The sequence below is a fragment of the Neomonachus schauinslandi genome, chromosome 8 (assembly GCF_002201575.2).
Source record: "Neomonachus schauinslandi chromosome 8, ASM220157v2, whole genome shotgun sequence".
Lineage (NCBI taxonomy): Eukaryota > Metazoa > Chordata > Mammalia > Carnivora > Phocidae > Neomonachus > Neomonachus schauinslandi.
The window spans coordinates 136,399,393-136,638,993 of record NC_058410.1 but is presented as its reverse complement, the minus strand read 5'-3'; the positions used below and the strand labels follow the sequence as shown (position 1 = coordinate 136,638,993).

At 42.9% G+C, this 239,601-nt stretch overlaps 4 protein-coding genes and 1 non-coding gene across 8 annotated transcripts; 4 read left to right on the top strand and 1 right to left on the bottom strand.

The window, feature by feature from the left end:
* Positions 1–102,833: 102,833 nt before the first annotated feature.
* On the top strand, positions 102,834–135,938 carry DEK (DEK proto-oncogene). 2 transcript variants are annotated; one of them, XM_021696926.2, is made up of 11 exons: positions 102,834–102,997; positions 103,373–103,532; positions 106,690–106,791; positions 107,058–107,167; positions 108,224–108,318; positions 109,743–109,863; positions 114,219–114,407; positions 128,647–128,782; positions 129,033–129,181; positions 133,935–134,003; positions 134,452–135,938. In XM_021696926.2, the coding sequence occupies exons 2-11, from the start codon at positions 103,382–103,384 to the stop codon at positions 134,461–134,463; spliced, it is 1,134 nt and encodes a 377-aa protein (XP_021552601.1). In that variant the 5' UTR covers positions 102,834–102,997; positions 103,373–103,381; the 3' UTR covers positions 134,464–135,938. The 2 variants fall into 2 exon arrangements, with proteins under 2 accessions (XP_021552601.1, XP_021552602.1); XM_021696927.2 differs by lacking the exon at positions 103,373–103,532 and having other exon boundaries at positions 102,841–102,997.
* A 376-nt stretch (positions 135,939–136,314) lies between these two features.
* On the bottom strand, positions 136,315–195,020 carry KDM1B (lysine demethylase 1B). The gene is made up of 21 exons (XM_021696894.1): positions 194,972–195,020; positions 191,041–191,140; positions 189,192–189,319; positions 188,391–188,480; positions 187,719–187,830; positions 181,703–181,819; positions 167,972–168,010; positions 164,344–164,548; positions 162,140–162,324; positions 159,140–159,316; positions 158,669–158,743; positions 156,248–156,385; positions 155,114–155,285; positions 151,870–151,997; positions 150,176–150,307; positions 149,518–149,592; positions 146,084–146,200; positions 145,234–145,359; positions 144,274–144,396; positions 142,614–142,766; positions 136,315–138,167 (listed from the first exon to the last, which is right to left on the bottom strand). The coding sequence occupies exons 2-21, from the start codon at positions 191,125–191,127 to the stop codon at positions 138,084–138,086; spliced, it is 2,463 nt and encodes an 820-aa protein (XP_021552569.1). The 5' UTR covers positions 191,128–191,140; positions 194,972–195,020; the 3' UTR covers positions 136,315–138,083.
* Positions 143,614–143,720, top strand: LOC123325604. Its single transcript, XR_006540539.1, has one exon. It is a non-coding gene; the product is annotated as a U6 spliceosomal RNA (small nuclear RNA).
* Positions 195,021–195,352: 332 nt separating the features above from the next.
* On the top strand, positions 195,353–221,710 carry TPMT (thiopurine S-methyltransferase). Of its 3 annotated transcripts, none has more exons than XM_021696890.1 (9): positions 195,353–195,382; positions 200,436–200,619; positions 201,879–201,971; positions 207,142–207,274; positions 210,200–210,252; positions 210,872–210,946; positions 217,421–217,506; positions 220,216–220,260; positions 221,211–221,710. In XM_021696890.1, the coding sequence occupies exons 2-9, from the start codon at positions 200,480–200,482 to the stop codon at positions 221,321–221,323; spliced, it is 738 nt and encodes a 245-aa protein (XP_021552565.1). In that variant the 5' UTR covers positions 195,353–195,382; positions 200,436–200,479; the 3' UTR covers positions 221,324–221,710. The 3 variants fall into 3 exon arrangements, with proteins under 3 accessions (XP_021552565.1, XP_021552566.1, XP_044773216.1); XM_044917281.1 differs by lacking the exon at positions 195,353–195,382 and adding an exon at positions 195,786–195,935; XM_021696891.1 differs by lacking the exon at positions 201,879–201,971.
* Positions 221,711–230,110: 8,400 nt separating this feature from the next.
* Positions 230,111–231,463, top strand: NHLRC1 (NHL repeat containing E3 ubiquitin protein ligase 1). Its single transcript, XM_021697058.1, has one exon. It carries the CDS (start codon positions 230,174–230,176, stop codon positions 231,347–231,349), a length of 1,176 nt encoding a protein of 391 aa, XP_021552733.1. The 5' UTR covers positions 230,111–230,173; the 3' UTR covers positions 231,350–231,463.
* Positions 231,464–239,601: the final 8,138 nt, after the last annotated feature.

Below are 239,601 nucleotides of genomic sequence, written 5' to 3'. Positions count from 1 at the left end.
GTAGGCCAGGCCTGGACCAGTCCATTGGGGGGGGTGGGGAGGAGGCAGGCAAGGAAAGTAAGAGAACGAGCGCACAGCAGGGAGGAACCCAAAGGAATAGAATCAGAGGATATTTGAGACTGAAAAGTTGTTCTGGCTAGTTTAGTCCAAATGCCTAATTTTAAAGACAAGGAACCTGATGTCCAGGGAGATTTAAGCGGTAGGCTGGAACCAGATAGGGCAGAGCTGGAATGAGACCTGAATTGTGTTAAGGGAAAAGGTACATGTTAATAACCACCCCCAAGGAGTCTAGCTTCAAACTTAACAGTAGCTTAGATTCTAATATAATCAACTCTGGGGCGCCTGGGTGGCTCAGTTGGTTAAGCCTCTGGGATCGAGCCCTGTGTTGGGCTCCCTGCTTAGCAGGGAGTCTGCTTCTCCCTCTGCCGCTCACCCAGCTCGTGCTCTCTCACTCTCTCTCTCTCAAATAAATAAAATCTTTTTAAAAATTAAATAAATAAATAAAGGGCACCTGGGTGGCTCAGTTGGTTAAGTGTCTGCCTTCAGCTCAGGTCATGATCCCAGGGTCCTGGGATCGAGTCCTGCATTGGGTTCCCTGCTCTGCGGGGAGCCTGCTTCTCCCTCTCCCTCTCCCACTCACCCTGCTTGTGCTCTCTCTGTCAAATAAATAAATAAAATCTTTATTTAAAAAAATAAATAAATAAAAATAAGTAAGAGAATCAACCTCAAGGTATTTTCTTAATGTAGTGGCCACTACTGATGGACAGGAAAGAGGAAAGATAAAGCACCTTCGAAGAGATTAGTTTATTCATTACTGTCAATACAAAACTTTGGCACCTTAGACCAAAGTTCAACGCAGAATCCACGTTTTAAATTATCATGCTATTAAGTTATAATCTTTTGTCAACAGGATAAGGGAAGACGCTGCTGCTGTGAAAACACACGTTAGGCAAAGAGAAAGGGAAAAAATTGTATAACTAAATAACATCAGCATCGATTATTTTCAATATGCAAGTTAATAGAAATTACATTAAAATTTTAATAGGACTAAGTAAACACATAGAACACTATAGTAGTATGTGAACAACTCTTTCAGATCCAGAATAAAATACCAAGAAATAAGTATAACCAAGGAGGCGAAAGCTCTGTACACTGAAACTATAAGATACTGATGAAAGAAACTTGAAGGTGCAAGGAATGGAAAGATGTTCTGTGCTCATGGACTGGAAGAATGAACATTTTTAGAATGCCCATGCTACCCACAGCAATCTACAGATTCGATGCAATCCTATCAAAATTCCAATGGCAATTGTCATAGAAATAGAACTTACAATCTTAAAATGTGGTATGGAAGCACAAAAGACCCCTGATAGCCAAAGCGGTCTTAAGAAAGAACAAAGCTGGAGGGATCACGGTTCCTCATTTCAGGCTATATTACAAAGCTATACACATCAAAACTCTTTCAGATCTGCCTAATGTGTCCACAGTGTGCATTCATTCATTCTCTTGAGCATTTTTTTTATTCATTTGAGAGAGAGAGAGAGCAAGAGCGGAGGGCTGGGTGGGGGCCAGAGGGAGAGGAAGAAGCAGACTCCCCGCTGAGCAGGGAGCCTGACGTGGGGCTTGATCCCAGAACCCCAAGATCATGACCTGAGGCAAAAGCAGACATTTCACCGACTGAGCCAGCCAGGCGCCCCTCGAGTATCTATTGGTCTCCCTCCCAGACAAGCTGTTAGATGCTAAAAAGACAAAGATAAATTGGATGTGATTCCTGTCCTCAAAGAGCTCTTAGTCCAGGGAAGGAGTCAGACAAGAAAATCAATGATCAGTGTTCTATGATGAGTGAAACGGTAAACATGATGCTCTATGGGAGCACAGAGGAGAGCAATTCAGCTAAAGGAAAGGGGCTGGTAAAAAAGAAAGGCTTCCCTGAGAAAGTGACTTGAAGATGAGTCTTCAAGCAGCCACGTGGGGAAGGAGGAGAGAGGAGAGTGAGCCTGATGCAACAGTCAGTGCAAGCACCTAGGTGGTGCTTGTCATGAGTCAGAGCAGAGGCATTCAGCATCAGAGAATGAAGGCCTGAACCATGTAGTGACAACTGGCCTAGAAAGGAAGGCAACAAATGGAGAGAGATTCGAGAAACAGAAGGGATGGGTCCTGGTATCTGATTGGATGTGGGAGGTGAGGGAGTGAGGGAAGAGCCACGAACTGAGAGTGGGAATAGAGGAGAAGGAGTCATATTGAAAATGATGATTCAATTTGAATTCTTTAGAATCTGCGGTGCCTCTGGGACATTCTGGAAGACTTGTCTCATCGGCCATCAATAAAGAGATCTGAGGTGGAGAGTCTTTTAGGAATTAACATCATTTAGGTGGTGATCATGGATGAGCTCACCAGGAGCTGAGATCACCCACAAAAGGTAGCATGCTGTAGAGAGAAGCAAAGGCTTTGGACCCATACAAACTCTATTGCCCGCTCATTACTGTGTAACCTTAAATAAGTTTTAACATACCCCAAACTCAGGTTTTCTCGTCTATGAAATAGGAATAATGATATTCATCTCATAGGTTGTTGTAAGGGTAAACAAGAGGTTTGTAAAGTAGCTAGTGCAGTGCCTGAGGACACTACCCAAGTCTTTGGGGTTGGTCAGTGAACGTCACCTCCTGGAATTGTGCAGTACGCAACCTGCTCAGCTGTATAGCATGGCCCTGTCCTAATACACAGTAAGAACTCAGTCACTGTTACTCATCTAAGGAAGGGAAATGGGAAGCGGAAAGAAAGGAATCAGAAAAAAGAACACAGGGGCGCCTGGGTGGCTCAGTCAGTTAAGCATCTGACTTTTGATCTCAGCGCAGGTCTTGATCTCGGGGTCGTGATTTCAAGCCCCGAGATGGACTCCGTGCTGGGTGTGGAGCCTACTTAGAGAAAAAAAAGAAAAGAAGAAAAGAGAACCCAAAGGAACCCCAGTATTTAAAGGGTAGGTAAATGGGAGCCCTCAAATAAACCTAAGAAGGAACTCCTTCTTTTAGATTGCAAAAATAAATGTAATATTTGATATCTTAGACTGAGAAATAAAATCCAGCCAACTACAATCTATAATAGCATTTTTTCTGAGCAATAACAGACGTGATACTACAAAGTGTCCACCTGAGACTGTAGTCATGCTGATATTCATAATGGAGAATCATTCCCTAATCTGAATTATAGACCTTCCTAAAGAAAAGCCAAACAAAATCTTCACATTAACAGTAAGTAATCCAAACTGTAACAGGAATTCTATTAACTTGTGATATACCTAAAGTCATATAAGAGCAAAACCAAAATAAATCCAAAACATACTCAAAGTTTTCACTACATAGGAGGCCAAAAATAAATATAGAAATAGAATTACTAGCTTTCTCAACATGTACGTGTAAGCTACTACATAATAATACATACCATACTTTATGTAGTATATAACAGATATATGTTATAAAATGCAGAGGTCCTACATAAGAAGAGAATCAAGTGGAATTTCTTCTTTTCAAAACTGTTCTCTTTAATATAAAGAAAAATCAAGGGGCACCTGGGTGGCTCAGTTAGTTAAGTGTCTGCCTTCGGCTCAGGTCATGACCTGGGAGTCCCAGGATGGAGCCCAGCTTCGGGTTCCCTGCTCGACGGAGAATCTGCTTCTCACTGCTTCTCACTCTCCCTCTGCTCCTCCTCCCGCTCCTGTTCTCTTGCTCACTCTCTCTCTCTCAAATAAATAAAATCTTTTTTTTTTAAATCAAGATTCATTCTTAGGCAGTGGAAATTACTCTTCTAATATGCCTCAGTAGGTAAATTAGTAACACATACCTTACACGTGACATTTTAATTACATCCTGCACTAAAACCTAAATTAAAGAAAAAGGTTTGCTCAGTTTCAAAAAATCAGACGAAAGAACACAGTATTGGGAAACCAGCTTCTGCAATAAACTGTAATCCTGTGCACAGGAAAAGAAGTAAGACAAAGGTCACAGTGTTCTGCCATTGCCAATTTGGTCATTTCTCCTTTCCAAACAGCTATAACTTCATTTGCACTTTCCTGGTGCATCTAATGGTGCTCATGTATACATTCAGTCAACATTTATTGAGGGTATTAAGCACAGAACTAAGAGTAAGACACAATACAAAATAAGACTTAAGAACATTACCGAAAGGGCGCCTGGGTGGCTCAGTCGTTAAGCGTCTGCCTTCGGCTCAGGTCATGATCCCAGGGTCCTGGGATCGAGTCCCACATCGGGCTCCCTGCTCGGCGGGAAGCCTGCTTCTCCCTCTCCCACTCCCCCTGCTTGTGTTCCTGCTCTCGCTATCTCTCTCTCTGTCAAATAAATAAATAAAAAATCTTTAAAAAAAAAAAAAGAACATTACTGAAAGAATGTGATAGAAACCATTCCCAAGATACACTCGGGATGACATGACAGTCATCCAATTATCTCAGACTTGACAACAAAAGTTTTCAAAAAGCTGGAGACACGTCATGTGGTTCTATTTCAACCATACGAGAGCATCTGAACATCTCCCAGAGTGAGTCAAAACCAACTGAGACCCCAAAAGAAAAACTTGACCTGAATAATCTCATGCTGTCATTGCCATTACGCCACAGAAGAACCCACTGTGATTCGAGATGGAGAGCTTAACCGGAGAGCAAGACTCCAAAGGATTCAGTTGTTCAAGACTCCGAATATCTCACATATAACACCACTAGCAAGCCAGGGTTATGGGCCAATGAAAAAATGGGATTCAGCATTCTTGTTCATCACTGAACTGCAGAAAAAATGACTGCAATAACCCTGACTTCAGATTCTCCACTAGAGGGGCGCCTGGGTGGCTCAGTCAGTTAAGTGTCTGACTTTGGCTCAGGTCATGATCTCAGGGTCCTGGGATGGAGCCCCGTGTCCTGCTCCCTGCTCAGCAGGGAGTTTGCTTGTCCCTCTCCCCCTCCCCCTGCTCGTGTTCTCCTCAAATAAATAAAATCTTTTTCTTAAAAAAAGATTCTCCACTAGAAAGTCCAACGAAATAGTCTTCAGAATCGTTTTATTTGCAAGGATTGCATTAATCCTTCTACTAATATTAACACCTCCTACGAATTCCTGCATATCAGACAATCAATGAAAAGAAAATCCCCAAACAATGTTCCCATACATCATCATCCCAGACATTGTGCCCATTGGTTGCCCTATATCCTCTGCCCTATATCCTCAAAATAGTGAATCATAAAGTCCCCAGTGAAACCAGAAGCCAGATAGAACTAACAAATACTATCATCTGCAACAGATCAAAGAAACCAAATGAAGGGCGTGGAAGCCGCGGCTAGATGGAAGCTGGATTGAGAAATGCAGGTACCTTGAAAGGGAGGGATCCTCTTCTGTATCATGCAACAGAAAAGTCTCCCCTACACTTGGGAAGCCTATTTCCTTTCCAAACCCTCACCTTACCCCTGAAGTTCTCCAGACCTTCCTTAGGACATGCCATGGTATGGTCCTCAGGAGGAGCGTCTCAAGGACTTTGCTACGGATTAACAATTGTAGCAAACCACAGACTCTGTGCAACAATGCTTGCATCGCCAACAGAATGGAATCTGAGAGATCCTTCTTACAAATCAGTGTTCCTTAAGTGGATCCTTCTCATTCCATTCCCCTTGGCCTCTGGAGAGGAATCCTAGATTAGCAAATATATGAAGATCAGTTTAAGTAAAAATTGCGGTCACGTGACATGTCTTCGCAAAGTGCCCTTTTCCACATTATGCCTGACCCACTTACCTCTACTTATCTCGCAGAAGTCACTGTGCCACCTAGTTGCAGGTAATTAACAATCTTGTAAGGCCAGTGGTGGACAAAATAATTGACTGCCCAGAGTCCTTTCTCCTCAGATGCATAGGTCTTTCCTTCCTCTTCCCACTCGCTTTCTCTTTATTCCTCAACTATGGCACCTAGCAAGCGCTCAAATTATTTCTATCTTCCTTGGTGGTCTGTCAGAAGTGTATCATACATGAACAGACATTTCTGCAGAGAAGACATCCAATGGCCAACAGACACATGAAAAAGTGCTCAACATCACTCGGCATCAGGGAAATCCAAATCAAAACCTCAATGAGATACCACCTCACACCAGTCATAGAATGGCTAAAATGAACAAGTCAGGAAACGACAGATGTTGGCAAGGATGTGGAGAAAGGGGAACCCTCCTACAATGTTGGCGGGAATGCGAGCTGGTGCAGCCACTTTGGAAAACAGTATGGATGTTCCTTAAAAAGTTGAAAATAGGGGCGCCTGGGTGGCTCAGTCGGTTAAGCGTCTGCCTTCGGCTCAGGTCATGATCCCAGGGTCCTGGGATCAAGCCCCGCATCGGGCTCCCTGCTCAGCGGGGAGGCCTGCTTCTCCCTCTCCCACTCCCCCTGCTTGTGTTCCTGCTCTCGCTGTCTCTGTCTCTGTCAAATAAATAAATAAAATCTTTAAAAAAAAAAAAAGTTGAAAATAGAGCTACCTTATGACCCAGCAACTAAATTACTAGGTATTTATCCAAAGGATATAAGCATAGTGATTTGAAGGGATACCTGCTCTCCAATGTTTATCGCAGCAACGTCCACAATAGCCAAACTATGGAAAGAGCCCAGATGTCCACTGACAGATGAATGGATAAAGAAGATGTGGTAAATAGATACATACACAATGGAATACTACACAGCCATCAAAAAATGAAATCTTGCCATTTGCAACGACATGGATGGAACTAGAGGGCATTAGGCTAAGTGAGATAAGTTAATCAGAGAAAGACAATTATCATATGTTCTCACTGATATGTGGAATTTGAGAAACAAGGCAGAGGATCATAGGGGAAGGGAGGGAAAAAATGAAACAAGATGAAACCAGAGAGGGAGACAAACCATAAGAGACTCTTAATCTCAGGAGACAAACTGAGGGTTGCTGGAGTGGAGGGTGGGGAGGGATGGGGTGGCTGGGTGATGGACATTGGGGAGGGTACGTGCTCTGGTGAGCACTGTGAATTGTGTAAGACTGATGAATCACAGACCTGTACCCCTGAAACAAATAATACATTATATGTTAATAAAAAGAAGAAAAAAAAGAAGTGTGTCATAGCCTGGTTTTCACTTCCCACATCAGCCCCTCACTCACCATGTGCTAAAGTTAACAGCCTATGTGTCTTGTAAGCATTTTTCTCTGGGCTCATTTAAGCACGTGCACACACACACACACCATTTATCTCAGATCTGTGAATTATTTATTCATATTCTTTGTCCATTTTGCTTTAGAATAGTTTATATTTTTTCCTGTCCATTTGTAAGAGCTCTTTTTAAATTATAGATATTAACACTTTGCCTGAAATATATTTTACAAACACTTTTTCCAAACAAAGCTGATATCTTGGTTTATTTTTCTTTCTTTCTTTCTTTCTTTTTTATTATTATGTTACATTAATCACCATACATTACATCATTAGTTTTTGATGTAGGGTTCCATGATTCATTGTTTGTGCATAACACCCAGTGCTCCATGCAGAACGTGCCCTCCTCAATACCCACCACCAGGCTTACCCATCCTCCCACCCCCCTCCCCTCTAGAACCCTCAGTTTGTTTTTCAGAGTCCATCGTCTCTCATGGTTTGTCTCCCCGCTCCGATTCCCCCCGCTTCATTCTTCCCCTCCTGCTGTCTTTTTTTTTTTTTAACATATAATGTATTATTTGTTTCAGAGGTACAGGTGTGTGATTCATCAGTCTTACACAAAACAAACAGCACTCACCATAGCACATACCCTCCCCAATATCTATCACCCAGCCGCCCCATCCCTCCCACCCCCCACCACTCCAGTAACCCTCAGTTTGTTTCCTGAGATTAAGAATTCCTCATATCAGTGAGGTCATATGATACATGTCTTTCTCTGATTGACTTATTTCACTCAGCATAACACCCTCCAGTTCTATACACGTCGTTGCAAATGGCAAGATTTCAGTCCTTTTGATGGCTGCATAATATTCCATTGTATATATATATACATATATATGTGTGTATATATGTGTGTGTGTGTGTGTGTGTGTGTGTATATATATATATATATCACATCCTCTTTATCTGTTCATCTGTCGATGGACATCTTGGCTCTTTCCACAGTTTGGCTATTGTGGATATTGCTGCTATAAACATCGGGGTGCATGTACCCCTTCAGATCCCTACATTTGTATCTTTGGGGTAAATACCCAGTAGTGCAATTGCTGGATCATATGGTAGCTCTATTTTCAACTTTTTGAGGAACCTCCATACTGTTTTCCAGAGTGGCTGCACCAGTTTGCATTCCCACCAACAGTACAGGAGGGTTCCCCTTTCTCCACATCCCGCCAACATCGGTCGTTTCCTGACTTGTTCATTTTAGCCATTCTGACTGGTGTGAGGTGGTATCTCATTGAGGTTTTGATTTGGATTTCCCTGATGCTGAGCTATGTTGAGCACTTTTTCATGTGTCTACTGGCCATTTGGATGTCTTCTTTGGAAAAATGTCTGTTCATGTCTTCTGCCCATTTCTTGATTGGATCATTTGTTCTTTGGGTGTTGAGTTTAAGAAGTTCTTTATAGATTTTGGATACTAGCCCTTTATCTGATATGTCATTTGCAAATATCTCCTCCCATTCTGTCGGTTGTTTTTTGGTTTTGTTGACTGTTTCTTTTGCTGTGCAAAAGCTTTTTATCTTGATGAAATCCCAATAGTTCATTTTTGCCCTTGCTTACCTTGCCTTTGGCGATGTTTCTAGGAAGAAGTTGCTGCGGCTGAGGTCAAAGAGGTTGCTGCCTGTGTTCTCCTTTAGGATTTTGATGGACTCCTGTCTCACATTGAGGTCTTTCAACCATTTCTGAGTCTATTTTTGTGTGTGGTATAAGGAAATGGTCCAGTTTCATTCTTTTGCATGTGGCTATCCAATTTTCCCAACACCATTTGTTGAAGAGACTTTTTTCCATTGGACATTCTTTCCTGCTCTGTCGAAGATTAGTTGACCATAGAGTTGAGAGTCCATTTCTGGGCTCTCTATTCTATTCCATTGATCTATGTGTCTGTTTTTGTGCCAGTACCATGCTGTCTTGATGATGACAGCTTTGTAATAGAGCTGGAAGTCCGGAATTGTGATGCCGCCAGCTTTGCTTTTCTTTTTCAACATTCCTCTGGTTATTCGGGGTCTTTTCTGGTTCCATACAAATTTTAGGATTATTTGTTCCATTTCTTTGAAAAAAGTGCATGGTATTTTGATGGGGATTGCATTGAATGTGTAGAGTGCTCTAGGTAGCATTGACATCTTCACAATATTTGTTCTTCCAATCCATGAGCATGGAACGTTTTTCCGTTTCTTCTTTTCCGTATCTCTCTCTATATATATAGTATTTTATATCTATAATTTAAATTACTGATATAAAATACTCTTTCATGAGTATTTTATAGTTTTCTGAGTACGGATTCTTTGCCTCTTTGGTTAGATTTATTCCTAGGTATCTTATGGTTTTGGGTGCAGTTGTAAATAGGATCGACTCCTTAATTTCTCTTTCTTCTGTCTTGTTGTTGGTGTATAGAAATGCAACTGATTTCTGTGCATTGATTTTATATCTTGCCACTTTACTGAATTCCTGCATGAGTCTAGCAGTTTTGGGGTGGAGTCTTTTGGGTTTTCCACATAAAGTATCCTGTCATCTGCAAAGAGTGAGAGTTTGACGACTTCTTTGCCAATTTGGATGCCTTTTATTTCTTTTTGTTGTCTGATTGTTGTGGCTAGGGCTTTTAATACTATGTTGAATAGCAGTGGTGATAGTAGACATCCCTGCCGTATTCCTGACCTTAGGGGGAAAGCTCTCAGTTTTTCCCCACTGAGAATGATATTTGTTGTGGGTTTTTCATAGATGGCTTTTATGATATTGAGGTATCTACCCTCCATCCCTACACTCTGAAGAGTTTTGATCAAGAAAGGATGCTGTACTTTGTCAGATGCTTTTTCTGCATCTGTTGTGAGGATCATATGATTCTTGTTCTTTCTTTTATTAATGTATCACATTGACTGATTTGCGGATGTTGAACCAACCTTGCAGCCCCGGGATAAATCCCACTTGGTCGTGGTGAATAATCCTTTTAATGTACTGTTGGATCCTATTGGCTAGTATTTTGGTGAGAATTTTTGCATCCATGTTCATCAAGGTTATTGGTCTGTAATTTTCCTTTGTCTGGTTTTGGGATCAAGGTAATGGTGGCCTCATAAAACGAGTTTGGAAGTTTTCCTTCCATTTCTATTTTTTGGAACAGTTTCAGAAGGATAGGTATTAATTCTTCTTTAAATGTTTGGTAGAATTCCCCTGGGAAGCCATCTGGCCCTGGGTTTTTGTTGGCAGATTTTTGATGACTGCCTCAATTTCCTTAGTGGTTATAGGTCTGTTCAAGTTTTCTATTTCTTCCTGGTTCAGTTTTGGTAATTGATACAACTCTAGGAAAGCATCCATTTCTTCCAGATTATCTAATTTGCTAGCATATAGTTGCTCATAATATGTTCTTATAATTGTTTGTATTTCTTTGGTGTTGGTTGTGATCTCTCCTCTTTCATTCATGATTTTGTTGATTTGGGTCATTTCTCTTCTCTTTTTGATAAGTCTGGCCAGGGGTTTATCAATCTTGTTAATTCTTGATGTCTTGGTTTATTTTGTTACTACTTCTACAAAATGGTTTTGGGTTATACATATTTAGATATGCCTCCTTTTTCTTAACCAGCTTCTGGGGTTTCCAGTCTTTTCTAAATTCACTGAAGTGCAGTTCACCTATCTTACTTTCAACTGTACAACAGAGTGATTTTACAATTATATACTTTACATAATGCCCACCACAGTAAGTCCAGTTACCCTCAGTCACCACACGATGTTATTAGTCTTACTGGCTATGTTCCCTATGCTGCACTGTTCATCCCTGTGACTTACTGACTTTATAACTAGAAGTCTGTAACTCTTAATCCCCCTCACCTACTTTGCCCAGCCGCCCCCCACCCCGGGGCAACCACCAGTTTGTTCTCTGTATTTAAGAGTCTGGGTTGTTTTTTTTTTTGTTTGTTTATTTGTCATTCTTTAGATTTCACATATAAGTGAAATCATATGGTATTCGTCTTTCACTGTCTTACTTACTTCGCTTAGCATTATGCTCTCTAGATCCACCCATGTTGTTGGAAATGGGAAGATCTTATTCTTTTTATGGCTAAGTAATATTCCATTACATGTATACCACCTCTTCTTTCTCCACTCATCTATTGATGGACACTTAGGTTGCTCCTCTATATTGGTTATTGTAAATAATGCTTCAGTAAACATAGGGGTGCACATCTTTTCAAATTAATGTTTTTATTTTCTTCAGATAAATACCCAGTAGTGTGATTACTAGATCATATGATAGCTCTATTTTTAATTGTTTGAGGAACCTCCATACTATTTTCCACATTGGCTGCACCAATTCACAATCCCACCAACAGTGCACGAAGGTTCCCTTTTCTCCATATTCTCACCAACACTTGTTATTTCTTGTCTTTTTGACACTAGCTATTCTGACTGGTGTGAAAAGAGATCTCACTGTGGCTTTTAATTTGCATTTCCCTGATGATGAGTGATGTTGAGAATCTTTCCAAGTGTCTGTTGGCACGGGAAGCCTGCATGTCTTCTTTGGGAAAATGTCTATTCAGGTCCTCTGCCCATTTTTTTAATTGAACTTTGGTTTTTTTGGTGATGACTTGAGGAGTTCTTTACATATTTTAGATATTAATTTGGGGTTTCCAGTCTTGATTAAGAAGGTTTCCCAAAGATCTGAATGATCTATTTCTGAATCTACTCTGTTCCAAGGGTCTATTTGTCAGTTGCTAGGCCAATAATGTCTTGATTATAGTGACTTTATAATATTCCTATATTTCATACTTTTCTTAGCTTCAATAGGGTATTTATCAATATAAAACTTTATGATCGGGCGCCTGGGTGGCTCAGTCGTTAAGCGTCTGCCTTCGGCTCAGGTCATGGTCCCGGGGTCCTGGGATCGAGTCCCACATCAGGCTCCCTGCTCAGCGGGAAGCCTGCCTCTCCCTCTCCCACTCCCCCTGCTTGTGTTCCTGCTCTCGCTATCTCTCTCTCTGTCAAATAAATAAATAAAATCTTTAAAAAAAAAAAAACAAAAAAAAACCTTTATGATCATTTTATACAATTTTTAAAAACCCATGTAGCTATTCTATTTTTGAACTGTGGGAAACATATATTATGTATATTTTTATGGTTTTATTACTTAAGGGAATAATTCCTCCATTTCTTAGAACTCATTGCTTAGAGAAAAGCTTTCAGTTTCTACATTTATCTCACATCCAGCCATCTCCCCATATAGTTTATTAATTCTACTAGAGCGGCTGTTCTGTTTCTAATTTAGTCTCACGTTTGGGGGTGTATACACAGTCATCTCAGCAACAAGAAAATGTTTTTTTTTAATCTCTTCCATTCCAGTAAATAGATCAGCAATATAATTTGTTGTCTTCTTGCATTTCCTATAACATTAAAGGCAATGATAAATAAAATGCTGGTCATAGGCATTCTAATCTAGATAGTTATTTAATTATATTTCACCATATAAAAAAAGCTGTTGTGGGGTGCCTGGGTGGCTCAGTCGTTAAGCATCTGCCTTCGAATCAGGTCATGATCCCAGGGTCCTGGGATCGAGCCCCGCATCGGGCTCCCTGCTCCGCGGGAGGCCTGCTTCTCCCTCTCCCACTCCCCCTGCTTGTGTTCCCTCTCTCGCTGCGTCTCTCTCTGTCAAATTAATTAATTTTAAAAAATAAAGCTGTTGTTAGTTTTTTACGAATAGTCTTTATTATGCCTAGTTTCCTTCTATTCCTCCTTAAGAGTTTTATTAGGAGTACTACTGAAATCTACTAAATGTCTTCTCAGCAACGACTAATATGATCATGTTACTTTTCTTTTAAATTTTTGATATAGTGGATTCGGTAGCTGGATTTTCTCATATTGAAACAAATTTATATCCTGCAATAATACCATCTTGACCATATTATATTGTCTTATACTGGTATTAAAGGTATGCTGGCTTCATACAGTGAATTGGAGAGGTACTTATCTTTTTCTATGATCTGGAAATGTTTAAATAAAAGTGTAATTATCTGACTTTTTTTTTTTTAAGATTTTATTTATTTGAGAGAGAGCATGCTCGTGCACACGCAAGAGAGAGTGAGCGTGCATGAACAGGGGGAGCAGCAGAGGAAGAAGCAGACTCCCCACTGGGCAGGGAGCCTGACCACAACCACACAGGGCTCTATTCCAGGACCATGGAATCATGACCAGAGCAGATGCTTAACCAACTGAGCCACCCAGGCGCCCCTAATTATCTGACTCTTAAAGACAGAATGACCAGACGAGGCATGAGAGACGATGGACTCTGAAAAACAAACTGAGGGTTCTAGAGGGGAGGGGGGTGGGAGGATGGGTTAGCCTGGTGATGGGTATTAAAGAGGGCACGTTCTGCATGGAGCACTGGGTGCTATGCACAAACAATGAATCATGGAACACTACATCAAAAACTACTGATGTAGGGGCGCCTGGGTGGCTCAGTTGGTTAAGCGACTGCCTTTGGCTCAGGTCATGATCCTGGAGTCCCTGGATCGAGTCCCGCGTCGGGCTCCCTGCTCGGCGGGGAGTCTGCTTCTCCCTCTGACCCTCCCCCCTCTCATGTGCTCTCTCTCATTCTCTCTCTCTCAAATAAATAAATAAAATCTTTAAAAAAAAAAATTACTACTGATGTAATGTATGGTGATTAACATAACAATAAAAATTAAAAAAAAAAAGACAGAATGACCATAAAACTTCTCATTCAAACCAGGACACTCTGAGAATGGAAGAAGATGCTAATAAACTATTAAAATCAAGGGGCGCCTGGGTGGCTCAGTCGTTAAGCGTCTGCCTTCGGCTCAGGCCCTGATCCCAGGGTCCTGGGATCGAGCCCTCCATTGGGCTCATTGGGCTCCCTGCTAGGCGGGAAGCCTGCTTCTCCCTCTCCCACTCCCCCTGCTTGGGTTCCCTCTCGCTATGTCTCTCTCCATCAAATAAATAAATAAAATATTTTTTAAAAAGGGCGCCTGGGTGGCTCAGTTGGTTAAGTGACTGCCTTCGGCTCAGGTCATGATCCTGGAGTCCCGGGATCGAGTCCCGCATCGGGCTCCCTGCTCAGCAAGGAGTCTGCTTCTCCCTCTCCCGCTCCCCCCTCTTGTGCTCTCTCTCTCTCTCACTCTCTCTCTCAAATAAATAAATAAAATCTTTAAAAAAAAATTTTTTTAATTAAAATCAAATAACTTTTAAAATATATAGTGGTTGACAAAATAGTTGATTTGTGGACAAATATATTGGTGGACTGACAGAATGGTTCAATTCAGAAATTGTTTTCAGAAATAAAACTTCAAATAAATAAAATAACATGTTTGTATTCATTAAAACAATTTTTAAAGTTCTTTATATTGGTTTATTTTATTTTATTTTTTTTAAGATATTTTTTATTTATCTATTTGACAGAGAGATAGCACAAGTAGGCAGAGTGCCAGGCAGAGGGAGAGGGAGAAGCAGGCTCTCCGCTGAGCAGGGAGCCCAATGCGGGGCTTGATCCCAGGACCCTGGGATCATGACCTGAGCTGAAGGCAGCTGCTTAACCAACTGAGCCACCCAGGTGCCCCTATATTGGTTTATTTTAATATTAAAAATATGGCAAGGGAAATTATTCTTGGTGCATATTCAAGTACTTAATCAGTTTGTTACTAATACTGAGTCATTGCTTTTTTTATGAAAGATGTTATATTTTCAATATAATCTTATTTTTTATTTTTTAATAAAAATTCCTGCACTGTTCTTCAAAGGTATATTTCATAGTTAATACCTTTGAAATTATTGAACCCTTCAATAGACTCTTTTCTGAGACCATAATATTTTTAATTGAGAGATACTTTCTCTTCAGTGCCCAAATACCAGTAAGCTCAGAGAAAATTCTACTGCATGGAGTATATTCTTAATTTTTATTTTTATATTGAGACATGTAAATATTTGAGCCAAAGTATTTTAAAAGATACTGTATTTTTTTTGTTTTTAATACCTTTCTTGGAGAAATACTTATACCAAAAAAGTCATCAAATGAATTCTATTTATGATTCTTCTTACTGTTTCATCAAAGTTAGGTACCTTGAAATCACAGACTTTCTAAAATTCAATCTATTTTGAATTCTTGAGGAAAACACAAGTGTATCCTACTAAAAATAGTATTTCTATCAAAAGAATCTTCCCTCAAGTCCAGATATTCTAAGTGCAGCTATAAAATTTCAAAATTAAACCCTGTATACTGTATTTGAATTCTTATCATTTACATTGCTCAGTTCCTACCTTATAAGGATAAATTCTAGTACCTTCCTGTTTGCAAGCTTTGTTTTCCATAACTGCAATTTGTAAAACTTCAAAACCTGAATATTTATTTTGCTTGCTCTGTTAACTAATACTTTGATTAAAAATTTCTAACTGATCTCAAACAAAATACAAATTTAGAGGACTCCTTTGCAAAAAAAATGGTCAATACTATCAATTAGCACTGATTTACAAAGCAGTCTTAAAAGACTCAAAATATTTGTAAAATCTGATTGATGATGAGATGCAAGGACAGAAAACACATGCTGCATGCCAAAGGACTTTTCATATTGGACATCAGCTTCATCACAAAAATGTTGTAGTTCACCAACTTAGTGTATGTAGAAAAATATTTGTAAAATTTGGCTGTTACTTCTATTTTCATTGCAGTTTGTTTGAAAGAAATGCAATTATATACACACATTTCTGTTCCATGGATTTCCTTTTTTTTTAAAGATTTTATTTATTTATTTTGTGAGAAAGAGGGAGAAAGAGAGCACAAGCGGTGGGGAGGGGTAGAGTGTGAGGAAGAAGAAGACAACTCCCGGCTGAGCAGGGAGCCCAACCCTGGGCCCTTTCCCAGGACCCTGAGATCATGACCCGAGCAGAAGGCAGATGCTTAACCAACTGAGCCACCCAGGGGCCCAGATAAGATCAGTCCATTTTTTTTTTTTAAGATTTTATTTATTCCACGGATTTCTTATTCTAGTAATTCCATTGTGTATAATTTGACATTGTGCCCCACCAAAATCCTTATTTGTGTTCTCACTGAAAAAGCATTTTTCTCATTTTCAGCACTTGCCAGGGGCTGAATGTGAATATGGGGGTCGGCTCCAGAGGGGTGCCAGGCAGTTTCTGCAGGGGGTGACTAGAAGTGTTCTAAAACTGAATGACAGTGATATCTGTACGACTGCGCAAGTTTACCAAAAGTCTTCCAACTGTGCACTTAAAATGGGTAAAACTTCTGGTACATAAATTTTACCTCAATACAGCTGTTAAAAATATAAATTTCCGGGGCGCCTGGGTGGCTCAGTCGTTAAGCGTCTGCCTTCTGCTCAGGTCATGATCCCAGGGTCCTGGGATCAAGCCCCACATCGGGCTCCCTGCTCAGCGGGAAGCCTGCTTCTTCCTCTCCCACTCCCCCTGCTTGTGTTCCCTCTCTTGCTGTGTCTCTCTCTGTCAAATAAATAAATAAAATCTTAAAAAAAAAAAAAAAAAGATTCTCTCTCTCCCTCTGCCCCTTCCCCTCCCTCCCTTTCTTAAAAAAAAAAAAATATATATATATATATAAATTTCATTTTTTGATGGTAAACTTTTAAAACAAATTTAAATAGAATTCACAGTAATATTAAATATTTAAACTTCAGGGGAATGATTTTTCTAAAAGCTTTTCTGAATTATATGAAAATAATTACACCATTCAGGTAAAAAATTTAATTGATTTTCTTTTTGAAGCATGTGGTAACATTTATATGAAACTAACATAATCTGTGTGTTAACTCATCTTCTGCTAATGGAGCCAACAGATCAATAGCAACGACGTCACTTTTTATGTGTGCATAAGCAAACTTAAAGTCAAAAATGTGTGAAAACAGATTTAGAAGAGCCATTTGATCTAAATGAAAAGTCATGCTTCACGGAATAAAATTTAATGGCACCTTCTGCAGCTGCAGATGTTAAATCATGATCTTTGGGCAAAGCATTCTTAAAATAATTACAAATTTTTTAAGTAGATATGGATGTTGCTTCAGTAAATATGTGACTTACATATTCATCACTTTTTTTTTTAGATTTTATTTATTTATTTGAGAGAGAGTGAGTGAGCAAGAGAGAGAGAAGGAGCAAGAGGAGGGGAAGAGGGAGAAGCAGACCCCCACTGAGCAGGGAGCAGGGCACAGGACTCCATCCCAGGACCCTGAGATCATGACCTGAGCCAAAGTCAGATAGTTAACTGACTGAGCCACCCAGGCGCCCCTCATTACCATCTTTCTTAAGAAACAGAAATTCAGTACTCAATTTTTCATGAAACTTTGCACCTCTTTAGCTCATTTTCTGCAAAAGGGGATTATTCCAAAGTCAATTTTAAAGTTATTAAACAATTAGTTTTTGATTTGCACCACAAAAAAATGACAAAACCACTGCACCTAGAACATTCAGGCTTCCCACACTTTGCATTGAAGTCAGCCTGGCAGCTTCGTGTTTTTTGCAGGCCACGGTGTGGGATGGAGAGGAGATGGTACAACCATCTGGTACACCTGGGAGCAGGACTAGCAGCACTGAGTACCTGTCCCATGACCAGCAGGCCTCGGAGGAGTTAGTGGTCCTTAGCCACCAACGTAGGAACATGTTTCATTTTATTAGCAAGCAATCTACATGCTGTCCTTTAAAGGGGGTGCAAGCTAACTTGCATTTGGAGAGAATTGGGAGGGAAATACAGGGTTATAGTTAAGCACGTGTTAAAATCATAAGGTCCAGAACCAACATCAAATGGGACAGGACAACAGGAACAAACTGAGACTTCTAATGATCTGTTTGAATCTTCTACATGAGTCGATACTGGTCATTTACGTTTTAGTTACAAATTGTCTGTTTCTTCTATATTTTCAAATGTATTTCTATAGAGTTTTGCACAGTTTTCCCATATATTTCTTATAATTCTTTTGCACTCTCCTGCCACTGTAGTTGTGTCTGTTTCCTCAATCATAATCTTGAATATTTTTACTTTTCCCAATTTTTTGTCTTATTTAGCCTTTATGCTTTTTTTTTCTATTCTAGTAATTCTAACTTTTAACTTAATTAGTACCTTTTTTTTTCTTTTTGAGGGAAGCAGGTGTTCCATTAATCTTTTCTTCATGAATAAAATATATATTATATATGTAACATATATTACATATATATATTTACTGCTTTATGTTTTCCTTTGAGTAAAGTTTTGGGTATATACTATGCCCTAAAAATTGGGGTACAAAGTATAATTTTTACTGCTTTCTAAAGAATGTACTATTTCTTTTTAATCTATTCTTGATCAAAGGTTTATCTGGGAGAGCATTTCTTAGTTTCAAGTGGTATTTTGGGAGGTCATATTTTTATTATTGATTTCCAATTTAATTGGAATATATAATTAGAAATGTGATCTTAAAAATCTCTACTTTTTATATTTGGTATGGTTTTGCTTTGTTTTTGTCCAAGTGGGTTGATAATTCTATTACTTCTAGTAATTGGGGTTTGGAAAAATCTCACATCTCCAAAGAAATAAACACTCTCTGAAAGGTGCCTTGACAACGTGACCTGGTGAGCTGTCCTGCTCACCTAAAGGTTCAGTCCCAGTAACAATGGTTGTGTCCCAGTGGCCCACTGCAAAAGAATTCGGACTTGCAAATCTGGAAGCATTACTCTTCTTTTTTTTTTTTTTAAGGTTTTTTTATTTATTCATTTGAGACACAGAGATAGAGAGAGAGAAAGAGAATATGAACAGGGGGAGAAGCAGAGGGAGGGGGAGAAGCAGGCCCCCCGCTGAGCAGGGAGCCTGATACGGGGCTCGATCCCGGGACCCTGGGATCATGACCTGAGCCGAAGGCAGACGCCCAACCAACTGAGCCACCCAGGCGCCCCAGCATTACTCTTCTAAGTAGAAAACAAGACAATTAATTATTTTTAACAGCCGATGATTATATCACCTTGGAATTTAATCAAAACTAACCAAAGGCATGCAATACTCCTGGATGGTACCCAGCAAACACGTAGTTCAAGTTTTCATTTTCCAACCTGGCATCTCAATTCCTCCTCGGCATTCATAGGCACCAGTAGACATCAGGTAAACCTGCTGCCCACCTACAAACCCAAGAGAAAAACATATTCTTGCATGTCTAGAGTGTCTCAGCATGATTCACTGAAACCTTGAGGTGCCAGGGGCTAGAACTATTTTTAAATGTAAGCAACTGCTAAGACAGGTAGTCCCACCAAGGCTTTGAAGAGTCTATGCTCACATCAGATCAGCCCTGGTGATCTAAGACTCACACAATGAGCACATTTAGTAGAGGAAATCTTGTTTAAAATCACCAAGGAAATTCCAAACTCTTAGCAAAGAATTAGCGGATATTTCAACAAATATACACTTGGAGATGGGGTGTTGTGTGTTTTTTTTTTTTTTTTACAGTTTCTCTTAAAAGTTCATAAAGTGGAAGCTTCCTCAGGTCTGGCCAGTTGGGGGAAGAAACAGATGATAGTGTTGAGCATTTACTGTGTGCCAGGCAAGGTACTTGGTACTATTTTGTATCTGTTACCTAATATCTTCACAGAAGTCATTAGAGAGAAATATCTAAGTTTAATCACATTTTTAAATGTTTAGTAGCTGATATATCAGAAAAGGCTCATTAAAATATAGATTGGGCTATAAAACTGTTTCATGATATAGACCATTTAGGGTTAAATTATGACTCCTAAGTCAGATAGAATCCCCTAAAACATCTAAGATCTTAGTTTGTGATCCCAGGAAACTTTTGTTTTGAACACAGACCAACAGACCCACCCATTTACTGTGAAGTAATTGTTATATAAAATTAATTAAGTAATGACTCACTGAATCAAATGACCTTTCGAGATCCAATCCCACCTCAACGACTTTTTTATTTGTCACAAAATTCAAAGTAGCATATAACCCGCTTACCTTTTCAGATTCACCTTCTGCCCCCTTTTCACTTTGCATCTAAGTACCAGCCATACGAAACTATTTTCAGGCACTCCAAATTTCTCCTTCACAAATTCCCCTGGTTCTCCATATACCCATGCCATTCCCTCCCCACCTTCTTCACCTGATAAGCAGCTCCTCGTGCCCCAAAATGTCACTCAAGGTGACCCACCCTCTCCACTTGACTTCCCTCCTCCCCCATCAGGCTCAATGGATGGCCTCCTCCAGTCTTCCATCTTTAGTAGAGGGTTCTCACCCTGAATGAAGGCACTCATTCAGCAAACATGTATTAAGGTCCTATTACCTACCAGGTTCGTTATGAGGTGCTGGAAATAGAACAATGAATAGAACATAACACTTCACGTGGCATTAGAGGAAGTCAGTCATGTCTACCAGGCAGTGGGTGCCACGTGGCCCCAGGGAGGCAGCTTTTCGAGCCCCGCCCTGCATAACAGGGAAGAGTCTGGGCAGAAGTGTGGGAAGCTGACAGAGAGGACGCTGGGGAAAAGGAACGGCATGAGCAAACAGGGAGAGATGGATAGCAGATAAGCTCTGCTCGTGGCCAAAAACATTTGGCTAGCCAAGGCATGCCATTAAAAAAGAAAAGAAAAGAAAAGAAAAACTACTCTTTCATAGACTTTTTCAGGCTATACTAAAAGCAGATGATCTTCACAGAAAGTCACCTCTAACTTTATTCCTCATTGTTATTCATATCCAGTGCTTTCTTAATTCCAATGAGGCTCATTAGTAATACGTTAAAACTTCCAGATTTTATCTGAAGACCAAAAGGTGCTTTTATGACTGCCCCATAAGCATTCATGACTGAAGATAAATAGTTCAGCCGTGTGAGACATTGACACAGCAAACCGAGAAACAGGGTAAGGAAGGAAGACTCCTTCCCCTCCTCATGTAAAGGGGAGAGAGAGCAAATCAAGACAAATGATAGAAACTTTGGGGTAAGGCTCCTCGACCACCCTACTGGCGTTAGGGGGCCCCTGTCAAGCAACTTTCTTCTTTTTTTTTTTAATGTTTTTAATATTTTGTTACTTTGGATTTTTAAAAAAATTTTTTTAAAGATTTTATTTACTTATTTGACAGAGAGAGGGAGAGCACGAGTGGGGTGAGGAGCAGAGGGAGAAGCAGACTCCCCTCTGAGCAGGGAGCCCGTCCCGGGATTCAATCCGAGGACCCTGGGATCATGACCTGAGCCAAACGCAGACGCTTGACCAACTGAGCCACCCGGGCGTCCCTCTGTCTTCCTTTTTTCTGACCATATGGGCCCACCCAGGCTGAAGCGCTCCTCCTCACTGATCCAAAATCGTATCCTCTTTGACCAACAGAGACAAAACTTTTCAGAGTCCCCCAGAGTATGATGTTGTTACTTAAATTCTGAGAAACAAAACAAGCAAACACAAAACTTCCCATCTTTTCAACCTTTCCTTGTTACACAGATTCCTGCAGGGCCTGCGACAGCACAGAGGCCGCGGGCCCAACCTCCGGCTACCAAAGTTGGAGGCAGGGAGGCAGAAATCAGAGCTCAAAAGCACGCGGTAAACTTGAGTGCCCGCCTACCCAGTTCAGGCTAATTGTTTCCGTTTCGACAGTTCAGGCGGCTTAAGATGTTCCTTTGATAATCACCTCAACTTCTGCCTCTGATCCGAAAACATAACAATACATGTTCCAAATGGGCAGGAGGCAGGCACTGTGGTCTACACCATGCCCTGAATGACACAGTGCTTTTTATTTTATGCTGCGCTCAAAAATTCAAATGAGGCCGAAATGACAAAAGAGTGATGACTAGTACCCCTTTCCTGCAAGGACCGAGTAAAAGGCCTCAAGTACAGTACTCGCGCCTTGGAACCAATAAATCTATGTGAATTACCGCACGCTCACTATAAACTAGTTTGTTATAGAGGAAGGATCTTTCCAACCTCTGAAAACGAAATGAAACCTGTTACTCTAGCAATATTACTGCATCTGACGCTCTCACAAACATCATCTTGTTGCCCACGCACCACGCCCTTTCAGCTGGTTTTGTCATTCCCCTTTTACCAATGAGGAAACTGGGCACTGAAGAATGAATAGAATTTCTTTCTTTCTTTTTTTTAAAGATTTTATTTGACACACACAGAGAGAACCCAAGCAGGGGGAGCTGCAGAGGGAGAGGAAGAAGTAGGCTCCCCATGTGGTGCTCGATCCCAGGACGCTGGGATCATGACCGGAGTCGAAGGCAGACGCTTAACCGACTAAGCCACCCAGGCGCCCCCTGAATAGACTTTTCTGCGCTCAAACAGGCAGTGACTGGCACGACGCGGACTAGAGCCCAAGAACCAGGTCAAGCAACATTCTGCTAGCGCATGCCGGCCTCTCAAAGTAAACTTATAGGTGAAATCAAGCTCCCCTTGTTCTCACATCAGGAACTTTTTTGTAAGGAGGCCAAAAATAGAAGGCTGATGTAAAACATTTTAATTCCATTTTTAAACACCTACTTAGGGCAAAAGGCCACCTGTTTTGCCAAAACAAATTAGACAATGTTCCTTATCTCAGTGGAAACCCAATCTTAACCAAGAAGAAAAATAGAAAACATACATTGGGAAGAGAGTCCAACAACTCTGAGTACATGAATTCTCAGCATTGGGCTCCTGCAAGAAGGAAGAGGCAAGTTTCCTGGAAGAGGGAACAGTCAAAGTGTATGACTCAAAGACTATTTCGGTACAAGATCCTGTTTCAACCTTGGTGTCCATCTGTTTGCTGAGAATGTAAAGTTGTCTGGGTCCAAGTCAGAGAAGGGGATGAAATCATCTACTAAAAACATTTCTGCAGGATCTCCATGAAGGTACGTTGTGATTATGCAACACAGTCTGCAGTTAGAGGCCAGTGCCCACCTTCCCGTTACCTGTCTGGCCTTCTGTGTGGCCATGATGCCTCACCCCGGGGAGGTAAGTTCAGGGATTTAGTTAAACAAATGGGGAATGCTGTAAAACTCATTATTAATTGACTGCAGGCTAATTGAGGGGAAAATAAACAACTCAAAGAACTGCATGCGAGAAAAAAATAGTTACTAAATATTTTACACACAGGCATCGAATAACTCATAACAATACCGGGCGCCTGGCTGGCTCAGTTGGTCAAGCGACTGCCTTCGGCTCAGGTCATGATCCTGGAGTCCCGGGATCGAGTCCCGCATCGGGCTCCCTGCTCGGCAGGGAGTCTGCTTCTCCCTCTGACCCTCCCCCCTCTCATGTGCTCTCTCTCTCATTCTCTCTCTCTCAAATAAATAAAATAAAAATAAAATAAAATCTTAAAAAAAAAAACTCATAACAATACCTATTTATCAAATGTTGCAGCTAGGCATTCTTCCCTCCCTAGTCCTCCTCCCCAGACTCTCTCATCTTTCCTAGGGGAGTCACTAAGGACAGCAAACTCACTACTCTCGACTCTATCTTACTACCCTTCCTTTCGTGGCATCTAATATACCTGTACATTTCCACACCTGGAGCCCACACATTCACCTGCATGCCTCTGTGGTTTCTCTCTCCCTCCTTCAGAGTGAGAGAAAATGAAGGGTCCAGAAAATATTGAACTTTAGAGAAGTTCAGGGGAATTAGTATTCAGAAAGGTAATGAATTCAGGGCTTTTTTTTTTTAATACTTTATTTATTTATTTGAGAGAGAGAGATTGAGAGAACAAGTGGGAGAAGGGGCAGAGGGAGAAGCAGACTCCCCGTGGAACAGAGAGCCCGATGCAGGACTTGATCCCAGGACACTGAGATCATGACCTGAGCCGAAGGTAGACCCTTAACCAACTGAGCCACCCAGGACATAAAATTCAGGGCTTTAGACACAAAGGAGTCCAGACTCCAATTTTAAGAGCAAGTAAAGTACAAGGTAATAATTAGCATTTCAGCTATATTGTAGACCAAATGATCATTTATGGTTGGGCTAGAAACCTAAACTGCCAAGTATAATATTGTTTCCATAGTAAAATGAGTTCCAAGTTCTAAACAACAGACCTGCAAACAAATTTTCGGAACACCTAATATTCATAGGTTTGGGCCACCTACCAAAAAATGTAACAATAAATTTTTCTCCTTGAGTTTCTTTCTCTTTGCCACTACAGAAGAATATGGAAAGTATATACATGTATATAACTGAGTGATGATGTTTGACCTCCTTCCTTAGATGCTCCTTCAGTTGAGAAAGGAGTTGGTGACCATTTGTTCCGAAGAGCCCTAGGTGAATTTATTCTTTCCACTGTGCCTGATGAAAGTAACCAGATCCACTTCTGGATAAGTAGTGACTATAAGGGAAAGGGCTCTCAACATTATCATAAAGAGATAGTCAGAACAACAGGTTGCAAGAGGGTTTTATTTGCTTTATATTGGCAAAGGGAGTCAGAAGTTGAGCTCCAAGAAGGCAGGTGGTTTCTTCTGGGTAGATAATGTAAGTATACTCCTATACGAGGGTGTGTGTGTGTGTGTGTGAGAGAGAGAGAGAGAAAGAGAGAGAGAGTGTGTGTGTGTATAAAGGCAATTAAGGAACAAGATTGGAGGGACAATGATGATATAATGTTCCTCCAAAGGGGAAAATCATTGACATAACAACATATTGGCCAAGTCTGTCATAAACTTGTTTTCTCTTCAAAGAACTATAATCATGGGTCAAACCTGGGGGAGGGGGTAGAGGGACTCTTAGAATTCTCCATGTAATAATTAGAGTACCCAGAATGGGCTGTAGTCAAACCAGATGAGTGAGAAAAGACAAGAGTCAGACATTCCTACCAGTAAAGGATGTTGTTCTCAAATCCCACGGTAGCCATGTTCAGACGATGTAATTCTGCCTCCTTGGCTAAAGCTGATTGGACCCAGAATAGACGTCTGCAGTAGAGCCAATCAGATGTTCTCTACCTGGAATTTGGAATTTGGATTTTAGGGACAGCTAATCTCTGTGCTTGGTTGAAGCCATGCAGCAGCCATAATATTCTACCATCTATATGAGCTACAGAAAAATCCAGAGAAAGAACAATAAAGCAGATGTGAGAGAGGAGGTAAGATAAGAATCAGAGAAAGGGAATAATGGGTTTCCAGTTCTCAGTTCCAGTTCCTTCCAGAAGCCACCTGCATTCCTATCTTTGAGCTCCTCAAGACACTCCTTGTCCTTATAGCAAAGTCTCCTTTTTTGTTAAAGCTAGTTCAAATTTATTTCAGTTTTTTAAAATCAGAAACACCTTGATTAAACCACACTACCATAAAGTAAGTCAGCATCATGTTATGAAAAGAACATAGCCTTGTGAATCTGCCAGTGCTGGGTTCAAATCTTGGCTCTACTGAATGCAAGCAGTCTCATCTAGAGTACGTTTCCTAACCTCTTTGGGCCTTGATCTCCTCACCTAAAAAATGCAGATAATGACTGCCATGTGTAGTTGTGAAAATCAGAAAAACATATCTAGAACCCCTGGCACATAGTAAATACAGATTAAATAATAACTCTTAGTGGAATTCATTGGAGCAATAATTATGGTAGCAGTATGGCATTACCACCGATATCTCAATAGGAAGGTTATATCTAAAACTTATGAATACAGGGGCACCTGGGTGGCTCAGTCAGCTAAGCATCTGCCTTTAGCTCAGATCATGATCCCAGGGTCCTGAGATCGAGCCCCTCATCAGGCTGCCTGCTCTGCAGGAAGCCTGCTTCTCCCTCTGCCCCTCACCCTGCTTGTGCTCTCTCTCTCTCTGTCTCTCTCTCAAATAAATAAATAAAATCTTTTTAAAGAATCTTATGAATACAGAAAAATGTTTTCCTTAAATTTTTTAGTTTATAAAATAATTCAATCCAAGTTGTTTTACTGAGATACTCTAGTAAATGCGAAGTATGGGTTCATTTTAAAATACTTTTGAATGTATCCTCTTTCACAGATAACTTCTATATTTATGGGGAAAATCCTAGGGAAATCCCTGTAGCAACTCTAACTACAAGATCACTTCTTTTTTTTTTTTTTTTCACATCATCCCAACAGGGGCATGAACTCACAACCCTGAGATCAAGAGCCACATGCTCTACCCCCTGAGTCAGCCCGGTGCCCCCAAAGAATCACGTCTTTATCAATTCATCTTCTCCATCAGCTGACACATTAAAGAAATGGTTCTAGTCCTTGTGGAAATCATAGACCCTTTTGAGACTAGGATAAAGCTATGAGCTCTCCCTTCTGAAGATTCACATACATGCATAAAATGTTGCACGTTTTCTAGTGCGCATGGTTCTGTGAATCTCATGCATGAATTCCTAAGAATTGAACAGTCCGATAAACCGCTTTACCTGATATTTCTTTAAATAAGTCTGCATGTAATAAGTCAGGTATGACCCACAAATAAGAGATAACCTATATTAAGCCCCCCACCAACTCCCAGGCTAATACCCTTACTGAAATGCAATACAGCAGGTCCCCATGTGTCTTGGATATTCCAAGGTAGTCTTTACATACTTAACCACAGCACTTACTCTACCACATTTTAAGCATTGACTTACTTGCATGTCCCCCATACTAAACTGTGAATGAGGGCAGAAACTGTGTCTTTCATTTCCAGGATTATGCTTTATATAGTAAATATTCAATAAATGGTAAATAAAGAAGCATATGGTATTTTATAAATACAAATTATGACTTATGCTTGTCTTTGACTCAAGAAGTAGAAAATCCAAGATAGTCTGCAAGCAATAAAAGGATTTTAATCCGGTCCAGAACATCCCCCCCAATATCATTTCTACAACCCTACTAGGGCTGAAGAAAGTCTCTGCTTGGTCAATTCTAGAGAATTACGTTTTTTGGCAATGGAGCTCTACCCAGTGCATAATTCCTGGTCTTCTTTGATTCTCTTCTATTCTAAGACATTTCTAAAATATACATCACCATACACACAAACATGTGAGCACACACATGTACACACGACGTTTAAGTGTCAGATTTTCATGGAAATGTCTTGCACCCCAGTCAGCCAAAATATATTCATTTGTTGTTTCTTATATATGTTAAGGGTAGTGGTAGCAATGAGAAGGAGAATTAGAATATAGACACTTCAAGACACAGCCCCCAATAAGATTTTGAATGAATACTTAACCAAAAACAAACTTGAAACAAGTTAAAGATAGATAATAGGGGGCAAACTTTAGTTTTATCTCTATATTATTAGCGCCTTAATTGAATCCTAGATGATCTAGATACCACCTTCTTCCTCAAACATAGCCTTTTCATTCATTCAGCAAATACTGAATAAATCCTTGTGTGCCAGGCACAGCGCTAGAACCTAGGGATACAAAGGTAAACGAGAAAGCCAGGGTGCTTGACTTCTCAGAGAAAAGACTGTCTTTCCTTCCCAGCAGAACAATTTTTTAAAAGTGATAATAATAAAGCATATGAGTGTCATGCTAAGAGATGCAGGGATTCTATAGAAGCACTTCACTGGAGCCCAAATTTGCTCTAATCTGGAGCAATGGTTTCCAAGTATGGTCCTCATACCAGCAGCATCAGAGTTTCTTGCTGGTTTTAACAAGCCCTCTAGGTGATTCTGATTCACACCCAACCCCAGCACAGTTAAATCAGATCACTGATACTTTAACATGTCCCCAGGTCATTCTACTGCGGAGCGAGGGTTGAGATACTGGTCCATGGAGTGAAGAGAGACCTCCCTATGGAAATGACATTTAAGCTGAGACCTGGATGAATAGGAGTCAGGAAATAAATACTAAAAAAGAGTTTCAAGGCAGAGAAAACTGCATGTTTAAAGGGCAGAGGGCAGAAAAGCATGGTGCATTTGAAGAATTTATAGAATTCAATGGAGCTGGATTATAGAGAAGTTGAGGAAGACTGCTTTAAGAGTAGAGTGAAGAGGTAGATCAGATGATTGAGAAGGAATTTGTAAGCTTAAGAGTTGAACTAAAAACCCATGGAAAGTCTTTGTAAGCCACCAGATCTTTGTTTTTTAAATATCACCCTGACTGCCATGTAGAAATATGTTGAACAGAAGCAAAATTTAATACAGGTGCCTCTAGGTAAGAATCTGCTTCAGTAGTCCAGGTGAGAAATGAGACCAGCAGTTGCAATGCAGTTGGAGAAAAGTAAACACCTTCACCATTATTAAGAAATAGAATTGGGGGGGGGGCGCCTGGGTGGCTCAGATGGTTAAGCGTCTGCCTTCGGCTCAGGTTATGGTCCCAGGATCCTGGGATCGAGTCCCGCATCAGGCTCCCTGCTCCTTGGGAGCCTGCTTCTCCGTCTGCTTCTCTTTCTCTCTCTCTCTCTCTGTCTCTGAAGAATAAATAAATAAAATCTTTAAAAAAAAAAAAAAAGAAATAGAATTGGGGGGGCACCTGGGTGGCTCAGTCAGGTGAGCCTCCAACTCTTGATTTCGGCTCAGGTCATGGTTTCAGGGTCCTGGGATCAGTCCCCACGTTGCTGCTCCCTCTGCCCCTCCTCCTGCTCATGCTCTCTCTAGCTCTCTCTCTCTCAAATAAATAAATAAAATCTTGGGGAAAAAAAAAAAAGGAAGGAAAGAAAAAGCTCTTAGAAGCAAAGAGAAGCCTACAGAATCAAATGCTGGTAAAAGTTTAAGCAAGGTAATGACCAGATGGGTCCCCTGGATCAATGACATTCAAAAGTCAATAGTGACTTCAACAAAAGAAGTTTCAGAAAGTGGAAGAGATGAATCCTGCTTGGAATTGGGCTGAAAAATAAGCTGCAGGTAAGGAAATGGAGACAGCAAGTAGTTAGCATAGTCAAGACATTTTATTAGAAAGAGGAGATAAATTGATACCTAGAGAGGGATGTGGAATTCATCAAATACTTTTTTTTAAAGCATGGTCAAGAGCAAATGTAGAAGACAGAGAAGATGCTGAGGAGTGGTAGAATAAAGAGTGTAGGTTAGACTCCAGTACAAGGCCACTAAGAAGATGGGAAGGGTCTGGACTTGAGCCCAAGAGTAGAATTTGCCCAAGGTAAGAAGGGACACCTCTTCCTTAAGCACTCATCGCTGGGTGAGACTTCACAATGGGGCACACACATCTGTATTCACTTTGCTTCCATGTTTTCATTAGGAGAGTGATTACAAACCCTGGAATATCTGCAAATACTATTACCATTATGATGGGAACTGCTGAGAATGAATCTTACTCGGAGCTCTTGGTGCATCGATGAGCTTCAATGTACATTCTCAGACAAGCCCCGGAGAACCTAAGAGCTGGTACCCCGGTCAGACCAACAAGGTAGTGACCAACTCATCCCAAGTGCACCCAGGACTTTCCCTGTTTTAGCACTGAAATCCCTGTGTCCCAGAAAACCACAGTGCCAGCAAACTAGAACAAGTGATCAAATTAGATCAGGTTCAAATTCAGCCCCTGTGAATGTTTGCAATATGCTCCCTTTCCATAAAAAGTCAGTTAGTCTTTCAAATAATAAATTATCAAACTTACCTATTTATATTTTTAACCCAAACTAAATCTTAGAGTTTGCTGCTTACAGGGTAAAGTAAAACTCCTTTTTATTCCCTTCATAGACCCTGTAAGAGGCAAGGCTAATGACATAATTCATTTGCTCTATGTCCAATCTCATTCTATAAGAACCTAGAATGTCCTGGACTACAAGTCCAGCTATAGATCTGCTGAAATTTTTTGTCCTTTTAAGAAAACTAAATGATTATTCAAAGCAAAGTAAAAAAATAATTGATCCACAACAGAAAGAAAATATTTTATTCAGCCCTTAATAATTCAAATTTTTGCTTGTTTTGCTAACTGGATAGGCTCTGGAGGAATAAATTACATTAGATACATAAATACTCAAATATAGAATGATTCAGCATTTTCATTACAGTACACAATATAATCTAGAAGGAACCTAAATTTAGGCTACTAATAAATCTAATGACTGTTGCAGGACAGGGAGGAGCCAGAGCATTTTAAATAAAAGAATTAAATTAGTGTAATTCAACTTAAAAATAATTAGCTAAAATAAGATGCTTTTACAAATATAAATTGCCTAATTCATACATTTAAAATAAATTGCCAAATGACAATTTCACCACAAAATAACAGTCTCAATAGGAGAGATTATATACAAAGCTTAGTGCTTTTCAGAAGTACTAATGTACTGATATTTCTAAGTAATATATTTGTTTTGCCAGCTTTATTAAGTATAATTGACATAATGTTGTATAAGCTTAAGGTGTGTCACGTGTTGATTTGATACACTTATATATTGCTAAGTGATTACCATGTAGCTTTAGCTAACCCCTCCACCACCTTACATAGTTACCTTTTTTTTGTGATGAGAACTGTACATTAGATCTTCCAAACTTGTTCATTATGCACACGTGTGTGCACGTGCACACACACACACAACTCCCCACATCTCTATTCATTTATCCATAAATGGGCCTGACACTGTTTCCCTATCTTGGCTATTGTCAACGATGCTGCAGTGAACACGGCAGTGCAAATATCTCTTTGATACATGGTTTTCATTCCTTTCAATACGTACTCAGGAGTGGGATTGCTGAATCCTAGGGTAGTTCTATTTTTAATTTTTGGAGGAACCTCCATACTGTTTTCCACAGTGGCTGCACCAGTTTGCATTCCCACCATTGCCAAAGGAGGATTCCTTTTTCTCCACATCCTCGCCAACACTTGTTATTTCTTGTCTTTTTGATGATAGCCCTTCTAACAGGTGTGAGGTGATATCTCATTGTGGTTCTGCTTTGCATGTCCCCGATGATGAAAGATGAGCCTCTTTCCGTGCACCCGTTGGCCATCTGTATGTCTTCTTTAGAGAAATGTCTATTCAGTTCCTCTGCCCATTTTTTCATCAGATTGTTTTTAGGTTTTTGTTTTGGTCTTTGGTTTTTGCTCAGTTGTATGAGCTCTTATCAGATATATAGTTTGCAAATATATTCTCCCATAAGTTGCCTTTCCATTTTGTTGATTTTTTTTTTTTTTTTTTTTGGCCATTCAGAAGCTTCTCAGTTTGGGGAGCCTGGGTGGCTCAGTTGTTAAGCGTCTGCCTTCCACTCAGGTCATGATCTCAGGGTCCTGGGATCCAGCCCCGCATCGGGCTCCCTGCTCCGTGGGAAGCCTGCTTCTCCCACACCCCCTGCTTGTGTTCCCTCTCTTGCTGTGTCTCTCCCTGTCAAATAAATAAATAAAATCTTTAAAAAAAAAAAAAAGCAGCTTCTCAGTTTGACATAGTTCCACTTATTAATTTTTACTTTTGTTGCTCGTGCTATTGGTATCATATCCAGAAAATCATTGCCATGACCAACAACAAGGAGTTTTTCCCCCTATGTCTTCTTCTAGGAGTTTTATGGTTTTAGGCCGTGTGTTTAAGTCTTTAATCCATTTCAAGTGTGTAAGACTGGGGTTCAATTTCATTCTTCTGCACAAGGATATCCAGTTTTTCCAACTCCATTTATTGAAAAGCCGATTATTTTCCAACTGAGTATTACTGACTCCCTTGTCAAATATTAGCAGACTGTACATGTGAGGGTTTATTTCTGGGCTCTCTATTCTGTCCCATTGGTCTATGTGTCTGTTTTTATGCCCGGACCATACTGTTTCAATTACTATAGTTTAGTATAGTTGTGTAAATCAGGAAGCATAATACCATTGCCTTGTTATGCTTTCTCAGGATTGCTTTGGCTATTTGGGTCTTTTGTGGTTTCATACAAATTTAGGCTTTTTTTTTTTTCTATTTTCATTGGAATTTTGATAGGGATTTGCACTGAATCTATAGATGGCTTTGGAGGGTATGGACATATTAATTCTTCTGATCCCTGAACACAGGATATCTTTCCATTTAGCAGTGTCTTCTTTAATTTCTTTCATCAGGGTCTTACAGTTTTCAGTGTAAAGATCTTTTACCTCTTGGTTAAATTGATTCCTAAGTATTTTATTGTTTTTCGTGTTATTGTGAATGGGATTATTGTATTTCTTCTCATAGTTTGTTGTTAGTGTATAGAAATGCAACTAATTTCTGGATGCTGATTTTGTATCCAGCAACTTCACTGAATTTGTTGACTAGTCCTAATTGTTTTTTGATGGGCTCTTTGGGGTTGTTTTTTTTTTTTTTTAAAGATTTTATTTATTTATTTTGACAGAGAGAGAGACAGTGAGAGAGGGAACACAAGCAGGGGGGGAATGGAAGAGGGTGAAGCAGGCTTCCTGCCGAGCAGAGAGCCCGATGCGGGGCTCGATCCCAGGACCCCGGGATCACGACCTGAGCTGAAGGCAGACGCTTAACGACTGAGCCACCCAGGCGCCCCATTTTTTTTTTTTTTTAAGATTTTATTTATTTATTTGGGAGAGAGAGACCACGAGCAGAGTGAGGGGCAGAGGGTGAAGTGGACTCCCCACTGAGCAGGGAGCCAGATGCAGGACTGGATCTGGGGACTCCAAGATCATGACCCAAGCCAAAGGCAGACACTTAACCAACTGAGCCACCCAGGCACCCCTCTTCAGGATTTTCTATATATAAGATCATATCATCTGCATTTGCAAACATAGATAATTTTATTTCTGCCTATGCAAGAATGCTTTTTTTTTTCCCCCGTTTGGTCTGGCTAGGACTTCAAGTACTATGTTGAATAGGAGTGGCGAGAACAAACGTCCTGTTTTGTTCCTGAGCTTAGAGAACAAGCTCTCAGCTTTTCACTATTGAGTAAGATGTAAGCTGTGGAGCAATTATATATGGCATTTATTATGTTGTAGTACATTCCTTCTATAACCTAATTTGTTGGGAGTTTTTATCATGAAAGTATGTTGCATTTTGTCGACTTCTGTGTATATTGAGATTATGATTTTTTTCTTTCATTCTATTACTGTGATGTATCACATTGATTTGTGTATGTTGAACCATCCTTGCATCCCAGGGACAAATCCCGCCTAATCATGTGCTTTTGATGTGCTGTTGAATTCAGTTTGCTAATATTTTGGAGAATTTTTCCATCTATATTCATCAGGGATTTTGGCCTATAGCTGTGTGGGGGTTTTTTGGTTTTTTGTTTTTTTGGGTTTTTTTCTTGTAGTGTCCTTACCTGGCTTTGGTATCAGGGTAATGCTGGCCTCATAAAATGAGTTTGGGGGGGCACCTAGCTGGCTCAGTTGGTAGAGCGTGTGACTCTTGATCTCAGGGTCATGAGTTCAAGCCCCATGTTGGGGGTACAAATTACTTAAAAATAAAATCTTTTTAAAAAAATGTGTTTGGAAGTGTTCATTCCTCTTCAATTTTTTAAAGAGTTTGAGAAGAATTTGGTGTTAATTCTTCTTTAAATGTTTGGTAGAATTCACCAGTGAAGCCATCTCATCTTGACCTTTTCTTTGTTGGGAGGTTTTTGATTACAAATTCCATGTCCTTACTGGTTTGTTCAGATTTCCTATTTCTTCATAATTCGGTTTGGTACAATGTATATTTCTAAGAATTTATCCATTTCTCCTAGGTTTTCCAATTTGTTTGCATGTAACTGTTCATAATAATCTCTTATGATCCTTTGCATGTCTGTGTTATCTGCTAAAATGTCTTCTCTTTCATTTCTGAGTTTGAGTCTTCTTTTTCTCTTAGTGTAGCTAAAAGTTGTCAGTTTTATTTATCCTTTCAAAAAACCAGCTCTTAATTCCATTGATATTTCTCATTGTTTTTCTGGTGTTTATTTCATTTATTTATGCCTTGGTCTTTGACATTTTCTTCCTTTTGCTCACTTTAAGCTTACTTTGTTCATTTTATTCCCTAGTTCCTTGAGGTATAAAATTGGGTTATTTGTGATCTTTCTTTTTTCTTAATATAGGCACTGATTGCTATCAAGTTCCCTCTAGAACTGCTTTTGCTGCATCCCATAGGTTTTGGTATGTTGTGTTTCCATTTTCCTTCATTTTAAGATTTTTAAATTTTCCTTTTGATTTTTTTTTTACCCATTAGTGTTCAGGAATATGTTGTTTAATTGCCACATATTTGTGAATGTCCCAGCTTTCCCTCTGTTATTGATTTCTAGTTTCATACCATTGTGTTTGGAAAAGATACTTGGTACGATTTCAATCTTCTTAAATTTGTAAAACTTACTTTGTGATCTATCAGATGATCAATCCTGGACAGTGTTCCATGTGCACTTGAGAAGAATAGTATTCCATCTGTTGGACGGAATGTTCTATATATGTTTGTTAGGTGCATTTGGTCTAAAGTATGGTTCAAGTCCAATGTTTCCTTGTTGATTTTCTGTCTCACTGATCTGTCTATCCATCAAGTGAGGTACTGGAGTCCTCTACTATTATTGTATTGTTGTCTGTTTCCTCATTCAGATCTGTTGGTGCTTGCTAAATAACCTCCAGATCTGTGGGTGCTCTGACTTTGGATGCATATATATTTATGACTGTTACATCTTCTTGATGAATGACCTCTTTATCATTATATAATGTGTCCAAACTTATATGTTTTTGTCCCAACAATGTGCTGAAACTTCTCTGAACACCTGGACTTCCACAAAAGCTCTCCTGTCTGTGAGTGATTGTCTTAGACAGTGCTTCCCAGGGGCTCCTGGACCATGGCTGAGAGAGGCTGGAGCTGGTTCATGGACCACTGCACCAAGGTCTAGCTGCCTCTTACCTGATGTGCAGGGTGTCAAGTCTCCTCCCAAGTTCCCTTGGCCTATGGTGCTGAATCCCACAGCTACCCCAAAGGCACTTTTGTCTCTCAGTATATTTCTTACCTACTGACTATGTCTAATGTAATAATAATTGGTATAATTTAATGCTCATTATTTCCAAAATACTAAGATGCTCAAATGGGAACTGCTACCAAAAGAATAAAACACAGGATGTTAACTTTCTTTGTCATTCACAGTCAAATTGATTACACACACTGTTCAGTTGTTTACTTCTTCTCACTCTCGAATTCCTGTTGGAAATTGATAGTAAATAATCCCAAAGAAACTGGGAGGAGGGTGAGTTTCGACACCACAGTCACACCTGAAACTTCTCTTACCACAAGACAAAAACTGATCTTGCTGTTGACAAACACAGTCAGGAGTATTAGACATCAATCTATAAATCACAATGTTTATAGTATGCATTCTAAAATAAAACTAGGGGTTAGCAGGCTTATGTCCTTGAAAAAAGGACCGAAACTAAACGAACACTATAGGGAAGGGAGAAATCATTGTCAAATAGGTATAATTGGTATTCTGAGAAATTAGGTTGAGATTTTATCCCCATCAAAGCTTCTCAGAGGCCTAAGCATCAATAGTATTAATGGAAAATAAAAATCTAAAGCTGCCCTTGTTCTCCCTCAATCCAGCTCAGCTACAGCTCAGCTTTTAAGAAATGTATTTACCTCCCTACACTCGGTTGCTAAACTCTGTGTAATCACCAGGGGAAGTGTGATTGAATTTGGTAAAAGGAAAGGAAGTGTGGATAGCTAATATTTCACTCTTTCCTCAGAAATAAAGGCCCATTGTGTTGCCATCATGGATATTGTCATTGTTATGAGGCTTTCTGGGTTCTCAGAGTATGTTCATATCTACATTATCATTCTAGTCCCCAAAATTGGTCTCAATAGCTAAAACAGGAACTGTTTCAAATTAGTTATTTTAGATTATCCCTGGTACTGTTTCCTTCCCTAACAGAGCTACGGAAGTAGAATAAGTGCCCCAGTGATATCAGAAATCACAGTTCTTAAAACACCCTAGTTACTTAGAGAAACAGAGCATAAGTTAAGACAGTGGTTCTCAACCCAGGTCACACATTAGAGTCACCTAAGGGTGCTTTTTAAGAACAACACTGGTCTGTCTTTTTTGCTAAACCAATAAAATCTGGATCCCTGGGGGTAGGGCCCAGGCAAGTAGTATATTTAAATAGATGCACTAAACAATTTTAATGGGTCCCCAAGGTTCATTAAGAATTAGGTGTGACAGCATATAAAGGAAAAAATAGCAGTATCTTAAGACAGAAGTGCTTTTTTTTCTCTTTCATATTAAAAATGATTTTTTTTTAAAAGTCCTCCCATACTAGTCCACGTATTACAGCTCCTTGAGTCATCCAGGGCCTCAGCGCATTCTCTTTTTGCTCTATAATCCTGTGTTGGGGTTCTGCTTTTAAGACCACTTCCTGGGGGGCGCCTGGGTGGCTCAGTCGGTTAAGCATCTGCCTTCAGCTCAGGTCATGATCTCAGGGTCCTGGGATCAAGCCCTTCGTCAGGCTCCCTGCTTCTCCCTCTGCCCCTCACCCCTGCTCAGGCCCTCTCCCTCGAGTTTGTTCTCTCTCTCTCTCAAATAAATAAATAAAATCTTTAAAAAAAAAAAAAAAAAGATCACTTCCTGGTCCATGATGGATGCTGCCAACTCCAGCCATCATATTCAAGACTAGGAGGAGGAGGGAAAGAGAAAGAACAAAAGAACGTGTGCCCCTCCTTTTGGACAACCTTTCTGGAAGCTTCCAAATGCTTATCCTCTATTGGCTGGAACATAATCACGTGGCCACACTTGGCTGCAATGGGGGCAGGCAAGTATAGCTTTTCACAGGGCTAAGGTTCTGTTGCTAAAAAAGAAGTTGAAAATGGAATTTGGGAAGGCAACTTGTAGTCTCTGCCACAGATGAATAAATCAGCAACTTAGCTCAGGCTCCCTCCATTCCATCTTGCTCTCTTTTGCTTGAATCAACCTCGTTTTCATAGGATGTCCCAAATCATTACTGGCCTCAGAAAACAAAAGTGAGAGGAAACATGAAGTTCTAAAACTCGACACCGTTATCGTCTGCCATGGTTGAATAAACTCTGATGCCACCCTAGCCGGATGCAGCAGGATCTGTTGTCTAAAATGTCACAATGGGCTCAGTTAGCTTCACAGACTGGGTTTAAGATCAAGGGACATGCATTCAGTGCACAATACCCATACCCCTTCTGGGTAAGGTACACATCAGGCCGGGTCTTTTTTAACATAACCCTCAGCTAAAAATAGAGACTGAGATTCTTCTACATCACATTGAATAGCAGGTATACAAAGAGGTAGTCACTCTTGAAATATAAATTACCCAATTTTCTTACATATATTTGACCCCGAGGCCATTCTTAGAGACTTTGTGTGCGATGGAGCAGCTAAAGCAAGATACCTTTCAATAATGGGCAGAACCATGTTGCACAGTAAGTAGGTCACCGCAAATTTCCTAGTTCAGTGTCTCACTACCTAGAGTGTGCAGCTTGCCCTGAAACTCCTCTCCCTATCCCATGCCTGTCTAGGCACCCAGTGGCCTCAGGCTGCCCACGGTTTAGGGTCCTAACCATAGCATTCTCGTTGCAAAGCGGCTGATTCCAAATCCCCCACCCCAACTGCCAACTTTTCAAACCATCCTGGAGGACGCACACAACTGCCTCCCAGCGGTGATGGTAGTGTGAGGAAGACACACTGCAGAGCATGACCCATGATTGCCCCTTCTAGTTAATGTCTGGTGAAAATGTATATCTATCTGAGACTCCATGAAGGAATGTTATGGGCTGAACTGTGTCCCCGCAAGATTCATACATTAACTTCTTAACTCCCAGTACCTCAGAATGTGACTATGTTTGAAGATAGGATCTTGGAAAAGGTAATCAAGTTGAAATGAGGTCATGAGGGCAGGCCCTAATTGAATATGAGTAGTGTCCTTATAAGAAGAGGAGATTAAGGGGCGCCTGGGTGGCTCAGTCAGTTAAGCGTCTGCCCTTGGCTCACATCATGATCTCAGGGTCTTGGGATCGAGTCCTGCATCGGGCCCCATGCTCAGCAGGGAGTCTGCTTGTCCCTCTTCCTCTTCTGCTCCTCTCCCTGCTCATGCCCTCTCTCTCTCTCTCTGAAATAAAGAAATAAAATCTTAAAAAAAAAAAAAAATAGAAGAGGAGATTAAGACATAAATATGTCCAGAGGGAAGACCATGTGAAGAGAAGATGACCATCCACGAACCAAAGAGGGAGGCCTCCAAAGGAAATCAACCCTGCTGACATCTTGATTTCAGACTTCCAGCCTCCAGAACTAAGAAATAAATTTCTGTTGTTAAAGCCGCCCACTCTGTGGGACTTGGTCATGGCAGCTTTAGCACACAAATACAAGGATAACTAAGTATTTCAAATGGCACCAATTTTTGGATTGGTGGTCAGCCCCACTGAAATCAGACCAGTTGAACAGTTCTCTTCTTTGCTTGCAGGCAGGCCTAGACCCAGTCAATGGCAAAGTCTTATGTTTCTAATGGACATGAAAAAAAAAAAAAACAGGGTGCCTGGCTGGCTTGGTCAGTAGACTGTGCAACTTTTAATATCAAGGTTGTGAGTTTGAGCCCCTTGTTGGGCAGTAGAATTTACTCTTTTAAAAAAAATCTATAATTTGAGCACAAAAGAAAGCAGTACTGGATTATAGCATAAGCATAAAATAGTCATTCATGAGTTCATACTGATATAAATGATTGAATACATAAATGATGGAGAATAGTCCAATATTCCATACAGAAGCATTCCAGATAATAGAGGTAGATACTTTAGCCTCAAGGAAACGGAGCGTAACTCCTCACTCCTTAAGTGTGGACAACGCATGGTAACTTCCTTCAAAAGAGCGTGTTAGAAGAAGGGAAGAAAAGAGTAACTTTCAAGTGGAGAAACCTCGCAAACACTGCCTCAGCCAGGTAATCAAGGCCACATCAACAGTGACAAGCGATGTTGATCATATGTACTGCTGATAGGATATAATGAGAATGACACTTTCCTTCTGTGGTCCTCCTCCTAAAAACCCATAACGCCAGTTTAATTATGAGAAAAACATCTGACAAATCCCAAATCCCAGTTGAGGGACAATTTAAAAACACCTGAACGTTTAGTCCTCCAAACTGTCAAGGTCATCAAAAGCCAGGAAAGCCTGAGACACTTCGCCAAGAGGAGCCTAAGGAGAGATGAGGACTAAATGCAATGTGGGATCTTGGACAGGATAAAAGGACAGAAGGTAAAAACTAAAGAAGTCTGAATAAAGTATGAACTTTAGTTAATTAAAAAAAAAATAGTAATAAGAATCTACAGACAGGGCGCCTGGGTGGCTCAGTTCGTTAAGCGACTGCCTTCGGCTCGGGTCATGATCCTGGAGGCCCGGGATCGAGTCCCGCATCGGGCTCCCTGCTCGGCAGGGGGTCTGCTTCTCCCTCTGCCCCTCCCCCCTCTCATGTGCTCTCTCTCATTCTCTCTCTCTCAAATAAATAAATAAAATCTTTAAAAAAAAAAAAAAGCATCTACAGACAAATGTGCCCTATAGAATTTCCACAAGTCGGATTCCTTTCTTCCCCATTGTCAAGACTCTCAGAAACTGCTGGAGTCCTGGCTGGCTGCAAAGCAGGTGAAAAGCAGGTTTGCTCATGCAGTTGGAAAGGAAGAGGGGTTCATCGTAGTGCATGGGCCACAACGGAAATAAGCCCCATACGGTTATCCGAGGCAACTTGCAGTGGGGGTCAATGCGGAAATTAAAAGGGAGCGTACGACAAAAAGGCCGGTCATCTGACGAAGGCCAACTGGTCGCCACCTAGTCAGTGACATTCCCTTGGTGACTTCTCCTCTGCCCTGAGTCGTCTCTCAGCCCTTACCGGTTCCGCAACTACTTCATCAGTATCTTAAAGTTAATCGGACTCAACGACGCTGACTCATCCTAACTAAACCCCAGTGACTACGGTATAGGAAAACAAAATGCCACCTTGTCAGGCAAACCCCACATGCTGGGCTTTGATGGGGAGGGGCCTGAGAGTCTGCATTTCTAACAAGCTCCCAGGTAAGGCCAATGCTGTTGGCCCAAGGACCACATTCTGAAGAGCGAGGGTGTGGACAAGCTACAGGGGAAACCAAAGTATCTGATTTTATTGGTGAGCTGAATATGAATGAGGTCACAGGAGAGGTTGACTACTTAACTCCTTAATGCCATCAGGCCTTGGTTGCCTGAGGCATCCATTCCCACGACAGAGACAAGCCCACTAGGAGCACCCAGGGGTTGCATTATCCTGGCCCTTGAGCCTTTCCCATGATGGGACTGGTGTGGGCACCACCTATTTGCAGCTCCAGAGACTCTTCTTATCTACCTTTCCACTAATTAAATTTAATTAATTTAAATTTAAATTAACTAATTAAAATTAACTAATTTAATCTTTCCACGCTTAATCTCCTCCTCCTACCTCTGGTGGGAGAAACAGATTCTTGATAGATACATACAAATAAAATGCCTGCAATAACTTTATGAGCTGGTTTTGCAGACTGAGGAGTCATTCCCTCCAAAGGAACCTGCTACATCTCTGCACTGACCTGGTGTGTACAACTTTTCCAAGTTAGTTCTCTGAAGAAATGGTTATTTCTCTTAGTCTTCATGAGAAAGGGGGGGGACCCTGCATTTACGCTGTGGCGGCAGTAGAAAAGATTCTTGTTCCTATGCTATTTATGGAGCCACAGGGGAGTGCCAAGCCTGGGTGAGGCCCTGGGGATGCAGTGGTGAGCAAACACAGACAAGATTCCAGCCCTCCTGCCAGGTGGTCATCTGAGGAAAGCAGGGCGTCTTGTCGTTAGAACAGCTACGTGCAACATTTCAGCCTGCAAACTTCTACTTTCTCCTTTTAGCCAGCTTCAGCTTCTTCTTCTAAATCCCTTGGTTTAACACAGGCACTCCCTGCCAAACTACAAACTGCCCAAACTGGTCAACCTCATCGGACAACACTTTCCCCCGGTTTCCACGTCTGGCCTGTCACATTCGCGTGGCCACGCAGAAACCTAACAATAACGTCCATCAGTGTCCGCCAGGTCAAATCAAAGCATATTGAAATCCTAGGCCCGTCAAAGGCGAGCAGGTAATGCATTGACATGAGGTATACGAAGAAACAAGTTTCGAACAAATCGGTATAGCAGGAAAGGAAGGGACGATTCAGCCACTTTCATACACGCCTACTTAGGGAAAACACTGCTCGGTGGGTGGTTCTCAAAGTCCAGCATGCAAAAGAATCATCTGGAAGTCTGTTGAGAATGTAAATTCTAGGGGCGCCTTGGGTGGCTCAGTTGGCTAAGCCTCTGCTTTCGACTCAGGTCATGATCTCAGGGTCCTGGGATTGAGCCCTGCATCGGGGGAGTCCACTTCTGCCCCCCACCCTCGAGCTCTCTCTCTCTCAAATAAATAAATAAAATCTTTTTTAAAAAAATGCAAATTGCAGGGTTTCACTCCCCCCACCCGCAGAGTTCAGTTCAGCAGGCTGGGGCTGAGGCTTATAAATCCGCATTTTTAACCCACACCCCAAATGATCCTGAGAAATACTAACTTAAGTCTGATTCTCTGTTTTAGTGGATTTCAATCCTGGCTCACATTCAATTTCTGTGAGAGGATTAAAAAAAAAAAAAGTCCCCACGCCTATACACCAAGATCCCAAAACAATCAAATCAGAACGCCCAGTGTCTGAGAACACGCCATCAGTGTTTTCTCAAGCTTTCTGGGTGATTAGTGTTCAGCGTTTCCCAGGTGATGCTATTTGCCTGGGTTGTTAGACATCAGATTCCAAGCCCAGCCCTCAAGTTTCTGATTCAGTAGGTCTGTCTGGGGCAAGGCCCTCAAGTCTGCTTGTCTAACAAGTGCGCTGGGTGATTTTCATGATAGGGTTTGAGAAATGAGTCCATCTGACTTAGCTGAGTCAGAAATCTCCATCTCCAGCATGTCTGCTCCAATGGACCTCTTGACTGCAGTTTTTAAAGACCCCATTCCAGGGTGCCTGGGTGGCTCAGTTGGTTAAGCGACTGCCTTCGGCTCAGGTCATGATCCTGGAGTCCCTGAATCGAGTCCCGCATCGGGCTCCCTGCTCGGCGGGGAGTCTGCTTCTCCCTCTGACCCTCCCCCCTCTCATGTGCTCTCTCTCTCTCTCATTCTCTCTGTCTCAAATAAATAAATAAAATCTTTAAAAAAAAAAAGACCCCATTCCATCCATCTAGCGGCCTCGATTTTCCCAAAGAGAGAGAGATGAAAGCCCACTGCTTTATACCATCTGGCTTCATTAGCCCCACTTCTATCACTAATATAGCTAATACAACTTCTATAACTAATGTAACTATATAACTAATATATAATATATAATAACTAATATATTATTAGTAATATGAAATTACCAATTTCTCCCACTTACTTAGCACTATGTACCAGGCATGTGGTCTTAACAGCACCTAATATATTAACTGACTTAATCTTCATGACAACAATATGGATAGGAACTCTTCTTAGTGCTAATCTATCAGTAAGGAAACTGAGGCACAGAGGTTAAGCAAGTGGCCTAAGCTCCCAAAGTCACCTGGAGGGTGAATCTGGACCCAAACAGCAGGGGATCGAGGTCCACTCTCTCACCCATAATGTTGTAACAGTGCTCAGCAAACAAGAGTTTGAAGAGCCTCCTTGCACATCGCTTGCTGCCAGAAAAAGAACACAGAACGGATCCATTCAAGGAAGCTCATGGGTTTTTTTTGTTTGTTTTTCATTTATTTATTTGTTTATTTGACAGAGAAACACAGAGAGGGAACACAAGCAGAAGGAGAGGGAGAGGGAGAAGCAGGTTTCCCGTGGAGCAGGGAGCCTGATGCGGGGCTCGATCCCAGGACCCCGGGATCATGACCTTAAGCAGGCGCTTAACGACTGAGCCACCCAGGCGCCCCAGGGAAGCTCATGTTTATTGAATCCCTACCTTGTGTTCCAAGCGCTAGGCTAAGGGCTTTATGTATATTATTGCATCTAGTTCAAGAGTCAGATAAAATCCCTATTGTCATGGACACACTGTACTACCTCACTCAGTAGTGGGAAGAGTTAACAGTTGTAGAATATTATGCAAAAAAAAAAGAAAAGAAAAGAAAAGAAAACCCACAAAGCAGCCAAAGAACCTTTCCAAGTGGATTTGGCAGACTGGATCCTGCAGAAAGAGCCAGCCGTGTGGGTGCGTGTTGGGCGAGAGGAGGCTAAGTGGAGGGTGACCAGGGCTGGCTGTGGAAGGGTTCGTGAAGGAGGCGGAAGCGTGGGCAGCTTTGGCTCAGAGAAAGGACAGGGCTTCCTAAAGTCCTGGGAAGGGACAGGAGTTTCATTCAGACATTCTGCTTCTCAGGGCAGATCTGAACAAGTCAGGACAAACGGTGACGTCCACCCACTTTGAGAACTGACATGACAGGACACTGCCTTTAAAGATAAGCTGATGTCTCCAACTCCTGCAGGAAACACAAGGGCAATTCCCTCTGTCCTGCCTGAGATTTCTCCCTGGGTAGCAGTACAGGACAGACAAAGGGCTACAAATCCAGAGCCTTTAACTCTGAGAACGTTAAGCATTTGGCAAGTGGCACACACTACCTGTGTCTTTAGGGGAAATAGTGGTGAGTGGCTGCTAAGCACCACCTTTTTCCTCTCTCCGGTTAGGGACATCACGTGACACCAGTCCCAAGCAACACATCTGTCCAAGTGATGTGGGGAACAAAGGCAGAAGAAAAATTACTAAATTTCCTTACTACTTACAGCCCATTGACAAGTCCTTGAAACAGGCAGAGTGACCTTCCTCTCAGGACTCAACTGCCTTGAAGTTGACACTTTGCTGAGGGCAAAAGGCAATCTTAGCCCAAACCCCAGGATCCTGTAAGTCTACTATAACATATAAAAATTCCTTTGGAGGGCGCCTGGGTGGCTCAGTTGGTTAAGCAACTGCCTTCGGCTCAGGTCATGATCCTGGAGTCCCGGGATCGAGTCCCGCATCGGGCTCCCTGCTCAGCGAGGAGCCTGCTTCTCCCTCTGACCCTCCCCCCTCTCATGTACTCTCTCTCATTCTCGCTCTCTCAAATGAATAAATAAATCTTTAAAAAAAAAATTTTTTTGGAAACTTCCTTTATCTCTACTCCCCAAGATACATGTTGGCAATCATCCCCCAAGCATATGACCCACCGATATACATCTGAAGGGTCTCATGACTAAGGTTTGATTAGACAGTAATAAATGACCTTTTCCCAACAACAGCTAGCCCCCTCAAGGTCCTGGAAACCTTGCTTCCAACATTCCTTAGAGACTTATGCTTTCCCCGAAACCCCTCCCAACTTGAAAGTATATAATGGGTCACTCACTCCTCATGACCCCAGTGCAGCTTTTTCTGCCCATGGGTCCTGTCCCTGTGCTTTAATAAAACCACCTTTTTGCACCAAAGACGTCTCAAGAATTCCAGTGCAATTTGCCAGGTCACAGGGGACACTGAGGTCTTGAAAGTACTGGAACTCGATGCTGAACAGCCGAACAGAAAGGGTCTAAAAGCAAGCAGAGACTCAGAGACACAGACAAGTCCCAGAGAGGCTGAAAATGGGAAGTCTAGGAGATCTCTAGAACATGAGCTCTTCAGTCTTTTCATGTGGGCTGCCGACAGCTCTGAGCCCAAAGAACGGGACCTGAAAGGTAGGCAAAATTCTGCAGGTGAATGAAGCCCACTCTTAACCAAAGTAGGGATGTAAATGCTCAATGTTTCCATGAGAGATGTGTTCCCCTTCAAGGCCAAGAACAAGTGAGTTAGGTATGAGAGAGAAAGAGAAACCCAGGAGTGAGGAGAGTAGATAAGGCAACAAAGTGTAATAAAGCCTACAAGAAGGTCCAATGAGCAAAAGGAAGCAATGCAATGATTTTCATTGAAGGCGATTAATAGTAAGAATAGATGAATATTTAAGATCGTTCTATACTTCATTCCTTCTCACTGAGCTCCTACCATGATTTATCAGCAAGTTTGCAAAACAAGCATTACTAACAGGAAAAGAAAAAAAGGAAAAAAGCCTGATTGAAGCTGATTGAGGAGTTTATTATTTTTCAAACCTTCCATTATGTGTTGTATTTCCCCGGACATGTAGGGCTAAGCATATATATCAAGCAAATTAATGGTTCAAGTTTTTTGTGTGTGTATGTGTGGGTTTCGGTTTTGGTTTTTGTTTTACCTCCTGAATCCAAGAAATAATAGCTGGCAACATTTATAATTTAACATTGTATCAAGGCAGACTACACTCACATATCCCATCTTTAATATGTTGCATCTTTAATATGTTGTAAAACCTGTACCTACTGCTCTCCCTTTGTACATTGTAAGGCCATAATCTCCTTTATGTGCTGTCCTGATAATAATGATTTCTCCATTGGCAAACAATGCGATACCTGTCTGCAGCCCACTGAACCTTCAAAGCTAGCCACACCACCAAGTGTTTAGTACATTCTCAGACATACCAGATGAAAAACAAGCTGACTGTTTCTTTTTCTTTTTAAAGATTTTATTTATTTATTTGAGAGAGAGAGTGAGAGAGAGAAAGAGCACAAGAGGGGGGGAGCGGGAGAGGGAGAAGCAGACTCCCTGCCGAGCAGGTAGCCCGATGCGGGACTCGATCCCGGGACTCCAGGATCATGACCTGAGCCGAAGGCAGTCGCTTAACCAACTGAGCCACCCAGGCGCCCATGCTGACTGTTTCTAAGAATTATTTGTGCTTGCCCATGAGCAACAAACCTAGTGAATTCCTGACCCCCTCCCCCCCCCCCCCAAAAAAAAAGGTTTCGAAAACACGGATTAGCTTAAGGAAATGACAAATTGGACAAATCCCTACGAGAGCAAATTGCATTGGGGATTTTATAGGTCTCTTTGTCTCTCACTTAACTATGACAATAGTGGGGGGCATGGGAACTTTGTCTAGTTGCCCCCCCCACCTCATATTCTGCATGGAACAGAACAAAGGCTCAAAAGGCTCAGTAAACACTGGTGAAAAGAATGGAAGTTGCCTAAGGTAAAAACAAAACTTATATGCATTTGTGAACCATCCTTGCCTAAAACCACACATAAAATAGGACTCTGATTAGGCCCTCAAGCACACATTTACATGTCTTTCTATGTTCACAGTCATCTGGTGTTTACACCTTATTTAGCTGAAAGGAAGACACAGAAGAGAGCCATCTGACTTAATGACACTCATCTAGGAAACCTTGGGGCGGAACGTGCTGTTAGAATTCCCACAGAGAATCATCACAGAGCCGAAATGTACATTTCTCCGAGGAAATGGTTTGGCCTTTCTGAGACTCGTTTCTCTCATCTGTATTACAGGATTACCTTAAAAGCTTCCTATGGAAACGAAAGATGCTGATAATGGCTAATACTTATTGTGTATTTATTATTTGCTAGAACTGTACTAAATGATATAGACATAGTATTTTCTATATTTATGTTATATAAATATGTCATCTCATGGAATCCTCCCAACGACCCTAGGATTATTAATTCCATTCTATAGATGAGGACTTTTATTTTATTTTATTTTATTTTTAAAGAGTTTATTTATTCATTTGCCAGAGAGACAGAGAGAGAGAGAGACAGAGAGCACAAACAGGGGGAGTGGTAGGCAGAGAGAGAATCAGGCTCCCCACCGATGCGGGACTCGATCCCAGGACTCTGACAATCATGACCTGAGCCGAAGGCAGACCCTTAACTGACTGAGCCACCCAAGCTTCCCCAGATGTGGTCATTTAGACATTTAGCTAGTTGGTCCAGGCCACACAAGTAGCAAACACCAAAAGCAGGACTGAAATGCAAGTAATCTGGCTCCAAAGCCAGCCCCAGGCCAGTATGCCATATGTGTGTCAGTAGGCTTAGATTGTCTCTAGGCACAGAAAAATAAAGCGGCAACATTCATTCTTGCCCCTCAGGAGAGGAACTGGGTGTCTGGGACACTAAAGGGATCCTTTGTAACTTATATACCCTGCTATGTCCCTTGAACTTTCTACTTTATGGATATAGTCCCTATTCCGAAAAATAATATACTAAAAAAAGGGTTTTTGAAAAGTGAAATAGGTATAAGGGTTGACAAAAATCACTAATACTCTACCCCTTATGTAAAGAGTTGGGGGAGTGGGCGCCTGGGTGGCTCAGTCGGTTAAGCGACTGCCTTCGGCTCAGGTCATGATCCTGGAGTTCCGGGATCGAGTCCTGCGCCGGGCTCCCTGCTCAGCGGGGAGTCTGCTTCTCCCTCTGGCCCTCCCCCTCTCATGTGCTCTCTCTCTCTCTCAAATAAAAAAAAAAGAGTTGGGGGAGTATCATTTCCATGATTTAGCACTAAAAGCATTCTGAAATTTTATAATCACAAAAGACCCATCCCGGTGCCTGCTTAATACATGCTTAATACATGCTTAAATTTCTAATATAATCATTACATTGGTTCTTTTTGCCTCCTGTTTTCCACTTACAAAGGTTTCTTTGTGCCAGAAGGGTGTCCACCTCAGGGCCTTTGCACTTGCCATTTACCCTGCCAGGAGCCTACCTCCTGTCTTTCTATGTTCACAGTCATCTGGTGTTTACACCTTATTGAAGACTGAAATTGTGCTGTATGCCAAAATAGCTAGGTTAGTCCTCCAACATCCCCTGAGCAGTGTGAACCCCGTAGATAGATCAAGGTTACCTGGCTAGTGGATGGCTGAGCCAGATTGTGCATGGGGTTTATCTAATGCCAAGGGTCAAGGTGAATGAAGTGGGCTTCATTCACCTGCAGAATTTTGCCTACCTTTCAGGTCCCGTTCTTTGGTCTTGATCACCACCCCACGTTTCCTCTCTACAAATCACCTACATGTCTAAACCAATCCCTTGCTTCTTTATGTACTAACATAATACGGTTATACTCTCCGTGTTCTCTGCTGTAGGACTCCAGCTGATTCCTTCTCCTGACGACTTAAGCCAGAGCCCCTCCTTCCATACGGCAAATGCCCGAGTCCTAAGGGGAAGTGGAAAGGAGTCTGGTTTGCAGGACCCACAGATGTGGTCTGCAGCAGCGCTTTCGTGGCTTGGGGATTCCCACTTCCAGAGGCCCCCCGCCCCCCGCCCCCGTTTTCTAAGCAGCAAAAGGAAGAGGAACTTCCAGCTGAAAGGACTCAAGAAGGAATTTGAGATAATTGAATACTTTCACGTGCTTCCCTCACTGAAGGTTTTTCTAATGAATACAGTATGAAAACAGAACTAAGTGGTCCCAATGGACTGAATCCAAAGAAAATGTCTTTCCAAAGTTCAGAGTGCATCGAATATTACCAAATTAAAAAAAATTTTTTTTTTTGTATGAAGGAAAAATGGGGAGGAGATGAGGGAGGGGAAGAGACCATAAGAAACCAAAGAGCCAAGGAAATACTCAGATGAGAGTTGGAGGATCCCATGCTCTGCCGCTCTTCCTCTGAGTTGGTTAAGACTCAGCCCTAAGGGTCCCCGGCCCTGCTTGTCTTCCCCATGGAAAAAAGGAAATCCTATGTGGTGATCCACTTCATTTCTCTCATCATCAGAAACAGCCCCTAAACAACGAAGTCTGGGATCTGTGAATGTGGCACAACTTCCTTGTTTTTTAAGGAAATCATATCAAATTGTGGTTGGAGAAAAAAAAAAAAGGCTAGGCATTCTTTTAAAAGTTCAGCACAGTCTAAATTATGGGTTTGGACGCACAAGAATTTAATCTGATTTTAAACTGAATTGGTTGAAGCTGCTGCAAGGATGAACTATATAATTAGAGCAATCCACCCAGTTAATAGAGCTACACTGGAGGAATAGAGTTAAGGACAGAGACCAGAAGGCTTTTTTTCTGCTTTCTCCACTAAAGTCATTTTTCTCTTTGGTAACAGGAAAAGGAAACATAAATACTCTATCGCATCCTTAATGTGCAAACCTGACATTAGCTTTAAAATTGTATTTCTGTCAAAATGTAAATGTTATCAGTTATTACAAAATAAATTTATCCTTTTTATGGGGGAAGGGAACTTGTTCCTTAAAGCATTACTAAATGAATTTATTTACATTTAACACAGGCTTCACACACATCAGTCAATCTATCACACTCACAATGCATGTAACAGGAAAGAATTCTTTTTTTTTTTTTTAAGATTTTATTTATTTATTTGAGAGGGAGAATGAGAGAGAGAGAGCATGAGAGGGGGGAGGGTCAGAGGGAGAAGCAGACTCCCCGCCGAGCAGGGAGCCCGATGCGGGACTCGATCCAGGGACTCCAGGATCATGACCTGGGCCGAAGGCAGTCGCTTAACCAACTGAGCCACCCAGGCGCCCAAGAATTCTTTTTTTTATTTTTTTTTTTTAAAGATTTTATTTATTTATTTGAGACAGAGAGAATGAGAGAGACAGAGAGCACATGAGAGGGGGAAGGGTCAGAGGGAGAAGCAGGCTCCCTGCCGAGCAGGGAGCCCGATGCGGGACTCGATCCCGGGACTCCAGGATCATGACCTGAGCCGAAGGCAGTCGCTTAACCAACTGAGCCACCCAGGCACCCAGAATTCTTTTTTTTTAAAGATTTTATTTATTTGAGAGAGAGAGAGCGTGCGCACGAGAGCGGGGTGAGGGGCAGAGGGAGAAGCAGACTCCCCACTGATCAGGGAACCATCGTCCCAGGACCCCGAGATCATGACCTGAGCCGAAGGCAGACACTAAACCAACTGAGCCACACAGGCGCCCCCTAAAAGGAATGATTCTTAAGTGAGCGTTAAGAATTTCTTCCTGTTAGGGGGCGCCTGGGTGCCTCAGTTGGTTAAGCATCTGCCTTCGACTCAGGTCATGATCCCAGGGTCTTGGGATCGAGCCCTGCATGAGGCTCCCTGCTCAGCGGGGAGTCTGCTTCTCCTTCTTCCCCTGCCCCTCCCCCTGGCTTCTGCTCTCTCTCTCTCAAATAAATAAATCTTAAAAAAAAAAAAAAAAAAAAGGAATCATTCCTTTTTAAATGTCTTGACCTTTTCAAATAATTTTTAAGCAACTGATGATGTCTTCTTTATGAAACATTTTTAAAAGCCCTGCTTAATTGAATTACTATTCCCACTTAATTTTTTTTTTTTTAAGATTTTATTTATTTATTTGAGAGAGAGAGAATGAGAGAGAGAGAACACCTGAGAGGGGATAGGGTCAGAGGACGAAGCAGACTCCCTGCCGAGCAGGAAGCCCGATGCGGGACTCGATCCAGGGACTCCAGGATCATGACCTGAGCCGAAGGCAGTCGCTTAACCAACTGAGCCACCCAGGCGCCCCCCCACTTAATTTTTAGGACTGAAAAGTATCTCAAAGTTTACTAAAAAGCGAGGTGGAGGATGCAGAAATCACATTTACACAAGACGAAAGAGTCTTTATTATGTCATACCAGCAGAAATTGGACATACCTGAGCGAGTTTCAGAAACAAGGAAAGTCATGATGCCCGTGAGTTTGAATTTAAACTTAGAATGTCTCTCCAGTGCTCAAGCTAACCTCAAGATAACGCAAGCATCACTGTTTCAAAATACGGAAGAGAACGTATATTTTTCAAAGTGATTTGTTTTAATGTGTTCATCAAAATCGAAACACAAAAAAAACAATGCCGGGCGCCTGGGTGGCTCAGTTGGTTAAGCGACTGCCTTCGGCTCGGGTCATGATCCCAGGGTCCTGGGATCGAGTCCCATATCGGGCTCCCGGCTCAGCGGGGAGCCTGCTTCTCCCTCTGACCCTCTCCTCTCCCATGCTGTTTCTCTCTCGCTCGCGCTCTAATAAATAAATAAATAAAATCTTTAAAAAAACAAAAAAAACAATGCCAGTGATTGCAGTAGATGGTGAATATGACTTCGGGGGACAACTAACCGGTTAAACAAGAAACCAGTTTTCAGTTAGTGAAAGGATTGATCTAGTGATGCATATTCAATCAGTCCAGGAAGAGTCCATCAGTACATTAAAGATTAAAGTACTACTCAAAGAAAACAGGTCCTGTAAAGCTTTGACAATAAATATTAACTTATTCCTCCTACAAATTACAGGTGAGACCAGGGTGTTCATGATACCAACAGCAACACTCCTGCTCAAAAATTAACAGGGCGCCTGGGTGGCTCAGTCAGTTAAGCATCTGCCTTCGGCTCAGGGTCCTGGGATCGAGCCCTGGGTCGGGCTCCCTGCTCAGCTTGAAGTCTGTGTCTCCCTCTCCCTCTGCTGCTCCCCCGCCCTCTGCTTGTGTGCTTGCTCTCTCTCTCTCAAATAAATAAATAAAATCTTAAAAAGAAAAAAAAATTAACAGGGAACATTGTTCCTACCGGGTTAAAAGAATGAAAAGAGCTTAAGAAGGGACTTTCCAAGTGCATATAAAACGTGGTAAGGAACTAGAAGTTGGGGGGACATGGAAAAATTGAAAGTAGTGAAGGTAACTCACTTACCAGGAAATGATATAAAAATAATCAACTCATTCAATAAAAACATAATGCAGAATGAGGTCAGTGACACACACCTAGAACATCCTGCCTGTCTCCCCACTTCACACATCCTTCAGTCAATGCTGGCTACCTTTTCACCTACCAATCCAGTGTTAAAAAGCTAAGAAAGAACAACACGGAGGTGACAGGAGCCCGCTGCCCTCCTCGGAGAGTAGCCAAGTATGTAATCTCCGATGGGAGCCTCTTCAAAGTCATGGCCATAGACATTTGGAAGTGGCAGTGAGCGTGTGAGTCCAGCTGAATAGAACGTCGAGGGCCCCCCAAAGCCTCCTGTTCTGCACTGCCTGTGCCCGAGTCAGCCCTGGAAACTTCTTCCCATGCCTCCATCACCCGAGAATCCGCAGAGGAGGGCGGGAGGCTGCAAAATCCAGCTCTCCCCATTCCCTTTCAAGACTCCAGTTGGCCCAGGTACGTGGCACGTGTACGTGGCAGCTACTGAGTGGGCGAGGGCGGTGCCCCCTCCGGTCCTGGTTAGGACCGGCAAGAGCAACCCAGCTCCTCCCAATCCCCGGTTCCTCTTCTCTCCCTCCTTCCCCCCAGGGGCCCAGGGCTCAGAAAGCTGTCCTCCACACGTCCGCAAGCTCCAAAACTTCAGCCTCACTCTTCTCTCCACCAATTCCGATCTGCTGAGCGCCCGCGGGTGAGGCTACTTTGCATTCGCTCTCCCCCACCTCGACTCCCAGCTCTCTCTCACGGTCAAATCCAACCTGGTCGTCTCTGGCTTCCAGGCAGTAAAGAGAAGGGATTTGGGGAGAGGTTGGGGTGCGGCTTGTTTGTGTCCCTGATGCCGGATCAATCACACACACCGCTTGCTGGTCTCAGGAAACAGCAAGGAAGCACCGGGGGAGGACTTGGAACTTCCCAAAGGGCAGGAGGACCCGCATCTTTGCTCTGCTTTCTCCCACCACACTGCCCAAGGGGGCCAAGCCCAGACCCCCTCGGGCCACCTCCTCTCCAGTCTTCTATTTTCAACAAAGAAATGCGATTCACACACAGCCTGCGACACTGATGAATCTTGAGCACATTGTGCTAAGTCAAAAAGGCCGGTTACAAAAGGACAAATATCATATGGTTCCACTTCTGGGAGGTACCTAGAACAAATTCATGAGACAGAAGGTAGAACAGAAGTTTCTACTAGGGGCTGGGAGCATTGAGGAGGGGACGGGGAGTTTCTTTGGGGGATGATTTTTTTTTTTTTAAGATTTCTTATTTACTCATTTTTTAAAAAAGACTTTATGCATTTGAGAGAAAGGGAGAGCATGAGTGAGGTGAAGGGGAGAAGGAGAAGCAGACTCTCCTCTGAGCAGGGAGCCCAATGTGGGGCTCGACCCCACCCGAGCCGAAGGCAGACGCTTCACCGACTGAGCCACCCAGGCACCCCGGGGATGACTTAAAAGTCTAGAAATAGATAGTGATATTGCACAACAGTGTAAATGTACTTAATGCCATCAAATTGTACACTTAAAAATCGTTGATTTGATGTTATGTATATTTAACCACAATAAAAAAATTACAACCAAAAAATGAAAAAAGATTAGCAAAGGGAGACAACCTCATACATCCCTTCCCCACTGCCTACCTCACCCATCCCTCACTGAAACCAGTCTTCGTCCATCTTTCTTCTCTGGGTCCACTAGCAGTGGACACATTTGTCGACCCCAAGAGGTCTGGCTCCAGAGCGACACGTGGAAGGACACAAAGAGGCTCTTGCTATCAGGATGGAGCTGTGGACAGAGTTCCAGCCATGTTTCCTCCTGGTATTGGAGTGGACCCCGTTCTTATTCCCCATGCTCCTCAATTCCAACCCTGAGCCAAACTCCCCAGGGCTAAATTAGTGGGTGGCCTGGAACCCACATTCTCGTTTTCAGGTAAGCCTTGATGGGACCCAGGAGAACCCATCCTCAGCCCTGAGTGGACTGCACTGGACTTGGGAGCTGGGAAAAAAATAGGAAGTGTTCCCTTTTTCTTCCTTCTTTACATGTGTTATCTTTGTAACACGATAATTACTCGTTCATGAGATATTACTCACTAATTACTGTGCCATGTAACTGTCATACAGCATAATGGTTAAGCACATACGTCCAAAGACAAGCTTCTATGCTTTAAACATGTGGCCCTGGGCAGTCTCCTCAACTTCCAGAGCCTCCCTTTCCCTATCCATACAGTGGAGATAATCATCATGCCTCTCTCATAGCATCATGGTGACAGTTAAACGTGCCACACCTCAGAGATTTAGGAAAAATACCTAGCACGTATCGAGCACTCAAAGCAAGTCATTGTTCTTCTGAACTGAATCAGTTTATCACCCTCAATTTTCATTGCTCATTGCCAGTGTGTGACAATATTTATTCCCAGCATTAAACACGTTTATCCCACGAAAGTAGAGGAACAGGATGCAAGAAGACAACTTTACTTTGTATAATTTTCTCTACAGTGTTTCCATTGCTGGTACTATAGTGACCAGAACTCCAGTCAGCCACCTTGGCAGATCCTGCCCAACTGAACTTGTCCACTTCTCTAGAATTCTCAAGAAAGGTACTTTAAAAAAAAAAAAAAAAATGTAGGCTCCAAAACGGTCAACGGAGGTGAGTGGAGATGAGTGGCACAGAGGAAGTGTTTTATGGCAATGTTTGAAACTGTGGCCCAGCTATTCCTGTCCCCACTCCCTTACACTTCCAGTTACAAGAGCTCTAAAATTCCCTTTTTCGAATACAGTTGGAGTGGAGTTTCGGGCGCTCGCAACAGAGTCTTGATGGACAATCTCAAAAATGATCTTATTAAAAATGATAGTGGAGGGACATCTGGGTGGCACAGTTGGTCAAGGCATCCGACTTTTAGTTTTAGCTCAGGTCGATCCTGGGGTCATGAGATCGAGCCCCACATTGGGCTCCAGGCTCAGTGTGGAGTCTGTTTGGGACTCTCTCTCCCTCCCCCTCTGCCCCTCCTGCCTGCACTCCCACTCACTCTCTCTAAAATAAATAAATCTTTAAAAAAAAATGATAGTGGAAATATGCATATCCATTTGATTTCTCTCTTCCCCTGGTGTTATTTCGGACCTATTTTTGATGAAGAGTAACAAAGTTAATTTTTGGATAAATGCCAAGGGAATGGTTGCACTCCTTCAGTAAATGAGGATTCTCTAAGGAACAGCGCAAATGGGTTTAGAAAGCACATCTTGAACCGAAGCCAGCGTGTTCATCAGACTATGAAGTGTTAGAAGAACCAAGAGCTTCGTCTCTTTTTTTTTTTTTTTTAAGATTTTATTTATTTATTCATGAGAGACAGAAACAGAGGGAGAAGCAGGCTCCCAAGGAGCAGGAAGCCCGATGCGGGACTCGATCCCAGGACCCTGGGATCATGACCTGAGCCTAAGGCAGACGCTTAACCATCTGAGCCACCCAGGCGCCCAAGAGCTTCGTCTCTTACAGGCATTTCAATCTGTATCCTCCCCTCGGCCCCCCTGCACAAAGGATGAGGCTCAGGCTCCCTCCATCCACATGGAGGAAAGACTGCTGTCCACCCGGGGAGCCCGTCTTCCCTTGGAAGACATCAGGTACTACCTCTTCAGTGATGTCTTCTCCCACCCACAGTCCGAACTCCGGGGTTCCCAGGCATCCTCTTAGCATTTTCTTCTCTCTCTTTTTTTAAGATTTTTATTTATGTATTTATTTGTCAGAAAGAGAGAGAGCACACAACAGGGGAAGCAGCAGGCAGAGGGAGAAGCAGGCTCCCTGCTGAGCGAGGAGCCCGATGAGGATCCTGGGATCATGACCCGAGCTGAAGGCAGATGCTTAACGACTGAGCCACCCAGGGACCCCAGCATTTTGGATTTTCATCATGGTTTATTTCTATGTCTGTTTTACCCACTAGTCCTTAAAGTGCCTGAGGGAAGAAACTTCCACATTCATTTCCCGCCTCACAGCACCTGGCACAGACCAGGTGCTCAAGAGAGGGCTGATGAATGGATGGATTGAGTCTTCCTGACGCCGACCTCCTTAGGCTTCCCCTGGAGGCCACCTTGCAGCCTCCACCTTCCTGCCCAAGTTCCATGGAGTGAGAGCTTCCCGGCCCTGCCTTATACCCCGCTCTCTGGCTCAGTCTCTGTGTGCTTTCCTCCACCACTCTGCTTTGGCTCCCAAAGCTCAGTGCAGGCATGATGAGTCATGAAGAAATTGTCCAGCGATGCAAGTTCCCATTGGGATCTCCTTAATTTTGATTTCACGATCACAGATGGGAACTATGAAATGCAGAGAAACTTTTAAGATCTAAAATGAGTTATCATCCAGGAGTTATAATTATAAATGACTGTACCCTGGAAGCATGAGCCCAAGAGACACATCAACACGTGCACACACACACACGCAAAAGATTACTGACAATTGTACAAATTTAGAAACATATTAAGGATCATTTTTTATTATGTCTGTAAGACCGGACTGGTACAACTCCATCCACCAAATTATTTTCCTTCCAACAGAGACGAATGTTGCTAACATCTCATTTTTCCATGTAATGAGTACACCATTCAACAACATGTTTATTTTAGAAGTACGACTCAGTAAAGAGCGTCGGGGTTCTATAGAAGTTAAAGAAAAAAACAAACTGTGTAACAATATTGAATCAAACTCCAGATCACTAAACAGTCTGACCCCAATTACATGAGGGGCAGGTGACACTCATATCTGCCTAATGTTTATCTCCCGTGTGTTCATAGCATCAGAAATGGACAAATTAGACTTAATTTAAAATCTCAAGTAATTTTGACCTCTCACTTTTTATTTAGGCTGAAGCCCAGCAGAAAAGTCCATGAAATAGAAACATTTGACCACCATTTTTGTCTCAAGGGAAGTTTGAGGTTGGGCAGCAGCTTTGAGTATTTTCTAGCTGTTTCTAACGGAAAACAAACCATTATAAAGAACTTGATTAGGGGCCTCAAATGAGAGAGCCATCTACCTCCTGCTTTCTCCTGAATCAATTCTTCACAGTGTCACTCAATTTCAGGATTTGAGTTGAAAGTAATTTCTAGCCATGACACCTATATGCAAACACAAATTTAAGACTTATCAAAGTACGTGTAAAACTAGAGAATTCCAGACTTGAAAAAGACTTAGGAGTTTAGTTCAAGCCCCTCACTTTACTAAGAAACAGACCCAGAAAGATTAGAGGATTTGCCCAAAGTCACAGACATGGGGACAGACCCACAGGCTCCAGACCCAAGGTCAGGCCAAATGTTTTCTATTCTCACTGCTTCCCCGAAGACCAGAGAATCTGCCTTAAAAATCCACCCTCACTTATCAACACTTATGGTAAGAACAATGGGTGCCACGTATATCTCAGATAATAGCACTCTGTTCATCTGTAAAGGACAACACTGTATTTGTTTTAATTAGCTATATAGCACATCCTTCCCTGCCCTGCCCCAAGAAAAAACAAAATCTCAATTAGGGAGGGCAAATAGCCAGCCTAACTTTAACCTTAAGACATCCTGAAGATTTTTTTTTTAAAGAACATTCTGGGGAAAACAAAACAAAACAAAACAACATTTTGAAGTAAAACAAAAACAGGATAATCACAATCTCCACCATCCGGGGATGGGAGAAAACACACCATAACATTTATAATAACTTTGTTCATGTTTTTGGAATATCAAAACTTCCTGCTATGGACTTCCCTAAATTTGACCATCATTCGCTATTGAAATATATAACCTCAATGTGGAGCAGTATGTGCTTCCTTGTGGAAATTAAAGCAGGATTCTTAATTAGTCTAAAGTGCCCTCTAGTGTTCTTATGTGAAAACTTCTTTTAGGATGAGCTGCCATCCTACCTAATAACGGCTAGAGTCCCTTTGCCTGGGACAGTCCTGGTTTAGGGCCTATTGTCCCACCAATGTCTGCTGGATATTTTTACTTTAATGGAGAATTACTACTCTATCGGTCTAATATCTGCTGGATATTTTCACTATAATAGAGAAATACTACTAATAGTCACATTAAAAGAAGCTGGAATTGGCTGAGTAGCCCTCAACTTTGCATCTCCAAGCTTCCCCAGGGTCTTGTCCAGTCCAGGACTGTGTGAGGTGCATGATCATTGCTATGAACGAACGTTTGTGTCCTCCCAAAAGTCCTATGTTGAAGCCTTAATCCTGAGCGTGATGGTATTTGGAGGTGGAGCTTTGGGGAGGGAATTAGGTGTAGATGAGGTCATGAGAGTAGAGCCCTCATGATGGGACTGGTGTCAGAGTGTGCTCATTCTCTTTCTGTCCCTCTCCTTTTCTTCTCTCTCCCTCTTCTTGCTTGCACACATTGAGAAAAGGCCATGTGAGGATATAACAAGAGGACGGCCATCTGCAAACCAGGAAGGGGGATCTCACCAGACACGCAATCTGCCAGCACCTTGATCTTGGGCTTCCCAGCCTTCAGAACTGTGACAAGTAAGTTTTCATTGTTTCAGCCACCAGGTCTACGATACTGTGTTAGGGCAGCCTGAGCTGCCTGAGGCGAGCAGTGAATAGAGAGGTCACTCTAACACGTGGTTAAATCTGAAGGACGACCAGCAACGACCCAGCTCCATTTTCCCCAATCTTTCCCAAACACGATGGAACTAAGGCTTCCTTTTCAGAACTGAGGGCATTCGCTTACGAAAGAAAATGCACTCCAAGTGGAGCCTCTGGGGACAGCTAACAACCCATCCAGCCTCTTGGCCATGGCGAGAGAACCGAGAACTGCCCTTTGTGTGCTCTTTGGATCTGTCAGCTGGGAGTGCCAAGCCCAGAGAGCTCTGCAAGATGCATGATGCAAGAGGCCCAGCCGGCGGGGACAGGGTGACAGGGTGACAGGGAAATCGCGGGGTCAGGGACGTGTGAGATACTTGCAGGGCACAGACTCCAATCTGGACACTCTTGCCATAATGATTTGGTCCTTTCTTAGATGATGCATATCTACAACTAAATATGTTATTGTTCCGTGATGCTTTTTTTTTTTATTTTGCAATAAGCTCTTTCAGCAGCAATAAGCTCGAAAGGGAAGCTTCTACTTAGTAAAATATTACGTGCTGAATTTCTACTTCTCAAGTCAGTTAATGATGAATGTGAAATTGCACCAAATGTCATCATTTGCCCCCCCCCAACACACACTGCCGTGGGGACAGAGTGCAATCAATAACTGGGTGAAAACCCAAAAGCATGAATCTGCCGAAGAAGCATTATAATGGACATCAAAAGTCACCAGCTATCTAGGGGCGCCTGGGTGGCTCAGTCAAGTTAAGCGACTGACTCTTGATTTCGGCTCAGGTCATGATCTCAGGGTCATGAGATTGAGCCCCAGTCAAGCCCCAAGTCAGCCTCTGCGCTGGGTGTGGTGCCTCCTTAAGATTCTCTCTCTCCCTCTGCCCCTTCCTCGTCCCTCTCTGCTCACCCACCGCGCCCTCTCTCTCTCAAAAAAGTTACTAGCTGTCTTAAGAACCTTGTTCCTGTAGTTTATGATTTATCACATACAGCTATGGAAGGTGCTTACATAACATTTAGATCCAGTGATTGTTCTTCCAAATTGACTTTGCCAATTTTTTATTTCAAGTTTTTGTGTTCATGTACAAAAATGAAGCAAAAGCGATAATGTGTTGATAGAGAAGTCAGAAGAATTTTATAAACAGTTCAATGTTGCTAACTTTATTCCAGGGTTATCAGGGCGGCTTTGCCTAGAGAGATCAATTAATCCCGAGAATGGTTTGAATTCTTTGTCATGGAATCAAAGTAAAGTTTTTGGAAAGTTCATCTATTTGAGATGAAATATCTGACATTATTGTCACTCTTTCTGTAAATAAAGTTCAATGTTAAAAATGAAAGTGTTTTGGGGGTGCCTGGTCAGTCAGTTGGGCTTCAGACTCCTGATTTCAGCTCAGGTCATGGATCTCAGGGGCAGTAGGATGGAGCCCCAGGTCAGGCTCTGCACCCAGCAGGGAGTCTGCTTAGGATTCTCGCTCTCCCTCTGCCCCTCCCCCTCCACACTCCCTTTGTCTCTAAAATAAATAAATCTTTAAAACTTTTTTTAAAAATTTAAGTTATTTTTGAAGTGATAACATAAATAATTTTAGTGGAGCGTGGTGTCCATGGTAAAAATCAATATTTTAGGGCGCCTGGGTGGCTCCATTGGTTAAGCGACTGCCTTCGGCTCAGGTCATGATCCTGGAGTCCCGGGATCGAGTCCCACATCGGGCTCCCTGCTCAGCGGGGGGTCTGCTTCTCCCTCCGACCCTCCCCCCTCTCATGTGCTCTCTCTCTCTCTCATTCTCTCTCTCTCAAATAAAATCTTTTTAAAAAATCAATATTTTACTAAGATATCTCATTTTTTTAATTCTTATGTTAATCCCCATACATTACATCATTAGTTTTAGATGAAGTGTTCCATGATTCATTGTTTGTGCATAACACCCAGTGCTCCATGCAGAACGTGCCCTCCTCAATACCCACCACCAGGCTAACCCATCCTCCCACCCCCCTCCCCTCTAGAACCCTGTTTGTTTTTCAGAGTCCATTGTCTCTCATGGTTCGTCTACCCCTCCGATTTCCCCCGCTTCATTCTCCCCCTCCCGCTACCTTCTTCTTCTTTTTTTTTTCTTAACATATATTGCATTATTTGTTTCAGAGGTACAGATCTGAGATTAAGATATCTCATTTTTAAATTAAGATATGGAGCAGAATTGGGGTGCCTGGGTGACTCAGTTAGTTAAACAGCCAAATCTTGATTTCAGCTCAGGTCATGATCTCAGGGTTATGGGATCCAGCCCTGCACTGGGCTCCCCACTCAGTGTGGAGTCTGCTTGTTCCTTGTCCCCACCCCCCGACCGCATGTGCTTGTATGCTCTCTCTCGCTCTCTCGCTCTCTCTCTCAAATAAATAAATAAATAAATAAAATCTTTCTTAAAAAAAAGATATGGAGCAGAATTATAATTGGAATTGGTTATGGTGTAAACGTAAGTCATAATTTCACCCAAAGACGTTGCAAACAGAAGCTATATTTTTCAAATTTTACAAATTTTGAGTATGCTGAGTAATTAAACTGCATAATTTTTGTGATGAAACAGATGTCTAATTAAAAACAAACCAAAAAACCCACTACCGTATGATCCAGCAATTCCTCTTCTGGGAATATATCCAAAGGAAATGAAAACACTACCTGGGAAAGGTATGTGCACCCCCATGTTCATAGCAGCATAACTGACCACAGGCAAGATGTAGAAGCAGCCCAAGTGTCCACCAGGGATGGATGAATAGAGAAGCGGTGGTATAATGTACAACGGAATAGTATTCAGCCATAAAAAAAAAAACAAACAAACAAGGAAATCCTGCCATTTGTGAAAACATGTATAGACCTTGAGGGCATATGTTAAATGAAATAAGGCAGAGAAAGACAAATACTGTATGATATCACATATGTATGGAAAGAAAGAAAGAAAGAGGAAGGAAGGAAGAAAAAAGAAAAGAGAAAAGAAAGAGAAAGCAAGCAAGCTTATAGAAAAAGAGACCAGATCTGTGGTTACCAGAGGCAGATGGTAGGAAGAGGAGAAACTGGAGGAAACCAGTAGAAGGTACAAACTTCCAGTTAGAAGGTAAACAGGCACGAGGGATGTAATGTACAACATGGTAACTCAGCTAACACTGCTGAATGGCATACAGAAAAGTTGTTGAAGGAATAATTTCTAGGAGTTCTCATCAAAGGAGAATTTTTTTTTCCTTTCTTTTCCTTCCTTTTATTTTTATTATACCTATATGAGAAGAAGGATGTTAGCTGAAGCTATTGTGATCATTGCACAACATATGTGAATCAAACCATCATGCAGAACACCTTAAATTTATACAGTGATGCATGTCGATCATTTCTCAGTAAAAATGGGGGAAAACAGGCCACCTCAGCAGAGCAGTGCTAGGCTTCTCTTTTTGCTGCCGTCATCAGGTGGAATCCTCAGTAAATCACTCTGCATCCCCCTCCAGATGGTCTTGAGCTTTTTTGTAAATGAACCCTCTAGATGTGGGGTGCATTTTGTTCAATATCAGAAATTTTAATCGAAGAATGCAAGGAGTACCCCAAAATCTTCAGCTTCTTAAACTTTGGGAGAATTACAATTATTGAACACAACCAGCAGAAAGGAAGACATTGAAACATGTCAACCCCAGCAAAGACGTGAATAAATTAAATGAGTATTCAAATCAGGCCCAAGATTTAATTTTTACAATTCCATCATGGCTTTTTAGAATAAATCCACTTGTGGAGAGAAACTTTTATAATGCCCACTGGAATGGGACAAAATCAAGAGGGTCTGTAATTTTGTAGCATCTCAGTTTGGGGAAATATCAAAAGAATCTTGATGAATTTTGTCTTCTAGAAATATTTGTCAAGAAAAGGCACTCCAGGGCGCCTGGGTGGCTCAGTTGGTTAAGCGACTGCCTTCGGCTCAGGTCATGATCCTGGAGTCCCGGGATCGAGTCCCGCATCGGGCGGGCTCCCTGCTCGGCAGGGAGTCTGCTTCTCCCTCTCCCACTCCCCGTTTGTGTTCCCTCTCTCGCTGTGTCTTTCTCTGTCAAATAAATAAATAAAATCTTTAAAAAAAAAAAAAAAAAAGAAAAGGCACTCCAGGGAAGTGGGTGTGGGGATGGGTGAAATAGATGACGGGGATTAAGAGTACACTTATGGTGAGCACGGAGTCATTTATAGAATTGTTAAATCACTATATTGTACACCTGAAACTAATATAACACTGTATGATAACTGTGTAGGAATTAAAATTAAAAACTTAATTTAAAAAAGGTACTTTAAGTGGAGGCAAAAAAATCAGTATCAAAAATCATATTTTATCTTTTTTTTTTTTTTTAAAGATTTTATTTATTTATTTGACAGAGAGATAGAAGAGCACAAGCAGAGGGAATGGCAGAGGGAGAAGGAGAAGCAGGCTCTGCACTGAGCAGGGAGCCCGACGCGGGACTCGATCCCAGGACCCCGGGATCGTGACCTGAGCCGAAGGCAGACGCTTAACCATCTGAGCCACCCAGGCGCCCCCATATTTTATCTTATTTTAAGACAAAAATACTACAATTGAGAATACTCTCCATATAGCAGAATTCACTTAGTTTTTACCCGATAACTCAGTTCTTGTAGAGATTGGGTTTGTTTGTTTTTTTTAAAGATTTTATTTTTAAGTAATGTCTACACCCAATGTGGGGCTCAAACCCACAACCCCGATATTGAGAGTCACACACTCCTTCGAGCCAGTCAGGCGCCCCAAGAGATTATGTTTCTTAAATAAAAAATATTGTGGTTTACAGACAAGAGTCAATTGAAGGTGTCAGCAATTTCAACTTTGTGTTTTTTATTTCTTTTAGAGAGAGCGAGCACGCATGAGCGGGGGCAGAGGGGATGGGAAGGAACAGAGGGAGGGGGAGGGAGAGAGAGAATCTGAAGCAGCCTCCATACCCAGTTGGAGCCCAAGGTGAGGCTTGATCTCACGACCCTGAGATCATGACCTGAGCTGAATCAAGAGTCGGACACCCAACAGACCTACTCTAGAGGCCTAGCCATATGAAACGATTTTTGCCCTGTACCCCCCAATCGCCATGTTCCGCAGCCTTTCTCCCTGAATTAGGGACACACTACTGCTCCACACAGAATGTGCTTCCAGCCACTGAGTGAATTGGGTTCCACTGTGACCTCTGAACCCATTACCCACATGGCCAAGTCTCTGTTATCTTCGGCACAGCTGCCCAGACTACAGCTGAAAACCCAGTTAACTGTCCCAAAGAACCTATAAGAGTCACTTAGCCCGTGTCTTTCAAGGTGCTGGTGACTTCTGCATGTGAGCTCTTGTGTTCTGCAAAATCTTGTATTTTGCTTTCAGTGGTAATCTTGACACGAGACGCCAAACTATAAGGTGGAGCTCTTCCATTCACATGAATTAAATCGTATTTGACCTCGGACCTTCCCGTCACTAAAATCACAAATTCTTTATAAGTCCCTGGCTATCCTATGGTACAGAAAATGCTAAGGAAAGCAAGAATAAAAGTTTAATTATAAGTTTAGTCATTAAATTTCGCACGTGGTGCATATTCTGTTCTGTCCTTAAGTGTCACTGATGAGACTGGAAATTCTGAACTGAGGATTGTGTACCTTTTTTTTTCTGATGCTTTCATTGTGTCTTAATCATGTTTGAGATGTACAAAAGCTTTCCCTTTACCAAGGAAAATAACAATAAAGACATTATTTAGGAGACAATTAACAATGTGCTACCAGACAATGAAAATATATAAAGTAACAATTAAGTGGATGAAGCCGAGAATTTATTTTATCTACCAAGGATAATAGAGTAAAATGATGCCTAAAGGCAAGAGGTTTGATTTAGATCAGGGGTACCCCCAAAGTGGGGATGAGGTGTGACTTGAGACAAAAGTTTGATTGCAAATAGTCCATTAGGGAGGTACAGAGATGACAGAGGAACAGAAAAGGGAAGATAAAGATGGATCGGGAAGCCACAACTAGAATTTAACTCCACCAGGAAACTCAGAGACAAACACAGATCTCACAATCGTCCCACCCAAGGGGTGAGGGAGCTCCACCCTGACTCCTATTAGCTACCGGTTCAGGGCTCCTGGGCCTTGGTGTTTATTCCTCAGCTTTTCCAGACACCTGCTGCTGCTGAAAGTCCCCGAGCCAGTGCAATAAATGATCAGGTCTTAAAGGAAGTGGGCGGGGTTCTGACAGTATCTGCCCCACCCTTCCAAACATAAAATACATTCTGACATCCAGTTATCAGGCACATGCAAACACGCTAACAGCCTTCCCCCTCCCCACGCCAAAACAAATAGTCAAAATCTAACAGTGGCTGTTTTTTTTTTCAGTATTTATAGCTAAGGAAAATACCGTAGTTCTAATTTTAAACATCCTTTCCCAAACAAACAAAAAAATCCTAGAATATCAAATAATTTAATATTATTATATGAAAGGGACAGAAATATTTAATTTTAACTTTTTTCAATTTTTTTATTTATTACTAGAGAGAGAGAGCATGCACATGCATGCGGGGAGGGGGGGCCGAGGGAGAGAGAGAATCTCAAGCAGACTCCCCACTGAGCGCAGAGCCCCACCCACGACCCTACTTAACCCACTGAGCCACCCAGGCGCCCCTAATTTTAATTTCTATTACGCTTTGGGTTGCAAAAGATTTTAAGAAAATCCAGGAAATTGGCCCTACCAGAATATAACAAGGATTTCTCAGCCTAGTCAGATCCAAAAGAGTGTCAAAGAATCATTTATTGATTGAGCTGGAGGTGAGTATAAACGACTAGAAACACAATTCAGCTGTGTATTTCCACACATCAAAGAAGGGAAGGACCTGCCCATGGTCCCCTAATCATTGATCCAAACGGTTTTCTTATTTAAAAAGAAAAATCGGGGCCCCTGTGTGGCTCAGTCAGTTAAGCGTCTGCCTTCGGCTCAGATCATGGTCCCAGGGTCCCGGGATCGAGCCCCCTCGTCAGGCTCCTTGCTCGGTGGGGAGCCTGCTTCTCCCTCTGCTGCTCCCCTTCCTTGTGCTCGCTCACTCTCTCTCTGATAAATAAATAAATAAAACTTAAAAAAAAAGAAAAATCAAGGTTTTCATTTGGTATGCTTGGTAATTTACGGACTATGCAACAGTGCTGTTCTCTCTCTTTCACACACACACACACACACACACACACACATGCACACTCAGAGGAGCAAAGGGACTGTTTCTCTGGAAAACACTGATATTAACAGAGTCTCTAAAACATCCAAGGTCAGGCAGATGAGCATTCTGAGACCCACCGAAAGGAATGCAGTTTTTCTCCAGATACCAGATGGCAAGTCTACAATGTATTGAAGAATTTCTCACCTAATTTTCACCGCTGCATATCACTCACCAATTTGACATCTATCCCCTTACGGCAAGAAAAATGCCAAGCATTCCCATGGTCGCATCCTGGGTGGATCTCAAAGAGTATTGGAAATAGCCCACGCAGCTGTTAGCTTCTCCAAATACACAGTGCAAGGCATTTAAATGCCCGGTCTGCAGTGCTGGCAGTGAGAGACAAGAATAACAGTTCCTTTTTTTTTCAACCAAAGATAAATGCTATATTATGCCTGCAAAAGCCAGGGTCAGCCGAACTCCTAGGCAGAGAAGAGCACCAATGTCAACGGAAGGAAACGGTTTCTGGGAAGGATGCACAGCTTTGACTAATTGAAGGCCTTTCGAGGGGAAAACAACATGGTTTTGTTACATTTTGGAAAGAAAAGTATTGCACTCCACTTCTTTTGAAAATTAAGAACTAGCTTTTCAGCGGGGAGACTGTTTCTCCCTCTCCTCCCTGATCATGCTCTCTCTCGCTATCTCTGTCTCTCTCCCTCTCTCTTTCCAACAAATAAACAAAATTCTTTAAAAAAAAGAAAAAAGGGGGGGACGCCTGGGTGGCTCAGTCGGTTAAGTGTCTGCCTTCGGCTCAGGTTATGATCCCAGGGTCCTGGGATCGAGACCCACGTCGGGATCCCTGCTCAGCGGGGAGTCTGCTTCTTCCTCTCCTCCCAGATCATGCTCTCTCTCTCTCTCTCACTATCTCTGTTGCTATCTCTGTCTCTCTCTCTCAAACAAATAAATAAAAGTCTTAAAAAAAATAAAATTAAATTAAGAACTAGCTTTTACATATATACAATAAAATGTCAGCTCTGGTTTTCCCTGGGTGATGGAAGTTCAGCGATTTTCATGTTCTTCTTTACATACTTTAGTATCACTTCATTTTTTGACATGGATGTATAGTACTTTTATTTATTTATTTTAAAGATTTTATTTATTTATTTGACAGAGAGAGACATAGCGAGAGAGAGAAACAAGCAGGGGGAGTAGGAGAGGGAGAAGCAGGCTTCCCCGCGGAGCAGGGAGCCCAATGTGGGGGCTCGATCCCAGGACCCTGGGATCACGACCTGAGCCGAAGGCAGACGCTTAACGACTGAGCCACCCAGCTGCCCCTGTATAGTACTTTTACAATCAGAAAAAAATTATGTAAGCTAGGGCGCCTGGGTGGCTCAGTTGGTTGATTAAGTGTCTGCCTTCAGCTCAGGTCATGATCCCAGGGTCCTGGGATCGAGTCCCACACCAGGCTCCTTGCTCAGCGGGGAGCCTGCTTCTCCCTCTCCCGCTCTCCCTGCTTGTGTTCCTGCTCTCGCTCTCTCTCTCTCTGTCAAATAAATAAAATCTTTTTAAAAAAAATTACATAAGCTATATTGACTTTGAAAAAAAGAGGGAAAGACAAAAATCGTAAAGACATAGGAAGAGAAGAGAAAAAAAGAGGAAAAGGAATGTGAACTCCTCCATTCACTCGACAAAGAATTCTTTAGTCAGACACCATCGGAGGGTACAACTCTAGATTGTGGTTGTCTTCATTAAGGAAACAGAGAAGAGGCTTAGACTAGGGGTGGAGCGAACCACACGGGGAGTAGTCAAAGAAGGCTGGTCTGAAGAAACACTTAAACTAAGAATCAAAGCTGACCCTGGGAAGAATAGTGGGGAGACAGCACATGCTAAGACCCTGGTACAGACCTTGGTAACTTCAAGATGACCAGTAGGGCTGACATTTAGAAAGAAAGAAGCAGAGTGGAATGGAGGGGCGGATTAGAGAGATAAGCAAGTGCCAATTCCTTCCTTCGGGCACCTGAAAGCCCAAGATAAGGAATTTGCATCTTAATCTCAATACAGTGAAAGCCAGGAAAGGATTTTAAGCAGCAGAGAGAAGTCTGCTGGTTTTTATTTTAAATTGGTCATTGTCACTGCCCAGAGGATTGGAGAGGAGACAAGAGGTGGGTGGCTATTTTATTAGGAACAGCAAGACTGCCTCTTTCACCCCTGTATTTGTCCCCTACCAAATTCCCTGCAGCCTTCGATCCTACCCACCTGGCACCACTGCCCCCAAAAGTGGAAGGCCCTAGGCACTCAGCTCCCAGACATCCCCGCAAACTCCAGCCCAAGCCCACGAACCCATCCCAATGAATGTCCCCATGTTCGAGGCTCTGTAGTGGCCATCGGCACTCCTCTAGAAGGATGAAGCCTGATTCCCCCATAATCACCATCTTTTTTTATTCCTCTGCTGACATTCTAGTCCACACTCATGCCACCTTCCCAGTTCCTGACCCCCGGGGACACAGGGTTTTCTTTGCAAATAATTTTATTTCTTGGGATTGTGAAACGCCTGAGGTTGAAAAGGGCTTTAGAGATATTCTAATTCAACCCTCAGGTTTTTAGAACAGGGAAGCAGGCCTGGTGTGGTTAAAAAGACTTTTCCAAGGTCTCAAAGGTTAGGATTTCTGACTTCTTATTTAGAGTTCCTTGCAGGAGTTCAAAGCAATCTTTTTAAAACGAACACTTGGCAAGGGCTTCATGTTTGACAGAACAGATCTGTACACACCATCTTGTAGAATCATTAGTAATAGAAATAAATTTAGTAATAGAAATTAGTAATAGTAATAGAATTAGTAATTAGTAATAGAAATAAATGGTGGTCCAAGTACAGATAAATCCAAGTAATAAATATAAAAGATAATCCAGGGGCTCCTGGCAGCCTCAGTTGGAAGAGCAAGCGACTCCTGATCTTGGGGTCGTGAGTTCGAGCCCCACGTTGGGCATAGAGATGACTAAAAGAAAAATAAACTTTAAAAAATAAAAATGAAGTAAACGGTAATCCAAATCTAGATAGAACAACATAGCAGATACTAATTGGAGGCTGAGAAGGATGAAGGGCTGAGAGAGAAAGTCAGCCAGGCTCAGATGCAGGTCTTCCGGCTCCAGGCACAGCATAAACTACAAAAAAATACAGCCCATTGTTTGATGCAGTTAGTCCAGGGGCAAAGTTAGAGGTTTCCTATTTCTGCTCCTCATTATTGGTTCATTATACTTTCGTGTATATTCGTTTTATGTTTCTTCCGAAGATCAGACTTTTTTTTTTACTGTGGTTAAAGAGGGACTTTGTCCAATACTGGAAGTTTGCTGCAATGAGGGCGAGGGCTTCTGAGCAGGAGGTAAAGTTTAAAGAACAAAGACAATGAATAAAAGAGATGCAAACTTTGCCCATTTATGGCTTAGCCAAGAGTTGGATACAGATGCAGAGACCCAATGCCATAATGGCAAATACCACTGCCAAAAGATGCCCTCTAAAATCAGTCTTCTTGTTTTAAGTGAAGCCTAACACAGCACAGTTCCATCGTAGTAACAGAATGTGAATGGTTCCATAAAGTTCATTATTAAAAGATCTGAACGATATACAAGTTGGATTATTTGCACTATTTTTTTTTTCAGCATTATTTGAGGGTTAGAATTTCAAATCCAGTGTCAAAAAAATTCTAAGGGACAAAAAAATACGACCTTGATGACTCTGCAGGATGTGGAAGAGATTACGGCTCAGAGTAAATATATTTTGGAATGCATTGCATCCTGATGCTACAGTTAGTTCTATTCTGGTTCTGAAAGTGGAAAGGGGTCAGGGGCCCCACATAACTGACACTTAGCAGGAGCCGCCGACGCAGGCTGGGCACCCACCCCTCACCCGGGAGAAATGGCTCACTCTTGACTTCAGAACCCAACAGAGACAGGTTACAAAACATTTATGCAAGAATTATTGCTTCCTTGCTCTTTAATTTGCTTTCATTTTGATGAGAGCTCAAACATTTTTTTTACCCAAATGTCAAACCTATCGGAGCGCCTCGGGTGGCTCAGTCGGTTGAGCATCTGCCTTCGGCCCAGGTCATGATCCCAGGGTCCTGGGATCGAGTCCCACGTCGGGCTCCCAGCTCAGCTGGTAGCCTGCTTCTCCCTCTCCATCTGCTGTCCCCTGCCCGTGTTCTCTCTCTCTCTCTCTCAAATAAATACAACTCTTAAAAAAAAAAAAAAATCAAACCTATCATTGTCAACATCCCTGTAGGATATGTAGGTACAGTTACTTAAGTGTGTTGTAAAACCTCTCAAGTGTGAATGAAAAATCAATCTGCACTTACCTCAAATGCTGAGTAACGAAAGAATATAGCTCACTCCCTTTGTGCATAGTTGGTGAGCTAAGAGAAATCACAGAGGTCTATCCACTCAAAGTCCAGAGTAATGTAATTAGTAGGATTTTCCTTTTTCCCCATTGTACTGGGAAGTAGTTGACATACATCGCTATATGAGTTGAAGTTGGACAGCACAATGGTCTGATCTGTATATATTGTAAAGTGATTAACACAGTTGGTTAACACCCATCATCTCTTTTCTTAATATCTTGCATCCGACTTGGAGAAAATAACTAAGGTAACACCTCAAGCAAACAAAAGTACCAGCTTCCAGAAGGCTAGGAAAGAATGTCTAAAATAGCAAGTGTCCCACTGAAAATAATCATGCAAAATGCACATATCTCTCATACCATCAAATCTGAACATATTTCAGGACATCCCCTGCTCACTGCATTCCATCCCATTTACTCTCCTCCCCAGCTAAGCCACCCAAGTTGTGACATGTGGATTCTGGCTTAGCTCAGTGGAGTGCTGGGAGCCCAGTGGCATAGAGGCAGTGAATTACCTCACCCCACATACCTTTCATACCTATGGAGAGACCCCAAGACTGTGGTTCACAAACATACAGAAAGCTTACAGTGCATGAACTTGGCCTTGGGGGCTTATGCATTCCTTAGAGTCCACTGAAATCTGAAGACGCTGGATCACCTTTCTAACACTGCACTTCATTGTAAGTCACCAATGTTTAAGATGAGGTAAGAGGACTAGTCAAAGATGACAAGATTATCCCTGCTAAGATCAGCATTTAAAAGCACTGAAAGGTGCTTTTGTACGTGGGACTTCAAGTTCAGTAAGAATTCTTGTGACTGTATTTGTGTTATTTTTATTTCTTTGGGTAAATGCACTGAGCTAAGATATCGAATGCCCTGAGCTACATACTTAAGATGCAGATGAAAGTAAAAAATGGAAATGTTTTAGGAATACAAAAATAGGTAACACTAGTCAAAATGTCACACCTCTGCTTTCTTAAAAATTGAGTTTTACGTAAAGATAATTTTATTTGCCATTGAATTTAAGTAAGTGCCAGGAGCTCCATGCAAGTCAGTTGGCTTCTATTTTCAGGCAGTCTCTGATTCTTAGAAGTGTATTTTACAACCAACAAGAATGATAGTCATAATGAGTAACTTTCCCCATCGTTATATCTCCCTGAGATCAAAAATATCATGCTACAATACTGACTATATCCCCTTGCAACACAAAAAATTAATAAATAAATAAAAATGAACAAACCAGAACATTGTCTACATGAAAGAAAACTGAGCTGACTTGCAGAGATCCCTTAGACCCTTTACCAAGCCATCAGTACAGCAATGAAATTAACATAACTTAGGGGGGCACCTCCCAGAGGCCAGGGGCTGTGGCCTGATGGTTCTGTGGCCTACCTGCTTTTTTTCTTTTTTTTTAAGATTTTATTTATTATATTTGACAGAGAGAGCGAGCAAGCACAAGCAGGGGGAAACAGCAGACAGAGGGAGAAGCAGGCTCCCCACGGAGCAAGGAAACCAAGGCGGGGCTCCATCCCAGGACCCCGAGATCATGACCTGAGCCGAAGGCAGATGCTTAACCCACTGAACCACCCAGATGCCTGAGTGTGGCCCACCCACTTTTGGCTTCTGGGAAAACAAAAGTCAAAAGCCAGAGCAAGAAACCAGTGACAGTTTCCACCATGAAGGAGGATGGCAATTGATTCTGAAGGCTTTGTACATGAGCCTTCCATCCAAACTGACTGCAAAGCAACCTGATGATTTGAGAGTTGAGGCTTTAAGTACACCCACTGTTGCACTGTTATCAAAATGAGAGACTTATTAATATTCACCTGCCAGCATTTTCCCAAAGTCCTAGAACTCTGGCAGAGCAAGGCAAATTTGATCAAGCTGGCAAATCTCATGAAAAAGTGTTAAAGATCTTGGCATCCACATCTCTGTATAAGAAGTTGGGGAAACTGAAAGGGCAAATTAAACATAACAGACATACAGTTGCATTACATCCCCAGGAAACTTTTTCTGAGTGCCAAAGAGGAAAAAAGTTCTTACATACAAGGAAAATAATTTAAATATCAGAAAAACCTGGAAAATCTATTTTTAAAAAATCATGGATAGCACTTACAAAAGAAGGGGACTGTGACAGCACAATGTATCATATTCTGAGACAGTTTAAGATTTGGATGATTTAAGCATCACTTATTCCTCGAGTTGTTGTTATTCCGAGATATACTTAGATCTGATTCTTACATTTTAAAATTTTGTTGAAGAGCCCTAACTCAAAATAGTTAGCAGCGTGTTACTCTGATTTCCTGGAATTATAGACCAACAGAGCTAGAAAGATATTCGGGATGATTTATTTCAACACCTATTTTTAGATAAGTGTCCTGATACCCAGACAGGATGAAGGTCATGCAGTGGCAATATGAAAACTAGGACCCAGAGTCCCTGATTCTTAGCTGCATTTACTGAATCTTCGTTGTGATTTAAAATGACAATAATTGAAAAAATGTTGAAATTGGCTGCAGCAGACATCCCATGCAAGGACTGCTACCATTAGTGATTAAAAAAACCAAAGTGGAGAATCAAGATAATGGTACAGAAACAACTATCCATCAAAAAAAAAAAAAAAGAGGTACCCTCAATAAGCAAAAAAATTCATATTATGTTTTTTGCCCTAAATTGTTAAATGTGTTGCCTAAACTTTTCATTTTCCTTTGATGCTATAAGCTTAAATTAGAAACATTTTCTCCCTTTAAAGAAAACACCCTTTAGCAGGTTTGTACCCTGAGGTTACAAACAAGTCCCAAATCTCAGTGGCTTGAAACAAAAAAAGGTTTTTGGTTTGTTTGTTTTTTTTAAAGGTTTTTGAATAAGTCACGGAAATAAAAGGCAAGGGCATAGGGAACACAGTCAATGGTCTTGTGATCCTGTTGTATGGTGACAGATGGTAGTACACTGTGGTGAACGCAGCACAGTGTACATAGACTTGTGGAATCAGTATGGTGTATTCTTCAAACCAGCGTAATACTGTGTGTCAGTTGTACTCAAAAATTTTTTAAAAGGTTTTCCCGCTCAGGGCGCCTGGGTGGCTCAGTTGGTTAAGCGTCTGCCTTCGGCTCAGGTCATGATCCTGGAGTCCCGGAATCGAGTCCCGCATCGGGCTCCCTGCTCGGCGGGGGGTCTGCTTCTCCCTCTGCCCTCTTCCCTCTTGTGCTCTCCGTCTCTCATTCTCTCTCTCAAATAAATAAATAAAATCTTAAAAAAAAAAAAAAAAAAAAAAGGTTTTCCCACTCAGGCTAAATGTCCATTCCAATTCAGCAGGGGGCGCTGCACATCGTTATCATTCAGGGACACAGACCAATGGAGCATCTACCCTAGACGCATCTCCAGGGGCGCCTGGGTGACTCAGTCGGTTGAGCATCCGCCTTCTGCTCAGGTCATGATCTCCGAGTCCTGAGATCGAGCCCCACGTCAGTCAGTCGGGCTCCCTGCTCAGCGGGAGTCTGCTTCTCCCTCTCCCTCTGCTCTCCCCCCACTTGCGTGCACACACACTCTCAAATGAATAAAATCTTAAAAAAGAAAAAAATAGACACATCCCCAGAGGCCCTTAGACCATGGACTAAATACTCAGAAGCGACGCATAATTCTTGCAAATCACTGGTCAAACTCATCACATGATGTGGCTCAGGAAATGCGATATTAAAGGCAGAACACCAGAAGTATTTGGAGAAGAGCATTACTACCATACCCTGTATTTCTGAAATGTGAAAAACTGGAGACTGACCGTCTCTGATTGAATACACATATTTATGAAGTACCTATTTTTTTTTATCATAAGCAGAAAGAAGCTAAAAAGAATGTCACTACGTGTCGAGAACCTCCAGAAATAGCCTTTGTTCAACCACCAGATAACCAATGACCCTGGCAAGCCACATCAGTTTTCTCTCTTGTAAAATAACCAGATGAGAAAAGGTGATTTCTAAGGTCTCATCTAGCCTTATGTGACCTACAATCCCAACTGACTGAGTTAATGAATCTGTACAGGAAGACTTCTCACTGGTTGCATTAACAATGCTAAACTCAAGATACATTCTCTTGAAGATGCAACATTCAAATACAGAAGCCTCAGTTGCCAAAAACCAGACAAAAATGGTAATTACTTGGTTGCTTTTCTTTTTCTTTCTTTTTTTTGGCTTTGTTGTATTTTCCAAATAGTCACAAAAGTAGAAAATCTCACTTTGTTCAAGGAACTATGGCATATAGCTTGCATTGGGTTTGCTCCAAAGAATCCTACACCAACATCTAGGAATAGTTTCCCTAACCAAAGCAAAAGGTTTCTGTTCATTCTGGACCTGACTATACTTTACTATGCTTCAATGCACTCTCTTTCTGTTATTTTTTTCCCTCTGCTTATATCTGTGTCTTTTCTTACAGGGTTGAGAGAATCCTAAATTCTACAAGGCAATTATGTAGCATCCTACTTTTTCCTTACGGGGATCAGCCCGTGACATTTTATTTGAACCAAAGTCATTCTGTTCAACCAGCTGAGGAGATAAGGACACTCATATTTACCCCCAATCATTAAGAATATTAACAGAAAAAAATTTTTGTTTTACGTAATGGGGAAAGAGCAGTAGAAACTCCTCTTTGAGAAAGGAAAATGTGAAATCAGAAATATGACTCCCTTTAAACAGTGAATCTGTTTTAATAAAAGGCAGATTATAAAGCAAATCAATTGAGCCCAAAAATACTTCATTTGAATTCTATGTTATTAAATATCTTGATCTGTGCTATAAAGAAAGCTGGATTTAGGGGCGGCTGGGTGGCTTAGCTGGTTAAGCGTCTGCCTTCGGCTCAGGTCATGATCCCAGGGTCCTGGGATCGAGCCCCAAGTCAGGCTCCCTGCTCAGCTGGGAGTCTGTTTCTTCCTCTCCCTCTGTCCCTCTGCTCCCCTATGCTCTCTCCCCCACCTAAAATAAATTAAAATAAAATCTTTTAAAAAAGAAAGAAAGAAAGATGGATTTGGGGTCTAGTGAATGAAAATAGAGCCCCAGTTAGCTACTGATCAACTCAGGTGGATGGTCTCAACTAAAGTTAAAACTAGCTATGCCCTTTTCTCCTCTACAAATGATAGATTCCTCCGTGGGGTTTCTTCCAACTATCCAATGTAAGGAAAAGACATTCTTGCTTTCCCATTGTCTCCAGGAACCTGCTTTATCTCCCTGAAAAAGTAAACTTTTATATTCGCATAAACCTCAAGATTTGTGAAATCATGTTTCAAAGTCATTAAACATGACCAGGGTGGAAGATGATGCCAAGTCATAAATTGCACATGCTGGTAATCACACTTTGCATATATATATATATGAATGTAAAATAAACTTAGTGGGTTTAAAGAAATTATTTTCCTGCCTGGAGCCAAGTTTTGGTCCCACAGACACTGTGCAAACCTCAGTGTGGACCCTGCAGCTCCGCGTGTCTCCCCCTGCTGCAGCTGTTTGCAACTAACTTGAATTATTATCATTAAAGAGCTTCTCACGATTTCTGAACCCAAAGCACAGTGCACCGCATTGTTCATTCATCTGCATTACAGAAAAGCAGAGGTTTGTTTTGAAAATAAAAGTCTCCCTAAAGCCCCAAGTCATTAAATCAGAAGCTAAATTGCAAGTTGGTGGTAATGAAAGAGGAGCTCAGAAAGAACTAGAGAAATAGAATCACCGAGGCTTAAATTGTCTAACTACCTACGTTCACCAAGACAATCTTAAATGAGAAGCATTTCTCTGCCTTCCAAGGAAACTCTTTCATCGCCCCCAATTCAGGGGTTAGGCTAAAGAGAGGATTCTTAACCAGAAAAGTACATCAGATGACCCCTGGGGAAACCTTCCAAACACACAGACCCATCCACACCATCCACACCTCAGACCCGCCAACACAGAAGGCAGCATGTGTATCTTGAAAATGTTCCCCAAAAGGATTCTGATATACACCGTTAGTCTGCAAATTCTAATCTCTGAAGGCCCTCCAGCTCTAAACTCTACATTAATAAGCGGAGCCAATGAGAAAAGAGCTCTATAGAGTCGAATCAATAAGGCTCTGCCAGCAATCATGATTTACTGATTACCTGGTGGCGTCGCCATGAGAGAGAACCCACACCTGGTCTCCATCTTGGGGAGCAGTTGTCGCCAAGGCTTTTATACTAGATCTGCACCTCCCTGAGAGTCTGCGTAGACAAGGCGAAGACGCTTTGGCTCAAGTTCAGATTCTTGCTTCTTCATTAGTACCTGGATACCTAAACCTGCACTGGTTACTAAACTTAAACCTCGGGGCACCTGGCTGGCTCAGTCAGAGGAGCATGCGATTCTTGATCTCGGGTCATGAGTTCGAGCCCCATGTCAGGTGTACAGATTACTTAAATTAACCTTTAAAAAAATAATAAAATTTGGGGGCACCTGGGTGGCTCAGTCGGTTAAGCATCTGCTTGAGGCTCAGGTCATGATCTCGGGGTCCTGGGATCAAGTCCCACATCGGGCTCCCTACTCAGCGGGGACCCTGCTTCTCCCCTCCCCTCCATTCTTTCTCTGTCTCTCAAATAAACAAAATTTTAAAAATAATAATAAAATTTTTAAAAATAAACTTAAATCTTTTTGAGCCTCAGTTTTGTGGTGTGTGAAATGGGATCAAGACTCCCTCCCTCACTTGTGCACAGTGCCTTGTACATACAACAGGTGTTAGCTACACATAACTTCTAAAACATAACATGCCTCCTCCTACTTTTGTCTCATTTCTCTAAAAATAAGCCTTTTCCTGTGTCTCCAAAGCCTTTTCTCCACTATAAAGCTAATAAAACATTTTGACTTAAAGAGAGAAAAACTGTAAGGTCTTAATTATTCCCACCAATAATGAAAAGGTGTATTACAGAGAGATGAACCACTACACTCAATAATGCACAAGCATCAGCTTATTTATTACTTTTTCCCAAACCCCACACCTCACCTTGGTCATCTCTTCCAGGTCAAACCCTCCAGTTTTCTAAATAGAAGGCCTTGGGCAAGTCATTTCACCTTAGGGACTTTCGTTGTGTCAAGTAGGAAGGTTAGTATTGTCAATATCTGCTTCAGGGAATTCCTGCGAGAGCCCAGTGAGGTCATGTGTATCGAAGTGATTTAACGTACATTTAACATTATGCAAATATAAAGGGGGGCTAGTACATAGCAGCTCTTAATAGCTTTTGGCCAGGCTTCTCAGATTTGACAAATGTGACTTGCTTTCCCTCATCTTCTTCTTCCATCCCCATGTTACAAGGGAGATGGTAAAAACAAAACCAACCAACATAATGTGAAGACAGTATATTTACCCAATGATAAGTTAATTTGTAACCTGAATATCATATACAAGTTCTAGCCTCAAGAATGGATATCCTGTTTGGTTTTCATTGTGTGTGTATTTCGTTTTAATAATACGTACTGAGGCTTTTTTATTTCCCATAGCTCCCCGATGCTGCTCTCAGAAGTTTTGTGGAATCACAATTAAACACACATATTTTAAAACTTTATATTTTCAATGTTTTCCAGTAATTTGAAAACAATAATAAAAATAAATAGCAAAGGTGCAATTTTCTAAAATGAACAAATTTTAATATAAGGGGCTATCTAAGCATACCAGAATTGCTAGAAATAAGAGAGAGAATATTGCAGCCCAGAGATCCCTAATATATTTTAAGATTTGCCCACTTAGTCTTGGTTGATTTGGGAGGGTCTCCTTAGATTCTTCTGTCCCCTGACAGGTGGTGCCATACATCTCTTTTTTAATTAAAAGAAATAATAAATCTTCACAACAATTTTGTGAAATCCTTTAAAACTGAGGGTCATTGAAACCTGGGTAGACAGTTACTCTGCTGTCCACAGAGGGTACCGTCCTGAATTTGTACGGATGGCTCTAGGAGGCCTCTTCAGGAACGTAACATTTCTGTTGTGTCTGAGCTGCCTTTTACCACATCCTAGCATTATAGACCACCACCCCCCCCACCCGCCACCGCCGCTCCCTTATGTTGCCTAAAGCCAAGCTCTCAGTCTAGCAACAGACCTAGGCTCCAAAACTCCCTTCTCTCAGCCATGGTTTTACATATCCCCATCCCGGCATGCATGAAGTAACAAAGCCATACATATTAATTTGGATGACTGCTAGTCGTTTCTATTTTTCACTTATATTTCAAAAAGCTTTGCTTATACGTATTTTGAGTAATTTTGATAAATGCATATTTACAATCTCTGGCCTCTACTATATTGAGACCAAACTCATAAAGGAAAGTGTTCAACTGAATTATTTCATAGGTTTGTTACTTTATATTCACTAAGTAATTGAGTTAAATAATAGCAATTAAACAGGTCAAGCCAAATTAAAACTATAATGATTAGATAATTTATTTGTGGTTTTCAGCAAGCCAGGAATAATACCTAGGAATGAAGTATAAAATCTGGAACTAGATTTAATAATACGTATATAATACTGATTTTTTATTTGCACAACTGCAGTAGGACATTAAAGAGAAGGCTCAAATGAATGGTGAGATATAAGCCAGATTCACACATGAAAGGGCTCAACATTGTAAACACATAAATTCTCCCCAAATTAATCTACAGATTCAGTGTAATTCCAATCCAAAGTAAAATGGAATTTGGGGGAGAGGGGAATTTGGGGGAGAGGGAAAATGAGTGTAAGGACCAGTCAATAAGGCAGGCCAAGGTGACTTGGGAAGCCCAGTCCATCTCCACCCTGGCCACCCCATCCCACAGCCTTCTCTGCTAACCCGTATAAGCTTTAGATAAAATATAACAAATTATTTTTAAATGCATAGCTGGGCAGAAAGCAAGATAGGGAAATCTCCCAGAAACAAAAAAGAAACTCAAACCCCACAAGGGTGATTAAGAATTGAAGACAAAGGAGGAATACGAGAACAGATACCTTGGAGCGTCGGGATGAAGCCCTGGCGTTAAGTCAGGAGGGTAGAAGACTAGAAAAACTCTCCTCTCAGGAGAAAAGCAGTACCAAAGCAGGCCACTGGCTCTGGGCTCTACATGCGGAAAGGAGTCAGCAGCGAGAAAGCAGAGACTTTAGCCTGTTCGAGGCACAGGAAGGAATTCAAATGAACTCTAACGACAGAGGACTGGAAACCAGATCCCAAACTGAGGAAGCATGCAGACCTCAACAAAAGAAACATAACAACCCAGGGTGCATGGAACTCACATGGTGAACTCACAAAGATGACAAGGCACGTGAACAAGCAAATCACTATGAGAGAGAGAAATTAGCAGATGAATCAAAAAGGAGAATTCACTCCACCAAAGTTACAGGTAACAAGGCACTCTAAGAACTGTAATGTTTTTAAAATGTTTGACAAGATAAAGGCCGGAACAGAACAGGTAAGTCAAGAATAAGATTATCGACGAACCGTGAGAGACGATGGACTCTGAGAAACAAACTGAGGGTTCTAGAGGGGAGGGGGGTGGGGGGATGGGTTAGCCTGGTGGTGGGTATTGAGGAGGGCACGTTCTGCATGGAGCACTGGGTGTTATGCACAAACAATGAATCATGGAACACTTCATCTAAAACTAATGATGTAATGTATGGGGATTAACATAAGAATAAAAAAAAAAAAAGAAAAGAATAAGATTATCAGGAAGTAAAAGACCAAGATTCAAAAAGAGCCACGTAGACATCCAGAACTTAAAATACGGTTAATGGAAAAACAAAAGTAGGCCATTTTCATATGTTGTATTGTTTAAAATTTTTCTTCTCCTCTTCCCTTGGGGAAGGGGTCCAGTTCTCCATCTCCATCATGGGCTTGGCCACTGACTTGATTTGGTCAGTGGCGTGAAGGGACTCCACACCAGCTGTGAGCAGAAGCTTTCGGAAGCAGGGCAAGCCCACCAGCCCTCTTGCACACCACAAGAACCTCACACCTCAGACAGGGCTGCTCTCCTACGCCAGCCTGGGTCTCACCATAGGGTTGGCTGAACTTGACCCACCGCCTGGAGCAAAGATGGTGCATCTGACCTGCAGGCCCTGATGTGCAGAGTGAGCAAGAAAGAGACACCTGTTGCAAACCACGGAGGTTTGCAGGTTGTTTGTGCCCCTGTATGATTAAAGCAAAAGCCGATCCATGCAGCCAGCTGAAGAGAGAACCAGTGAAATTCAAGATAAAGCTGAAGAAAGCCCAGGACACAAACAGAGAAGTTTAATGCACAATATAGGACGTTGAGAGGCATGAGGCTAGAATAAAAATATCCAGCATATGCTTGTCATCACGCCAAGAGCACAGACTCGAGAAAATGGGGGGATATGTTAGTTTGCCATAGTCATGAAACAGCTCACCACAAACTCAGTGGCTTCTCCAGAGTCCTGGTCACGTGGCCTCTCACAACGTGGCAACATGATTCTTCAAAGCCAGCAGGTGAATCTCTCTCCAGTCTTTTTTTTTTTTTTTAAGATTTTATTCATTTATTTGACAGAGAGAGAGAGAGAGAGCACAAGCAGGGGAAGAGGCAGAGGGAGAAGCAGGCTCCCCGCTGAGCAAGGAGCCTGATGTGAGACTCGATCCCAGGACCCTGGGATCATGACCTGAGCCACCCAGGCATCCCCGCCTTTTTGTTAACAGTATTATATTAGTTTCAGGTGTACAATATAGCGACTCAACACTTCCGGTCTCTCTCCAGTCTTGATAATGAGGGTAATGGAACAAAATCATGGGAGTAACATTTTATCCTCCCAGGCTCCAGCCATGCTCAAGGGGAAGGGGTTTACGGGAGGCGGGGGGGGGGGGGTGCAAAGATCTTGGGAGACATCTTAGGATTTTGCTTATCTCAGCGAAACAGCAACACTGGGAGATGTAATATGCCCCAGGTCATATACGGCCTCGAGCTCTTCGCTCCTCCCCTTGGGCAAAAGGAACTGCTTGGAGCATTTAGCAGAGCACTCGAACCATGTGGCATCACCCTCAGGATCCTTAAGGGCACAACTGGGTTTCCTCTAGACCCACAGCAGAATGACTCATATCCCTATGCCAAGTAACCACTTTTCTTCCATCTATTCGGGTCAATCTAATATCCTACTTCTGGATCCAAAATTCCGCTTCTATGGAATAAACTGCCCTTGTTCTCGGTCAGTGTAAATACTTTATGGGTGACTCATACGTATTTCTCAAGTTGTCTTTTCCACTTTTAGGAACACATTAATAGAAACACTATTTAGATTGTTCCCTTGTCACTCCTTTACCATTAAAGACTTTGACTGAATAACTTCGCAAATTCTGGGAAGATAATATGGAAGCTAATAGTTTAAAGCCCTTTTAAAATTCCCAAAAGCTGAAAAGAGAAAGCCATTAGCATTTTTGTTTATTCTAGAGTGTATTGGCTTATGGGCATCATCTTTATTGTTTTACAGGAACACATGCTTTTTTTTTTTTTAATTGATCAATGGCAGAATACAAATGGTGAACAATCAATCTTAGCTGTTTATGGCTTCTGTGATTCTTTGGAAACAGAAGGGAGAAAATGTCTTATGGGCTTATTTCACAAAGGCAGTATCTCAGATCATTTCCCCAGCTGTGGAACAGACTGCGAACCTTATTCTTAAATTACCTGACGCATATTTTAATTGACTGATTAAATTCTCCTAGCGTCCTTTTAAGAAATGAAAAAGTTATCATGACATTTCTGTTTAATTCCTGGAAAAACCTGCACTCCCCTTCCTCCCTACACTTGTTAATCACCCCACTGCTGTCCTCCTTCTACTGCATCTCTCTACTCAAAGGGTCTGTGGCTGAGGTCACTCTAACCAACTGCCAAACCCAATGCTCATGACACGAATGAGAGTTCTTTCCATCTGAAATTTCTAAATTCCTTTTTTTTTTTTTTTAAAGATTTTATTTATTTTAGAGACAGAGAGAGAACTAGCACGAGCGGGAGGGGCAGAGAGAGAGGGAGAGAGAGAGAATCTCAAGCAGACTCAAGCTAAGCGTGGAGCCTGACTCGGGGCTCGATCCCGGGACCCTGAGAGCAGGACCTGAGCCGAAACCAAGAGTCGGATGCTTAATGGACTCTTGTCAATTTTGGACCATTGAAAAACCGCAGATGGTTTCATCTGTACGACCAGGGCAGCAAACAAACAGGACTCATGGGATAGCAGCAGAAAATGACTTTCTCTGTTTTCTCCATCGCCTCTTTACTATGTGTGACTTGTTCTTCCCTTGTCCTTGGGTGAAATTCAGGACAGTTGTTATGACTTTTTCAGCTCCTCTTAAATAAGGAGGACACTGGAGTCACTCTAAATCCCCCAAATCGATCGCCATCCTGTAATTATTGTGTCCCATTAATACAGCACTCAAACTTCCAACTTCGCGGAAAGTTACCCTTCTTCCTTCGGCTATGACCTACTGAACACCTTTACTGAACAACTGCCCCTTGTACTGGGAAAGGTGGACAGGGAAAGAGTCCTCTCTCTTTGGCCGGATTGCTAACATAGGTTATGCCACTTCCTGATACCAAAGGAGGGATGAGATGGGGGGCGGGCAGGGCGGAGAGGCAGCAGGAAAATTCTCCCTTGACTAACAATCTAACGCTGGTGATCTGTGAGCTTGGTGGTATTTAAAGCTTACTTTTTCCTCTTGAGCAAGGGTTGGGGATGGTGATGAGGGGAATGGGGGTCGAGAGGTAGAGAACCTCAACTCTACCCCCATCACCTGCAGATCCCCTGGTGCACGTGGTTACTCATGGCTCTTTCTGAAGTTTACCTGCTGGGGTCCAGGTGGCCCTCTTGCACATGACCTGAGATGACCCCAGGGTAGCTAACTCCCCAGTGTAGGCTACCTTTGGTCCTTAGGGAACAACCCTGCAGTGCATGCTCTCCCAAATTATGGTACAATGCTCTATTGATCTACCAGTAAACGAGCTAGCCAGTCTCCTGTCCTTTAGATTTCTCAGGCACCAATCTCTCATCCACTATGCCCTCAATCATTATACATTCCAAATGGTCTGCACAAAACCCTGTTCTCTAGACTTGAGTGGAACAGATACGACCTCACACCCTTCTCTCAAGGTGGCCAGGAGTGAGGACTCAAACCCACTACCACCTCTCTAAAAATGATCTTCTAATCATTATTTTCTTAGCCTCTCCAGCCTGTTTTATCAGCTGGAAGTGGCCAATGAGCTAACCACAAACAATGCTAAGCTGATTTTCCTGTGCTTCCTCTTCCAACTCTGCACTGTGGTCTTACACCCGACTTTGGAATATGGCCTTTACCGTCTTGGGTCACAGCTAAAACCAAAAACTCAAAAGGTTTCATCTTGACGTTCCGTGACATGGGGACTCCTATTTCTATCATTTGGTTCATTTTTACTTTTTTCCAGTAGAAAATATACGTAGTCTGTTAGCTCACAAACTCCTGCGTGCAGGGCTTGAACTCCCAAGAGTTAAATAATCGCAGAGAGCGAGGTGTAGGCACCAGCCCACAAAGCATGAGAAGACAATGGCTGAGGTGAGGTGGGGAATAGCTGGAGTGAACGAGGCAAGAGTAAAAGATACAGAGTTCCCAGCTTGAATAACCCGCTGTACACTGGACTGAGTCCATGAGTTTTTGTTCTCCCAGTCCCAATCCTCCTTTATGACAGCACCACGTAGCATCGCCACCCTGGGAGTTATCCTAGGTTCCTTCCTCTCTCCCACCTGCCACCTCCAATCAGTCACCAAGTCCTATTCATGCTATTTATAAGTCCTCCCTCCTATCTAGCCGCTCCTCCCATCCCCCTGCCACTGCTTCCATGTGGGTCCTCATTACTTCTTACCTACGTTTGTTTTAAGATGGAGTGGGACGTGCTTATATGATCATGGAAAAGAGTCAATAGAGAAGAAGAGACTGAAAACAGTTGAGAGAGAAGACCATGAGTAAAGCCAGATTTCTAAAGGAGAAGAAGAGATGGAATCTTGAACCCAGGGGGAAAAAGTAAATCTTGGATGGGAAAAGAAAAACTGTACCATCTGAGATACTGACTTTCTCATAAAGCTATATTAATTCAATTTTTTCATGTCAATATTTTCTTTCTTTTTGGAAATAAGTTGGTATCAGACGGTAGTATTTTTAATGCCCTTACTTAAAAAAAAAATTTACTTGGCAAACTTTCATATTTTTTTCCTTCTGAAATTTTGCTATTCCTTCAAATCGTAATCTGCAATCTTGACTATCCATCTAGCTACTGAATTCTCTCTTCTTTCCTATCTTTTCCCTTTCCCTTAAGGGAGAAACATGTTTTCATTGGCTGTTTACACTTCCTATCTTCCTCCCTACACTTGTTAATCATCCCACTGCTGTCCTCCTTCTACTGCATCTCTCTACTCAAAGGGTCTGTGGCTGAGGTCACTCTAACCAACTGCCAAACCCAATGCTCATGACACGAATGAGAGTTCTTTCCATCTGAAATTTCTAAATTCCCTTTTTTTTTTTAAAGATTTTATTTATTTTAGAGACAGAGAGAGAACTAGCATGAGCGGGAGAGAGAGGGAGAGAGAGAGAATCTCAAGCAGACTCAAGCTAAGCGTGGAGCCTGACTCGGGGCTCGATCCCAGGACCCTGAGATCAGGACCTGAGCCGAAACCAAGAGTCGGATGCTTAATGGACTGTGCCACCCAGGCGGCCCCTGCTTGTCTCTTTTGTTGGCTTTTCCTCTGTGCCCTCAGGGCTGTTGAAGGTTTCTTCCTGCTCCAGGCTCTTCTGGGGCCATCTCACCCATGTCTTCTCCTACAAACTATGTTCTGACAATTCCTATATAATTATCCCCTGTAACCTGTACCATTCTGTGAGGTAAACATTACTTCTTCCAGGTGAAGAAATGAAGTTAGGAACATTAAAGTAATTTGCAAAGCTTCTGTTGCTAGTGTTAAGGAATGTATTCAACCCACAATCTTCAGAACCCAAAGGCCATGGTCTTTGAACTCAAAAACAATTGTTTTAAGGATAAAATAAGGTAATGTATAAAAGTGGTTGAAAACTGAGACAAAGGTTTCTATCTTTTTTTTAAGTAATCTCTACACTCAACATGAGGCTTGGACTCACAACCCCAAGATCAAGAGCTGCTGCTCTGCTTACTGAGCCAGCCAGGCGTTTCCAAAGGTTTCTATGTTAATGCAGTTCAGGCATTGTATAATAAAAAAAAAAATTCTTCATACCACCAGTCTCTTGCTCCCTCCCTTCTCTCTGAAGTGGTAAAGTAAATCACAGCACATTTCAACCTTCTCCTTCTTTTTTCGCCAACCATGGAATCAGCCAGGGCTCCACACCATAGGTACAGGACCCCATCTTAACTCCTGATTCTCAACCAATAGAGATTACTTCTCCAAGATAGAGAAAGCAGACAGAAAATAATAGGTGTATGAAAAGACTGTATTCCAAAAGGAGACTCTTCTAAGGAATTACCATAAATGGTATGTAAATAAAGTTGCTGTACAGTTGAAACTTGGATGGATCTTCTATGTGGTGGACTCAGTAAGAAGCAAAAGGGTGTCATAGCTATGAAGCCAAGGTAGGTAATCACAAAGCAGGAAGGATCTGAGATTTGGACAGACAACCGAAAATATCATTGCCAAGTCAAAAGTTGCAATATGGGAAATAAAGGTAACATATGGGAAATAACTGAAAATCTCAATAGAGTAGATGATGGGCTTGAGAAATTCTGCCAATGTTCAGAGAAAAGGCAAAAAGATTACATTTATTAATGAACATGAGATATGGGAGATGAATGCATAAATGTATGCATAATTCCAAAAAGAAAGATATCAGTAAAGAAATCATCAGAATTGAATACTGAGATGAAAAATAGATATTAAGTCTTCAAATCAATACTACTCAGAGAATACCAGGAAAAAATAAAACAGACTATCATCATGATATAGTCTGGTTAAAAAAAAATTTTTTTTAGTATTAGAGAAATGAAAACACTTTAAGTGGACAGAAAAACTGATTACCTACAAAAGAATAGCAATCAAAAAGACCTCAGACTTCTCTTCTGCCACCCTCATTGCTAGAATTCAATCAAGCCATATCTAGAGAGCTTTGAGATAAGGACTGTGACCCAAGCATTTTATATAAAGCAAGAAAAACAGAAAGTAATCTCATCTGTGCAAGGCTTTCTGAAAGCAATTTCTTAAAAACATCCTCAGCTACACATGGCCTAAAAAATTTGCTTGAATATATACTTGAATTTGTTATGGTATGAATTTAATGATTGAGGAACGGTTATGTTATTAACCAGGTATAAGCAGTAGAATGACTTAAACAGAGTTAAGACTGAACAAATTTGGTCAATATGGGTATAAACCTTAAAGAAAATGTTAAAAGTAATTCTTTAAACAAAAAAATAATAATAAATTATTTCAGCATTGGATTTTAATAACCCTAGATTATCTCACTAGATTTTATCAACAAAAAACCAGGACATGGAGGAGACAGAGAAAGAGAAAGAGTAAATGTGTCCAATTTCTCACCTGACAGAATGAAAGCTGTTAAATATCATTTTTTCCTGGCATTGATTAGGGAAAACGAGCTCATGTCTATATTAAAAAACAAGAAAAAACCTTAAAGGCAGCAATAGTTGGAATTTTTTAAAGATATGATCTATCAGAAGAATGAGCAAATACAATGTAGTGCAGATAGCTAAAGAAAAAACATTGAATGGCATGGGCAAATCTTACATTGTTAATTTAAAAAAAATAATGCATAGAAAAAAAATCTTAATTCTGTAACAACATTCATATATGCATATATACTCACATGCATAGTTAAAAGCCAGAAAAGTTATGCCAAAATGTTAGATGTGGTTATCTCTGGGTAGTGAGATCAGAGATGATTCTGATAGTCATCTCTATACTCCTCATTGTTTTCCAAAGCCAAAATGTAAAATTAGTTCCATTGTCTGATCTGCTCCTTGGCCTTTTTCATAAGCCTACTTGCAAACTTAAATATATTTATATACACATTTATATACAATATTGCAAACACTCTTACATCTTTCTGCTCACACAGTTTCCCAGAAAATAGTGATAAAGTACCAAAGTATGCTAATGGAGAGTAGGATTTCAAAAAGAAAGAAGAGTCTGCACTAATTAAGTATGATGGGCAAGAAGCATTAAGTGACAAGAACTTCTTTGAAAACTTCAAGCCAAACTTCACGAGGCCCTTCTATACGTGAAGAGAAGGCAGGGTGAGGAGGGGGCTGGTAGGCTAAATGTTAATCCAGTAGAATAAATAATAAAAGCCAAAAGAAGCCTATTAAAATATATAGATTCATGAAACTAAAGGTAAAATTTTACTGCTCAAAAGTTATATTTACGTCAGATTCAGTAAGAAATGTTCTTTGTAGGGCAATGACTCTCAACCCTATCAGACTAATGCTTATCTTTACAATATTTTGTAAGTTTCCCTTCACTATCTTGCTATGATATTCACAGAAATAGAGCCTAATTACATACACAGTTTCAAAGCCAAACAAATATACCGCCGTAATGATAATATGAAGGAGGATAATATAAAAAAAGAAAGTAAATTTAATAAAGGAATACATAATTTAAAATGTAACTGCTCTGGCAGGCTGACACAGGAAGGCAAAATTTCTAAAAGGCCTTGAAGGAAATGGTGCTATACAACAAAGAATTGCTTGCAGACAGCAATGAAGACGTGGCAAATTGGTCACACTATAGATGTCTTGTAAATCACCAAAATTTCATGAAATTACAAAGAAAATGTATTTGTAAAGACATCCTGATTGTTGATTGTTGACGACTAATTCCACTTTGGAACACATAATTTAAATTGTCTTTAATCATTAGACCAATGTAAGAATGTTGAGCTCCCCACACTGAATACACCTAAACTGAAACATTAAACACATATGAAGACTTTATAAAATATTTTCCGAATTAGGGTATTTGTCAGATATCCCCAAATGAGCATCCTACCATCTACAGATTCAATCAATAGCTTACACTCATTAGGGAAGTGGTGTGGGGTATCGAGAGTGATATGTGTCATTGGTCAAGATGCTTAACTTCTCTGAATCACAGATTATATAAAGGGGATAATAATGGCTACTTCTGAAGGCTGTGAAGGTTTTTTTTAATGTATATAAAGCATCTCAATAAATAATCGGCAGTGAGATGTACCATTGACAAGAACACTTCCATAGAGTCTATATGGTTTCTTAAGATTGGTGCCTACATATCAGGACAAATTCTTTTATAAGTGACAAAAGAAAAAGGTCTCAACACTAGGATCTTGGGAAGATAGATCTTTAAGACAAAAGATCTTGAAAGACACAGACATCAAGAAGTTGGACTTCCAAAATTCAAGCCTTAATTAAGTAGGGTTGTGAAGGCTAGAAACTCCAATGATGGCTTCCATTATTTCAGACTGCAGTCTCTGAGGAACGTTCTGAAGGCTAACCATTCCTGAATGATATAGTGATTTAGTCAGTCCCCAGTATGTGCCCCACCACCCTACTCTTCTCTCCATATACTCATCCTTCTTAGGGCACTTGTTTTCTTCATCAGTAGGGTGGAAATTAATATAGCCTCATTCAATAAGGCAGTTTGTGATCGAGGCTACACTGAGGCTACCCTCTTTGCGGCTAAAGGTATTTCTTAGAATACTGTGCTAAAAATGTAACTGCATTCTGCAACCAATGCAAACATGTTCTAATTGATGGGAGGGGGGAAAAAAATTCAATCCAGAGCACCAGCAATTCCTCTGTGAGCTGGCATGGCAGGGAGAGTGTGGGGATCAGTGAAGCATCAAGTTACAGACCAAATTAAAGGTCTGAAAGAGTGGCAGGGTCTAATCATCCACAGTCTGAGCTGCCAGACTTGGATCTACCACCCTTACTCGCTCACAAAGGACTGCTCCACGTATGCTAAGCACACAGCTAAGGGCTCCAAATATCTTTTATTAAAAAGGCCTTCAGTTCCAAATAGATCTTTATGGAATTATTTCCTTGAAGTTTTTAGTTCTGTCATATTAAAATTTCCATGAAAAAGTAATCAAAACCTAATGCTTACAGTGTTCTGCCACAGAGAAAAATATTGTGGGGTTTTGTTGCTATTAAAAACATGTGTTACATATATATACATAATTATGTAAGTCCCAGACCCAGTGTACACACATCTATACAAAAACCTTAGGAAAATAATGATAATAGTTTTGCCTAAGCCAACAAAATCCATAACATAATATTGTCTATAACACCCCTCATTAAGCCGATGCTTTGAAAAGGTCAGCAAACAATGAATATTTCTGCATATTTTGTGGCACAGCCTGCAAACACTAGATCCATAGGGATGAATTAAGGTCACTTTTAAAATTCAAAAAATTCGAGAATTTAAAATTCTCGACTTGGTTGGCTGAATCGTGTGCATCTGCACTCTTTTTCCTAGGGGAAGGTTAATTTTAGAAAGGAGAAAAAGTTTGCCAGGAAAACAATCATATTGGCTCAATACCTAGACAGTGACTCTTTTCTTAAAAGTTCAGAATGCTTTAGTCTCCTACTTGTCCTTAATATCCTTGAAAGCAGGTACCAAATACCATTCCTACTTCATAATGAGCATCTCATTTCATAAAAAGTGGTATGATTTAATATGATACCTACTGAATGGTATTTTTTCTTTAAATGAGTCCTTTACCTCAATTTTCCAAAGACAGATAAAATAAAAATATTTCTTTACCCTGGTAGTTACTCTGAGAGTTTGGTAGGCACTTAGAACGGTTCAGATACGCATATATATGAAAAGCAGCAGAAGTACATCTATGACAAAGAGCAAGATGGAGAAACATTTAGTATCTGTGTAAATTCAAGTACAACCTAATGTACAGACGCTCTTGGGGTGCCTGGGTGGCTCAGCCGTTAAGTGTCTGCCTTCAGCTCAGGTCATGATCCCAGGGTCCTGGGATCAAGCCCCTCTCCCTCTCCCCCTGCTTATGTTCCCTCTCTTCGCTGTGTCTCTCTCTGTCAAATAAATAAATAAAATCTTAAAAAAAAAAAATTACAGATGCTCTTAACCAGTTCAGGGTAGAAGAGTTTGGTTCAAATAATTAGGAATGTGAACAGAATCTAAATTAATTTATATGATAATTCCTCCTTCTGGTTCCTAGAGATTCAGTGCATTTGGATCTTCGGCTTTAAAGTAACCAACATGTAGAGTCACCAGCCGTCACTGATGCAAACACAGTGAAGGAAGATTTTCTGATTTCCAGGGGAATAGGCCTCAGTCCTTTCTAATCGCCAGCATACTTTTGAAGGAATTCTTACATTGAAAAAAAAAAAATTGATGTTTAAAAGCTAACTCCTTAACGAGGGCTCTTAGAAGTACGCTATTTCTCTCCACCCTCTATTTGAGTTTCAAATCAACGTTAATCCTCCTTCCCAAAATTGCCAACTCAGAACCAACCACCCCACCAAATTCATCAACTGGAAAGAAATCAGCCTTAACAGTTGGGTGTCCCCTCTCCCTCCTCTGAGGACCTTTAAGATACTTCGAAGAGATTATGGGGGGGAGAGCACATCGCAGACACAGAAGCCTGCGGGTGCACACCGCGCCCCCCCCCGCCCCCGTTTCTGAATCGGTGTCTGAGCGCTGGAGTGGGAGCTACTGCTTTAGGCTGTGATAAAGTTCGAGTAACACCGCAGTCACCCAGAAAACCTAGTAAACTCATCACAGTATTTAATTTTCAGGGGAAAAAAAAAAAAAAAACAACCCAAAAAGCCTCAACCTATTGTTCGGTGCAGATAGGAAAGATAAGACGGCACACCTACTTTGACCAAGGGTTATTATCGCCCTCCTCAAAGTTAGGGTAGAAACAGAAGTGGGGGGGTATGTTTCGGAAGGAGCGCAGCTGTGATATTCCAAGCTGGAAATTACTGCGGAGTCTAGGGGAGAACTGTGCGCGGGTGCTTGCGCCACACACCTGGAGACGGGGTAAGACCTCCCGCCTGCCCTCCCACCTTCTCCCCTCGAGCCCGATCGCGGGGTTTCGGGGGCTGCCGGGAGGCGGGAGAAGGGGAACAAGAGAGCGGGGAGGGGGGCAAGGAGACGGGGGTCCGGCGGGCCGCGGGGTAACAGCCCAGCTGGCGGAGGGTCGGGGTCCCCGCCGCCCGTCCCCCGGCCTCGGCCCCGACCCGGGGCTCGCCCGGCGCGCAGGAGACCCGGGGGTGCGGGCGGTGGCGCGAGCGACGGAGGCCGCACCGGCACCTGGTGCGGCTGGCCCGGCAGGGCTCGGACCAGGGCACACCCCGCGCCCCTGCTTACCTTGCGCGCGAGGTCCGAGTCCCGAGCAGGGACACAGGGAGCGGCCGCCGTCAGCTCCTCGGGGCAGCGCTTCACGTATCACTGGCGCGCGGGTCTCCTAGTTACCGGCCGCCCCGCGCGCCCCGGGCCCCCTCCTCCGGCCCTCGCCCCCGGCACCCGCCCGCTCTTCCCCGCTCCGGCCGCCCTCCGCCGCGCTCCCCTTCTCCCCCTGCTGTTTATTCCGGAGAGCGGTGGCCCCTCTCCCGAGCCTTCCCTCCCCCAGCGCGTGCGCGCACACACCTCCCCCAGAAAACGCGCTCTTAAGGGGCCGCGATGGTGGCCCTGGAAATTCTGGGACCGGCGATTTCAGAAAAACCCTTTTAAAATCTTGGATCTACCCAGTGAGGTTCAAGGGAGGCTCCACTTCCAATCGTCCCTGCCTCCATCCCCCCCACAACATCACTGAACGCTTGATATTCATGGAGCTTGTGCTCTGAGGATCTCCGGCCAGTCATTTAAATTTTTCCAAAAGAACGCCTTCCATTTTACTGTTTTAAAAATGTAGACGTCTCCACTATCAACTTGGGTTGCCGGGACTTTAGATTGGCCTCGAGAAGGTTATGTTCAGCTGTACGAGACAGGGCAGGTCTCTTGCCAGCAGTGTTGATTCCTGCCACCTGTTAGGGCCCAAGTTTAGGCGAGAGCAGTTAATTACACCTGGCTGTGATTACTGAGCATGACTGCAGCCTCCGTTTCTCAGGAAGAGAGACACTTCTGAAGCCAAAGTTCTGGGAAGGAGCCGGTGTATGTATTCAAAGAGAGTTCGAAGGCCAACGAACCAGCACCAGGCAGGGCATACCGAATATCACAAAAGATAAGAACCATGGGAAGGCATCTGTGAAAACATCACTGTATCATTAACATGCAGGGGCTCGGAGTGACATAATCCCTATTGGGAATGTGGAAGGTGATTTGTTAAATGGCGCTCCATGTGTTCATTCATTCCTTTACCTATCAATATGATGTATATTTATGGAGTAGGTTAGAGGCGGTGTAGCATTATTCATAGTCGGTCATGCCAGTCATAACTTAAATGATGCTAGGAATTACCTTTAGAAGCAACTAGTTTATAACAGAGCCTGGAAAATGCAAATAGCTATTAAAGAGACTCTGACCTTTGTATTTATTCTGCCAATATTTATCAAATGCTTGCTAGTTCAAGATACTGCTGGGTGCTAGGGGTAGAAAAGTTAACAGGAAAGGCAACATCCCTAACCTCAGGGAAATGAACAGAGGGATACACATGTGAACAGGCTGTTAAAAGCAGATGCTCTGGGACACCTGGGTGGCTCAGTCATCAAGCATCTGCCTTCGGGTCAAGTCATGATCCCAGGGTCCTGGGATCGAGCCCCGCATCGGGCTCCCTGCTCAGCGGGGAGTCTGCTTCTCCCTCTCCCTCTCCCCCTGCTCATGCTCTCTCTCTCTCTCAGTCTCTCTCTCAAATAAATAAAATCTTAAAAAACGAATAAATAAAAGCAGATGCTCTGATGGAGGGTGGCGCACAAGGAGGGCAGTATACATGAAACCCAGAGGAAGTAGCTTTTAAGCTGAGACCTGAAGAGTGAATGTAACTTGGCCAGGGACAGTAGAGTAGGAGAGTTTCCCAGTAAGGGGAGAGCGTGGACAGAAAGCCAAAGGTAAGAAAGAACATGGCAGTTCAATGAATTTCAAGAAGCTCATTATGGCTATTGGATTCCTTTTTGGAGGAGCGAGTGCCCGTGGTTGGGAGGAAGAATGGAGAGACACAGCTAGGGAGGTAAGCAGAGGCGAGATCACGTAGAGTCCGCTAGGCTATGTTTTTAAAATTGCATTTGATTCCACAGACAACAAGGAGGCACTGAAATGTTACAAGCAAGGTCACAATGAGATCAGCTTTTTGCTTGAGAAAGACTATGGGCTGTAAGCAGAGAACAGTTGAGGGTGGGGGGTAGGGATTTGAGGGACTTGGAGAAGAGCTCCAGAAGGACCACATGCTCAGTGACTACCACGATACAGATCCTCATGCCTTTGAGGCATCTAAGTTCAGTCCTCTGACAAGTCCCTAGAGAGACAAACGTTTCCTGAAGGGACTCATGGGGGTCCGCGGTGGTAAGCAATGAGAAACAACGGAGGTAAACGGACATTAGAGATAGAAAATGTTGTTTATTATTATACATTTTATTATACAAAATATACATTTTATTATACAGTAACTCATACAGTTCAAGGATAGAAAGCATGCTGGATTTGTAACTGACTGGTAGAATAAAGGAGAATTTGACACACAGGAGATCACTTTGATATATATTTCAAAGGTCCTACTGTGCGACAGCAGACAAGCACGCTCCTGCCCCAGCTCCACTCTCCTTTTGAGAGTTATTTGATTCCTATTATCTTGTGCTCCTACCATCTAATCATTTTATGACCTTCCTCAGTTTGAACCCATGTGTCTGAAATCCAGGTTCACACTACTTCTACTAGGCCACGCTCTCTGGATTTGCTAAGGTCTAGACATCTATGGCTGGGAGCTCAATTACTTTGCTGCAACCATGGTGGGCTGTAATCGGGTCTAAAGGAAAGCGTGAGTGCCAGGGCTGGGGTGTTGGGAGGCACTGGGGCTCCTGCTGGGTCCCCCCACCTGACTCTGAGAGCAAGTGGGCATAGGTAAAAGCAGCAGCAGGGGTCTGGGGGGACTGGGGAGCAGGCTGACCTTAGGTCAGCAGAGCCAGAGCAGGACAGGCAAACATTTTTTTCTTAATTTTACTTATTTTTAAGTAATCTCTACATCCAACGTGAGGCCAGAACTCACAACTCCGAGATCAAGAGTAGCATGCTCTCCCCACTGAGCCAGCCAGGCGCCCCAGGACAGCCCAATGTTTTACCCCTAGAGCACTCTCTTCAGTCGTCTTTGTTGTTGTTGTTTTAAGATGATCTACTGCCTTCTCTCTTTCTCTCTCCAGTTCTTTTTTTTTTTTTTTTTAAAGATTTTATTTATTTATTTGAGACAGAGAGAATGAGAGACAGAGAACATGAGAGGGAGGAGGGTCAGAGGGAGAAGCAGACTCCCTGCCAAGCAGGGAGCCCGATGCGGGACTCGATCCCAGGACTCCAGGATCATGACCTGAGCCGAAGGCAGTCGCTTAACCAACTGAGCCACCCAGGCGCCCCTCTCTCTCCAGTTCTATTCTCATTAATTTTCCCTCCTATTTTTTCATTTGTTTCTCCTCTCTTTAACTCTCTCTCCTCTATCCTTTCTTCCTTCCTTCCTTGATTCATTCCACAAATATTTTTGCATTGAGTAGCGTTTTGTATCTCAATAGGAAGTGCTGGATATACAAAGATGACCAAGGGAGGTCCTTATCCTTGAATTCGTAGTCGGTGGATGTATGAATTAGGACACTATGGCTGCCAGTAACAGAAATGCTGTAGCAGGCCTGTCACCTGGAAACTGAAGGCGTGGATACAGACAGGCTTCCTCAACAATGGAGAACAGGGAATTAAGTATAATCATGAATCTTTGTTCTTCCCTTATCCTAATTCACTTTCATCGTCATTCTCTCTCTCTCAATTCCAAATGGAGATTGAGGGGATTAACCGGCCTTCCCTGGGTCAGATGGCCAGTCGGGGGGACGAGGTGTCAGGGTCATGATGTAAACACATGCCTGCAAGAGTTCTTCATGGAACTACATAGATGGTGGCCAGCACAGAATTGGAGATGAAAAGGGAGGGGTGTTTGAGGAGTCAGGAGTGAGGCAGCTCTTCAGAAAGAGAGCTCTAGGCAGGCAACTTAATGAATGTTTACTATAAGGGTAGACACATAAATAATTACAGTATAATTTCATAAGTGCTGTAATAAAGATATGAATAAAGGTACTAAAAGAACAAAGTGCAGGGGGAGGAGGAGCCTCAACGTCAGAGACACGAGGAATGTTTCACAGAGAAGGCAACGATTTGAGTCATGACAGCTTAATTTATGTTTGCCAGACAAGGCACTAGCTAGTCTGTAGAATTTGCAAGACTTTTCAGTGAGGTGAAGGCTTCAGGCTGAGACCAGAAAGGAGTCTATGACAGCAGTTAGGGAGAGAGCTAATAAGTCCCAAAAGAAGGAGAGGTGTGTGAGACATCTAGAGATTTAGAATCCAGAGGACTTGACGTGGGGAGTTGGGAAAAGGGAGAAGCCAAAGATGACTTCAGATATTCAAGTCTGAGCCACAAGGTGGACAACAAAGCGATGAAATGAATCAGTAGAAAAGGGAGAGATTTGCTAGAGAAGAGAATGAGTTTCATTTTCGATATGTTGATTTCAGATATTGACAGGATATTGAGTGAAGAAATCCAACAGTTGATGAATAGGATACTCAAAGAGAAAGTAAGTTGCTAAATACATTGATTTCGACTTTATCAATTTAGAGGTCATTGATACCATGGGTATGGATGGGAGCACCCAGAGAAATCATATGTAAGGAAAAGAGCCAAGAACCTATGGGGCTCCCTAAAAAACATCAACATCAACAGATGCAAGATACCCAGCAGAGAAGAACCGAGAGAAAGCAGTGTCATGTGAGGACACTGTCATACAAGAGAAAGGGTTTTTGAAAGAAGGGGATAGTGGGGCCCTGGCTGGCTCAGTTAGTAGAGCATATGACTCTTGATCTTGGGGTTGTGAGTTCGGGCCCCACATTGGGTGTAGAGATTACTTAAAAATCAATAAACTTAAAAAAAAGAAGGGGATGGTAAGTAGTGTCAAATGCTGTAGAGAAATTAAGCAATGTTTTTTTTTTTCTTTAAAAAGATTTTATTTATTTGAGAGAGAGAGACTGAGAGAGAGAGCACATGAGAGGGGGGAGGGTCGGGAGGGTCAGAGGGAGAAGCAGACTCCCTGCCAAGCAGGGAGCCCGATGCGGGACTCAATCCAGGGACTCCGGGATCATGACCTGAGCCGAAGGCAGTCGCTTAACCAACTGAGCCACCCAGGCGCCCGAAATTAAGCAATGTTATAGGACTATTCAAAAGAAGCCTTTCAATTGCCTCTTTGGGCATGATTGTTGGTCTTGATGAGAGCAGTTTTGCAGAGTACTAGGAAAATACATTGCATTCTATCAGGGTTTCTCAATCTCAGCAACACTGAGATTTTGAACCAGATAAATCTTTGTTGTGAGGGCTGTCTTGTGTATTAGAGGATTTTTAGCAGCATCCTGGGCCTCTTCCCACTGAATGGCAGTAGCTCCTCCCCAAGTTGTGACAACTGAAGATGTCTCCAGGCAATGTCAAATCCCCTGAGGGCAAAATTCCCACCCCCATCCCACTTCAGAACTACTGCATTAAACTGAGATGTGGATGGGACCGTTTTCTTTTCCTAATTTGCAAGTATGTGTTTATTATAAATTTAATTTTATAAACGCAAAATGCCTATGGGATAAATACTTGCCCAAGCCTTCTCTAGCTCATTTAGAATATAAGTTGTAAAAAGAAATATTTTATTTTTAAAAGTCTTGATTCAAAATAAAATTTATAGGACGATTTTAGAGTTAGATGTATTTTTTTTTTCCTATCGTGGCAGAAAGGATATCAGTCATTATCCAGGGGTAGGGATTGGAGAGATGACAGGGTGGCAAAATAAAGGGGCACGAAAAAACTTGGAGGTGGCGGGTATGTTCCCAATCTTCATTGTGGTCATGGTTCCAGGCTGTAAACATATGTCAAAACTCATCAGATAGGATACTTTCTTTCTAAAATTATCTTTATTTTTTTAAGTAAACTCTACCCCCCACATCGGGCTCAAACACACAGCCCCAAGATCAAGAGTCGCCTCTCTTACCAACTGAGCCAGCCAGGTGCCCCTGGGATACTTTCATTACGTACATTTTATTTCATCCAATTATACCCCAATAAATTTTAAGGAGAGAAAGAGACAGAAAAAAAAAAAGAAAAAAAGACAGGTTGCCTGTATGAATAGCAAGGAAGAGCAGGTGATGAAGTTGGACAAGTAAACTCAGGCTTAGATTGTCATGCAATTTGTTGCAGGTTTGAATTCTGTCCTATGTGTAACGGGGGGCCAACTGAGAATGATAAACATGGGTGTGATCTAGACATATCTACTACCTAATATAACACCCCATTTCAGTAATCTTGTGACAGTGTTGATGATTTCTATTCAACTTGTAGTGGAAAACACTTTACTGCCTCTGAGGTTATGATCTGGCCAACAGAGATGGTGCTAAATATAATCTAAGCACTGAATATTAATCCATAAACCAAGCGCCCCCCTTCACCAAATATGATTTCCTTATTTTACAGTGAACAAGGGAAATAATACCAAATCTCTGTGCTTCTCTATTTCTTTGGTCTCATTCAATGGAACAGCTGATAGGGATATATTCATGAACTGTGTTACAAACAATACTTGCTAAATATAGAGCAAAATTAGGTACCAGGGCCAAAATGTGGTACCCACTTATCCTTTGTCCTCCAACTTTTATAATCTCAGCACTATTTCCCTCAAATTCTCCTACTGTTTATCTTGAATAGTCTTCCCTGGCCATTGTCAGAGCTGGAATATCCAGTTTATCAACCAACTGTTGCAGTCACGTATTTTCAAACCTAATCTCAAATTACTAAACTGTGTACTTTGGCTAACTCTTTCTACCAAAATAGAGTATGATATCTTGTTTTTAGAAGGACCAAATGTGTCACTATATTTATATTTATGACCAGGTTTAAATAAGAATCTGGTCATCAGTTTACTCAAGCTATGTTAATTTACTGAGTTGATATTGCTGGAAGGTCTTTAAATAGCATTCAGACAACAGACTCATGCCCCTAAGAAACAAAAGGGTTCATTTCAATTAAACAAATATTTTTAAAGTATTTACTATGTGTCAGGCACTGTGCCAGGAACTGGGAGAGAATAATAAATAGCATGGGCTTGGTCTCTGCCCATGAAGCTTACAGTTTGGGAAAGACAGGTATGTGTGCATAAGGCCTAGATATGTGTATGAGAAACGTAGATATATGTGTGCAGTGTATGTAAAAACTTTCTCAAGCCAAAGTGAAAAAAAAAATGTAAGATTCAGGGTTTTAGTATTTCCAAAATAAAACCAACACACATCCACTGTTCATCTCCATTGTACCTTATCTGGTTGCAATTATCAGCCCCTTCTGTGCAGAGAGCAGTGCTGACCAATTCTTTCTTATGTGCCCCCATGTTACCCGGATTCTTTGCAGTTCGGTGGGGTCTGGTGACTCATCTGGCCATTGGCCAATCAGCAGAACCCCAGAAGAGCAGGACTGAGTTCTCTTCCTGCTCTACGCCCCTAGCACTGTGAACTCCAAGCACTCGTGTTGAGACGGTGGATCCACAAGATCAAAGTGGCCCAGAGCAATGAGTAACCCACATGAAGGGAAGGCTGGGAGCTGTCTCCACTGGCAGAGAGCTTTACTACATGAGAAATAAACCTTTGAGGTTAAACAAAACTGTTGAACTGCTGTTAAGTGAACTTTTGCTGAAATAACCTGTCCTGTCCTAATACATCATCTCATCACATTGAACAAAAAGCATTCTGAATCTTCGTAATGAGAGTTTAATAAGAGTTTGGCGTGCATTCCTTCAGCAAATATTAACCACTTACTATGTGTTGGGCACTGCTACAGGGGCTGAAAATACCATGATGAGTAATCCAAAGTCTGGGCAGCTACAAGGAGCTTACATTTTAGTGGGGAAGACAGACAATTTTCAGGTAATGAAATTCTTTTTTTTTTTTTTTTTAAAGATTTTATTTATTTATTTGAGACAGAGAGAATGAGAGAGACAGAGAGCACATGAGAGGGGGGAGGGTCAGAGGGAGAAGCAGGCTCCCTGCCGAACAGGGAGCCCGATGTGGGACTCGATCCAGGGACTCCAGGATCATGACCTGAGCCGAAAGCAGTCGCTTAACCAACTGAGCCACCCAGGCGCCCAAGTAATGAAATTCTTGATCTTGCCCCATTTTCACCAAGTCTCTTGTTGCCTTATTTTCCTCCATCATTATATTTAGTGTCCTGTCCGTATCCTCACCTCACTCCCCCTTCTTTCTTCTTTTCGTACTTGCCTAGCAAAATCCCAACCTGGTTAAACCCAAATCTTTACCATCTTCACAGCTATTCCCAAGTAGATGAATGTAGCTGGACAAAAACCAGAATCCTAACTCGTCCTTACTTGGACCTCACGGCCACCCATTTCACTGGGTCCTGCTTGAGGCATGCTGGTAACCATACTCCCTTCCCTAATCCATTCTTCCCCATTCTACGACATGACTAGCTCACATTTCCTCTCTCCTGAAAGCTCCAGCAGTCCTCTCCCATACTCGTGGTCAGTGATTTGGCTCCTGATTTCACTGAGAAACTTAAAAGAATAAGAACTTCTAAAACTCCCACTACATGTGCCAATCCCCACCCAACATCAGTACCCATATGCTCTACCTTCCCTCTTGTTACTGTGTAAAAATTGCCCACTATCCCATCTAAGGACAACCCCTACTCTGTGTACCAGAACCCATCTCCTCTTATCTGTGGTAGACATGGAGATGTGCCACCCAGATCGCCCTGCAAGGAAAGACCTGCCACCCAGCTGCAGAGTCCCCCAGGGTCTGCCTCAGCCATGGAGTCACTTTGCTTAATGTCGTGCCCTTCCTGGGGCAGCTTGCATGCAGTGACTGAGCAAGGCAGTGTTAAAAAAGTGCAACAAGGAAGGACACTTTGAAGAGCAGTACTCACTCATTCCAGAGCTCTCCACGGGACTGGCTAAGGCTTTCCCAGGTCTGCTTCAGTTTGACCTCCTCCTCTGCCCAATCTTGCATCCTCCCCCTTCCTTTCACAGGTATTGGTCCCCATAACTACCTGGCACCCCAAATTCCCCTTACAGAGATCAGCCCCTCCTTCTCTTTCAACATGAGCTTTCCACTTTCTACTGATTCATTCCCACCATCATATAAACATTTGGTAATATCTCCCTTCTTAAAAACCAAACTCCTTTTGAGCTTCTGTTCATTTCTCTGCTCTGCTGAACAGCAAAATTCCTGGAAAGTGTCTGAATCCATTGCTTGCCTACCTGTCTCACTTGAGCCCCACTCCTGGCACCTTCCCACATACAATCTCCCCAGAAACAGCTGTTGTCAGTGTTGCTGACAACTCAGCATCCTTACATCCAATGGACAATTCTTAGTTCTCATCCCACCTGGCCTTTTAGCAGCTTCTGACCCAAGTGATCACTCTCTCCCTTTTAGACACTTCTTAATCATTTCGCTTCTGAGACACAACTCACAACCCATGATTCTCCTCCTACCTCACTGGCTACAGTAGCTTTCTCTCATCTCCTTTGCTGGTTCTTCTTCCTCTCCTGAACCTCTAAATGCTGGAGAGCTCCAGGGTACAATTTTGACCCTCTCCTCATCTGTACTGATGTTCGCTCTGTTAATAATCTCGTCCAGTCTCAGGGCTTTAAATAATCTACATGTTGACAACTGCTAAATGTATGTCTTGACTAGAGCTTCTTCCCCTGAATGCCAGACTCTCACATCCAACTGCCTATTCTGAATCTCCACTTAGATTAATAGGAATCTCAAACCTAATATGTCCAAAACAAAACAATTGATTCCCTTCCCCATTCCCCCTCCCCAAAGAAAAAAAGAAGCCCTGCCCTCCCACCCCCAACCCCTAAGGTCTTCCTATCCTTCAGTAACTAGCTACTTGGTTCTTCTGGTTATTGAACCAAAAACCAAAAGTCATCATCGACTCCTCTCTGCCTCTTAATACCCCATATTCTTGAAAGAATTCTTTAGAATTTATCCAGTCTTTCTCCAGTGTTCTCGTTTACTTATGGTCTCTTTTCAAATGTCATCTTATTAACAGTTATCAAATATGTAAAATAAAATCCCAGCCACTCTACTGGTATTTCCTATCTCCTTTAACCTGCTTTATTTTTATCACAATTAGTCATTCAGTATTTTCACTTATTTATGTTTCAACCAGAATGCAAGCTTGAAGATTACAGAGACTTACTTCTGATCTCTAACTCCTAGTGATAAGTAGGAGGTAGGTGCTTAGCAAATACTTTTGAATGAATACATGAATGAATGAAAAAGGATGGAAAGGGACTAGTGATGGTATTATGGGGTAGCAGAAGCACCTGGGCGTAAAGCTAAATGATGTGAAAGTGTAAATCATTTTGAAGATTCTGAGGGAAAAGTGGTCCTGGCAGAAAAGCAAAAAGCTGAAAGGCAGGAATGAGCTTGGCTTTCTGGGGGAACATCAAAGAAGGCTTGTGTGGCTGCAACAGCCAAAGGTGTCAGAGAGGTGATACTGTTAACAGTTGGATTGCATAGGACTTTATGAACCGTATTTTGAATTTTATTCCAAGTCTGAAGAGAAACCACTGGAGAGTTTTAAGCAAGAGAGCACCCAATCTGATAATTAAACAAAAACAAAACCAAAATCACCTCGGCTGCTGCGGCACTAGCAGGGGGTTGGGGGTGGCAATGTGGAAGCCACCCGACCAATGAGAGGCTGCTTCGAAATCCGAGCAAAAGGGTGGACAGGATTTGAACCGCATCAGAAGAGTGGGAAAGATGGTATAAAATTTGAAGGTAGAAATGGCAGAATTGGCTTATGTTTTCGGTAGGGGCACAAAAGGAAAAAGAGAGGATTCCAAGAAAATGTCGGATTTTTGCCATGCAGTCCAGATCCATTCAGGCAAATTTAACTCATCATATTTCCATTAAGTCCACTGACTAAAAGGATCCTGTGGGCACCTAGTGGTTGAGGTGTAGAGAGAAGAAACGAAGGGAATCACACAAGAAAGGGGGAGCTATTGAGGGGCGAAAATACTGCGTTCAGGTATTGAAATGTTGAGTTTAAAAGGTATCCGCAGAGCTGGCCTAGAACTCCGGGAGAAGGGTCTGGACTGGGCAATACCGTATTTACTGTACAATCTCCCCCACATTTACGGGTCAGACCTGGGCCATACCGTGATTCCTCTATTCTCTCTCTCTCACACCAACACACATACACACCCTTACATTTACGGGTCTGGAATGGGCAATACAGTGTTTCCTCTATTATCTCTCACACACACCCCTACACTTACATGTCTGGACTGGGCATTACCGTATTTACTCTATCATCTCCCCCATATTTACGGGTCTGGACTGGGCAATACCATACTTCCTCCATTATCTCACACACACAAATCTACATTTACGGGTCTGGACTAGGCAATACCGTGCTTCCTCTATTATCACACACACACACACACACACACACACACACACACGCACACCCCCCCCCCCATTTACAAGTCTAGACTGGGCAATACCGTATTTCCTATATTATTGCTCTCTCTCTCACACCCCTGCATTTACAGGTCTGGGAATAGATTTGTCTTTGGTGACGTGAACTTTCAACGTCGTAGGGTCTTTTTCCTTACGGTGCAACTTACAATCCATGGGGTCCTCAGAAATACGGCAGTTTCAGGACTCACCGCCAGCACGATCTCTGGAAGCTGTATGAGACCACTCATTTAGTAATTCCCCTCAGCCTCTGTGACATACTAGGTAGCGACTTCCTGGGATGGAAACTTCTCTGCCACCAGCCGCCCGCCCCCTCCCGGGCGCAGGCTGCCCCCCTTTTCCGGGAAGGAACCGAGGAGACAATACCCAGGCAGGCCCCCTAGCGTTCTCGCGATCAGTCCAGCCAGGCCGGGGGCCGGCCGCCCGCTCGGGACGCGGCGCGCACGCTTCCCTCGCAGAGATCCCCCGAGCCAGGCCTCGCAACCCCGGCGGCCCCGGAGCGCGCCGCCCCTCCGCCCCCGGCCCGGGCGACCCCTCGCGGCCCCGCCCCGGCCCGGGCTCCCCGCAGAGGCGCCCGGCCGCCCCGCCTCCCCCACCCGCGCGCGCCAACTCCCAGCTCGCGGCCCTGATTGGCCGCCGCATTCCCGCTTTCCTTCCCGAACCGCCATTTTGAAAATCTTGTTGATTTGGAGGAGCGGAGAGCGCGGCGCGAGCGTCACGCCAGAGAGCGGCCCGCGCGCCTCCTCCTCCGGCGCTCGCCGCCGCCTCCGGGAGCCTTTTCGTGCCTTCGCGCGCCAGGCCCGCGGCGGCCGGCACCCGCGGTGAGTGCTGCGTCGGGGCTGGGGAGGACGAGAGGGCGCCGCGGGCCCGCCCGCACCGCCGCGGCCATTTGGACGGCGGCCTGGGGCGGGGGGAGGGGACGCGGGGCGGCCGGCGGCGGCGGCGGGCCGGGCGGAGGGAGGGGCGGCGCGGCGCCCGCTGTTTCCCGCCTCGGGAATGCGCGGAGCCGCAGGGAAGTCGCCCCCGGGGAGTGAGCGCGGCTGTCCCGGCCGCGGGAGGAGGCAACTTTGAGGTCGGGTTTCCCGCGGCCCCCGGCGTCCTGGGGCCGGAAAGCGTCGGGCGGCTCGCGGCGGCCGCCCCGTCCCTCCCGCGGGGAGCGAGGGGATCGAGACGTGTGGCTTCCTGCCCGTCCGCAGGTCCACAGCATGTCCTCCTCCGGCCCAGCTGCAGAGGGAGAGGGAACCCCCGCCCAGCCCGCGTCCGAGAAAGAACCCGAAATGCCTGGCCCGAGAGAGGAAAGTGAAGAGGAGGACGAGGATGACGAGGAGGAGGAAGAGGAGGAGGAGGAAGAAAAAGGTGGGAGAAAGTCGCGTCCCTGGTGATGGATTTCACAGAAAACCGTTCTCTTGCCCCCCCTTTTTTTTGCGCCTGGAGACGCTAAATCGGAGGGATCTCTAGCGAGAATGTTTGCGGGATTTATCCCTTTTTGGTGCTGAGCAATAGCAGAGATCGAACTTGGTGAATTCCGGGGTTGGTAGAACATATTTGTTAGCGTTGTTACTACGTATTTTGGAGTGCGGTTGACTTCTGGCCAGCAGTGTGTGTTCGTAACGTTTTCTCATTTGACAGGATGTTTCTAAGTTTCAGATCTGTTTTTAAAAGCGTTAGCTTTTGAAGTTGCTAGGGTAGCCGTTTTTAATTTTCGTCTGTTGATAATTTAAGTACAGGTGTTTTGCCTTTTGACGTTATTGCGAGGTCCTTCATGAAACCAGTAATGAAGTTGTTATGCTAGTCCTGGAAATATTTGGACAACTTTAATATCTTTGCTGAACTTCAGCAGAGGCCCTTTTCAGAGGCTTGGGGGAGCTGACTTTCACGGGGAAACACCAGTGAAAGCTGTTGCTACTTGAGAAAGTAGTTAAATATGAAAGCAGTGAACTATGAAAGAGTTCCGAAAGCTGTCTCAGTTTTGGAGTTGCAGAAGAGCAGTATTAACCATTATTTACCTAGAGGCACGAAACAGAAGAACCTTACAGAAATCAGGAGTGGTACAGCATTGCTTTATCCAGCACCCATGGGGCAGTGCCCGCTTCCTAAAACGTTTGCAGACACTTAAAAATCCGTATCACAGTTCTTAGCATTCTCTGATGATGTTAGCCCAGTCTAGGTTTGTTGAACATAAAGCTCCATCCAGCTCAGCCATACTGGGGAAGAAGTTTAAGTTTTCTTTCCAGACCCAGGTTTAACTGTCAGTTTCTTTAAAGTCTAAACGTGCCCATGGTCAGCATTTTGTAAATACAATCTGGATTCAGATTACATGGTATGCCTTTCGTTTGTTTAAAGTGGTAGGTGTTGTGAGAAAGGAGCCCTTCCAGACTTAAGTTCAAAAATGCTTAGAAAAATATATAAATTACTTTTAAATTATTCATAATGCAGTAACTGAAATTTGGCTGCAGTATCTCAACTATTAGTCCAAAATTTTCTCAGCGTTTTTTCTTCCAATTTTTTATTTTTTAGTCTCTTTTTGAAGACAGGGTTTTGATACCACTTAGGTGATGGATTCCTGTGTGTCAGGAAAAATTATATAGAAATCGTGTAAAAATACTACAAATGGCAGATATAGTAATGCTTGGGGGACTGATGATAGTTCAAATTGTGATTTTTTTTTTTTCAAAGTTACCCCTAAGCAATTCTGTAGTTCTAATTGCTTATTGTTCTATTCCCTCATTTGAGGTGTTTGTGGAACAACTAAGATTGTAAAGGTTTTTATCCTAGTTAGCCCTGAAAATTTAATTCTGCTGAGGCATCACAGAAATAAGGCAGTGTAGTCCATGCCAAATGAAAGTGGAATTGACTTGACTTGGGTGGGGGAGGAGCTAGTAAAAGATGACTTTTAGGTTTCTGTTTTCGGCAATTGAGTTGACAATATTATTGTTTTCTGAAAAATAGAACTCACAAAGGTGAGCAGATTTGGAGATGATTGTGACTTCTGTTTTGATGCACTGCTTTAGGTGCCTGTAGGACATGAAGTGGAGCTGTCCAGTTGTTGGCCCTGATAGCGGATTTGAAACTCTTGACTAGGGAGAGATCAGGAAAGTCATTAGCTTATAGATGGTAATCGGAGGTGAGCAAATCGTTTAAATCACTCAGGGAAAGGAAGTAGCACAATAACAGGGTTTGCTTTAGAGTGCATTGTCTTCACCCTGGACACCATTGCCAGACTATACCTGCTGGAATCCCTTTATCCTTCCTAATTCTTTCTGTGCAAATCCTTATGTCTCCAAATCTTACCTATCCTTCAGAGCCAGCTCCAGTGTTTTGATCGTTTTTCCTTAATCCAAAAATAATTACTTTCTTCAACGCAGAGAACTTTTATTTGTAGATTTCCTTTAGTATTTTATCATCTTCTGCTTGGAGTATGATTGTGTCTCATCACCACCAGTAGACGTGATCTCTTTCAAGAGTTATTCAGTGTCTTAACCATCTGTTCATCCCCCCCCCCCTTAGTAGCTAGTGAAGCTTTGCACAAAACAGGCATTCAGTTGAATGAAGGAAAGGACCTTCAGTGATATAGTGTCCTCTTTTTTTATCTGAATTTATCTCAGTAGGTAAATCGTTTGGATTTTTTTTTTTTTTTAAAGATTTTATTTATTTTTCAACAGAGAGAGAGCGACAGCGAGAGAGGGAACACAAGCAGGGGGAGTGGGAGAGGGAGAAGCAGGCTTCCCGCTGAGCAGGGAGCCCGATGTGGGGCTCGATCCCAGGACGCTGGGATCATGACCTGAGCTGAAGGCAGACGCTTAACGACTGAGCCACCCAGGCGCCCCAATCGTTTGGATTTTTAAGCTCAGTGTTTTTACATTTTTAAATATACGTTCTATATCTTCTAGCCTTTTTTTTTTTTTATAAAAGCAGTCTGTACTCTAAAACAATTTAACTTTTTTAGAATGATTTATGACCATTGTTATAAGCATTTACTAAACTACAAAGTAACGTCCTCCCAGTCCATTGCAGTAAATGTAAACTTGTAGAATTTTACCCTATTTATAGCAGCTTGTTTTTCTTTGATCTGCTTACTGAATTATTGCTTTTCTTTGTATGTTTTTGAAGTTGTTATAATCTCAGTCTAAACTTCCTGTTTGATGATGTACCATAAACTAAATCACAATCAACAGAATTAGGTCTAATCAAAGAGTAGGCTTAGTGAGGGCCTTAGTGATTTTTCACAAAGTAACTGGACTTTCATTAGCAGTAATTGTAGTTCAATGAGAGTTTGTTTGCTTTATGATTTTTTTTTTAAACTGGATCCCTTGTGAGTTTGCCAGGTAAGTAAAATGCTACTCTAAAAATTCAGTGATGCTATTAGTATTTTCATCTTTCATCATTTGCTTCTCAAAGTCATGCTCAGAAGAAGTGTAAGGTATTAGAGGTTTCTGCAGTTTTTTCTACGTTTATCCAGTAAATATGTTTTTTAAGCTTTTAGCTATTTAAGAAGTATTAAATTAATTTCTAGAAAAGAGTCTCATCGTGGAAGGCAAGAGGGAAAAGAAAAAAGTAGAGAGATTGACCATGCAAGTCTCTTCCTTACAGAGAGAGCCATTTACCATTGCACAAGGTAAGTTTATTCTGTTCTTTCCATTTTATGGTAAAAATGCCTAAATATACAAAATGATGGTCAGCAGTGCTCAGTTTTACTGTTTACGAAGTAGTTATGTATTATGAGTATAATTTTATTTAGCTTGCCCTATTCAGCAAAAGCTGTATGTAAATTATGCTGTAAAATAATCGTGATTAAAATAACTTTGTAAATGTATTAACATGTAATGGGTATTTAATTATTACAGTGTTTTTTGTTTTTTGTTTTTTTTTCTTTTTTTCTAGGAAAGGGGCAGAAACTTTGTGAAATTGAAAGGATACATTTCTTCCTGAGTAAAAAGAAAACAGATGAACTTCGAAATCTACATAAACTGCTTTACAACAGACCAGGCACAGTTAAGACCATTTTTCTATCTTTAACCTAGTAACATGTTTATGTATTAAAATACTTCACAATAGAAGCATTATTTTAGTTCTGGAAAGGACTTCAGCAATCAACTAGTTCCAATTTCTGTACCATACTAGTGAACAAACTGAGACACATACTTATTAAATGATTTATCATAGAATACATAGATATTAGCAGATAGGATTATAATATCCAGGCCTTGTACTATGGTTGTTTTTATGCCAAACTGAAATTTCAAAATGTGAAGTCCAAATTGTGATTTTTAGTGATCTTTAAATGTATTAGAAATAATTTATTTTTTGGATGTTTCTAGCTATTCAGAATAAATGATACAGTATAATTGTACCACATTTTGAGCAAATATCTGATAAATTAGGTGGTAATTCTTTGTCAGGGAATTTGTCAGAACAAATCAGTATTTCATTTACCAAATTACACTGTACATACAACTTCAGTGTTTCGTATAATTGAGAGGAAATTTTGCTTTGGGTTATGCATGGGCAAAGTGAAGTTTGACGTTGTTAGAATCAAATGTCTGCAGCATGGTATAATTTCATGTCATCCTGACTATAATCTAATTTACACAAGTCTTATTATTGCTAAATGGTATTAACTTTTGGAGGTCCTCTGTTATTTTTAAAGAGTAAAATCCATGACTCTCTGATTTGGGAAATAAATATTACCAGTAACTTGTATTACTTAGGAAAAGGGAGTTTTCCTTTTCCAAGTTTCCAAGAAGTAACTTTCCACATCCCCTAGTATTGTCAGGTAACGTTTAGTTGTAGTTTTATAATTGCCACTAAAAATTCCCAGATGGAAATTCATTCAAAGTGAAATTGTTATTTTTAAAGAGTTAAACTTATAAGCCTTTTATAACATTAATATTTTAGTAACAAATACACTTTCAGTTGTGAATAAGAAATTTTGAATAAACCACTATTATAAGTGGGAGACAGATACAAAAATAAAGATGTTGGCTTTGAATTTTTTTCTTATGTACATTACTGGGTAATAGCATTAATAATAAGGGAAACATTTTCAGGTGTCCTCATTAAAGAAGAATGTGGGTCAGTTCAGTGGCTTTCCATTTGAAAAAGGAAGTGTCCAATATAAAAAGAAGGAAGAAATGTTGAAAAAGTAAGTTATTTTCATAAGTATTGTGTTTTGATCAATGTGTTATAAGTTTATTTTTAAACATTTAAATATGACCATTCAGACATTTTTAGGAAACTGCTAATTCTTTGCTTTAAATGCCAAGATCTGACTTTTTCATAACTATCAACTTGGGATGTTCATTACTTTCCAATAGTGACTATTTAAGAGTGTTGAAAAGTCACTAAAGACGTTTCTATTTCTTAGAAGAACCGTATACACAAGTTGTTCACATTGTCCAAAAGATAGGTCTAAGGGGAATATAGTGAAAAAACTCCCCCACTCTTGCTCCCTGCCAGCCACTCTGTTTCCCCAACTTTTAGGTACCATTTAAACTATTTTGAAGATAACCAGTTTGATAGGAACAGTGTTCTTCACCATAATGCAAGCAAGATATTGTATTAAGAGCTTTTGTTTGTTAAATCCCATATAGTTTAAGAGTTATAAATAATAAAGATGATTACCTATTCCTTCATCAAAATGTTATCATAGTGGAGTGCTGAGGGGAAATGTAATATTTAATCACCAATCCGAAGAATTGTCAAATCCATGAATTTTGTAGTACTGAAAACCTTTTACATTATTTCCTAGTGAATTGACTTTTTTTTTAAAGATTTTATTTATTTATTTAACAGAGAGAGACACAGCGAGAGAGGGAACACAAGCAGGGGGAGTGGGAGAGGGAGAAGCAGGCTTCCCGCAGAGCAGGGAGCCCTATGTGGGGCTCGATCCCAGGACCCCGGGATCATGACCTGAGCCGAAGGTAGACGCTTAATGACAGCCACCCAGGCGCCCCTGACTTTTTTTTTTTTTTTAATGTAGGCTCCATGCCCAGCATGGAGCCCAATGTGGGCCTTGAATTCATGACCCTGAGATTGAGACCTGAGCTGAGCTCAAGAGTCAGATGCTTAACCGACTGAGCCACCCAAACGCCCCAACTTAGTTTATTCTTTTTACTATCTTTAAAACTTACAGGCTCCTGGGTGGCCCAGATGGTTAAGCGTTGGCCTTCGGCTCAGGTCATGATCCCATGATCCCATGATTGAGCCCCACGTCAGGCTTCCTACTCAGTGGGGAGCCTGCTTCTCCCTCTCCCTCTGCTATTCACTCCACTTGTGCTCTCTGGCTCTCTCTCTCTGTCAAATAAATAAATAAAATCTTCTTAAAAATAAAACTTAATTGGTAAATGGTGTTTTCAATTTATTAATCATATCAGTTTTGGTATATGGTTGTATTTTGTACATTAGTCAAGATTATTAGGAAAGTACTTTTTAGATTCGGAGGAACATTGGATGTTTTTTTAATGTTTGTACCTGAGCCAGTTTGTTTAGCAATTGTCTTTATGTTGTGGAGAATATTTATAAACTTTGCTACTTAATAAACTTGGTTTCTTTCATTTTCTGTTTTAGATTTAGAAATGCCATGTTAAAGAGCATCTGTGAGGTTCTTGATTTGGAGAGATCAGGTGTAAATAGTGAACTGGTGAAGAGGATCTTGAATTTCTTAATGCATCCAAAGCCTTCTGGCAAAGTGAGGACCGATTTTTATTATTTCAATACAAATCAATTATTTATAGCCTCTCCTTTCTTTTTTTATGGAACAATTTAATTTGTTAGCAGCATTGCTTGTCAGTATTCAGTATTGCCTTCTACATTCAAAGAATATACTACTCTGTTGACATATCTGCAACAATTTCATGATAGAAATAACATAGAAGCCAGACAGATCTATCCTCTTATCAGATTAAAAAAGGTATAAGATTGAGAAAAATAATTATTCACTAAATTGATGTTAAATGGACAGAAATACAAACTAAATTCCAGGGTTCTATATCTAGAAGGCACTGGAAGAACAGAAACAGGTTGAGTTGAGGGTGAGGTATTGGGTTGGGCAGGGAGGGGGTATGCAACCTTCAACTAGGTCAGGAAAGATAAGATGGGGTATATTAGAACTGGATATTTTCTAGACACTGGAAGAAGGTTATGAAAATAGAACATTAAAAAAAACAAACAAACCCAAAAACTGACTCTTACAGGTTTCTTGGATTGGGTTTCCAGAATCAGCAGAGCCCAGGAGTTGGACAGGGAAGTAAAATGGCCTTATACTTTCCCCCATTCTTCCCTAAATTTAGATTAGGTTTGCCCGGATTGTTTAACAAATGACATCACTGATTTAAAATGTCTCTTGAAGTGTTACTTACATGACCTTGCTTTTTAGTTTGAAGTTTGTCAGTATATATTTTCGTATTCTTCCTTATTTTGATAGCAAAGAAATTATGAAGAGATCTAGAGGACCTAGGAGTTCAGGGGAATACCACTGGTGAGCGGAGAGGGCGTAAAGATTAGAAATCAGAAAATAGCTCTGGGACTTTGGTTTTATCTGCTGTTGGTCCAGTTTACCATTAGCTCGGCAAAGACTGATAAAGGATATTTTTGTAAGTTGTCATGCAACTAAAAACCCAAGGGCCATGGTGAATCTTTTGTTTGTTTTTGGTATTTTGAATTGGCTTAAAGATGAGATTATCTATTTTTCTAAACTTTTACTATGGCCAGACCTCTACTTACAATTTCATGTGACAAATTGAAAACCATTTCTCCAGAACACATTACTAAGTTGCTTAAGTTATGAGGGATGTGTTTATATTCTTTTCCTCAGTGATTTAGGACCTGATTACTCTCTTAAAAATTCATGAGGACTCCAGAAGCTTTTATGTGGGTTATTTTGATATTTACTGTATTATAAATAAAAACTGAAAAATTTTTAAATAACAGTAAGCCTACTACATGTTAACACAAGTAATATTTTGTATGAAAAATAACTATACTTCCAAAAAAATTAGAAGAATGGTATTGTTTTATATTTTTGCAAGTCTGTTCATGTCTGGCTTAAGAGAAGACCGCTGTATTCTCATTTGCTTCTGCATTTCAGTCTATTGCACATGTTATTTTAAAGTATGTAAAGAAAATCAGCTTCTCACAGGTAAGTAATCAGAAAAAGGAATATTTTAAAAGCTTTGAGATAATTACAGGTGTTCTTTGATACAATACCAAAACTCCACAGCGGTAGTTTATCTAAAGGTTAGTTGTAATGTGGTGTCTGAAACCAAGTCAATGAACTCTTAGACCTTTTATCTATGATTTTGTAATTGTATTCACCATTTGGAAATTATTGGTTTTCTGAATTATGCAGATCTTCCAAATATGGGCACATTTCCATTAAACACTGTCAAAAAGTCACTCATTAATATAATCACCATCTCATGAGAAGAATCATTAGGTATTGGGAGGCTGTTAGTTCATGGTGATGGATGTGAATTATCCCTGTGAAGTTTTGAAATTTGTCATTGGCAATAAATACCATCAGTTGCTTTCCTTGCAGTGACAGGCTCATGTTCATTTTGAACACATGTCTTTTACATACCTGAATCTGAATAGGCAGACTTTTACAGTTCTTTTACAAACGGTGTTTCATGGGAGAGGTAGCTAGCTTAGCTCACAGCTCAGTTGTGCAAGTGCTTTTTCTTGAGAAAACCAGTGAAGTTCAGTAAGTAGCAAACGTATTCTATGTGTACCTCCCGTTTTGTTACAGACTGCGTAAAGACATGTACTCACAGGTTGAGAGCTAATACAATATTTACTGCTTCGTCAAAGGCATTCTTAAAGGAAACACCTTTTTTTTCTTTCTTTCTAGTTTGGGGCTGTGAGGAATATAGTGACTGCTAGCACAGTTGGCTGCCTCCGCCGTCGGTAGTACTGAGGTGCCAGCAATTTTACAGCCACCTTGCTTTTGCAGAGTCACTACAGATACCAACAGTGAAAAGAGAAAATTAATAATGTCTTGATATTATATTATTATTATTATATTATAGAAAATAGTTTTGACCTTGTGGGCTTCTGAAAAGGCCTCAGGAAGCCCCAGGTGCATGAACCATATTCTGAGAACCACTCTTAGCCTTACGGAATCCAACTCTTAACATCCACTTTCCGTATCTGATTCTGTGAGAACTACTCTTTAACCTAATGATACCAATCTCAAGTTATTTTCTACACTACCATACTTTTCTGTCATTTAAGGAAAACACTATAGACTCATTAGTACTGATTTCTTTCTCCATAATAATAAAATTATTGAATTAACATTGTTTTACTATCCTCATTTTGTGCTTCTGCCTTGATTATCTGTTTTTCAGATTTTGTTCTAAAAGGGATGATGCTGTTGACTCTGGATTCTGGTTAATAGATTCAACTATTTTTAGAACCAATATAGGAAAGCTCTAAAACATTTATGTATTGTTACTTTTTTTTTTTAAGCTCCTTTATTTTTGGAAGTTGAATTTTCTTGATTGATTACTTGAATAATTTAATGTTCTTCCACTTCCTGTATAAGATTATCCTGCACCCATCATCTTACTACTGATTCCATATACAGATTATATTCTTACTACCTGTATCTGGTTCCTGAACTGAGATAGTAAGGGATACCACATTTTTCTAATATATTTGAGTCCTGGATTTCATATAATGAATAGGGAGAGTTTGGACAGTGAGAGTCACCTTTTCTCCAATGAGATCAAAGAATTTATCCAAATGGATTTAGTTCCTGGTACTAGTTGGTAATAGTAACAAGTCTCATAGCAAGGATATCTGTATATTTTCAAGAAAGTTTTTTATGGAAACTTACAGAGAACCCCTCTGAGAAATATCATTCATCCACTAACTTAAAATTCCTGAAGTGACCTACATTGGCTGCTGCCCAGTCTGCCTGTAGGAAGGATAGATTTTTGGGGGCAGCTAGAGGCTATCTTGTGGATTGTACATAGCCTGAGAACACTACATACACAAAACAGCCACCTTTTCTTAATTTTTGTGCAGGTGATGGTGACCTTTAAGACTGGCAGTTTCTAGGAGAGAAAGAATCTGTGGTTCTCCTAGCTTTGTGAAAGATTTTGCCTAAAGTTATCCTAACATTTATACAATTGTGTATCATAAGGTTATGTTATGGAATTTTCCTTACTAGTTCTGCTTATTGTAGAAAATAATATAGGCAAAAATAAAAACAAAAGATACCTGTAATTTTGGAAATTTCAGTTCCTCGGGGTATATCTTTTCAGATCTTTTATGCAAGGTTATTTTATGGTTTTCAATTTCAAAAGTTAGCAAATACTCCCCTAAGAAAGCATTTAAGAATTAAGTTTGTTGGATAATCAAATTGTTTCCTTGCATGATCTCTGCTTTTTAAATGTGCGTGGTTTAATTAAATATCAGAGCAAAAAGCAATACATATATTTTGTGGTTCTTAATCAGCTTCATAATTAACATACCCAGCACTAATTGCATATTTAGAATCATCAATGAGAATATAATCCTGGCATTACTGAAAGTAGAGCCCAGAGGTAATATGAATATAAACTATATAGATCATAAATTCAGGATGTGTAAAGTGAGGTTTTGTTTCCTTTACAGATGGCTCCGGTCTTTTGATTGGAGGTTCCCCTAAAGCAAGAAGCTCCTCTGGCATTGACGGTTTTAATGCTAATAGGAATGAAATAAATTACAAGTCTGACTCAAAATATTGCCTTGATAAAGTGTAAATAACTGAGCTTAATGCAGTGTGTACTTGGGCTTCTAATCCCATGTCAGAACACAGTATTTATTTCAGCATTTGTGAAGAGTCTTGCCTAGGTGTTAGAACACAAATGAAAGGGTATTGATAGTGTGGACAAAAAGATCAACTTGACACTTTAAAGGGGAATTGTTCTCTGTAAAACTGCTAAGTTTGGAAATACTTCTTGAGACAGGAACAAGAATGAGTTGATAAGTTACCAAAAATGATTGACTTGGAAATACAATAGCCCATTGGTGTTGTCTTTATTTTATTGTACACAGCCATTGCCAAAATCTAAAAAAAGTTCTAGCAAAGGCAACAAAAAGGAACGGAACAGTTCTGGAATGGCAAGGAAAGCTAAGCGAACCAAATGTCCTGAAATTCTGTCAGATGAATCTAGCAGTGATGAAGACGAAAAGAAAAACAAGGAAGAGTCTTCGGATGATGAAGATAAAGAAAGTGAAGAGGAGGTAAAATGTTAGGTGTTTGTGGGGGGTTTTTTTTCTCATTTTTTTCCATGGGGAGAGTTAAATATTCTTGTCATGTGATAAGTATAGCCCAGTTTCTAGAAACTGTTAGTACCAAAATGGTGGTTTTTAATTCCAAAGATACAAAAATAGTTAAGAATAGATCTTTTCTTTCCCTTATGGAGCTTTTGGTTTTCTGGCCATGTGAGAGCTTGGAGTTGGAAGAGTGAGGTTGGCTGGATTTGAGCTGGACCTTGAAGATTAGAGTAGGTAAATGGGAAGGGGGGGCAGTGCATATACTGAACAGGAACCCAAAGAAACAGATTGCTTGAGAATTTTTTATGTTAATATTTTATCATTGGTTTGAGCCGTTTTCTGTTTTATGCAAAAAAGCAAGGAGTTTAAGGACCCCAGTTATTCTCAACCCATTGGGGATTATTTAATGAGCAAAACGGTGTTTCAAGTTTATTTGATGGGTGGGCAAGTTTTGTATCACTTAGGAATGCCTGCCATTTTCTTTTACGTGGGCGTATCTGTAAAATTTTGAGAATATTTAGTTTCCCAAGTGAAACTTCAGGAAGAGAAGAGCTGCTGAACCATTTAAAAAGTTAGCTTTACCCTCTCCTTGATACATGTCCTCAGTAAAGGAGATGACTTCTTATTATAGCTCATAGTGTTTTGGTAGACTCTGTTTTTTTTCTTTTCCCCAGCACCCCTCTTTTTTTTTATCATTATGTTAATCGCCATACATAACATCATTAGTTTTTGATGTAGTGTTCCATGATTCATTGTTTGCGTATAACACCCAGTGCTCCATTCAATACGTACCCTCTTTAATACCCATCACCAGGTTTAGCCATCCCCCCACCCCCCTCCCCTCTAGAACACTGAGTTTGTTTCTCAGAGTCCATAGTCTGTCATGGTTCGTCTCCCCTTCTGATTTCCCCCCGATCCCTTCCTACTATCTTTTTTTTATTTAAACATACAATGTATTATTTGTTTCAGAGGTACAGGTCTGTGATTCAACAGTCTTACACAATTCACAGCGTTCACCATAGCACATACCCTCCCCAATGTCTATCACCCAGCCACCCCATCCCTCCCACCCCTCCATTCCAGCAACCCTCAGTTTGTTTCCTGAGATTAAGAATTCCTCATATCAGTGAGGTCATATGATACATATCTTTCTCTGATTGACTTATTTCGCTCAGCATAATACCCTCCACTTCCATCCATGTCGTTGCAAATGGCAAGATTTCATTACTTTTGTTGGCTGCATAATATTCCATTGTATATATATACACCACATCTTCTTTATCCATCTGTCTGTCGATGGACATCTTGGCTCTTTCCACAGTTTGGCTATTGTGGATATTGCTGCTATAAACATCGGGGTGCATGTACCCCTTCAGATCCCTACATTTGTATCTTTGGGGTAAATTCCCAGTCGTGCAATTGCTGGATCGTATGGTAGCTCTATTTTCAACTTTTTGAGGAACCTCCATACTGTTTTCCAGAGTGGCTGCACCAGCTCGCATTCCCACCAACAGTGTAGGAGGGTTCCCCTTTCTCCACATCCCCGCCAATATCTGTCATTTCCTGACTTGTTCATTTTAGCCGTTCTGACTGGTGTGAGGTGGTATCTCGTTGAGGTTTTGATTTGGATTTCCCTGATGCCGAGCGATGTTGAGCACTTTTTCATGTGTCTACTGGCCATTTGGATGTCTTCTTTGGAAAAATGTCTGTTCATGTCTTCTACCCATTTCTTGGTTGGATTCTTTGTTCTTTGGGTGTTGAGTTTGATAAGTGCTTTGTAGATTTTGGATACTAGCCCTTTATCTGATACGTCATTTGCAAATATCTCCTCCCATTCTGGTGGTTGTCTTTTGGTTTTGTTGACTGTCCTTTGCTGTGCAAAAGATTTTTATCTTGATGAAGTCCCTTTTTGCCCTTGCTTCCCTTGCCTTTGGCAATGTTTCTAGGAAGAAGTTGCTGCGGCTGAGGTCGATGAGGTTGCTGCCTGTGTTCTCCTTTTGGATTTTGATGGACTCCTGTCTCACATTGAGGTCTTTCAACCATTTTGAGTCTATTTTTGTGTGTGGTGTAAGGAAATGGTCCAGTTTCATTCTTCTGCATGTGGCTGTGCAATTTTCCCGACACCATTTGTTGAAGGGACTTTTTTCCATTGGACATTCTTTCCTGCTCTGTCGAAGATTAGTTGACCATAGAGTTGAGGGTCCATTTCTGGGCTCTCTATTCTGTTCCATTGATCTATGTGTCTGTTTTTGTGCCAGTACCATACTGTCTTGATGATGACAGCTTTGTAATAGAGCTGGAAGTCCGGAATTGTGATGCCGCCAGCTTTGCTTTTCTTTTTCAACATTCCTCTGGCTATGCCGGGTCTTTTCTGGTTCCATACAGATTTTAGGATTATTTGTTCCATTTCTTTGAAAAAAGTGCATGGTATTTTGATGGGGATTGCATTGAATGTGTAGATTGCTCTAGGTAGCATTGACATCTTCACAGTATTTGTTCTTCCAATCCATGAGCATGGCACGTTTTTCCGTTTCTTTGCGTCTTCCTCAATTTCTTTCATGAGTATTTTATAGTTTTCTGAGTACGGATTCTTTGCCTCTTTGGTTAGATTTATTCCTAGGTATGTTATGGTTTTGGGTGCAGTTGTAAATGGGATCGACTCCTTAATTTCTCTTTCTTCTGTCTTGTTGGTGTATAGGAATGCCACTGACTTCTGTGCATTGATTTTATATCCTGCCACTTTACTGAATTCCTGTATGAGTTCTAGCAGTTTTGGGGTGGAGTCTTTGGGGTTTTCCACATAAAGTATCCTGTCATCTGCAAAGAGTGAGAGTTTGACTTCTTCTTTGCCAATTTGGATGCCTTTTATTTCTTTTTGTTGTCTGACTGTTGTGGCTAGGGCTTCTAATACTATGTTGAATAGCAGTGGTGATAGTAGACATCCCTGCCGTATTCCTGACCTTAGGGGGAAAGCTCTCAGTTTTTCCCCACTGAGAATGATATTTGCTGTGGGTTTTTCATAGATGGCTTTTATGATATTGAGGTATCTACCCTCCGTCCCTACACTCTGAAGAGTTTTGATCAAGAAAGGATGCTGTACTTTGTCAGATGCTTTTTCTGCATCTATTGAGAGGATCATATGGTTCTTGTTCGTTCTTTTATTAATGTATCACATTGATTGATTTGCGGATGTTGAACCAACCTTGCAGCCCAGTGATAAATCCCACTTGGTCGTAGTGAATAATCCTTTTAATGTACTGTTGAATCCTATTGGCTAGTATTTTGGTGAGAATTTTTGCATCCATGTTCATCAGGGATATTGGTCTGTAATACTCCTTTTTGATGGGGTCTTTGTCTGGTTTTGGGATCAAGGTAATGGTGGCCTCATAAAACAAGTTTGGAAGTTTTCCTTCCATTTCTGTTTTTTGGAACAGTTTCAGAAGAATAGGTATTAATTCTTAAAAAGTTTGGCAGACTCTGTTTTAACTTTGTTTTGATGTCTCCTTCAGTTGTCAGAACTTGCTCTGTAAACTGGGTCATCTCCCTTGTCTTATTTAGGGACGTGATTAATTGGCTTGACTTTTTGGGCCAAGATGATTCTTTCTTGTGGATTATAGAATGTTCGTGCATTACAGAATGTTTGCCCACTAGAGGACAGTAGCACCCTCCCCGACCCCCCCAAACCTCCAGTTGTGAATACCAAAAATGTCTTCAAACATTGCCAAATGTCCTTGGGGGTGGGGGCGGGAGGATCACCTCTAGTTGGTAACTACTGGATTAGAAGGAATAAAGATGTAATAAACTCTGATTTTATATATGTGTGTATTTGTTTTTAGGTACTTAAAATCCATGATTATTTTAATGTCCGATTTTATAAAGACCTCTATAAAGCTAAGTATGAAATGCTTCATAATTTACAAAAGGGTATTACAGGTCTAGCAGGTATTTTATAATATATTTTTGGAGCAAGGGAAGATGAGTAATCTCAGTCCTAAGGTTTTTATGGAATAGATTTTAAGGACATCAAGAGGGAAACATGTTTGTTTATATGTGAATCTATAATAATAGCAATTTTGCAGTAATAATCATTCTCATTCAACAGATTCTGGGTTATTACTACATGTATTCACTATGCTTCCTAAAACCTTTTTAGAGGCAGATTTAAAGCATAAAAAGTTGTCATAGAATATAAACATCTAATTTTTCCATAGAGGCAATGTGATTATGAGCATGGGCTTTGGCAACTATCTGGGTATAAATCCCAGCTGTACCTTCGAGTATGACTTTGGGCAGATTACTTATAAACTCCATACCTCAGCTTCTCATCTGTAATATGGGGTTGATAACAGTACCAGCCTCCAAGGGTTTCCAGTGACTTTATTTAAAGCACTTAGAGCCGTGCTTTGCACAAGTACTATGTAAGTATTAGCTGCTGCTATTCCTATTAGTGTTAAGATAACCTTTTATCATATGTAATATTCCTAAATCCAGTCTCTCTGTCATTACTAAGATGCAGGTTAAAAGGTGAGGGTATTTTATACTCATTTTCTTACTTGCTTTCCAGATTATTGTCCTCTTCTAAGTAGAATTACTTGAAGCTTGTGAATGTAGATGACCTCTGATTTATAACCATATTGGTTCCTGGACAATGATCACAAGTGGAACTGTCCCACTTATAAATCAAAGCCTTTCTGCAGGACCATAAAAAAGGATCATTTGCTAGAAACCCAGGTCAAATGGTGAAAATCCACGTAAGAAAAAAAACACAAATAGGCTTTTACAGACATTATATGAAATCACATAACATAAACGCTCTATCATAACACTCTGTTCTCTGCTCTGGTTTTTCTACCTGGGCTGGTACTGACAAACTTCGTAAAATACGGTCCAGTAAGATCTGGACTGAGGAATACTTCTTTTTTCTTTTCCTCATAAGTATTTTTCATGGCTCTAAAGGCTATCTCAAATTTAGGACTATTCTTAAAATCTTTATTTCTGATTCTGTTCCTACGAAAGGTAAGTACTAGCAGTAGGAACAGAATTCCTATGGTAACTGTGTTCCCCCCCCCTTTTTTTTTTAAAGATTTTATTATTTATTTGACAGAGAAAGACCGCAAGAGAGGGAACACAAGCAGGGGGAGTGGGAGAGGGAGAAGCAGGCTTCCCGCAGAGCAGGGAGCCCGACGTGGGGCTTGATCCCAGGACCGTGGGATCATGACCTGAGCTGAAGGCAGCTGCCTAGCCAACTGAGCCACCCAGGTGCCCCATGGACCTCTTTTTCTAAGAGGCCATAAGGAAGAGTTAAAGGTTGATTGGAAAAGTTGTGGATTGCCTGTAGATAGAATTTTTTTGTAGATTCTTTTCATAGAAAATTACTAAGTTAATATTATTCTGTTTATTTCCTGAGACAGACAGACTTTATAAATAAAAGATTTGTCCCCCCTTAATATTTTCTTGTTTTATTTTAGATTCTTGGAGTAAGTAACTATGAAGTTGGGTAGATTAATGTTATCTTTGGTTTCCTCTGTAAATTGAGGGCTTTGGACTAAATAATACCATATTGCTAAAGTCAGGACTCTCAGGCAGAAATCCAGTTCAAGTTATAGTTGTCCATTGACCAGTTACATGAGGTTGAGTGTTACTCATTCACCTGCTCATTTTCATACTTAGCTGTGTGGAAGACTAGGATATTTATAAGTAAATTTATTATCTCTTAAATGTAGTATTGAAGTCACTGAAAACCACATAGTTTAAAATAATTGTCAGGGTTTTTTAGTCTTTTGTAAGAATACGTGTCATATTTAAGCCTGTTAGCCTATAATTGCTCAGACACTTTGTTGGAGGTTCTCTGTACCTGGAGCTGTTTCTGTGATAGGCTGTGAGTGGTTGACGGCGGTTTTAAATCTTCCTTTTCTTTAGAAGTAACTCCAATAAGAAGTTGCTCTTTCCAAGAGTGACTTTATAAAAGAACTGTTTTAAACTTACCATCTTGGCTCTTGGACATTTGCTTAGGGCAGTAGGAGGAGAGCAGTTTAGACTTAGGACGAAATTTCTTAAAAATGGGGGAATAGGAAAATGACAGGTCTAGTTATTTTCTATAAACTTATTCTGAAAATCATCTGGTTCCTATATTGGATTGGCATCTTCAGGAGAAGATTGCTAAAATGAACCAGTGAGATTAAACCATGCTTAGGTATGTCATTTACCACTGGTGTTAGACCTTAGGCATAGAGAAGTACTGGAGAGTACAGAAAGAAGTGCTTCCCACACTGGAGAACACAGTTCTGATAATCTCTTAGACCCTTAAAGGCATACTTAGTTTTTTAAAATTTATACTTCTTCTGTTTTTCTTAGTGTTTTTATAACATTCTTATAGCTAGAAAAGTATACAACAAACTGAATTATTATTTGGTATTTAAAATTTATCTGAATGTTCCCATACGTATCAGGAATGTCTCCAACTGTAAATATGTAAAAACCTTACTAGTAATGTCTAAAATGGAAGTTTTTTTTTCTTTCATGACAAGAAATCCACAGACAGGCAATTTGGGGCCAGTACATCAGCTTGAGAAAGGTATCAGGAACTTGAATAACCCCTTTCTTCCTGAGCCACCATCTGCATATGTGGCACTTAACCTCATGATCACAAGATGGTGGTTGTACCTTTAGGCATTAAATCCCTGCTCCAGATTGAGAAGAGCAAAGGGCTTTCTTCTAGTAATGTTTTCGCTTTTTTTTTCCCCCCCGAAGAGATGCCTCTTGCCAGAGATCTCCGTGTAAGTTGCCTTGGCCAGAACTTTATCACCTCTCTACCTCTAGCTGCAGGGGAGGCTGTGAGGTCCAGGTGGTAGCTTTCTTGCGTCTGTGGAGGAAGGCAAATAAAGATGTTGAGTGAGCCATCCTACAGTGTTTGCCAGATCAGAGAAACTTTCAGTTACAGTTTTTGGTAAACTTAAATATTTGGACCATTCAGGGAATTACTCGGTAGAAGTGGGAGAGTGAATGTAAAAGTTTTGTTAGTCCTTAATTATGTTCTAAAAAATAAGAATCCCCCTCCCACCTCCATCTCATAATTTGATCAGAGGATTTACAAAACCATATAAATTATTTTTTTTTAAAGATTTTATTTATTTATTTGACAGAGACACAGCGAGAGAGGGAACACAAGTGGGGGGAGTGGGAGAAGGAGAAGCAGACTTCCCGCGGAGCAGGGAGCCCAATGCGGGTCTCGATCCCAGGATCCTGAGTTCATGACCTGAGTCGAAGGCAGTTGCTTAACAGCTGAGCCACCCAGGCGCCCCCAAAACCATATAAATTATTAAAATCTTTTGCTGGAAGGCAAAGTTGAATAATCATCATAATAAAATCTTAGACTTAAATTCGCTTTCATAATCTTTTGTGAAATATAATGAGCCTCGCACATTCTTTACTCTTGGCACTCTTGAGTTTTCTCAGCCAAGTTGTTAAAAGAATAGTGTATTTTAAGCTAATTTTTATTTTGTTCATCTGTTCACCCAGTACAACCTTTCTGCTGTGAGGACAGGATTCTGGCTCTGTGACAGGCGTCTTTTTTGGAGACCCTCCTTCAAGAGCCCTGCTGCCTATAAAAGATAGGTAAGCCTTTTCTCCCAAGATTTTTTTTTTTTTTTTTTTTTTTTGCCTTCCTTCAAAAAGTGCTTGTGTCATTCCTCTGATTCTATACCTTCACGGTTATCAGAGATACAAAAATCCTCTTCAAATTTTAAAAAATTTCTATTACTAATCTTTTACAAAATTAGATCACAGTACATAGCACTATCTGAAATTGATGGCAGCTGTCAATTTTTGTCTGTTCCCTTTTGTCTGTTTCGCATTAAAACTTACTACAATACTGGATGGTTCTGATTGAACCACTCACAGCAGATTCAAAAATAACAAGCCAGAATCTTAATAAATCCCATGACAATTTGGAAACTAGCCTTTTCTTGATTTTTTTTAAACTGAACCACCTAATTTTTTCCCGTATATTTTGATGAAAGACTCAAGTCTTGACTCTTGTTTGATTAAATAACAAAACATAGTTAACTCTCATGAGTACCTCCAACATTTTTCCTTTGTAATGCCACATAAATGGGTTTGCTATAATTACTAAAATTTTCAAAATATTTTAAGAGAGATTTTAAGTTTTTTGTTTTTGTTTTTTTTTGGACAGAGAGAGACCGCGAGAGAGGGAACACAAGCAGGGGGAGTAGGAGAGGGAGAAGCAGACTCCCCGCTGAGCAGGGAGCCCGATGCGGGGCTCGATCCTAGGACCCTGAGATCATGACCTGAGCCTAAGGCAGACGCTTAACAACTTAGCCACCCAGGCACCCCTTAAGAGAGATTTTAAAGCAGGGGTTTTTCATGTTACTACTTTTATATTATTCAGTTCAATAAATTGAGAGTACACTAAGTGCTGTGTTGAGGTTCCAGAAAATATTTTCTACCCAAATGCCATTTGAAAGATACTTAATATAGGATTCCAAAAGAAAATATTTCTATCTATTGCTGAGGGAAAGCTTTGGAGAGCAATGTGATAGAAGTACCAGTTGAAACTGACCTTGGGGGAATAGAAAGGAAAGTTGGACATGTGGACAGAGATGGGGAGCGAGAAAGTCCAGGGTCCCTCTGACAGACACACTTGTTTGTGGTTAGGTAATGTGTCCAGAAGTAAAGCAGTGAGAGAGAAAGCTAGAGCAGTGTGCACTGAAGCCAGACTCTGGAGAACTCAGGAGGTTGGGCATTGGTATAAATAATAGATGCATCATTCTTGTTATTCAAAATGATGGTCTTATTCTACCTGAATTTTGCTGAGAAAGAAAAAAGAGACCTGGCCTCTGTCTTCTAGGAACAGTCTACCTGGGGAGAGGAGTAAGCATTTCTTGGTAAATACAAGGAGCAGACTTACTGAGAATCTCCTATGTGCCATGTACTTTCACATCTTATATCTAAGTCATTCTTGACTCCCAAGAGAGAGGATGATATATCCTCATATTTGCACTCCAAGGATATAATAAATATATATGTGTATTTTTTTAGTATTGAAGTACAGTTGACACACAATGTCACATTAGTTTCAGGTGTACACTAATATTTTTTAATGTCCATATTACTCTTTCCAGAGCTGCTAGTTCACATGCTTCTGTCTTCAGAGTTGTTTCTATAGAACTACTGATTTAGATTGAAATTTGATTTAAGCAATAGCTTTAGATAAGTTAATAAGTATATATCCACTTCTGATTATTAAAAAAAAACTAAAAGCTGTTGCCATAAATATATAACTTAAGAAATTATCTTACTAATTTATCTAGTTCCTGCCTTTAACCTATATAGCTCCAATAATTTATAATCTAGACCAGGAATTGGCAACTATAGCCCTATACACCAGATCCGGCCTATTGCCTGTTTTTGTACAGCCTAGAAACTGAGGATGGTTTTCCATTTTTGAAATGTTTGTTAAAATAAAAAATGAAGATTGCAACAGTAAGCGCATGTAGGCAGCAAAGCCTAAATTAATTACCCTCTGGCACTTTATAGAGGAAGCTTGGTGAGAGATGCAGACTATAAATTTATCTATCATCTTAGAAGACTTATAGCTGGGTGAGTCTGCTCCAGCGCTTTAAAAAAAATACATAGGTCCCCAGCCCTCACCCTTGATGATTTACCTAACGGTCTCTTTTCCTTCTCTTATATGCATAACCTTATCGGTAAGTTGTGCCAGAAGACAGTTATATTTAAAAATGAAAAAGTTTGGCTGCTGTTAGTAGCAAACATGTTCTCCTAGCAAGCGGAGTGGTGCTGATGACACAGAACCTCAGGGTTGGAGTAGATCTTGAATAGTTATCTAGTTTTCAAGAATCTTTTCCCATCTCCATCTTCCCAATAATTACATAGCAACCACTAAGTACTGGTTCTGAGCCGTGTGGTGGAGATCAAGAAACAAGTAAGACAGGGTCTCTGCGGTCAGCAGTTGTTGGTAGAAAGGGAGAAGTCAGAGATCGGGAGGAATAAAATAGAGTATAACTTAAAAGCTAAAAAGAGATTTGGACAAGATAGTGTGGAGGCTCAGAGGATAAAGGGTATTCACCTCTTTCTAGGGACATGTGGGGAGCAAAGATCAGACAGGCAAGCTCACAATTTGAGCTTTTAAAGGATAAACAGGAGAGGTCAGCAGAGTGAGAGATTTGGTAAAAACTATACAAAATTGGATTACACTACGGCCCATCTTAGCTTTAAAAAAAATTTCTAGAGAAATGATCCTGGGGCCTCTATAAAATTTGGAGGGTGAAAGGCCAGAGAACCCTAATACAGAGTTTGGTGATCCTTTGTTGCTATTTTGCATTTTCTGCCAACTTTTTTTATTATCATTGGTAACATTTGTATGTAATGGAAAAAGTTAATTTTAAGAACATAAAGAGGTCATATAACTGGCTTATTTCTGTCATTTCAACTCTGGCTTAAAAGACATACAGGTATGTTAGTCATTTCTATAAGCAACTAATCTATGGTAGGCACACTGAACTTAAGAATCAGAGGTCTTGCTTCTTACTGTCTGTAAGGTATCGGCTCTCAACTACTCAGATACGGTTTCCTCCTTTGTAGTGAAATAAACTGTTTCGTCTTTGGATTTTTTTTTTTTTTTGCTTTTTTTTTTTTTTTTTAGCTCATATAAGATAGTGTACTATAGAGATGCCTTTTTCCTTTTCCTTTTAATTACATTTTAACCACGTCCTGGGTTCAGAGTATGAGTAAACCATACCCTAAAAACGATACAGAGGTGAACATGACAAATATTTAAATGGCTGCTCTATGCCCAACATTTTTAAGGTTGCTGGGGATGGATAGAGCTAATAAATAAGGCCGCCGGGTCTGTTCGCATGGAGATTGTCAAATACACTCTTAAGAAACTTCTGATAGGGTGGGAAAACAGGCTGTAAATAACTAGTTTAATAAAGCTGTATATTAAATGTTTGTTTTCTCTGCTACCTTATATTTATTTACTCATTTGATCCTCACAACAATTCTACAGATATGGCCACAGTTCATCGAATCTCCGATGCCTACAAGGCATCATTTTAATGTAAATTATAAAATGCACCCCAGTCAGATACTGCTGAGATGAGAAAATGTGAAAAAAAAAATGTTAAATTCAGCAAAGTCTGGTATTATTACCTCCATTTTACAGATGAGGAAACAGGCCCAGGGAAGGTAAGTGATTTGCTTGAGAATACAAAATTGGTTGGTAGTGGAGTCAGGATTTGAACCAGGAAATTTGGCTCTGAAACCTGTGTTCTTATTCATTGCCTCACATGAGGTAGGGATACATGAATTGTAGGCCAAGTACTGTGGGACCACAGATTAATCAGTTGGTGATAAAATGAAAGATTCAGAGTGGGTGGCTGGATTTGGACTCATGCATGAGATTTTTCTGAGGAGAGGAGGGAAGTAAGGTAATGAGGATTTGAAAGTTCCTGTAGAGTATAAGTGGGCACGCTTTCACTCTCCTCCGCTCTCCCCGGGCCTCTTTACCTCCAAAATACCAGATTATTCACCTTACCAGAAATTGTCCATTGTGTCCCAGTACCAAGGTCCTTTGGGATGCCCCATTTTTCATAGTGACCTCTTCTATACGTACCTAAAACTTATCATTCGGGCAACGGAGGTGATTCTTTACATCGGCAAGGCTAGTGGGAGTTAGTCTGATTGCCTCTCTGCTCAAGATGAAACCTGAAGATATGTGGTTCTGTAGAATTTGATTATTTTACTACTCCGTTTTCACTGCTACTCCATGCCAACAACATTTATCACTTTTTTGAATTCCTACCTTCAATTTGTCACAGAATAACTTGTAACTGGTTACTAAAGATAAGTGAAATCTGGTATAAATAACACAGTTTATTATAACAGGGATGTTTGTGGGTCCAGTAAAATCTACGAGAATATAATGAAATAAGCACAATACATCATGGTTAGTTAACAGAGTCTATCTTACTGCTTTGGTTCTGTGTATCTATTCTTTATATGTGCCTTGCTTTTAAAGAAAACTTTAAAACTTCCAAGTTACTACATGTGTTTAATGAAAGAATTCCTTTACAAAAGGAAGCACTCATAATAGTAATAATAGCTAATATTCATTAACCATTTCCTATGAGCCTGGCACCATACTAATGATGTAATGTATGGTGATTAACATAACATAATAAAATAAAATTTAAAAAAAAAGAGTACTTTCCATGTATTAATGCATTTATTAAGTACTATTACATTTCCCTCATTTTGTAAATGAGGGAACTGGGGCCAGAATCTGAAACCAGGCAGCTAGCCTCCAGAGCCCACACTCTTACTTGTTAGGTTTCTATAGTGCGTGTGACCATATGTTTACAGTGTTTCTCTTAATAGGCTAGTTGTTCACTTAAAAAACTGGGGAACACTGTCTCTGCTAGATGATGTGAGATATAGAAAGAAGCATAGTTTTAATTCTTTGGGTTTATCCAGTGGTGACATCTTGTGGAGATGGCTTAATTATCCTTTGTCACTGTGAATTTTTATACTTTGTCAAACTAGCACTACTCCCGATTTGCAGGTTTTAAAATGGTGCCATATTGTGTGCCTTCTAAAATTTTAATGACAGCTGTATACCGTGGCCTTAAAAGGCTCTGGAAGTATTTTAAGTATGTGATTCTAATTATCTAATTTGGATGGGGATCAAGTAATAATGCTTATAATGTTGTTATCCCTTGCTCACTCTCCCCAAACCTTTCTTATTTTCTTGTATTTTAATCACCTACAGATCCAGATTTTATGAAACTTTGACTAAAATGTGATACATAATAGTGATTATTTTATGTATTAAATACACCAACAGAACTTAGGAAATTTTAGGATTCCCTTTTAAAGTTTAGTGTGGTTCTTCTGAATTAGGTGGATACTTGATAAAACTTAGGTCAAGTTAGTCATAGAGAATTGATGAACCAGTGATAACCTTTCCAGCAGCCCCCACTATTTGGAACACCTCCAAGAATTAGGAAATAAGTAAAAGTGGCCTCTAAATAATAACGCATAGGTAGAGCTCATCTACTTTACTTTTAGAAAGCATTTCGGCCCCTTGCCACGTCTCAAATGCATTATTTAGTGGCAGTTAAACTAGCCAGCTTAGCCAGCTGCCTGCCAAGAGTACATTACAGCAGTAGGGACAGGCTGCTGGTGGTGGCCTGGTGTGAATACATAGTGATGGCAGTTTGGCAAGAGGAAAGAGATACATCTGAGCCCACTTATCTCCTGGAACAGATTGATCTATATACTTTAATTTTAAAAGTAAGTTCAAACCAATATCCATCTTTTTTTTAAAAAAAAAATTATGATAATCAGAAATTAAAATATAAAACATTTGGAGAGACATTCTGTCAGAAGTGATTTGCAATATTTTTGGTGTGTAAAGATGAGATTTTAGGTTATCTTGAGCTATTTGCTTATATAAGATGCTTCTACTTTGGGAAAATTAATTAAATGAATTAATGTTCCCTAATTTCAAAGACCCTGGTTGGGACAAAGTATAAATTATAATTTTGTCATTTTAATCTATCCATGTGTATATACTTTGCTTTTGTTTAATCAGCTATGAGTCAGTGTTTAAGAAAACAGGTTCTGGAGTCAGATCTATTTGAACCTCACTTGTGTATTTTGTTAGTTATGTGGCTGTGAACAAAATACCTCTCAAGCCTTAGTCTCCTCATATATTCAGAAATAGTTACTGAGCAACTGCTGTGCCTGGTGCACTATTTTAGGAGTTAGGGATACATCAGTGACGTTAGAGTGTTAAAAAAAAAAAAACCTGGTCCTCATGGAACTTCCATTCTAGCTGGGAGAGACAATAGAAGAACATTGATAGCACCTATATTCTAGAGGTATTTTTTAAGATTAAAGTAAGGGCAGTGCATATAAGGTTTTTTGTCTATAGTGTGTAATAAATTTGGGCATCTTATTTTTAGTGTTTGATTCTTCTCGTGACTAGTTTCGTTTAAAGTGAAATTTGTTGAGGATATTGGTTATCTCAGAAATTGATAACTAGTAATTTTTCATTGGTGATGTTGAATACATTAATTTTCTCTAATATTGTTGAGAGGTACAGAGGAATAGAGGAATGGAATTAAAATCATTTATCTATGTTCTTTGCTTTCCTTTCTACCAGCCACCAAAAAAGACATCTAAAAGAGAAAAACCTAAACAGAAAGCTACTTCTAAAAGTAAGAAAACTGTAAAAAGTGCTAATGTTAAGAAGGCAGATAGCAGCACCACCAAGAAGAATCAAAACAGTTCCAAAAAAGGTATGTTAGAAATGACACATTTGCAGCAACTCTAAAGGTAGAACTCTAACAGTTTTGAAGTGTGTGTGGAAAATAGATAAGCTGCAAAGAAAATTGGCTGGGGGGAAGTGGTATACCAGTTTTTTTATAGTTGTAATTTTTCAAAATTGACAATGTCAGTGCATGTTATGTACCTAATTTGTAGAGTGGTGATGTATCATTTTACCTGATACCCCTTTGAGAATCTAATGAATGCTTATCTTACTTTTAGAAAGTGAATCCGAGGATAGTTCAGATGATGAACCTTTAATTAAAAAATTAAAGAAACCTCCTACAGATGAAGAATTAAAGGAAACCGTGAAGAAATTACTGGCCAGTGCCAACTTGGAGGAGGTCACGATGAAGCAGATTTGCAAGGAGGTAATTGGACAAATCACTTGGATCATTTTGCTTTTATTTGAAAAATTTTTCCACTCAGCCCTCAGTTCAAAGCAAGATTCTTACGTGCATGCATTCACTGAATAAATGTCTGCTGAACTGTTATATGCCAGGCATTCTTACAGGTGCTGGGATGTTGCATTAAATAAATCAAAAGTCTCTGCCCTATTGAAGTTACTTCATAAATAACAGTAGGATGTGTACAGTGAATAAAGTTAAAGTGATATATTCCAAACTGCAGAGAAAACTTTCTTGTCCTGATCTGGAAACTGTTTTTATTGATGCATCCTTAGATTATGTTAGTTTAAAAAAAGCAGAATCTCGGGGTGCCTAGCTGGCTCAGTTGGAGGAGCCTGTGACTCTTGATCCTTGTGGTCGTGAGTTCGAGCCTTGCGTTGGGTGTAGAGATTAAGATTACTTAAGTAGATCAATATTTTAAAAAACAGAATCTCATGGACCACCTTATTTTCAGCACTACTTTTTTTTTTTTTTAAGATTTTTATTTATTTGACAGAGAGAGACACAGAGAGGGAACACAAGCAGGGAGAGTGGGAGAGGGAGAAGGAGGCTTCCCGCAGAGCAGGGAGCCTGATGTGGGGCTCGATTCCAGGACCCCGGGATCATGACCTGAGCCGAAGGCAGACGCTTAACGACTGAGCCACCCAGGCGCCCCTTTTAGCATTACTCTTAATAAGATGGTATAGATCAGGTTTTTAGCTCGGACTTCTGTGAAGTTTTTCTGACGCTCAGAAAATAAAATGACCTAGTCTTGAATAGGAGTCCATAGAGATTCCATACTCTAGATCAGAACTGGGAGATTTAGAATCTAGTTTCTCATGGTAAAACCAAATTAAAATTTCAAATGTACTAAAGGTGAAATATTCTATATTTTAAGACCTTCATTATTATTTTTATTTATTCATTCAGCATTCACTGAGCCTCTACTGTGTACCAGGCACTCAGATAGGTTTGGGGGTAAAGTTGGGGAATCCGTTACTTGGCTGTTGGGGGCTTACTGTGAGGTGAGATAGGAGACGGCTGTTGCTGTGAGTTGGACAGTTGGTGGGGGCTGGGCTGGAAGAGTGCAGAAGGTGCCACACAACCACAGAAGGAGCTGCACCTGCTTGGGTCTGGGAGCAGGGAGGAGAGCCTAGAGCATCAGCTGTGCTCTACAGCTGAGCAATATGGACACCTGTGCATAAAATAGGACAGTGACCACAAGGAATAGTAATTAGTTTAATTTGAAGACTAGAGTTGGAAGGAAGTCGTCACAGGAGTTAGGGAAGAAAAGGAGAAGTTTTGTAGAACTCCTGTATGCCTTGAGGCGGAGTTCAGTTTATTCCCTGAAACTAATGGGAGAATTGAGAGGCTCAGTGGGGTATTGGGAGCTGATCGGCAGCGGCCTGACAAAATCGATTTTTATAGTTTTGTTTTTTTTTTTTTAAAGATTTTATTTATTTACTTGAGAGAGAGAGAATGAGAGACAGAGAGCACGAGAGGGAAGAGGGCAGAGGGAGAAGCAGACCCCCTGCTGAGCAGGGAGCCCGATGTGGGACTCGATCCCGGGACTCCAGGATCATGACCTGAGCCGAAGGCAGTCGCTTAACCAACTGAGCCACCCAGGCGCCCGACAAAATCGATTTTTAAGAGTCATCCCAGACACATCGAGAAGGACAGAAAAAGAATGGGATGAGAGGCAGGAAACCCAAGTTTGTCATAATCAAAGTTACATGGTGGCCATAATCCACGTCCGAAATCAAGAGAGCCTCGTCAGAGCTTGCTCAGCTGTGGGTATTAGGGCACGCCTGCCCTAACCATCTAGGGAGCAGAACAAAGGGTACACTCTGAGAAAAAGAGGAGTTTTGTTCTAGACATTATGAGATGAGGTGCTGGGAACATCCAGGTGAGAGAAACTGACCATTGTAATTCTTCCAGGGTAGGAGAGAAAGCCAGACTGGGCTACTGCTGGGAGTTAAATCCAGAAGCTTAGATAAGGTGGCCCAGGCAAGAAGATAGAGAAAAGCAAAGGACAGATAGTCCTGGAGACCATTCACCTCAGAGTTGAGAAGTGATTTCTACAAAATATAAAAAATTGTACAGAGAGAGGTGCTATCAAAGCCAAGAGAGAGAGGAGACAGTTTCCAGAAGGGAAAGGACAGTGCCAGTTAAAAAAAGGTCATGCCCTTCCATGGGACAGTGGTCCAGGGCTATGGAAAACAGCTCATGGGTGGAAAAATAGAAATGCCCTGTAAACATGAAAACTCACTTTGCCTACTCGAGGATAAAAGTTGAAATATTTTTGGGGCGCCCGGGTGGCTCAGTTGGTTAAGCGACTGCCTTCGGCTCAGGTCATGATCCTGGAGTCCCGGGATCAAGTCCCGCATCGGGCTCCCTGCTCGGCAGGGAGTCTGCTTCTCCCTCTGACCCTCCTCCCTCTCATGCTCTCTGTCTCTCATTCTCTCTCTCTCAAATAAATAAAATCTTTAAAAAAAAAAAAAAGTTGAAATATTTTTGCTTATTAGCTTGACAATCTTTATAAAGATTAATAGTTTTCATGCTTGGCAAGGGTATAGGGAGACATACTCCTGCTTAAAGTTGTAACAGCTTTGCAGAACAATTAAGCAGTATCTTAAATTTAAATTGCAAATGCCCTTTAACCTAGCAATTCCATTTCTAGGTCTCTATGCTAAAGACATAGTCACATCTGCACAAAATGATTACAATAATGTTCAGCATGTCTGTTAATATTGAAAAATCAGAACCTAACTGGCCATCGATAGGGAAATGTTTAAACTGGTACATCTGTATTTTTGGAATTTTATGTAGCAGTTCAGAAGAACATGGAAAAGCCTTCCAGGTATTGTCAACTTTATAAAACATATAGAATATTACCCCATCTATGTAAATACAGAAAAACAGTATTGCCATTGATACATTTATGTGTTTGTGTAAAAACTCGTTTTTTAAAGGTCTGGAAGAATACATAGCGAACCGATAACTGGTTTCCTCTGAGGGGAGGGACAAGGGCAGAGTGGAGTGCAGAGAAAGTTCTGTGCCTTTGACTTTTGTGAATACACTTACGTAATTTTTTAAGGGGATGATTAACATGGAGAGGTCAGGTGAGAACTTGAGGGGGGTTTTTTGGACTCAGCAAGTAGATAATTTTGAGCAATTTCGAGGATGGTAAATGCAAGGGTTATTCACCCTTGGATTGAGAATGAATAGTGAGGAAAGTGAATAAATTAAAGCTTCTGTTTTAAGTAGCTTGCTTTAGAAAGGAAATAGTAGCTAAATGGGGGGTGGAGATACAAGCTGATAAAAGATTTTTAAGCAGATTAGGGAGAGAAAGCACACGTGTATGTTCGTTAGGTTTGGAGACAGTGCTGGGATGGCAGGGGAGAGTTACGGAAAGGGTTCCTGCAGAGGTAAAGGACATGGGGAATATTGATAGATCCAGATACAAATAAGCTCGAGGGGAAGAGGTATGTCAGAAAGTGGAAGGAATGCGTAATAGTGGCTTCTTGGCCAAGAGCGAAAACGAGGAAGGGGTGAAAATGCCATTGACAGGAATGATGGCATGACGGAGGACCTGATGGGATATTTAGAGGGATTGCTGGAGAGGCTCTGGCAGTGGATACCATGAATTTGAAATGGGACCAGTCTTTTATTCTTCTTTTTTTTTTTTTTTTTAAAGATTTTATTGATTTGAGAGAGAACGAGCGGGGTGAGGGGCAGAGGGAGAAGCAGACTCCCCGCTGAGCAGGGAGCCCGACTTGGGGTCCCTGAGCTGCCTGAGCTGAAGGCAGACGCTTAGCTGACTCTGCCACCCAGGCACCCCGGGACCAGTCCTTTAAAAGTGGTATAGAAAAGTTGGTAGTTAGACCAGTTCAGGGTCAGAGTTTTGCAGAGAAAGAACAAGGGCGAACAACTGGAATGATGTAAATGATTGACTCTGTTCGCAGAAACTGCAGCCTGTGGGCCAATCTATCTTCCCATCTGTTTTTGTAAATAGTTTAATGTGACAGCCACATCCATTCATTCCAGCGTTGTCTGTGGCAGCTTTCACACTCCGATGGTGTAGTTGAGTGGTTGTGACAGAAACTGTGTTCCTGGAAAAGCTGAAACCATTTACTCTCTGGCCCTTTACTGAAAAGGTTTGCTTACCTTCACTGCACCTCAGGAGTGAAGCCTGCGCAGGTGCGCATGGGGTCCAGGAGTCCTTGTGAAGTCAGCCAGTGGGGAGCCAGTTGACAGAAGAGAGGGACATTTAGAAAAGTTCAGGAATAGAGGACTCCTGAGACCACCTGGATCTTGGGGAGTTCACTTAGGGGAGGGGGCAGAGTGGTGGAGTGGAGGCTGAAGCTCATCAGAGTTCAAGTTGAGCCTCAGGAGTGTTGGAGGACGTTAACAAGGAAGCGTAAGGAAGCCTGTAGGAGACCTCTGGCAGGTCACCTGCCGACATAAAGAGCTTAGTCCCCTTACGGAAGAGCGCTGCGTAGCTGTCCGCCTCGCCCGTGTCTCTTACGGCAGCGGTATTCCCAGAAGCCGGTACAGCAGGGAGAACGCCCGCATGCTAGGTTATCGTCTGCTCATTGCAGCTGAGTCTGCTGAGCGGGAACACTTGTGCGGACGTGTAGCTGGGCGTACACGCCATCCATTTCTTCTTTATGCAGAGGTGTAAAGAGTATCACTGGATTTCTAAATCTACTTTTAATCTTTTTCCTTTTCACTATAGGTATATGAAAATTATCCTGCTTATGATTTAACTGAAAGAAAAGATTTCATAAAAACAACTGTGAAAGAGGTAAATATGTCCACCTTTTCTAATTTTGATCATTTTGAACATCTAAGAGAAAGGACTGATGTACATCAAATACTGCATATGTTTCAAAATACTCATGTCACCAAATATATCACATTCGACCCTCAAATTTTCTCAAAATAGATGGGGAAAATATTTTTCTTTCCCACTGTAAAGCTTAGAAGTACAGTCCGGACAGTAGTGACGAGACGAACGGACCTCAGGCCTGCAGTGTACGCAGGCAGCCGGGTGCGTCCCGGCCACTCGCATAGCGAGCACAATCGCTGTCCACCAGAGGCAGATCAACAGTAGCTAGAGTTTGCTATTGGTCCCAACAGATTTCCCAAGGTTACAGTGGTAAAAAACAATTTGAAAAGTGGGGGGGGAGGTTATGATTTTTGTGTTCCTAACGTATTTTCGGTATAGGAAAATGATGTTTCTCTTGTTGCAGCTGATTTCTTGAGGCAGAGGAGACATGACTTGTCCCGTGGATGTAAAGATCTGATTTATACCATTATACCAGCAAAGAGAATGTATTTCCTTTTCTAAATCCCTGCAAGCATTGTGTTGGTAGAACTTATTGCTGATCTTTTTATCTTGAGTGTTAAGTAAATTTGACTTTGTTGTTTTAAATTGCATTTCTATGCAGTTTTTAGTTTAAAATTTTGCATGGCAGTAACTGTTCCTTGCTTTTATAGTTGTATTTTGTACATTTTGGATTTCTTTATATGAGATCATAGATTCTCGAACTGTTGTAGTTTTTAGCGCGCTTAGTGTTCGCTTGTTTCAGAAAGAACTTTTAATCAAGTAGAACAAACTATTCCTGACATTTATACATGCAGAGACTAAGGCAGTATTTAGTACACGAAATATTTTGAATACACATCTGTCAGTGGCAGTGTGTTCATCATATTAAAAATATACAGGCTTCAGCTATTGAGATTCAATTGGAAATTTTCTGCTGCATGTGTATATATGTCAAATTGTCAGCATGACAAAAGTGACAGATGTTATTTTTGTATTTTTAAAAAAAATTTGTTGTATATAAAGTTTTTTTATTTCTTTTGTGCAGATCAATTTTTAAACTCTAGGTAGGTATCTTTACAGTTAAACTATGAAATGTCAGTGTTCGGCCAGATGGTATGACGGAGCAGTGAAAGTCAGAATTCAGTGGAGAAAACACTGAAGGAACAGATCGTTCTCTGCTTTGCCTTGGAAGTGTCATCAATTTGTAGTTTTAGTGTTAACTCTGCAAGTGTCTGTAGATACATTTTATATTAGGTATCAACCAAATCAATACATCAGAACTTCAAAATTTGGGGACAGGGTGGGATTAAGTACAAGCACATTTGGCTTATAATAAATGAACTGATTTTTATTAACTGCTTTTGCCCATATAAAATGCTGATATTTACAGGAAACCGGGCCACCTTTATAATTATGATAAATGTATGGAGTATAATGCTAGATAATATGTAGGCAATAGTGGGTATCTCTGACATAGTATTTCTCAAAAGTGATAAAAGACTTATTTTTAACATTAAAGAACTTTAATGTATTTGTGGAATCAGGGTTTTGGGTTTTAAATTTTGGCCAATCAGGATTCTAGGTGATCAATATACAGACCACTCCTGAACGAGACTGTTTTTAAGTTGTCTTAATCAGTTTATTGAATAATCTCTGAATTTTAAAATAAAACAATGCTACTTATGAGAGAATTAGGCCTTTGATAAACCAATTTGAGTGTTTAAAATAAAAATCCATCCATAGAAATACATAAAAATGGTATGTGTTGACGGTTAGGTTTTTTAACAGGTTTGACTTGTTTCTTGATAAATACAAATGGAGTAAACAACTAAGTGAGACCTAAGAATTGGCCTTTGATTTTAAATATTGAATTTGTTCCTATAAACCTTGTCAATAAAAATAATAAATCCATGCTCTTGTCTCTTGCATTACTGTCTTACGGTTCCTGTAGCATCCCCCCTCCCCCCCGCCCAGCTGAGCATTTCAGAACAGCGGTTTTTAGGTGGATTTAGCCCCATGACCCATTTAATTTGGAGTGCCGTTCAGTGATAACGGACCACGTTCACATTGTATGGAGAGGTCACAAAGGAAAACTGGGAAGTGATCTCATAGAAGGTGGGTGATTATCGTTAACAACTGTTTATATATTATGATCATTTACTTGAAAGGGGGTGAGCAAAATCTACAGAAGGTTTGGAGGAGGGGACTGGTGGGGTGCTTGCAAGCTCATGGGTAAGGCGGAGCTAGTACGAGTACACTCATCACTACAGTGCACAGTGTATTTGAAAAACAAGTCTAGTTTTTATTAAGCAGTTTTACACAACCAGCTGTTCACAATGTGCAGTTAAAACACTGTATTCACTGCTATTCAATTACAAAATCTTCAAACAGTGAAAAACAAACTCAAGAAGAAAAGTACCGTGGTTCCTTAACGAACAAAAAGTCAAATGAGTCACTTGAGACAGGATATTTTTTACGTACGTATTTACTGTACTTGAGCTAACTAGGTTTTTCCTTAGTTTGCTTGTAAGCACAGTACAAGTTTAAGTGCCCAGAAACTAAACAATTGTGAGCCATTTCAAACTTAAAATATTTTGCGTTTATCACTGAACACATGCTATTCTTTAAACATTTTAATACATAACATTTTAAAGCAGAATACTTCCCAATCAGTACCAATGAGTCTCATTAGATAATCTAAATATCAACATTTTCCTGTGTTAACCCAACTTTGAAACCAATTTACGGCTGTTGGCTTTTCTGTGTATCGTACTTGGATGGGGAGGGAATGTGTCTAAATTCTGTCTAAAGTTTGCATAAAATACTATTTCTACTTAGAAGCTGACTTTAAATTTTAAAAATACCTAATATTTTGCAAGCTGTCTTTAAAGTCATTTTGAGTCCCTTTTTGAAGCAGACTAATATAATTGAAAGAACTGTTCACACTTTTTAAAACAAAAGCACTTAAGTTACCATCCACTTTTCTAACTTCTTGGCAAGATAAGCATTCTGAAGACCCTGAAACCAGTGTTTATTTTAATTGAATTATTTTGTTACGAGTGAAAAAAGGAAAAAGTATCTGCCATGTTCTCAGGCTTTTAAGATATGGCTTTAAATGTGTAATATTTACCAGGATATCCCATTTTTTCTGCAGTTTTCCAGTGGACCTGCCTATGGAATACTGAAAACATAATGCTGTAAAAAATACTCCTGAAGTTTGAATCCGTTATTTTAAAAAGAGGCAGAAGAGGGAGTTTCTTACTAAAGTTCTGACAAGAAAGATCTTTTTGCTAGTGGGTGCCAAAATTAAGGCTATTTAAAGTGTGCCATCCACCCAAACTTGCCTTAGAAAAATAGCCATATTCTAAATGGTCTAAAGTATGAAGACTAGACTATCTCTACCCCATTCTAAATGACAGAATACCTATGCTGTTTAAGGAACTGAAAATGTTGTTTTGCCAATGAGTGCACAAATCTAAAATGTATCACAAAAGATACCTGAATTTAAATTTCTTTTGAATAACCCAATGGAAAGAAATATGTACAATATAAAACAGTCTAGAAGTTTCATTTACTTTTAACTGAAGAGTTTGTGCTGCATCCGAAATGGAAAGATTCTTATCTAAATTTTAAGTAAAAGCTCAATATTGGAGCTATATAAAAGCCTTAAGGCTCATTGGCAAAGATACTGATAAACTGTCACAGAAGAAAAATACATGGCTTTATCTGGGTTTTTAATGATTGCTGCTTGGTTTCTCAATGTTTGAAAACTGATGAGCCCAACAAAATATCAAATTTAAGGGGAGTCTCCAACCATGGAAGAAATCCAATCCAAAATCTTAATTTAAGGTTCTATTCTGCCTTATTCTGAAATACAGAGGACTTAGCCCTAATCAACCTGTGGAAAAAGCAATTAAATATAAGTGCTTCAAACAGATTCTTGGGGCTAAGAATGCTCTCAGAGGTTTTTTTGTTTGGTTTTATGAAATTGAGGTTTAACATGTGTTTCAAACTTTACCATTTGGGGCACAGAAGAAAGCTGGGTCCAAATTCTATTCAAAATGCTGCGATCTTGCTTGCTTCTCGAACACCACTCAGATATGCCCCTGTAACAGTTTGTGGAAAATGCCTGTTTGTTGCCTGTAAGAAATAATTGCATAATTTGAGGTCATGTCTAAGGAACTCATGATAATCAACAGAATACAAGCTTAAACTTTCTCTGACCCTCAAAGATGGATGGCACTTTGTGTTCCTAGGAACACTACTCCCCATCACTGCCCCTGAACTTCTCTGGTTACCCCACCGTACCTCACCAGATCATTCCACAACTTACTCTGCAGTCCTGTGAAGTACTGTGTGCCAGTCCTTAGGCTATGATCTCTCTATACCACGACTGGAACTAACAATGAGTAAGACACAGTCCCTGCCCCTCCCCCCCCATCAGACAAATAATCTCGCTGTTAGAATCCGCGATGAGGGAGGCACTGAACACGAACCGATCCATCCACAGTGGGAGTTTCGCTAGATGGCTGGAACAGAAGGACAGAGCGGAGTTACTTCCAGGAGGTTGTAGCTGGAAGAGAACCAGCAAGCCAGGACAGGAAAAAAAGAATCCTGATCTGTGTCTTCGGGGGTGGGAGCAATGACCAGGTCTGGGATGTAGCTGTGGAGGAGAGCCACTGATGTGGCGGTAAGCAGACCTCAGAAGATGGGGAAGGATATGAAACAGGAAGCTCCGTGTGAACTAAGCTATGTGCCATGTCACCTAGATGGATGGCTGGGATGGAGTGAAGACGTCCAGCGCCAAAGACTTCAATAAATCGGGCGCCTGGGTAGCTCAGTCGTTTAAGCGACTGCCTTCGGCTCAGGTCATGATCCTGGAGTCCTGGGATCGAGTCCCGCATCGGGCTCCCTGCTCGGCAGGGGGTCTGCTTCTTCCTCTGACCCTCCCCCCTCTCATGTGCTCTCTCATTCTCTCTCTCTCTCTCAAATAAATAAAATCTTTAAAAAAAAAAAAAAAAAAGACTTCAATAAATCGAGGCATCATGATCAGGAGGCAAGGATGCAAGTACCAGCAGGGGAGACGGGCAGAAACCTAACAGAAATGGGTTTAAATTTTTTCTCTGTGAGGTAACAACTATCACGTGAGCCTAAAAGACCTTCTGGAAGCAGCTGACAGTTGCTGCCCGGCATGCAGTCATGCTCTGTTCCCACAGAGCTGGCTCTCTGCAGGCCAAGGACGAATCCAAGATAGCCAGCTTTTAAATGACGTTCTTTTGTAATCCTCCAAAAGTCAGGAAGAGAAAAGGTAGCACCAACTCCCATTTTCAATGACACTAGAAGACGTGTGTGGTCCTAAGCTAACATACGAAGTATGAAAACAGATGAAAGAGTGCTGACAATTCGCTTCACTCTGCTACATGTGGGAAGGGGGTGGGGTGGGGGAATCAAAAGCAACCAACTCACCCCCAAAGAATCATTTAGAAATCTCAGCCACTGGAGGCATCAAGAACCACAGAGGCAGAGGTCGGGCATGAGTGAAAACAGGACTGAAGGCTACGAAGAGCAATCTGGTCCCTCACCAGGCTCCCCGCTCCCACTGCCACAACCCACCCGGAGATCTGAGGAGGCAAGGGTGAGGCACCGAACAATACGGGGATTAAGTCAAGTCTTCACAACTAAGAGCAAAGCTTCCGGCTCCCAGAATGTCAGGAGCTGCCACCAAACAAAGAGAAACTACATGTTCCCAGAGGAAAGAGCTACAGATAGATACACTGATGTGTGGGGATCCAACCACCCCCTGGCAAGCTTGCAGGAGCTTTCGGTAGGCTTTTATAAGAACGCCGTGCTCAAATCTAAGCAGACAGTCAAGGACGGGATATTTGGACATGTGGAAGGCAGAGGCTAAAGGAAAACAGGAACTCAGAGGAGTCGTGAAGCAAGAAAAGGATGCTACCAGGAGAATAATCCAAGGACAAGAACGTGCTCATAGAAGAGCCAAAATTTCCTAAGTCAATTCAAGGGTGGGAAGATGAATCTCCCCACCACAACAGGATGAGAAGACAGAGATGAGTAACAGCAAAGAGAAGCAAATCAGATAATTAAGGAGTTCCAACATATGCAATAGAATATCTAGAAATAAGAGGAAGAAATGGGAGAAAATGATCAGAAGTGAAAAAAAAGACTGAAGGATATGAGCATCTAGATAACACACAAGCAAAAACAGGCACAGGAAAAATTATGGATCAAAACAGCATAACACTTCTCAACAGAAACCAAGAAAGAAGGCAGGCCACTTCATACCCATTACGATGGCCATTATTAAAAAACCCCAGAAAATCATGGAGCCCCTGCGTGGCTCAGTTGGTTGAGTGTCTGACTCTTGATTTTGGCTCAGGTCATGACCTCAGGGTCGTGAGACTGAACCAAGCATCGGGTTCCCCTGCTCAACACGGAATCTGCTTGAGATTCTCTCTCCCTCTGGCCCCCCCCAACCCACACTCTCTTTCTAAAATAGTAATAAATCAATCTTAAAACAATCTCAAGTGTTGGAACCTCTGTGACTGCTGGTGGGAGTGTAAAATGATGCCGCTGCTGTAGGAAACTGTGTAGTGGTTCTTCAAAGAATTAAGCATAGAATTAATACATGATCCAGCAATGCCTCTTCTGGGTATATACCCCAGAGAACCCAAAGCAGGTTCTTGAAGACACAGGTACACCCATGTTCACAGCAGCATTACTCACAACAGCCAAAACGTGGAAGCAACTAAAGCGTCCAGGACATGAATGCATACACGAAATGTGATCTATAGGGCGCTGGGGGGCTCAGTCGGTGAAGTGTCTGCCTTCAGCTCAGGTCATGGTCCCAGGGTCCCGGGATCGAGCCCTGTGAGCAGGGAGCCCGCTTCTCCCTCTCCCTCTCCCTCTCCCTGCTCATCCTCTCTCTCTCAAATAAATAAAATATTTTAAAAAAAGAAATGGGATCTATACATGTGGTGGAATACATTTAGTCTTCAAAAGGAAGGATATTCTGACGCGTGCCACAACGTGGATGAACCTTAAGGACATTTCTGCTGAAGCCAGTCGCGAAAGGACAAGCACTGCAGGATCCTCATCCTGCGAGGAAGAGGCGCCCAGAACAAACCCGTAGAGATGGAAGGTGGAGAAGTGGTAGCCTGGGGCTGGGAGAGGGGGGTTGGGCGGTGTTGCTTCATGGGGACCGAGTTTCAGTTTTGCAGGATGAGGAAGTTCTAGAGATGGTGGTGATGAGGGCACAGCGGCATCGTTGGATGTGATGCCACTGAGCTATACACCTAGAAACAGTCAAGATGGTCAAAGCCTCGTTCAAGATGGAAACGGGCCATCGCTGATGGTGTCCGGATATGGTGACTTTGGCTACACCGGGACACGGGCGCTTCCATCCCAGCAAGTGTACTGCAGGGGTGACCACAAGACCCCTAACGGTCTCTGCGAGGCTCATGCAGGACAGAGGAAGTAATGAGACCCTTCAATATTAGAACAATTAAGGAAAAATAATTTTAGAGCATTTGCCAGAACAGCAGCCCATGTACTTCCTACGATTTGACTTCTCAGGCCCTAACGTAAAGAAACTGGATCCCAAAGATTACAGGTGGGGAGTCTGTGAAGTCTGTCCGTGTTCAAGTGGAGATGAGAGAAGCCCAGCCATGAGAACCGTGGGCTGACTGACCGTGACAACCGCCGACAGAATAAAAGTTCTTTACCGACCTGAAAATAGTTACAATGGTAAATTGTACGTCATGTGTAATTTACCACAATTGAAAAAACACAGGTTTAAAAAAAAAAAAAAGAGGGATGTAGGAAATAAAAACACCAACACTGGAGAGGCGTAAGGGGTCCCGGAGGTCAGACAGCGCGGCCCAGCGCACGGCCGGAGGGCGCCGGGAAGGGGGTTTCAAGAAGCGGAGCGAACACGCCAGCGCCCGGGCACCCCAGCAGCTGCGGGGAAGGCCGCAGGCGCGCTGAGGGGCGCGGGGCCGCGACGAGCGTCCGGAAAGCGGCGCGAGCCGTCGGGGACGCCTTGGCTCTGCAGGAAGCCGCCCCGCAGGCGCTCCGCCGCCCCTCTCGGGTGAAACCGCCCCACCACACGGGCCAAATCTTCAAGCTGAGGAAGCCAGCAGCCAAGGTCCGCCGTGTCCAATCAAAGGCAACGAGAGAAATGTCGGAAAACAGGAAGCAAATTCCTGAAGAAACGACAGGCTTAAAAACGGCTTTCCTGGGAGCGTGCGGAGCTGTCTGGTGTCATGACGCTTTTTTTTTTTCTTTAAGATTTACTTTCGACAGAGATGGGGGGGAGGGAGAGGGAGAGCGAGACTGAAGCAGACTCCATCCCAGCACGGAGCCCGATGCGGGGCTCGATCCCCCAGCCCTGAGGAGATCAGGACCTGAGCTGCCACCAAGAGTCGGACGCCTCACCGACTGCGCCACCCAGACGCTCCTGGTGTCCTAACACTTTTGACTTTGCTTTGAAACCCTGGACATTCCCCCCTTCAACGAAAAGAACGCAACCAAAATGAAGGTGGTCGCGTTCGGGATCCCGACACGCACCTCGCCAGCAAAAAAGACCGTTCCTTGTATTTCCTCGGCAATGATATCGTAGGCTTCTCCGCTCCCGCCCGTCTTCACGAAGCTGTACGCCATCTGGATCCAGGGGTCTGTGCTCCACCGAGTGACGAAATACTTCGTGGGATCTGGGACTTCCTGTGTCCAGCGGGAGGAGCCATGAACCAGGAGCAAAGAGGGACTGACACGTGCTCCGGCCCCGGAGCAGCGACACCCAGTCCCGCCGCCTCTAGAAACGGGGATCATCCCTCTGCGCCCCCCGCCGCCGGCATCCCCTCCCCCGACGTCTCACGTCTACACCGTCCCCGGTCGGAGACGCGCGCCCCCCCCAACCCAGCGGGCCCTCCCCGGCGGCTAAGACCCGGGCGCGCCCCTCCCGACATCCCGACGCCCGGCAGGCGCGGAGGGGGCCCGGGGCGGAAGGGAAGGGGCCGTCCTGGGCCGGGCTGGAATTCTCAACAGCCTTCTCCACCCAAGGGCCACGGGCCGGTCGGTTTCACGTTCACTAAGCTTCAAATGAATTCTGTGCCTCTGACAGGCACCAGCATGAAAAATATTTCCACGGAAACAATGTGCGAAGTTCCAACTAAGGAGAGTGAAAACAAGTTTTGGGGCAAAAACCCCCAAGCGAGGGACAACTGGAAGATGTAATCACATCACGTAAAATAAGCCAACACCCTCCCGGGGGGCCTCTCGTTCTCTAATTTATGTTACTTTTGAGTCATTTCAACTCTTCCTACTCCTACTCCTTTATTCAAAAAAGGTAAAAGCCACGCCACTGACAGATCTCCGGAGACTGTGAGATTTGGTAAACTGGCAAATATGAAGTACCCTGAGCTCCTTGGAGAAAAGACAGAAAAGGGATGAGCTGCGTCTGTGGGGTGGGAGAAAATTCTGGACCATACCCCTTTGAAAGGAGAGTTGTCAAAGCTGGCTGGGGGAAAAGGCTGAGCCTTTGACATCCTTGGGCAAGCAAGGGGGTGTGGTGCTCGCTGAGGCAGCACATACACTAAAAGGGGAACCGTACAGAGAAGATGAGCACGGCCTCTGTGTGAGGCTGACATGCAAATTCGTGAAGCCTTCCACATTTGGTGCAGTTCCCCAGCGAACAGCCCCCTCTGTGGATTAGCACAAAAAAGGAAGGGAGGGAGGAAGGAGGGAAGTGTGTGATGTGAGCAAAAAAGGAAGACAATGGTGTGAAAGGTGGTACGGAAGACTGCTATAGGCTCATCTGTGTTCCCCTAAAACCCCTACGTTGCAGCCCTTAACCCCCAGTACCTCGTAAGGGGACGCTGAGAACGGGCTATCCTCAGGTACTCACATTACAATGAGGTCCTCAGGGTGGGCTTTAACCCAGTATGACTGGTGTCCTTATGAGAAGAGGAGAGGACACAGACCAGCACAGAGGGAAGACTGGGTGAGGCCACAGGGAGGAGGAGGCCCATGTGCAGGCCAAGGAGGACGGCCTCGGAAGAAACCAGACCTGCCTGCACCTTATCTTGGACTTCCGGCCCCTAGCGCGGCCGGGTCCAGGTATGGGGGCGGGAGGCTGGACGTGGGAAGAAGGAAGGACGCAGCCCATGCCCCATCCCCTTCGTCCGCAGTAACGCAAGCATGGCTGGCTCAGCACGCTGGGTTCTCTGACCTGCTCTTTGAACAGCTCCCGGAGGACAGCCATGCACTGTTGCAGCACCTGCTTGTCATCCAGGGTCCGGACGGACGCCACCGCCTCACCGGCGACCACCGACATCAGCACGCTGTGCTGCTTCTGCAGACACAGGAGGAGGCACAGGCAGGTTACACTCTCTGCTTTCAGGACAGAGGTCCCTAGATGCACGGCTCCAAATCGGGAAGGACCCCGTGCTCACAAACCTCCTTATCTCCTCCTCCTTTCAATCCCCAGTCCGTTTCCCTGACAAAACTCATTATGGATCTATACATTTTGTTGTTTGCAGCTGGAAAGCTCAGGAAGAAGGGTAAATATCAAATTCAGGGTTGCTCTTGGCTTTTCCCTTATAAGAACTTGTTCTAGAAAAAACAGAAGACGGAGAAGGAACATCTGCAAATAAAATCAGGGGAAAAGTCCTTCTCAAGCGGTAAAGAAATTTTGCCCGTGGCTCCCCAGAGAAACCTTTTAAGGTGCAGTTTCTTGGAAGGAAGAAGAAAAGGGAACAACCAGGGTGATTCTTTTGCAGGACATCAATAGCACATTTCAAGTGCCCCGCCCACCGCCCCCTCCGGTCACACGGGCCAACACCACGCCTGCCCTCCTCCGGGCCAATCCCATCCCACCCTTCGGTGCTCACAGGAGGACCCTCGAGAGTGCCGTTCAGGTACTGCTCGTTACTGTGCTGTGCGGACTCTGCCTAAGAGGCCGCCCCACCAGCCTGAAACACTGATCCACTTCCCGGGGAGCAATATGAGCCCTTGAAGAAAATATGGCAGATGCTGGGGCTCCTTTCCTGTAGAAAACATACCAGTCCAAGTATCCTCAAGCATATCAACATAGATCTAGAGCATCCACCACATCCATCAGTTCCTGAGCTTGACCGAATTCTAAACCGTAGGAAGGGAAATTCAAACCACATTTCACCGGCGACTTTACCTGGGGATCCATGTCATAGAACACAGCAAAGAGCCCCCGCTTGCTGGCGCTAGGAGGTACGTGACCGAAAAAGTCAGCCCCTTGAACTTTACTGTCCCAAAATCGATAAGGAAATTGCAAGGCAATCTGGAAAGTGAGCAAGAGAAAGATGGTTAGGAGTTTCTGGAATCGGAAGTACGGCAACCTCTAAGAAGCACCCTATAGTCCTTAACTAAAGAGCTATGCACAAAAACAAAAACCTAAATGTTCCCTTTCCATGTCTTGTCTCGTTTGTTCTCTTGTGAGCATCTGGCTTTTTGTGCTGTTCAGTCCCGTACTCCCACCGACGATGGTGGGACCCACCGACAACCACCAGGCTGATCTGAAGATGCAAAGCATCCCTGAGACCTGGTCTTGAAGCAAATGTCCCTAAGATCAATTCTAGCCACCCCGAGGACTGCCAGGATCCCCTGTAGCGCTGGCACGTTCTGCTAGAGAAGATTTTAAAGGCAGAGGAAGTAAAACTCTCTCCTCATTGGGACCAATTAATGAAGGGCAGGCATAGAAAGCAGCCAAAAAAAAAAAAAAAAAAACCTACCTTATTTACATATTTATATGCCAAGTTCAAATTCTGAATTGTTAACAAGACTCATTTTCCTAACATCAAAATTCAGACCTCGGCCAGCTCTCCTCCTCTCGTTTTGATAAAGTCCTTTTGTATGCTTCATGAACGATTATTCACATGAAAAGAAAATCTTCGAATTTTATTTGAATTAAAAAATTATCCACTACTTCCCAATACCAGAAGCCAGGGAACTCCGGTCATCTGACTTTAATCTCTTTAGTTCTGAGGCTTGAGTACCATAGTCACCTTTTCAATGATGCCTGCACCTAAGCTGTTGATAGCCTTCATCTTCTTGTCTGACAGCGGTGGGTTAAAGTGAATGGCACCCTTCTGCAGTAAGGCGAGTGGGACAGTGACTAATACCTGTGAGAAAAAATGAACGGTGAACACACAAAAGCAAGTGAACCTAACACCACAACTACTCAGTGGATTCATTTCCAGGAAATTCTCAACACACAAAGGACACTCCTCTCTACTGCCAATCATGAGATTGTCAACGTCCCATGTTATATTGGGAAGAACAAGGGCTGTCATGTACTATTGGGCAGGTTGTTCACTGCACAAGGGTGCCTGGCTGAGAAGTGACATCCACATGGAAGAACTCACAGAAAGGTCTTGATGGTTTAGAATAACCCTGGGTAAAAAGAGTCAATGGATCCCAATCCTGAAAAGCAGTACTGTAAGAGGAAATGGCCCTAAATATGGAGTCAGGAGAACTACCTTTGTGTATCATTACCGACACTACCTGATGTGTGGCCAGTACCTGCCCTACTAACCTCAAAGAACTGAGGTAATGCTTAAAACAAAAACTCTTACAATATACATCAATGTGTTTCAGAAATGGTAAAGCACATCAAAAACAGTGTGGAGTATTCTAATCACAAAGAACCACAAAAAAAATTTTAAGGAGAAAATTTATTGCAGGGTCTCTCCAATGGCTCACAAAATCATTTAGGAGAACTGAAGTAACAGGTGCGAATGGAGCCTTCAAGAAGGACTCTCCAAGTCCCATCACAAAACCCGGCCATCAAAGAGCTGCTGTCTCTCCATACAATCAGGAAATTTCTGGCTCCAGAACCATGTCACCACAACCACAGCCAGAAGCCATCAGTCCTGCTGCCGGCTCCAGAATCGTGTCGCTTACAGAACAAGCTGCACCAGCAAAATGGGTTCCTCATGCCCCGCTCGGGACTCCCTCGGGGCGAGTGAGTGGACCCTGGGGCCTCCACTGGCCCCGCTGCAGAAGGGCCCGGCACCCTGGCCGTCACGCTTGCCAGAAGTGAAGCAAACGCCACACCATGCCTTCCAAGTCCCACGCTAGTGTAGCTGAGTGGCTGCACCTTTCGTATCTAGAACCTCAGCCGCTAGGAGTCTGGGAAGTGCGTGTGTTTGTGTGTCTGCGCGCGCGCGCGCGCGTGTGCACACAGCAGGAGCGTGCGATGGAACCGAACGTCAAGCACCCTAGCTACCAGAGCCCTATCAAAGGTTTCGTGTGTTTGGCTTGAACCCCAACTCCAGGACCCCAGGAAGGCCAGAGTTCTTCCTGTGACTGTGTCACCATTTTCTGCCACAGGGAACTTTTAGAAAGTATAAAGCATTTTCTGTGTCATCATCATGCAATCAAAAAAAAAAGGGGGGGGGGGCGCCTGGGTGGCTCAGTCGGTTAAGCGTCTGCCTTCGGCTCAGGTCATGATCACAGGGTCCCAGGATCGAGTCCCGTGTCAGGCTCCCTGCTCAGCGGGGAGTCAGCTTCTCCCTCTGCCCCTCACCCTGCTCTTGTGCTTTCACTCTTTCTCTCTCAAATAAAATCTTTAAAAAAAAAAAAATTATTCTCTTGAATGCGTTAAGAACTTCAAGGAAATAAGATCTAGTTTTTTTTAAGATTTTATTTATTTATTTGTCAGAGAACACGCGCACAAGCAGGGGGAGGGGCAGAGGGAGAAGCAGGCTCCCCGCTGAGCAGGGAGCCTGACATGCGACTTGATCCCAGGACCCTTGAGATCATGACCTGAGCCAAAGGCAGACGCTTAACTGACTGAGCCACCCAGGCGTCCCAGATGTAGATATATTCTTAACAACAAAAAAGCTTTCAAGAGCACATGAGCGAAGGTAAACAAACAGGCGAAAGAGATAAACATACGCTGGCCAGGGACTCCCACCAGATCTCTATGCAAGCAGCGTAGAGACCACACCACAGTTCGTCAAATGTTTAATCAGTGTATCAGGTTGGGGTGGTAATCTTTCACTTATAAGTTGGTTTGGAAACTTCCAATTCAAACCATGGAATGTGTGCAGACTACCATAAAAAGACTTCCTTTAAATGTTTCGGAGCAGACTCTGAAACCCAGCTCTGCCCTAATAGCCCTGGAGAGCCGGATTCAAAGAAAGGAAGGCAAAGGTGCCTGGTTAGGGTCAGGCTGAGGGTGAGCCGGCAGAGGGTGAGCCGGCAGAGGCCACAAGAGGCAGAGTCACAAAATCCCAGTGGTTGAGCCATCAGCTGACTTGCAATTTTAAAAAGAGGTATTAAAAAAAAATTTTTACCACTAAGAGGAGCCTTAGATATTAGGCTGATTCTCACTTTGGGGCTCACAGGTAAGGACACTGTCGCTGGCCTGGCCACATGCTGGACTCACCTGGGGAAGTGTTACAAACATGACCAGCACAATTCACTGAGAATCTCTGCGGGGTGGGGTTCTGCAGTCTTTCTTTGTAAGCCCCTCCCAGGTGATTCTAACCTGAGCGGGACTGAGAAGCACTACCAGTCCAAGGACTACATGCTACCACTCCTAACTCCCCCGAGAGTCAATGGCAGGAATAACAGGAGGACCTGCCCCGTGGGCTCATACATGAGACCCCGTCTCTTCATTTGACATGCGATCCTTTACTTCTGTATGAGTATCATGGACTGTAGAGTACTTGGATATAACTGGAAAGTGCAGAATACAGCTAATCTAGGAACCAGTGACAGTCTCTCAGTTACACATTGTGGTCCTCATTTCAGACATAAATAAACCGAAATAAATTTACAGGGTTTATTAATCCTCCTCTGCCCCAAGGAAGTACCTTTGCTCTCCAACACCATAGAAATCTCCGTGTGATGTCACATAGTATAACACTGTGGCCACTGTCCACCTACTGAAGTTGTTTACAAAAAATTCCAATAATATAAAAGTACTTCTGCCAGTTTCAAAATGAAAACAGAGAGCTGTCTTGAATTGAAAAATGATTCCACGTCAAAACAAACTAAAAAAAAAAAAAAAAAAACCCCACCGCCAACTTGGAAAGTACTGAATTAAACAGAATAACTTTTTTTGTAACGCACAACTTCTCAGAGCCTTTAACACACTCATATTTAACCCAAAAAGTAGACTGCAGTATACAATACTTTTCAAACTTATTTGGCCAAAGGATTTCTTTTCTTATTCAACTCTCAGTACTGATGTACCATAGAACCCACTTTAAAGAAACACTTTTCAGAATTCCATCTACCATGAATCTAAACAGTGTTAGATCAATTAAATCAGATTTGCAGATCCACACATAATTGAGTGCAGATAGGTACTCCTCAGGACCCAAACAAGGCTCCAAGCAGATTGCCAAAGGCAAACATTTTGGTGGAAAACACAGTTTTCCCAGATCCACAGACCCCTGGCAGCACCTAGTGAAATTCTATCACCTACCTTTTGTGCTGTACAGCCTGTCCCATCCGTAATGGTAACTTGCACTTCATCTCCAGAATAATCAATGCTCTGTACCTGCTCAAAAAAAACAATCATGAAAACCACAAGGGATGGAGCCATACGATCGAGGATCCTCTCCAAGTCTACCATGTGAATTTCTATCTCCAAGACTCCAAAGGATCTAGCAGAACTAGTATTTCCTGTTTACCCAAACCCAAAGATCCCTAGCATTCAGGGATCTAAATGACATTTACAGCTTACTTCAGGGAACTATCACCCAGTCACTAAAATTTATAAACACTTTGTCAAAATAGGGAAAATCTTTATGCTCGTTTATCTAAAGCAAAATATACACATAAATTAGTCTCTGTGATTAGGGCGATGCACAGTACAAACGCATCAGGACAAAGATGCGAAGGGAAAACTTTAGAGTGAACATAAATGCATTGGGTTGGGGAGGTTATGAGACTCCCGCACACATTAGTAACCAAGGTGCATCTGCGCCACTGTTGCTTCCAAACAGCGGGGCTACCTAACGAACAAGGTCACAGCAAGCACCTGTGTCTCCTGTGTAATCCACGTACCCCACGCTTCGCATCCTCCAAACACAAGGCCAATCCAGAGCCACCCGCCCCTCCCCACTGCTGCCGATACTCACTGGAGACTCAAGCCGAATGTCTAGGCCTTCTGCTAGTTTTTCAAGGATTACGGAGTAGCCAGGCATTAGCAGAGTGTGGTCACCAGCAAACTGGGCAAAGAATTCGTTGTGGTCCCAGGAGCGAGCAGACACCTGGGAAACAATAATGTGCAGGGAAGCTTATTTTATTATTATTATTTTTCAAAGTAAACTCTACCCCCAACGTGGGACTTGAACTCACGACCCCAAGGTCGAGAGTGGCATGCTCTAGTGACTAAGCCAGTCAGGCTCTCCAGGAAAGCTTATTTTAGAACAAAAGGTAGACATGATTTGGGCATGGGTCCCACTCCTTGATAGAAACACAAGGTATATTATGTGTTATGTGACAACAATCCTGGAAAAGGAGAACTCTATGAATAAAACTGCATTTGAACAACTCCATCTATAAACATGCCAACAGTTTGTCTTCAACGTGGCATCTCTACAGAGGCTGAAGCCCCGCATGATTTTGGAAAACAGTTACTCCAGTGGCAATGAAGAATCGAGCGAAGGGATGGATGCCTGGGTGGCTCAGTCGGTTGGGCATCTGCCTTCAGCTCAGGTCATAATCCCGGGGTCCTGGGACTGAGCCCTGCGTCAGGCTCCCTGCTCAAACAGAGAGCCTGCTCCTCCCTCTGCCTGTATCTCCCTCTCTCTCTCTGACAAATAAATAAAATCTTAAAAAAAAAAAAAAAAAAAAAAGAATGAAAACGGAGAGGTCCTGATTTGGACAGTAAGTTGGGGTCATCTGTGGAGCCTCAATTCAAAATACAGAAGATCCGAGCATCAAGACCACAGTGGTTATAGGAGTGAGGCAAGTTTAAATTTATTTCAGCAAGATGCACAGACCACAAGTGCAAGGCTCCTCTTTTTTGGTGTCTGGAGAACAGGGTTCTCAGACCACGCAAGGCTCCACAGAAAGGCCTGCAGGGCCTCCCGGGGTGGGGGAGCGGGGAGCGCAGGGGAAGAGGGCGGCGAGCGCGCCAGGCTGAGGGGAGGGAGGGGGGGCCCCTCACCAATGATCCAGCCCGGGCCTGCCGACCTGCGCTTGCTTTAGACACATTCTCTGAAGGACATTTCTCTTGCTTTAAAAACAAAACGCAGTCTAAACCACGGTGGGGTGACTACGCTCAGAAGTCATGGTTTTTGAACTTCCCAACAGCAGAACTAGTATTTCCTGTTTACCCAAACCAGTCTGGGTTGAGTGCTGACACACACACACACACACACACGCGCGCGCGCGTACACACGCACATGCTTGCACACACGCGTGTGCGCGCACACACACACACACGTGCGCACGCACATGCACACCCCCCAGCACGTGCACACCTGATGGAGGTTGCTGCCCCAGTCTGGGTTGAGTGCTGACACGCGCACGCGGGTACACACGCACACGCTTGCACACGCACACACATGTGCACACGCACGCACACCCCCCAGCACGTGCACACCTGATGGAGGTTGCTGCCCCAGCCTGGGTTGAGTGCTGACACACGCACACGCTCGCACACGCATGTGCACACGCACACGTGCACACGCACTCGCACACACACCCCCCAGCACGCGCACACCTGATGGAGGTTGCTGCCCCAGCCTGGGTTGAGTGCTGACACGCGCGCGTGCACACACACACGTATGTGCACACGCACGCACACCCCCCAGCACGCGCACACCTGATGGAGGTTGCTGCCGCAGGCGTACTCCAGGTTGCTGAGGTGGAAATGAAGCACCTGCTCCTCGAGTTCACTGAACTGGATACCAGACTCCTCAATGAAAGCTTTGTAGATCTCCTCGATCTTTTCTGCAACAGGAAGGGAGCAAAGCAGAGAAAACAGCAGTCACGTTATTTCCGAATTCCTTAGCCTACGCTCTGCACCTCCTGGGACCCGCAAACCCCCAAACTTCTGAAGTCCCTTCCCAAGTAAACCCGGGGTGGGGGGGGTGGGGGGGGAAAGGACATCTTGATAAGGTTGGTTTCACTCAGGAAGGAAAAGCTTATCTTAACTGGAAACAAAGTATGTAGGCTCTACAGCTTCAACCATGTTTCGTTTCTGCCTAGCTGAAAAACTTTCTTTTTTCGCTCAAGATCAAGGTAGGGGGCGTGGGGGGGGTGGGGGGAGTACCCGCTGTACCCCCAGAGAAAATTCCTCTTCCCTTTCTGGTCCTACTGGGACCACCTAAGGTCAAGTTCTTAGAACATCTTACCTCAACTCAGAGACCTACGCTAGACTACTGGCTATATTCTCTCCGAAACAAGAATAACCCATCACGGGCTTTCGTCACCTCAGCCTTCTGCCTCGATACCTTTTAATTACTGGTTTTCTTTTTTTTTTTTTAAAGATTTTATTTATTTATTCATGAGAGACAGAGAGAGAGAGAGAGGCAGAGGGAGAAGCAGGTTCCCGCGGAGCAGGGAGCCCGATGCGGGACTCGATCCCAGGACCCTGAGATCATGACCTGAGCCGAAGGCAGACGCTTAACCATCTGAGCCACCCAGGCGCCCTAATTACTGGTTTTCTACTGCCTGTGTAAAAAATTCCAAAAGCCACAGCCAGACCAAGCTAGCACACAATCAGCCATTCTAAAGACAGCCCCTACTACCTGCCCGCTCACATGCTCTGCCGAGCGGGCCGCTGAGCCTCTTCCTGGTAATTCCAACCATGGGAGGCCTGCTGCTACCACTCGCCTCACTGGCCGCTCCCCTACCCCCTGGCCCGGCCCGGCCCCCTTCCAGCCCAGCACCAGCTGGCCAACACACGCCTTGGGAATCCTGCTTGCTGCCAACCCCAACCTTCATCCATCCCATGCAACTGGAACTTTCAGCTACACAGACACACAGTCCTGTGGTATCATCACTCCAACTCTGGTCTTAGATTCCCTTGTGGGGGGAGGGGGTGGGGGGAGGCTCAGGTCTGACAAATTCTAAGCCTCTCAGCACAGGGTGCTTCTTCGTACCCTTCCGCCGTGCTGACCACCAGCCCACATGTACGCTGCAGACTCAAAGCTTCTATCAAGTCTGTGCACTTGCTTAACTAGAAATGGAACTGAAAGTGAGTTAAGGGAAAAAAAATTTTTTGACAACTCCACACTCTCATTAAAATTTTCCGTTCTTATGCTAAGTCGTAATACGGGGATGGCCACGGCACCTCTGGATCTGTGCTGGGCCTTGGCCCCCAGACCACAGGGCCTTTGTGCTACCTTCATTACCATCTTGCAGTCCCGTTCCTGCCTCCTGCTATGTGATTTCTATTTTCCTTTAGGTTTTGAGGAGATTCGGGAGGAACCAAGATTGCTAGAACTGTATATAAAATTAAGTATGAACAAATTGGGAGAAGCCTTAATGTGATTTTTATGTAAATTACATTTAAAAGCTTTAGTACATATGCTCTGTGAAATTAACTCTAGCTTCTTAGTATTTCTATTTGGGTGTTTTCAGCTAAGTGCTAATGAGACAGACTCTCACACAGCTCCGATACTACCAGGCAGGAGAGGATGGAGACTGCCTTTATGCAGACGTGTGCACCATTATTAAAGCTTTTCCAAAAAAATATTAATTAGAAAAAACAACAACTTGCACAGTCGGTGTTGCAGACCTTCCCTTGATAACTTTTAATTGGCCAAGACAAAGCAACATTAACTTTTTTACCTGGTGGCCCTGAAAAAAGGGTGAAGACCCCCATCCAGCGATTACCACCCACAGGCACAACACTACTCCAAATCTGAGCACATTCCCCAAGTCAGCCTAGTAACTGTCCCCAACTCCAGAAAATTCAACAATGTGCCCCTGGGTCTGGACATGACTTACATTTGATTAAATGATCCCTGTGCATCCCAATTTCTGAAAATGTTCTGTGAGAGTCTGTAGGTGAACACTTAAGAATAAGGGCAACTGGAGGGGATGGGTCTCAAGCAGGAGGGCAAGGGGAGGGGAAAGAAGGGACAGTGCTTGCTACTGAGACCTTTACCCCAAACAATGAGGGGGCACGCACCAGGATGCAGACCTAAGAACCCTTACAAGGAAACATATAGTTGAAGCAAATTAACATCCTGCGAACAGAGTTCAGATGATCATACTTGAGGAAACCCCGACAGGCCGCCAAGAACTACGAGTGATACATCCAGGACGTAAGAATTGTAGGTTAAATAAACCTCAACTCAAGAAGCAGTACCGTCAAATCTCCACTGGCACCCTCGTGGAAATGAGTGGTTATATACAGTCAAGTTTTCCAAAGAGTACAATTAACTGAGTACATTTTGGTCCATTTAGTACCAAAGCCTAATGATTTTGAATTAAAATTTTCCAATTGCAATACACATTCTTGCATTCTTAAACAAAACATACTGGGAAAAAAAAAAAAAAAAAAACTCAAGCTATTGCCCCCCAAAAAGGAAAGGAAATCCTGGCATACAGAAAGTCTTTTTATCTAGAATGGACATTATGTAGGGACTCTTCACACAGGGCCTAGAACACGTTTCCTTAAAGTAAGCTCCTTCAGGAAACTGAAAATTAAACATTTAAATAATTATTTTAAACATCAGCTATTTTATGCAAAGTAAGATCTGAGTGTGTTCACGCACACAAGCCTCTAAAGGTCCTTGAGGAAGTTCTCCGCAGAGCAGAACAGTCCAGAGGACTCATCAGTCCAAAAGGAATGCTCATAGGACTCCTCGTGTGTGTGTGTGTGTGTGTGTGTGTGTGTGTGTGTTTTAACATACGCTCTAAGCCCATTGTGGAGCCTGAGCTCATGACCCTGAGATCAAGAGTCACAAGCTCTACCAAATGAACCAGCCAGGGGCCCCTTCATAGGACTCCTTCCATTGCAGACATCCGACTGCACAGGCGGACGCTGCTAGTCCTAATCAGCTAGGGTTACAAGGAGACTCCAATGGAACATTCAGAACGCCATTCTCCCATACCTCCTAAAGGAACATCTTGGAGCTGAGTCTTATCCTTTCTCCACTCAGAGACAACATCCAAGAGAGCATTAAAATGAAAATCCATGCGCTTGTCAATAGTGGGGTCAGTTATTCGTCCACCTTCCTGAATTAAGTCACATCTCTCTCCAAATTTATGCATGCTGATGCCAAGCTTCAAAATAATAAGAATAAGAAGGTGAAAATTTGCCCTGGAAAAAATACTTACAGGTTCTAAGCTGAAATTAGACAGAGCTCTCATGGAGAAAATGGTCTAGCAGCTCTCGAAGAGAAAGCTAAGTATGCTTCCTAGGGAATGGCAGCAAAGTGAGGCAGTGAGAAAAAAAGAGCATGAAATCTGTGAGACCTTATTATAGGAGAAGGTGAGGTGACAGCAACAGCGTCCATGCCATGCACTCTACAGCTTTTCGGGCAATATTAATTAATGCTTCCGAAGCTATGGCTGAGCACTGCCTCTCCTTGCTCTGACATTCCAGCCCCGCTGTGGACTCTCCCATAGATAAGCACGCAACCACACAGACACTCATGGAAGGTGGTGTTGAATTTACCGTCAATAAATACTTCAGGAAAAAACCTTGGGCCTACCAGGTCTTCTAAGAAACTATAGAGGGTTGCCCGATAAGAGACAGGATGCCCAGGTAAATCTGACTTTCAGATAAACAATGAGTAGTTTGGGTTTTGGTGTCTGTTGTTTTTGTTTTTTTAGGGTAAGTATGTCCCAAATATTACATAGGATGTTTTGCATGCAATATTTGGGACATACTTACACTAAACAAAATACTTGTTTATCCAAAAGTCAAACTTAGCTGGGCATTCTGTATTTTTATTCGCTCCATCTGGCAACCGTACAGTGATGAGCTAATCGAGTGGCCTGCAAATGAGACACAAATATAATTAAAGATCTTAGAAAAAATCTTTTATGCACACTACAGTTCCACCTTCTCTGAAAGGAAGAACTGGAACTATTTTTGTTGACTTTTCAGAGGGGATGAGGGGGCAAGAAATCATTTGGGGGTGGTTCTATATCATCTAGAAGCATTACTAATACTATACACAAGCAAAATGAGACCATTTTTCCTTCTGATTATCTACAACACAAATCTTAAAGAAACCCACTTGTTCACACATTAGTGCTACTGGGTTGTTGATACAGCCATTGACAATCTGGGCTCCTCTTCCCACTGTGACACCTTTAAAAGATTTATCATCCCATACTCGGCCTCCAATTCGGTCTTTGGCTTCCAGGACAGTTACCTAAAAAGACAAGCAATCAGGGAAGCTAAATAGGATAGAAAAACCATATTAAACGCAGTGCTATAAATGCAGAATGACACACAGTTAAATAAGTTCCATATTTGGTTAATTATGATAACACTTGAGAAAAAACTTTAAGAAGAAGGCAGTGTGAACAGAAGCCAATGTAGATGTTAAAACAAACCATCCAGCTTTTTAGCAAGAAGTGAGTGAGTGGTCTGCTGGTAAAATCCCTCAAACCCTCTCCTCTCCAACCCCGTAATGAAAAGATTTGATGAACCACCACATGAAACATACTCTGAAAGCTTTTACTTAATACCATTCCATAAATTAAAAAGCATAATAAGAAACTAAAGAGGTGAGTTTGTCCTATAAAACGTCTCTGGATGGAGCAAAATGCCTTCAGCATTGCAAATAGGCCTTAACTTCCCTAAGATAGGACTACTGTTAAAAATAAAATCGTATGTCACTCATACTATCCAAGTATGACCTGGTGGGCGTGGCCTAAGCAGGTTGGCCCCACACGCAGACAGCTTTACCTCCCCCAAATTTCGGACGGCACGAGGAGCTGCTGGTGGTGGACAGCTCTGACTACAAGAGCCACACTTCCCTGGGTTGCAGTAACTCAGGGAAGATGTGAATCCTACTCGGCCATTTCACTTCCGGATCCCTAACAGCTCAAGGAGGTTCCCCAAGTCAACCATCTTGGTTACTCCGGGGAATCTCTTTCCTAACATTAAGAAGGATCGGTGGTCTCTGTGGGGTCTCTCTCATCACCTGGCGAGAGAGAGGGGAGAACGGGAGGGGTCCTCTGAATATTCTTATTCCTCATTTTCTCCGACAAGGAAGGTTACAACCTGAGGTTCTAACCCTCCCCACCCTCTTTTCTCTGACTTTATTCAGATTAACACAGACCCATCCGTGTCTAGTTTTGTTTCAATGTAAGAGGAAGGCAGGACATTAAAGACAACCCCCTAGACTTTGGATATTAATACCGTCCTTGCAATATCATCTGTGAGTTTCCCAAACAAGAACAAGAGATCTCAGTCCTTAATATCTAATGCTGGAACAAAAAGTGATCAATTAAAACACGTCCTAGCTTAATACCATTCAGAAAATACTCTGAAATGTAAACACGCTTCCCATAAATCCAACTCAGGTTCTTTGGTTTTGTGAGCAAAATAATGTAATCCAAGACTTACATCTTCCATTCAGCTGAGGAAAACTTCTCTTAGACATAGCTACTGAAACTTTTCTCATCTCTGAAACTCCTCCAGCAGAGAAGACATTGTGAAAAAGTTGTCATTTCTTTCAGCCAGACGAGAAAAGTGATAAGACTAATTCAGTTCTACCAAACTGATCGTCACGTTTAGTTCAACTGAAAACCAAAGTCCTTGAAAAATACTAGTTTTTAAAAAGGAGAAATGTGTCAGACCTAGAAAGTCACAAATCGAGGGATGGTTAATTCAAATGCATCTAATGGAAATGAGATTCTGAATTGCGCGATAGTTTTTTGTAAGTCTCTATTTGGGCTAATGTTGAACAACTGGAATAAGGCCACACACTAGCTAAAAACTATCCTACCTTGGAGAAGCAGGCTACCTCAAATATGTACAGCCCTTTAAAAGTCATGTAATTCTGTCTGAACCATGGATTAACCAATTCAATCTTGCTTCCAAAAGCAGACTGTTTTCCAGAGTAAGACTCAAAGTGTGCCTTTGAGGGGCACCTGGCTGATTCAGTCAGTAGAGAATGTGACTGCTGATCTCGGGGTTGTGGGTTCAAGCTCCACGTTGGGCATAGAGCTTACTCAAAAAAAAAAAAAAAAAAAAGGATACCTTTGATTTGCATAAGAAAATTTAACTGGGTGCTTCAGAAACTTTAATACAAGAAACGGTGACTTTCCAAGCTACTATTTGGTTGTTTCAAACTATTACAAAAACAAGGACTTTTACCCAATGTGCCCTCTATGGGGTCGATAACACCCCGTGGAGAATTTCTGCCTTAGTTTCTGCACATACTCTCTTCTGATTTGCTCATTAGGAGCCTAAAATCCTGTCCTAAAGCTGCTGAGAACTGCTATTCCCCCACCTTTCTTTTATCAAACCGATTTCAAATGTTTTATCTTTCCTAGGATCGATTAGAAAGATTTTAAAGATATAAAGATACAGTGTGTTTCGCATTCTCCACTAAAATCAGAAACTGGTTTCTAAATCTTAGAAAATTTGGACCAAAAGCACGGTTAACCATCTGTTATCAACTTCATGTCCCCAAAAGTCTTACCTTAATTCCAAAGTTATGCAGTTGCCGAGCAGCTGCTAATCCTGCTGGACCAGCCCCGATGATGATGACTGATTTCTTAAAAAAATAGAATTTTTTTTTAAAAAGAAGGATCCAATTAGAGAAATGAAAGCAATATATTGTTTTAGTGGTTCTAAGAAGGTACTAACTGCCAAACCACATTAGTTCACTTAGTTCATCTACATTTGTTTGATGTTCACAGAAAGGTATTTTACCTAAACAATCAGGTTGCACGTAAGTAATCCACTCCTCTCTTCCACAGTCTAGGCAACCAGTGCCTGATACTCTCTTCCCCAGAGAAGCACATATTCTACACAAGTCTTGCTTTGTAACTTGTGTGGTGATAATGTGTCTGTCACTGGTATTATTAACGAGGATCCCCTAACACTGATGTCACACACTAGCATTTATCGTGATGGCGGTGGTGTTACTGCGAGCGCCAAAGTCACCTACGTTGTGGTAATCTTTAGGAAGAAGATGCTGGTCGGTGCCGACGCCAAGAACTCCCGTGTTGATGAGACCTTTCCTCGTCATAAAATAAAGTATCCTCTCCACTTCCTGAACGCACCGGATGCGCACGAGACCCCGGACAATGATGTGAGGAATACATTTCTGAGGGGTAAGAGCTTCCTGTGTGTGGAAACAAAATCAGACTGTTAAGACAAAACAAACACACGTAACTCTGGGCTCCTCAAAAGGTTAAACAGAATTCCTCTGTGACCCAGCAAGCCCACTCCTGGGTAACCACTGAAAAGAACTGAAAACGTAGGCTCATACAAAATTCATAGCAGCACTATACTCAGATTGCCAAAAGGTGGGAACTATCCAAGTGTCCATTAACAGATGAATGGATAAACCAAATGGGGTAGATCCATACGTGGACCATTACTTGGCCATAAAAAGAAATGAGGTACTGATCCACGCTACAACATGAAGGCATCCTGCAAACGTGATGCTACGTGAAGAAGCTACTTACAAAAGGTCACATACTGTAGGATTCCATTTATATGAACAACCCGCAATGGGCAAATCTATAGAGACAGGAAGTAGATTAGTGGTTGCCAGAAGCTGGGGGGAAGAAGGGATGGGGAGTCACTGCTTAATGGCTGTGGGGTTTCCTCCTGGGGTAATGAAAAGTTCTAGAATGAGATGTGAGGATGATTATACAACACTATTTACTTAATGCCATTAAACTGTACCTTTTACAATGGTAAAAATAGTAAATATTACGTTGTGTTTTTGCCACAATAAAAAACCAACCAAACAAAACAAAAACCCTCTCAGGGTACTCAAGTCCATCCTGGGTCACTAAGACACAGGAGGATCAAAGGGGGGTGGGGGGGTTGCCTGGTGAAGAAAAAAAAAGGGACAAAAGGAAGAGACAGCAATTTGTGTTTCATCAGTTCACCTTCTCCTCCCCGAGAAGGACAGCTCTGGGGAGCGTGGGCTGACCACGTTGCAATGCATTCCTGACTCGATACACCACACGGTAAGGGCCACAGCAGAAGCCCATGCCGCCGCTCGAACCGGCAGGAGGAAAAGCTGGATTCTCATCACCGGTAAGATGTGAGGAGACAGATTTAGAAACGTGTTTAAAAAAAAAAAAAAGACACTGTCTTTCCCTGCGTGCCCCAGTGGTGGCAAGGCCTTGGAACGTTTCAAAGATACAAGACTAACATAGCCTTGACCCACTGTCGTGAAGTTAGAACAGGCTCAAGAGTGGGACCCAACCTCTGGCTCGTCCTCTACTTGTCACCAAGCCCCCAGCTCCGAAAGAACCTGACCAAATGCAGGAAGAGGACTTACAGTAGACCCATGAATGACACAGGGTTGAACCGTGTGGGTCCACTCACAGATGGACATTTTCGATAAGCACAGTGCGGTACTTAACATTTTCTGTAGCTTACTTTATTGTAAGAATACAGTATGTAATACACACGCAACATACAAATTATGTGTCAATCAACAGCTTACAGTATTGGTAAGGCTTTGGGTCAACAGCAGGCTATCCGTAGTTAAGTTCTGGGGGGAGCCAAAAGTTATATACGGATTTTTGACTGGGTTGGGGGGGTGTCAATGTCACTAACCCCCACATCGTTCAAGGTCAACCATATTCAAGAAAGAACACGGCTCGGGTTGGTGCAAAAGGTAAAAAAAACTTATTTGTAGTCATGAATTTTAAAAATAATTTCAAAATCTTTGATTCTTTCACAAATATGTGTTTTCCACTAGAATATTAAACATAAATCATACTATTTTATTAAATATTAAAATAGATCCAGGCTGACAAGGTTCAAGATTATTTTCTGTAAGGTTCTTCACCAGTATAAATCAATTCTGAAAGTCGAACGAAAAGAAATGTGAAGAAAAATGAATCCAAGGCTGTTTCTGAAAAGTGTATCTTTACAACTTATTTACAGGAAATTCTGACCACAATTTTGTTCAGTTAGCAAATGTTTATTGAGCACCTACCTCAAGCCTGCTGGGGAGGAAATGAACAATTCTGCCTTGTCCAACCCACTCATAGAATTCGTATAAATTGCATTAACAGCCATAAACCTAATCAGGCCATCTCATACTGGATTCTCATCCAGTGAAACACCAAGGTGGATCCAGAATATCTTTCTTGAATCAAGATTACTTTGGCAGTCTCGCCAAATGTTCTGCATTCAGCAGTCACTCAAATAATTGCAGAAGAAATTAATAAATCAGAAAAATACTAGGGTCACGGGGCGCCTGGCTCAGCTGGTTAAGCGACTGCCTTCGGCTCAGGTCATGAACCTGGAGTCCCGGGATCAAGTCCCGAGTCAGGCTCCCTGCTCAGCGGAGAGTCTACCACTGCCTCTGATCCTCCCCACTCTCGTGCTCTCTCATTCTCTCTCAAATAAATAAAATCTTAAAAAAAAGAAAAAAACACCAGGGTCAGGAAAGCCTGTGTTTAGATAATAATGATTTAAAAAGCTCCTATTCCCTCTCACTTGGCCTCCCCCCTTTCCAGGTGGGGGCTGTATGAAGCACCTAACACAGATTCAGTCCCAGCAGACAGCAAAGCACTGGTCTCAGCTGTTGGAGGATAGTAATGTAAGAATCCCTGCCCTCAAGGGATTAGAACCCAATCTTCAATGTTTTGTATTTTTTCTCTCCGCATTCACATTGGAACTCTCTGAACCAAACTTTGCACCTCATACTCACTAGAGAGCCAAAAATTCGGATGACATATGATCTGAAGTGGGGATTCCCAGGATGGGGAGACTCAGCGCCTGGGAGGCAATGACTGGAGACATCTTGGGTTGTCACAACCGGGGGGTGGGGGCGGAGGGAGTTCCAGTGGGTAGAGGCCAGGGATGCCGCAAAACATCCTACAGGGCCCCGGACAGCTCCCCACACAATGACTATCCACCCAGAGTCCGCGGTGGGAAGGTGGAGAATCGCTGATCTAAAGGCTCTGCTTACTTTGCAGTTAGTGTACCACAGGGCGAGGATGAGGTTCCGCAAAGCCAGGTACATGGTGGGGTCTCGGGAATACTCTGGGAACTCATAGAGCTCGTCCAGCTCCATCACGTCCGGCCGCACACACAGGGCTTTGCCACACTCGTTGGGCTGGTAGAAAGGCTGGAAGTACCGGTTCATGCCTGGAACTGACAGAAGACGTGTAGACACACACATCCCACACCCAGGTAAGTGACCACGCGGGCACACACGGGAAAGGACAGCCTCAGCCAGGGCTACGATCTGTCCCACGACACATTCCCGCTCCCTCTGTCCAGTTAGACGGAATACACGTGAACTGAGTATTTCTCTATTTCTCCTGCTCTTTCTTCACCAATTGAATGCCCACGTATGGAAAAAAATTGTTTTAAGGTTTTCTTTTTGGGTTTTTTTAAGATTTTATTTATTTATTTGAGAGCGCGCACATGAGTGGGGGAGGGTCAGAGGGAGAAGCAGATTCCCTGCTGAGCAGGGAGCCCGACGCGGGACTCGATCCCAGGACTCCAGGATCATGATCTGAGCCGAAGGCAGTCACTTAACCAACTGAGCCACCCAGGCACCCCTTTTTTTAAGGTTTTCATGGGGGTTAAACACCTGCCCTAAAATCGAGCACCTTAACCGTGTTTAAGTGCAGTGTTGAACGGGGTGAAGTATATCCACGTTGTTCTGCAACACATCTCCAGAACTTCTGTTATCTTGTAAGACTGAAACTCTGTGAACACCAACTCCCCGTAGAAATAAATTCTGAAAGTAACCTTCGTTGGAATTTTTCTGATTAAAACATCAATCAGTTCACAGAGGTACATGACAATCATTAACCCCTGGTAATCCACGAGCCATGGGGTAACATTTAAGGCTACAGTCTCTCCTTTGTGCTGCTTCTACGCACAGAGACTATTAATATATCAGACTCTTGTTTTTTAAAAGCCAGAAAAACATGCTGTTTCCGAACCTGCTTTTCAAGACCACTGTCCCATGTCACTGAACCTGACTTCAATGAACACGGAATATTTTCCTATTATTTAACCACTCCTCTGTTCCTGGGCACTGAAATTTCATCTAATTATTTCCCTATTGTAAACAATGCCATATAAATCTTCGGATTAACCTTTGAGAATTTACTTTGATAATTTATTTATGACAAATTCCTAGAATAAAGGGGTGTCTATTTTTAGGTTTTTAATTCATGGACAAACTGTCCCTCACAAATGTCCACACCCACTAATAGCATTTGCGTGCCTGTTTCATGGCACCTTCATTAACCCTGGGACTTACCACTTTGGCTTTGATTCAGACCACAACCACATTTTTAGAGGGCCCAGTGTTATCAGTTAAAAACTATAAAATATGGTGGTGCATCGGTGGCTCAGTCGATTAAGCATCTGCCTTCAGCTCAGGTCATGATCTCAGGGTCCTGGGATCGAGGCCCGCACCAGGCTCCCTACTCAGCGGGGAGCCTGCTTCTCTCTCTATCCCACCCCCATGCTCGCTCACACTCTCTCTCAAATAAAATCTTTTTTAAAAATTTTTAAAAATAAAAATTAAAGAAACCCTTAAAATAGAGCTTCTAGGTCAAAATCTATTTGCACATCAAACATGAAGTTTGTTAGTGTGTGGACAAGGGAAGGTCTAGAATTCTCGTGGGGACACCAAGAACTCTGGTGGAGAATTTTAAAGATCCATTTAAAGTAAGTGGTCAATGGAATGTCTGGCCTGACCTGAAGTTTTGGATTTTTTTCAAGAGTTGATCAACTTTGCTGAGATTTTCCATGGCATAATTAGAAGCAAAAAAGACTCAGAAAAAAAAGAAGGGCTGCTCATATGGTCAAAACTTTCTTCCAGCATGTCAGACTTTGGGTTATCATCAAATGATGCAGCCACCCAAATCTCAAATAAGTAACTCATCAAATTCCGTAGACCCAATTCCTGGACCAGTGTTACAGACTTCCCACACTCTGGATGGGAAATGAACCACATGATCTATACGAATGATATGACTGAGCCATGGCATGACCCAATCCAAGAAATCACAAGGTGCTTTAGATCACATGGCACACACTAAAAAAAAAAAACCCACAAACTTTTGTGTTCTGCTCCCCCCTATCCCCCTCCCATTTCCAGGGAAAGAGGGGGAAAGGAAAGCAGAGAGGGCCAGGGCCAGCTCTCACCCAGTGCGGAGGGGACAGCCTTGGAGTGCTCCAGCTTCCCGGGGCTGGTGCTGCCGGCTGCGCTGTGGGTGCTGGTGCAAGAGGGGCTCATGCCCACGCAGTCGGGGTAGTAGGCAGAGAGCAGGGGTGCCGCCACGCTGTCTTTCAGCAAAGGGGGGAGGATGAGCATGGAGTACCACCAGTGGTTGGAAACTTCCGACACTCTCTGAAACGGGGCAGAGTGAGACCAAGAGGCACAATGGCAGACAAGAAATGGACACGCAGGCTCAGCCGAGGACAGGCGGTTGGCTTCATGTCATTCACCCGCACCCCCTCCCCCCGGAACGCCAACCCCCCGCCAACACCAGATCAATCCCACAGCTGCATCTGGTACAGCATTCCATCCTAGCAGCAGGATCACAGGTAACGTAGAAGCCAGTGCAATCCCCTACATTGCAAGTCTAGGCTTCAGCCTGACACGAGAAACTTCTTTCTGTTCAGTAATCACTTATTACCCATACTCCCCCCCACCCACCTTCACTTGAGGTCTAAAGATAACCAAAGTCATGAAACTGGGCAGAAAAAACTGTCCTCCTGAGAAGCAGTCAAGCAGGACTCCTTTTAGCCAGAAGCTACTGAACACTTCTGGAGGAAGAAGTACGCGACAAGTATCGAAATAAGATGCTAAATGTAGAAATGAACAAAAAAGCTATTTTTGGTCTTAAAATTTGTGATCACATTCCAGAGCTGATTTAACATATGGAGTCATCGGATCAAAGCATCCCCATGATGACTAACTATTGCAATAAGAATAAAATTTACTTGGCTTCTAAAGCAACACTGCCCGCCAAGCCTATGTTCGACGGCCTTTTCTAAACATGATCTTGAATGCATGTTCCAAGAATTCTAAGAATCTGATATAGGAGAAGCCTGAGCTCCAGGACCCTCTGATGTCAGTTCTGAGGGCTCCAAGCAGATGCCACCTGCCATGGAGCAGGGGTTTGTGGGCTCGAGGTCCAGAGGGCGAATCCAGTTTGCAGATGTATTTTGTTTGCTCCTCGGCTTTCACAGGGTCCAAGTGTGGGGCAAGCATTTTTCAGTTTACGACAAGCCCCAACACCTGCTTTAGGACTCCCAGCTGCTTCACACATTCATTTACCTGCTCAGGCCCTGAAGGCATGTCGGTCTGCTATCTGTTCTCAAGGCTACCCAGGGCCAGCCTGGGCTGTACCGAAAAAGAAGAGAAGCTTCAGTTCCACCCCCAACACACCAGGGCTGCCTCTATGGAGCCCCTCCTGGTGTAGCCCCAAGGAGAGAGTAAACTGAGAGATTAGATCCCGACACTCCAAACGGACTGCAAAGAGGTCAGAATGGAGATGCCTTATGTGAACATGAACCCAAGCTCTTCAGCTTCCAGGACCCAACAGAGGCCCTGCTCTCCTGCTACCTGCTCCCAGTCCTTCCTCCCCAAGAAGCCCACTTGAGGGTGCTTCAACCAGCCTCTGCACGGGAGTGTGAGCAGCTCCAACAGCGACTGATGAACCCGCACTCCGTCCTGCCGTTCTGCGCGCGTCCTTCCAGCACACTCGCCATTCCCAAGACACCTGGCTGTCATTTTGTCGATACACCATCAAGAACCCCACTCTCACCTTCAATACACATACCACGGAAGAAATCGTACTTGATATAGTCAGCTGATCAGCAATTTCAATGAAATAGCCACTACACTGGGTTGAATAGTGTTCCCCTAAAATCCATGTCCACCCAGAACCTCAGCATGTGACCTTATTTGGAAATGTGGTCCTTACAATGTAATCAGTCACACTACAGTGAGCCCTAACCTCCGTGCAAGCAATGTCCTTACAAGAGAAGAGACAAAGCGGGGGAGACAGACAGGGAGAGAGTCATGCGAGCCTGCAGCGATCCACGGACAAGCCGAGGAATGCCAGGGATTGCTGCCACCACCAGAGGCTGGAAGAGGCTGGACTGACGCTCCCCCAGACCTTCAGGACACCTTCACTTCAGACTCACAGCCTCTGAAACTAGGAGACAACATGCTTCTGTTGCTTTAAGACACTGAGTTTATAATATTTTGTTAGAGCAGCCCCAGGAAACTAATACAGGCACCAAAACTTAGAACCTGCTTGAAAAGTGACCCTAGGGGTGCTGGGTGGCTCAGTCGGTGAAGCGTCTGCCTTCAGCTCAGGTCATGATCCCAGGGTCCTGGGTTCGAGTCCCGCATCGGGCTCCCTGCTCAGCGGGGAATCTGCCTCTCCCTCTGCCCCTCACCCTGCTCATGCTCTCTCTCAAAATAAATAAATCTTTAAAAAGATGAAAAAAAATTTTTTTAAATTTTTAAATAAAAAATAAAAGTGACCCCAGAATCTACAGGAATAGAACAAGGGTAAAGTCGGTGATATGGCTATACACCTGCTCTAGACTCTTTCTTAGCCATTCACAAAAATAAATAACTGGGGGATGAAATCCAGGAACTCTTCCACACTTTTTAAAGTTCTTATATCCCAAGAATACGGCCTCTGTCCTAAAGTTCCGATTGTTCTGTGTGCAAAAGGGTCTGAATGTTAGGGGACAGACTCATCAGATACTGCAAATGTATTTACAGTTCTGTTTTCCTTTGTATCTATAATCCCATTCTGTCTACCCTAAATCCAGAAATTATTTGGGCCATTGCTTTCCTATGGAAATGCTTGAGGGTACAACTAATTATTAAAAATATGTGTGTGGGGAGGGCGCCTGGGTGGCTCAGTCAGTTAAGTATCCGACTCCTGATTTAGGCTCAGGTCTTGACCTTAGGGTTGGGAGTTCAAGCCTGCTTTGGGGTCTGCGCTGGGCATGGAGACTATTTAAAAAAAAAAATGTGTGTATGTCACACACCCCTTTATGTAACAGAATGGATTTCAAGTAGATTTCATAGGTGTCAATTCTCCCTTTGCCTAAAAATCAATCACTGTCCCTGAGTTTCAGACATGAAGAAAAACTGCAAATTACCACCCCTGTATTACAGAAATGTAGAACAGCTCAGAACCTTGCAATTTTAGAAACTCAGAAATGCAAAACATCATTTCCTACAAGAGCTGTGGGGTCTGCCAGCTCAGGTAGCAAAGTTCCGTGTGAGAAATGAAACGTGAGGAGGTTCGGCCTGCCGGACATGAGCTTCTCCTCCCCACACGGAGCAGAGACAGGACCGAGCAGTTACACTGAGCTCAAAACACACAAGAACACTCTCTCGCAGCTGAATCTGGGCCAAGACCATCAAATTACGGGCCTCCTGTTCTTTTCTTGGAAGGATTCAAACAGAGATAAGGTCACACAAGTCACCCATGAGAAACAAGGATAACAAGGCTGATGCTGATCCTTGTAGTAAGGCAAACTATCCATTTCTTCCTTTTTAATTCCTTTTAACAGGGGGCAATAAAACTATATTTCTTTCTCTTTAAGGTAGGGGAGGATCACCCACGATACCACGACTGCTAACATTTTTATCATACACATGTCAGATTAGATTGAAAGCCTCTGATCAGCAACCAAATAGAGAGAAACTCATAAAACTGTTACTGTCGCTGACGTACAGTACTTTTATCATCGAAAGCACAATGAGCTGCAGTCTAGGATGTGCACAAATACTCACTAGATCCTCTGGAAGGGAACAATGATCCGAGGTCTCGGGCTATAAAAGAAAACCAAGTGTTAATTAGATTTACTTATAAAATACAGGCGTAAGTGTCCATGTGCTTTCAGTAAGATATCCCTCTTCACCTGTTCGACAGGCAAAAGCAAAAAGTGGGATAAAACACTGTAGGAGTGAGGGTGTGGAGGAGACAGCTACTCCCATAAAGATGTCCCGGGTGGAATGCTCAAGGAATGAAAGAACTTCGGAGGGCAATTTGACAAAACACACATTTAAATGCACAATAATTTGGCACTATCTTGCACCGCTGAAGACATACATACTATATGCCCAGCAATTCAAACTTTGCTAGATTTTCAAGAGGAACCCTCAAATATGTGCACCCACAGAAGTATCAGAAATGCTCAGGGGCGCCTGGGTGGCGCAGTCAGTTAAGCATCCGACTCCTGGTTTCGGCTCAGGTCGTAATCTCAGGGTCGTGAGACTGAGTCTCCCACAGGGCTCCCCTGGCTCAGTGAGGAGTCTGCTTGAGATTCTCTCTCCCTCTGCCCCTCCCCTCCACTCACTCTCTTTCTCTCACTCAGATAAATAAAATCTTTTAAGAAAATATTTATTTTGGGGGGGGGCAAGGAGGGAGGAGGGGCAGAGGGAGAGGGAGAAGCAGACTCCCCGCTGAGCAGGGAGCCCGATGTGGGGCTCGATCCCAGGACCCTGAGATCATGATCTGAGCCCAAGGCAGAGGCTTAACCGACTGAGCCACCCAGGTGCCCCAAAATAAATAAATCTTAAAAAATGTTCAAAGGAGCACTATTTGTAATAGAAAAAAGCTAAATACAGCACAGAAGTCCACCAAGAGTAGAATAGTGTTATGTTCAAACAACAGCCCACTAGGGCACCTGGGTGGCTCAGTCAGTTAAGCATCTGCATTCGGCTCAGGTCATGATCCTGGGTCCTGGGATTGAGTCCCGCATCGGGCTCCCTGCTCACTAGAGAGCCTGCTTCTCCCTCACCTCCCCACTCGTGTACTCTCTCTCGCTCTCTCTCTCTCTAATAAATAAAAATCTTTAAAACAACAACAACAGCCCACTACACAGCAATGAGAAAGAACCAACCACAAACTACACAGCACCACATGGACATACCTCACAAACATAATGGCGATAAAGAAACCAGGCCCAGAAAAACACATACTGTAGATTCCATTTACATAAAGTTCAGTAAGCCAGCAGAGTGAGTAGGGGAGCAAGGGAAGGAGTGTGTGAGTGACAGGGGGTGTGGGGGGGGCTCCTGCGGGGCTGGGAAGAGTTCGATTTCTCTACTGGGAGTTGGCTAAAGAGGGACTCTCAGAAGCTTCACTGAGCTCCACATTTTGATTTGTGCATTTTCTGTTTGTATGTTATACTTCAATAAAAAAGTTACCTAAATAAACTCAAGACTGGCATACCATATGGCCCGGCAAATCTGGAATATTCCAGAGAAACTCTTGCATGCATGCACCAGGAGGCATGCAAGAATGCTCACGTGTATCTTACAGCCCGAAACGAGAAACCACCCTCACGTCCATGACCAGGAGAACAGATATGCTGTGGTAGGTAGATTCATGCAAGGCAATACTACACAGCAGGGAAAATCAATGAACTAGAGCTTAAGCATCAACATGGATGCTTGTGAAAAACCTCACTGTTGAGTAAAAAGAGCAAGTTGCAGAGGAACACAAACAACAGGACATAATTTATAACCAGTACAGAAATATAGAAAACTTTACATGTTGTTTTGGTCTCATAAATATGCATGAACTCTGTAACAAAAAGCAGAGGAATAATAAATGCAGAATTCAGAACACGGCAGAATACCTGCAGGGGAGGGAGGGAAAGAGAAGTACTGAGGGGCCCCCGGGGAGCTACAGAGGCCTTGGTAATGCTCTGCTTCTAAAACTGGGAGCTGGGTACCTGAGGGCTTGCTTTAAGTCTTTATTCCTTATGCATCATTAGAAACCCTCTTTTGTGTCTATGTATTAGTTCATATTAAAATGACCATATTGGGGTGCCCGGCTGTATCGGTCAATAGAGCACACAACTCTTAATCTCAGGGCTGGGAGTTCAAGCTCCACATTGGGTGGGGAGCCTACTTAAAAAAAAAAAAAAAGGGAGGAGGAGGAAAATGACCATATATACTTCGACACAGAAATTTCATTTCTTGGAACTGATCCTACAAGCAGACTGAAAATGTCATAGATACAAAGCTATTCACTGAAGTACTGTCACTAGCAGTAAACATTAAGTCACCTAAATACCCTTTAGTCAGGCTAAATTCATCAGGATACACCAATTCAGTGGACTAAGTACTCCTTAAGAAAAAAGAGATCTTTATGTACTGATATGGAAGCATCTTTATATAAACCGACAGGGGCACCTGGGTGGCCAGTTGATTAAATGTCCGACTCTTGATTTCGGCTCAGGTGGGGATATCAGGGTTGTGGGATCGAGCCCTAATGGGGCTCCACGCTGGACGTGGAGCCTGCTGGAGATTCTCTCCCTCCCTGTCTCTGGCTCCCTCTGCCCCTCACCGCACCCCCCCTCCCAAAAAGATACATTAACCAACAAAAGCGAACTCCAAAAGAGCAAGTGTAGCTCACTACCGTTCTGTTTAATGTTGGTTTACAAATAAACCTTTCCAGACTCTGTCCTTGACAGAATACCCAGCTGAAGACCAAAGTGACTCTGGGTCAATAAACACCATTTAAATAAATATTTCAAAAGTTCAGGTTATGGATGGCAATCAATTGAGACTGCAGCAGTAGGTCTCAAAGGGGGCTCTCTGGAGGGGAGAAGGAGATGAGAAAATGTGATACCATAGTCAGAAGCTGGAATTTAAGACCTCAAAACCTTCAACTTTAAGATGGTGGGAGGCAGGAGGAGAGAAAGACAATTAAATTTTCAAAAACGTTAAGGGATCTGACACCCCAGAGCCCCTACTGGGAAAAAGTACTTGCTGTTAAAATACATTCAACCATGTGAGGAATCACAATAAAGAAGTGGGGGCAGAAGGAACTGTGGTACAGAAATTGAGGGGTATGGTAAAGCCACGTAAACACAGAAGAGTAAACAACGGAGAGATTACGGTGACTGAAAATAAATGACCCAAAACACGAACAGGAATTGGGAGTGAGGAAAAGGCGTGGTGGCCTGTAGTGTGTGATGTAATTTACTTTTTTCTCTTTCACGGTCACGTGTCAATGAGCATCTAAGATTGAAACATGCAACTTAAAAAAGAAGTTAGGGCGATTCCAACCTCCTAACATTCTCATCACGTATCTTCTTAATCTTTCAGAGAGATTTTATTTTTTTAGAGATTTTATTTATTTATTTGAGAACAAAGAGGGAGAGGGAGAAGCAGACTCCCCGCTGAGCAGGGAGCCCGATGCGGGGCTCTATCCCAGGACCCTGGGATCATGACCTGAGCTGAAGGCAGATGCTCAACAAACTGAGCCACCTAGGCGCCCCTCAGGGAGATTTTAGAAACTACTATTCTTTGTGATGAAGAAATAATTATTCCATGTTCAGCAAGTTCTTACTTCATTTTGGCTTCTTTTTCTTATGTTAAGTTTGGTCTTATGAAATGCAACCATAGAAACCAGCATGTGTGGTGTTATTTTTCACTCCGAAGTGATCTGTCGGCCAGGCCTTCTCCTTGCACACAGGTGGGAATATTCTCGAAAGAACCTCATCAGACAATGGTTATTTCATGACGGTGACCGCATGAGTTTGGTTTTTTGCTATCATCTTTGTTCTTTTCTGTATTGCTTCAATGTTTCAAAGATGAGCACATGTCATTTTTCTAAAAAAACAAGCTCATTCTACAGAAAACCTTGGGCTTTTCCAAAGCAGCTCAAGTTGAAGAAAGTGAAAAAAACACAGACCACTGGAAGAAAAATCAAGTAAACAGGAAAAGGGACATAGATGATCTGAAGAATGAGTAGAAACAACGTCGACATTGCACTTTCTGTTATCACACACGAAAGAGAAGAGGGATGACAGAGAACTCCAAACCCAGTTAAACCACAGACAGGACAAATTACTTTCATATAAACTTTGCATGTAAAACACACCTAGTATTTAGTAACATAACATTATTAGATGTTTGTTTAATCCTTTAGAACAATTGTTTGGAATCGTCACAAAAACAGGTTGAGTGAAAATGGCCCCAAGGCTAATTTCTATTAAAATAGTCTGCTATTTTCCACTGCTCCCTGGCTGAGCTCTCCTTTAAATATTATAATGAAATCCACTTGAGAAATCATCTGAGGCACAGGTTCAAGTTAAGCTTAGTGCAACTCGGATACTGATAGGCTCGCCTTCACTACTCCAACCCCGATTCCCGTCCCTGGACCCACTCAGCCTGGAATTACCAAGCCCCCCAACATCAGCCCCCTCCCTTGTTTTTCTCTCCTGTCCCGCAAACAGGGCTTCTGCTCCAAAGGTCCAGCCCGCGCACCAATTTAGGTGCTGAACTGAAAGGCTTCAGCACGAGACTTGCTAATTCCAGGACCCCGGTCCCCAGGCTTAGATCTGTGCTTTCCACCCTTCACTCCCAAACTGCCAACATCAAAAATGAAAGAGGGATACCACCACAGATCCCACTAGAGAAGAATAAGGGAACAGTGCAAACAACTCTAACAAATATGACAATGTAGATGAAATAAATTTCTTCAAAAACACAACTGTCTAGGTGTGCCTGGCTGGCTGAGTCGGTGGAACGTGTGACCCTTGATCTCGGGTGTGAGTTTGAGCCTTGCACTGGACAGATTACTTAAAAATAATTAGGGGCACCCAGGTGGCTTAGTCGATTAGGTGTCCTACTCTTGATTTCAGCTCAGGTCATGATCTCAGAGTGGTGAGATCTAGCCCCGAGTCGGGCTTTTTACTGCTTAAGATTCTCTCTCTCCCTTTCTCTGCCCCTCCCCCCACCACTTGCTCACACACATGCACGCACACGCCCTCTCTCTGGAACAAAAAAAAATTTTTTTTTAATTAAAAAAATTTGGGGACGCCCAGGTGACTCAGTCGGTTAAGCTTCCACCTTCGGCTCAGGTCATGATCCTGGGGTCCTGGGATCTAGTCCCACTTGGGGCTCCCTGCTCAGCAGGAAGCCTGCTTCTCCCCCTCCTTGAGCTCATGCTCTGACAATTTAAAAAAAAAATTTTTTTTTAAACCCACAAAACACAACTAATCTAAAACTGGTAGAATAAACCACGTGACTAGCCATGTATCTGTGATACTGACACTGAATTTGTCATTTCAAAACTTCTCACAAAGAAAACTAGCCCAATGTCTTCACTACTGAATTATACCAAACAGTAAAAAAGAAATCATTATCAACCTTAAACAGACTCTTTAACAAAACAGAGGAGGAGGATATACTTCTCATTCTGTCTTATGGAGGCAGCATAACTTGGATACCAGAACCTGACAAGGATATTACAAGAAAAGAAAATGACAGATCGTATTCCTCATGAACACAGGTGCAGAATTCCACAACAAAATATGAGCAAACGGAATCCAACAATACATTAAAGGATAATGTATTAAGAACGAGTGGGATTCTCCCCCCCCACCCAGGAACGCAAGGTTGTTTCAACATGCTAAAATCCGCACAAGTCACATTAATAGATTGAAGGAGAAAAACCCACATGATCACCACAAAAGACGCAGAGAATGTTTCTGACAAAATCCAACATCCACTCATAATAAAACATTCTCAGCAAACTAGGGAGAGAGAGGAACTTCCTCAGTCTGATCAAAGACGTCTGTGAAAAGCTACAGCTAGCAATGGACATAATGATAAAATACTGAACACATTCCTCCTAAGTCAGGACCAAGAAGAGACAGCTGTTCTCCAACTTCTACTCAACTCTGTACTGATGATCCTGACCAAAGTAATAAGGCAAGAAGAAGAGCTAAAAAATTTAGTTTTTAAAAAAAGCACAAGAGTCTTTATTCACAGTTGCTATGACTGTAGAAAACCCAAAGGAATCTACAAAAAGTTCTTCAAAATTTAATAAGAATTCAAGAAAGTCTCTGCGTAGATATACAAGTAAATTGTATTTCTACATAATTGTAATAAACGACTTGAAAATAAAGTTAAAAATAAATTCCACTTATAATTACAGAAAAAGGCAAAATATCTAAAAATAAATTTTATAAAAGATACCCTCAGTGAAAACTAGGAAAAAACTCTGGAGAGAAATTAAAGAAAAGATGGAGAGATATACCATGCTCATGGATCAGAACAGAGGTTGGGAAACATTTTCTGTAAAGGGCCAGACAGTAAATATTTTAACCAACTGAGCCACCCAGGCGCCCCAGACAGTAAATATTTTAAATCCTGTGTATCGTATGGTCTACATCACAAACCCCTTACCACTGTAGCATGAAAGCAACCATAGACGATATGTAACGAATGAGCATGGATGTATTCCAAAAAAACTTTATTTTCAGAGGGGGAAGATGGAGGGAGAGGAGGAGGACCCTAGGCTTGCCCCGTCTCACAAATAACCAGACAACGATCAAATCATCCTAAATGCCCCAGAAATTGATCTGAAGACTGGGAGAACAAACTCCACTACTAAAGGGAGAGAAAGGCCACAATGGAGAACGTAGAAATGCAGAGATGTGGCTTGGAAGAGAAATGGATCCTGGCTGCTGTAGGAAGGAGGGAGCTGTGGTTGCAGAGACAGGCAAGAGAAGACTAGCACAGGGGGGAGTGCACAGGGAAAACGAATCCCCATAGCAACTGGCTTGGAAAGTAAGAAGGACGGAATTTTGTGAGTTCTTGCAACCAGCAGGACTTAAAGCCTGGAGTTCTAAAGATCAATGGAGTTGGCTGGGATACAGCCCAGAGGCGATCGGGGTTACTCTTGGAGAGAAGGCAAGGTGAACAGCCCTCAGACATACAGCATGGAAAAAACAGTGATCTGAAGAGCACCTGGGGCACAAGGTGGGGAGGTTAGCTGTTCATCTCAGAGCATGTCCCAGAGAAGCAGCAATCATGGAGAGGTGCCTCTGATAACAAAGGAACTGGCAGGAGCCATTTCTCTTGCCCGCCCTCAGCATTAACACAGAGCCACCCACAGGAACCAGCCCAGTGCCCACATTTGCTACCTAACTTGCTTACGTCAAGCCTCTCCCCAGCCCTGTGTTCCAGGGGAACCAACCTTGCCAGTCACGTTTGCCTAAATCCCAGCATGGCAGGCCTGTTACTGCCAAAGGCCAGTGAAAACCCCTGCCCACACCGCATCTCCCCACCTTGGAGGTTTTCAAGGCCTCAGTTCTGGTGGCAGTGATGACGGGTCCCATTTCACAAGCAAGCCACAACACTCTAGTTAAAATGCACCACGTCAGGCCAGGAACCAAACACTGCCCACAAAAGCAAAGAGTGCCTCTGCAAATGACTGGCCTAAAGGATAAAGTGTCCAGGACACAACATCAGAGCACTCCCAGCACACACTGGAGAGAGTCCCAGAAGCGCCAGGCTGGGGAACAGGGTACACTACATAGCAAGACACTACAGGACCTCTTCTTCATAAGGCCATTACCCTCAAGAATAGATGTAGCTGGTTTTCCTAACACAAAGAAACAGGCATAGAGACTTGGACAAGATAGGAGGAGAGAGGAATGTGCCCCAAATTAAAGAAAAGGACAATGCCACAGCCAGAGTCCTAAGGGAAACAGATATAAGTAACATGCCTGATGGAGAATTTAAAGCAATGATCACGATATTTACTGAACTTGAGAAAAGAGTAGAGGACAACACTGAGACCCTTGACACAGAGAAAAGGAATAACATAGCAGAGTGAAATGAAAAGCACACTCTTGGAATGAACAGCAGGATGAAGGCAGCAGAGGAAAGAATTAGTGACACAGAAGACAGAGTAATGGAAAGTAATCAAGTTGAACAAAAGAGAGAAAAGAATGATGCAAAATGAGAACAGATTTAGAGAACTCAGTGACTTCATCAAATGTAATAACATTCGCATTATAGGAGTCCCGGAAGAGGGAGAGAGAGAGAAAAGGGAGCAGAGAATTTACTTGAAGAAATAACAGCTGAGGGGCACCTGGGTGGTTCAGTCAGTTACGAATCCTCCTCTAGGTTTTGGCTCAGGTCATGGTCTTAGGATCGTGGGATCGAGCCCTGAGTCGGGCTCTGCACTCAGTGTGGAGTCTGCTTGTCCCTCTCCCTCCCCCAGCCAGCACATGCACTCACTCTCTCTCTCTCTCTCTTAAATAAGTAAATAAATAAAATCTTATTTAAAAAAAAAAAAAAAAAGAACGGCTGAAAAGTTCCCTAATCTGGGGAAGGGATGAGATATCCAGATCCAGGAGGCACAGAGAACCCCCAATAAAATCAACAAAAGCCAATCCACACCAAGACATACTGTAATTAAAATGGTAAAATATAGCGATAAGGAAAAAATATTAAGAGCAGTAATATAAATGAAGACAGTTACATAGAGAAAGGAAACCCCATAAGGCTATCCGCAGATTTTTCAGCAGAAACTTTCCAAGCCAGAAAACAGTGGCATGATATATTCAAAATGCCAAATGGGAAACACCTGCAGCCAAGAATACTCTTTCCAACAAGGCTATCATTCAGAATAGGAGGAAAGATAAAGAAAGGATAAGGAAACCTACAGGAATTCATGGCCACTAAACCAGCCTTGCAAGTAATATTATAGGGGACTTTTCTGGGATGCCTGGGTGGCTCAGTCGTTAAGCGTCTGCCTTCGGCTCAGGTCATGACCCCAGGGTGCTGGGATCGAGTCCCATATGGGGCTCCTTGCTCAGTGAGGAGCCTGCTTCTCCCTCTCCCTCTGCTGCTCCCCCTGCTTGTGCTCTGTCTCTCTCTCTGACAAATAAATAAATAAAAATCTTAAAAAAAAAAAATTATAGGGGACTTTTTGAGTGGAAAGACCAAAAATGATTGTATGAGGGTAGGAAACACAGAAGCAGTAAAAATGAGTATTTCTATAAAAAATTAGTCAAGGAACACACAAAATAAAAGGATGTAATATGTGACACCCCATACCTAAAACGTGGGGAAGACAGGAGAAAAGAATGGGTTCAAACCTAAATGACCATCAACTTAACACAGACCGCTACATGACGAAGAGGTTATATATAAACCTAATGGTAACCAAAAATCAAAAACCACCAACAAATATGCAAAGAATGAAGAGAAAGAAATCCAAATATATCTCTAAAGAAAACCAGCAAACCATGAAAGGGAAAAAGACAAGGATCAGAGGAAATCTTCAAAAGCAAATGACAAAATAAGTAATGAAATGGCAATAAATACTTATCTATCAATAATGACACTGAATGTACGTGAACTAAATGCTCCACTCAAAAGACACAGCGTGACAGAATGGATTAAAAAACAAGACCCATGTATGTATGCTGCCTACAAGAGACTCATTTTAGACTTAAAATCTGCACCTGCAGATTGAAAGTGAGGAATGGAGAAACATTTATTATGCAAATGGATGTTAAAAGAAAGCTGGAGTAGCAATACTTCTATTGGACAAAACAGACTTTAAAAGAAAGCCTGTAATAAGAGACAAAGAAGGACACTATAATAAAGGGGACAATCCAACAAGAAAACCTAACAATTATAAATATTTATTTACCCGGGGGCCTTGGTGGCTCAGTCGGTTAAGTGTCAGACTCTTGGTTTTGGCTTGGATCATGGTCTCAGAGTCATGGGGTCAAGCCCCATGTTGGGCTCCTTGCTCAGATTGCTTGAGATTCTCTGCCTCTCCCTTTCCTTCTGCCCCTCCCCCTGCTCACTCTTTCTCTCTAAAATAAATCTTTTAAAAAAATATTTATGCACCCAACATAGGAACACCCAAATACATAAAACAATTAATAACAAACATAAAGGAACTAATCGATAATTCAAAAATAGTAGGGGACTTTAACACCTGACTTACATCAATGGACAGATTATCTAAAAAGAAAGTCAACAAGGGAACAATGGCTTTGAGTGTTACACAGGAACAGTATGACAACACTATCTCTTAAATCCTTAAGAGATATATTCAGAACATTTCATCCTAAAGCAGCAGATACACATTCTTTTCAAGTGTACATGGAACATTCTCCAGAACAGATCACATATTAGACCACAAAACAAGCCTCAACAGGGGCACCTGGGTTAAGCATCTGCCTTCAGCTCAGGTCATGATCCCAGGGTCCTGGGACCGAGCCCAGCACCAGGCTCCTGACTCAGTGGGGAGCCTGCTTCTCCCTCTCCCTCTGCCTCTCTCCCTGCTCATGCTCTATCTCTGTGTCTCAAATGAATAAATAAAATCTTAAAAAAAAAAACACCACCACCAAGCCTTAACAAATTTAAAAAGATCAAAGTCACACCATGCATCTTTTCTTTTCTTTTTTTTTTTTATTTGACAGAGAGAGAGATAGCGAGAGCAGGAACACAAGCAGGGGGAGTGGGAGAGGGAGAAGCAGGCTTCCTGCTGAGCAGGGAGCCCGATGTGGGACTCGATCCCAGGACCCTGGAATCGTGACCTGAGCCGAAGGCAGACGCTTAACGAACTGAGCCACCCAGGTGCCCACCATGCATCTTTTCTGACCGCAATACTATGAAACTAGAGGGCGCCTGGGTGGCTCAGTTGGTTAAGCGACTGCCTTCGGCTCAGGTCATGATCCTGGAGTCCCGGGATCGAGTCCCGCATCGGGCTCCCTGCTCGGCAGGGAGTCTGCTTCTCCCTCTGACCCTCCTCCCTCTCATGCTCTCTGTCTCTCATTCTCTCTGTCTCAAATAAATAAATAAAAATCTTTAAAAAAAAAAAATACTATGAAACTAGAAGTCAACCACAAGAAAAAATCTGGAAAGGGCACAAATACATGGAGGTTAAATAACATGCTATTAAACAATGAATGGGTCAACCAGGAAATACAAGAAGAAATTTTAAAAGTACATGGAAATAAATGAAAGTGAAACACGATGATTCAAACCTTTGGGACACAGCAAAAGCAGTCCTAAAAGGGAAGTATATAGCCAATAGAGGCCTACCTCAAGAAGCAAGAAAAATCTCAAACAACCTAATCTTACACCTAAAGGAGCTAGAAAAAACAAATGAAGCCTAACACCAGCAGAAGGAAGGAAAAAATAAAGATTCAAGCAGAAATAAGTGCTATATAAACTAAAAAAAAAAAAAAAAAAATAGAACAGATGAATGAAACCAGGAGCTGGTTCTTTGGGGAAAAAAACAAAAAAAAAACACAATAAAACTGATAAACGTCTAGGCAGACTCATCAAGAACAAAAGAGAAAGGACTCAAAGTCACAAGTGAGAGAGGAGAAATAAAAACCACCACCACAGAAATATAAACAATTGCAACAGTTTATTACAAAAAACAATATGCCAACAAATTGGACAACCTAGAAGAAATGGATAAATTCGTAGAACATATAACCTACCAAAACTGAAGCAGGAAGAAACACAAAATTTGAACAGACCAATTACCAACAAAGAAATTGAATCAGTAACAACAACAACAAAAAACTCCCAACAAAAATCCAGAACCAGATGGCTTCACAGCTGAATTCTACCAAACGTTTAAAGAAGAGTCAATACCTATTCTTCTCAAACTATTCCAAAAATTAGAAAAGGAAGGAAAACTCCCAGATTTATTCTGTGAGGCCAGCATTATTACCCTGATACCAAGATCAGATAAAGACCACAAAAAAGAGAACTACAGGCCAATATCTCTGATGAACATAAATGCAAAAATCTATGCTAAGAATATCCAATGGGAAAAAGACATTCTCTTCAACAAATGATGTTGGAAAAAGTGAACAGCTACATGAAGAATGAAACTAGGCCACTTTCTTACACCATACACAAAAATAAACTCAAAATGCGTTAAAGGCCTAAACGTGAGGCCTGAAACCATAAAAATCCTTGAAGAGAACACAGGCAGTAACTTCTTTGACATTGGCCATAGCAACATTTTTCTAGATAGGTCTCCTGAGGCAAGGGAAACAAAAGCAAAAATAAACTATTGGGACTACATCGAAATAAAAAGCTTCTGCACAGTGAATGAAACCATCAACAAAACTAAGAAGTAACCTACTGAATGGGAGACGGTATTTGCAAATGACTTAGCTGATAAAGGGTTAGTATCCAAAATATATAAAGAACCAATACAACTCAACACCGAAAAAAACAAATAACCCAACCAAAAATGGGCAGAAGACGTGAACAGACATCTCTACAAAAAGACATACAGATGGCCAACATACACATGAAAAGATGCTCAACATCACTCATCAGGGAAATGCAAATCAAAACCACAATATCACCTCACACCTGTCAGGATGGCTAAAATCAAGAAACAAGAAACAAGTGTTGGTGAGGATGTGGAGAAAAAAGAACCCTCTTGCACTGTTGGTGGGAATGCAAACTGGTGCAGCTGGTGTGGAGAACAGTATGGAGGGTCCTCAAAAAGTTAAAAACAGAACTACCCTATGATCCAATAATTGCACTAGTGGGTATTTACCCAAAAAATACAAAAACACTAATTCAAAGGGATATGTACACCCGTTTGTTTATTGCAGCATTATCTACAATTGCCAAATTACAGAAGAAGCCCAAGTGTCCATCGACAGATGACTGGATAAAGAAGATGTGGTATATATACACAATGCAATATTATTCAGCCATAAAAAAGGAATGAAATCTTGCCTTTTTGTAACAACATGGATGGATCTAGAGAGTATAATGCTAAGTGAAATAAGTCAGTAAGAGAAAGACAAACACCATATATTTCACTCGTATGTGAAGTTTAAGAAACAAAACAAACAAGCAAAGGAAAAGAAAAGAGAGAGACAGAAACATACCAAGAAGCAGACTCTTAAATATACAGAACAAACTGATGGTTGCCAGAGGGGAGGTGGGTGGGGGATGGGGAAATAGGTGATGGGGATTAAGGAGGGCACTTATCATGATGAGCACTGAGTACAGAATTACTGAAACACTAGATTATACACCTGAAACTAATATAAAAAAAAAGTTAGCCATTTTAAATACTAAGTAATTGCCACATATAAAAAAAAAAAAAAAAAAAAAGGTACATTATTTCAACCATTTAAGTTTCCTAATTGCCCAAACATATCCATTCATCCCTCCTTCCTTACTAAAAGGATCCTGGTTTTGACTGATATTGCAACATGCTCAGTTACACTTCCTTCCTTTATCTCTCTACTGTTGTTCACAGTAGTTGCATGATCCTGTTCTGGCAATGAGCTGTAAAGAGAAATCTACTGTTGGAACTTTCTGGAAAGCTATTATTTTACCAATAAAAGACGGAGAAGCTCAGCTGGCACACCTCTCTTGCCCTTTGCCTTTCTCATCTTTTCTGCTTAGAATTTGGACACAATGGCTGATGGTACAGCAACCATCTTCTGGTGGGACTCGAAACTGGTACGGAGACTTCCCTGGGCAGCCACGCCAGCCCTGGACAGGCTATTTCCAAACTGCTTATCATGAGAAAAAAATAAAGTCTTCAATCAGTTAAGCTATCACAGTTGGGGGCCCGTAATCCCGACAAAATGATCAATACAATAAATGAAAAATATACACCATCACTCCTTAGTTACAACTAAATCAACCTACCCATTAAGTCAAAAGGAAAACCAACAGAGCTCATACCTTAATAGTAGTATTCAATTTCATACCACATCGGTAGGTCCTTGCTATCTGTGGAGTAAGATGGATTTCCTTGGTAAGCTGTCTCCATTTTCTACACTCGGGTTTTGTACACTGAACCTAGATGGAAAGCAAGATGTCAAGGTCAGTGAATTGGCTAATCTTGAGCTAGCATGTCTATCCTCCACCACTCACTCTGCCATTCTTTCCATAAGATCTGACCAACCTTTTCTTTTTTTTTTTTTAAAGATTTTATTTATTTATTTGACAGAGAGAGACACAGCGAGAGAGGGAACACAAGCAGGGGGAGTGGGAGAGGGAGAAGCAGGCTTCCCGCGGAGCAGGGAGCCCGATGCAGGGCAGACGCCTAACGACGGAGACACCCAGGTGGCCTCCCAGGTGCCCTTGAAGGCTGTGCTAAAGAGCTTGGGCCTGATCGGCCTGGGGAGCTGTAAGACTCTACCAACACACAACTCGGGCAGGAGCCATAAAGTTAATCTGGGCAGCGAGGTTTCACTGAGGCTTTTCTTCTTTTTTTAAAAAAATCTTAAAACAGTATTTTAAAATTTTTAATTGCTTAAAAAATTTTTTTAAATGGCCAGTTCCGTAGTGTTAAGTATACTCACACCATGACACAACCAATCTCTACAGCTTTTTCATCTTACAGAACTAACATTCTGTGCCCATGAGACGGCCCCCGGGGCATTCTCTCTCCAGCTCCTGGCACCCACCATCCTACTTTCTGTCTCTGTGAATTCGAACACTCTCGGTAGCTCATACAAATGGAATCATACAGTATTTGTCTTTTCTGTGACTTATTTCACTTAGCATGCCCTCAAGGTTCATCTATGTGGTAGCACGGTCAGAATTTCCTTCCTTTTTAAGGCTGAGTAATACCCATCATATGCTTATATCCTGTATTAGCATGCATTTTGTTTATCCATTCACCCACAGATGGATACTTGGGTTGCTTCCATCTCTTGGCTATTGTGAATAATGCTGTTATGAACATGGCAGTGCAAATCTCTCTTTGAGATCCTGGTTTCAATTCTTCTGGATATATGCCCAGAAGAGGCACTACTGGGTCCTATGGAAATCCCACTCTTCATTATTTTAGAAACCACCATACTGGTTGTTTTTTATATTTGTCACCCAAAATGCACAAGGGTTCCAGTTTCTCTACATCCTTGCCAATATTTGTCATTTTCTGGCTTTTTTGATAGTAGCCATCCTAACTGGTGTGAGATTTTCTTCTTTTTTTTTTTTAAGATTTTATTTGACAGAGAGATACACAGCGAGAGGGGAACACAAGCTGGGGGAGTGGGAGAGGGAGAAGCAGGCTTCCCACCTAGCAGGGAGCCCGATGCAGGGCTCGATCCCGGGACCCTGGGATCATGACCTGAGCTGAAGGCAGACGCTTAACCGGCTGAGCCACCCAGGCGCACCCCCCCCGACCAACCTTTTCGTGAGTACTTTTTCCTCCCCCTTGCATCACCACCACCCATATAATCCACTTCTCCCCCACGGGGATAATGACTTCTGATTCAATACTATAGCTCTGGCACCAGGAAAGGGCAAAGGGGATCCAAGCACTGTTGTCAGAAAGGCTTTCCAGCTCTAACCTAAGGAAATGATCAGAGTTAAATTTAGTCAAAAAGTATGCACATTAAGTGCAGTGTGGGATCCTGAGCTAGATCCCGGAACCGTAAGGACACTGGAGAAAAACCTGATGAAATCCAAATAAAGTCTGTAATGTAGCTATTAGTACTGTACCGATGTTAATTTCTGAGCTTTACATTATGGTTGGTGGATGATAACGTTAGGAGGAACTGGATGAAAGATATATGGGAATTCTCTGTTACTATCCCTGTAACTTTTCTGTAAATTTAAGATTATTCCAAAATATAAGGTTTATTTTTTTTAAAGTGTGCAGATATTGGGGCGCCTGGGTGGCTCAGTCAGTTAAGCGTCTGCCTTCAGCTCAGGTCATGATCCCAGGGTCCTAGGATCGAGCCCCGCATCGGGCTCCCTGCTCTGCGGGAAGCCTGCTTCTCCCTCTCCCTCTCCCCTTGCTTGTGTTCCTTCTCTCACTGTGTCTCTATCAAATAAAAAAAAAAAAAAAATCTTTAAAGTGTGCAGATACCCATATGGAAAGAATTAAGTTGGATGACTACTTCACACACATACAAAAATTAACTCAAAATGGGGCATCTGGGTGGCTCAGTCGGTTAAGCGTCTGACTCTTGGTTTCAGCTCAGGTCATGATCTCATGGGTCGTGAGACTGAACTCGTGGTGGGCTCTGCACTCAGTGGGGAGTCTGCTTGAGACTCTCTCTCCTTCTCCCTCTGCTCCCGCTCATGCACACTCTCTCTCTAAATCTTAAAAAAAAAAAAAACTCAAAATGGATCAAATATCTAAATAAAGAGCTGAAGTGATAAAACTCTTAGAAGAAAACACAGGAGTCAATCTCAGATTTGGCAATAGATTCTTGGATAGGACACCAAAGCACAAGCAGCAAAAGAAAAAAAAATGGATAAACTGAACTTCAAAATAAGAAACTTTGCACATCAAAAGATACTATCAAGAAGTGAAAAGGCAACCCGTAGGAGAAAGTATTTGTTTAAAATTTAAAAATGGGTTGTTTAAAAAAGATGCCTTTTATTTATTTTTCTTGTCTGATTGCTGCATAAAGAAATAAAAGGCATCCAAATTGGTACAAAAGAAGTAAAACCATCACTATTGGCAGATGACATATTATATATAGAAAACTCTTAAAGACTCCACCAAAAAACTATTAGAATAAATGAATTCAGGAAGGTTGCAGAATATAACATTAATATAGAGAAATCAGTTGTGTTTCTACACACTAATAATGGAAGTAGCAGAAAAAAAAATTAAGAAAACAATCGCATTTACAATTGCACCAAAAAGAATAAAAATACCTAGGAATAAACTTAACCAAGGAAGTGAAAGACCTGTACTCTGAAAACTGTAAGATGTTAATGAAAAAATGTGATGATACAAATGGAATGATTTATCATACTCACAGATTGAAAGAATATTGTTAAAATGTCCATACTACCCAAAGCAATCTACAGATTTAATGCAATTCCTATCAAAACACCAACAGCATTTTTCATAGAACTAAAATAATCCTGAAATTTGTATGGAACTACAAAAAACCTTGAATAGCCAAAGCAGTCTTGAGAAAGAACAAAACTGAAGCGATCACAATCCCAGATGTCAAGAATGGCCAAAGCAGTCTTGAGAAAGAACAAAACTGAAGCGATCACAATCCCAGATGTCAAGATATACAACAAAGCTGTGGTAATCAAAACACTATGGTACTGGCCCCAAAACACACAGGTCAATGGAACAGGAGAGACCCCAGAAATAAACCCATGTCTATATGATCAATTAATCTACAGTGGGGAGGCAAGAATATACAATGGGGGTAAAGACAGTCTCTTCGACAAATAGTGCTGAGAAAACTGGACAGCTACATACAAAAGAATGAAACTGGACCACTTTCTCTCACCATACACAAAAATAAACTCAAAATGGATGAAAGATCTAAATGTGAGACCTGAAACTGTAAAACTTCCAAAGGAACCATGGGCAGTAAGTTCCTGGACATTGGCCTTAGCAACAGATTTATGGGTATGTCTTCTGAGGCAAGGGAGACAAAAGCAAAAATAAACAGTTGGGACTACATCAAAATAAAAAGCTTTTGCACAGTGAAGAAACCATCAACAAAACCCAAAGGCAACCCAGTGAACAGAAGATATTTGTAAATGACATATCCAATAGTTAATATCCAAACTATATAAGGAACTTCTACAATTCAACACCAAGAAAACAAATAATCCAATTAAAAAATGGGCAGAGGGCCTGAATAGACATTTTTCCAAAGAAGACCTACAGATGGCCAACAGACACATGAAAAGATGCTCAACATCACTCATCATCAGGGAAATGCAAATCAAAACCACAATGATACCACCTTACACCTGTCAGAATGGCTAGTGTTAAAAAAACAAGAAATAATAAGTGTTGGCGAGAATGTGGAGGAAAAGGAACACTTGTGCATTGTTGGTAAGAATATAAATTGTTGCAACCACTGTGGGAAACATATGGAGTTTCCTCAAAAAATAAATAGAATTACCATATGATCCAGTAACTCCGCTCCTGGGTATCTACCCAAAGAAAACAAAAACACTAATTTGAAAAGACATATGCACCCTATGTTTACTGTAGCACTGTTTAAAAAAGCCAAGATATGAAAGCAGCCCAAGTGTCCATCGATAGATTGAATGAATAAGAAAGAAATGAGATACACACACACACACACACAATGGAATATAACACAAACATAGAAAGAACGAGATTTTGCTATTTGTAACAACATGGATGAACTTAGAGAACATTGTATTAAGTGAAACTAATCAGAGAAAGGTAAATACCATGTGATTTTGCTTATATGTGGAAACTAAAAAATAAACGAAGAGGAAAACAAAGAGACTCTTAAATACAGAGAACAAACTGGTGGTTGCAGAGGCGAGGTGGGCAGAGGGATGGAACAGGTGAAAGCAACTAAGAGCTACAAACTTCCAGTTATAAATTAGGTCACAGAAATGAAATGTACAGCACAGGGAATACAATCAATGATTTTTAAAAAATGGGCAAAAGACTTGCACGGATATTTCTCCAAAGAAGATAAACAAATGGTCAATAAGCACCCCCAAAAAATGCATTAATCATTACGAAAATGCAAATCAAAACCACAATGAGATACTCCCACGAGGGGTATCTCTCATTCATGCCTACTGCGATAGCTAGAATCAAAATAATGGAAAACAAGAGTTGATGAGGATGTGGCAAAATCTGAACCCCACTCAGTGCTGCTGGGAATGAAGACCACGCAGCAGTGTGCTGTGGAAGAGAGTCTGGTTGTCCCTCAAAGGATTAAATAGTTACCATTACAACCCAGTAATTTTATTGCTAGGTATATGCCAAACAGAACTGAAAACAGGTATTCAAATCTTCATGCACAGATGTCCATACTAGCAACTATATGCAATAACTAAAAAGTGAAAACAACCCAAATGTCCACCAACAGATGACTGATGAATGGATAAATAAAATCTGACCAATCCATACACTGAAATATTATCCATGAAAAGGAATGAATTACAACACAGACGAACCTCAAAAACATGATGCTATTTGAAAGAAGCCAGTGATGAAAGGTCACATACTGCATGATTCCTTTATATAAGACATCCAAAATAGGTATCTCACAAAGACAAAGATCAGTGGTTGCCAGGGGCTGGGGGAGGGGGATTGGAAAGTGACTATTCGATGGGCACAGGTTTCCTCTGTGAATGATGAAAATGCCTTGGAATTAGCATTTGGTTGCACAATATTATCAATGTATTAAATGCCACTAAATCGTGCACTTTAAAATAGTTAATGTGGGGGCACCTGACTAGCTCAGGGGAAGAGCATGCGATTCTTGATCTTGGGGTCATGAGTTCAAGCCCCACGCTGTGTGTAGAGAGTACTTAAAATAATAAAACTTAAAAAAATAAAATAGTTAATTTTATGTGAACCTTGCTTCGATAAAAAAAACTGAAGTGTGCAAGAGAAGCTCAAAATTACCTATAATATTTTTAAAATTAGTAAATCATTTATTAAATGATAGTATATTTATTATATACAATCACTAAAATATATTTTCAAAGAACGGCTACATGGGAAAGTAAAATTAAATCGATAAACTAAAAGCTACAAAAAATTATATGCCAAGTATGATTTTCGACCTAAGATCTGTATGCTTCTTTGTACTATGTGAATTATCAAGGTTTTCACAGAAATTTAAAAAGTGATGTGTTTTAACAGACCTAGAAAGAATAAGTGTAATAACATAAAGATTTCCTAAAAAATCAGTATTTTCATTCATTCCTGCCTTTTGCTCCTCAAATGTTTCCTAGGACAATACAGCATTACACTTTTTACCCAGTAGGGGAGCTGCTGGTCTGCCATGAAAGCTTTGGGACTAGGTTCGGTTTTTCCATTGCTAGTCCATATTTTTTTCCAGGTAGTGTATTTGTCATATCCGTCCTTATGGCTGAAAAAGAATAAAAATAAATATATCAAGCTAGAAGTTCACTAGGTTTTCCAAACAGGTGGCAGGTCAGTAAGCCTTTCGTTAAGGACTTAACCGGCCATATTATAAGGAAAGGGAAAGTTATCTCCGCACCCATCAAACAAGTGGTTGGGAGGGGTGCATTCCTTCCAGTTTAGTATGGAAAACTATTAAGATGGGATGGCTTCCCGTCTGTCCAGCACCCCAGAGTTGTCAGCATCCTCCCCCAAATCTCTGCATCACTGCCCCATGCACAGTCACAGAACAGCAAAGCAGGGCCTAGATTTTTCAGAACTTGCAGACTAGAAAGAACAACGGTCTCTTAACAGGTATTTTCTGAGCCCTGAGCGTGCACACACACAGCAGACACACACCCGGCCACTGGACCACAGTTCTGGCACAGCTGTAGTCAGCTCAGGCGTGGCTGAAAGGGTGGAATAATTCAGTAAGCCCGGGGGCTCCATCTTAACTGTCTGACCCCTTCTGCAGCCGCCCCCCGCCCCACCATCCCCTCTGCAAGCTCCAACAATTAGTGAACAAACCTTCTGTAGTAATGGTCAAAGCATTCATTACAGAAATGCTCCCCACAGGAGAGGTGATACCATCGGGATGTGTAGCCATTTTTGGCACATCTGAAAATAGCAAAAAAAGTGTAGCTTTGGTAATGAATAAGCATTTCTTCTCGCTTTTTTAAAAACGGGTCTTGAGCACATCCTATGAGCCCATTTTGTACCATCTCCACTTAGAATCCTAACCACCGAGAATTGATGACCAGGGAAACTTAAAAGGATGTCTGATACATAATAAAACCTGGTGAAGACACAGGGACTTAAAGACCCGTGGTACCTAACCCAGCTGGCTGCACACAAGGGCCTGGGGCTTAGAAGTTTTCTCCCAGGACTCCCCGGAGCAATGAGTTTTAGGACACGAAACAAGGAATGTCGCTGTGCTTGCTGCAAGCGGCGTGTGTATGGAGGAGACCTGGGCAGTCTCTAGCAGTAACATATGGCCCAACACTGAATAGCCAGCTGCAATCTGACCACCAAGCAGGCTCCCCGGCGAACAGAACCTGTCAAAGAGCCAATAACGCAGCCAAAGAATGACCTATGGTGCCACTGTGAACACTACCACCACCACCTCTTTGTGGTTAAAAAACAAAAATGGGATTTGTTTTCCAGGTTTTATTGACTCAGAAGCCTTAACTGAAGATTTTTCTCGGGAAGTAAAAGGTCAGATGACTTACAGTATCTCTCTCTTTAGGGAAACTATCTTGGGAGGATGATGCTCCCACCAAGAATGCTCTCCCGGGCAGGGAGGGGAGGCCGACCGCTTGCTTCACAGACCTTTCAGAAGCGCTTGCAAAGCACACAGGACACGCTACTGTGCAGCCAGACTTCTCACATCGCCTGTATTTCTTCTCTGACCCACCGTCTTCGTCCTCGTCTGTCGTCTCTGTTGCTTTTTTCTTCGCCTGAGGAAGAACCAGCTGAGGTTACACGATTTCCCCCAGAAGGGCCCCGGGTGAAGGAAGTAGAAGGTTCGTGACTGAAACAACTTCCATGTTGTGAAGCTCAACAACACCCTGCCAGTAGGTGAGGGGCTGATGATACAGCAAGTCCCTTGAGCCTGCAGTGTGCAAATAATTCACTGACTTGCTGGAAATACAGAAGCCACATGCGAATGACAGGTCTCTGAGGACAGAGCCAAAATGCATGTGAGCCTTTCTTAGGAAAAAGCTGTACCAGTCAAAACAAAAGTCACTCTGAAATAAATTTTTTTTTTTATTTGATAGAGAGAGAGAGATAGTGAGAGAGAGCATGAGCCCGGGGAGTGGGGGGAGTGGAGAGGGAGAAGCAGGCTCCCCACTGAGCAGGGAGCCCCACAAGGGACTCAGTCCCAGGACCCTGGGATCATGACCTGAGCGAAGGCAGATGCTTAACCCACTGAGTCACCGAGCCACCCCCCAATTTTCTTCCCTTTAATTAGAACAGTCATATCCTCTCAGTACTGCAGATTTTAAAAAATTGAATAATTTTATAATTTAAATTTTTTTTTTTTTTTTTTTTTACTATTTGTGTGGTACTTTTTTTTTTATTCTTATGTTAATCCCCATACATTACATCATTAGTTTTAGATGTAGTGTTCCATGATTCATTGTTTGTGCATAACACCCAGTGCTCCATGCAGAATGTGCCCTCCTCAATACCCACCACCAGGCTAACCCATCCTCCCACCCCCCTCCCCTCTAGAACCCTCAGTTTGTTTTTCAGAGTCCATCGTCTCTCATGGTTCATCTATTTTTTTTAAGTTTTTGTATTTAAGTCATCTCTACACCCAACATGGGGCTGCTCACTACCCCAAGGTCAGGAGTGGCACACTCTTCCGACTAAGCCATCCAGGTGCCCCCAAAAGCTGAATAATTTTAGAAGAAGAGTTACATCGTTCAATATTTTTCTTAAAAAAAAAAAAAAAAAAAGCCCTAGAAAAGAGATGGCAGCAAGTAACCTGCCAAGAACAGCCAACCAGCTACAAACTGAAGTCCACATTCCTATGAATGACGCCAAGCCAAGCACAATCTGGCCTCAGCTCACATCCTGGGAGCAACCACACAGCTGTGGTTCTCTGAACAGCTCATGCTGATTCACACTCTATGCCCCTGTCTTTGCAGTTCCCTCTGCCAGATGTACTTTTTTCTACATTCTATCACTTTATCTCACTGTGCCGTGATTGTTCCAAGGGGAATTTCTCCGCTAGGCTACAAGTTCCTTGAGGACTGGAATTGTACCTTTTCATCTCTAATACTTCAGCCCCAATCATACTAACGTTGTAGGGCACCACGCTGGCTCAGTCAGTGGAACATGCAACTCTTGATCTCAGGGTTGGGAGTTCAAGCCCCACGTTGGGTGTAGAGATGACTTAAAAATAAAAAAACTTGGGGCACCTGGGTGGCTCAGTCAGTGAAGCGTCCAACTCTTGATTTCAGCTCAGGTCATGAACTTGGCTCAGGTCATGATCTCAGGGTTGTGAGATCAAGCCCTGTGTAGGGGCTCTGTGCTAGGGCATGGAGCCTGCTTAGGATTCTCTCTCTCCTTCTCCTCTCCCTCTGCCTCCCCCCACCTACCCCTGCTCGCACTCTTTCTCTAAAAACAAACAAAACCCTACAGGTGCATTAATGAACAAACGAATTAATACCTGCCTACCGGAGCTCCTCAAAGGCAGGCTATCCGGAGAATGATCAAAAGATGCTTTTTTCTTTGTCCTCCTCCGTGGTGTTGCCATTGTTTCAGAAAATCTTAAAAAAAAAAAAAAAAATTTTTTTTAATTTAATAAGTGAACAGTAATACTTTCAACACTCTGGAGCAAAATTATTATGTAGTTTACTAGGTAAGAGCATATGCTCTGCAGTTAGACTGCCCTAGTGTGAAGCCCTTACTTTCAAGTTACTTAATCTAAGACTAAGCTTCAGTGTTCCCGTGTATAAAATGAGCACAGCAAGTGTGTACCATCGTAGTGGTGTGAGGAGTAAGATAATCTATTTAAAGCACCAGACCTGGCAAACTATAAGTACTTAATAAATGCTGTCCATTAGTAGTATATACATATAAAAATATAAAAATAAGAAACACCACGCAGATGACCAATAAACCAATTATACTGCTGTTTGTAAAATTCAATGAGTAAAAACACCTGGTTTCTGTCCGTCTGTCCCTCTTCATCTTACTGCCTTCTCAGTAGCTCCTGAATTTCAATCTTATTATACTCTACAAAGAAAACTCATTTGCTCCCTCTCAGTAAAATCTCAGGCACACTATCCAGTCACTACTGGATTTAGGACTGAGTTAGACAGTCACTGGTATCTTCTACTAGAAAAATTTACCAGCTTTCAAACTGGCCTAATAACAGCACAGTTAAATAAGCATCAAGAACCAAAGTCTATAAGAAAAATAATGCATAGTAACCGGGGCGCCTGGGTGGCTCAGTCAGTTAAGCGACTGCCTTCGGCTCAGGTCATGATCCTGGAGTCCTGGGATCGAGTCCCGCATCGGGCTCCCTGCTCAGTGGAAAGTCTGCTTCTCCCTCTGACCCTCCTCCCTCTCATGCTCTCTGTCTCTCATTCTCTCTCTCGCAAATAAATAAAATCTTAAAAAATAATAATAATAATAATGCATAGTAACCATGAAAGATTAAGAGTTATCGAATTAGTATTTTTCAATTAACTCAGAAATAAAAATGCTTACCATAAGTATGCAATAACAGATTTTACAATCATCACAATTCCTTCCCTGATCCATGTATTTACTACACACACACACACACACACAATAACATGAAAATAGGACATACCTATGGGTAAGGAATTTGAAAGTGGAAAAGTGTTATAAGATACAAATTCCACAAATAGAATCTTCATCTTGGAGAAAAGCTTTGAGGGCTTTGTAATCTTACTGTTTCCTATCCATGAGTTGTACTAACATTCATAAGAGCATTTTTCATGGATTATTAACATCACATGCAAAAACTTCATTCGCCACCTACACAGACTTCGAGAAATCCTGACATCGGTGGTAAGGTAGAGAGCCTTCCTCTAACTCAGTCTTCACATTCTCAAAACCATTATGTTAGTTATGAACGCACAAACCCTATACGTATTCTGAAATACATTACAGTTAAGCATTAAATAAGTTGCCTTTTGGTTCTATACTGCTCATTCTACTGCTGGATAAAGCACTAGTACTAATGTAAACAGAACTACTGTGTACCTATAATTCTTACACCCAAAGGCTTTCTGGATCACATTTATATTTTCAAAAGGCTGTCCAATCTAACAAATCTCTTTATATAATACATATGTTCTACATTATTCATAAAATGAGCCACAAAGCACATATAAACATACATACAGTATATGTAAATGTATACTATGTGTAAGGATTGCAGCAAAAATATTTGAGTCTAATGTGGGGTTTAGGAGCATAAATATAATCAGCCTCGTTTCATGCAACATTTGGTCCTGTCACCCAGGAATACTGGCAACTCAAAAGAAAGCATAGTTTCTGGAAATTTCAACAAACATTTTAATCCAACTGTGTACTGGAAAATATATATTTAATTGCAATGAATTATATAATTCAAGAAATGGTTAAGAGGAAAGGAAAACAGTGACTATAAAAGCCACTGTTAAATCTGTGTTCTCTAGGAAAAATACAAGATTTTTTTTAGTGTTCGTACACTTCCACCTTTAAGTATATAATTAACGGTGATACTCACTCATCCTTTTCTGACACTATAATTTCTGTGTTTTCACTGTTGCTGGGGTTCTGGGGATTAAGATGAAGGGAAAAATTTTTAAGTTGGAAGGACAACAGCTTTTGTACTTTTCAGTATAATCTTAGAAATACTGATCACAAGTGCTAACAATTAGTATACTGAACGTGGTCTCTCCTGCTTTTTCAAATTGATAAACACACCCAACTAAATATAACCAATCTGTTTCATGTTCAATATAATTATATAAGCATATTTCTTCCTAATTTTAAATGTATAGCTTTGGTTTTCTTTTAAAGTGACAAAAAGAGGGGTGCCTGGGTGGCTCAGCCGTTAAGCGTCTGCCTTCGGCTCAGGTCATGGTCCCAGGGTCCTGGGATCGAGCCCCGCATCAGGCTCCCTGCTCGGTGGGAAGCCTGCTTATCTCTCTCCCACTCCCCCCTGCTTGTGTTCCCTCTCTCACTGTGTCTCTCTCTCTGTTAAATAAAATCTTTAGAAGAAAAAAGTGAGGTTTTGGGGGGAGGTAAATCAATGTCTCGATTTCTATTTTAATAATTCCCAAGGTTTTTTCTGAAGTAGCCTATTGAATAATTGTTTTAAAAAATGCAAAATTCACAAAAATACGAATCCAAAAAGACTTCAGGTTGGAATAAAAATGTGTAGCAGCAACAGCATAATTTCTAAAAATAAGACAAACTACCAGAAACTTCTTCAGAGACAACAGAAACAAGAATTTCCCTCAGGGCCGCTGAAAATACGGCAGGACTAGCACCTTACTGCACCCACGCTCATGAAATTTTCCGAAATACGGATCCCGTTCAACTGCCTCAACGCTTTATTGACTACTTTCTCTGCCCGAAAGACAATTTAATTCTTGATGGTCATTTTCTCCTATACGTCCTGAAGAAACCTTCCCTCCCGTCCCCTTCTTCCACTACAAAAGGTTAAAAAAAAAAAAAAATTGACCGTCGTGTGGTGTGCATGCCTGCAGTGACGCGCTCCCCGAATGGAGTGGTCTGGGGACTCCCGCACCCCACCCCTGGGAACGCTGGGCCTCCATCTGGCTCGATCCCACATTACGGAACCTTAACTTTCTACAGCTGGGCCTGCCTCCCTTCCTTCCTCTTTCACCTGCTAGCGGCCGGGCTGTTGACTACCAGCTCCGGTAACCGGGCCGCCCCCTCCGGGCGCTCAGGCCCCGAGGAGCTACCCCAGCAACCTGGCAAAGCCGCTCGGGGCTGAACGCGTGGTGGCTGCGCCCGGCTATTACTACAACACCTGCAAGGCTGGGCGGGCTCCTCGGCTGGCAAGAACACGCCAGGGAGTTCCTACCCCCGGACTGGGGGCTCTCCGCGGGCCGCAGACACTCCCCAGCTGACAGGGCTCTGAAAGTCCCCAGGAGGGAGCCCCCACGTTCCCGGCGCCAGCTGCAGCCGCCTCGCTCTCTGAAAAGCTTTCTCGTCTCTTCTCCCAAGTCGGAGAAGCAACAGCCTCCGGGGCTCACCTTTGCGCCGGAGAGGTGAAAGGAGTCGGGGGGAGAAGGCACTGCTGCACAGAAGGGAAGCATGGGGGGGGGGCGGTTAGGAGAGACCCTCAACCCCGCGACGAATCGGGGAAGCCCGTCGCTGCTACAAGCCAGCCCGGGAATCCCCCCCTTCCCTCGGACCCCGCACCCCCTTTCCAATCCGGGGAGGGCGGAGGCAGCCCCCGGTGCACCGGTCCACCTCCCACCCGGGCGAGGGGCGCTGCACAGGGGGAGAAGGGCAGCCTGCACCCCAGCCAAGCCGCTTTGTGCGGAGCTGTCACCCGAAATCCGCCGCCGCCCCCGCGCCCGCCCCCGGAGCCGCGTGCCCCGCACCTCGGAGCGCGGGCGAGACGCTGCGCGCCGCCCGGGGCTGCCGGCGCCTCTCCGGAGCCGCGCGCCGCGCGCACAGGACAGCAGGATCCGCGCCGCGAGCCGCAGCCCCAGCTCGGCCGCCGCCGCCGCCGCCGCCGCTTCCGCCCCTGTCACGGCGTGACCCGGGGTGGGAGGAGCCGGCGGGACCAGGGAGGAGTAGGGTCCCCGCCTTCGCCTTCGCCGCTGCGCTCGCCCCGCCCTGGCCATTTCCGCCGCTGCGCAAGCCGGGGCGCCTCGGGCGGGGGGCGGGATCTGCGCGCGGGGGGCGGGGGGAGGCGGGAGGGGGCGGGCCCGGGGCGGGGCGCGCGGGCCAGGGCCCTTGGGGCGGGCGGCGGCGCCGGAACCAGCTGCTGGCAGCCGGACGCGCGCGAGGTAGGCTTCCCTGGGCGCAGAGAGGGTGCGGGAGAGTTGGCACGGCTTGCTAGGTGCGAGCCTGTGATCGGGATTCTGGACTGGGGCATCCTGACCAGCGTGTGCAGCCCAGCAATCCGCGCCCCGAAATGGGGTTCAGGAAGCAGAATGGGGCCTGGGAATAACGAGGTCGGGCAATGCATGACCTGAGTTCATGATTTAAAGCGCCCCCAAAGCATCGCTCTGTATTAGTGGTTTTTAAGAAAAGAGAAGTACATGCTAAATAGTGAGTGATGCTCTGGGGGCGAGGGTGGGGGCGGGGGATTGGGAACTGGGGTGCTGTGAATATTTTGTCTTGCTCCAAGGTTACACACGTGTATGCATCTCTAAAAATTCACTGAGCCATACTCAAAATCTACGCACTTTAGAGAAGTTATTCAATTTAACATTTAAAAATAAATCTAAAGCAGAAACATGTTTTTTTGGAAAGGTGACAGAGGAAGCCAGACTTGAGAGTCCATCCAAAGAGTACTTAGGGGGCCAAACTGGCACAATCTGCTGCTTCCGTGTGTGGGTAGGAACAGTTGTGAACTTTGCCTTTCCTGATTCTTATAATTTGCACTTTTATCTTGTTAGAGAAAGAAACTTTTTATTTCTCTCGAAAAGCGCGCGGGCAAGTACACGTTGAGATGCTACTAGAACAGCTAAGAAGTGGTTAAGTTATATACATGATGTTAACTTACATTTCAAGTTTGTGTGAAAGAGATGGAATTGTCCAATTCCAGGTTGCTGTTTTTTTGTTTTGTTTTTTGTTTTTTTGTGTTTTTTTTTTTGTTTTTTAAAGATTTTATTTATTTATTTGACAGAGAGACAGCGAGAGCAGCAACACAAGCAGGGGGAATGGGAGAGGGAGAAGGAGGCTTCCCGCCGAGCAGGGAGCCCGATGCGGGACTCGATCCCAGGATCCTGGGATCGTGACCCGAGCCGAAGGCAGACGCTTAACGACTGAGCCACCCAGGCGCCCTTCCCTTTTGTTTTGAGTAGAGTACTGCTTTATGAAAGCACAACCTCAGGTTCCAGTTTCTGACTGAAAATGTAGATGGGAAAACTGTAACTCTCTTTTGCTTTTCTGTACCCAGTATAATCAGGTGCTTCCCTCTGACCTCTCAGAAAACTGAGTCACCTCCTGACGTCAACAGGAACTTGCAAAAGCATTTGTTAACAAGTATTTTCTGAGAAGTGAATTTATGTTCCCAATTCCAGAGGGGCGGGGGGGGGGGGGTAGGGTGTGCCTTCTCCTTAAATCCTAAGGCCCCTGGAATCCAATTTTGCAATAAAGGGAACTTTTCCTGAAATACCTGCTTGTAGGTGATGTTTGCTGTTCTCACTGATGAATCATTAAATTAGACCCGCCAATAATACCATGCTAGTACAATCCAAACTAAATTAGTATCACGATTCAAAGGGAATGTTAGAATTAATCAAGTTATATTGTCCTTAGTATTACAGAGTTCACATTGAAAGGACAGACATTTTCCTCATACCTTCAGATAGATTTGCAGTTATGTTTAGGTGTCCTTTTTTTCTCAGTTCCTTTGTGTGCGTTTTCCCATGCAAAAAAGGAACTACAAGAAAATTATTTGAAAATACAAACTTATGGAACAGAGATAGGACATCAAACCCACATATCTACTTTCACTCCCTCCTGAAACCCCATCAAAACAACAACAGGGTTTTTTAAAGGCATAAATCACTAGGGTAGGGAGAACAGATGAGGAGACAAATGCAATAAAATTTTGAAATCCAGAAAGCAGATGGGCAAGTGATAACGGATTTTGCAGACTGAAGAAAGCTAAATTCTAAACCAGCAACGGGGAAAGCCAATAAACAACCCTATTTGCGTTATAGAAACCCCAAATGCTCAGGAATTAGTGGTACCAGGTTCCTCCAGGAGGTGGAAGGGGTATGATTAAAACTAGAAGCATTGCTTGAAACTTTGGTTCAGAAAAGGCTAAATCCCCAGATCCCTTTCCCAACTCCCTGCAACAAGGTAACTGCCTGTCTCTAGGGGCACCAGCAGAGTTTGGGGGGAGGCTTTATTCCCTGCAGAAGGTAAGGACTCTCTGGACTGGGGAGAGACAAATACACAGTTGGGGCTTTGAGTACCATACTGAAAATGGAGACTAGTTGAACACAGGCAAACCAAATGTTGGGACCCTCTCTCACTTCTATCCTTTTCTCATGTGAGTATTCGACCATGGCCCCCAAGGACTTGATCCTTACAACAGGGGTTGGGAGAGCCATCTATGGAAAGTCTGACCAGTCAAAAGAAAATAAAAATAATGCTATCTAGGTTTCCACATGAAATCCATTTATATCATCCTTCCAGTGAAGCTTGCGGTCAGTGAGCCCACCCACATACTTAAACATCTAATCAGCTTTTTAGTACTACTCTTAAACATGAGCAGGTAATAATAATTGTAAGCATTTGAGGAAAGTCACTAGTTGGAAAGACAGAAGACAAACCAACAGAAAAAGTGACTCGTAAGCAGCAGACTATGCAGATAAAATATTATATCCATTCTATATATGAAATAAGAACAAAATAATATAAAAAGAACATCAGAAACAAAAAAAAAATATGCTCTTGAAAATTAAAGCCTTGATAGCAGGAGAAAAAATTTTATTTAAAAACTAAATAGGTCGAAAGATAAAAATTAAGGCAGTCGCTGAGAAAATGGAGCAAAAAGAGGAAGAGCTGGAAAATAGAAAAAAATATGAGAAATTTATAATACTAGGTCATGAGGTTCTACAGCCAAATAAAAGGGGTTCCAGAAAGAAATAGAAACAAAAGAGGGACATAAATTGTTATGTGAATAATTCAAGATTTTTTCCAGCATTGAGAGATAGGACCTTCCAGATTAAAAGAATTCAGCCAAGTGGTTGAAAATAGACCCAAAAGAAGGCATAGAATTATGAAATTGGAAAAACTAGGGGCAAAGAAAAGCTCTGCAAGAGAAAAAAGCATATTGGCCTCATGGAAAATATCAGGATCAGAACGTCTTTGAACTTAAGCAATATCTCTGGAAACTAGAAGACAATGGAATGACTTTTTCAAAATTGAAGAAAAAATGGTTTCTGACCAAGAATTCTATACCCAGCAAAACTACACATCAATCAGAGAAAGACATGTATCATATGATCTCACTGATACGAGGAATTCTTACTCTCAGGAAACAAAGTGAGGGTTGCTGGAGTGGGGGGGGTGGGAGGGATGGGGTGGCTGGGTGATAGACATTGGGGAGGGTATGTGCTATGGTGAGCACTGTGAATTGTGTAAGACTGTTGAATCACAGACCTGTACTTCTGAAACAAATAATACATTATATGTTAAAAAAAAAAAAACAACACATCAAGAATTGAGAATAGTATGAAGACATGCAAAGTCACAAAAACCTTTTCTCCTATGCACCCTTTCTCAGAAAGCTGTTGGAGGTTGTGCTTCACCAGTATAAGGACACTTAAAAAAAAAAAAAAGGAAAGCATAGAATAAAAGAAGCAGGAGATTCATCAAAAGATAAAGAACTCTCCAGGGTGATGATCAAGAAAGATCCCAGAATCCTAGCTATGCAATAAGAGTGGAGAGCATCTAGGTCAGAAGTCTCTGGAGAGTCTTCTCCAAGAGGGTGATATTGGTAGGATATCTGATAACTGAAGAGATTGAGAGTGTATTGATAGGATATTGGGATAATTGGTGGAGCTTGGAGTTGAATTAGTGACCAGTACATAGGAATCTTATGAATGAAAAAGCAAGGCAGTTATTAACTGCAGAATAAAAAAGTTGTACAGAAAAGGAAAAGTAATCATAGAATACTATGTGGTTTTGCTGTGAATAATATTTACCTGGTCATAATTGTGTGTACCCCAAATATTTAATCAAAAATAGGCTGTGTTTATGTGGGAGCACCTGGCTGCCTCAGTTGCAGGAGCAAGCAACTCTTGATCTTGGGGTTGGGAGTTTGAGCCCCACGTTGGACGGAGAGCTTACTTAACTAAATAAATAAACTTTAAAAATAAATAGGCTGTGTCTATGTTGAAAGGATGGGGAAAATGAGAAGGTGGTGTGTGTGTGTTGGGAAGTTGAAAGAGAGCAAAATGGATATCTTCTCTCCATGCTACCTAGAAATGAAAAACCAGGAAGATAGAAAATAAGCATGCTGTTTTGAGATACAGAGATTTCAAGACTCAGCTAAAAGAGTTCAAGATGGTTGCCTTTCTCATTGGGAATAGAGACTGCTATCTTTATAACTCTGAAACTCTTGGGGCGCCTGGGTGGCTCAGTTGGTTGGGTGACTGCCTTCGGCTCAGATCATAATCCTGGAGTCCTGGGATCGAGTCCCGCGTCGGGCTCCCTGCTCGGTGGGGAGTCTGCTTCTCCCTCTGACCCTCCCCCTCTCATGTGCGCTCTCTCTCTCTCTCTCTCATTCTCTCTCTCAAATAAATAAACAAAATCTTAAAAATAAATAACTCTGAAACTCTTTAAATCATATGCATTATAATGGATAAAAAAATAAGTAAACTTCAGGCTCCCTGCTCGGCAGGGAGCCTGCTTCTCCCTCTGACCCTCCCCCCCTCTCATGTGCTCTCTGTCTCTCTCATTCTCTCTGTCTCAAATAAATAAATAAAATCTTTAAAAAAAAAAATAAGTAAACTTCAAATCAAATGTTAAAAACTAAAGAGTGAGATGCTAGGAAAAATTCTAAGCTTACAAAAATGATCAAGTGTGGCCTGCCTGTTTCTTCTTTTTTTTTGTCCTCTCCTTTTTTAAAAACTTAAGCCCTTTGGACTCTGACACTAAGACATAATTCTGTTTATTTAAAGCTCCTTCCTAATATGTAATATGAGGTATGCCTCTACCATCAGACTCACTGGGAAGTAATTTTTCAGATGGTTTTTCCTTGGATGTTGAAATATTGTTAAAAGCCAGACTGCTAAGGATAATCGGTTTTTCTTTCATTCATCAGTAGAATTGCAATGCCCTTAAATGACAACATTGCAAATATTTTCTGCACAGGCATTGGAGTCATCTGCTTGCAAGGCAAAGGTGTCTCTGCAACCATGGATGATACAAGAACTTTACTTGACGTTAAAGAGTACCCCGATACCGAGGTACAGAAAGACCGAGTATTGACTCTGGAAGAATGGCAAGAAAAGTGGGTGAGCCGCAAAATTGGATTCCATCAAGAGCAAGGACATCAGTAAGAAATGTTTGGTTTATGATAGAGAAATGCTCTATCAGAAACTGGCTTTGGAAATAGAAATAGTAATATAGGTACACATTATTGGAGTGATTTTACAAAGCACGTGTTTAGTTTTTCATGTTTTAGCATCTCAGGCACGTCACGGGTTAATCGGCAATCTTACCTCTTCCCAGGGCATATAAATAATAGTGTGACTTACAGTTGCAGGCATCCGAGATTTATGAAATACATCTTTCTTTTAAGCCCCCATAGCATCTGCATATTGGTCGTACATGTTTATATATACAGCAGATGCCCACATTAATGTGTATATCTCTTTATACTGAGAAGTGGTGGTGTTCTTTGTTTGACGGAAAGAGAGAGAGAACACAGTGGGGGATGGGGGGCAGAGGGAGAGGGAGAAGCAGACTCCCCACTGAGCAGGGATCCCGATGTGGGCTCGATCCCAGGACCGTGGGATCATGACCTGAGCTGAAGGCAGACGCTTAACTGACTAGCCACCCAGGCGCCCCATGAAAAGTGGTGGTGTTCTGACTTTGCTTTCCGACAGCATGTGTTCAAACGTAAAGTGTTATCTATGTGGTGGAGGAAGAGAAGCTGAGAGAAGTTAATACGTGAGCAAGGGTGTTGAGCAGTGTGTTAGTAGTAGTAGGCTTCGGAACAGCAGGGGTATATCTGGGCCACACTGAGTGGTAGATGGGGCATCTTCCCAGAGCCATCGTATGGGTTATCTTTGTCATGTGGGTGACCTTAGAAGAACCATGTGTCTACAGGGGAAGTTCAACTTCCCAGAGCTTCAGAGTCTGAGACCTGAGTCCATGTTTAGAGAGCTTCCCATAAAACGAATGTTGAAGAATTCGGTGAGTCCAGAGGCTCCCCATCTCTCTTTCTCTCTCTCTTTCTCTCTTTTACACACACACACGCACGCACACACACACATACATAGATATTCAGGAAATTAATAAAGAATTTTCAAAGCATCAAGAAAAAAGAACTTTAAGTTACTAATGAGGAAAGCCCCAGGGTTAAGTCAGATTACCTACTCACTAGCTATGTGACGCAGCGACTTAGTTCACCTCCCTCTTCCTTCATATATAAACTAGAGAGAATAATAACGAATGTTTTATTTTCTACTCTGTAAAGTTGTGGGGAATATGCAGAGATAATGCATGAGGAGTACTTAGCGTCATTCGAGTATAGTCCTTCCCTCCGTGCGTTGGGCTAACGAAAACAAAAATCTATTTTTTCCTCCCCAGGCTATTAAAGAAGCATTTGGATACTTTCCTTAAGGGCGAGAATGGACTGAGAGTATTTTTTCCTCTTTGTGGAAAAGCAGTTGAGATGAAATGGTAAGAGCAGATAAGCATTCACACACTTCCTTGTCTTGATGACAAATATGTTGGGTGAATATTTAATAGGATATAGGTTTAAAAATTCCATTCTCAGGAAATGCACAGGGATTCTTTATTTTTAGTAGACTATTACTGTGGGTTCATGGAGATAATTTCTCAAACAGTGAGACACAGCACAAACCACTGGTGTGGTCTAGTCTTTCTGTATTGAGTTGCTAAGAAAAAAAAAATAGAGTTTGGAACCAATGGTGGGGGTCTCAGGGGGTACAGAGGACCAGCCTTCCCTCTTATATCTGCAACGTCTTTGTGCACAGTTTCATTTTCGTAGGTGGTTTAGGAATTTGGCTGAGTTAGTTTTAGACATTTTTAATAGAGGTGGACAGAAAAATTCAAAATGAATTACAACTCTTTGGCAAGACAGTATGTAGCCCACGGTTCAGCCCAGCTCTCCCCTCCCACTACGAGCACAACTTGCAGCTGAGCATTTGGGACACGGCAGCTGTGGTGTCAAATTCTAGTGTGGCCACGAAATTGAGAATATTTAAACTATATCATTGAACTTACACCTAACCAACTCGCTGAACCAGAAGAGTTGCTTTGGAAACTACTTGCAAGGAAAACATTAACTCTATGGACAGACTGTCTTATCGCCATGTCGTTAAGTGTTAACAATCTAGCACTAGCAGAGGTTTTGAGACAAGATTAGGAAATGGAATGATAAGACAGACAATTAAATGTGATTGTCGAATATTTGGGGTCTAACGTCATTTGTAACAAAAATACCAGAACTAAGCTATTACAATTGCAGGTAAGCTTTTATATTAGAGGATTTTTCATTTATATATCTAATTTGTGTATTGAGGTCTGCCCAGATACCAGAAGTAAATAAATAACTATGAGGCAAGGCCCAAAAGCATTAAAATAAAACGTTTAACACATTTCTTTAGGTTTTTTTTTTTAAGGACGATGTAGTCAAATATAATCCAGCCTGTCAGTCTATAATAGGCTCTGCTTTAATTTTCAGTGTAAATAAAAATCCTCACAGCCAGGGCGCCTGGGTGGCTCAGTCAGCTAAGCATCTGCCTTCGGCTCAGGTCATGATCCCAGCGTTCTGGGATCGAGTCCCGCATCGGGCTCCCTGCTCAGCGGGGAACAAGCTTCTCCCTCTCCCTTGCCCCTCCCCCTGCTTGTGCACGAGTTCTCTCTCTCTCTCAGATAAATAAATAAAATCTTTTTTTTTTTAAAGATTTTATTTATTTATCTGAGAGAGAGAATGAGATAGAGAGCATGAGATGGGGGAGGGTCAGAGAGAGAGGCAGACTCCCTGCTGAGCAGGGAGCCCGACGTGGGACTCCATCCCGGGACTCCAGGATCATGACCTGAGCCGAAGGCAGTTGCTTAACCAACTGAGCCACCCAGGCGCCCTAAATAAATAAAATCTTAAAAAAAAATCCTCACAGCCAGTTTGGATAACTTTGTATGGAGAATTAAAAAAATACTAAATTTTCCTCAAGTGGAAGCACTTGGCTAGCTAAGTCGGAAGAGCATGCAGCACTCAATCTCAGGGTCATGAGTTCAAGCCCCACATTGGGCATACAGCCTACTTAATAAAATAAAATAAAATAATTCAATTATTTAATAAATGAATGAAGAATAAAGCATTAAAAGATATTCCCTGTATATTAACTTACATATTTAGACAAGTTATTAATGTTTATTTTTTTTTAAAGATTTATTTATTTATTTATTTATTCATGTGAGAGAGAGAGAGAGAGAGCACATGAGAGGGAGGAGGGTCAGAGGGAGAAGCAGACTCCCCACTGGGCAGGGAGCCCAATGCGGGACTCGATCCTGGGACTCCAGGATCATGACCTGAGCCGAGGGCAGTCGCTTAACCACCTGAGCCACCCAGGCGCCCCAATATGTTTATTTTATTTTATTTTAAGATTTTATTTATTTTATTTTTTAAGATTTTATTTATTTATTTGACAGAGAGAGACACAGCGAGAGAGGGAACAAAAGCAGGGGGAGTGGGAGAGGGAGAAGCAGGCTTCCCACTGAGCAGGGAGCCCCATGCGGGGCTCGATCCCAGGACCCTGGGATCATGACCTGAGCCGAAGGCAGAAGCTTAACCAACTGAGCCACCCAGGCGCCCCCAATATGTTTATTTTAGAACTGTAAACAGTTATGCTCTGATCTTGTTGGAAGTGGTAGTCTTATGTGGGCAATAGATACAATCAGTTCCATTCTACCTCTTGTTTTGGAAAATGCTAACTTCACTCGGACCCCATTGATAAATCAGGGAACAAATTGGGCATGACGTGAATTTCACATTTGCTTATGTGTCATTTTGTGTGCAAGAAGCATGAGGTAAGAGCAGAAAACCACGCGCAGCTGAGTGCAGTCTTGTGTGAAGGGACAGGACACACCCATGCACCGGCCTCCAGCAGCTCCCGGACAGCCCGGCTGACCTGTGTGCTGTGAGTCACTCCCACCCACAGCTGGGGTTAGAACTTTCCAGTAATCCCCCTCAGTCAGTGCACAGTAACTCACAAGCTATGGCCCTTCCAAAGCTTTGGGGTTTTTATATATTTTGTAACCATTTAACATGTTTAAAACACTGTGCCAGCATTTCTGTTAGGTTCCTGGCTCTCTCTCTTTTTTTTTTTTTTAAGATTTGATTTTTTTAGGGCGCCTGGGTGGCTCAGTCGTTAAGCGTCTGCCTTCAGCTCAGGTCATGATCCCAGGGTCCTGGGATCGAGTCCCGCATCGGGCTCCTTGCTCGGCAGGAAGCCTGCTTCTCCCTCTCCCACTCCCCCTGCTTGTGTTCCTGCTCTCGCTGTCTCTCTCTCTGTCAAATAAATAAATAAAAATCTTTAAAAAAAAAAAAAAAAGATTTGATTTTTTTAAAGTAATCTCTGCACCCAACATGGGGGCTTGAACTCACAACCCGCACGGAGATCAAGACTCACACGCTCCAGCCAGGCACCCCCTATCTTTCTTCTTTTTATTTTTATTTATTTATTTATTTTTTTAAAGATTTTATTTATTTATTTGAGAGAGAGAGAATGAGAGACAGAGAGCATGAGAGGGAGGGGGGTCAGAGGGAGAAGCAGACTCCCTGCCGAGCAGGGAGCCCGATGCAGGACTCGATCCCGGGACTCCAGGATCATGACCTGAGCCGAAGGCAGTCGCTTAACCAACTGAGCCACCCAGGCGCCCCTCTTTCTTCTTTTTAATGTGGCACTGACAAGGTTGTTTTTTTTTTTCTTACGCATTATTTATTCAGTTTATTTCTAAAGTGTTAACTGTATATTTTTGAGAAAATCCTGATTCACAGAGGTAAGTTATGGCAAATGTGTAACAGCTTTCTTAAAAATTTAATTAAGGTATAATTGACATATAACATTGTGTTAGTTTTAGGTGTATGAGATAATGATTTAATATTTGTATATATTGTAAAATGACCACAATAAGTCTAGTTAACATCCATCATTGGACGTAGTTACAGAATTTTTTTTCTTATGATGAGGACTTTTAAGATCTATTCCATTAGTAACTTTCAAATATTATTAACTATATTCCCCATGCTGTGCATTACGTCCCCATGGGGCTTATTTATTTCATAACTGGGAATTTTGACCCCCTTCGCTCATTTTGACCACCCTCCACCCCTACCTCTGGCAACCACCAGTCTGTTCTCTGGATCTACGAGCTTGGTTGGTTTGTTTTGTTTTGTTTTTTTCTTTTTTTAGATTCCACATAGAAGTGAAACCATGCAGTATACGTCTTTCTCTTTTTACTTTAACTCACTTCATTTAGCACAGTGCCCTCAAGGTCCATTCATGTGGTCACACGTGGCAAGACTTCATTCTTTTTTAGGGCTGAGTAACAGTCCGCTGTGGCTGAGTTTTTCAATGTTGTGCCCCACTCCCCATTTTCCCCATAAGCCTTTCAGTTTTTATCGCATGATTTTGCATAGCACAGTGATTTTTTTAGGGATGCCTGTGTTGCATTATAGCAGAACTGATCGTATGTGTTTATTTAATTTGATAAAAATCAGAACTATGGTACTAGCACTATTTCTTCTGGACTCCAAGATCCCAAGACTGGATTCTGTAATTATAAAGCTTACCAGGAAAACACTAGTTATCTGCATATGGCAGGTAGATACATTTCTGGATAGTGCTTATTGTAAGTAAATGGAAATGGTAAGATTATAGGAATGGATGCTCATGTTCTAGAGCCCTGTTCTCTAGCAGGATGGCTACTGACCACATGTGGCTATTTCAGTTCAAACTGAGTCACACGAGGGCGCCCGGGTGGCTCAGTCTGTTGAGCCTCTGACTCTGGATTTCGGCTCAGGTCGTGATCTCGGGGTAGTGAGATGGAGCCCCACTGAGTGCAGAGCCTGTTTGAGGTTCTCCCTCTCCCTCTGCCCCTCCCCCCCCCCACTCACGTGTGCGCGCACTCTCAAATAAAGTCTTTAAAAAAAATAAAATAATGAACTAAACCACACTCGCCACATCTCAAGTGCCCAATAGCCAATGTGGTTAGTGGCTGCTGGATTGGACAACTCCATCAGCACAGAGGGTTTTGATGGACAGGGCTGATTTAGAGAAATTAAAAAGCATTTCTAATCCACAGGATGCTTTTTCTTTTTTTTTTTTTTAAGATTTTATTTATTTCTTTGACAGAGACAGAGACAGCGAGAGCAGGAACACAAGCAGGGGGAGTGGGAGAGGGAGAAGCAGACTCCCCGCCGAGCAGGGAGCCCGATGCGGGACTCGATCCAGGGACTCCGGGATCATGACCTGAGCCGAAGGCAGTCGCTTAACCGACTGAGCCACCCAGGCGCCCCACAGGATGCTTTTAAATTAGAAACTCTTTTAATCAAACCCATTTGTAAGTAGATCAACATTTTAAGGTAGAGTTTTCCAAATTTTTAATTTTTTCCTAAGGCCATATAAATCAGTTTTTCAGAATTCCATGTACTATTAGGTTTCAGAATAAACAGACCCACTTCCCTATAAGTTCTATGAACCCCTGTGACCCCGAATTCATATAAATCCCTTAAAATTAAGGGAAATGTTTATTGGGATATACCCTTTTATGTAGTTCTGTATTTGGAAGGAAAATGTAAGTGTAAATATATGATTTCATGCAGGTTTGCAGACCTAGGACACAGTGTCGTAGGTGTGGAAATCAGTGAACTTGGGATACGGGAATTTTTTACAGAGCAGACTCTTTCTTACTCAGAAGAACCCGTCGTGGAAATTCCTGGAGCCAAAGTTTTCAAGGTTTGTCTTGTTTTTGGTAAATAATGATTTCCATGTCCCCATAAGAAAGATTTTTCTTTGCCTGGGTTACTACGAGTGTCACATGACCCCACTTTCTCCCACAGATTCACCTGAACATTACAGAGTTTAAGGAGCTAGGGCTGAAAAAGATAGGGGATCACTAGATACGCACAAATATATATAACCGCTGATATCAAAGTCTATCTAGACTCACGGCTTTGGTTTGGGTTTGATTTTTTTTATTTATAAACAGGCATTTCTGAGAATGTCTCGTGCCACGCATAAGACATTGAAGAGATAAAAAGAGTCCCTGTCCTAAAGAATCTCTTCACTTAGGAGAGAAGAAAAACAGAGAAAGCTGTTTGTCATACACAGAGCTAAGCGTAATGACACAGGGTATGAAGGGAATAAAGAGGAGAGTCCCCTAACCCAGCCTCGGGATGCTTCCTGAAGCATTGTGACATGTAGAGCCCGGACAGGCAGACAGGCAGGCCCGGGCGTGGTGTCAGATGCCCTGGGAGGCTGGTCCTTCATCCTGAGCAGTAAGGATTTTAAGGAGGAGCACGACCCGCCTGGGTTTTCTTTTGAGACGAACCATCCTTGGGGCCTCAAGGGAGGTGGCCTCCTGGAAGAGAGACCAGATGAGAGGCTGTGAGCAGAGGTCCAGGGAAGAGCCCTTGAAGGCTTGCACTCAGAGGGCCATAGGGCATATAGAGGAACAGACAGATCAAAGCAATGTTTAGGCTGTCAGACGGACAGGATTTAGGATTAACTGAGTGGGGATGAAGCGGGGAGCTGACTTTGCATCTCCAGCCCAGAGGACTAGAATGGATGGCAGAGAATAAAAGAGAAGCAAGCTGAAGAGGCAGAGAAAATGAGTTTTGTTCTCAGAATGATGAGTTTGGGGCGCCTGGTTGGCTCGGTGGATAAAGCATGAAACTCTAAGTCTCCAGATTGTGAGTCCGAGCCCCACGTTGGGCGTAGAAATCACTTAAAAAGAAAAAAAGATGATGAGTTTAAGAGAGCTGTGGAATGGCGAAGGTGTAGCTGGCAAATGGCTTTATGTCTCTGGGGCAGTGGGGGGTGTTTGGGCTGGAAGTGATAGATTTGGGAGTTGTCTTCATCCTGTGACCACAACGAGCCCCGGGAACTGCTTCGCCCACTGGGGGTAAGAACATGGGAATAGAAGACCACCCAAATGAGAACACGAGAGGCTGTTTTTTCAGAGAGGCCAGCTACTTGTGGTCAGAGGCTCAGAGGCAGGCTGGGGGTGGGAGAGCTTTGTGCTGGAAACCACAGGGAGGCTGATTGGAGGCTGTTGGCATGGGGAGGCGGAGGTGGGCTACGGAGAGGGGGCATCCTGCGGGATTGGTTTGGGGAGCGTATTTGGCTTTCTCTGGTTGATCTTGAGTTGGAAGGGGAAAAGGGGATAAAAATTAGGGAGGCTGGCAGTCACTGACAAATCATCGAAGCCGAGACTGTGGCTTGACTTCCCAGGCTGGCTGCCACAATGGGTCCAAGCTCTCTGGTCCTACGTGGTCTGGTCATCGTCCCTGTTGGTACATTCAGTCTCTCACAAGGTACTCTGTTTTCTAAATACTGAAACTAATGGCAGGTCAGTAGGAGGCTTAATAGTACTTTATTTTACAGCTTCCTCCCACCCTGTTCTCAAATCATCCCAGGAGTTTACTCAATCCGAAGAGGCTATTCCTGGAGCAGTGGTTCTCAGCCTCGGGGGCACATTTGCAAAGGCCTGTGGATCTTATAAAATTCCCAGTCCGAGGGCTCACCCCAGACCCATTAAATCAGAATCTTTAGGGGTGGGGCTCAGCATCAGTACTGTTTAAAGCTCCGCAAAGTTGAGACTCGCTGGCTGTCCTCTCTGCCACCTCGCCCACCCCTCTGTGTTGACCCCCACGGTGCTTCCAGACTGGTCTTTAGAGACCCTTCCTCTATTCCTCAACCCCTGTTGGTGCCTCAGTTCAGGATACGATCCAATAGTTGCATGTCCTGACCTGTCCTTCCTTGCCCTTCACCCTCACCCCCACCCCCCAGGCTTCTCACATCCCCTGGACCCAGAGGAATCTATGTCTGTTTACGCCCCCTGGACTGCACCCCCAGCTCCCCCACCCTGTAATGTTAGCAGATGCATCCAGACACCCTTTCAGAGGCTGCCTCTTGTTGAGCTTTGCCCGGTGCTCTCAGGCAGCTCCCTGCTCCGTCTTCTGAGTCCCTATGTTCTCGGGCATGCAACCAGAACGGCAGGCCATCCTGTCCTTAATGTGTCTCATGCCCACGCCTCTCTGCTCTACCGGGCTGTCCTCCCTGTGGTCAGATTCACACCCACTCTCTAGAACCCAGGGCAGTCCTGTCCACCAGGGGCTCAGGCAATAAGTGCCCACTAGCCGATGAATGAAAGCGAGAAAAGCCAGGAGTCCACACAACTGGACTTTGTATGAATGACTTTAAAAGTATCTGACCTTCCTCTATCAGCCTGCCTGGTCGTTGGTTGACCAGTTTATTTACCTTTAACAGTGTCAAAATATCAGACTCTGCTAAAGCTAATATTGCTAAAACGGAACAAGCTCTGAAAATAATAGCTAACTCATCTTCAGGGTTAACCTCTCTATGATTTTTCTCCTTGAGTTGATCCCAAAGAACCCCAGACAGGTCTTAAAAAAACCAACCAACCAAACAAACAAACAAAACAAAACTAAAAAACACAGTGCCATTAAAAAAAATTATTTGTAGGAAGGTTTTATTTTCCGTTAAAACAATTCTTTGCAGTACAATTACATTCTTCATGTTTAATTACATATTCTCTCCCCACCACCTTTGCTGTGCTTTGCTACCCTCTTGTCTTTCCTTAACCATCCAGGTAGCTCCTAACTAAACAGCATTTTTTTTTCTTGACTTTCATTACAGAGCTCTAAAGGGAACATTTCGTTGTACTGTTGCAACCTTTTTGATCTTCCCAGGTAGGACTGAATCCCACCTCTGCACTTTGAATAACTTGAGTGCTCACCAGGCAGTGCTGGGTGAGGGAGGGCTTTTGATTACCTCATCCACTTGCGGTAGCATGGATGTGAGTCTTTATCCTGCAGTTCTTTGGACCGCGGCCTACCTGTTGGCACACTTGATAGCTTCGTCCCTGGATAGCTTCCAAAATATGGAGGACATTGTTATGACTCAAGGCAGGTCGGGAAAAGGAAGGACGAGCAAGACAGTGTCTTCGCTTTCCACCTGATCGGTAATAGGAATCTCCAAGTGCAGAAGGTGGTGGTGATACCTTATCTCCTGAAAGGCCCTGATACTTCCTCAGGGGGGGGCCGGGAGACGGTGGTCCCAAATTGTCCTGCAGCTCTCCCCTGTGCTCCTAAGTCAGAGAAGAAGGGGGAGGCTACTGCCACCATCTCCTAAAGCTGGAAGGAGCTCCTCACACCCACGTCCACACGTCCCTGAGACCTGAGAACAGCAGCCAGAGATCCCGATCCCTGGGGAAGTACCAGCACTCCCCACTGGGAACACTGTGCTGCTTGTTCAAGACTTGGTTTTTCTTATATAAGATGTATTTTTGTTTCTTTTTCTTCCTGACAGAGCCAATATTGGCAAATTTGACCGGATCTGGGACAGAGGAGCTTTAGTTGCTATTAACCCAGGCGATCGTGAACGGTGAGTAATTTGGTTTCTTTAATTACGCTGGCTTTTCCTTTTTGGCCTTCTTCATTTAACGCGCTGTACTTTTCGTGAGGTGCAGAAGATTACTTAAGCCTTTCACTAGTTTGGGGCGCCGGGGTGGCTCAGTCGTTGGGCGTCTGCCTTCGGCTCAGGTCATGATCCCAGGGTCCTGGGATCGAGTCCCGCGTCGGGCTCCCTGCTCTGCGGGGAGCCTGCTTCTCCCTCTCCCACTCCCCCTGCTTGTGTTCCCTCTCTCGCTGTGTCTCTCTCTGTCAAATAAATAAATAAAATCTTAAAAAAAAAAAAAAAAGACTTTCACTAGTTTGAAATAGCTTCTTGTATCCAGAATTAGAAGACCTAAATTCAGTACCATCTTTGTGTAAAAAGGGTAGGCTTTGGCCATGGCCGTGGGGAGCTTGTGCAAGGCTTGTGGCTCTGTCACTTCCAAGCTGGGATGCCTTGATCCAGGTCTCAGCTGATTCCTCTGCAAGATGGGGGCATGTCTGCCAAAACCGCTCCCTCCACCTCCACTTTTTTTTTTTTTAAAGATTTTATTTATTTATTTGAGAGAGAGAGAGAGTGAGAGAGAGAGCGCAAGAGGGGGTAGGGACAGAGGGAGAAGCAGACTCCCCGCCGAGCAGGGAGACCAAGCGGGACTCGATCCCGGGACTCCGGGATCATGACCTGAGCCGAAGGCAGTCGCTCAACCGACTGAGCCACCCAGGCGCCCAATGAAACTTTATTTATTTATTATTTTTTTATAAAGATTTTATTTATTATTTGACAGAGAGAGAATGAGAGAGAGCACATGAGGGGGGGAGGGGCAGAGGGAGAAGCAGACTCCCCGCCGAGCAGGGAGCCCGATGCGGGACTCGATCCCGGGACTCCAGGATCATGACCTGAGCCGAAGGCAGTCGCTCAACCGACTGAGCCACCCAGGCGCCCAATGAAACTTTATTTATTTATTATTTTTTTATAAAGATTTTATTTATTAGACAGAGAATGAGAGAGAGAGAGCACATGAGAGGGGATAGGGTCAGAGGGCAAAGCAGACTCCCTGCCGAGCAGAGAGCCCGATGCGGGACTCAATCCGGGGACTCCAGGATCATGACCTGAGCCGAAGGCAGTCGCTTAACCGACTGAGCCACCCAGGCGCCCCTCTCATGTTTTAATTTTATTTTCTCCTAAGAGTAGGTACAATAAGAATGGTCAAAAACATCACTAACCAAAGCTCTGACATAATGGTAGCTAATATTCAGACAGTTACGGAGAGTAGCCAGGTGCTTTCCACATACGTCCTTTCCTTTAATCCCCACAACTCCTGCAGGGACAATAATGGAGGGATCATGAGCTTGGGTTTTGACCAAACTCCATGGGTCTGAGTCTGAATTCTGACTGCGGTCGAGCACCTGATCTCTTCGACCATAACTCAAGCCCTGCCTTGGGCTCCACCCTCCATCGTTCTTCATCTGCAAAATGGGAATGATGGTGGCATATGCCCCACAGGGTTGTTTGGTGGGTTAAAGGTGTTGATAGAGTGTTTCACACCTGACACATGGCAAGTGCCCCAAACAGCTACCGGGTAAAAAGTGAAGGTGGAGCGGGCGCCTGGGTGGCTCAGTCGGTTGAGCGACTGCCTTCGGCTCAGGTCATGATCCTGGAGTCCCCGGATCGAGTCCCGCATCGGGCTCCCTGCTCGGCGGGGAGTCTGCTTCTCCCTCTGCCCCTCCCCCCCTCATGTGCTCTCTCTCTCTCATTCTCTGTCAAATAATAAATAAAATCTTTATTAAAAAAATAATAAATAAAGTTTCATTGGGCGCCTGGGTGGCTCAGTTGGTTGAGCGACTGCCTTCAGCTCGGGTCATGATCCCAGGGTCCTGGGATCGAGCCCCACATCGGGCTCCCTGCTCGGCGGGGAGTCTGCTTCTCCCTCTTTCTCTGCCTGCCACTCTGCCTGCTTGTGTTCTCTCTCTCTGTCAAATAAATAAATAAAATCTTTGGGAAAAAAAAAATAAAAACATGAGAAAGCGTACAGAGTAAAAGATGGCTGCTCCTATGTGCTTTCCAATCCAATATCACTCACGTATGTACTTGGAGATAGCATATAGATGTTGAATTAGTTTGTGATATGGAGGCAGACTCAACACATACCCAAAGGCTTGCATCCACATCGGTGAAATAAAATTTTTATTTCTTAAAAATTATTTCATGAGTCAAGCTGATTGCCAAACCTAATCTTTAAGTAGACCATGCCACATTTTCTTTTTTTTCCTTAAAGATTTCTTTTTTTTTTTTAAGATTTTATTTATTTGACAGAGAGAGCACAAGCAGAGGGAGAGAGAGGGAGAAGCAGGTTCCCTGCTGAGCAAGGAGCCCGATGTGGGACTCGATCCCAGGACCCTGGGATCATGACCTGGGCAGAAGGCAGCCGCTTAACCAACTGAGCCACCTAGGCGTCCCAGAGATTTCATTTTTAAGTAATCTCCACCCCGACGTGGGGCTCGAACTCACAGCCCCAAGATCAAGGGTCCCCTCCTCTACTGACGGAGCCAGCCAGGTGCCCCTCATGCCACATTTTCTTTCCTTTTTTTTTTTTTAAGTAGGCTCCCCAGCCTGGAGCCCAACACAGGGCTTGAACTCACGACGCTGAAATCGAGACCTGAGCTGAGATCAAGAGTCAAATGCTTAACTGACTGAGCCACCCAAGAGCCCCACACATTTTCTTAATATATATTTTCCTTCAGTGATAATTCACACTCCTGTGTTCCTTTTTCTTTCTGTTGCCACTCCTCCTTCTTTACCTCCTCCACAATACCACAGCTCCTCAAGCCCTTCCTTTCTGCTTTGATTGCACGTAGGCAAGTCCCCTTCCTCACACGCCTAGAAGTCGTCATTCCCTAAGGGACCATCCTCAGCTTTGCTTGTGCTTGCCTGTCTCTTGCCCTTGCTTCTTTACTGAGCCCTTCAAGTCTGCTACTTTAATTCAGTCATTCAACGAACGCGTAGTAGGTTCCAGCCATGTTCTAAATACACACTGTGCCACATGTTGGGGGAAATAACAGAACAAATCATGCCTTGTACCTGCCTTTCTCATTGTTACATTTCCAGTTCTGCTCTTCCTCCCAGACCCAGACGTCCACATCATGTTTCAGTGTCTGCTTTGCATTTCTTGTGTGACCTCAGTGTCCTTTAGCAACTCACATTATCCCGTGCGGCCTCTTTGTTTCCATAATACACCACGGATGTCTGCTAAACCCGCATCTGCTGGAGGTCTCCCTTTGTGGGTCTTTCCCCCTCCCTGATGATGTTCATCCTTTTCTTTGAGGCTAGTCCTTGCAGGGGCTTTGATCTGTGTGGCTCAAATCCCCAAGTGGGGAGCAAACTGGAAGTCACAGAGCTCACCACGAGGGCAGACCAGGCACACTGTGCTATTTCCCCACTAGCTGGTAGAGTATACGTCTAGCACATAGTAGGAGCTTAACAAATACCTGTCAAATAAACGAATGAAAGCAAACTAGACTCAGAGCAAAGGAAACCCACTGTTTCTGACCAGCCATTACCACCTCCTCTGTCCCAGATATAAAGGCCATCTGAGTGGCCTCTGATCTGTTGTTTCATGGTTACCAATGAAGAGTGAGACCCCATCTAGAAGTCTTGTTTAGGGCATCCAGTTCTAGCTTAGCCACAGGCTCTGAGTCCTCCCTGGATCCCCCTCTCTCTTTCCTCACAGCCCAGCCACGTGTGTGTGTGCGTCTGTGTGTGTATGCGTGTGTGAGCACAGCCCCAAGCACACCTGAGAACATGTTGACCTTTATTACCAGAATAACTACTTACTTCAAGCCAATAGAAAAATGCATTTCTTTATCTTCGTCCTGGTTCTTAACATGTTCGAACTTTATCTCATTCCTGTCATTAACACTGGGCATCTTTTCTGCTTTGATTGCACGTAGGCAAGTCCTGACGTGTTTGCTTGCTGGGCCCCTCAGATGTCTGGCTTAACATAAATCAGTGGGGCAAACCTCTCTCATTTTTCTGAATTTTTTGAAAGTGGTTGAGAAAGTCCACATTCCAAAGGGAATGAAATGTGTCAGTCCTAGGAAACCCTGCCAAACCAGTCTGACTGATCACCTTCATGGGGACGGCAAGTGACTTCTTCCTCCTTCTTCTTCTTTTTTTTTAAGATTTATTTATTTAGGGCACCTGGGTGGCTCAGTCGTTAAGCATCTGCCTTCGGCTCAGGTCATGATCCCAGGGTCCTGGGATCGAGCCCTGCATCGGGCTCCCTGCTCGGCAGGAAGCCTGCTTCTCCCTCTCCCACTCCCCCTGCTTGTGTTCCTGGCTCCCTGCTATCTCTCTGTCAAAGAAATAAAATCTTAAAAAAAAAAAAAAAAGATTTATTTATTTATTTTGAGAGACAGTGTGAACAGGGAGAGAGAGAGAGAATCTTAAGTAGAGCCCCCCCCCCCCCACCGAGTGGGGAGACCAACATGGAACTCAATCTCACCACCCTGAGATGATGACCTAAGCCGAAATCAAGAGTCATTTGCTTAACAGACTGAGCCACCCCGGCACCCCGCTTCTTCCTTCTTCTTAAGACCAACAATCAGAAAATTAAGGTTGTTGTTGTTTTTTAAGATTTTATTTATTTATTAGAGAGAGAGCCTGCTCATGAGCAGAGGGAGGGGCAAGGGCAGAGGGAGAAGCAGGCTCCCCGCCAAGCAGGGAGCCTGATGCCGGGGCTTGATCCCAGAACTCTGGGATCATGACCTGAGCCGAAGGCAGATGCTTCACCGACTGAGCCACCCGGGCGCCCCAGGGTTTTTTGTTCAAAAGTTTGCTTTGGTCCAGCACTTTTTCTTGCAAGGACGTGTGACCCCCTCAAGCCAGCCCTAGCTGGGGAGTCTGCTAAAGAGAATAACACAAACTAACCCAGGCGCTTACTTCATACCAAGCAATGTTCTAAGCACTTCATATGTGTAAACTCATTGAATATGCACCACAACCTGTGAGTTGGTTACTAGCCTCATCCCTGTTTTACAGATGAGGAAATTGAGGCACACAGAGGTTAAGAATGGTCAAGCTTACGTAGCCACTACGTGAAAAGGCTGGGCTTTGAGTTCCGGCATCTGGCAAAGTGCATACTCCTAACCCCCATGCTAACCCCCCGTGGCGCCCCTCCCCCCAGTTTCTCACAGAGCCCTGGACCGGGATCACAGTACATCCAAGGCCAGGTGAAATCCGTGTGCCAAGAGCCAAGGTGGCTCCCTTAGAGCTGGGCAGTCTGTCCGTCTCTGTCTGCCTGTCCCTCACGGCATCTCTACGTCCCTGTGCCCGTCTCCTCTGTCCTCCTACCCTGCCCATTCGGCTTCCTCTGCCTCCTCCATCTCTGCTCCCGCGTGTCTGACTTCTCACAACTCCCAGTGCCAACCCACACACCCCACTAAAGCTCCAGTTCCAGCACAGTGACGACCCCTAAGCAGCACCTCCTTTCTGGGTCTCTCGATTCCGTTTCCCAGCACAGCTCAGCATTCTGTACCGGGCTGAGCTCCCGCTCTGGGTCACTGTGCTGATGGGCACCGCCCCAGGCAGTGCCCCCCATTCTGAACCAATCAGGCATGCAGGACGTGGTCTCACCTGCACCCTGCCACACCCACACAAAGGACTGTGCCAACAGCACTCGTGGTTTATGCGGTACTTGCAGAGCTTTGATTTCATACTCCCTTGAATTTTTGCCTTTTTTTTTTTAAGATTTATCTATTTATTGGCGGGGGGGGGGGGCAGGGGGAGTGGCAGAGGGAAAGAGAATCCCAAGCAGACTCCCAGGATATTGTTAAACTGCAGCATCCCAGGCCCTACAGCAAACCTGCTGAATCGGGCTCTGAGAATGGAGCTCAAGCATCTTTTTTTCAGCAAGTGCTCAGGTGACTGATACCCAGCCTGGTCCAGGAAGTGCTGCCCCAGAGCTGGAGTGCTTTGGGATGTGTGTGTTCAAAGTCCCACAACAGGCTGGAGGGAGCCTCTGCTCGGCTTAATGTGACATCTTCCTGTCTGATGGGCTCTGGAAGCCCACCCCCTTTTGATTCCTATCTTTACTATTTCCCAGCTTAGGCAGGTGACGGAATTTGCCAACTGTCCAACATTTAGAATGCAAATCAACTTCAGGAGGTCAATTCAAGAATTAAACTCAGGGCGCCTGGGTGGCTCAGTCAGTTAAGCGTCTGCCTTCAGCTGGGGTCATGATCCCAGTGTCCTGGGATCGAGTCCCGCATTGGGCTCCAGGCTCAGCAGGGAGTCTGCTTCTCTCTCTGCCTCCCCTCCCTGCTTGTGCACTCTCTCTCAAAGAAAGAAAGAATTAAACTCAGTAATGTAGAGGACAGTGAGCCTGGTTTCCCTCCCTGCCTCTCTCCCTCCTGCAGGCTTTGCCTTTGTGGAGAATTCTAACACCTTACTCTGTTGTGTTCTTTTCAGGTATGCAGATATAATGCTGTCCCTAACTCGAAAAGGGTTTCAGTACCTCTTGGCTGTTCTTTCTTATGATCCCACTAAACACGCAGGTAAAGTTTCTTTTGTTTTCTTTTTTTAAGATGTTGCCTCATTTCCTGATTTAATTCTATGACACGGATAGTATTATCTGCTCCTAATTTAGATCAAGGGAAGAATACTGCTTTTTTATATAGGAAGAAAAGTCTGGTTTGGGTAAATGGAAACTATAAACTTTTTCTTCTTCCGACTTGATACGCGTTTTTCTTGTCTTCCATTTCGTTCACTGTTCACAGCTCAGACTACAGAAGAGAGGGAGACATGGATGGCCCTAATATAAAAGTCTCATGAGCTCTGGAGTAGGAGGAAGAGAGGCTGGTTGCCCTGCTTTGAATATAGCATATACGCTTCATCCATGCTGGTGGGGATGTGTTAGGTGCATGCCTACAAATACGCACACAGACACACCCTCATAGGACGATGGGTGACACGTGGATGTGGGGCAATAGTAGGTGTGCTGAAATATCTCTAAACTATTATGGCTTTTTAATTTCTGAAATTTTACAATTTATTGCATTCTTTAAGAATGATCTTTGTTTTGAACTTATCAAAGCGTTGTTTTCTTCTGGACTCCTTTCGATGTGCTTGAACATTGTAAGCTTAACCTTTTCCATGACTGAACTTTTATTTTCAGGAAGAAGTGAAAACCAAATATATAGACTTTTATTGTAAAATAATCCCCTTTTTGATTTTTAACAGAGTTTTTTTTTTTAAGTATGGCGTTTTATAAATAATTACATATGCTAGTTTTTTTCCTGTTTGAGTAAATCAGATCTTAAAAGCTCATTAAAAGATGAGACCTAGTGTCCATAATTAAGTCTGGAACAATCAGATGGAACTAGAAATTAATGGAGACAGACCTCAGCTCTGCTAATCTGATTTAAATTCCATTCCTGCACAGGAAGCTTAAGGCAGGGCTTGTGGGCAGAAAATACAACAGGCTCTGCCTGGGGCTGGAATTCAGAATACCTCTTGAAAGGAGCAGAAGCTAAATTTCCTTTAAAGTAAATGGCCTGCAGCAAAGTGGGAGGGATGTATAGAGTGAGTGCAGGAGTCATGGGAAATCGATACTCCAGAAGATGAAGGAAATGCCAAGGAATTTGTTAATGAACTTCATTCTGATTTTAAAATTCCCACGTTCCGAAAACTGGACAGCAACATGCAAAAGAATGAAACTGGACCACTTTCTTACACCATACACAAAAATAAATTCAAAATGGATAAAAGATCTATATGTGAGAACTAAAACCATAAAAATCCTAGAAGAGAACACAGACAGTAAATTCTTTGACATTGACCATAGCAACTTCTTACTAGATATGTCTCCTGAGGCAGGGAAACAAAAGCAAAAATGAACTATTGGGACTTCATCAAGATAAAAAGCTTCTGCACAGCAAAGGAAACAATCAACAAAACTAAAAGGCAACTTTGGAATGGGAGAAGATATTTGCAAATGACATATCTGATAAAGGGCTAGTATCCAAAATTTATAATTTACAAAACTGAACACCCCAAAAATAAATAATCCAGTTAAAAAATGGGCAGAAGACATGAATAAACATTTTTCCAAAGAAGACATACAGATGATCAACAGACACATGAAAAGATGTTCAACATCACTTATCATTAGGGAAATGCAAATCAAAACCACAATGAAATATCACTTCACACCAGCCAGAATGGCTAAAATGAAAACATAGGAAACAACAGGTGTTGGCGAGGATGCGGAGAAAGGGGAACCCTCTTACACTGTTGGTTGGAATGCAAGCTGGTGCAGCCACTCTGGAAAACAGTTATGAAGGTGCCTCAAAAAGTTAAAAATAGAACGACCCTATGATCCAGCAACTGTAGTACTAGGAATTTACCCAAAGAATACAAAAATGCTGATTCAAAGGGATACATGCACCCCAATGTTTATTGCAGCATTGTTTACAATAACCAAATTATGGAAAGAACTCAAATCCCATCGACTGATAAATGGATAAAGAAGATGTGGTGTATGTATGTGTATACACACACACACACACACACACACACATATACAATGGAATATTACTCAGCCATAAAAAAGTGAAATCTAGCCATTTGCAACAATGTTCATGAAGCTAGAGTATATTATGCTAAGCAAAATAAGTCAGTCAGAGAAAGACAAATACCGCATGATTTCACTCATATGTGGAATTTAAGAAACAAAATAGATGAACATGTGGGGCAAAAAAAAAAGAGAGAGACAAACCAGGAAACAGACTCTTAACTGTAGAGAACACACTGATGGTGACCAGAGGGGAGGAGGTGGGGGGTTGGGCTAAATGGGCGATGGGGATTAAGGGGGCACCTGTGATGAGCACTGGGTGTTGTATGTAAGTAATGAATCACTGAATTCTTCACCTGAAACTAATATTACACTGTATGTTTACTAACTGGAACTTAAATACAAACTTGAGAAAGGAAAAAAGAAATGAAAGGTCCCAAGTCCCATGGCTGGCCCAGCCGTCTCATCTAAGCTGGAGATGGGCACCCAACATTGGCATCCCCTCAGTAAGCCAGTCTTCTTTGGTATGACATGTGCAAAAGAAGAAGCAGAGGAACCTGTCACCTCACCAATCTGATAATGATGTTGTGTATGGAATAACTCTACCGAAGTCCCTGGAAATCAGCTGAGAATTTCTCTTCAGAATTAGATCTATAGAAATTATTCTTCACCCTGTTTCTCTTTTACCTAGGCCCACCATTTTACATTCCAGATGCTGAAATTAAAAAATTATTCGGTAAGTTGTTTATATTTTAAATAAAGTCAACAATTAACTGTTTAAGCTGTTACCAACTATTCGTGTCTAGAAGTCTATAAAATCTGAAAGTCAGAAACCCTTTTATTGAAGACTGTTTTATCCTAGAAAAGGGACCGATCTCTGTCATATGTCTTTTTTAGCTAAGTGGTGTGGTGTGTGAGAGGCATTTGAATTCTTCCAGAGAGATGGTATGTTTAATTTAGGTCTTAGGAGTTATCAGTGGGAATAGCAATTCAGAGTTAAGACACTTTGCCCTTAGCATTTCCCCATTTTCATTAAAAACAAAAGAAGGGGAGGTGCCTGAGTGGCTCAGTCGGTTAAGCATCTGCCTTCGGCTCAGGTCGTGATCCCAGGGTCCTGGGATGGAGCCCCTTGCACCTGGGCTCCCCACTCAACAGGGAGTCTTCTTCTCCCTCTCCCTCTGCCCTCCCACGCTCATGTGTTCTCTCTCGCTCACTCGCTCACTCTCTCTGTCAAATAAATAAAACCTTAAAAAATAAGTTCTTAAAAAAAAAAAAAAAAAAGGGGCACCTGGCTGGCTCAGTTGGAAGAGCATCTGATGCTTGATCTCAGGGTCATGAGTTCGAGCCTTATGTTGGGTATAGAGATTACTTAAATAAATAAAACTTAAAAAAAAAATCTTCAGTAACACTGCTTTTATAAAATGATTTGATGAGTTTGTAGAAGAACCCCGATTGCATTCTTTTTAAGATTTTATGTATTTATTTGAGAGAGAGTACAAGCAGGGGGAGGAACAGAGGAAGAGGAAGAAGCAGACTCCATGCTGAGTGTGGAGCCCGACACGGGGCTGAGATCATGACCTGAGCCAAGATCAAGAATCGGATGCTCAGCCAACGGGGCCACTCAGGTGCCCCTCGATTGCATTCTTCATTAACATTTTCACTTGTTTCCCTTTCTTCTTGTTATAGGTTCAATATGCAACATTCATTGCCTTGAGAAGGTTGATGTTTTTGAAGAACGACATAAAAATTGGGGGATTGACTACATTGTTGAAAAGTTGTATCTGTGTACGGAAAAGTAAATGAGACGAGTAAAAACAAGTAATAACATGGTTTTGGGCAATTGACAGTTACGCTAAGGCATGAAAATACTCTGGATGGCTCTTGGGAAAAAATTGTTTACAAGTGACATTACAGATCTTTGTTCACAAATGTGTATAACTTTATAGAAAAGAACATAAACTAGATTGGTAAAGTAGCTACCTTTAGAAAGGAAAGTGTAAAAGAATATACCTGTTTTACTTACAGATTGCAAGAATCTTTTACAACTAGCATGTGTTGTATAATTTTAAAAATTAAAGGGGCTCCCAGCTGTCTCGGTGGAGCATGCGAATCTTGACCTCAGGGTCATGAGTTCGAGCCCCACGTTGGGTGTGGAGATTACTTAAAAATAAAATCTTTTAAAAATGTAATTAATTAAAATTTAAACATAATTTTTAAAAATAAAATTAAAAATAATAAGTAACTTTTTAAAGTAAAAGGCAATGCAAATAACTTTTTTTTTTTTTAAGATTTTGTTTATTTATTTGACAGAGACTTAGCGAGAGAGGGAACACAAGCAGGGGGAGTGGGAGAAGGAGAAGCAGGCTTCCCGCGGAGCAGGGAGCCCGATGTGGGGCTCTATCCCAGGACCCTTGGATCATGACCTGAGCCAAAGGCAGATGCTTAACAACTGAGCTACTCAGGCACCCCGCAATGCATGCAACTTAAGGAAACAGAATAGGCAGAAAAATGGACACTCCTTATGAAATTTAGAATCACGGAGGTCATGTAACACTTTACTAGTGTTCAAGGTAAAAGACCAAGAAATTATATGAAATATTAGCTTTACTGCAAACCCTCATCTTATCCTCAATCCTAGCAGCCCTTTTCACATTTTTTTCTCCTTATAGAATTTTATGGTAACAGAATCAAGAAGCATATTTTAAAATGTATCAATAAACCAACCTATATGGGAAAGGACATTTTTTCCCAAACTGTAAAAAATAAAAATTTTTACAAAGGTCTTTCTCTAAGTTTAGCAGGGTTTTGTTTGTTTGTTTGGGTTTTTGTTCTTAGTTTAATCTTATTTAAGTGATAACATCTTATGAAGTACAATGTACTTAGGGCTCGATTCATGACTGTTCATTATGATGCACAGCTTCTCTGTTTTTCATTAGCCTCACTTTGTTAACTCAGACATCTCTCTCTAACCATACAACCTCATACCTAAATGATTTGGATTGTTGAGCTCATGTTAATAGGATGGTGTGTATTATAAAAAAGCAGTTGCTTGATGGTGTGTGTGTGAGAGTGTATGTGTGTGTGTGTGTGTGTGTGCTGTTGGTAATGGGGAAGTTTATAAACCCCTTCAATATTGATGAAATCTACAGACACTCCCCAGAAATATGTCATAAGCAGAATACTGTGAAAACTTCCTTAGGCTTCAGAGTTCTTGACCTCCCCCCTCTTCTGCCCCACGCAGGAAGTGCCTTCCCAGCTGCTCTTGGGCACTGGCCTTATTCTAATACTTATAAGGTGATTAACTTGGAGTCTCCTGTTTCACAAGGTCCTTGCTTCTCTGTGACCTGCCCCCATCCAGAGGGTGGGCTTCTAGAAGCCATGACTACCTGATTCCACCTCTGTAGCCAGTTGAATGAACCAAGGGTGGATGACTGACCTGAGTTGGGCCAATCCGATTCTCTTCGGGGATTGTTAGGATTGTGGTGGGAAAAGCAAGGTAGCCCCTGAGAGTGGACACACCTGAAATGTGACCCCAGGGACTGTGGGGCAGCCATACCCCAGCATACAGATCTGAGAACTAGAACATGCTGATGTGCAGAAAGAGGAGTGGAAATGGGAGCTGGAGAGGGGTCCGGGGTGTTCTGGGTTTCTATTTCCTCCCCCTCCTGAAACCCAGCTGCAATGGGGAGATCCCCCCATGTCCCTATGATATAGACCTCTTTTTCTCTGGCTAGAGTTGGTTTCTACAACTTGCACCCAGAGAATCTTAAATAAAATTGAGATATTCATATGTAGTTGATTTTTTTTTAGAGATTCATTTCTTTGAAAGTGCAGGGGGGAGGGGCAGAAGGAGAGCGAGAGAATCAAACTCCCCACTGAGTGTGGACCCCCACACAGGGCTCCATCCCACGACCCTGAGATCATAACCTGAGCTGAAATCAGGAGTCGGGCACTCAACCAACTTGAGCCACCCAGGCGCTCTGTAATTGATTTTTTACATATTATGTGCCATCTTTGGGAGAATATGGACTGTTTAAAAAGTCTCAGGATGGGAGATATACTGTATATAGATTATTTTAGAGTAATTGAATTGTTTTTAGCATTTTCTAAAAATGCTTGTATTTTGACTAATAGATCTGCTGACCCTCTGTGCCCTGCAAACAGTGATTTATGAAATGCCCTGCCCAAGTTGCAGACATGAATGCACCAGCAGGTGCACTCAGTGTTTTCATGGCGGGCAGGACAAAACAAGAAAAGTATATAATAGTCTACTTGGATGGATGTGGAAAGAAAAATACAAAGCTTTTCAAAGCTTTATTACCTACCTGTGGCAAGCTGGAGATTGGGTTCTCTAAAGGGTTAATGGTGTGGGGACCACAGAAGGTTGCCTGAAAGATGTGAGAGATACTGTCACAAAAAGGGAGTTTCTGGGCAAAAGAACGAAGGGACAAATAAAAACATGACCCACAGAAGAAGTAGTCCAAATAAAGTTTTCCCATTCTCCACTATAGTGCATACCTGTCATTGTTTCTGTGAATAAGGAAGAGCAATTTAGAAGTGTTCATGCTAACATGTATATATATGTGTATGGCACACTTTCTTTGAAGGTTTTTAAAAAAAAAAAAGTCTTCTGACCTCTTTTAAAAAAATAAAAATGGTCTTTCATCCTGACAGCTCTGACTTTCCTCACTTCTTATCTGATGTGCTTTTTTTCTTACCAAGCGTTACATTACAAATTCGCCAGAGTGGCTAAGTTGATGGGGACAGGATAGAATTCCATATACGTGCCTTAAAGCTTAAAGTCACTCTGCTGGGTTGCGACAAAGAATCACATCCCAGTTTTGTTCATTGTGTGTCACTTTAATGCGTGAACTGAAAAGGTATCTCAAAATCCGTGATCCCTAGCCATTGGGTCTTAACAGAAATTTGTCTCAATATTGGTGTTAACTCTAGGAGCTAGAAGGAAGATAAGGGAAGTATTTAGCAATAAGATAGACGATGAAATAGTAACATTTATATTGAAATAACCATAAAATAATTCTTTCTCACTACAAACAAACTCGGGAAGCACAGGAAAGTCTAAAGAAGAAACACAGAAGTGGCCAAATCCTATCACTAGAGAGAATGACTACTAATTCTGTTCCTGTTTGCTCCCACGCTCGTATGTTGCAGACGCGTGTATGTTTCTGCAAAGCTGAGAACAATCAGGAGACAGTATTGTATCTTTTCTGTCTGTCTTTGGTGTTTCATCAGCCCTTCCCTCATGTCACTAAGGATTCTTTAAAAACAAGATTTTTTAATAGCTGCATCATGTCCTACCATATGGCTGTACCATGATTATCTAATCTTTCCCCTGTGATTAGACCCATTCAGCAAATACAAGTATTCTTGAAAGTCCTGGAGGAAGATGGATGGATAATTAAAGGCAGTCCTGTTCCCAGGAAGCGTAGGCTCTCCGGGCAGAGACTGCACGTGGAACATTACTCCACTGTGTCGTAGCCTGCATTAGGGGTGCATGCAGGCCCCTCACACCATGAGGGAGGAGGACACTGCTCAGGGAGAGCAGGTGGGGAGAGAAGAGAAGACAATCAAGGATGGCACCCTGAAACACGTTTTTCAAATTGAGAAACATTAAAATGTCCAGATTCCCGTCACCAGCCATACATCCCCAGCTCATTATTCTGCAGGTGCTCAAGACATTGAAGACACCATTCCGCTCTCCACCAAATCCCTCACCCCTGAGAAACCACACACACACACACACACACACACACACACACACACACACACGGCATGAGTGACAAAGTCAGAACTGGTCAGATCGGGTGCTGGAAGACAAGACGGCCCGGGGGAGAGCAAAGCTGCAGACATCACCACAGCCCAGGGCAGGGTCCAAGGAATGGCTGGCCCGAAACTCACACCTGACCAGCGCAAGAGGGATTCGGGTTGGCAAAGGGCATTCTCGCTCTTGGGGGCTCACCAGCCCGTCCTGAAGCTCCTGCTGTCTTTGCTCCCCTTTTCAAAGGTTGTGCATCTCCTCCCTAATTGAGATGCTTCTTTTCTATGGGCTTTCCCCTCTTCCTTTCTTTAAAGTCACTGTCAGGTACAGACTGGGATGTAATGGCGTCATTGGAATCATTCTGGGATTCCTTCGAAACTGCAGGAAAGTGGCATATCTTGCCACACTTGCAAAACCAGGGGTCCGCGTGCCTGAGCAAATAACTCCCCCCTCAGATTCCTCAGCCTCACCTTTGCTGTAACCACCCTGAGCTGGGTCTCAGTTTCCCCTCCCTGCCAGGTGGTACTTGGCACACAGGTCAGCCACTGACCGCAAGTCCTGTTCTTCAAATCTTTTTGCCCCCACACCCCTCAGCGCTTGTTCTAGGCAGAAGCAGGAAGGCACGGGGAGGCTATTCCAGAACATTCTAAGTGAGGCATGTTGGAGGGAAGCATAGAGGAAATCCACGGAGATCATCATAGGAAGCTCCAAATGTTGGAGCCAGACTCAGGGCATTCCTTTTATTAATCAACGTGTGTATGTATGTATGAGGATTAGACTCGATAAGGTATTTGAGAAACCTGTCAGCATTGACTCTAGAGATAAGCAAATGCTTAGCACAGTTCCTGGATAAATGCTACTTCAAAAAAAAAAGTATTTATTTATTTGAGAGAGACAGTGTGAGAGAGAGAACAAGCAAGAGCGGGGAGGAGGGGCAGAGGGAGAGGGAGAAGCAGGCTTCCCGCTGAGCAAGGACCCTGACGTGGGGCTCGATCCCAGGACCCCGATCATGACCTGAGCAGAAGGCAGACGCTTAACGACTGAGCCACTCAGGTGCCCCTAAATGCTACTTTTTACACAATGCTTCCTATAATACTAGACAATCATGAATGAGAAGGTACAACATCTGGGTTGAATGCTTGTAAGTTGTATCCTTTTAAGTATTCATCCAATCATCCATCTATAAAACGTTTGTTGGGCTTCTCCCGTGTCTTGGGTGTGTGCTAGGCTGGGGACATGGTGTCTCGGAACACCAGATGTGGTTCCTGCTCTCCCAGGACTTTATCTTTTCCAGAGATAAAAGCAAAAGAAAGAGGGGATGAAGATAAAGAGTAATTTTGGGATTGTACAGAAAGGAAAATTGGACTCTGTGTTTTGGTAAAACAGGAAAAGGACAGGTGGGGAGGGAGGGAATGGCTGGGATAGGTAGACAGGAACCCTGGAATAGTTTGTATTTCTTTCCACAGAGAAGCAGCAAACTATGAAGAAAATGATGTCTAAGGACGCCCGGCTAGAACGTGCAGATCCTCAACAATGAGACTCAAACATTCACATTTTTAGTTCGGAAGACTTGTGTAATGAGAAAACCTGAACCCCTGATCAAACACCACAAACTTAGATTTCCATACTTTAAATTTAGCACCAGAGTCTTGGTCTGCGTGCGTGCCACGATGTTCTCCAGAACCACTGTGCTGTCTAACCACCATGTGGCAGAGCAAATACTGCTACATTCTCAAATATCTCGGATTTATTGACGCTTTTTCTGGTTTGCCTCGCGGACCACCTCCGCCTCTTGGTGCAGTACTACCGGTTACCCCGCAGGGGGCAGCAAAGGATAAGAAGAAGCGGGTCGGATTCCCAGGGGGGCCTGAGTCACCCTGAAGGGACCGGTCTGTTGAAGATTGGCCATAGTCAACAATGAGCTGGGGTCTTCGGGTATATCTAAAAACAATGTTAGAGCAGAGACAAGTTAGAAGAAAGTCCCGGCTCAATGAAATCAGCCTAGAAAGCATCTCGGGAAGGCAATATATTAGAGCACAGACTTTGTCTATCTGTACTGTTCCATGCAGTAGCCACCAGCCCACATGTGGAAACTGAGCATTTGAGGTGGGGTCTGTCTGAATTAGGATGTGCTGTGAGTGTAAAATACACCCTAGATTTTACTTAGTACTAAAAAACGGCTGTAAGACTTCGTTAATAATTTTTATAGTGATTACATCTCTAAATGATAATATTTGGGGTATTTGGGGGTTAAATAAAATATGCGTCAAATTAATTTCACTAGTTTCTCTTTTACTTTTTAAAAGGTGGTTCCTGGAAATTTTAATATTATAAATGTGGCTCTTGTATTTCTTTCCTTTTTTCAGAGAGAGCGAGAGAGAGAGAAAACAAGCGAGAGAGAGAAAACATGCACGAGGGACAGAGGGAGAGAGAGAATCTTAAGGAGGCTGCACGCCTAGCAGGGACCTGACTCGGGGCTCGATTTCATGATTTCATGACACTGGGATCATGACCTGAGCCAAAATCAAGAGTTGAACACTTAACCAACTGAGCCACCCAGGTGCCCCTCTTGTGTTTCTATTAGACAACACTAGTTCTAAAAATATTCTATTTTTGGTGTCCTGAATGTATTTCTTCCCTTTTTTTTGGTTTGTTTTTGCTTTTTTTAGTCCACTCCACCCCCAACATGGGGCTGGAACTCAGGACTCTGAGATCAAGAGTTGCATGCTCTACCGACTGAGCCAGCCAGGCTCCCCCTGAATGTATATATTTTTAATTTTTTATTTATTAAAAGATTTTATTTATTTATCAGAGGGAGAGAGAGAGAGCAAGAGAGCGCACAAGCAGGGGGAGTGGCAGGCAGAGGTAGAAGCAGACTCCCCACTGAGCAGGGAGCCTGATGCAGGACTCGATCCCAGGATCCTGGGATCATGACCTGAGTTGAAGGCAGATGCTTAACCAACTGAGCCACCCAGGCACCCCCTGAGTGTATTTGTTCTTAAGTAGGCTTCACTCCCAGATGGAGCCCAATGGGGGGCTTCAACTCAGGACCCCGAGATCAAGACCCAAGCTGAGATCAAGAATCGGATGCGTAACCGACTGAGCCACCCAGGCGCCCCTGAATGTTTTTCTTGACTCAAAGATTACTTCAGGAACTAATTTCTATTTGATGTGATTTTAGTTACATTAAAGCTCCCTTCAGGGCGCCTGGGTGGCTCAGTTGGTTAAGCGACTGCCTTCGGCTCAGGTCATGATCCTGGAGTCCCTGGATCGAGTCCCGCATCGGGCTCCCTGCTCGGCGGGGAGCCTGCTTCTCCCTCTGACCCTCCCCCCTCTCATGTGCTCTCTGTCTCTCTCATTCTCTCTCTCTCAAATAAATAAATAAAATCTTTAAAAAAAAAATAAAAAAAAAATAAAAAAAAATAAAAAAAAAAAAAGCTCCCTTCAGGGGCCTAAAAGGGGGTACAAATCCTGCTTTCTCAGAAGTCTAGCAAATAAGAGGATGAAGGTCACAATATAATGATTTAAATGAGGGACGTGATCTGGTACGTGGTCTTGTAAAAACAATGTCCATGTAAGGCATTATGGGGAGGGATGGGGAAGACTCCTAAAAATGAGAAATTGTAGCATCACAATGGATTCCTGAGAGAGCTCATGTCATCTCCTGTTTGCAGACCTTCAAACACATGGTACATTGTCTCTGTTTTCAGCCTTGACTGAAGCTGGAAGACTTGAGCCTGGTGCTGATTTGAAGGGGTTTAGGGCAGTGGTTTTCAAACGTGGCTGCCCATTATAATCACCTGGGGAGCTCTAACAAATTCCAGCTGCCGAGACCACACTCTGAACCAATGAAACCTCCGGATGAAACCCAGGTATTCACCATGTGCCAAGTTTACCAAGTTTGAGAACCTCTGGGACAGTTAAGAGGGTGGGTTCTGCAAACTGCCTGGCTTCAAATCCCAGCCCAGTCACTACCCAGCCAGGTGACCCTGGCCAAGATACTTAGCCTCTGTGAACTCTTAACCTCTCTACTGCAGAAAAGGGGTGAGGAAAATAATAAACCCTTAGAGGATTGTCCTGAGCTTTAAATAAGCTAATCTATGTCAACCACTTAAAAGAAGGCAGGCATGGATTAAGTCCCCTAGCAATTATGATCACCAGCTTTCTTATTTCATATTCCTCTGGAAGACATTCCCAGCCATTGCTCCGCCATCTGACACTCATTCTTCTAGTGTCCTGTATCATTGCTTGGTTCATACACGAATTCATTTTTACAAGAATTCACTAAGCAGCTCCTTTACTACAGGTGTGATGGAAGACAATAGGCACACCTGCCTGACCCCCTCGGTTTTTAACTTCCCTCACTGGTCTGCGTTTCCTAGTGAGATCATAAGCGTCGTGAGCTGTGAGACCACGCTTGGTGCCTGGTGCGCCCTAGCCCCCAGCGCCTGGCACCCAGCGCCCAGCGCCGCGGATTGGAAACTGCGGGGTACCACAGGTGGAAGACTGTGTTCTAGTTCTTGCTTTGCCACTTACAGCCTGGGTAATCGGGGGCAACCTGCTCGTGCTTCTTCAGTAGCTGTGCTTCCTCGCGCGTCAAGTGAGGTGACCCACCCATGACTGTCGCGAAGGTCACGGGTCTGCCCGCGCGCTGTGGATACAACCTGTAAGCAAGGGTCCACTCCCAGGCCCTCCGGAGTCAGTGCCGCGCGCGCCCACCAGGGGACAGCAGGCCGCGCCGCCCAGCGGCTGCGCGCGGGACCCGCGACGTCAGGACCAGCGCCCCGCCCCGTGACCGTGACCGAGCGCGGCGCCCGGGCGCGTCCGGCCCGCGGACCCGCCGCGCAACGGGAACGCCGGCAGCCGCGCGATGGGGGCCGAGGCGTCGGGGAGCGGGCCGGCGCTGCAGGAGCTCGTGCGCGAGGCCGAGATCAGCCTGCTCGAGTGCAAGGTGTGCTTTGAGAGGTTCGGCCACCGCCAGCAGCGGCGCCCGCGCAACCTGCCCTGCGGCCACGTGGTGTGCCTGGCCTGCGTGGCCGCCCTGGCGCACCCGCGGACGCTGGCCCTCGAGTGCCCCTTCTGCCGCCGAGCCTGCCGGGGCTGCGACACCAGCGACTGCCTGCCGGTGCTTCACCTCCTGGAGCTCCTGGGCTCGGCGCTGCGCCCAGCCCCCGCCGCCCCCTGCGCCCCCGGGGCCCTCACCTGCCACCGCGCTTTCGGAGGCTGGGGGACCCTGGTCAACCCCACGGGGCTGGCGCTGTGTCCCAAGACGGGGCGGGTCGTGGTGGTGCACGACGGCAGGAGGCGGGTCAAGATCTTTGACTCCGGGGGAGGATGTGCTCATCAGTTTGGAGAGAAGGGGGAGGCTGCTCAGGACATTAGGTACCCACTCGATGTCACCGTCACCAACGACTGCCATGTGGTTGTCACCGACGCCGGCGACCGTTCCATCAAAGTGTTTGATTTTTTTGGCCAGATCAAGCTTGTCATTGGAGGCCAGTTCTCCTTACCTTGGGGCGTGGAGACCACCCCGCAGAATGGGGTCGTGGTAACTGATGCGGAGGCAGGGTCGCTGCACCTGCTGGAAGTCGACTTTCCCGAAGGGGTCCTCCAGAGGACGGAAAGGTTGCAAGGTCATCTGTGCAGTCCCCGAGGGGTGGCCGTGTCTTGGCTCACGGGGGCCATTGCGGTCCTAGAGCACCCTCTGGGGCTGGGGACTGGGGCCGGCAGCACCACGGTGAAGGTGTTCAGCCCAAGTATGCAGCTGATCGGCCAGGTGGATAGCTTTGGGCTGAGCCTCTTTTTTCCTTCCAGGATAACTGCCTCAGCCGTGACCTTTGATCACCAGGGGAATGTGATTGTTGCAGATACTTCTAGTCAGGCTATCCTATGCCTAGGAAAACCTGAGGAATTTCCAGCTCTGAAGCCCATCATCACCCACGGTCTCTCCCATCCTGTGGCACTGACCTTCACCAAGGAGAATGCTCTTCTTGTGCTGGACAGTGCAGCCCATTCTATAAAAGTCTACAAAGCTGACTGGGGGTAAAGGGGTGCAGTGGGGGTTCTGGGGTCTGCAGTCAAAAGCCCTGGAAGGCCACTAATGAATTGTTTAACCTTGGATCAATTAACCTCCTCTCTCCAACAGGGATAATTATAACTGCCTGGCAAACTTACAGAGCTTGAGGTAATTATTAAAGAATAATAATCTACCATTTATTGAGTATGTGCACCCTGTGCTGAGAAATTTGCCAATATTAGCTCAGTGTATTCTTACACCTGTAACCAGGGAGGTAATGTCTATGATTAATCCCATTTTAGAGATGAGGAAAACGGAGACCCCGAGAGTTCAAGTGACGTTCCCAAGGTCTCATTTACTTACTGTGACAGTCACAACGGGAACGCAACTCGGACTCCCCAACCCCTTGCTCTTAAATAAGTTAACAGATGTGAAAAAAACCAACATGTGACTGTATGTACATTGTTACTCGGTGTACTCTGTTTACTGGTAGCTGTTTCTTCTGGTTGGGTGGGCAGAGAAAGGAGACTTTAGAGTGTTCAAGAGAAAATCAGGGTTGTGTGATGGGCGTGGGCAAGAGTGTCATTCAACTTGCAGCTCCTCCGATGGGGCCTTAGATGGAGGGAATGTGGGTCCTGAGTTACTTGACTAAGGAAAACAGTTGAACTGCCTGTGGAAAAGGTAAAGGTGTCTGTTAAGACCTGTGTCTCCTCCACCACAGGCACTCAGGAAACACTAGTTGGATGGTGCAGAAAAGCCTGTGTGGGGATAAGTTCGGGACCACCGCAGACCACTCCACACTCACACACCTCGTGCGAGAGGCCTGGAAGGCAGGCCTGTCCCATGTGTGCGTTCCTAGAGAGAGAAGTCCCCACAGTCGGCTCAGGGCAGGATGAGTTTGCCTGCCTCTTCATAACCAGTGGTGACCTGAAGCACTTTTGCGGTGGGCTTTTTCTCTGTGCCCCATAAATTTATCCCATTGCACACACTGCGTTCTCAATAACCAGTTCCCTTGATGCTAAGCCAGGCCCTGGGAAACCCGTGAATACTTCTCGAATTGATACAAAGCTCTGACCAAGATAAGGCCTGCTCTTTAACGTTGCAGCCGATTGAGTGAATAGGGGGAAACTTCAGGTGAAGTGGCCGGTTCTCTATAAACGGTGTTCTTAGCGAATGTCAACATCTCCGAGTTTAGGGTTGCTGGAATAGTACCAAACCACGGGCACATCAGAAGCAGGAGCAAAATAAATTTTTTTTCTCGGGGAGAACATAGTGGTTTTGAGAGGTAAGAGTTTGCTTTAGCTAATAGCTGATGTTTTATCAACAATAGGTTTCTATTGTACAAACAGGTTTGATAGATATAACGGACGCACTGAAGATAGCCCCCAAATTAGGAGTAAGCTGTGTTCCAGAAGGTTAAGTTTGTCCTTTGGAGCTAAAAGAGAGACCGTGGTCCGTGCCGGGCCCCAAAAACCCATTGTGCTTTCACTGCTTCCCTCATGTCACGCTAGGATTGCAGGGACCCGGGACCACCACTTGTAAATGCATTCCAAATAGGGATTCTGGGGACAACCTCGTTCCCCCCACCCTTCGAAGCCATCCTTAGGTCAGTGACCTCACAGGTATTCTCATCTGTGTAGCAAGAAAAGGTGCCTCAGGCAGAGATGTAGGTTCAGACTTGGTCATTTGCAGGTGGGACAACTGTGACCTTTAAAAAGTTTTCCTCAGGAACAACGACATTTTAATGGTCTCAGGGTCAGCCAATTCAAGGGACTGTCTCCTATTTGCAGTTTTAATGGCATCATCTGACTAGAGAGCTGGGTTAGGTCTTTTTAAGACAGCACTGGTAGGACAGGAAGAGAATATGCAGTGCGTGTGGAGGTATGCGGCCCAGGTGTGACTTGTTACCGTGTCATGACCCAACCAAAAGGATGGGGTGTTGTGAGTCCTTGAGAGGATGTGAGAGCGAATCAGAGAGATGAGAGTGAGTGACCTTGCTTACTACCTCTACCTGGTAGATAAGCAGGCTTGGGAGTGGGTAGGACAGGATACACAACAGAAAGACAAAAAGCTCCTCCCAGGAATGGTATCATGAAGGAGCAGGGCTTCCCCGGGGAAGACACAAAGCTTCTGGTGCTGGTCTCCAAGCATGCATCTGCTGAGGGAACAGGCTCAGTGACCTGCATGGCACACACCATGAGGTATACTCCATATACCTCAGAAAAATGAGGAGAACCACACTGGTGAGTGCAGACTTAATTATCCTTACCTCTGCCACAGGACGGAGAAATGCATACTGGTGGTCAATCCTCCACCAATGGAGATACGCTACGGAGGTGTATCATGGTGACTAGGAGAGGAACTCTTTTCTTGAAGGATATGTAGAAAATATGAGAGGAAGACGGCCACAACTCACCACAACTACCATACTGAACTGTCATGGCATCCGCTGTGCCCCTCCCCCAGCCCTGCTGATGAGCCTGACCTTCTCCAGCAGTAGCTGATTGGATAGGAGTGCATCCCTAACTACAGCCTATCCATCAACATCCCACCAAATGTACTAACTGGACCAGAAAATTGGCCTATGAATTGGCCTGGGACGAACAGGTTTTCCCAAAAAGGGGCAAGGAGATCTGATTAGAATTTCGTCCCTGAAGTTGTACATTGAGAAATATGGAGCAAATCAGGCAGATGGCAGCCTGGGAGGATGCTGAGCACATACCCAGTTGGGGGGGAGTGCAGAGCTACAGTGAGGAGACCAAATTCACGAATGAGAAGAGGCTGTAGGGCAGAGAAAAGATCCAAGTGTAGGAATCCAGGTAGGAATGGGAGGAGAAAAGGCCCCCAGAGAAGCTAACCTGGGCGGGTTTGTTCTTTGCAACAGACGGTGCCTAACAAAAGTTACACCGCGGGGTGATTTGTTTGGAGAAAACTGAGCTTGAACCTACTGATTTTGATGCCAGGAGTACGCCATGGTTTCTGAGGGGGCCACACTCTCCTCAACACCCCCGCACCTGACACTCTGGGGCCTGAGACCACAGGTACACACGTGGAGCCCCACAAGCCGCAGGTCTAAATATTTGAGTTACCAATGGAGCCAAAAACCTGTCAAATAAAATACATCTGATCCGGGCGCCTGGGTGGCTCAGTCGGTTAAGCGACTGCCTTCGGCTCAGGTCATGATCCTGGAGTCCCGGGATCGAGTCCCGGGATCGAGTCCCGCATCGGGCTCCCTGCTCAGCGGGGAGTCTGCTTCTCCCTCTGACCCTCCCCCCTCTCATGCTCTCTGTCTATCACTCTCTCTCTCTCAAATAAATAAATAAAATCTTTAAAAAAAAATACATCTGATCCTCCTCCTTTAACAAAGGTAAATATAAATGTTTAAAATGCACTTTCATTACTGTCTGGGAAGCCAGGTTTATTTTAGAATTACTTGGATGGAGTTTATGCTCCATTTTAGAGTGTCGCATTTTAAAGAAAGATCGTGATAAGCTGGAGGATGTTTGAAAGGTCTGAAGAAGGGGCACCTGACTAGCTGAGAAGAGCATGTAACTCTTGATCTCGGGGTTGTGAGTTCGAGTCCCACGTTGGGTGTAGAGATTACAAAAAATAAATATTCCTTTCACCAATAAAAGGGAAGTGCTGTGGGTAGCTGGGCAGTTTGGGGAAGTTGGTCCAGAATTAAGACAATTTGTGGTGAGTTTGCTGAGTAACTTGTAGAGTCACAACGCCCTACGGTGACGTTGCGGTAGCCTTGGTCGGGACTGGGTGGAGAACTTCATGTTCTCAGTGACCACATTTCCAATCTCACCCAGCACACGGGACTTTGAGGGATGGGGTTGCCTGAGTCACGTCTCCTGTCTGATCCTGAAGAGCAGAGACAACCCCAGCGTGCTGGTTCTCCAACGTCCAGCAGCAGTATCAACACCTGAGGGAAGAGAGGAACTGAAGGTGCTCCTCTCCCCCTCACCCGGTGGTGGGCTCGGAACATCGTTGAAGTCATCTCAGGGTTAAGTTGGCTAATAAGCCATCAAGAAGATTCTAGCTTCCAGGAACCACTCACACAGCATGGACTGCCCAACCACGGATGTTTGTTGACTGACTGGCTGCAAAGCTAATAGATGGTATATCCAATACAGTAGTTGAAGAGCAGCTCATATTTTCCCACAGAAATAATGACCTAAGAGGGGGCTAATTTCCTGACAAAGGACTCGGGTCAAATCAGTCAGTGGTTTGACTAGCAATGTCTTAAAAGTAGCTACAACAAAACTCTAACATCACATATAGGATGACCATGTGAAATTGTGCTTCAAGCGATAGCATTTTAGGACTGGAAAAAAGGCTTCAGAATGACTCCAATAACACCCGAGGCCTACAGAGTTGTGAACGGGCTGGTTTCGGTCACACAGGTAACTAAGGGTAGAACCAGGACTAGAACCTGGATCTTTCTTTAGTCCATATTGACCCCTCTCAAAGGTCAGGGGCTAGGGCTACACACATTCATGTGGGCCCTAGCACTCGCTCTTTTACTGGTAAAGTTCTTATGTTCTTTATTTATTTATTTATTTATTTTTTAAAGATTTTATTTATTTATTTGAGAGAGAGAGAATGAGAGAGAGCACATGAGAGGGGGGAGGGTCAGAGGGAGAAGCAGACTCCCCGCCGTGCAGGGAGCCCGATGCGGGACCTGATCCAGGGACTCCAGGATCATGACCTGAGCCGAAGGCAGTCGCTTAACCAACTGAGCCACCCAGGCGCCCAAGTTCTTATGTTCTTTACAAATAGAACCTTTTGTCCTAAATTTCCTTTAAGTCGGCTTGTATTTATTTTTATTTTTTTTCTTAGATTTTATTTACTTGAGAAAGACAGAGATAGTGACAGAGAGCACAAGCGGGGAGGAGAGAGCCTGACACAGGGCTCGATCCCAGGACCCTGAGATCAGGACTGGCGCCAAAGGCAGACGCTTAACCGACTGAGCCACCCAGGCGGCCCTGTTTCTTTCTCAAATAGCACCCAGGTTTGTACGCACACTGGCCCAAGAAAACACCATGGTATTTCCAAATTACCAATGAGACCATGACCGGGAGGTCCGGCTCTTTATCATTGCATAGTAGGCCCCTGAATCCAGAGTCATGAGGCTCTGCCCCAAAGGGGCCACATAGCTTCATTGCGTTTCATGGTCACCAAATAGTTCATGGTCCCTGTTACAAAAAGGACCCTTTGGTTCCAAGGCAGCATGATGAAGAAACTGAAACATAACTAACATTTTCATAACACTTGAAAATTGCTCCACAAAGCTGTTCATTTATTTGACCCTCACAGCATTTCTGAGGTAGACAGGGCCGGTCTCGTCAGGGTGACCTGACCAATAAGGAAGCAGAGACTGACAGATGGAATCGGTGAAGCGTCTGCCTTCAGTTCAGGTCATGATCTCAGGGTCCTGGGATCGAGCCCCACGTTGGGCTCCCTGCTTAGCAGGGGGGCCTGCTTCTCCCTATGCCTCTGCCCCCCCCTTCATGCTCTCTCTGTCTCGCTCACTCTCTCAAATAAATAAAGTCTTAAAAAAGAAGGAGGAGGAGGAGACTGACAGAGAAGGAATCGTATCATGATTACAGCACCAGATCCTGTTATGTTTGGGTTTCAGGGTTGGGGGGGGTAGCAAGTGTTTTCTCTAATCTCCCCCAGGTGAGTCTCTGTGAAGCCAGGGTTGGGTCCCACTGCTCTAGAGAACAAACAAATCCCAGCCATCCCTTGGTGGGCTCACATCTACAGTTGACATCAATTTGCATCAGCACCAGGCCACCCCCCAGCTTTCAGAGCTCCAGCTCCAGGGGTCCTGTCATTTCCCAAGGGCCCCACAATCTGCCCCACACTGCCTTCATTGAGGTGCTATGGAGAGAGGCCTGTTTCCATGGCAAGAGCGAGAAGCTCTGACTGGAGGGCTCTAAGTGAAGGAAGTTGAGTTCTAGTGTTTCCCGGAGACCCATTTGTGAAAGAAAAATGAAATGTGCTTGTGAGTTTTAGAAATCAGAGAATGTAATGCTTTAGCTGCCCGGCCCACCGTGGCCTGGGGCTCTCTGATCTGACATGGAGTATCGTGCAGGGCTTCCCTCCTAAGTGGCGGAGGAACTTCCAAAGTCAAGTGCTGAGTGGCAGGGTCGTGGCCTATGAAACACTGGGGCCCAATGTTCTCTTCTATTTCTCCCTCTTGCCGGGCGCCCTTTTCTTGGAGCTCACCACCGCCCCCGCCAATTGTGGAAGCAACATACATCCATAGTAGACTTGGAAAACACAAATGAGCATCAAGATATCTAATCACTTTTAATTAGAGGAAACTACTGTTACCATGTTTGAATTGAGTTGACTCATCACTGCGGAATGAGTATTCCTGGAAATCACTTGATAGATCCTGATTTTGCAAAACAGTGAATGTGTCACGTAAATTGCAAGCTCTTCTGCAAAGTACATTTAAGTTGAGGCATTTAGCTGAAGTTCAATTTTGGAGATCCCAAAACGTGGGAAGCAAAAGCGCCACGGTAGAGGGAGGGAGAAGGGTACTCACCAAATATTCAGTCTGCCCTCCACGTTTCCCAGTCTCTCTGGTTCAGTATGGCCATGAGACTAGCTCTAGCTATGAGCAGAACCCAGGACGAAGCAATAGAATCTCCGTGAACTGAGAACAAAGGAAAAGCAAAGATACAGGAACGTGTCGAGGTGAAGCAGGAGTCTCAAGTTTCATAATGCAAGTATCATTATTTACAGAGATAAAATACTAAGATTTTATACAAATTTAAGTGGGCTCTAATTCAGCTCCTCGTCTTTTCAACCATATTGAGATTTGCATTATCACCAGGAAAGTTCAGGTTAGCATATGTTTTCAGGATGTATTTTTTTTTTTTGCCAATCAGGAGCGTAGTTTGGCCCTGCGACAAAGCAAGCAGGAAGAGCTGCTATAAATACATGAAATCAGCATTAGCGGGGCTGTGGGCTGTGTGGTGCTGGGTGAAGCTGCACGGTGATGCACGTTAGAATCACGGGAGCTTCCTGCTCCGATTTCTTCACATCAGCCATTTTTGCATTCTGATGAGCAAAACGCTCCAAAATAGGCTTCAGCCACATGACCTTTCTCCCTAGATATACAGCTCCCTGCAATTTATTTCCATTTTCAAACGCTGATAGATGTATCTGTGACACACTGTGAAACTGATAAAACAAGGGGCCAATTCCGTTACATTTTGGAGTTAATTTCCACAAAGTTGTCCTACGCCTGGTGGACGCTGAAGTATAGATCTTAAAACCAGCAATTTTTCTTATCTGATAAATCAGTAAGAAATACTTCATGTGAATTTACTAAATTTGCTAGAAGCACCTTGTGTACAAGTAAACGTAAGGATATCCAAATGCATTTCGATCGGGTATGACGTGTATCAGTTTATCTTTTTTTGGTCACGTCTTCAGCAGCTTCTGGCCCTGGGATTGGACTGGCTTCATAAAACAGGTTGGGAAATGTTCCTTCCTCCTCGGTTTTCTGAAAGAATTGATACAATATTGATGTTATTTCTTCTTAAATGTTTGGTAGAATTCACCAAAATCTGGTGACCAGGGAGGTTTCTTGGTGTTTGTGTGTGTGTCCAGAGATTAGAGTTGTTTTCTCTAGAAAGACTGACCAGTTAGAGCTTACTCAACCATACTGGAAAAGGAAGTCTATCAATTAAAAAAAAAAAAAACCTTTTAGGGATGCCTGGGTGGCTCGGTCAGTTGAGCGTCTGCCTTCGGCTCACGTCATGATCTTGGGGTCATGAGATAGAGTCCCAAGTAGGGCTCCCTGCTCAGCGGGAAACCTGCTTCTCCCTCTGCCTCTGCCCCTCCCCACTGTTCATGTGCATGCTCTGTCTCTCTGATAAATAATAAAATCTTTAAGAAAAAAAAAGAAAGAAAAGACATAGATTTAAAACATATATAAAAAAATAAAATAAAAACACAATACTTTTAAATCTCTTTGATTTTTCTTTTTTGGCAAGAATTTACTCAACAAATATTTCCCATGTGCTCACTCTATGTTAAGCTATGTGCCAAGCGGTGGGGATATAAAGATGCTCTCAGGCACTAAGCGTCTGGTGTGGAGATGGGCAAGATACTCAGGAGAATACAGTACGGAATGGTTAGTGCTATGTAAGGATATGCTCAAGGGACTCTGAAGAGGGAGAGGGAGCCCCACACGGCTACAGCAGACAAAGCATGCTGGAAGAGATGATATCACCCTAGAATTCCAGACTGATCAA

Excerpts from the sequence above, each read along its gene's own strand:
- DEK (XM_021696926.2), top strand. The coding sequence starts at position 103,382 with ATGTCCTCCTCCGGCCCAGCTGCAGAGGGAGAGGGAACCCCCGCCCAG. Across the intron at positions 107,168-108,223 it reads TTTACAACAGACCAGGCACA|GTGTCCTCATTAAAGAAGAA; the intron begins GTTAAGACCATT and ends AAACATTTTCAG. Across the intron at positions 114,408-128,646 it reads ATAAAGAAAGTGAAGAGGAG|CCACCAAAAAAGACATCTAA; the intron begins GTAAAATGTTAG and ends CCTTTCTACCAG.
- KDM1B (XM_021696894.1), bottom strand. The coding sequence starts at position 191,127 with ATGGCAACACCACGGAGGAGGACAAAGAAAAAAGCATCTTTTGATCAT. Across the intron at positions 188,481-189,191 it reads TTTGCAAGCGCTTCTGAAAG|ATGTGCCAAAAATGGCTACA; the intron begins GTCTGTGAAGCA and ends TGCTATTTTCAG. Across the intron at positions 138,168-142,613 it reads CGGTCTTTTTTGCTGGCGAG|GCAACAAACAGGCATTTTCC; the intron begins GTGCGTGTCGGG and ends TATTTCTTACAG.
- TPMT (XM_021696890.1), top strand. The coding sequence starts at position 200,480 with ATGGATGATACAAGAACTTTACTTGACGTTAAAGAGTACCCCGATACC. Across the intron at positions 210,253-210,871 it reads AACCTTTTTGATCTTCCCAG|AGCCAATATTGGCAAATTTG; the intron begins GTAGGACTGAAT and ends TCTTCCTGACAG. Across the intron at positions 210,947-217,420 it reads AACCCAGGCGATCGTGAACG|GTATGCAGATATAATGCTGT; the intron begins GTGAGTAATTTG and ends TGTTCTTTTCAG.
- NHLRC1 (XM_021697058.1), top strand. The coding sequence starts at position 230,174 with ATGGGGGCCGAGGCGTCGGGGAGCGGGCCGGCGCTGCAGGAGCTCGTG.